Genomic DNA, 206,311 nt, shown 5'->3' with positions numbered 1-206,311 from the left:
TGCATTTCTTGCACTCAGGATAGGGACAGGTGATAAAATGACATTCAGGTTTAAAGGTAACTGTGCCAGCCCGTGCAAAAATTTATCTGCTGGCAAAGAAAAGGAAATGTTTCCCACTAAATCAAGGAGCAATTTGAAAGCATTCTGTTTTTTGCAGTAGATATTCGTAATCTTTGACCATTGAGAGGCAAATGCAGACAAGAAGGATCATACCCTGTGAGCTGCCGGCATCGATATCTCCCTCGCTTAATTAATTCTGCACATAACTCCTGCACCTGTGAGAGTCTTTTCTTTTCCTGCCAAGTTATGTGGAAATAAGCACTGATAAACGAGACCTTCATCCTTGAAGGAAGCATCTTGTATAAACTGAAATTAATTGGTGACTGGCTATTGGCTGATGGCCCTTCAAGGATATTTGAAGGGGAAAGTGAAGAGGAGGAGGATGAAGTAAGCCCACAGACTCATTTAGAAAAGACGCCCTGAGGTGCAGCACGCAGGTGCAGGCAAATTCCAATGTACACATGCATGTGCAGAAGGGGCACCACTTACACAACATGGGGAGGGATTGAAGGCCTCTAGCTGGATTGTGCTGACCACACCTGCCCAGGTAGATGTCACTGGTTAATTGTATAAAAAGCAGATAGCTCTTGCTGGGAGCAAATTCAAGCTTCACATGGAGGACAATGGATGCGTGGATGCCCTCTATCTTATGAGCCTGCCAATGCTCCGAGGATGCACCTTCTGATATGAGGAATTCTAAGCATTCTGAGGTCAGGAAGAAAATCTTGTAAGTAACACGTGAGTGAGTGGCGGGTTGTCTTGGGGGCTTGTTTCCCTTCTCTTTCTTGTCTCTCAGCTTCTTGTTTTGTTGACCACTTCTTTGTAATAAATATTGTTTTGTTGAACTTTCAAAAGTGTACTGGTTTCAGTTTCAGCATTTCTCCCTGCTATATTTACGCAAAGCTATTTGCTGACTAACAAGGCCTATTGCTTCCTCTACTTCCTTTGCTAAGGTGCGTGGTGATGTCAGATTGCTATTGCTCTGTAATAAACCAAATAGACTCTTCAGCTGCTATGTAGTGATGCCTAGAAGTGGATGAACCCAATTAATTGTACCCAACAGTTTCTCTAAATCATTTGGTGTTTTTACCACTGGCTTTAAAGTTAATGGCTGTGGCATGACAGACTGCTTGGATAATATCCAGCCTGAATATTTCCACGGTGAGCACGTCTGGACTTTTTCAGCAGAAATCTGTAACCCATTAGCTTGCAGCTCCTGCAACAGCTCCATCAGTGCCATATTATTTGATCCTGTTGCTCAGCACATATCAAAATGTCATCCACGTAGTGATAAAAAATGCAAGAGCTATACCTTTCCCTGATAGGTTTCAGCACAGCTGCCACATAAACCTGGCATATTGTATGACTGTTCATCATACCCTGTGGCAACATGACCCATTGTTATGGTTGCATGGACATTGCATTATTAATCACAGGCAAACAGAAAGCAAAATGAGCACTGTCCTCGGGATGTAACGGTATTGTGAAGAAGCAATCTTTAACATCAGTGATAGTGAGAACCCAGTCCCTGTTGCAATAGGGTTGGCACAGGAACCCCTGGCTATAACAGTCCCATAGGCTGCAGTACAGCATTGATGACTCTGAGATCATGTAACAGCCGCCACTTCCCATTCTTTTTTGGTATAACAAAAATGGGAGAATTCCAAGGACTGGTAGATGGAACTATGTGCCCTGGATCCAGTTGCTGTTGTACTAATTTATGTTCCTGGATGAGCTTCTCCCCTTTCAGGGGCCACCGATTGACCAAAACTGGCTTGTCTGTTAACCGTGTTAGTTTGAGAAGATGAGGTTCACCAGTGGTCACTAGCACAAATTTGAAGGTTGAATTACCGTGGTGGTTTGAGACCCTCAAAAATCCAATTTCCAACCTCCAAGCCCCCTCTGCCCCCCAGTTTGCTTCAGTGTGAGAGGGTTTTCCAGGTATAACACAACTCAGTATGGGGGGAAGGGAATTATATTACGATTTATTACTTACACAAATAAATACTATAATTCATTATATACACAATTCTAACTATCCTATGGTAAAGCAATATATTTACATTAGATCAAATCCCTCCTTTCCCTCCAATAAAAGTTCAGAAGGAGAGAAGGAATGGTCTTTTCCGCTTTCAGGGCAGCAGTGTCTCTCCTCTTCAAGGCAGCAGTTGTAGCTGGATTTGTCATAGCTGGAAAATATCTCTCTCTCTCTCCATTACAACATAGGGGTTTTTGCTCACCCCTCTTGACCCTTTGGTTCCAGTCGAAGGTCTGTCTCCTGTGGGCTCACAAAGCAGGGACAAAACTTGTCTTACCACAGTCATATCACAGGGTGCAGGGCATCCTATGACAGTCCCTTTCTTGAGGGGTGGAGTTCCCTCGAGTCAGAACGGTTAGGGCAGCTCTCAGTTCAGTTTTTGCCCCAAGAGTTCTACCAGAACTCCTTTGCTCTGTCTCAACTGCCAACGTGGCAAAGAGGGGGGGAGGAAGGCCACTTCTCCCCCGCATTCCTTCTTGCTGTCTTGATCCAACTCCAGAACGTCTCTGAGCTTCTCAACTCCTCTCTCTCTCTCTCTAGTTGCTGCTGCACTTTCAGGACTCCCTCCTTCCGAGAAGGCTCTCGAGGGTTTGGGGAAAATAAAGTCAATCTCACCCCAAACAGTCTTTACTGAGCTTGATGCTCTGTCTCTCTCCATCAGACATCTCTCTGTCTCTCAGCTTGGCTCTATGCCATCTTACTGCTGCTGGCTATCTTCTTGACTTTCAGCCACAGCTCTCTATTCAGTGTTGTCGCTGCCGGCGCTCCTGCTGCCCACTCACTCCTTCAGCTTTTGGCCACAGAACCTGGTCCAGTTTAACACTGTTCCAAGTTCTTGCAGCCCCAACCGGGGGCTGGGGGGCTTTGACCCCCAGCAGGGCTCCCTGGTCCCTCTCTCTCGTGGTCTCAAGACGTGGCTACCGCTCTTCTTCCAGCTACGTAATCTCTCTCCTTTTCCAGTCTGGTGTGATATGTTTAATTTTGCAGGGGCACTGATTGGGTGAACACCAAGAACACCAACTCCCTGGAGTTAACCACTTTCCAGCTCCAGGGGAAAACCTTTTTTAACCCACAACAATTACAAACTGTACATTCTACTGCTCCAGCAAATCTCGTCCCCACAGAGAGATTATAGTGTTCAAAACAAAAGGCTGAAAGCAGGCCATCTTTCCTTCCGGACTGTGTGTCAGTAAAACATACGTACTCTGTTTAGGTACCTCAGTGTCCCCGATTCCCAAAATTATATGTTATATATTCTTCAGTGGCCAACCCGCAGGCCAGATTTGAGCCAAAATTAAGGGAGATATCCGCCCCCGTATCAAGCAATCCTGTTACATCCCTATCCTTTACGCGCAAAGTTAGTATCAGCTGTTGTCTCGTTATTTCTTCTGTCCAGTTTATTTGAACATCAGTGCTACCAAATCCACCCTCTCCTCATTCTTGTGTATTGCTATTAGGGACCCAGAAGAGCATCAACAACAATTGAGCTACTTGTTGCCCTTTACTGAGTACAGAAAAGCCAGACAAGATAGCAAGCATTATTTTAATCTCCCCTTGATAGTCCAAATCAACAAGACCAGGTAACACTGAAACACTGAAGATATGCTGCATCTGCCAATAATTAATCCTGCCATGACTTGGGGTAAGGGTCCCCATACATCGGTGCCTACTAAAACAACCTCCATAGGATTATAAAGAGTTACTTCTGAGACAATGTCTAGGTCCAATCTGACCCTGCCTGAGGTTGCTGCCGATAAATTGATGATGCGGCATCTGGTGTCTCCCTTTCCGATGTTCGGAGAGGAGCCCTGTAAATTTGCGGGGCACCGGGTTTTGTGCCCCTCTTGGAGTATCCCAACAGGACACTGTTCTGGCTGGGTTAATTAGAGGGACACCTCCTATATATCTGGTATATCCCAGATTTGGCTTGCGTTGTATTGTATTTGGCCAAATACTGTTCATTTTGACTTGAAGATCTGGGAGGCTAATAATCCTTAAGTTGCCTTTTGAACTGTCTTAAGATTTGGGATTAAGTTTCCTTTTGATTTTCTTGAGACAAGGGCTTTAGAACCCAGAGAAGCTTCCTTTCGATTTTCTTCTAGTCCTGATAAAGAATCCCTGGAATGCGGTAGCTGGAGATAATTACTGTGGGTCTCTTGTTTCATTTTACAGGCTGCTTTGTTCTGTGCTAAAAGTTGTGGTTTGTTTGTTTGCTCACGGGAAGTAACCCCAGTAATTCCAAACGAGTAACAGAAACTCTACGGTGCCATTTGAAACCTCAAATTAAGATTTGTCCTTTTGTAACTGTGCATTGTACGTGAAATTGCAATAGATACATTTTAGGACCCAAGGAGATGCAAGGAATAAGGTTAAATCAAGCTTTGAATTTGTATTTCATTAGGTGTGGTGATAATCAGAGCTTGGAAGAGACTGAGGGAGTGAATATTATTGTCAAACAACTGATAGGTACGTAATTTTAAAGATTCACTCAAGTTAACAGTAGAATATACATTTTGTGGTCTACCGCGACATCTTGTGGTTTTACGTGGTAAAACAATTTGACTGTGTGTGTAAGCTGTGTATTTCATGGTCTACAGCGACATCTTGTGACCTTAGGTGGTAATGCAACTGGAACATGCAAAACAGAAAATTTTAAAGAACTTAATAGGTGTGCAAGTGTATGTGTGTGAGTGCGTCTGAGACGCAGTGTCACTGCAAAGCAAGTTTCCAATCTCCGTTTCCGATCTGCCCGTGAAGGCATCGGCCAGAATAGAACAAACTGAGTGATAATTCAACCCATGAAGTGGTGGGATAAAGTAAGAAATACTTTAAGACAGTGGAACAGATTAAAGAAAGTGTTGAAACTTAAACTAGAGTTTGATTATATAAAAGAAACCACTCAGCTGGATGAGGAAGACATTGGTGGGAGCCTAGCTCAGTTAGATCTTGAGCTAAGGGCCCAAAGACAAGAATTGCTTGACACGATAGTGTATCATCTCAGTGGGTTTTTAAGACAATTAGTTCAAAGAAGAGACAAATTAGGGTACAATCCTCCAGTGATTCAGAGTATTTGCAACTGGGAACCGGTTTGGGAACATGACCCCTGGGTTACCTGGCACATTACTGACACTCAGATGGTTGGACGATCCAGTGAATACCCTGCATTCCATGATATTTATCAGTAAAAACCAATATATTGTAAATTGATATACCCTTAAGAATTGGGAGTGAAGTAAAGAAATATATATTAAAACTCTTCTGGGGTGCATTTTGAAACATTGGAAGAAATTAGGCAGAATTCCTGGAGGAAATTTAAGCAAAAGAACACTTTTAAAGTTGTGCCAGGATTTGTGGTTGCTTTATACATTAGATCATGGTGAAAAGTGGCCACAAGAAGGAAGTCTTAATTACAGTACAATATTACAGCTTACGCTGTTTCTCCGCAGAGAACAAAAATGGGACAAGGTGATGTATGCAGAGATGTTTTTCACCTTGAGAAATAAACCCGAATGGCAGAAAAACTGCGGAATAAATATCCCACCCCAAGATCCTTTTGTCTTAACATTGGAAAAGGATCAGAAAAATCATAAACCGAAAAAAACGTTGTGATGCTTGCAGTATTGGGCAGCAGTGTCTTAAGTTAGGAAGGAGGGATAGTGATGAAGAGAGTATCTTAGACTTCCAAGAACTACAGCTAGCACACTTTAGAGGACCAGAGCAAGATAGACAAGGACCTAGCAGCCCACAGCAATCAGGAATAGATGATTCGGTGAGTATAGCAGAAAGTGTAGAAGAACCAGAGGAGAGGGTAAGCAGCACACAACATAGTCGGACTGGGAGACGGAAAATCAAAAACGAAGCTGGGACCAAAGCTAGATCCAAAAGAGGGGCAAAGCCACACGGTGGCACCATTACGCCAACGCCTGCAGGTACTCAAACCAGAATAAAAGCTCCCTTTTCTGCAGGTGATTTAAATAGTTGGAGAGAAAAAGTCAAAAGATTTAGAGAAGAACCTGGGAAAATGACTAAAAGATTTGAATTGATTGTGAAAAACCAAGATATTGACTGGGCTGATAGCGATTTAATGTTATCAGAACTGACAGAAACAGAAAAAGAACTTGTAATCAACACAGCTAGACAAAATGTAGAAGCACAGATTGCTACAAATGTTTTAAGAGGAAACATAGATAACATTTTTCCAAAACATAACCTTAATTGGGATCCAAATGATCCAGTGCAAGGTGGGTTGCTAGAACAATATAGAAATTTAATCCTGGTGGCATTAAGAAATGCCATACCCAGAGCAGTGAATTGGGCAGCTTTGTATGAAGTGAGAAAAGGACAAGATGAAACCCCCACAGCATTTTTAGACAGACTTAGAGATGCTATGAGGAAATACACTACCTTAGACCCAGCGTCAAAAGAGTGTAAACTGCAACTAGTAGGGTTACTACCAATGGGACAAAGCAATCTTGATATTAGAAAAAAATTATAGAAAATAGACCATCCAACCAACAAAGACTTAGAGGTGCTAATGAATGAAGCTTGGGAAAGTATATAACAATAGAGAGAAAAGGGAAGATAGAAAATTAGCAAGAGTAATGGCGGCAGCTTTGACCAAAAACCCGAATTCCTCAGGACCAGACATAAGGGGTTGGGGCAGAGGCCAGATTACTAGGGGAAGAGGAGGTTTCCCCTACCAGCAGCCAAGAATAGGACAAAATCAGTGTTCCTATTGCCTACAAATGGGCCATTGGAAACAAGACTGTCCTAAGTTGGCAAATAAGACCTCAGAAGGGGCTGTCATCGCTCATCAGAATGGAGAATGACCAGTGGATTTACCCCTGGTGGATCCATTGGTCAGAACTGGGCTAGGGGAAAATGAAAAAGAATTAGATTTTCTAATTGACACTGGAGCTACATTTTCGGTTTTAAATCAAGAACTAATATCTAAAAGTGGTGAGTTTGTTCAAGTTATAGGAGGTCAACCAGAAAAAGCTTTCTTTCTGAAATCCCTCAGGTACAAAATTGGGAAACAAATGGGAGTTCATCAATTCTTATATTTGCCTAATTCTCCGAAACCTTTGCTGGGGAGAGATTTATTAGAAAACCTGGGAGCTGTGATTAAAATTAAGAAGGGTAAATTTGAATTTCAGGTAAATGAAGAGCAACTAGTAGCAGCCCTGAGTTTGGCCATGAGCTTCATAGAACCAGAGCAAAGCAATCAAAAGATCAGTCAAATTTTGGATCAGGGCTACCAATATACCTGGCAGATCAAAACAAGCAACTGCCATTCAAATAGAACTACTGCCAGGAGCAAAACCAGTAGCCAGAAAACAGTATCCATTGAGACTAGAAGACAGAAAGGGAATTGAGCCTGTAATTGAAAACTTTTTGAAATTGGGTCTCTTAATGAAGTATGAATCAGATATTAACACCCAATTGTCCCAGTCAAGAAACCAAATGGGGTCTATAGATTAGTTCAAGATTTAAGAGCTGTAAATGAAATAGCAAAAACAATTTACCCCATAGTGGTCAATCCCTGTACACTTTTGACAAAATTAAAAGGCAATTTGATTTGGTTTACAGTATTAGCTTTAAAAGACGCATTTTTCTGTCTCCCGTTGGCCCTAGAGGGCCAAAAGATATTCGCATTCAAACGGGAATCAGTCAGTAGTGGAAGAAAGATGCAATTAACCCCCACTGTTTTACCTCAGGGGTTCAAAAATTCGCCAACTTTGTTTAGTAGTCAATTGACCAAAGAATTAGAACAATGGGAACAGCCACTGGGAGATGGTGCTCTTCTGCAGTATGTAGATGACTTACTGATAGCAACAGAAACAGAAGAGGAATGTGTACAGTGGACAATCTCTCTCTTAAACTTCCTGGGTTTAAATGGTTATTGAGTCTCCCAACAGAAAGCACAGCTGGTGCAAGAGAAAGTGGTGAACCTGGGACACGAAGTCTCTGGAGGACAGCGGTCTCTAGGAACAGCAAGGAAAGAAGCAATCTACCAGACACCCAGACCAGAAACAGTGAGAGATCTACAAGCCTTTCTAGAAATGACAGGTTGGTGCCGTTTATGGATATATCAGTACGGGGTACTTGCAAGGCCTTTCTACGAACTGCTGAAAACAACCAAAATTAACATAATTTGAAGCCCTGAAGCGGACAAAGCCTTCAAATGACTAAAGCAAGAACTCATGAGGGCTCTGGCTCTGGGTCTGCCCAACATAACAAAGCCCTTTTGGCTGTTCTGACATGAACATCAAGGGATGGCTTTAGGGGTCCTGACTCAGCAGCTAGGGCCATACAAGAGAGCAGTAGCCTACTTCTCCAAACAATTGGATGAGGTGAGTAAAGGATGGCACACCTGCCTGAGGGCAGTAGCTGCAGTGGTTATAAATATAGAAGAGGTCAGAAAACTTACCATGGGGCAGAAAATGACTGTGTTAGTGTCCCATACTTTGTCAGCAGTACTGGAACAAAAGGGTAACCACTGGCTATCACCTTCCCAGTTCCTGAAATACCAGGCGATCCTGGCCGAATCAGATGTTGTGATCATTCAAGTGACTAACATTGTCAATCCAGCTTCATTCCTAGAAGGCAGAATGTCAGCTGAACCGCTTGAACACGACTGTTTAGAAACCACTGAAGTAGTGTACTACAGCCGCCCGGACCTTAAAGAAGAACCACTCCAAGACGCAGATGACTGGTTTTTGGATGGCAGAAGTTTCATGAAGCAAGGCGTAAGAATGGTTGGTTATGCAGTTACTACAAGAGAAAAGGTAATTGAGTCAAACCCTTTACCTGCAGGAACTTCAGCCCAGAAAGCAGAACTGATAGCTCTCACCCGAGCTCTTCAACTGGCAAAGGGGAAGTGAATAAACGTCTGGACAGATTCCAAGTATGCCTTCTCGGTTGTACACACCCACGGCGCAATATGGAAAGAATGAGGGCTATTGACTGCCCGAGGAAAAGCTGTAAAGCATGTGGAAGAAATTCTCCAACTGTTAGAAGCCATCCAGCTCCCAACACAGGTGACTATAATGCACTGTAAAGGACACCTGAAAAGTAACACAGTTCCAGAAATAGGTAATCGGAAAACTGTTGCAGAAGCTAAATTAGGAAAACTGAAACAAGAAGCAGAGAATTAGCAATAGCAGCTTTAGTGCCAGAGAAGCTAGACACAGATTTCCAACCAGAATACAAAGAGGCAGATCATAAGTGGATACATAAAAATGGAGGTGAGCTATTGGACAATGGGTGGGGCCAGCTAATAACAGGACAGCTAGTCATCATGACCAGTCTTCGCGAACGAAGATTTGGGAAAGGTCATTACCCTTCCAGCCTGCCAGTGGATTTTTTTTTTTCTGTGAGACGCAGTGTGCGCTGAACTGGGCCCACCCTTTAACCCTGAGGTTCATCTGCCGGGGCCAAGCAAGCTTGGGCAGTGGCAGCGAGGTCCTCAGGATGCAGGTTTGTTTAGAGTGACCTTCTCTTAGATGGATGGCCTTACAGGGCTGACGAACTCCATCTGCCCGGGGAAGTCCCCTGACCGGGAATCGAACCTGGGCTGCGGCGGTGAGAACGCTGCATCCTAACCACTAGACCACCAGGGGGCCCCAACAGGACAGCTAGTATTGCCAGGAAAAAATGGTATGGCATTTGGTAAAAACAAAACATGACAAGATTCATTGGGATTTAAATCCACTCTATCAACATCTAAAAACTAGAGTGGTAGGACCAAAATTATTTACTGCAATAAAACAGGTTACATCCCAATGTGACCGCTGCCTGAAAAATAACCCAAATACTGGGACTAAAATACAACAGGGGGCAATAAGCAAAGGAAAATTCCCAGGTGAACTTTGGCAAATTGATTTCTCTGAGTTACCAAGAAAAGGGAGGTATCGATATCTCCTAGTTTTGACAGATATATTTTCTGGATGGCCTGAAGCTTTCCCGCACAAAACAAGTAAAGAAAGATAAGTGATCAACGTTCTGTTAAATGAGATTGTACCATGATTTGAGGTGCTAAGGAGCATCTCTTCAGACAGGGGTTCACATTTTTGTGCAAAAGTTGTACAAGCAATATGTAAAGCACTGAAAATCAAATGGCAATTGCATACGTCCTACAGACTCCAAGCGAGTGGGCAAGTAGAAAAAATGAACCATCTCATTAAACAACAAATTGCTAAAATATGCCAAGAAACAAATTTTCAGTGGCATCAGGGTTTACCTATTGCTCTGATCAGATTGAGGGTCAAACCAAGATAAAAGAAAAATTGAGTCCATTTGAGATTTTATATGGCAGACCCTATGCAATGCAGATTGGAAATGGTGAGGCAGTAGATTAAATAGGCAATCAACATGCGTATGATTATGTGTCTCAGTTTGAAGGGACTGGAATGTTTATTAAAGAGGATGAGTTATGAGACGGACCAAACTCGTCTCTCTCAGCAATTGTAAATTCAAAAATTAAGGGGTTTTAATCGAGGAAGTGTGGAAGAAAAGAAGAAATAACAACTTTTTATTAAAATATATATGTATATTGGCAAGAACAGAAACAGAATATAAAAACAGCCAAACAATAGTCCTGTACCCAGAAATTCCCTTCAAACAAAAGAAAAAAAAGTCTGAATACTTCTCTTTCTTCTAGTGCAGTTAGATCACTGGAGGTGTAGAGCCTGCAGTTCTCTTTGTTGACCTGCAGGGGGCGCTGTTGGATTACTGGAGATGCAGAGCCTGCAGTTCTCTGTGTTGACCTGCAGGGGGCGCTGTAGGGCTCTGGCGGTCACTGCGCGGGGAGGGGGTGTGGGGGGGTGGTCTCAGGTCACGGGAGAAGCTGAAAAAGAAAATGGGGGACCCTTCCCCCAATGGAAGAAAGGGGGAAAGGAAAGCAGTCCACCCCCAACGGAACTCACTGTTGTTCCCAGATGACAGTGTCTCAAAGCTCCTCTTCTCTCTCCCTCAGTGAGCACAGAGCTCTCAGATGAAAACACAGTAGGGTCCGGCTGGAGTCATGAGGCAGTGTGCAAAACCAGCTGAGACCAGTGATCTGGATTCACCAGGACAAGAAGCCAGAAAAGCCCGGCTTCCAGGCTTTTTCTTCAAAAATGCCTGCACACAGACTCTATCTCTGTTCAAGAGAGAGAACTCCGCAGTCTGCCCCTCTCCCCCCACCCCCCAAGCAGAGTCAACCACCCCCTCCCAAAACTCCTCCCCTCTCCCCCCAGCCTTGGGTGGGCCATCAGCTAGGAATGTGGTCCAGCCAGCTCGATCCTTTGTAAGGCTAATTGACCCCTTCCTCCTTTCCATTCAAACTCTGTCTTTCCTACAGTGGGGGGGAGAGGGGCAGGAGAAAGAAAAATTCCACTCTTAAATTTATAACCTATAACATTATGTTATAGTTGTAGGAAAATAATTTGATAAAAATGCTACGGTGGTGTTAGAACACCAACCAAAACAGCCTGATTGTAAACTACATCCATTCAGTCCCGGTATATGTTAAGAATCTTTCAGGAGAACCTCTGCAAGACAAGTGGGAAGGACCTTTCCAGGTGTTGCTGATCACCTTCGCAGCAGTCTGGGTAAAAGAGCAACCCTGGATCCACTACTCCAGAGTCAAAAGAGCTCCAGAAGATGGTAAAGAAAGCTCTTGAGGAAACCTGAACCATGGACCTAAAACCAATGCTGATTCTTGGACTTTTGAATAGTATAACCTTATCCCAAACTCCTCCAAGTGGCATGGTCGAGTGCACAGATTATAGAATCATTTCCCTGGGTGGGGATACATTCCTCAGCTGATCAAGAGCCTAAGCCAAGTGTTGACAGAGGGGTTCAGAGACAGATTGTATACGACCAATTTGATCCACAAAATGTCTGCTTTATTTATTTAAGCTGCCCTTTTTATACTTTTTCTACACCCTGGCGTGTGATCACTTTTACACTGTTGGTTACACGAGAGTGTCCACGGTGTAAACATGCCCCACTTCTCATTGGATTATTACAGATGTCCATGCGAGGTAAAGACATTGTTTACCTCTTGGGACTCCTCCTTAATTTTGGCACAGATTTCTCTTTGTTTCAGCCTCAGAACCTGAAGCCATGATGACTGTGCACTTTTTACACTGTCTGTGCCCAGCCATGTCAAGGCAAGGCTTATAGAAATGCAGGATAGGTTGCTCACACAATACTGCTTTCTCCACAGCCAAGCTTAGCCATTTATGTCCTACATAATAACAGATGATATACACAACAAGACTGGAATAAGGCCCAAGACTCATTAGATATCATAATAGGAAATTTGGACGATGAAACACAAATAGGGTGCAAAGGTGTTAATACCTTAACACAAAAGACAAAACAAGTCAAACTGACAGGAACACCCATGACAAACCAATCACTTAAATTTAGTCAAACAGAAAATGCGAGTAATGATGTTTGGCTTGAAAGAAAGGGTCCAATTTCTTGCCTATGGGACGATACTAAAGAAAATGAGCAGAATGAAGCCCAGCGTGAGATGAAGTTACTGTTAGATCAATCAGTTTCAGTTCAGTGCTCATGGATGAGTAAAGATAGAGGTGCTTCCAAAACATTTTTATTAGACTTAAAAACATTTCTCCTACTAAAGCACCTATTGAAACGACTTCCAAATCACTTACTGAGGCACTCACAACTTCCTCTCCAAACTGTGAAAGGATACATAACTTAACCTTTATTGGATCTCATGTAATTAGACAATCCAATGAACAAAAGCTATTACTAGATCCTACATATTCCCTGAAAAGAGTTCAAATAAATGTCCAAGCGAATATATCCCACACGCAGAAAAATTACCAGCCCAATACACAGCAGAGTCTTAAAGGATGGGAGGCTTGGCTGGCAACTAGGTCCTACCATAAGAGGAAACAAAGAGATATACCCGTGTGGGTTGGCACAGGTTTAGGTGTATTAAATACAAGAAGTACTAATTAACAAACTCAGTGCTGTCACTTCTGATTTAGGAAAATTCAAATTCCGTTTAAAATCATCTATGATCACACTGGCAGAAAACCAATCTCTAGTTGTCAAATTATTAACATTGGTAGTGAACTACATGGCCGAAGATTTTACTAAAATTGCTAACTACACTGGAAGTATTAGCAAAAATGTTGCACTTGCAATCCAGTGTATCCAGACTCTACAATGGGTACAATCTATAGCTGCAGGAATACTCAGAGAAGGAACATCAGGGATATTACCCCAAGAAATTAGAGAATTAATAGCGAGAGAAGAACTACTCAGTTTGAAAAAGATCATCAGGCCTGGTGGTAATTAGTAAATTTCACCTACAATCCACAGCATGAACGAATTGAAGCATATGTGCTCACCATTAGTGCAGTACAAGAACAGGCAATCTTTCCTGTTCTAACCCTGGGAGCTATACACCAAAATGTCATCGTCAGACCCTTAGGTCGTAGTGTTTGGGCAAGTTATGATCAGACCAAAGGCAAATGGCAATCGATCAGCACCGAGGCCTGTATTCCCAGGGAATAGTTAGGATATATCTGTGAAAATGCAGTAATAGAAAATGAAGACCTGTGTTTAGATATAGAAGAAAGTACATGTACCTTTGAAATGTTCTCACACACTAAAGTCCAATCACAAGTATTTTATGTAGGAAATGGATGTGCATGTGCCAGAACTGCTTGTGATAATATTACCATAGATACTGGTCATGAACACAATCCTAAACATCCACTGGTCAGATTATGTGACGAATACATCTGTTCTAGAACAAGCAGCAGTCACAAGTATTGAGGCCATGTTACTGAGAACACAGTTGCGTTGGGCAGGGCACGTCTCCAGGATGAAGGACCACTGCCTCCCTAAGATCTTGCTTTATGGTAAACTTGCCACCGGTTGCCACAAGAGAGGAGCACCAAAGAGAAGATACAAGGACTCCCTGAAACAACATCTCAGTCTTGACCATATTGATCACCATAACTGGTCTACTCTGGCCTCCAATCGGGAGGTCTGGAGACACACCAACTATAATGCTGCTGATGCTTTTGAGAACGCCCGCAGGATCACCCTTGAGGAGAAAAGACAATGCAGAAAGAATTGTGCCTTGTAGAATATACCACCTAAGGAGTCTTTCTGCTGTGCCTTTTGCAACTGGACATGCCTATCTCGTATTGGCCTTTTTAGCCACCAATGCACTTGCAACAAACGTGGGTAGAACCCTTCCCAAATCTTCGTTCGTGAAACCTAGTCATGATGATTTGTCATGAAATAACTAATGGTACTAATTTTTGTGTATGTAATTTCACTAGGATGGTAGATTGAGATTTTAATTATGTTGCACCAGTAACAACTCAACAATTGATTAGAATGAATTATACTTTGTATCATGGTGTACCTAAATTACAAATAGGCATGAATATCGATTTTTTTAAAGCAATGCTTAAACGCCCAGATGTAGAAAAGCTAGTTCAAGAAGTAAACAGAAAAACCCAACGCATGCTGAGGCAAGTGAAACATGACTCTGAAAATATAGTCTATTTTAGCTGATGCAGAATGCATCAGGGAACATAATTGGTGGGACATCCTAGTAGGATACTCTCCTAGAGCAATGCAAATATTTAATTTTCTAATACATCCTATGCTAGTCATATTGGGAGGAATGATCATATTATCTTTCTTGAACATCTACCTGTGGTATAAGTTGAGTATCATAGTAAAGAGAACACAAAAAATGTGGGCAATGGTGTTCACTTAACGAAACGCTTTGTCTTTAGAACTTGACAAAAGAATTCGTAAGTCCTGAGAAAAGCGGGGAAACGAAACAGAGCAAGGATTTTTAGATGCTGTAATCCTGCTCTGAGAAGAGGTTCACAGATTCCACTTTGAGGAATGTTGCATTTAGGTTAAAATGACAGAGACAGAGAGCATGTGTAATGAGATTAGTTAAGAGAGAGAAGGTACCAGGCTCTGAGAGGCCTGTGAGAGGCCTGCTTGCCTTGGTATGCTCTATCCTAATGAAAGATAATGAAAAGGTTGGCCTAGTAGACATAAATTAGATAGGATGGACATTTGGGGTGAGTAAAGGGGTTTTTAGTAAGACTTCCGCACGTAGTCAGGTAGAGTTGAAAAGTTCATGACAATGAGGAAGAGAGAACGACACTCAGGAAGCTGAAGAAAGAGGAACGATACCCAGAAACATCCCCAAAATGATGACTCCGCCTCAAGCTCCACCTGAACCCCACATAATATGAATATTACAAATAGATGATGTAATTTTAACGAATATTCTTAAAAAATATTGTAATCTCTCACTAAAACTGTATAAATTACCTGACTTTTCACTGAAAACTCTGGATCTAGTTTGTCCAGCTGGTTAGCCCCCAACGTTGCTCAAAATAAACACCTTTGCTGCTTAAAGACTCAAAATTGTCTCTGAGCAGTTATTTTATGCTGGTTTTGGCATCACTTTAACAAAGCATGTGAGTTTGAGAATTTAAATTTCCTCTCCATTTGGAGGGGAAAGGATGACAAATGAATGGCAGGGATAGCTCACAGAATCCCCATGGAATCCTGGAGTGGTTTGGGTTGGGGGGCCCTTAAGGATCATCACATTCAGGGACACTTGCCCCAGGAAGGGACACCTGCCGCTGTGCCAGGTGGCTCCAAGCCCTGTCCAGCCTGTTCTGGGACACTTCAAGGGATGGGGCAGACACAGCTTCCCTGGGCAAGCTGTACCAGGGTCTCAGCATCCTCCCAGGGAAGAATTCTCTCCAAAGGTCCAATCTTTGCTGTTTTTCTGTAGGAAGTGGGCTGTGACAGGGGAATTGTCTCCAAGAAGGACCAGGATCAGGGTGGGCTCTGCAGCGGGGACAACTGTCGCAGCCGGATGGGGAAAGGCGGGAGGAGCTGGCAGTTGGCCTTGTGTGATTTGTTTGTTTGGTTGGTTTTTTTTCCTGGTTTTCTGGTTTCCTTTTCGACCACTGTGGTACTGGGAAGAAAAGGCTGGAAAAGAAAGACTGGGAGTGGCTTCCCGACTCGCTTTGCAGACATTTGCCACCTTCAGAGGAGGTACAAATCCCCGCGGAGCTGAGCAAGGGGTGTGGGGAGTGCAGCAGGGTGCAGGGAACTGGCCTGGGGCTTTGACCTGGGGAGGGTGTGCGCAGTCCCCCCAAACCAGCCCAAAACAACCCCAGATCCCAGAGCGAAGCGCCGTCGGCTGGCGCCGGCACTGCTCCGCGGCTCGCCCGGCCTCCTCTCCCCACGCCCCAAGTCGCGCACCCATTGCGGGTGATATCACCCGCCCTTCTCTCCCCTCCTATGCGGGACAACCCCAGGTGTGGCCAGTGAGGATGACGAGGGGCGAGCTCTACTGGGTGGTTATCTGGGTCACTTCTTGTAGGGAGGTTTTGCAGGGGAGCAGTCGATCTCAGTGGGTCTCTCCAAGCAGTGATGGTGAGAGTATCTCACAGGGGCTGGAGGAAGCACCTGATGTACCTAGGATGAGCCCTGTGCCAGTAGGCTGCGCAGGAAAGGGGAGCAGCGCATGTGAACAGGTGGGGGCGCAGGGAAGATGCAGCTCGGACTGGAGGAAGAGCTTGGAAGTTTCTTTTGATATGAACATACAAAGCAGGGAGTGAGGTGGAATATAAGCACTCTAGATGCTCGGGCAGGTGAGCCAGGACTTAGGGGAGAGCATCACTTTCCTGAGCACCTGAAGTTCCAATTGCCTCTCTCAGGAGCAGGGGAGAGGAGTTTATGCTTTGGGGCTGGGCTACAAAGGAAGGCACCTGAAACTACTGTGGGAATCTTATTGCTGTAGCCAGGTAGTAATTTATCCTCATATTTTAGCTACTAAAAGAAGTGAGTTTTATTTCCTCTCTGCACAACACCTGATGGTATTTGTTAAACTCACTTGCTAAGTTGTGCACTGCTTGATGAACCCTTGCTTCTTTCCCTTTTCCTAAAGGGATGATTGGACCTTAATTTGTGCTGTGTGTGATCGTTGTCAGCACTGGGGGAAGGGCACAACTTCCAATAATCTTGGCCTGTCTCCTTCTCTGTACAAAAGGATGTGTTTTAGCAAGTGTGATATTGCCTGGTGCCACCTGCAGAGCTCTCTGGTTGCCTGACCCTTCTTTTCTTTTGGCTTTTCTTTTGTGGCTGTAATTGGCACCTGGATAATTTTAGAAGAGCTGTTAAGTTCCTTGCCTGTGTAAATGTGTTGGTAATACCAGGGAGGGAAATGCTTGAAGAAGTAGCCAGTAACTTGGCTACAGGTAGAATTTCTGAAGGAAGAACAACAGTAAGGGGAAGCAAGTAGCAAGCGTCCAAGAATTTGCTGGTTTGAATGCATTAAAATTTTATCACCACGTGCTGTTTGGCACAGTGTTCCGAGCAGATGGTTTTGGGGAACAGATTTTGAGGAAATTCAGTGTTGGTTGTCTGTGGCCAAATGTGCCCCTCTGTGCATGTCTCCTGCTGCATGAATCCCATCAGTGGGGCTGCTGTTCCCGCTCTCAGCATTGCCGTGTCTGTGCTGTTATACTCAGATCTGATGGGTGGGTTGGGGGTGCTTGATGGCTCTCTGTCAGAATGGCGAGGTGGGGGTGCCCATCCTTACAGTTACACTGCGGGTCAGGAGCGTTTTGTTTTTTTGCTGTTGGAAGATGGAATAGAGTGTGTGCTTTTTAAATCCAAGGACAGCCAAAAGCTAGGGGAGATCCCAAGCAGGTTTGGTGGCAAGACAGCAGTTTTAAAAAATTCTAACCCTTAGAGAAAGGGCCAGGGAAAATGGTTCCTTGTTTGCAAGGAGAAGGGGGTTGCTGTACTCACTAACCAGAATACTCACCTTTGGATGTACAAGGTGAGGAAATCTTGGCTCTGCATAGGCTTGAGAAAAGGTGTATAGGTACCTGTGTGTGATATCTGCATGGATGTAGGAAAGGAGATCTGTGACATTCAGCTGCCAGGGAGTCAAAAAATTGTGCGATTGTCTGGAAAAGGCAAAAGCTCTGTCGGCCTCTACAGACACCTGTACCAATGGAGATGCAAAATACATTTTCCTCCTGTAGCAGGAATGTTGATTTTTTCTTTTTTGTTTGGTCTGTGTTTGGCCCCAGCCACCTGTGGTAGTTTATATTCTCTCTGTCAAGTTCACTGATAAAACAGAGAATTCGTCCTTGGAGGGAGAACTTCTGTATAAACCATTTTAATTGGTGTTCTTCTATTGGTTCACTGTTTGCCAAGGGCATTTGAAGGAGAAGGTGAGGAAGAGAGGAGGAAGGCTCGACCCTCAACTCAATTAGAAAAGACCCCCGAAGCAGACTGCACATGCGTTAGGGGATTTCCAAAGTTCTCATGCATGCGCTGAAGGGATGAACTTATATAACTAAGAGGGTGAGATTGAGAGCCTCTGGCGGGGCGGTGCTGGCCACGCCTTCCCGAGTAGAGGTGCTCCATTGATTGTATAAAAGCAGACATGTTTTTTGGTTCGGGTCGACCTGCTCTACATGAAGGACCACATTGTCTTTGGCAGGGATGCCTGCTGTCGTGGGAGCCTGTTAACCCTCTGGAAAACGCTGCTGCTGTAGAGGGCTTTATAGTCTTTGGAGTGGGTAAGATCATCTCATAAATGACACCTAGGAGAGTAGGGTGTCGTACTTTGCTCTTTGGTTTTCCTCCTTCTCCCGAGTGCCCATTTTGTTTTCTTAGCCACATTTTGTAATAAATATTTGCGTTATTGAGTTCCAACGATGTCCGGGTTTTCAAGTTTCAGTATGTCTTGGACCCTCCCTAATACACCTCCTCTCAGCTGAAGACTTCACAAACCTCTCCAAAGGTGTGACGGTCAACATTTTGCAGATGAGATAATCAGGGTTGGTTTTTTTGTGGTAAAATCTAGGTAACATAGGCATGGAATGAATATTTTGGCCATAAAATTGGAGGTAAACTAAAGGGGACAGACTGTATATTTTGAATGTAATACCTCAGGTAGTGGGGGAGTGATTAAAGTAATAAACAGGAAATCAATATTTTGGTGCTGCCTTTCTGAGAGGGAATAACAATCCTTTTCCATAGGATGGAAAGCACATAGCCCCATGATTTAAGGTGTAGATGACAGGTTGCCCAGTAGAGGTAAAGGACAGCAAAACTTTTCTGTCCTGGTCCTTTCTGTACAAACTGGGGGAAAAGGCTATCAGCACAAGCGTGGAGGTGAGCCCTGGTGAGAAGGATGAGCAGGGACTCCTAGACAGAAGTAGATGCTACTTTTCTGGTGTTTTAAAGTTACAAACATCTGTAGTTTTTTTGTGACAAGTTTTGGTGGTCTTGGGCTGGACTCGTGAGTAATCCCAGAGTACTAAAGGGCTCAGTGCTGAAACACGTGCCTTTTCTATTTGCAGGTGCTGCCCAGCTCGCCTTCGGAAAGAGAGGAGCACTCGAGGTGAGTCAGGGCAGTGGTAGGAGGAGCAGAGGTGCACTGAGCTTTCCGAAATGCCACATAACTTTGTCTGTCGCTCACCCAGGTATCCTTTGTGTTGAAGAAGGATTCGCATCCCCAGCTCTCGGAAAGATAAGTGGAGGGCTGTGACCCGGAGAGGGGAGGAGAGCAGGGTACCGGGTTGGGAATTGCTGGGATGGATTTAGAAATGAGCATAGGGGGAGAGGGATGTCCAATAACAGGCTCCTTAGTGCCCATAGAGGGGATGGCTTACTTTTGACCACAGCACTGGGCTGTGCAGGGCAGAGCAGTTCTGGTCTGTGTCGCATAGTTTGTCTGGTCCGTCTTGTGTGTTCCTTGGATCAGTTGTCTTTGTGTTCTGCCCTGAGGGGGCTTATGGGAAGCGTCGGGTATCATCCCCGGGGTCTTGAACATCTCCTCGGCACGGTGCTGATATCGTCCATTCCTTGACTCTCAGTCTTGCATCAGAATTTGATATGGTTTGAAGCTGGTTCCCTGCAAGTCTCCAAACCTTACCACAAGAATTCCCCCCCCCGAAACCTCAGGGAGAAGAAGGAAAAAAACAACCAAGGAAAACCAAAATGAGAGAGAGACAGCTAAAGCAATATATATAAATATATTTACACTTATATTACAGTTATATACAATTGAAATATATATACAATTTCACAAGGGAAAGGGAAGGGGGAAGGGAAAAGGAACAAAACCAAAATAAAATATATATATATCCCAATCAGTAGCCCGAGGTCTAGCAACTAAAAGAAATTAACAAAAGACTATCTTACTACTCTCCTTGGGACAACAGGAAGTCACGCTGGAACGATCGCCGGCAACCTCTCTCTCCCAAGGTTGACAAGGCCTTACCAGGCCTCGCTCCCCAACACAACAGACTCAACAGAAGGGAACCTGCAACTCCAAGCCGCCAAAAGGAAAGAGAGGCCTTTCCTCCTTTCTTCTTATAGCCTGGCTTACGTAAAAATCGTAGGGAATACTGGGTAACTGGGCCCTTCCTTGGTTACAGACTGGTCACCAAGGAAGGCCTAGACCAAACTACCACAGAATTGCATCTTGGAATTTTACAGTCGGATGTCTTTTATGGGTTCATTACAGGCTGTGTTGTCAGCTGCGCTCTCCAGCCTTCCATCGTAAAGTAGGGGGACTTGTTCTTTGTATCCTTCCAACCTTACATCCTGAACACAGCATTCTCGCGTGTCCCCCTGAGGTTTTACAGGCCCTTCTTGTCGAAGGTCATTATCTTCGAAACTTTTCGGAGGCTTCTGCAGTGCATTCTCAGCTTGCATATGTCATCTTGTTAAATAATATCTCGGTTCTTGGAATCATTCTTTGCAATGAGAACATTCTCCTCTCATCACATCCCTTTGCAATGTAATGTGTTGGTGTCTGTACATACCTGTGGCCTTGAACTGCTCTGCCTAATGTGTAGACTCAGGAATAGGTGGAATAGGTCCCTAACTGTGTACTGTTAGCATGTTGAAAAGCTAGCTTAGCCAATTGAGGCAAGGATTCTGCAGTCTTTTCAGTAAGAGTAGTCAGGAGAGCAGGGATTTGTGGAGGAGATGTGAGTTGCATACATGTGCTTTGAAGTTTCCTTCATGTTCATTTGTTTCTGTGAGTCATTATTAATGAGAAATTATGTAATTTCACCATTAATTACTTGAGGGTTAAAATTTTTTCCCTTTACCTTCCCTAATGAAACTTTAACATCCATAGCTAAAAAAATTCACAAAAACAAACAAAAAACCCCTCAGTGAACAATTGTAGATATCAGACAAAAAAAACCCCAAAAAACCAAAGAAAACCCCAAACTAAAATCTGAAAGTCCTACAAGACCATAGAGAGGGATCTGGAACCACAGAGTCTGACCACAGGAAACGTTCAAGATCACAGAGATGAAACCGCATCCATAGACTCTGAACCCGTAACTCACAGCTTCTTCCTTGTAGAGACAAAACAGAAGTGAGAGTTGATCCTTTCTGGGCCATGCAGTCAACACTGGAACCATAGAGTCTGAACCCAGAAATGATCAGTCAGATATCCAAGAGCATGGAGATGCTTCCAGAACCATGAAGTCCAAATCTGAAATTGACAGCTTAGACATCCAAGGTCATAGAGATGAAACCGGAAACATTGAGTCTCTCCCCAGACTGAATACAGCTGAAGATTCCTCCCAGAAAAAAGGGGCCAGGACAGAAAGCTCTTGCTGCCCATGGAGTGTCCCACCACCTTCACCTGAGACCCTGAGCATAAGGACTTTGTTTCCTGGGGAAAAGGGGTGTTTTTTGCTTTCCAGGACCCTGCTCCGAGACAGCTGGTCTGAGTCCCAAAATTGAACACGGACGAAGATTCCTCCCAGACTAAAGATGCCAGGACAGAATGCTTCATATTGAGTGCCCTGCACCAGAGATTCCATGGGTAAAGGCTTTCTATCCTGGGGGAAAGGGCTGTCATTTGCTTGAAGGAGCCCTGCACCAAAATAACTGTCCCAACTACCCAAATTGAATATGAAAGAAGATTCCTCCCAGACAAAAGATGATAGGACAGAAAGCTCTTGCTGCCCATGGAGTGCCGAGGGTGGCCCACCAACTGCACCGGAAAGCCAAAAGTTGCAGGCTTTCTTTCCTGGGTGGAAAGGCTGTCACTTGCTTTTTGGAGCCCTGCACTGAAATTACCAGTGTAACTCCAAAAATTGAATACGGATGAAGATTCCTCCAAGATAAAAGGTGGGGGGACAGAAAGCTCTTGCTGCCCATGGAGTGCCCAGGGTGTCCCACCACCTACACCATACACCCAAAGGTTAGAGGCTTTATTTCCTGGGGGACAGGTTGTTTTTTGCTTTTCTCCGCCCTGTGCTGGAACTACCAGTCTGACTACCCAGATGAAATACGGATGAAGATTCCTTCCAGACAAAAGGTGGCAGGACAGAAAGCTCTTGCTGCCCATGGAGCACCCAGGCTGGCCCACCAACTACACCAGAAAGCCAGAGATTCCAGGGTTTCTTTCCTGGGGATACAGGCTGTTTGTTTTTTCAGACCTGCCTCCAAAACTGCCAGACTGACTCCTAAAATTGCATACGGAAGAAGATTCCTAACAGACCAAAAGTGCCACACCACAAGGCTCTTGCTGCCCATGGAGTGCCCAGGCTGACCCACCATCTGCACCAGAAAACGAAGGCTTCCAGGCTTTCTATCCTGAGGAGAAGGTCTGTTGTTTATTTTTCTCAACCCTGCGCTGCAACTTGGAGGTCAACATCCAGAACTGCATAATGACTAAAGTTCCTTCCAGTCCAAAGGTGCCAGGAGAGAAAGCTCTTGCTGCCAGTGGAGTGCCCAGGCTGGCCCACCAACTTCACTACAAAACCAAAGCTTCCAGACTTTCTTTCCTGGGGAGAAGGACTATTTTTATCTTTTTTCAGCCCTGTGCTACAACTATGAGGTCAACTTCCAAAATTGCATACCGACTAAAGTTCCTCCCACACCAAAGGTGCCACACCAGGGAGTTCTTGCTGCCCATGGAGTGCTCAGGTTGGTCCACCAACTGCACTGCAAAGCCAAAGCTTCCAGCCGTTCTTTGCTGGGGATAAGAGATGTTGTTTTCCTTTTTTCAGACCTGCCTCTGAACTAGCAACCCGACTCCGAAAATTGCATATGGATGAAGATTCTTCCCAGACCAATGGTGCCAAGAGAGAAAGCTCTTGCTGCCTATGGAGTGCACAGGTTGGCCCACCAACTGCACCAGAAAGTCAAAGCTTTCAGGCTTTCTTTCCTGAGGATAAGGGCTGTTGTTTTCTTTTTTAAGACCAGCACTGAAATGACCAGTCCAACACCCCAAAATTGCAAGTTGACGAAGATTCCTCCCAGACCAAAGGTGCCACACAAGAAAGCTCTTACTGCCCATGGAGTGCCCAGGGAGGCCCAGCAAGTGCACCACAAAGCCAAAGCTTCCAGACTTTCTTTCCTGGGGAGAAGGGTTGTTTGCTTTTCTCAGCCCTGCACTACAACTGCCAGCGGGACTCCCAAAGCTGCATACGGACGAAGACTCCTCCCAGACCAAAGGTACCACACCAGAAAGCTCTTGCTGCCCATGGAGTGACCAGACTGGCCCACCATCTCCACCACAGTGCTAAAGCTTCCAGGTTTTCTTGGCTGGGAAGAAGGGCCGTTGTTTAGTTTTTCACACCTGCCTCCAAAACTGACAGCCTGACTTCCAAAATTGCATACGGACAAAGATTCCTCCCAGACCAAAGGTGTCAGGACAGAAAACTCTTGCTGCCCGTGGAGTGCCCAGGCTGCTCCACGAACTGCACCACAAAACCAGATCTTCCAGTCTTCCTTTCCTGGGGAGAATGGCTGTTGTTTGCTTTTTTCAGCCCTGCGCTGAAACTGTCAGCCTGACTCCCAAAATTGCATATGGAGGAAGATTCCTCCCATAACAAATAAGCCAGGACAGAAAGCTTTTGCTACCCATGGAGCACCCAGGTTGGCCCATCAACTGCACCACAAAACAAAAGCTTCCAGGCTTTCTTTGCTGGGGAAAAGGGCTGCTGTTTCCTGTTTTCAACCCTTCAATTATTCTGCATGCCTGTGTCCCGAAATTTCCATTTGGATGAACATTCCTCTCAGATCAAAGATGCCAGCAAAGACACAGGGATATGGGTGACAACTTTGAGGACATGCGTGCCACCCCTGGGGACATCAGTGACATCATATGGACATTGCTGACATCACTGGGGACACCAGTCCAGGTAGAGTCATGTTAGAGTAAAAGAGGTGGAATTTTATTTTGAGAGAGAAGAGGGAAATAGAGGACCGTTGGGTGCTGGAAGAGCATTAGGAGAGTATTGGGAGATTTGGGAGTCCCCCCAAATTTGTGGGGGACTCACAGTGATAGGCAAGTCTTCAAAAAAGCACCAGATCAAGCATCTGGATATTTTTGTCTTATTTGAGGTCTTCTTCCTACATTTAACACGCTGAGCACTCCAGACACCCCTTTCTCTAACCTTCCCTTCCATGTCTCAAAAACCTGCCCCTTATCAAGGGGCTTTTTGGCCAAAGGAATTCCCCACCAATGTCCAGGATTATATTCCCTGTTTCTCACAATTGTTCAACTTACCCTTGCAGTTCTCCGCCTGTATTTTTCATCATTTCCGTCATGCTGCTCACTGTAGCTCTGCCAGGGAGCATCAACCTTTGGTTTTTCCAGAGCTGTCTGTGTAAGATCCGAGCTCTCTGGAAGTTTAAGGGCTGTAGGGTGTCAGCCCTCTGGCCTGCAGGCAGGGACAGGCAATTAGCACTTCTGTGGCACAGCTGCCCTCCGCAACAGTATTTCCATCCTACCAAGGGATCTCCTCATGGTAGTTCCTGAAGGTTTAGGTCTTCTTGTAAGTCCTCTCTCAAGAACATATTGAGGAGAAAAAACACAAGTGAACCTCTCAAGAGTGGCAATGTGTTAGGTGAAAGAACTCAGCAGTGTCTGTGCACTTCCAGGCTCCTGGGAGAGACATGAAGGACCACGAGGGCAGGGTGTGATCTATTGCCATGTGCACTGGAAAAACCAGGTCAACTCCCCAGGGCATTCATCTCAGACTTGCCAAACACTCTTGCTTGGCACTCACAGTAGAACCACTACTTCCAGCATTGACTTCTCACCCAGGCCACAGAGGTTCTTTAGCCTTCCCTGGAGAGACATGGAAGGACTAAACAGGGTGTCTCTCTTTGCATTGCACAGACAAGTCTTGAGCACACACCTCAAGTGGGGACATGACCCTGAGCAAGTACAAATGCCATCAGCCTCCTCGGTGAGCCTTGAAGTTATGTGGGACAAAGAGTGTCTTGGTGTCACATTGCATTTACAGTACTAAAGCCTGGCAAAGCCCCTGGATGCAGCTCTGGGATGTGCTTCTGTGGACTGAACTCCCCGTGTGCATCCCTCAGGCAGTGGGGCATCTCAGAGAGTGGCAGAGCAGGTGGTACCCCACAGGGCTGAGGTGCATCCAGGAGATACTGCCCCTGCTGCCATGAACTCTCTGCGTGTGTGTGCAAGCAAAGGACTCGTGTGTCTGAAAACCCTCGTGTGACAGAGCAGCGAGCCCCTACAAAGGCACCACTGACTCTTGGCCAACTGGCCATCCACCAGGATCCCAGAGGCCATTTTCCAGCACTGTTATGCAGCATGTCATTCCCAGTCTGTTCGTACATCCGGGGTTACCCCATCCCAGGGACAGAATCTGGTAGAAGCTCACTTCTTCCAAATGTATAAAAATATGTTTTGTCTCTTTTCTCAGTGGAATGCACGGGCGGGCGAAACCCCCTGTATCCCCCGGTCGTAATAAATTGTGCTTTACATACTGTTTAAGGATTTTTTGAATCAGTCTCTGTGTTTAAAAACACAAAGGGCCCTTCGGTCTTTTTTTTCCCTGAGATCCTTTACCCAAGATTTTCTTTGGATTTCAGAGACAGTTCTGTGTGCAGCGATGGATAGGAAAAGACTCCTGGCATGGTAGATCTTCCAGGAAGCGCCAGTACTTGGTCTTCCAGAGCTGCTCCCTTTAACTTCCACCCTCTGATCTGATCCACCTCTGATTACTGATGTAAAACCTGAGTGCTCTGCCAGCTTTGTCACAGTTCTACTGTGTATCACTCTTGCAATGCAGGCAGGGACAGGCCATGGGCACTGCTGGGACAAAACCGAACTCCAAAAGGAAAGGGGATCTCCTCAGGGCAATACCTGAAGGCTCAAGTGTTCTTTCAAAGTTGCTGCCAAGAACAAACTCCAGGAAGTTTCCTGCTGCATAAAGCACCACTGAAGAGCTGAAGTTGGTGACTGTACAGGATGGGGGCACACAACCCTGTCCCTTCCACAACCAGGCCTCCATGAATACTCTTGAAGGACCAACAGTGACCAAAATAGTCTGGTTTGTGATCCTATATTCTGGGCCCCCTGCTCAAGAGGCCCCAGTGCACTCATCACAGACCAGTCCCTTGCAGTCACTGTTCCCAGCACTGGTCTCTCTCTCCACCTCATAAGGATTGTTTGTCCCCCATGGAGGAACATCAAATGAGCATATTTGCACTGTAAAGAAGAGAGTTAAGCATTCACACTCTGTGTGTGTGTTTTGTGTGTGTGTGTAGAGAGGAATCAGAGAGAGCACAAACGCCATCAGCTACTTCTAGAGAGGCCAGGAAGGACAGTGTCTTGAGATCACTTCATTTTGAGAGTCACATCCCCTTGGAAACCACCTGAATGCAGCCCTGGGATGTGCTTCTGTGAACAGAGCTCCCTGTGTCTGTCCCTCAGGCCATGGGGCATCTCAGAGAGGGGCAGAGCAGGGTCTCTGACAGCCCAGCACAAGGCTGTGACCAACAGGCTGTCACAGGGACTGAGAGATCCCCTCTGCCTGAGAGCCTGGGGTCACTCCAGCAACGGGGCTTCTCTTTGGGCTGCCCCGTCCCTCGTGCTGAGCGCAGGATGGGACAGCAGCTGGCAGAGCTGGGCCCTGTCTGTACCAGTAGCTGAAAGGAGCAGCCTGGGGACAGCACACAGAAGCTGCTGCTCTCAGGGCAGGGGAAAGGTCCCAGGAAGGCTGAGGGGTTGGCATGCTGCTGGAAAGGCTGTGTCCCACCTGCTGGAGCTTTCCTAGGAGGAAGGAAACTGCCCGAGACAGAGACACTGCCCCACACTGCAGTTGGAAAGGTGGAGAGAGGGTACGAGGAGAAAGAAATGTCCCTGCAAGGGCATTGCTGTGGGAGGAGATGAGATCACTCCATGTGTGTATTTGAAGAGAGAGTGTGAGGGTGGGCAGTGGTCAGGGAAGGGTTGCAAATGGCAGGGGTGAGAACCAGGGGGGAAGCCGGATGGGTGTCTGCAGCCTGCAGGGAAACAGAAGCAGCTGTGGGACAGCACAGGACAAGTTGTGCTGGAGATGGCCAAGGGCACTGGCAAGGCATGTTACCTATTGCTTTTAGGACCAGAGCTTGTACTTGCTTCACAAATGTCAGAAGATCGCTTTAAAACATATTTTTGCAGCCAGACCTTATCACCACAGATGACAAACCCTCTCCCTGCACTGTGACGGCCAGAGATCACACAGAGCCCCCTGCCGACCACGACAGAGAACTGCAGGCCCTACATCTTTGGCGGTCCAACAGCGCCCCCTGCAGGCCACGATTAGGACTGTGCTAAAGGACAGAGAAGTACTCATTTAGACTTTTTTTTGTTGTTTTTTTTTTTCTTTCTTTTTCTAGGATTGCTGTCTAGTTCTTTTGTGTTTTTGTTACTGTTTTTTGCCAACATACATATATCTTTTAATTAAGGGTTGTTATGTCTTCTGTTTTTTCCACATTTTCCTTGAGGAAAGCCCCTTAATTTTGATATTACAATTGCTGAGACAGAGGAGTTTGGTGTACCTCATAACTCATCCTCTTTAGCAAACAGTCTAGTCTCATCAGACTGCGACAGTCAGGCAACTTCATAAACCAGTGTCTTACCCTGGCATTGAGACTTGAGAAACCACGGACAACTCTGAATCTAAGTCTGAGGAGAGAAAGAAACCAAGAGACTTTGAAGTTCAACTGATGTTTCTACAGTCTCCCAGCTTTCCTCATATTAACGAAAATTGGCTCATGAGGATAATGAGGATGCAGCTTTTGCTACGGGGAATTCTAAGCATTCTGGGGTCGGTAAGACAAACTGGTAAGTAACACTTGAGTGAATGGGAGGTTGTCTTGGGGGTTTGTTTGTTTCTCTTTTCTGTCTCTCCGTTTCTCATTTTGTTTGCTACTTTCTTTGGAATAAATGTTGTTTTGTTCAGCTTTCAACTGTGTACTGGTTTCAGTTTTGGCAATCTCCCTGCTACACGCAGACATAACAAAAAATGAGAGCATCAGCAGATGCCTTTCCATTCCTCTTCCCATTCCCCATTCCTCTTCCCTTCCCATTCCTACAGCCAACACACTATTTCACTTCTCACTTTAACAAAGCTCTTTTCTCTTTCAAGCCCCTCAAAGGTGCCAAGGCCACATAGGAGACCACACACAAAGAGTACTCCTCTTCCCACTTGACAACACCTTCCCCCTCACTGTTCTACAGGGAACACCAGGAATCTGCTCGCAGAGGCCTCTCGTTTCCCATCAGCAGCTCAGCACAAGGAGCTAAAGGAGCTCAAGCCTTAGGCCACAACAGCTGACAGCGAGGAAACTTTGAGAGCAAACTAACGCTGCTAACATTGGCCCACTTGAATCCAGCACAGGATCACAGAATCCAAGAGTCCTTCAACTTGGAAAAGACCTCCAATATCACTGAGCCTTGTGCAGCTGCTCCCCGACACTGGATGATGCTTTGCACAAGCACCAAAAGGACAGAGAGAAGAGGTTGACTGGGGCTGGGAAGGAGGGAGCTGGCGCTGGGGGAGCAGGGACGGGAACCTCGGGGATGTGGTGCAGCAAGGACAGGGGTCCAGGCAGCTGGCAGGCTGCAAGGCCTCACCCCCTACCTCAGAAGCAGCACTGGGCCCTGCCCAAGGCGCTCCTGCCAGGGGCTGGGCCCTGCAGAGAGGGGCAGAACCCACTCCCTGGGGCGGCCTTGCTGCCCCAACCCTTGTCTGGCCCAGCCTCTCCCTGTGTGCGCACTCCTCACAGCAGAGGTTGCACTGGGCAGCATCCCCTGATGGGCCCTGCAGAGCTGCCCCACGGGGACACTTCCCTTTTATGTCACAGGCGCCACAACCTGTCCCAACCAGCCCTACCCATTGTCCCCACCCCGACTCAGTGACTGACAGTGACCCCTGGCAACCAAAGAACCAAAGCCCCACAACCCCAGAGTGCAACCCCACCCATCTGCAAGGGGCCCCCAAAGGGTTCCGTGCACAAAGCAGCCCCTCCAAATCCTTGTCAGTTAGAAAACTGGGAGACATGACCCTTGGATGCTTTTAGTACAGAGATACAAGCTTTCTTGAATAATGGAGGGGCTCACTTTTTTATTATTCATATTTACAGTTATCCATTTGGGGACAGGATGTCCGACAGGCTAATGTGGTGTCACATTTGGAGTGAAAATTACTTTTCAAAGAAACCCAGGGTGCATGGGTGATGCAGAGGAAGCTGCCAATCACCCAATGTGAAAAGCTCCTTTCCTTCTTAGTGATTGTGCTTTGTCCTTCCAATTTGAGAGTGCTCTTGGAAATGTGCTGGTGTTATCTGGATCTGTGAGCAGCCCTGACCTCCCACAGCACTCATCCAATGGCAGGAAGACCCTGCCTGGCTTCTGCTGGGGTTCTCGCCACCCACCGACAGCTTTTCCCTGCAGAGGTGTGGGCAACTACCCAGGCAGGATGAGACCAGAACCCGGCAGGCAGCAAAGTCCCTGCCCTGACACGAAAACCCCGGAGCGCAGGGACCCTGCTCTGCAGGACAGCCCCAGGCACCTCTGGCTGCACCCCCACCTTCCCAGCCCACAACCATCCCTGGCAGAAGGAGCCCACCTGCGTTGTCCCTCTGATGGTGCTTCAGGGAAGGCCTGCCCTGGAGAACATCCTCCTCCTGTGCAACAGAGGAACTGGGAGAGTCCTGACAGATGCGCAAGGCTGTGGGATGTGGTAGCTTTAGGAGATTCCTCCAGGAACACAAGCAACATTGCCCTGCACCTGTAGACTCACTCTGCAGAGGAGTGTGACGTTCTGTCCCCAAGGGAAATCTCAGTTGAACACCTCCCATCTTTCCGCTGCCTTTAACCTCCCTCTGCCTTGCTTCTCTTCTCTCATGGCTACAGGCAGTGCCCTCGGCCCTGCTGGACTGTGCAGAGGAGCTGCTCACCAGCAGAGCTATCTCTCTGCAGTGCTGCCCGCTTGCCAGGAGCTCCCCGTGTGCCAGGAGCCCGGCCCAGCTGAGCAGCACAGCAAGAGCCAAAGGCAGCCCTTTCTCTGCCCCTCTGGGTTCCCCGCAGGTGTCCCTGGGGCTCCAGGGGAACCTGCTGTGGAACGGGCTGAAGGAAACAATGATGTTCCCTCTTCTCACCTCTTCAGTGACACTTTCCAGCAGTGACATTTCTCCCCTTAGAAAATTAACAGGGTCTGATGATCACCTTTTCTAGTTTCATCATTACACAGGACACCAGGAGGGTGACAGCAGAGGATCTAATAACTCCCTGGCACAGTGGGGGTTTTCCTGGAGTCACACACAGAAATGTGTCAGGGCTCTGAGAGGTGTCCACACCTGAGCTGGACTGATGCACTGCTCTCACCTACTGGGGTGTTCAGAGACACGAGTCCTTCCCTGGCACACACAGGTAGTTCATTGCAGCAGGGGCAGTGTCTCCCTGGGCTCCTGCTGCCACTCCCAGAACCTGGAGCCACCTCTGCCCTGTAGTGCTCCCACCCTGCCCACTCCTACACTTCAAATGAACATTGGGGTTTTCTACTCCCTGGAAATGCCCAGCCCAGCCCCTCCCCGGTCCCCCCATCTCCCTTCCTCGCCCCAGCCCAGCAGAGCAGCAGAGTCGTTTCTGGTCGTGCAGCAAGAAGGGGAGGCAATAGAGGACAGGGACAGTGACTGCGTGTCTGGACTACTCAGGAGATCATCAGCTTAGGTGACAGCTCCTGCAGCCCCAGGGCCAGACCTGCTTCCCAGTGGCCCAGGTAGCTGCTGCCACGTGGGCACAAGCTCTGATATCCAGGAGGGTCCTGTAGCTCAGGGCTTTGCAGATGACCACGTAGAGTTCCTCGGACATGATGGTGAGAAGGGCAAGCTCCACTGTGATCAAGAAGAAAAGCAAAAAACACCTGTGCACCTCATCCTGAGTAGGAGATGCCCCTGGTGTTCCAGAGGGAATTGGCCATGGCCTTGGGGACAGTGGTGCAGATGCAGCCCAGGTGCGTGAGGGAGAGGTGGAGCAGGAAGAAGTCCCTGGGGGGTGTGCAAGTGGTGGTGGCAGGCTACACTCTCAGACACACTCAATCACACTCAGACACACTCGCACATGCTCAGAAAAAGCTGCAAACACACTCGCACACACTCAGACACACTCAGACACACTTAGACACACTCAAGCACACTTGCACACACCAAAACATATTCGCTAACACTCAGATATGCTCAGACACACTCAGACCCACTGAGAGACCCTCAGGCACACTCGCACACACTCAGACACAGTCAGACACACTTTAACACACTGAGACACACACAGACACACTTAGACACACCCAGACACATTCGCTCACTCAGATACGCTCAGACACACTCCCACACAGGCAGACACACTTAAACACTGAGAAACAATCAGGCCCATAAATACAAGCTCAGGTAAACTCACGCACACTCAGACACACTCGCACACACTCAGACATGCTCAGACATGCTCAGACACACTTACACACAACCAGACACACTCAGGCACACTGAGAGATGCCCAGACACACTCGCACACACTCAGACACACTTGAGCACACTCAAACACACTCACACACTCTCAGACAAACTCAGGCACACTCCGACACGCTCAGACACACTCAGAGACACTTGCACACACCCAGACACACTCAGATACACTCCGACACGCTCTGAAACACTCATGCACACTCGCATACACTCTGACACACTCAGACACGCTCAGACACACTTGCACACACCCAGACACACTCAGATACACTCCGACACGCTCAGAAACACTCACACACACCCAGACAAACTCCCACACTCTCACACACACTCAGACACCCTCAGGCACACTCACACACACTCCGACACGCTCAGACACACTCAGACACACTGAGACACACTCAGACACACTTGCACACACCCAGACACACTCAGATCCATTCCGACACGGTCAGAAACACTCAGGCACACTCCGACACACTCAGACACACTCTGACACACACTCAGACNGCAGCGCGTGTGCGAGGAGCTGGGGGCTGTGGCCCGGCAGCTGCCGGTAGAAATGGATAAAATCATCGAACCTTATGTTGGCCTGTGGGCACTTGATGATGATTTCACCGCCCCCGGTGGTCTCTAAAAATGGGTTCTGCTGCACCTGGAATCCGCCTGCAGACACTGGTGGGGAGAGAAAGAAGAAAAGCCGTCAGAATTGATTTTTGCACTGGATGTTGTTTCCCAGAAAAAGGACACAGAAGCAGTCCGGACCACGCGGGGAAGAGTTTTAAGAGGACGTCAAGGTGTGCAGTAGTGGAAGTGTCCACTAGTATTTGCTGCAGAGATGAGTGCGGCAAAGACACGTGGATTGGAGGAGTCACTGCAGAATGGAAAGCCTGCGGGACTAAGCAAAGAAAAGAGAGAAAGAAAATAGGGGAAGTGGAAGGACGGACTGCAGGATTTCTCTGAAGGACTGAGATTAAAGCAAGGAAACAGGAACGGCTCGACAAAGAAAAGAGAGATGAGTGTTCCGAGGGAATGCTTTATGGAGCAGAGGGAGGGACGGACGGGAGGAGTGTTCAGGGGTAGAGCTCTGTGAAGACCATGCCAGGCAGGACGTCAGCCTCGAGAGACCTGCACGACCACCCTAACCGCTACCCCGGTCCCCACGGTCGCCGACCGCCAGCCCTGCGCACCGAGCAGAACCGGGGCCAGCGCCGCCAGCCCCGCTTTCCCCCAGTCGCCGCATCCGGCTCTCTGCTCCGGAAGGGCCACCTCTTGTCCACCTCCTGTCCCTCCTCTGCCTTCCTCTCCCTCCCCTGCCCTCCTCCGACACTTCCAGCCCGCGGCTGAGCCCGGCGCCGGCACCGCTGGGGTCTCGTAGGGTGCGGGCTGGATGGGGACGCCTGGCGAGAGCGGCGGCAGCGGGGCGGCCGTCGGGGCTCTGCACCGCGGAGGCAGTGGGGCCGGGCTGGGTGGCAGGGGTGCGGGTTGGTATCGGGGAGCTCAAGATTGACAGGCCATGAGCTCCTTTCACCGCCATCGTCTCTTCCCTCACATCCCTCCTCTGTCGACACGTGGAGACTCCTGAATTGTCCTACAGGGTACGCGCTTTTGAGAATGGTCGAGGGGCACGAGAAGCAGAACAGCCCTCCGGGCTCAGCACCCCGGGCTCAGCCTCTCTTAACCTGTCCCGGGGAGAATCCCTGCCGGTAGCAGGAGCTCTTCTGCTGGTGACAACGACCACTTTGGGGTTTTGTTGGGGGCTGTGGCACCAGTGCTACGGTGAGGCAGTTCATGGGAGAAGCACCTTCCCCAGAGAAAGCTCGGACATGGCATGGCATCTCCCACCTGCTTTGGACTTCATGGAGATGCAGTCTCCGTAGGTGAGGTGTGCTGTGTCCATCCTCCTGCTCCCCTTGCTCCTCGGAGCAGGGAACAGCCTGTCACACCTGAACTGGATGTGCTGGAACCAGCACATCTGCAGCAGGTTGAGAGGCACTCAGAGGCACATCAAAAAGGTTCCTTCTCTTTCCCATCGCTGTCACCTGCGTAAATTCTGAGGGTTCCTCAATCCCCGAGTTCCTCACTCCTTGAGAACACACAACGCTGATCCTGCATAGAGGGATCCCTGAATGTGTTGCCAGCCTAGGGAACACAGAAAGTCATGCCAAAGGCAGCCTGGGTGTAAGAATGAGACGCATTATTAAAAGTAGTGAGAGGAGAGCTTGATAGGCCCGGGGTAGCTTTGAAAGAATCTGTTGATTTTCTTTAGAAAAGGAGAAATGTGCGCCTGCAGAGAGAGTCGAGATATCTTGTGGTGGCAGCAGGTGCATGAGAAGACAGAGGGAGAGGGAGAGAAAGAAGTTGAAGGGAAGAGCAGAGAGAGACAAGGAGTCTGAGCTTTCTCTTCTTTCTCTCCTAGTTTCCTTACAGAAGTAAGATCGTCTGGAGTGAACACATGTAAGACAGCAAGTACGAGATTTGCTACGATTTTTCTCTATTCAGTGGTATTTCCCCAGGGGGCCTGAAAAGGCTTTTGAGTGTTTTCTGGGAGGAAGAAGAAGGATGCATTGATGAAAAGCCGGGCTATAGAGAAGAGGTGGCCCAGGCAGAAAGTGAAGACGACATAGCCGAAGTTCATGCTGAGACCAACCTGCCTGTTTGCTGAGAGGGTCAGAAATCACCTCCCTGTCCCGAGAGAAAAGAGCTACCAGGAAAGACTCTCTTGGGGGAGCAAAGGAAGAAGGAGGGCAGAGAAATGAACTATTCTTTCAGTACCTGAACTGCTCTCTTTGGCTTTCTCCCTCTCCCAGCAGCAGCCCTTGTGGTTCCCTCGGTTGATGGCTTTCTAAGCGTTGCCTGGCTCTGGGGCTTCACTCGTGGGCAGGGGCTGTTCCCGGTCAGCTCGCAGTGCAGTCCTCCCCTCCCCACTTGCAATCGCCTGCTCTGCTGCACACCAAAGGCTGGGCTTTTGGGAGCTCCGGGGCTTCTTCCCTGCTGCACCTTTGGCATCTTCCCGTGCTGTCCTCAGCTCTCTGAGCTGAGGGCAGCTTCCTCGTGGAAGACGTGTCTCCTCTGCCTCTCTGGCTTCTCTCCTGTCCTTCTTCATCTGCCTGGGAAGAATGCCTCTCTCCCAGGTCCCCAGGAAAAGGAGAGGAGCCCTGCTGGGCAGCAGCCTAGGGGCTCTGGCTGTGCCTTTCTCTGCTGGCAAAATGCACAGTGCGAGAGAGGGACGTGGCTCCAGCAGGGCTGCTGGATATCCCAGCCCCAGCGGTGGCAAGGACAGCATATTCCCTAGGGAATGTGCTGAGGGACGAGCAGAGAACAGGACCCAGGTGACCGTCAGGCACGAGCAGGGAGCACACAGGGCAGAGTGCTGCCTGTGAGCGGTGGGGCTGGCAGAGCCCTGGCCCACCCGTCTGTAAGGGCAGATGAAGGTCTGGCAGATGGAGACCCTTAATCCCGGCCCCTTCTCCAGATTAACTCCAGAGCCCCCATCACACCACAGGAAATATTCTGTTCAATTTGGTTATGTCTAAAATGGCCTTTCCTCTACAAAATATTTATGATGAGGTGAAGAATGATGGAATGACGAAAAAGGTAAGAGTAAGAGAATTCCAGTAGAAGTGCTGCACCTTCTCAAGTTGTAAAAGAGATTTCTAGGCACATGCAGGGTCCTGAGACTTTCACAGTCTTCCCAGGTGGAAGAGCAGCATCAAGCTCATTCTCCCTATGCCTGTGTTCACCTGACACGGTTGCGCCCTCTTAGGTATCAGAGCAGAGATAACACATTTACAGGAAGGTTAGGAGCCCGCATTTGTACTGCGAGGGCCACGTGGCTGGAGGTCTCACTATTCTTACTGCTTTTGTCTCCTCTCTCACCATCTCTAACACTTGGTCTGGCTTGGCTGCACCTCGCTCCCTCTCACTCTCTACCTTCACAGCTTCTTCGGCACACGTCCGAGATGAGGCGTTCAGATCCTTGACGAGTGACACTCCAAGTCTTGCGGACCTTTACTGTGTCTATTCCACACTCAAGGCCAGGTCAGAACCCTCCTCCTACCCGAAGAGAAAGATCTTCATGAACCAGAGAATCGCGGTGCAAGGAAACGATGGCTCAGGAGAAGTTCGGGACACGCGTTTACAGCTGATTGCCGTAAGCCCGGACTTGCGCTGCGCTGTGATGTGTACGTCCCTCAGGCGTGCTCTCATAAGCCCGTACTCTGTGTAGGAGTCAAACGCCTTGTGTTCATAGGGGCGCTACTTTGCTCCGCTGTAGAAACCCTCAACCGAGTTGTGTATTTCTAAGAAAATCCCCTGAAAGCTCCAAAGACGACGGTGTCAATGAGACCGTGTCCGCCAGGGTGCAGGAATACAGCGCCGCGTCCCCACGACGGGGCCCGGAGAGCCAGAGGAAGGTCCAACGACCATCTCCCGATACCGACAGCCGCCCCGCTGGCGCCCGCAGGACCCTTTAGCAGCGCGTGTGCGAGGAGCTGGGGGCTGTGGCCCGGCAGCTGCCGGTAGAAATGGATAAAATCATCGAACCTTATGTTGGCCTGTGGGCACTTGATGATGATTTCACCGCCCCCGGTGGTCTCTAAAAATGGGTTCTGCTGCACCTGGAATCCGCCTGCAGACACTGGTGGGGAGAGAAAGAAGAAAAGCCGTCAGAATTGATTTTTGCACTGGATGTTGTTTCCCAGAAAAAGGACACAGAAGCAGTCCGGACCACGCGGGGAAGAGTTTTAAGAGGACGTCAAGGTGTGCAGTAGTGGAAGTGTCCACTAGTATTTGCTGCAGAGATGAGTGCGGCAAAGACACGTGGATTGGAGGAGTCACTGCAGAATGGAAAGCCTGCGGGACTAAGCAAAGAAAAGAGAGAAAGAAAATAGGGGAAGTGGAAGGACGGACTGCAGGATTTCTCTGAAGGACTGAGATTAAAGCAAGGAAACAGGAACGGCTCGGCAAAGAAAAGAGCGATGAGTGTTCCGAGGGAATGCTTTATGGAGCAGAGGGAGGGACTGACGGGAGGAGTGTTCAGGGGTAGAGCTCTGTGAAGACCATGCCAGGCAGGACGTCAGCCTCGAGAGACCTGCACGACCACCCTAACCGCTACCCCGGTCCCCACGGTCGCCGACCGCCAGCCCTGCGCACCGAGCAGAACCGGGGCCAGCGCCGCCAGCCCCGCTTTCCCCCAGTCGCCGCATCCGGCTCTCTGCTCCGGAAGGGCCACCTCTTGTCCACCTCCTGTCCCTCCTCTGCCTTCCTCTCCCTCCCCTGCCCTCCTCCGACAATTCCAGCCCGCGGCTGAGCCCGGCGCCGGCACCGCTGGGGTCTCGTAGGGTGCGGGCTGGATGGGGACGCCTGGCGAGAGCGGCGGCAGCGGGGCGGCCGTCGGGGCTCTGCACCGCGGAGGCGGTGGGGCCGGGCTGGGTGGCAGGGGTGCGGGTTGGTATCGGGGAGCTCAAGATTGACAGGCCATGAGCTCCTTTCACCGCCATCGTCTCTTCCCTCACATCCCTCCTCTGTCGACACGTGGAGACTCCTGAATTGTCCTACAGGGTACGCGCTTTTGAGAATGGTCGAGGGGCACGAGAAGCAGAACATCCCTCCGGGCTCAGCACCCCGGGCTCAGCCTCTCTTAACCTGTCCCGGGGAGAATCCCTGCCGGTAGCAGGAGCTCTTCTGCTGGTGACAACGACCACTTTGGGGTTTTGTCGGGGGCTGTGGCACCAGTGCTACGGTGAGGCAGTTCATGGGAGAAGCACCTTCCCCAGAGAAAGCTCGGACATGGCATGGCATCTCCCACCTGCTTTGGACTTCATGGAGATGCAGTCTCCGTAGGTGAGGTGTGCTGTGTCCATCCTCCTGCTCCCCTTGCTCCTCGGAGCAGGGAACAGCCTGTCACACCTGAACTGGATGTGCTGGAACCAGCACATCTGCAGCAGGTTGAGAGGCACTCAGAGGCACATCAAAAAGGTTCCTTCTCTTTCCCATCGCTGTCACCTGCGTAAATTCTGAGGGTTCCTCAATCCCCGAGTTCCTCACTCCTTGAGAACACACAACGCTGATCCTGCATAGAGGGATCCCTGAATGTGTTGCCAGCCTAGGGAACACAGAAAGTCATGCCAAAGGCAGCCTGGGTGTAAGAATGAGACGCATTATTAAAAGTAGTGAGAGGAGAGCTTGATAGGCCCGGGGTAGCTTTGAAAGAATCTGTTGATTTTCTTTAGAAAAGGAGAAATGTGCGCCTGCAGAGAGAGTCGAGATATCTTGTGGTGGCAGCAGGTGCATGAGAAGACAGAGGGAGAGGGAGAGAAAGAAGTTGAAGGGAAGAGCAGAGAGAGACAAGGAGTCTGAGCTTTCTCTTCTTTCTCTCCTAGTTTCCTTACAGAAGTAAGATCGTCTGGAGTGAACACATGTAAGACAGCAAGTACGAGATTTGCTACGATTTTTCTCTATTCAGTGGTATTTCCCCAGGGGGCCTGAAAAGGCTTTTGAGTGTTTTCTGGGAGGAAGAAGAAGGATGCATTGATGAAAAGCCGGGCTATAGAGAGGAGGTGGCCCAGGCAGAAAGTGAAGACGACATAGCCGAAGTTCATGCTGAGACCAACCTGCCTGTTTGCTGAGAGGGTCAGAAATCACCTCCCTGTCCCGAGAGAAAAGAGCTACCAGGAAAGACTCTCTTGGGGGAGCAAAGGAAGAAGGAGGGCAGAGAAATGAACTATTCTTTCAGTACCTGAACTGCTCTCTTTGGCTTTCTCCCTCTCCCAGCAGCAGCCCTTGTGGTTCCCTCGGTTGATGGCTTTCTAAGCGTTGCCTGGCTCTGGGGCTTCACTCGTGGGCAGGGGCTGTTCCCGGTCAGCTCGCAGTGCAGTCCTCCCCTCCCCACTTGCAATCGCCTGCTCTGCTGCACACCAAAGGCTGGGCTTTTGGGAGCTCCGGGGCTTCTTCCCTGCTGCACCTTTGGCATCTTCCCGTGCTGTCCTCAGCTCTCTGAGCTGAGGGCAGCTTCCTCGTGGAAGACGTGTCTCCTCTGCCTCTCTGGCTTCTCTCCTGTCCTTCTTCATCTGCCTGGGAAGAATGCCTCTCTCCCAGGTCCCCAGGAAAAGGAGAGGAGCCCTGCTGGGCAGCAGCCTAGGGGCTCTGGCTGTGCCTTTCTCTGCTGGCAAAATGCACAGTGCGAGAGAGGGACGTGGCTCCAGCAGGGCTGCTGGATATCCCAGCCCCAGCGGTGGCAAGGACAGCATATTCCCTAGGGAATGTGCTGAGGGACGAGCAGAGAACAGGACCCAGGTGACCGTCAGGCACGAGCAGGGAGCACACAGGGCAGAGTGCTGCCTGTGAGCGGTGGGGCTGGCAGAGCCCTGGCCCACCCGTCTGTAAGGGCAGATGAAGGTCTGGCAGATGGAGACCCTTAATCCCGGCCCCTTCTCCAGATTAACTCCAGAGCCCCCATCACACCACAGGAAATATTCTGTTCAATTTGGTTATGTCTAAAATGGCCTTTCCTCTACAAAATATTTATGATGAGGTGAAGAATGATGGAATGACGAAAAAGGTAAGAGTAAGAGAATTCCAGTAGAAGTGCTGCACCTTCTCAAGTTGTAAAAGAGATTTCTAGGCACATGCAGGGTCCTGAGACTTTCACAGTCTTCCCAGGTGGAAGAGCAGCATCAAGCTCATTCTCCCTATGCCTGTGTTCACCTGACACGGTTGCGCCCTCTTAGGTATCAGAGCAGAGATAACACATTTACAGGAAGGTTAGGAGCCCGCATTTGTACTGCGAGGGCCACGTGGCTGGAGGTCTCACTATTCTTACTGCTTTTGTCTCCTCTCTCACCATCTCTAACACTTGGTCTGGCTTGGCTGCACCTCGCTCCCTCTCACTCTCTACCTTCACAGCTTCTTCGGCACACGTCCGAGATGAGGCGTTCAGATCCTTGACGAGTGACACTCCAAGTCTTGCGGACCTTTACTGTGTCTATTCCACACTCAAGGCCAGGTCAGAACCCTCCTCCTACCCGAAGAGAAAGATCTTCATGAACCAGAGAATCGCGGTGCAAGGAAACGATGGCTCAGGAGAAGTTCGGGACACGCGTTTACAGCTGATTGCCGTAAGCCCGGACTTGCGCTGCGCTGTGATGTGTACGTCCCTCAGGCGTGCTCTCATAAGCCCGTACTCTGTGTAGGAGTCAAACGCCGTGTGTTCATAGGGGCGCTACTTTGCTCCGCTGTAGAAACCCTCAACCGAGTTGTGTATTTCTAAGAAAATCCCCTGAAAGCTCCAAAGACGACGGTGTCAATGAGACCGTGTCCGCCAGGGTGCAGGAATACAGCGCCGCGTCCCCACGACGGGGCCCGGAGAGCCAGAGGAAGGTCCAACGACCATCTCCCGATACCGACAGCCGCCCCGCTGGCGCCCGCAGGACCCTTTAGCAGCGCGTGTGCGAGGAGCTGGGGGCTGTGGCCCGGCAGCTGCCGGTAGAAATGGATAAAATCATCGAACCTTATGTTGGCCTGTGGGCACTTGATGATGATTTCACCGCCCCCGGTGGTCTCTAAAAATGGGTTCTGCTGCACCTGGAATCCGCCTGCAGACACTGGTGGGGAGAGAAAGAAGAAAAGCCGTCAGAATTGATTTTTGCACTGGATGTTGTTTCCCAGAAAAAGGACACAGAAGCAGTCCGGACCACGCGGGGAAGAGTTTTAAGAGGACGTCAAGGTGTGCAGTAGTGGAAGTGTCCACTAGTATTTGCTGCAGAGATGAGTGCGGCAAAGACACGTGGATTGGAGGAGTCACTGCAGAATGGAAAGCCTGCGGGACTAAGCAAAGAAAAGAGAGAAAGAAAATAGGGGAAGTGGAAGGACGGACTGCAGGATTTCTCTGAAGGACTGAGATTAAAGCAAGGAAACAGGAACGGCTCGACAAAGAAAAGAGCGATGAGTGTTCCGAGGGAATGCTTTATGGAGCAGAGGGAGGGACGGACGGGAGGAGTGTTCAGGGGTAGAGCTCTGTGAAGACCATGCCAGGCAGGACGTCAGCCTCGAGAGACCTGCACGACCACCCTAACCGCTACCCCGGTCCCCACGGTCGCCGACCGCCAGCCCTGCGCACCGAGCAGAACCGGGGCCAGCGCCGCCAGCCCCGCTTTCCCCCAGTCGCCGCATCCGGCTCTCTGCTCCGGAAGGGCCACCTCTTGTCCACCTCCTGTCCCTCCTCTGCCTTCCTCTCCCTCCCCTGCCCTCCTCCGACAATTCCAGCCCGCGGCTGAGCCCGGCGCCGGCACCGCTGGGGTCTCGTAGGGTGCGGGCTGGATGGGGACGCCTGGCGAGAGCGGCGGCAGCGGGGCGGCCGTCGGGGCTCTGCACCGCGGAGGCGGTGGGGCCGGGCTGGGTGGCAGGGGTGCGGGTTGGTATCGGGGAGCTCAAGATTGACAGGCCATGAGCTCCTTTCACCGCCATCGTCTCTTCCCTCACATCCCTCCTCTGTCGACACGTGGAGACTCCTGAATTGTCCTACAGGGTACGCGCTTTTGAGAATGGTCGAGGGGCACGAGAAGCAGAACATCCCTCCGGGCTCAGCACCCCGGGCTCAGCCTCTCTTAACCTGTCCCGGGGAGAATCCCTGCCGGTAGCAGGAGCTCTTCTGCTGGTGACAACGACCACTTTGGGGTTTTGTCGGGGGCTGTGGCACCAGTGCTACGGTGAGGCAGTTCATGGGAGAAGCACCTTCCCCAGAGAAAGCTCGGACATGGCATGGCATCTCCCACCTGCTTTGGACTTCATGGAGATGCAGTCTCCGTAGGTGAGGTGTGCTGTGTCCATCCTCCTGCTCCCCTTGCTCCTCGGAGCAGGGAACAGCCTGTCACACCTGAACTGGATGTGCTGGAACCAGCACATCTGCAGCAGGTTGAGAGGCACTCAGAGGCACATCAAAAAGGTTCCTTCTCTTTCCCATCGCTGTCACCTGCGTAAATTCTGAGGGTTCCTCAATCCCCGAGTTCCTCACTCCTTGAGAACACACAACGCTGATCCTGCATAGAGGGATCCCTGAATGTGTTGCCAGCCTAGGGAACACAGAAAGTCATGCCAAAGGCAGCCTGGGTGTAAGAATGAGACGCATTATTAAAAGTAGTGAGAGGAGAGCTTGATAGGCCCGGGGTAGCTTTGAAAGAATCTGTTGATTTTCTTTAGAAAAGGAGAAATGTGCGCCTGCAGAGAGAGTCGAGATATCTTGTGGTGGCAGCAGGTGCATGAGAAGACAGAGGGAGAGGGAGAGAAAGAAGTTGAAGGGAAGAGCAGAGAGAGACAAGGAGTCTGAGCTTTCTCTTCTTTCTCTCCTAGTTTCCTTACAGAAGTAAGATCGTCTGGAGTGAACACATGTAAGACAGCAAGTACGAGATTTGCTACGATTTTTCTCTATTCAGTGGTATTTCCCCAGGGGGCCTGAAAAGGCTTTTGAGTGTTTTCTGGGAGGAAGAAGAAGGATGCATTGATGAAAAGCCGGGCTATAGAGAGGAGGTGGCCCAGGCAGAAAGTGAAGACGACATAGCCGAAGTTCATGCTGAGACCAACCTGCCTGTTTGCTGAGAGGGTCAGAAATCACCTCCCTGTCCCGAGAGAAAAGAGCTACCAGGAAAGACTCTCTTGGGGGAGCAAAGGAAGAAGGAGGGCAGAGAAATGAACTATTCTTTCAGTACCTGAACTGCTCTCTTTGGCTTTCTCCCTCTCCCAGCAGCAGCCCTTGTGGTTCCCTCGGTTGATGGCTTTCTAAGCGTTGCCTGGCTCTGGGGCTTCACTCGTGGGCAGGGGCTGTTCCCGGTCAGCTCGCAGTGCAGTCCTCCCCTCCCCACTTGCAATCGCCTGCTCTGCTGCACACCAAAGGCTGGGCTTTTGGGAGCTCCGGGGCTTCTTCCCTGCTGCACCTTTGGCATCTTCCCGTGCTGTCCTCAGCTCTCTGAGCTGAGGGCAGCTTCCTCGTGGAAGACGTGTCTCCTCTGCCTCTCTGGCTTCTCTCCTGTCCTTCTTCATCTGCCTGGGAAGAATGCCTCTCTCCCAGGTCCCCAGGAAAAGGAGAGGAGCCCTGCTGGGCAGCAGCCTAGGGGCTCTGGCTGTGCCTTTCTCTGCTGGCAAAATGCACAGTGCGAGAGAGGGACGTGGCTCCAGCAGGGCTGCTGGATATCCCAGCCCCAGCGGTGGCAAGGACAGCATATTCCCTAGGGAATGTGCTGAGGGACGAGCAGAGAACAGGACCCAGGTGACCGTCAGGCACGAGCAGGGAGCACACAGGGCAGAGTGCTGCCTGTGAGCGGTGGGGCTGGCAGAGCCCTGGCCCACCCGTCTGTAAGGGCAGATGAAGGTCTGGCAGATGGAGACCCTTAATCCCGGCCCCTTCTCCAGATTAACTCCAGAGCCCCCATCACACCACAGGAAATATTCTGTTCAATTTGGTTATGTCTAAAATGGCCTTTCCTCTACAAAATATTTATGATGAGGTGAAGAATGATGGAATGACGAAAAAGGTAAGAGTAAGAGAATTCCAGTAGAAGTGCTGCACCTTCTCAAGTTGTAAAAGAGATTTCTAGGCACATGCAGGGTCCTGAGACTTTCACAGTCTTCCCAGGTGGAAGAGCAGCATCAAGCTCATTCTCCCTATGCCTGTGTTCACCTGACACGGTTGCGCCCTCTTAGGTATCAGAGCAGAGATAACACATTTACAGGAAGGTTAGGAGCCCGCATTTGTACTGCGAGGGCCACGTGGCTGGAGGTCTCACTATTCTTACTGCTTTTGTCTCCTCTCTCACCATCTCTAACACTTGGTCTGGCTTGGCTGCACCTCGCTCCCTCTCACTCTCTACCTTCACAGCTTCTTCGGCACACGTCCGAGATGAGGCGTTCAGATCCTTGACGAGTGACACTCCAAGTCTTGCGGACCTTTACTGTGTCTATTCCACACTCAAGGCCAGGTCAGAACCCTCCTCCTACCCGAAGAGAAAGATCTTCATGAACCAGAGAATCGCGGTGCAAGGAAACGATGGCTCAGGAGAAGTTCGGGACACGCGTTTACAGCTGATTGCCGTAAGCCCGGACTTGCGCTGCGCTGTGATGTGTACGTCCCTCAGGCGTGCTCTCATAAGCCCGTACTCTGTGTAGGAGTCAAACGCCTTGTGTTCATAGGGGCGCTACTTTGCTCCGCTGTAGAAACCCTCAACCGAGTTGTGTATTTCTAAGAAAATCCCCTGAAAGCTCCAAAGACGACGGTGTCAATGAGACCGTGTCCGCCAGGGTGCAGGAATACAGCGCCGCGTCCCCACGACGGGGCCCGGAGAGCCAGAGGAAGGTCCAACGACCATCTCCCGATACCGACAGCCGCCCCGCTGGCGCCCGCAGGACCCTTTAGCAGCGCGTGTGCGAGGAGCTGGGGGCTGTGGCCCGGCAGCTGCCGGTAGAAATGGATAAAATCATCGAACCTTATGTTGGCCTGTGGGCACTTGATGATGATTTCACCGCCCCCGGTGGTCTCTAAAAATGGGTTCTGCTGCACCTGGAATCCGCCTGCAGACACTGGTGGGGAGAGAAAGAAGAAAAGCCGTCAGAATTGATTTTTGCACTGGATGTTGTTTCCCAGAAAAAGGACACAGAAGCAGTCCGGACCACGCGGGGAAGAGTTTTAAGAGGACGTCAAGGTGTGCAGTAGTGGAAGTGTCCACTAGTATTTGCTGCAGAGATGAGTGCGGCAAAGACACGTGGATTGGAGGAGTCACTGCAGAATGGAAAGCCTGCGGGACTAAGCAAAGAAAAGAGAGAAAGAAAATAGGGGAAGTGGAAGGACGGACTGCAGGATTTCTCTGAAGGACTGAGATTAAAGCAAGGAAACAGGAACGGCTCGACAAAGAAAAGAGCGATGAGTGTTCCGAGGGAATGCTTTATGGAGCAGAGGGAGGGACGGACGGGAGGAGTGTTCAGGGGTAGAGCTCTGTGAAGACCATGCCAGGCAGGACGTCAGCCTCGAGAGACCTGCACGACCACCCTAACCGCTACCCCGGTCCCCACGGTCGCCGACCGCCAGCCCTGCGCACCGAGCAGAACCGGGGCCAGCGCCGCCAGCCCCGCTTTCCCCCAGTCGCCGCATCCGACTCTCTGCTCCGGAAGGGCCACCTCTTGTCCACCTCCTGTCCCTCCTCTGCCTTCCTCTCCCTCCCCTGCCCTCCTCCGACAATTCCAGCCCGCGGCTGAGCCCGGCGCCGGCACCGCTGGGGTCTCGTAGGGTGCGGGCTGGATGGGGACGCCTGGCGAGAGCGGCGGCAGCGGGGCGGCCGTCGGGGCTCTGCACCGCGGAGGCGGTGGGGCCGGGCTGGGTGGCAGGGGTGCGGGTTGGTATCGGGGAGCTCAAGATTGACAGGCCATGAGCTCCTTTCACCGCCATCGTCTCTTCCCTCACATCCCTCCTCTGTCGACACGTGGAGACTCCTGAATTGTCCTACAGGGTACGCGCTTTTGAGAATGGTCGAGGGGCACGAGAAGCAGAACATCCCTCCGGGCTCAGCACCCCGGGCTCAGCCTCTCTTAACCTGTCCCGGGGAGAATCCCTGCCGGTAGCAGGAGCTCTTCTGCTGGTGACAACGACCACTTTGGGGTTTTGTCGGGGGCTGTGGCACCAGTGCTACGGTGAGGCAGTTCATGGGAGAAGCACCTTCCCCAGAGAAAGCTCGGACATGGCATGGCATCTCCCACCTGCTTTGGACTTCATGGAGATGCAGTCTCCGTAGGTGAGGTGTGCTGTGTCCATCCTCCTGCTCCCCTTGCTCCTCGGAGCAGGGAACAGCCTGTCACACCTGAACTGGATGTGCTGGAACCAGCACATCTGCAGCAGGTTGAGAGGCACTCAGAGGCACATCAAAAAGGTTCCTTCTCTTTCCCATCGCTGTCACCTGCGTAAATTCTGAGGGTTCCTCAATCCCCGAGTTCCTCACTCCTTGAGAACACACAACGCTGATCCTGCATAGAGGGATCCCTGAATGTGTTGCCAGCCTAGGGAACACAGAAAGTCATGCCAAAGGCAGCCTGGGTGTAAGAATGAGACGCATTATTAAAAGTAGTGAGAGGAGAGCTTGATAGGCCCGGGGTAGCTTTGAAAGAATCTGTTGATTTTCTTTAGAAAAGGAGAAATGTGCGCCTGCAGAGAGAGTCGAGATATCTTGTGGTGGCAGCAGGTGCATGAGAAGACAGAGGGAGAGGGAGAGAAAGAAGTTGAAGGGAAGAGCAGAGAGAGACAAGGAGTCTGAGCTTTCTCTTCTTTCTCTCCTAGTTTCCTTACAGAAGTAAGATCGTCTGGAGTGAACACATGTAAGACAGCAAGTACGAGATTTGCTACGATTTTTCTCTATTCAGTGGTATTTCCCCAGGGGGCCTGAAAAGGCTTTTGAGTGTTTTCTGGGAGGAAGAAGAAGGATGCATTGATGAAAAGCCGGGCTATAGAGAGGAGGTGGCCCAGGCAGAAAGTGAAGACGACATAGCCGAAGTTCATGCTGAGACCAACCTGCCTGTTTGCTGAGAGGGTCAGAAATCACCTCCCTGTCCCGAGAGAAAAGAGCTACCAGGAAAGACTCTCTTGGGGGAGCAAAGGAAGAAGGAGGGCAGAGAAATGAACTATTCTTTCAGTACCTGAACTGCTCTCTTTGGCTTTCTCCCTCTCCCAGCAGCAGCCCTTGTGGTTCCCTCGGTTGATGGCTTTCTAAGCGTTGCCTGGCTCTGGGGCTTCACTCGTGGGCAGGGGCTGTTCCCGGTCAGCTCGCAGTGCAGTCCTCCCCTCCCCACTTGCAATCGCCTGCTCTGCTGCACACCAAAGGCTGGGCTTTTGGGAGCTCCGGGGCTTCTTCCCTGCTGCACCTTTGGCATCTTCCCGTGCTGTCCTCAGCTCTCTGAGCTGAGGGCAGCTTCCTCGTGGAAGACGTGTCTCCTCTGCCTCTCTGGCTTCTCTCCTGTCCTTCTTCATCTGCCTGGGAAGAATGCCTCTCTCCCAGGTCCCCAGGAAAAGGAGAGGAGCCCTGCTGGGCAGCAGCCTAGGGGCTCTGGCTGTGCCTTTCTCTGCTGGCAAAATGCACAGTGCGAGAGAGGGACGTGGCTCCAGCAGGGCTGCTGGATATCCCAGCCCCAGCGGTGGCAAGGACAGCATATTCCCTAGGGAATGTGCTGAGGGATGAGCAGAGAACAGGACCCAGGTGACCGTCAGGCACGAGCAGGGAGCACACAGGGCAGAGTGCTGCCTGTGAGCGGTGGGGCTGGCAGAGCCCTGGCCCACCCGTCTGTAAGGGCAGATGAAGGTCTGGCAGATGGAGACCCTTAATCCCGGCCCCTTCTCCAGATTAACTCCAGAGCCCCCATCACACCACAGGAAATATTCTGTTCAATTTGGTTATGTCTAAAATGGCCTTTCCTCTACAAAATATTTATGATGAGGTGAAGAATGATGGAATGACGAAAAAGGTAAGAGTAAGAGAATTCCAGTAGAAGTGCTGCACCTTCTCAAGTTGTAAAAGAGATTTCTAGGCACGTGCAGGGTCCTGAGACTTTCACAGTCTTCCCAGGTGGAAGAGCAGCATCAAGCTCATTCTCCCTATGCCTGTGTTCACCTGACACGGTTGCGCCCTCTTAGGTATCAGAGCAGAGATAACACATTTACAGGAAGGTTAGGAGCCCGCATTTGTACTGTGAGGGCCACGTGGCTGGAGGTCTCACTATTCTTACTGCTTTTGTCTCCTCTCTCACCATCTCTAACACTTGGTCTGGCTTGGCTGCACCTCGCTCCCTCTCACTCTCTACCTTCACAGCTTCTTCGGCACACGTCCGAGATGAGGCGTTCAGATCCTTGACGAGTGACACTCCAAGTCTTGCGGACCTTTACTGTGTCTATTCCACACTCAAGGCCAGGTCAGAACCCTCCTCCTACCCGAAGAGAAAGATCTTCATGAACCAGAGAATCGCGGTGCAAGGAAACGATGGTTCAGGAGAAGTTCGGGACACGCGTTTACAGCTGATTGCCGTAAGCCCGGACTTGCGCTGCGCTGTGATGTGTACGTCCCTCAGGCGTGCTCTCATAAGCCCGTACTCTGTGTAGGAGTCAAACGCCTTGTGTTCATAGGGGCGCTACTTTGCTCCGCTGTAGAAACCCTCAACCGAGTTGTGTATTTCTAAGAAAATCCCCTGAAAGCTCCAAAGACGACGGTGTCAATGAGACCGTGTCCGCCAGGGTGCAGGAATACAGCGCCGCGTCCCCACGACGGGGCCCGGAGAGCCAGAGGAAGGTCCAACGACCATCTCCCGATACCGACAGCCGCCCCGCTGGCGCCCGCAGGACCCTTTAGCAGCCCGTGTGCGAGGAGCTGGGGGCTGTGGCCCGGCAGCTGCCGGTAGAAATGGATAAAATCATCGAACCTTATGTTGGCCTGTGGGCACTTGATGATGATTTCACCGCCCCCGGTGGTCTCTAAAAATGGGTTCTGCTGCACCTGGAATCCGCCTGCAGACACTGGTGGGGAGAGAAAGAAGAAAAGCCGTCAGAATTGATTTTTGCACTGGATGTTGTTTCCCAGAAAAAGGACACAGAAGCAGTCCGGACCACGCGGGGAAGTTTTTTTGTTGGTGCCTTGTGTTTGTGTTGGTTGTTTTTGTGTTTGTTTTTTGGTTTGTTTGGGTAGTGGGGGGGTTGTTTTTCGGTGAGGGGGGGGCCTGCAGACACTGGTGGGGAGAGAAAGAAGAAAAGCCGTCAGAATTGATTTTTGCACTGGATGTTGTTTCCCAGAAAAAGGACACAGAAGCAGTCCGGACCACGCGGGGAAGAGTTTTAAGAGGACGTCAAGGTGTGCAGTAGTGGAAGTGTCCACTAGTATTTGCTGCAGAGATGAGTGCGGCAAAGACACGTGGATTGGAGGAGTCACTGCAGAATGGAAAGCCTGCGGGACTAAGCAAAGAAAAGAGAGAAAGAAAATAGGGGAAGTGGAAGGACGGACTGCAGGATTTCTCTGAAGGACTGAGATTAAAGCAAGGAAACAGGAACGGCTCGGCAAAGAAAAGAGCGATGAGTGTTCCGAGGGAATGCTTTATGGAGCAGAGGGAGGGACTGACGGGAGGAGTGTTCAGGGGTAGAGCTCTGTGAAGACCATGCCAGGCAGGACGTCAGCCTCGAGAGACCTGCACGACCACCCTAACCGCTACCCCGGTCCCCACGGTCGCCGACCGCCAGCCCTGCGCACCGAGCAGAACCGGGGCCAGCGCCGCCAGCCCCGCTTTCCCCCAGTCGCCGCATCCGACTCTCTGCTCCGGAAGGGCCACCTCTTGTCCACCTCCTGTCCCTCCTCTGCCTTCCTCTCCCTCCCCTGCCCTCCTCCGACAATTCCAGCCCGCGGCTGAGCCCGGCGCCGGCACCGCTGGGGTCTCGTAGGGTGCGGGCTGGATGGGGACGCCTGGCGAGAGCGGCGGCAGCGGGGCGGCCGTCGGGGCTCTGCACCGCGGAGGCGGTGGGGCCGGGCTGGGTGGCAGGGGTGCGGGTTGGTATCGGGGAGCTCAAGATTGACAGGTCATGAGCTCCTTTCACCGCCATCGTCTCTTCCCTCACATCCCTCCTCTGTCGACACGTGGAGACTCCTGAATTGTCCTACAGGGTACGCGCTTTTGAGAATGGTCGAGGGGCACGAGAAGCAGAACAGCCCTCCGGGCTCAGCACCCCGGGCTCAGCCTCTCTTAACCTGTCCCGGGGAGAATCCCTGCCGGTAGCAGGAGCTCTTCTGCTGGTGACAACGACCACTTTGGGGGTTTGTCGGGGGCTGTGGCACCAGTGCTACGGTGAGGCAGTTCATGGGAGAAGCACCTTCCCCAGAGAAAGCTCGGACATGGCATGGCATCTCCCACCTGCTTTGGACTTCATGGAGATGCAGTCTCCGTAGGTGAGGTGTGCTGTGTCCATCCTCCTGCTCCCCTTGCTCCTCGGAGCAGGGAACAGCCTGTCACACCTGAACTGGATGTGCTGGAACCAGCACATCTGCAGCAGGTTGAGAGGCACTCAGAGGCACATCAAAAAGGTTCCTTCTCTTTCCCATCGCTGTCACCTGCGTAAATTCTGAGGGTTCCTCAATCCCCGAGTTCCTCACTCCTTGAGAACACACAACGCTGATCCTGCATAGAGGGATCCCTGAATGTGTTGCCAGCCTAGGGAACACAGAAAGTCATGCCAAAGGCAGCCTGGGTGTAAGAATGAGACGCATTATTAAAAGTAGTGAGAGGAGAGCTTGATAGGCCCGGGGTAGCTTTGAAAGAATCTGTTGATTTTCTTTAGAAAAGGAGAAATGTGCGCCTGCAGAGAGAGTCGAGATATCTTGTGGTGGCAGCAGGTGCATGAGAAGACAGAGGGAGAGGGAGAGAAAGAAGTTGAAGGGAAGAGCAGAGAGAGACAAGGAGTCTGAGCTTTCTCTTCTTTCTCTCCTAGTTTCCTTACAGAAGTAAGATCGTCTGGAGTGAACACATGTAAGACAGCAAGTACGAGATTTGCTACGATTTTTCTCTATTCAGTGGTATTTCCCCAGGGGGCCTGAAAAGGCTTTTGAGTGTTTTCTGGGAGGAAGAAGAAGGATGCATTGATGAAAAGCCGGGCTATAGAGAGGAGGTGGCCCAGGCAGAAAGTGAAGACGACATAGCCGAAGTTCATGCTGAGACCAACCTGCCTGTTTGCTGAGAGGGTCAGAAATCACCTCCCTGTCCCGAGAGAAAAGAGCTACCAGGAAAGACTCTCTTGGGGGAGCAAAGGAAGAAGGAGGGCAGAGAAATGAACTATTCTTTCAGTACCTGAACTGCTCTCTTTGGCTTTCTCCCTCTCCCAGCAGCAGCCCTTGTGGTTCCCTCGGTTGATGGCTTTCTAAGCGTTGCCTGGCTCTGGGGCTTCACTCGTGGGCAGGGGCTGTTCCCGGTCAGCTCGCAGTGCAGTCCTCCCCTCCCCACTTGCAATCGCCTGCTCTGCTGCACACCAAAGGCTGGGCTTTTGGGAGCTCCGGGGCTTCTTCCCTGCTGCACCTTTGGCATCTTCCCGTGCTGTCCTCAGCTCTCTGAGCTGAGGGCAGCTTCCTCGTGGAAGACGTGTCTCCTCTGCCTCTCTGGCTTCTCTCCTGTCCTTCTTCATCTGCCTGGGAAGAATGCCTCTCTCCCAGGTCCCCAGGAAAAGGAGAGGAGCCCTGCTGGGCAGCAGCCTAGGGGCTCTGGCTGTGCCTTTCTCTGCTGGCAAAATGCACAGTGCGAGAGAGGGACGTGGCTCCAGCAGGGCTGCTGGATATCCCAGCCCCAGCGGTGGCAAGGACAGCATATTCCCTAGGGAATGTGCTGAGGGATGAGCAGAGAACAGGACCCAGGTGACCGTCAGGCACGAGCAGGGAGCACACAGGGCAGAGTGCTGCCTGTGAGCGGTGGGGCTGGCAGGATCACTTTTGGAATAAAATTTTGGTGGTTGTCTTCTGAAAGGGAATCAAAGGATTGCTCCCAGGCCAAAGATACCTGGAAAGGAAGGTCTTGTTAGTAAGTTCCTTCCACAGGCATCTTATCATCTACCTCTAAAACACCGGTGCTACAGGCTTTCCTTTCTATGAAGAGAACAAACCTTTCTCCTGTCCCATAGCTGTATCTCCCTTAGGCTTCCAGTGACACTTGCCAGCTTTCTCTGCTCACAGGCAGAGTGTACCAGGCTTTCTCCAGAACTTAGACTTTCTCCTATGCTGTAGACAGGCTAGCATATCCGTCCCAAGATGTCTCTCTTGGCTTTCAGCCCTTTCTAACTTAGGAGAAACTAATAGATGTGTCCTTTTGCTGTTCTGCTCTGAATTCCTTACATGTTTCCAGGCAGAGGAAATTAGCAGTCTCTTAAGCATCTGCCTTTCTTAGCTGAGGAGGAGTCATATGCAGACTAGCTCCTCAGATCCTATCTGATCTTATCTGACCACAGATCCCTGTATTTTCACTACCTGAACTGTCCTTCTCCTTTGCCACTTATGCCAGCCTCAGCTGGTCCTCCTTTTCTCTTGAGGGGAAAATTAACTTGCTGTTCTCAGGAGGTGTTGCTTCAGAGATTTTACAATTGGTTTAGATGAAGAGTCAGAAAATTAAAAAAAAAAATCCCAACCTTCTAAAGTTTTCAAAGAATCACAGAATGGGTAAGCTTGGAAGGGACCACAGTGGTTCTTCTAGTCCTATCTCCCTGCTCAGGAAGGATCATGCTAGAGCACACTGCTCAGGATTGTATACAGACAGTTCTTCATTATTTCCAGTGAGGGAGACTCTACAACTCTCTTGGCAATCTGTTCCATTTCATGGTCAGCTGCACAGTAAAGTTCTTCCTCATTTTCAGGTGGAACTTCGTAGGAATCAATTTCTGCCTCTTATTCTATTATTTGGCACCACTGAGAAGAGGCTGATGCTGCCTCTTGACATCCTCCTTTCATATAGTGATATACGTTGATGAAGTCCCCTCTCAGTCCTCTCTTTTTGAGGCTGAACAAGCCCAGATACCTCAACCTTTCTTCTTGAGAGATGCTGCAGTCCTCCAGCATCTCTGTAGCTTTCCACTGGACCTGCTCCAGTAGCTCCATGTCTCTCTTGTACTGAGGAGCCCAGGACTGGACACAGCACTTCAGATGTGCCACGCCAGGGCTGAGTAGAGGGGCAGGATCACCTCCCTCTACTTACTGGCAATACTGTTCCTAATGCACTCCAGGACACCATTGGCCTTCTTGTCCACAAGGACACACTACTGGCTCATGGTTATCTCAATCAGTTGCCTTCTCTTAAAGGCTTGAGTTCTATAGCCCTGAGAAATTTGGTTCTTGCTTTAAAAGAAATTAAAATAGCAGCTGTGGATAAAGGCATGGAATTACTGATTACAGACCCAGTCATACAATGAGGAAAGGAAACACCATTCCTTTCTGCCAGGCCATGCATCAAAGGTCAGGCCACCCAGTTACGCAAACAGGAAGGTTTCTTCCTTCTCCTCCTCTTCCTTGGCTCTATCACCTGGTCTGGCTCCAGCGCAGGCAGGGCCAGGCTGTAATGCTGGGGTTTGAGCCGGAGAGTTGCAAGCACTGAGAGCAGGCATCAGGAGGCAGGGATGGGCAGGTTAATCACAGATCTCTCATTTATCAAAGCAACATCACAAACTTAATTTTGCTGGTGATGTTTTAGAGCTTGTTGGTTAAGAGTCTGTATGGGGAGCAAACCTTTCATCATATATCAGCATTATCATGATTGGTGAACTTTTAACACTGTTAAACTCATCATGGCAGTACCTTAGCAAAATTATGCTCTGTAGTGTGAGACAATACCTTTGCAGTTCTTGTTTATCTCTAGTAACTTCAATATTAACAATTAATTCTATCAAAATACTTTATAACTGTTTCTTTCACCAGCAGAATATTACTGAGAATCAAGATTATACTATTATGGTGCCTAGTAGCTGGGTGATGAGCTAAAGAAGACTTTTATCTAGGATATGGAAAGGTTAACTTCCACAGAGGGGCTTTGAACCAAGAAGGGATATTAATTTTCTGAAACTTAAGAAATATCTGGGTATCAGAACAATTAGGTAAGAATATTAATATGGGAATTAATCATTCAGATTGTGTGAATGGAAAATTATATAAATTGAAATCTGGAAAGACAAGATTAATGGGGTAAATTTTATGTTACAACAGTGGTCTCTGAATAGTGATCTCTGAACAGTACTGAGTCAATGGCTGCTCCATATGCTGTGCCAATGGCAACTCTGTATGGCCTGCTTTTGAAATACTAAATGAAAGACTTTGGCCTTTTTGTGGCAAATGGAAAAAAATCCAACAAATGGTAATTAACCAAATTATATGGTGGTTGAAACAAAGAAAAGATTAAACTCTCCCATTAAAATCAAATGCCTTTTAATATGACAGACATAAATAATTTACAATTATGGGATGCAACATCAGTGCCCGCAGGCAAATACAGAACACTATATTTCTAATGCCAGACACTCAAGAGACTATTTATTTAAATTGCATGAACATTTATACTCCACTAATCTCATTATGAACCATGTATACGAAACATAAGTTGCAGCATGTTATATGATAAAATTGGACCTTAAAAGATTATCACATTCATAAGGCTCTTCTCCTAAATAAGGGTAGCAAGATACTTTATAGATTGCAACACTTGGCTCCAAAAAGTAATGCTGTTGGAAAACACTAGTGCTGTTAGACTTGTTTAACAAGCAATGTGTCTTCTTGTTTGATGGAAGGCCAACACTAACAACTGTCAGAGCTGTGTTCACCTTTCAAATCATGTTACCTGGTTTTATTATAGCTTATGTGTGTTCTGACTTTGTGTCTCCAAGGGTGGTAAATCAAGTGACAAAATAAACCTTTTCTCTTACACTATGATAATATCTATGTGGGATGATGGATATGGTTAAAATTTAGAGGAGGTTAAGAATTCTGTGATAAATGCAGCTGCTACTGCCTGGACAGAATGCAGTCAACGTGCTCCCTGTACGATGATAATCATCTGCTTAGAGGGATGGAATGGAGAGTGGAATGAAGTGAAGACTACGTGGCCTCCCTCCATTGAAATCCTGGCAGAAAGGGGGAACTTGTGGTACTTTGAAACTGCCTATATTCTCTCCCCACAGGGATGCATTTGGTAAGAATTATATTCTACGCTTGTTAAATACTGCTTTTAGGATTAGAGCTTTGCTTGCTTAATACATATACCAGTAGATTGCTTTAAAACATATTTTTGCACCCTATCACCGACGACCACAAACCTGCCACAATTTGTGTTAATAAAAGGTGTTGTTGCATGAACTGTTAGAGTGGGTCCAGCAGCAGATAACACTTTGGCAGGGCCCGCTGAGGGGTCTTCATGCTGTTGACTAAGCACCCCCTGACAAAGGCAATCAAATCACCCTCCAATCTTGTGAATCTGTTGGTGAAGGCTCTCATTGTGCGATGCTGCCAGACTGGTCAGACACATGGGTCTCGACTTTCCTGGGGGCACCAACAGGCAGAAATCTAAACTCCCCCCTTTCACATGACAATCTAGCTCCCTTGTTCTCTTTTTCATCCATTCATGGTCACCTGCTTTACCATTATTCTCATCCGTGTTTGGTGAGAAAGCTGTAACAAAGAGGTGAACTCACATGTGCAAATTCCCCCAGCAAGGTACTAAACCCCAAGCTTTTGTGTTCTCTGGACTCTGGAGATAAGGGTGGCACTGTGACAGTCGTATGGTCTGGCACTCTGGGGTTGACCAATGACTCCAGGTACACTGGACAAAATTATGATCAGCAGTGGGCGAAGTGGCAGCTTTAATTTAAATTCATGTGCCTATTTGAAAGGATTGAGGAGCTGTTCCTATCTCTTTTATCAGCTGTACATTGCCTTTTGAAGGACGATGCCCCAGCTAGGCAATTCGCCCACTGTGGCTCATCTCATTCAGGTAATAATGATATCTGTATAGAATCGTCAGACACGTGGATCTGTCTATCTTCATCATGCCACATCAGCACACATTTCTATGATGCTGTGATTGATTCTGATTGGGATCAGAGATGAAAAATCTCATAAAAGTCAGTTTCTGATTTTTATTTTCATTTGAAGTGAATCTTTTTTTTTAGTTTGAGCACACATACATATCCAGAAAAATGAATTTTCCTAACCAAAATGCAGGAAGCCTTGTCATTCACCAAGCATTCACAGCACTGATCTCTAGAGTTTTAGATTACTTGAGTTCTGTCTCACACAAGCTAGGAAGCAACTTTTCAATCAGCTTCTTTTTTTGTAAAATAAAGTGGCATTTGGCATCAAACAAGGCATTTTAAACAGAGCCAGTTGGTGGAAAGTTTTTTCAGGGAGAAAATCTGAACTTGTCATTTTCCTCACTTTCCTTCCTTACAGATTTGGTGTCTTTAAACTGTGACACTTTTTGATATTTTTCCCCCATCCTTTCCTCTGTTCTGCATTGGTCAGACTTGCTGGTTGGTGGGCAACTAGAAGAGTTTGGGGCTTAATAAATGGTATAGGAGCCAGCCTGTTCAACTGGGATTTTTGGAGACAGAGTTGTAGAAACTACGCAAGCTGCTGGGGAAAAGAACACCATACAACTATGTTATTTCTTTTGCAAAGATATTTTGAAGTTTTTCAGCTTGTAAGAAAGTTTGAGAAAGGACTCTCTGTATCTTTGGAGATTCATCTGTGGGAAGGTGTATCAAGGAGGGACATCTAAGACATGCCCTCTTCACCTCTGCTCTCTCAGTAGGTTTTGATGGCAGACACCTGTGAAGCACAAGGATGAGTCATTCAGCCTTATGCATGTTTTTACCCACTCAGTTAGTAAGAGATTTAGAATCATAAAGCAAAATAATCCAAACCCTTATCTTGATTACAAATAGGTGTTGTAATTTCCATCATTATCTGTTATATTAAATGAAATAGAGCATCTGCTTCTCAAAAGGAACACACATCTGAGAAAATAAGCTGCAGTGTGGGAAATCTTTGTCTGATGAACTTAATTTTCTATATTGGATTATGAAGTTGGGGGTTTTTTTTGGTGTGTTTGTTGTTGGTTTTAGGTTGGGGGTTTTTTGTTCTATTTTTGTTATTGTAGTTGTTGTTTTTCATTATTACTATTGTAATACATCGTGTCATCAACATTAGAAAATGGTGTAAGAAGCAGTACCCCCAAAGGTAAGCCACGGCATAGACAAAATATATTTACTTTCCACAAATATCATCACCCAAAGACACGCATTTGCTGTTGGTACCCAGAGAGGAACCAGAGATAAAGTACAGCCTTGGTACAAAGTTCCTTTGACTTTGACATTCATTGCTTTTCACATCCTGTGACATGCCAGTTTTGACCATTGAAAATGGTGTGATGCAAGATGCCACTGTTTTCTGTCGCTCCCTCTTCATCTGGGCAGATAGCCACGGTCTCTCTTGTAGATGAAAGTGAAAAAAGAAAAAATGAATCCTGTGTGTCAAGAGTTCCTGGTTTTAATTTTGGGAAATATACTTTTATAGCAAAACGGTGGGCATAGTAGATGTGTTTTTTCCTGATAGCTTTTCGTTCTTTAAATAAATGAGCACTTGGCTATGGACAAGATGGTAGATTAGAGGAAAAGAAGGAATAGCTTGTTTTTGAGAAGTGTTAGAGATACTACTGAACTTTTTTTCAAAGGGTGCATCCTTACATGGACTCACGAGGAGATGAACCCACCAACCACGGGTGCTGGACCAGTGGAGGACCAATACATTTGGAAGTGTTTACCTTTGCATTTTTCACCCAGTTGAAGTCTCTTTACAAAATCAAGTGGCCGAAACAGGCATTGTGTAAAGCTGCATCAGAAGGTGTAAATCACTGTCTCTTTTTACTGGGTACACTGAAAGGCAGCATTTATCTCACAGAGATATCCGAGGCAGATGGTGGAGCTCAGGGCACTCCTGCAGACAGGACTGTGATGTGGACAGTGCCCAGAGGGTGGTAGCACTGCACAGCTGAAGTGCCATGGCCCTCTGCACAAAGAGGAGGGAAAGGAAATATGGAAGTGGGAAAGAGGGAAGGAATGAGGAAGCCCCTGATACTCCCGAGTAGCTGGGGACGAAGAAGAAGAGGTGATGAAATTAGAATAATTAGAACTTTTAATACCAAAAGAGTGTTGCTAAAAATAGGCCTTTTATACTGTTCTTTCCTGATTCCTTCAGGAAACGTTACACTGGTGGACAATGCCTCTATGGTCTCCTCAAAGTAAGGTAAAAAATAGCTGCAATTCTTCATTTCTTGTGAGGAAAAGCAGAAAGAAGAGGTGAGGAAAGGCGATTTTTTTAAAGGAAGAGGAACTTTAACAAAAGCATCTTACTTTCTTAGGCCTTAAAAACATTATGCTACCTCAAAGAGTGTAATCCACCAGTAACACTGGTGGGTATTTTCTGGGCTTCTACTCTTTAAGATAATGCTCCTTCTGATGTGGCAGCCACAGGCTGTCAGGCATATAGTTTCTGCCCTGTGATACATAACTTACCCCAAACAGATGACCCCAACAGGATAGTGGTCATATGCAGCTTCCAGACAATTGCAAGTCCCTTCTAACCAGAATATTCTATTCTGTCCTATCTTATTCTATCTCTAAGGACTTTGGGGGCTGTGAAAGTCTTCTGGTGTATACACGTGTCTCCATTTTTGTAGTTGTAAGTTACCTTAATTTTGCTGAAAGTTGGAAAACTAAGGAAATTAATTATTTAAGGGCACAAACCATACATCAGAACTATTGTGTGCACATGTATTTGTGCATATAGTGGAGTGTCTGCCTGTTACAACTACTTAGCTTATAGTTTAAAGCTTTGAGGATCCAAAGCTTACAGCTTCCACCTGTCATTTTACTTCACATTATGTATTCTAGAGCTATAAAAAATAAATTTGGGCTGCTGACATCAGTCATCTCTTCTTTTTCTCTCCTATGCCACTGAGAACTGTGTGTCCCTGTCTGTTCTATTCCTATTTCAAGTTGCATTTATCATAACAGTTTAAACCAGAATAATGTGTTGGCCTTGCTGAGTGGCCACAGGCAAGGGGCTTCACTGCTCTGAGCCTCAGTTCTCCCGTAGGTGAAACAAAAGTAATGATGCTTACCCTGCTCAGTGGAGGGCTCCAAGATCTCCAGCTGCTGTGTAAGAGACAATAGTATTATTATAATTGCCCAGACCCTGTAAGACCCCATGTTTGGTGGCATTTTTCTTGTCTGCCTCCTGACACAATAGCTTTCAAATACCATGCACACTGTCGCTGTATTTTTTTCTTCTTCCCCACTGCTGCTTGCTCTTTTCTTGCTGCCACCCCTCCTCTCTCCACCAAGCCTTCTCAAGAAAATCTACCTTCTCTGTTGACCCATCCCCCATCTTTGGGTTCTAATTTTTTTCTTCCTTCCTGTTCATAACTGTTGGTGTCAGTAGTTACTGCACCACCATCCCTTTTCCTGCTCCCCTCCTCTGAAATTCTCCTTCAGCCCTGACACTTTCTTTAGAAACAGCTGCAGGCTATTTCTAACCTTCCTTCTCTCATCAAAGTGCTTGAAAAATCAGCTCACTGTCATCTCTCGTCAGGGAGACTGGTTGCAGACCAGGCTAGGAACCAGGAGCTCCTGGTTGGTGATGGCAGCACAGGCACTGACTCACCACCTGGCTGTCTGCACGCTGCTCATCCTCTGTCTCCTCCTTGCTCTAAAACAGGAGTGAGAATTGTGCGCTTACCTCACATGGATTATGTAAAAACTTAATTAACCCTTGTAAGGTGGTATCTAAGGTGGTAATTAAGAGTATCTCTTGCAGTGATAGCTGTGACCACTGCAATCTGCACTTAGCTCAGGCCCTGGCATATGTGTCTTCCACAGGCAGCCAAAGCCTTCCCTTCTTCTGGTCACAAACCTCCATGTGCCATAGGCCTCTGACACAGAGGAGTCTCTCTGGCCACAGGGACAACAGGCAGGGAAGCTGAATTCCCCTCCAGTCAAGGTCACCTATCCTACCTACTTCTCTGATCATTCTCTCCCTCTCTCTCCCCTTGAAATTGCTGGCGAGGCCTCTCCTGAACCAAAATCCTGGTCCTCATCTCAACTGCCTTTTCCATCCTCACCAGCTGCCTTTCTCTCTGCTACAGTTGACAGGACTTGTTCAAGATGCCCTCCCTCCTCCTCCTCCTTCCTGGCTACCCTCTCAGGCCTGTCTTGATGGGTACAACCCAAGACTTAACCTTTGCTTTCCTCAGGCAGTGGCTGCAAAGACGGGTCAGTCTAGTGAGATGATGTCCCCCTGCGAGGGTGGGAAGGGGCAGTGAACCATGTGCTGGGCAGGCAGCAGTGGCGATGCTGCTCTCCCACCATCTAAGGGATGAACCAGATGCACCCAGATCCACCCGCCTCTGTGCCTCTTTCCAGTCCTCTCCCAAGCTAGTATTGGGGTCAGCTAAAATTTCCAGTCTTAATTATGCCACTCCCTACAAAAACATCATCAGCAACTTAGGCTGCTAACTACCTCTTTCCTGTGAGAGGGCAATCTGTTTATTCTCATGGAAGATAGAAGAATATGCAGCACCTGAAGAAGCTGCAGTTAACCCTTTCCTGCTTTTGGAAATGCAAGACAATAACAGAAATAAAGGCGATTTTAAATCAGGACAGTCTGAACTCAACAGGAATAGAAAAGTGATTTATTTTTTGCGTTCTTCACCAAAATCTTTTTCTTTGGAGAGTATTTGGCAGCATCTGAGCTAAAGCTACATAAAGGCTCGAGGATGGAGTGGAAAGAGTTTCCTGTGAGTGGAAACTGCTGCTTAGTCACAGAGAGGCCACTAACTATCATAATGCATGCACTCTAAACTATATCCATAAACGTCAGGCATGATTTAATACACTATAAAATCCTACATCACAGTGCCACTGTAACTGCTGAAAATAAAAGCAGATAAATCACAATTCTGTGCAACAAGCTGTACTCATGTTACTTTCTTTTCCTTTGCCAGGGTTTCATTCTGCCATTTGCTGAGCACACACAACACTCAGCCATTAGCCGAGTTTCCATTTTCTTTTCCATTTCCAAACTTGAGTTTTCACATCAGCCCACTGGGTTTGCAGCTGTGTGGTCATATTGCTATAAGCCCCTTCCCCAAAGTGTTCAGAACTGGTCAGAAAGGTGCTGAGCTTCCACAGGCTTCTACCTAATATTTTCCCCCCAACAATACCAGGGGACACAATACCATAATAAGCAGATTAACTGCTGTTGCTCATATAAAGTTATTCCTCACATTATATTATGAGCATTAAATCTACTAGACAGTTTTTACCTGGCAGGAAAAAAATTTGTGTCACTCTTTTACTGCCAGTAAGATAGAGAGTTACAATGACATAGATGACAGAGTGAGAACTACAGCTTTGAACAGCTATGACAGCTGTAATCTCGACACCTTGTGGAGAAAATTATGCTGAAAAAGGAGAGAGGGAGTGGTGAACCTGTGAAAATATTACTAGTAGAGAGGATTGGGTTTTTAGAAAAATTTATTTCACCTCTGCAACTGAGGTGAATAAAATAGAGAAGTAAAAATCAGCCATAGTACCTGCAAAACATAAATCAATTTGGACTTTTCTGACACAGAATTCGAACTCCGTCCCTTCAGCTTCTATTTTTATCTTTGCTTTAAATGCTTTGTAGTAACAGAATATAGCTTGATAATTTTTCTGCTTTTACCTTGAGTTTCATCATATATCTTATTATTTCTTAATTTTTCTGGTCTACATAATTTTAATTACATATGAAATAACAAGGCAGGTGGGAAGGTAAGAAGGGAGGGAGAACAATAACAAAGAGAAGAAAGAAGAAAAGATGGAAGGAAAGAGAAGAAAGAAATTTTTCAGCATTCAAAATTTGTGGGGGAAAGTTTGAAAACATTCACTTTACATGACAAAATCCAGAGGCAAGATAAGAAAATGCAGACACATACAATTTAAAGAATTTTCCAAAGTAATTTTTCCCCTCAAACTCTAGTGATTTTGAAGTGAGAGGCAACTAACTCATTATTTTGAATTCATGAGGTTGTAAATACAGACATACACTTCAGTGTTCTGGAGTATGCAAGAAAACACAAAGGTATAGTTTGAAATTGGTAGCTGGGCATCTAGCGCTTTGCAGAATTGTCTTCCAAAAATCCTATTTTTGGTAACTTCTCTTGCTTTCCTTTATTTACTGGTGCTTTGCACACCCTGCCTGCTCAAGAAATGATGAGCCCACTTCCACAGCAATTTCTCTGTGGCATCAAGGACTTTGGTCCCTGCTCTGGCTGTGGCTGGTGGATGACCCTGAACAGCATTGCCCTGCCCCTGTCACTGCATGTGATGCCAGGAAGTTCCTCACATATCTGCGGAGATTTAAATTCCACAAAACAACCAGCCCTGCTGAAGTAGGTTGAGTGGAGAGGTTTTGCCCAGTGCAGGCCAGCCTCTTAACTCAGCTCTGCTACAGCTCCCTACTACTGATCTTCCCCCAGCAGAAATACTTTCTGTTCCTCTCAGCCCTCCCAGGCTCAGGAGCCACTCTCCCTCCTCTGAAGAGCGTCTGATACAACCTGCCTGGCCTTGTCCATCTCCAGCCAAAGGCTGGATAGCCAAAGGCAGAGACAGATTTTAGTCCTCGGTCCTTGCATGCCTGTTGGCCCTTCCACACATTTTGTTGGGGCAAGATTTTGTAGTCTTGGGGCAAGGAAAGGCACCTCAACAAGCCTCTTGTCTCTTTGGAGGTGAGCAAGAGATGCTACCAGCTGAGAGGAGAAGCTGCATCTGTGCCTTTGAGGGATCACAAGATTCCAGTTTAAGGTGTCCCTGCCAGTCTCCATCTGCTTACACCACAGCCAGGGAAACTGAGCTGGCTTTAAACACAGGGACAAACATGCATATGTACAGATATACAGATGATATATTCCTGTGCCTTTTCACAGTTCTAAAGGCAGTTGCTGGCATGGCCAAAGGAGGATGTGGTGTAACCTGCACAGCACAGCAATGTGGGATGGGGTGCTTTTACAGGGCACTAGCCCTGGAAGCTTTGCTTTTTGGCACCATGCTGTAACAAAAACACAAAAGGACTTGGCTGTAACTGCCTTGTGGTGCCATGGTGTTCCACAGTGGTATAAGAGGCATCTGTGGTCCAAAGCAATTTAGACTAACCTGAGAGTCAGGTATAGCTATTGCCAGGCTGGTGTCACTGGAGTCAGTGCTATCAGGAGCTCTGTCAGGGCTACTCACTGCCTCATTTTTACACGCTGCAACTTGAGCGTATGTGCCAGGAGTAGCACTGTCAGCACGTATCTAAGCAGTGACTTGGGCAATGGAGTCTGCTTCTCAAACATGACTATGAATTTGTCTCTCAGAAAAGGTTGTACTGCTTTGAACAACAAAGAGGAGTTAAATCAGTACAGTCCTCAATTTCCCATCCCCTTTCTCACACAGAAGTCACACTTATAGCAATGGAAAATTTTTCTCTTATTTTCAGAAGCAATACACTCGATTCAAAATAAGACAGTATATGATGATATGTGAGGATGACATGACTTGGACATAAAGAATGTTCAGGCAAATAAGTGTCATTACCAAGATTTTTGCATTTCTATTTTGACTGATGTGGATTTCTGAAATAGGAAAGCTATGTAAAGTGCCTATGTAAACTGTACAAGTATCTTTATATCAAAATGCCTGCAGCTTTAGGAAATGCACAAGTATTGCTATTTTAATTTAAAAACAAATGAAAGCAAAACAAAACAAACCTTTTATCAAAATCATTATACTGGTGCAAATCCTATTCATAGAGCCAGACCATAGAATCTCAAAGAAGATTATCCTAGATGAACAAATTTGCAAGAATGTAAATAAAATGGATATGGCATTTCTCATTCTAACACCACAGACTGAATTTAATAGCTATTCCTAAACAGCCAAGGATTTGGGATTTTTACCACAAGAAATGTTAACCTGGCTAAATCTTGGAAAAAGGATTTGCCTGAGAACATGGAGTGAAAGCTAGTCTTACTGCTAATGATAAGAAAAGCAGCATGACTGATGCATACTAGGGCCATAAAATACAATTTATTTTCAGAAACTAATTTGGTAAGGGAAAAAGAATCATAATGCTAAACGTGCAATGGGGGTCACTTCCACAGCACCTCCGTGTACCAGCCCTCACGGATTTCTTTGTGTGCCCTCAAGACCAAAAACTCAGTTGCATGGTAATGTCCATGTATCCTTCCATGATCTTGGAATTTACTGTCTCTTACTGTGCTTTGTTCCTGAAGAGTTGATCCTGTCCCTCAGTCTGGAAGAGAGTCATCTCTGTTGAGGCTCAGTAATGTCAACACATCCATCAAGTCATAATGAAGTGACTATTTGTATCTGCTCAAACAATGGAAGACAAAAATAAAACTAGTAATACAAATGAAGCATAGAAGCAAGCACTAAATGAGTCAGTTAAGTTGTGCTAGAGAAAGATAAAGGGAAGGAAAAGACAACAGCGGAGAAACAGTAGGATGAGTTAATGATAACTGGGCACTGGAAACTAATGAGTAGTTTGCAATAAAAAGAGAAAAGAAAAAATATTACTATGAACAAGGTCTCCTTAATAAAAGTCAATGATTACTGCAAACATCTGAGATATTGCTGCACGCTGCTGAAACCAGAAAACAGGTACACAAAAGAAGGAATGAAAACCTTGGCTTTGGGAAACCTTTGGGAAAAAGGCTTCAACATCCTTTATGGACATATGAAAAAAACCCCTAGCCTAGCTGTTGAGCAAGTACATGTAGAAAGACACTGGGAGTCCTATGGCTGTAAAAGAGGCCCAAGTGGCAGAGACTCAGTGGAAGCTGGTATGGAGATGCACTGCTGTGGACAGAAAATTACAAGTCCCAATGAAAGGGTAGTTTGCCTCTTTTATTTCAGGGTTCACTCTGTTTTCAGAGACAAACTTTAGACCAGAAAATACAAGCATCTAAAGCCAGATTTTTCAGGTCACTATGAGGAGAAGGAACATACTCATCCTGTTTTCTCATTCTGGTTTTCTCATCCTGCTGCAGTCCCCCAACATGCCACTCACCCTCCCTTCCTGGGAGAGCCCCAAGGCCATGGTACCTTTTGCCTGTATTAGTGTTGCTGATACAGGCAACACTAAGTTGTAACAAGTTCCCCGAACAAAAAGTTAGGAGAATTCTGGATAGGGTGTTGATGACAGGTGGCTCTGTTGGATTGTAAATCCTGCCTTTAACTAATGGTTCCTCCATGGATATAAGCTAAGCAGTAGTTTCTAGGTGAGAGTGAAGGAAACTAACTGGGAGCTTGTTCAAGAGATAATGGACTTCCTTTCCGCGCTGTGCAGATCTAAAGGGGAGATGGAGAAGTTTTCCTCTTACTTTTTCAGAACCACAGTCCTGCAACCATGGGCATGCTGCTTATAACCAGGAGTAATTGGCTGAAACTGAACAAATGAAAATATAAGCTAAATATCTTCCTGACCATGGGACGTTCTGGACTGTGAAGTAGACTCCAAAAGTGGTGGAAGCCCCATCACCTGAGGCATTTAAAATGAAAGAGCAATTATGCACTTGTTGTAAATCCTCTCTCAGCAGGGGAGCAGAGTAGATGACCTAACAGGACTTTTCTGCCTTGAATTTCTATATTAGCATAAGGAATCACAAAAACTCCCAACTTGCCATGAGACAGAGAATAGTAACTCAGCCCTTCATAGTGGTAATTGTGCAAGTAAAAAGGCAAAATGTCATGGTGATGAAGCAGAAAGGATAAGAAGGGAGAAAGACAGACATTGTATTGTACCCCTGTATTAGGCATTGGTGAGGTTGCACCTTGAGTTTTGGGCCCCTCACTTTAAAAAGGACATTGAGGTGCTAAAGCATGTCCAGAGAAGGGCCTAGAAGGGTGTAGAAAACATGTCTTATGAGGAATGGGTGAGGGAGCTGTGTTTGTAGTCTTGGGAAGAGGAGGCTCCAGAGGTCCTTCTCATTGCTCTCTACAACATCAAGGGAGGCTGTAGTGAGGTGGGGGCCAGTCTCCTCTACCATACCTACAGTGAGAGGACTAGAGGAAATGGCCTTAAACTGAGACAGGGGAGATTCAGATTGGGTAACAGAAAAAATTTTTTCACTGTTAGGGCGGTCAGCCATCAGGACTGCTCAGGGAGAGGTGGAGTCACAATTCCTGAAGGTGTTCAAAGGTGTCTCGATCTGGCACTGGGTAATGTGATTTACTCTAACCCAGTAGTGCTAGGTTGATTATGGGACTGGATGATCTCAGAAGTCTCTTTCCACCTTGATGATTCTATGATTCTCAATAGCAACAGCTCTTCTCCAGCCGTTCGGCCACACTGAGGGAAGACACGCAAATAAGAATCCTTCATTACTGAGTTGGTCCTATGTTAAAAAAGGGTCATTGGTTGCTCCCTCTTCCTCATTTTCAGGGACTGGCCAAAATGAAGGTGTAAGAGATTACAAGGAGTTGGTCCAGGTTTGCAAAATGGACTAAGGGGTGCCTACTGGGAGGCCTCAGCAGTCTCGCCTCTTGGCCACGCAGGTGAAGCAGCACTGCATTTGATGCCAGCATGCCACGCTTAAGCAGGCGTCTTGTAATGTGAGCTAAAGTTTGCTTTGAAATACCGAGGCTGGATTCCTTCTCGTTCGCTATTTTCAGTAGCGCCAAATCACTTAATAGGAGTCTGTTCTATCCCAATGCACAGCATCCTTACAGCAGACTCCCGAGGCAGTTCTGCCTCGCAGTGCGATGGGTACAAAGCAGTCATCTGCTCCCAGGCACGTTCGGGACTTGCAATACAGGGGGTACATCCAAAAACCAGCCAGGACACCAAAAACTGCCTGTAAAATCACAGAGAGATTTAGACGAAGATATGGCCGAGGTATTTTTCACCTTTCCCCCCACCCTTTTCACTCTCGTCACGAGGGCTGGGGCTGTACTGTCCAGAAGCCAGAGGGTGATGGAAAACAGCGTTAACACCGACACGGCTGGAAATCACACACGCTCCTACGTGTCCCACACGCGGCGGGTGATACACCACCTCCCCGAAACCCTGAGCCGGTGCGACCGCGCCGGGGTCTGAACGCGGGCAGCGCCGCGGGGCCGGGCCGAGCGCAGGGCTGGGGAAACGGGGTGGCGGCGCCTCCGCGGACTTCCCGTGCCCCGCCGTGACCCGCGCCGCATTTCCTGGCCGGGGCTCTTAAAGCGGCGGCCCTGGAGGCGAAACAAGGTTCATTGTGCTGCCGCAGGTCCGCCCGTGGCCACATCCACTGCCCGCCCCGGCACCAGCGGGCGGTGCCTAAAGGCCCCACGCGAGCTCTCGCGGGGGCGGCGGCACCGCGTGGAGCCAAACGGCACTTTGTATAAAGCGACGCGACCCCGACTGCGGCCTTCCAGCCTCCCCTCCGCTTTGGCCGGCGCTCTTGGGTGCCGATGCGGGCCGGCCAAAACGAGCCGCGCTCCCGCTCCGCCCGCGCGGCACCGGTACCGCCGCCGGCGCGCCCTGGCCCGTCCCCGCCGGCCGCGGCCGTTCCCGCCGGCCGCGGCCCCTTTAAGGGGCGGCGCGGGTGCCGGGAACCCACGTCAGTTTCGGCCCCGAAACTCCGGATCAATGAGCGGTGGCGCGGGGCGGGGCGTAACGCCCGGCCCCCGCTGCCGCCTTTCGGTTTCTCTCTTTTCCAGGAAGGAAAACACCGGCGAGGATCGGGGCCGCGCCCTCCCCCACCTTCCGCGCCCCCTCCCTCTTCCCCCGCCCCCATCGCCTCTCACGCGGAGCTGCGCGGGCAGAGAGCGCGCAGGGCAGGCGCGCGCGAAGCCGTCGGCGTGCGGGGGGGGCGGCGGCGGCGGCGGCGGCGGCGGATCGAGGAGGGGACCCGGCACCGGGGACCGGCGGGGTGACCCCCCCAGCCCCGGCAGCGCCGCGCCCGCCCCCGGCCGCGCTGCCGGCGGTAACTTCCCCTTGAGGGGACGGGCCGGGTGGGGCCGCGCCGCCGGGCCGGGAGAGGAGCGTAAAGTGGGGAAAGCCCGAGAACTTCCCGTCTGCCCGTCTGCGCCTGCCCCACCGGGCTCCGCAGAGTCCCTCCTGAGAGATGTCCGACGCTCCTGCTCAGTGTTGCATCAAGGTAAAGCCCCGTCCCTCTGTCCGGCCCCTGTCAGCGCGGGTCGCATCCTCCGGCGCCTCGGGGCGGTGGATTTCGCTGTGTTTTGCCCAGGGTTATTTTGATGAAAATAACTGTTTTTCTCTCTCCCGTTTTACGCCGCGCGAAGTGCGGACCCGGGAGGTCGCGCCCCCCACCGTGTTCGCGGGGTGCGGCAGCGCGGAGCGGGGCGCTCCCCGCGCTGGCTCCCGCCGCGGGCGGGGGAATGGGGCTCCCGGCGGCTGTCAGTGCCCTGCGCAGCCCCAGGGGACACGGCAGCCGCGACCCGGGTTTGGTGGTGGCGTGGTTCTTCACGGCAGGGAGCTTTAAAGGGAGCCCCAGAGCCCGGCCCGGCCTCCCCCGGGGCCAGCTACCCGCCGTTCCCGCCAGCAACTTCGTAGAAAGTTTTCTGCCGTCCGGGAGATGCAACCGCTGCTGCTTCCACCAGCAGTGAGTTGTAGGTTTGGGTTTTTTTTGTTTTGTTTTGTTTTTTTTTATTTTAATTTTTTTTTTATATCCTCATTAGTATGATTTATTTTTAGGCGCTGCAATTACTGGCATCGCTTGCCGGCTGGCAGGTAGGGGAGCTAGGACTGCGCAGCCCGGCCCTCTCTACCAGGGACTGGGGAATGTGTTTCTCCGTGCCTTGGCCTGTTGAAAAGGAGGTTACCCCGTGAAGTTTATTGTTTAAAGTGGAGGTAGCATGAAGCTGAGACAATGGAAGCAAAACTGAGTTTCCATTTTTGTCCAGACCCTTCCTATCTAGCAGCCCATTAGAAACAGTGCTTTCCTCTCTCCTTTGCCCCTCAGTTTTGTGTTTTGTTTAGGAGACACTTTGCCTTATTGCAAGCCAGGAGTCTACCTTCTGCTCCTGACTAATTCTGCCCGAGTAAGAGATCTTGCGTGGTTGTCTCTCCCACTCTGGAAGGAAGAGGTGATTTCCAGACTCTCTCTTAAGGAGAAGAGCCTAGCATAAACACTTATTCAGCATGATGTTCTTTTCTTTGCTTGTCCCGTGTGTGTTCGGGGGAGTCTTGTGTTCTATACGGTATGAACACAATTTGAAAGCTTCTGGGTGTATTTTCTCTTGCTGAGTTAAATGCAGTCAGGCCTGTATCCCGTGAAGTCTCGTGGCTTAGAGTCTAGTTTGACTTTTCATAGCACAGACACACAAATTGGATAATGGGGTATTGTATGCGCATTACAGTATTGGTGAAATGCTAATGCAGACAAAACGTGTGCAATTGACTCATTGAATTCCTATATATATAAAATTAAATATAACTACTGCTTGTCTTTTTTTAGTAAACCCTATGGGAAGGTAGGATGTGTTCTCTGGACAGAAGAACACAAATGAATGTCATGAAAAAGTAGTGTCATATTAGTTGTATTTCCTTGTTTTTTCACCGTGTCATTTTGAAAATACAAGGCTTACTTCTGCTCTTACTGAAGTCAGGAGAAATTCTACTGTTGATTTCAGGAACTGTAAAGCTGGTTCTTCCCTAGCCGCAGTAAGGTACATTATAGAATCATACTGTAAGGAATCAGCTACCTAGCAGGAGAGATACAAGCAAACTTCTGCTTCAGTCTTGTAATGAATAAATGCCAAATTTTCATTACATTTAGACAGACATTGGAAAACTTTTTTTTAAGTGACTAATTCTAAACGTTATGATCTGAACTTACTTTAATTTTTTAATGTATAGTTTGTTTATGTGCAGTTTCCATGCAGACCCTTACAATTATCTTGTCAGAGGACAAAAACTGCTGTTACTGGCTTCTCTGGTGGTTATTTTGATGATTTCAAATACAGAAAGTACAACTTTTCAGACAGAAATGTGAACTTCAAATGAAAGCTTTTCTTCACGAGTCAAACCATTCCGGGTAACTTTCACTTCAGCTTTTCATTGTTTTTTTGACTCTTCTTTCAACCAAGCAGTGTTCGAGGTGATTGTACTCAGCAGCTGGCTTTAAGAGGAGCCGTTTAACTGGTAGTGTGATTATATGAGTACAATTGATAGTTTTTTCAGTGTTCCAGTCTGGTTGGTGGTATGGAGCTTGATATCCCCACTGTACCCCAACTTCGCTGCTAAGCTGCTGTGTTGTTCTGAAAAGTAGGCAAGTACTGTGCTACAAGGGTGTCAGGAAGTTTCATTAGGAGCCTGTGAACTGGAAGCAGTGGTGCTGGTGAGTGTGTTGTTTTGTTGTTCTTCTGCTTGGGTTTTTTCTCCTCTTCCTCCTTGGGTGTGGGACAAGGGTGCACGCAGTAAATGCCGTAATACCTGTGGTGATGAACCATGGAAAGCTTCAGCAAAGAGTTAAGGCTAGTGCTTTGCTTATACCCCAGCTGCTTACTGACTCCTTCTCTGAGAAATGAAAAATACAGTGCTAATATCCAGACCTTGCCAGCACTTGGATGTGTGCTTGCCTGGTGGATGGCAAGCAGTCCCGCTGTGCTGTTGTAGCACAGAAATTAAGCGTGTGTGTAGAGTCTAAAGCTGCAGAGAGAAGTTATCACTGGGGTTTAAAAAATAAAACCTTGGGGGTCAGAGATGAGAATGAAGTGTTTGCTATAGCTTAGAACATCAGTATACTCTCCACGTGAATTGGTAGGCTTTGGGGTTGTGTCAGTCTCCAGTCCGAGAGGGTCTGAAGCTTTGACTCTGCGGTGGGTTGGGAAGGGGTGTTTGGTATGGTTGTCATATTCAGACACTTTTTTTTCCCCAGTTGTTGGAATATCTGTGTTGGTAGCAAACCTGTTCCTCTGATCCTGAGCCATAGTAGTTAACTGATTATATTATTGTAAACACTACCACAATGTTGGCACTCATTACAGTATTGGCAAAGTGATCCTTTCGGCCTCACCTCTCCTCCCACAGATGGGAGAACTGAGGCACTAGGAGAGTGTAAACATTTTGCAAAGGCTTTCATGAGAGCAAAAGCTCAACAGGAGACAGTATTAGGAGTTTAGACACAGTTGATGATTTTTGTGGTTAAGGTCCAGTTGATGGTAAATTCTGTTTAAAACCTCACCTGGAGCTTTCTAATTATCAGGATCTCCTTATTTTTTGCCTGAAATTATTATAGCTTGAGAATATAGCCATGGTGTCATGCAGAGACTCAAAATTCAGTAGGCAAATGGAAGGGTCCCAAAGAACACAGTTTATTTTCCTTTTTATAGATATGAGTTGTTTTGTTTGATTTACCATGTGACCATACAAACAGTTGTGCTGGCACAAGTGTGGAGTCGTGGGGAAACTAAAACTGGAGATATGGGGGGAGATCGGCTGCTTCAGGTCTCCCAGACCAGGGCTTCTCTGAGCCCAGGCTCCCTTGTGTGCCACCTGGCTGATGCTTGAGCTGCGAGTACTTTCTGTGGGCAGCAGTGAAGGCACAAAGCCTTACTGTGATTCAGATTTCACAACTGGTTTCAGTGGAGGTTTTTTTCTAGATGCACGCTGGGGGATATAGGCACTTTCTCTTGTGTTGACCTGTATGTGGTGCAGGTATGCAGGAGTCAGCACAGTAAACCTGTAGCTCCAGGACTTGTCTCATGGGTGCTCATTTTGGATTGGAGGATGTACTTTGTAATCGTTTAAAATAAGAGAGAGGAAAAACAGAAAAGCCAAAGGGCAAACAATCAGCAGAGTGTCTGAGCTTTCAATCTTAGCTGGCTTCCCCAGATTTACTTAATTTTTTGCTAATGGGTTATGTCTCCTAATACTTCATTGATGCTGTTTTTGCAAAGAGCCCTCTCCCACTGAAGACTTCCCATGATGAAGGACTGTTCAGCATCACACAACCAGAATCCCGTTACCCTTAGCCAAGGCTGAGTATCTGTTAGTGCAGAGTATATGACTTAATGTTTACTAGTTAACTTGTTTACTAGGAGGAGGATCCTTCTAGTACTGTCAATGGCAAAACTCATTAAGTTCAGTGGGTGTAGGATTGCATGGTAGAAGACCAGAGTTTAGAAGTACATACTATTTAACACCTGATAAATCACTTAATTTCTTGGCACCACCTAAATTGAATCCCTCTGAAGCAAAATTTTACTAGCACTGCCCCAATTAAACACCAGTCTTTAGTATTCAATGTGTCACTGCAGGTGAGGGCGGTTTCCTGAGAGGCAACCCATTAAAACAGCATCTTGAATCTGAAATGCCCCAATGAAACAGAGTATACTTTAGTGATAATTTATATGCTTATTGCACCATGTATCCCAAAGTGTCTTTTGGAGGGAGGTGGCTAAGTGGTGCTCTGCTGATAGAAATGATGATAAGCAGGAGATGAAATCTACACATAAGTGACGTTTCTGCCTTTTAGAAAAGTTATCTGGGTTCTTGAGTATGTGTCTTCTGAAGTCTTCTGATTAAAGCTTTCCTAATAAAGTGCTTACTGTGGGAAAGGGCTCTCCCTAAGGCAGCCTGTGTTTTTAGCCAGTCATGTAGTTCTGACCTACAGTCCAAAAATTGGATAATTTGTGTTTGGATTTTTTTGCATGTGCTTGTTGTGGAATATTTGTAGTTCACTGCCTTGAGCGGGGCATCCCCGAAGAACCAGCAACTCAAAATCCAGGGCTCCTGAAAATGATCACTTTGGCTGTATCTGTGAAACAAAATAATAATGAACTTACCTATGCAGGGCAGTGGCAAGACTTAGCACTTGTAATGCAGCATGGAAATTGTGTTTATTAGAGAAATCAATGATAGAGTGATCTGATTTGTTCCTGGCTTTTTAGTTCACACAGCATTTGGGAGCAGGGGAGTGGTGGTGGTTGGTTGTCTGTTGGCTTTTTTGGTGTGGACCACCTACCTCTGCTGAGCAGTCAGAGAGAGCAAGATCTTATGGCTTCACTGTGTCCTCCTGTTTGTATCAGCCCCACGTGGGTAAGCTGGCATTTCTGTGCCTGCAGCCTGCATTGAAGGTGGCTTTCAGAGAGGCTGGCACATGTTGCAGGCATAGCTGTTCTGCCACAATCCTGTTCCTGGTCCAGGGCAGGAGCACCTGGAAGGGATGGTAGCCAGATGTGGCTGCTAGAGCTATCCCTACCACCTTACCCTGACCACAGCCCTTCCCAGGGCTCCCCGAAGCTGAATGCAGAGGAGGCTGCATACTCAGTTGTCCCAGGTGTTATTCTTTCCTGGTGGTAGGAGGGCATCACTTTCTATTAGATCAAATACAGCTTCAGCATCTGACAAGGGAGGACCCCCTGGTAAAGACAGTGGATAATGATCAACTGCTAGCATTGTCACAAGAACACTATTTTTAGGATGTAAGGTGTCCCCATGCCTCCTGAAGGAAGGAGGCCACCTAGAACAGCCCATGGGTGGGATGTTCCTCTAGGCATTAATGAAAAAGCCAAACCAAGTTCCAGGTTTATGCTCGGGTTCAACCTGAGCAAAGAGAGCAGACAGGCCACCAAAACTTCTGTGCCTTTTACCAGTGGAGTTGTGGCAATTGATTCCTGCAAGTGTGGGTTATTTTTCAGGTTTACAACCCAAGCCAAATTTAGACCATATTGGTTCTAATGTTGCAGAGTTGTCTTCAGGCAGTGTTTTGTTAAAGCACAGAAGAGAGCTACTCTCTTCATCTACTTCTTTAGTAGCATATAGGTCTCAAGATTAGAGACCTTTTTTTTTACAAAAGTGGCACTGCTGAAAGGAAAATAAATGCAGAAAACTCCAGCCAAAATAAAGGAGTTTGAAAAGAGTTAAGCTTTTTACTGATAATGGTATTGCTCATCTTCTGTAATGCTACTGAGCTCCAAAGTGAACAGGGTATAGCAATTAAGGAAAACTATAAATGATTCTTCATCTAAATGATTTTCCAAAGGTTATTCCTCGTTAAACCACATGCAATGTCTTTACTTCTAAGTTGTTCTTCTATAGTTTGCAAATACTTTCCTAGTTAAGACTGGAGAGAAAATTGGTATGAAAGAGATTTTCACTGCAGTGTGTGTGTTGGTGTTCTATGGAATGTTTGCACATGGGTGTAACTGCAAGAACCAAATGTTAGTACAACTCCACAAAAAAAAATTTGAATATGACAGCTGGACCTCACATGTTAAACTATTAACAATTGGCTAATATGAAATCCCAAGTTTGGATGTTTAATTTTAAAATAACATTAAATGTGATTGTAAGTAGGAACGAGTGATTTCTTGGGGGTTTTTGCTTGGGTTTTTTTGTAGGTTTTGTTTTGGGCTTTTTCTAGCTAGCTCAAGTAGAGTCTGATCAAGAAATTGTAAATTATTTGTTTTGAGAGTTTAATCTGGAGAAAACCAACTGGCATCCAGTCAGGATTATCCTTAAAACTGATGAAATGCAGGAGAAGTTGCAATTCTTTGTATGGTTTGAATTTCAGCTGAATAGGGGTGAAGTGATTTTTTCATTATGTCTTCAGTGGGAACCTCCAAAACATCTATTAACAGAAATTAGGAATGTTTTTTTACATTGGTATAAGATTCTGTGAAAATCTAGGAGCTTGGAGTTCTACCAGGTAAATGAAATGTCTAATAAAACTGCCAGAGATAGTAGTACTATAGATAGAATTCAGGGACAGATTTATCCAATTAGTAGGGCTACAACAAGGCATTCTGTATCTGTGAACTGCATTTTCCTTTCATCTTTCTCCTTTTTTTCTTATAAAGGATTTCACATAAAAGTACTTTCCATCATTGATGGAGCACTGTAAAGCTCTGCTGATGTTCTTGGAGGTGAAATGAAGTGAACCCAGCATTACAGCGATGCTGGGGAGCTCCTTCCCACTTTCTGGGAACTCCTTTGAGGTCTCTGTTGTGATTCACACCATGACAACCAATCCTTTTTAGTTCTGGTGGGTTAGGACTCGAGATTGTTGTTTCACCATATTCCCACTTAAATGGCTAGTTCTCATCTTCCTACCTGTGATGTGCTTTAAAACACGAGCAAAGTCAAGCATTGTCAGACCTGCCCAGTTTTGAGGTAGTACGGTGTGAGGAACTTCAGATTCTGGGATGAGTCTCACTGGAGGCTATCAGAAAAAATATTCCTCGGTAGATGGGTCCTCCCTTGCCACATCTGTGAGAAGCTGTTTGGAGATTTCCAGTGGGCACCACTGCAAGGCTGGTTGCAACTTGAAGCCTGCAGAACAATCGAGGTAGTGCTGATGGGCAGCTGTTAGCTGTGTCACTGCCTTTCTACTGTGGTGGCTGTGGTCCCAGCAGCATCATTCCAGCTCCAGAGGAACAGCTCCCTCCAGTTTAGAGCACCACTGTGCTGGGTTGGGCAGCCTGGTGTAGGCACATGTAGGTACCGGATGCCCACCTGGCATGGATACCCATGCCATGCCCATGGATGCCCAACTCAGTGACAGACCTGCCATCTCCTTGGGGATGAGGAAATGAAGGGCTGAGCTGTTTTTACAGAGGGATGAGGATGCTGCTAAGGGTGCCAGGAAGCGTACCAAGTTGCAGAAACAGGAGTGCTGATAGGTATAAAAGATACTTCTCAGTTGGCAGATTGAGTGGTTGTGTCACTGAGCAAATGGGGAGACTGTGGGAGCAGCTTCCAGGAGAAGGCTATGGCCTGTAAAATATTTCATGGCATGTGGCTTGGGATATGTATCACACATTGCACAGTAAACACTGAGCTCAAATACACTGTCCTAACAAACTGCCTCACACCAGCTGAGTCACCAGAGCCATCCATGACTGACCATGTGCTGGCTTTTATTACCTCCCAACAGGGACAAATTACAACCTCAAAGTAAGAAGAGTGAATTGATGGTGTATGCAGTGCCAATTAGTACAGCCAGCTGAACCATGTTGACAGGCAGTGGCTGCAGGCTTGGAGAAGTAGGTAGAAATTACAGGGTTCGAGTTTTTTTTTTTTCTTGGTAGTTTTGAGTGAGGTACTCTTTAAGGCTTTTCTACTTAACAAATACAGTGAGGTCTCTTTGAGCTGTTCAGTACTGTTTGCTGATAGACCTCGCAGAACTGTTCTGGCATCTGGGTTCATATTTTTGGAAATGGTTTGGTTAGTGAATACAAGAGACTACTGAATTCAGTTTTCAGTCTGGGGTGAAATGGGCAAATAAAACCATAGTGGGAAAGCAGCAGGCAGTAAAATATAAAATATCTGTATATTGAAGTTTGAATCTGTGCTGTGTATCAGTTCCGATGACGTCATGCTCTTCTGACAACTAGGCAGGTTTGCAGTGGCACTGAAAAAGACACAGAAGTGAGTAGTGAAGTTACCTGGGGAAACTTCCACAGGAAGAGAAGCTATATTGCCAAGTACTTTTTGGGTTGGAGACTGCTGAGGGAGGTATAATAGAAATCTCTGAAATTGCACAACAGTGTAGTACAGAGAGCAATTTCTGATAGTACAAAACTAGAGGAGGCAATGAAATTACTAGCCAGGAAGATTAAAACAAGTACTTATTCCATCTGTGTTAAGTTCAGGAACTCAGTGCTGCAGGATGGTATGAAGGCTAAAAGTACAAATGGATTTGAAAAAGAAGGTAGAGGAATATGAGGATGATATTAAGATTAACAGCCTGTATGGGGGGAAAGCCTTTCTCAGGGGAAAGATTGTTTTTTCTGTTTGGTAAGCCATTCCTGAAACAGAGACTTCTTTTCTTTTGGGAATCAGATTGCAGGCAAGATAGCCTTGCTCTGATGATGTATAGGCATTCAGATGCTCCGATGTAAAATTTTGCACCCTGGAAGGATGGTCTTAAGCGCTCATCTCTTCTGAATTATTTCCTAAGTCTCAGTGCCAGCAGTCTTGATTTCAAGAAGGACTAGTTAATTGTTAATGGGAAGAGACCAGAGGAAGAATTTGTCTGTGACTCAGAGACTTGTGAAGTCAGGACTGCTAGGACTAGAGATTACTAGCAAGAGATTGGCTTTGCTGCTTTATTTACCCAGATTGAAATGAAAAAGGGAAACCCCTTCAGGGAATACGTGGAATGGGAATTACAGATCAGCATTTGAAAAAGAGAAGTTTTTGGGTTATGGGGAAAAGACGTTGTTTGCTTCTGGGAGCCAAGTGTGGGTTACCCGTGCTTTTCCAAAGGTCTCCCAGTTCCCATTGTCACTCACATGAAATGTATAAAAAGCATTAACTCCTTTTCACATATGTGACAAATGATGTCCTAACTGGAGCTTGTAGCAGTGGACATAAGAGTTGCTGCTTTCACTGCCTGACCAAGTGTTGAGACACTGAAGTGTCTCACTTGCTAAGAAATACTGTCATTTGTACAGACCTTGCATCACGCTTTGACACTGAAGTTTATTTTTTTTAATGGCAAACATTAATGACTATACAAAATAAATTCTGATATTGTTTTGTATGTGTACTTTTTAGTTATTTTTCCTAAAGAGGGAGTGATTCGCGGTGTTAGATAGCCATTAAAATGTATTAATATGCAGCTAAATATGGCCTTTAATCTAAATTTAGTTTTCCTTTCTGCTAATATGTACAATGTCCACAGATATCTATTTAAGTAACTGCATAGCCTCATACAGATTTAGTTAGGTTTTTATTTTGGAAAATAATGAATTACTTTTTTTGCTGTATTATTGTTTTTTGTTGTTTTTTTTTTTTTTTACTTTTACATGCTGGTTATGATCGACTACACTTGGCTTTGCAGTGAAATGTAATTACAAGTGCAGTCTCCTACATCAAAAACCTGAGCATTAGAAGTAGTTGTAAAAAAAAAAGAAAAAAAAAGAAAAAAAAAAGTTTTATTTTTGTACATGAAATGGAAGTATCTGATACATTTTGAAGTAATATTACATAATAAATAACAAGCTTTTTTATTAAGCACATGAAATACTGTTTTTTTATCACACTGATTGTTTTCTGTCATGTTCATCTACTATTATTTGCTCCCTCACCCCTCATTTTGGTTGACTGGAGGAAGAAAACAAGCTTCCTGTTTTTGTGACTCCAAAGCATTTTCCAACTTTGGGTAAACTAGTCATTGTAATGAACTAATTGATGAAGCTGAAAAAAGAAAATATTCTCTCTTTATCTGTTAAAGCTGGCTTGGCTCTTTGGCAGGCTTGGAGTCTAGGTGTACAAGAGTGAGCCTCACTTGTTTGAATGGTAGAACTTTCTTTAATACTTTGGCACTAAGTATTATGCTTGGGATTTATCTTCAAAATTACTTTTTTTCTGTTGTAGTTTTAACTGGATCTCAATACACTATAGTTTCACGTTTCTTAGTTTGTTTTAAATGAGAAAAAAAAACCTTTAAAATTTCAGTTTTTAAAAGAAGAGGCTTAGAAAAATTGTAAATGTTTAGACATAATGCCTTGACAGATCTTGAATACAGTGCTTGTCAGAACCTCTTCCTCTCTTCTTCATATTACCCTCTATACTGTGTTTTAATGCTTTAGCGGTGAGACCCATCTTCTTTAGCCACGGGGGGCTGAAGCAATGGAAAAGCAGCTGACATGAGGGATATTCCTCCAGTTTAGCCTGAAGGTTTTGCTTTGCAAACAAGAAGGGAAGCTGTCGTAGATGCAGAACAAGCCTCCTGGTTCCCTTTATAATAGTAGTGTTCTTTAAAAGAAAAAACAGGTTTTAACTCATGTCCTATAGTAGAGATGTCTGTATGCTTTTTAAGATACTCAAAAGTCTCCATTAGTTCAATGTTTTAGTATGTTTGTTGTCACAACCAGTTCCCTGTGAGGTAGAGAGGTAGGGTTGCCCTGCTTCACAGATGGGAAATGAAGTGGCGTCATGTAGTTTTTTGGTGCCTACAGCTGCAACAAAATAATGCTATGCTTTACCACTGTGGTCTCCTTGGGCCCTTTGCCTGTGCCTGCCTGGGTCTCCTCCTCACTGTTTGCTTGGCAGATGATACTGTGCTTAGACTAGCCTATCCCATCAGACATGCTTGTTCTTCTTGCTTGAGTTGAGAGCCTCACGGTCCTAGTGCGTGTCCATAGGGGGTGAAGACTTGAAGACATCACTTCAGCAAGTTCAGTTACAAGGTGAACTTCAAATACTGGTGAAAGAGAGGTCTGTTTTCCTTCAGTCTAGACTGGGGTTTCATAATTCTCTGTCTGTTTTTCATTGGTCCACAGAGCGCTCTGTCGTCTGAAAAATACTCATTCACTTGTATGGGCCTTGGCCTCCATTTTGCTGAAAAAGAGGAAAAAGTCTGTCCCAAAACAATAACTGAAGTTCTGTAAACCCAAGCTGTCAGCAGGTGGTTGGCAAAGCAATGAAGAAAGTGTGAAAGCCGTGGATTGAAGGCATCGATATATAGCCCCGTTGATGATTTTCTTACAAAGGACACTGAATGGCTGGCCTGGAGCAAGACTTGGTTTTAGAGCATATTTAAACTTAAGCCTTATAGTGACTATATGCATATTTAAATTTTCATCTTCTAAAGAGAAAAAGCAGCAAACCCCCCAAAAATTAAGGGAATTAATTAGTAGAATTGGTTAGAATGATAGCTTTTGGGGATGGCGGAAGTTGCTTTCTATATAACACCTGAGAAAAAGAGCCACTTCTGACTAGTCCACAGAATATTTTTGTTCAAATTACTTGCTCACAAAAATGAATGACTCGGTTGATATCTATACTTACGGAAATAAAATTACTACACATACTTGAAAAATACACATTTTTTTTATTCAGAATTTGTCCTTGTGGATTTTCTGAGGAAACTTATCATAGTCTTGAAAGTTCCAACACACTGGTCACCTACAGGTTTTTGTAGACACATGCCGCTGGTGATGATACCAGGTGAGCAGTCCTGCACTTCAGGGTTGAAGCTTCTGTCTTGACTTCCTCCAAGGTTCCTAGGGTGTGCTGCTCTCAGCCTATCTGTGCTCACAGCAGACACTCAGAAATTTAAAGATATTCAGCACTGCTGCAAGATGCAAGCTTTGACATGGGGAGACTCTCCACACATATATAGGCAGGGAGGGGGTTGAACCAAACAGAGATCTGGTATCTATCTTGCTATATATCTACTCTAAGCTATGAGACTGGAGGTTATTGTAAGAAGGAAAATAGGAGCCAGAAAAATAGGATGGGATTGAAAGTGAAGGAATTAGGAAGTGATGGCAAGGAGTTTGCTGTGGCAGCAACGGCAAGCAGCTGGATCCATTGCAGACTCCTGTGAAAATCATAAAAATTTGCTTTAGAAGGTCTAAAAATTTGCTTTTAGAGAGGCAGAAGCAGGGAGAAGCTAAATTGGGAAGGGTTATTTCTCATTGTATGGGAACAGGGAGGATTAGATAGAAGCGTCCAGCAGTTTTAAACAGGGAAGTATGTTTTCATACAACATACAGTGAGGTTAACAAAACTGCTGCTGGGAGTTGTAATGTAGGGACAAACAGGCAATTGGTTTCGGAAGACAGTTCACACTAGATGAGTCTGTTTGGGACCATGAATTGCAAAGATAACAGCTGTGGTCAAAAAAAGCTCAGAAAGCCCCTAACCTGTAGATTTCTGGGGTTGTGGGCAAGGGAGAGTTTATTCCTCTGACCTTGAGCATTTCCTGTTGGATGTTGCTGGAAATGTGGTACTACCCTAGACAGACCTTTGAGCTGACCAGAACTACTGTGCTTTTCCACTTCCATTTAGGACTTAAATACTTTGGTGCTTGACTCCGTACAGATGCCTCTGACGAGTGGAAAAATAACAGTTGAGAAAACCTCTCATGTGAATCAGACCTTTTGCTCTGTTTCTTGGTCTTGTTGTGATGTTTCCTCAGCAAAGGTAACCTGACCATCTGAAATTCATAAGAAGAATGTTCTTCAGGTTATGAAGGACTTCTCAGTTAATTTTGTTTGGGAAAATCCTTGACTCTTCTTTTGGGCTGTGATACTACTTATTGGCATAAAGTTCCCTGACCTGTTTTATTTCTCGAGGTTCTCTCCCAAGATTTGGCTGATGGAGGGTGGGAAAAACAGTGAGATTTTTAGATAATTCAAATGCTGCGTGCTGTGTCAGCCACACATCTTCTGATGTCTGGTAAGAGACAAGTGAACACAGTTCCTTGCAAGACAAGGATGCGTTTCTTTAGATGGAACAAATATGTACCCACATGAGCCACTGGGTGGCTGATGAACAGGTGTTATACAATACAGGGGCAATTCAGCAATTCTATTAATTTATTCCATCGACATGCCTGAAACCTGGGTTGGAGTGACTATTTTGATTTGATAGTTCAACCTCTTTGCCTTTTAGTCCCTGACTCCTCGTTTCAAGTTCCTAATAGCTGAGAAAATTGATGAGAAAGTGTTGTTTATGGAGTGCCTGGACTTCGGTTTTCTACACATAGCCATTAAGAAATGAGTAAGCCAGCAGAGAGGACCTTGTTGTGGGACAGTCTGTACACTAAATGTTTACCTTCAGTGCAAGTTGAGCTGTTTCTCAAATATCTTGTGATACTGCAGTTAATGAGCAATTAGAACTAGAAAAGTGAGCTGGCTAAAAACCAAAAAACTCAACCTGCAAATGCTCATGTGTCCTTTACCAAGAGCCATATCTGGAATGGTGTCCTGCAGCGGGCAGATACCATAACAGCTTGCTCTCATGTAGTATACATAGTTGCCTGGCTTTAGGTAGAACTTAGTTGTGATGCCTGTGAAGCATTACTTGCTCACTTCTAACTCTCCTGAGGTCCTGTCCCAGTGCACCAGCCTGGATGGTCCCTCTGGGGACAGGCTCTTCCTTTGCTGTTTCCAGGTGTTGTCTGTAGAGCCTCAATATCTAAAGACATTGTACCTGCTTACCACCACATTAAAACAGGAGCAGAGTTTCCCAAAAGATGCTGATAGCTGAAGGAATTCTGTTTTCCCAGTGTTAAACACAAGGAAGTTAATTTTATCATTCCATACAAAAGTGAAGGAAAGTATGTCTATGTACCACATGTGGAGTCTGGACCTGCACTTTCATAACTCAGTGCACAAGCACAGCAGCTACATGATCCTGTGACCAAAGGCTGTATTATTTGCTCAGGTTTTGTAGGTAATCTTTAATTTCTTACTCACTGATGTTTGCACTCAACTACTTAGCTCCTGAATTTCCTACTCAGGCTTTGGGCATTGGCCAGGTCTGTGTTACCTGACATCAGAACCAAAGTTTTTAAGTATTCATGCCTATTTTTGTCCCTTTAGGCTAGATAGATTAACTATAGTAAAAATGGTCACTGGTTGCGGAAAACATGATGGTTCTTTTGCAGAGAAGCTGTCTCTGCCTTGTTTTTAATACCAGCAGACACCAAGGGTCTGAAGCAGCCATGGTTTGGTCTTCTAGTGTGAAGGGTAGAGCTGTTGCCTGAGGTATGAATGAGCCTTCTTATATCAGTGTGAGGCCTTGCTGCTGTCATCTGCAGACTTCCAACGGTGCTGTGGCATGCTTTGTGTTTCTGAACACACCTTGGCTGAGCTGTTTAGGTTTAATTGTAAGAGAACGCTGCTTTAATAGAAAGAGGCACTCGCATGTATTGAGTTTTCTGAAATAAACTGAAAACACTGAAAGCCAAACCTCCCTACTTTGATTGCAAATCTGTGCTGTTCTGTACCACTGATGCTGACAGTCTGGACCTGTTTAACCATGCAGCAAAGCAGGAACCCTCCCTGGGTCAGGGGAGGAAGTCTGTCCCACGTGCCTAACCTAGAGGTCATTTTAGCGTTTCTATTAAAATTGTGTCTCAAAGGATGCAAACATGGAAGTGTTATGTTCAGTCCATAAATGACTCTTTGACTCTTTAAACCATGCTCACCATAGCTTTCCTGGGTGTATATGCTATTTGATGTGAAAAGTATTTGTGACATCCTTTCTATGGAAAGTGAGGCCAGCTCACTGGTCTTGTTTTATGATTCTTATATCTTCTATGCTGACCTTGCAATGTGGTTATAAAAAATATACCAGTCTGCTTCATGTCTCTGACAGGCAGCATGGGGAGTGCAGACACAACTCACTAACCATTCTTGCTCCCAAACAGTGGGTACCACTGATGCTGTTGCTTCTCTGCAGCTTCAAGAGGTGACTGATTACCTGTCTCCTCCCTTGCACCAACTCAAGACTTTGCAACTTGATACAAGACTGCTTTCTACTGCTCTTAGTGCATCAGATGGAGGCATCTTTTACTCCTGAGTCTCTGCATTGCCTGCAAAGTTGGAAAACTAACTAGTTTCACATACTGAGGAAAGGTTTGTATTCCCCCCCACTCCCTGCAAAATGTAAACCGTTCAGAATGTCTCTAACAAATATGAAATTGGTGCAGGAACTACCTCATTAGTTCAACTTACTTCTATCCCTCTGTCTTCTGTTCATCTGGCTATTATTTTATTATCATCTCCTTGTGTGACTGGAAGAAATCTCCAGTTGTTAAATCCCTTTTAGATTTGTTTAAAGTGGTTGTCTTTCTTGGTTTTGTGTCTTGTCCTATGTCAGAAATGTGATGTCCTTTCTTCTACTATTCCTTGCTGAAAACTTCACACGGTATAAAGAGGTACCTAGGTGCCAAGTTAGTAGTACTGTAGTACAGAAAATAGTATTGTAGACCTGTTCAGCATGGACTGAATGGATATCAGACATTGAAGAGGTTTGATGCTGAATGGTTTTGTTGAGTTTAATTTAAAAAAGGAGAGAACTTCTATTCAGTTCTCAGTGAATAGACAGCCATTAGTTCTTGGGACATTGTAATTATCAGATATGAAAGTGCGATATTAATTTTTAAATTTTAAATTTTTGGGGGGGATGGCAACAAATTAGGTAAGAATAGAAATCCTTGGTTTAGAAATGTAGCTTCTACACTAGCCCTGCTGCATGTCTGTGCATTGCCCTTCCTGCTTCTCCTGCCAGTGCTCCTGTGTCACTGGTGGTGTGGACTCAGCTCTGTTAAGGGACAGCAGCTCTGACCTGACAGTCAGCTCCCAGGCATTACTCCCTTCATTTTCCTTTTGTAGGCTGAAACAGTCTATGTTTGCTACCTTGTTTGAGAACAGGCACTTTCCAAGCTGCAGCAGCTGTTTGTATATCCCTCTTAGATTATTTGAGCAGATGCACAGAGGATTTTGGAGCTGCCCCTGCTGGGCTTACTTTAGTTTCTGAGAGTTGTTTTTGTTAGCTCCATTCTTGAATTAGATCAGCTCGATCAATACAACAGACAAAGAAAGGTGTGTGTATGTGTGTGGGAGGATGTTTTCAGCCCTATAAATAATAATAATCATCATTATCTCCAGCTCTTCACTGGTCACCTCTTTCTTCTTCCATTACTGCCAAAGACTGTTCCTGCATGTTTTACTCCTGAGATAAGGTTTCCTTTGGAAGTTAGGTGCCAATTTGAGCTTCACTTAACAGCTTTTCGGAAAGGTGGTTGGAAGTGCTGAGGGAGAGAAAGCTTTCTTTAAGCATCTTGCCTGCCTGTGAGGTATCCCTATGAAAAACTGTGGGTTCTTAAATGGGTTGAGAAAGGGCAAGGGAATAGGTTCCTGGAAGAGTTTTCTTTCCCTCGGGGACCCCTGACGAATTTTGCTTGCACTTGTAGTCACTTTGCAATGAGGAAAAAAAATGCCCCTTGCTCTGCATTTCTTGGAACTGAGTCTCACTCACCACTTACATCTCTAGTAGTGCTGCTGCGTGTTTTTATGTACACCTGCTGACTCCCATGGTCCTGCGGTGGTTGTGGATTTTTTGCCTTCTGTGGCTTGAAGCAGAGTTGCTGAGGTCTGTGTGTGTGTGTGTGTGGGAATAGCCGATTAGAAAATGAGAGGTTGGGAGGCTCAAACAGCTTCCTGAAAGTGTGGGAGTACAGGCCAGAGAAAGGAAAAGAAATCTTTTTGAAGCTGTATCAGTGCTTTACATGGACGAGAATAGCAGTGTATTGACAATGCAGTCTGAGGGTAAGTGCTGCTGTGTAGCAAAGTGTTACTGTTGTAAAAATCGCTGCTGTCCACTAGCTAAACAAATTCTTTCATCATGAGTGCAGTTTTATTGGTATGCTGGGGTCCACAGTACACACTTCCTGCTCACATAGCTACGTTAGTCAGACCTGATGAACGCTGGTAAGTCTGCACATGTCTGTAGTGTATGTGCAGCCCTTATAAAAATTATGGAGGAGATGTGAGGAACAACTCAGATCATGTCTTGGGACATGCTCTGCCCCTGGGAGGAGGGACAAGATAGCTGTGTATTCTCCTGTTGCAGATCTGTAATGTGAATGGTTATTACTGGTCCAGTGGTTCTTGGGTCCTCCCTCCAGCTTGTAGAAGGTCCTTCCTGAGGATGATTAAACTCCTTACTTGAAAGACACATCCTTAGGTCCTCAGTGGAGTGAGGAAGCATTTTGGTTCACCTTTCAGCTGCTGTTTCCAAAGGCCTTACAAAGCAAATCAGTGTAATTTCCTTTGTTTTTCTAATGGGAAAACTGAGACAGAGGGGAGGAGCAGGGGTGAAAAGGGAACAGCTTATTTAGCACCTACAATCCTAAAATGAGAATAGCAACCTGTTTTGCTTTTAGCCTGGTGCTTTGGACACTTGTTCAATAAGACATTTAAGCATATGCTTAATGATAAGCATGGCAATGGCTTACTTACCATTTCCTCCTTTCAGAGCATCATAAACAGTACTTTTTACTGAACACAAACTGCAGGGCTGTTCCCACTCGTGCCAACCTGTTGGAATCACCCAAGCTGTCAGTCAGGACACAGCTGGTGTAAAGGATGTCAACATCTGGCCTGTAGAACCTGTCTTATCATTAGGGATACAGAAGGTGGAGGAAAGAGACATCTTAACAGTGAGGAAGTGCTAGTAGTTGGGTTGCAGGAGATGGAAACAAACTTGTCTTGACAGGTGCCTCTTGGATGCAGTTGCCTTGAGAAGAGACTCCTGAACCTCCAGGTGAGCTCAGAACAGTCACAAAGAGACAGCACAGGGTCACCAAGCAAACACTTTCATACAGTGCTGTAATGATCGTTAGTCATTGAGCATTTAAGCGGTGTAGTACCTCTGGTTAAAAACAAGTAACAACCTAAAAGAACAACAAACTCCAAACAAAATGAGCAATACCTGTTCCAATACATCTGCTTGCCTGTCTTCAAAGAGAGTTTCAGTCTTCGCAGTTGCCCTGGCATAAAATGTCGTGTGGTTATGCTGAGAGGCAGACTTGTGTCAGCAGTGGAAGCTGCTTTAGTGAACCCCAAGGTTTGACTGTCAACCTGACTTTTTTTAGAGCAGCAATTTGTCGATGGCAAGATCAGGATCTAAACTCAGGAACTGTTCGCAGGGTTGTGGGATCCCAGTGCCTAGAAAGAGTCTTACAACTGCATTTGCTGCTTGTGTTCTTTTCGTGCGTCGTATGAGACACCATTTTTTTTTTTTTCCTCTGAAGACCTCAGTTCACTATATCCCTCTGGGCACGTTGATCATCTTGTGGTCTTGGCCACTGATTTTGGAAGGATATGATTCAGAACTTTTACCTGGGTTGGATTTTCTCAGTGAGGTTGTTTATGAGAGAACAAATTTCAGGATAATATCTCAGGATTTTATATACTTTTGTTTCTTTCCGTCTGTAGATCCAGGATTTTTGTGAGTGTTTCAATCTTAGTATCAGGACTTAATCCACTCTGATTAGAACTAGTGGGAGTTTCCATTACTAATTGTGTCTGACATAAATTCCAGCTCATAAATTTTAGTCAAAATGTATTATGTTATTGTTATATGCTACACTAAGGGGGCCCCTGGTGGTCTAGTGGTTAGGTTGCAGCACTCTCACCACTGCGACCCGGGTTCAATTCCAGGCCAGGGAAAAACTCCCCCGGGCAGATGGAGCTCGTCAGCCCTGTAAGGCCATCCATCTAAGAGAAGGTCACTCTAAACAAACCTATGTCCTGAGGACCTCACTGCCACTGTCCAAGCTTGCTCGGCCCCGGCAGATGAACCTCAGGATTAAAGGGTGGGCTCGGTTCAGCGCACACTGGGTCTCACCTAAAAAATCCACTGCGCAGGCTTGAAGGGTAATGACCTTTCCCAAACCTTCGGTCGCGAAGACTGGCCATACATACAATATGCTACACTAAGTGCAATATAGATTATATATATCATAATGTTATGTGCAATACATGCTGTTGCCTGTTACATTTACTTTTAAGTAATGTTACTTTCTAAAAAGAGATTATTGTAGGCTGTCTAAAGAGTTAGTGCGAAGTAGATTTTTTTTTTTTTTGTCCAATTCTGCAGACAGCTGGATTTTCTTATGGGTGACTCCTTGAGCTCCCTGCATGCTCCTTGTCTGTGCCTCAGTATACGCTGCATTTAAAAAAAAGAAAACAAATGTAAAGTTTTAAAAATGCAGTTCTGTTGTAGTACTGGGAGACTTGAACTGTGCAGCATGCAGCAACCCTCAGACATTTTGCTCCACAGATCATAAGCACAAGCTAGTAGCAACAGTGGACTGATGTTGTCAGTGATGTTTGAAACACGTAGACAACTTCGTTTCCACAGAGAAGCAAATTCTGTAAAGGATTGAAGGGGGTGAATTGGTGTCTAAAGATTGTACATGGAAGAACAGAAATTGGTCACTGCCATAAAGGTACTACTAAATTGGTAAGCATTGGGTTAACATCTTAATTCCATAGCCAGAAGGGTTAAGATTTATTTAAATAATGTCTACATAATGATTTATTAAATGGTTAAATGATTTAATAAAAGGTTGAATTAAATTTATTAACTAGTAGAAAGCTAGAGCTGCAATACAAGGAATATTTTCTCATTTTTCTCTTTTGTTTTGCGAGATGCACAGGGCAGACAGAACTGATGGTTCAGAAAGGGTTTGCTCGTCTTCTGCAACACCTCAGAAGGTCAAGATTAGACTAACAGAGCCCAGCTAAAGAAAGAGAAAGGAACATAGTCTTTCCTCCTTAGAAACCTGCAATTTGTGATGCAAATCAATGGCAGGTACGTGTACTAATTTTGAAACTTAGCCTTAGCTCACCCAGGTAATTGCCATACATGAGATTTACATCAAAAATTTTACTGAACTTCAATAACTAAATTACCAGAATTGTGCAGAACTTGTGTGATCTAAGGTTCTGTGGTTTAAACCTGGGTCCTGTAAATGTCTACTGGGATTTTCCAGGCCTGGACTTAGTTTTGGCCAAATAAAGGTTGAACATCTTGATGGTTTGAGGGTGAAATAATTGAAAACTTTTATATTTACACTGATGATTATGGCTAAAAGACTAGAACAACAGCTCTTGATCTGAACATTCCCAAATTTGGAAGTCTGAAGTTCACATCTGCTTAGAATTTCTAGATGGAAAGATTTTTATCCTTACAAAAAGTACTAAATCACTGATGCTTATACTTAGCAGTCACAAAATAAATCCCTCAGGAAATACAAAACATCATATGGAGTGTTTTTGTTTTTTTTTTTGGCAGGGGTTGATTGCAGCGCTTCTCACCTCGATGTTTTCAATTCACACTACTAATTTCATACTGCTAAAGCTAAAAAAGAGGACGGTAGTTTAAAGCAAGGTGTGTATCGTGGTTAAACACGGTTTGAGGCTTTTTCTTGGACCGTCTCTCAGTGAGAAGGCTAAGAGTTAATTATTTTTTCTGTCTCCTCTTGATGTATAAATGTAGTCTTCACACACCGTGAAGAACGCAGTTCTACAAATGCACATGGGTCCCGCTGGGTTTGGCGGGATTACTCGTGTGTCTGAATGCCTGCAGGCTTGCAGCTCAGTTTTATTTTATTTTATTTTTTTTTTTAAGAATCCTTTTTAAAAATACACAGGAATTAAGCAATTTCCTTTACAGAGTACCTCAGCCAAAGCCCACTGAACTCACTGGGAAGACTCCTACTGTTTTTAGCTGGCATTTGCATCTATCCCATATTCCTTACGGCCTAATCTATTGGGTGTGTGTATGGGAATGCATAACCATCTTAAGTCTTCTAGAATGACTGTCCTGCTGTACATTTATTATCACGGAATAAATTGCCCACATTACTAGCAACTTAATTATTCTGGAACAAAAATACTGTGATTCCAGAATTGTCTCTGTATAGAGAGCTACTCCAAAATAAAAATTGGGCAATGGCTTCATGTGCAATAGCTCTGCTACTTGGTTGCTTTCTGTAGGCAAGGTGTTTTTAAACTGATGCTTGAGGTGAAAGGCAGTAATGTGAATCCCTTTTTAAATCAGCACAGCCTATCTTCTGCAAATTTGTCCTGAATTATTGTTATCCTAGTTTATAAAATGAAACTAAAATATCCAACCCCCCAAACCCAAGTTTGCACAAGCCCTTACTGTAGGCTCCAGCTAAACTCCTGAGCGTAAATTTGGATCTGTGTAGATGCACCTCTGTGCCTGTGACTTTGGTGGGACACTGTGTATGTGCAGATACCCACTGTGCAGATCTGATGACAGGATGGTGATCCCACGCAAGTGAGAGAGCACAAGTGTTGCTCTTTGTTTAGCAATGAGTGCATGGGAAATGTGGAATAGGACCCAGGTAGTTCAAAGCCCGGGAAGTGTGCTATCTTTGAGATCCCTGAGCAAACCTACCCACTCTCACAGTTTAATGGGAGCCCTATATTATATGGAGATGTTAATAAGTCATTGGGAGGAAAAGCTATATGTGTCATTGCCTTTTTGCACTACTACAGATGAATCAAAACACTCAGTAAATTAACTCTTTTTGTAATATGTGTATAGATCCTATAAATGGACTTGGAACAGGCTTCAAGGCTGAGATTTTACAGTTTCTATTTTGAGCATGGATCTAACAAGACCTGTAGGCTTAAGCATTTTAAGCTTATTTCGAAGCTACTATATTACTCTTGTCTATCTAGCTATTCCTTTAACACCCTAACTTTTCAATTAACCTGAGTACTGGCTAATCCACTACACACACAGAGAGTATTAATTCCAGACATTTCATAAGACAGTTTTTAGACTTTCACCCACATGATGATGTGTTAACTTTAAAGCATGTAGTTTAGAAATAAAGCAGAAGTTCAACTAACAAAAACTCCTTAAACTTGCTTAAAGTGAGACTTATTCAGTCCCTTTTTTTTAAATACATAAATTCATGTACAAATACAGAATTTGCAGGATGAGTTGTTAGTTTGTTTCCCTGCTTTTTTTGCTTTAAATAACCAGGTACGTTGCATGTGCTGTTACATCTCTGTAGTGTGTTTGTTACATAGAAGTAGAACTGGTTGCAAGTGTCATTTCCCATGAAAAATCTCAAAAGATTTTTTAATAGATTTTTCCTTTGTAATGGAAAAAGTTCTTTTATGTCCAATTTCAGAAGAAATACTTTTTTTCCACAAACAGAAAATCAGCCACTTCTGTGTATTACTTCCTATCTTAAGATGACTGCTGTTAATGTCTGTCGTGAATACTTTCATCAATTAAAGTAGGTGTAGAAGCTTACCAGTATACCACTAGACTGATCTTGGAGAAATCTGGTTGAAAACCTGGTCAGACATGATGTTCTGCCAGCAATTAATCCAAACTGAAGAGGTGCTGCCTCAAGGTATTTATCATGATATTATTTGTCCCTTCCACCTTCATTCCACTGCTCATGAAAGGCTCTTATTTTCTCAGGTTTGCCTCTGTAGTTGCTTCCTAATCCAGTTCAATTAAAATTATCAGTTTGGGTTTTTTTTTCCTTAATGTATTCTGGATTTATTTATTTTTAGTAGAAACGTGTCATTTTTTTGAATAATGAAATTGGGAAGTTGAGGTACTGGTCTCAGGGAGATTTACCTCTCAGTGGTCTTGGTTGTGGTCTCCTGAGCCAGCTTTTCCCTGTTTCTAAAGCGTGTTTTCTGAGTGACATCTATGTCTTGAGGTAAAAATGTTTATTAGAAAGCAAAGAAGTTAAGACTGCAGACAAATTCTGTTTTACAAATAGCAGAGAATCTATTTTACCATTATAGGGAGAAATAAAAAGCAGATGGTAGGAATTTTTGACAGTGGGACTTCATCTGCTGGTAGAAAAGGGCTTGTTCTGGAGAGTGGCATGTGGGGTGTGACCTGATTTGCATGCTCTCGTGCTGCAGAGCCATCCCAGATGTATCTTGACCCATTCTGTGGCCAAAGTTCAAAGCAGCCCATTTGCTGTGGGGCTCCTTGGAGCAGCAACTATCCTTACCCCCTCTTCCCAAATGTATCTGCCATGCTTTGTTGTCCTTACATGTGGCACAGCCATGCAGGGATGATGGTGAGAAAGAACTTGGCCCCTTCCCCTGACTCTGCCATTGACTGGAGAGACAAACTTGGAAATAGGCTTTGCTTGTTTGTGCACTAATAAGGTGGGTTAAGATGTGGGTCTCCTTTGAAAGGTTCTGCATGGAGGAGGTGGCAATGCTGCTGATGTGATGTGTTGTGACTGGTTGCACATGTGCACCTGAAATCTGCCCAGCAGCCCAGTGTGCAAGGCAATTCCATGTGCCTGGCCTCATCCCCGGCCTTGCTGGTGCAGTCTCTCAGTGTTTCTAGTACAGGCTTTGGCTTGCAACAGAATCCTCTTGTTCTGTATGTCAGTGGGGACAAAGAGACTCCTTCCCCTCATAGCCTAAACTGTACTACAAACTTAGGTACCACCGGAATGGATTAAGTGCTAAATGGCTGAGGTGCTGTTCCCATCTGCCTATACACTGGGTTTCAGATTCAGGTAATTGAAATTATCCCCTAGCAGCTTTAATCATCAGGTAGTTCATTGCCATGGTGTATTTTGGGATCCCAGCATTGCTTGGGCTGACCTGCTGTCACCAATCTTTTGGCTTGATTTGGCACAGTTACCGTGAGAGGTTGGGAGTTCTTCCCTTCAAACCATGGCTCCTCTGCTGCTCCAGCTATTATGCATGTACTCAGTGTGTTAATGCTCATTACCCTGTATCAGGAGCCTTGCAACATCTGCTTAGCTCAATTTTTGTCCCCCTGCTAGCCAGCGAGGAAGTGACTGTGCTTTCCAAAAGGGCAGGGGAAGGGAGAACAAAAAAGAGCTAAAGCAAATGGGCTTGTGAGCCTGGTGGTGCAAAGCATCCCTTCTTTCACGCCCTCTCTTTTGTACTAAATTTAATTGTTGTGGTGAATGAGCAGGCTTGTACTCAGCAGCAGCGTGTAGTCCCTAAACTGTCTCTGTTTCCTGCTGATTTTATGTTTTGCTAGGAAGGACATGGTGCAGGACATGAGCTAGGATTAAGCAACCAATATAGGCGTCAGTGGAATGACTGTAGTGAGAGACAGGCTGGCTCGCTCTCTCAGCGCTGTCTAAAAGGAAGTAGCTGTGATCTATCATGTAACAACAGGCTTTTCCTTCAGTGCTGAAGCCATTCTCTTGTTCAATGGTTTAGTTGCATCCCAAATTGCCTGATTAATTAAGGAGTCCATGATCAGATGTTTGCGGTTTGACAGGAGCAGCTGACACTGGTTTAAAAGGAAATATGTTGTAATATTTCCTTCATAGAACCTCTGAGGAGAAACTTTGGTCAGGATTTTTCCTTGATAAAATTCTGCTTTGACATAGTTGAGAGAGGCAGGAAATTTCTCCTGTGACTTCTCATTACAAATGATGTCATCATGAGAACAGCATCTTTTGCTTCCTGAGAATGTCTGCCCTTGCTGCTAGTTTCCCACCTGAAATCTTAACTTACCGTGGGTGACAGTAGACACATGCTTCAGGAGCTGCAAACTGTGAAGTGTGAACAGCCATCCCCATGGTAAGGATATTAAGAAGAGTCCAAGCTCTCTGAAAACCTGTTTTCTGCATGAAACTTGAAGAAAATGAGGTCAAGGTTCAAGTAGACTTCAGGAGTTTACAATGGTGAAGGAGGTATTATGTCAGTGCAAGTAAAATTTAACTGAAGATATAACTTCTGGTTTGTTTGTTTATTTTTTCCTGGAAGATTTCCTCCCTTCCCCCCAGCTTCAAAGGTCTTTGAATAAAGAGTTATATTTCTGAAGTCTAGCTGAATGACAGCAAGTGAAACAGTGTGTGACACCTACAGTTTGTACAATCATCCTTAGTGGGCTCTTATATCACAGGGAATAGTCAGGTATGGAGTGTTTTTTTTTTATATAGACCTGAAGTTTTCTAAAGACTGGGTTAGTGTTTTGGCCAAAGATTATATAGATGCATCAGGGAATTATATAGATGCATCAGGGAATCGTAGCCTCAAGTGCAGTGCGAGAGCAGAGGGGATCCTTGTGGCCTTACCATTTCTGCTTTGAAGGCTCAGTCAGGCCCTGCTCTTCAGCCATCAAAGCTCATTTAGGCTTTTGCTGCCTATACTGGTGTGGTTAAATGATAGCATGGGCAACTACTACCTTATGTATATGTTTAGAAATGCAGCCTGTCTTGCTGGGTGCTGAGGATTACTGTTGGCCTAGATTTGGTATCTTGTCAGTGTAAGTGAACATAGCTGTTTGTTTGTTTGTTCTTTTCTCTTGTTCTCTGAAACAAGTGTCTGAAATTTAAAGGTAGAAAAAGATACAAAGAAAAAGATATTTATATGGATGATAATGTTCTTTAATGACACAAATTACTCTGTAAGTCTTTGTCAGGGAACAAAGCACTTGTGCCTGGGATTACCCTCATCACTGTACAAATTGACTGGTAGAAGTTTGTGAGTAATTTGTGCATATGGGGAACATATATACCTGATAATTCCAGTTTCCCCACTACCCCCTTTTCTGTTTGTATGCACATCCTTATCTCTACTAGAGTGTTGCTTTCTTCTTGAGTTTCAGTGGTTGAAACTACTTATTACAAAAATGTTAGAGTGCAAGGCATCCTAGTTACATTAAATCTGCGCTTGCTGATGCGGTCACTGTGTGTAGCTAATCAAATACCTCTGTTTAACTTGAGGGTCAATTTTTCTTGGGTTTGAGCCCCCAGTGGCTTCAAGTAAGCTCCTGGACTTTGCTCTGGAGCAGGTAAAGATCACTCAGGCATTCCCTTTTGCCTAGTCTGCTTTGGGATTGTAACTCCTGATGACAGGGTGGTAAGGAACAGGAGTTAAATCCCTGCAATTGTTTATTAAACCTTGACCTTTGACTAGATGGGAATTTATGGTCCAGTGTAAATTGAAAGGAAGATATTACAACTGACACCCATTAACTAACACAGGTGTAAAATTTACTAGCCAACATTGGCTTCAGGGTGATCACTTTGGGTGATTTTTATGGGCTGATGCACCACTTTTGAGACCAATGGCATGCTGTATGTTTGGTGCAGTGTCTGTTCTCACACATATTGAGATAAATTAGTTTGAATTAATACAGGGCAAAAAAACTTCTAGATGACCCATTGCATAGCAATGAGTTGTATTACAAGATTAGTGTTGAGTTGTGTCTCTGTAAAGAATGGAGATGACTTTTTCTAAGTAATGTTTCAGATGCAGCTGGTGTTGCTGACCAAAAGAAATCTTCCAATTTTGATTTAATCAGAAGGACTACTTTTGCTAGGGTGCGAGGGTGGAATAAGATGGTTTTCTTTTAGAAAAAAACCCTACCGTCTTTGTTGTATTAATAGGCACCTGTAGGTATTCTGAATAGTAAAAAATCCCTCTAGCTCTCTGATCTCTAGGACTGTTCTCTAGGACTTGTTGAGGTATTTGGATTTGCAGTTTTGTCTGAAATCTGCATATCTAGTGCCCTTAGAATTTGTGTTTCCATAGAGGGTGGGAAAGAAACCCATGACCTTTAACAAAAGAAGATTTTTATGGTTTTTTTCTGACTTCCACAGCTCTTATAGTTAAACCTTGAAGATAAGAGCTTGTGCTGCTTCTAAAAACCAGAGGCTTGTGGTGGTTCCTCTCACTTGCTCTCGTGTGTTTCCTTTCCATTCTCATCAGTGAGATCTGATCCTTTTTCATGTTCTCTGCTGTATTTGTGACTCTCTCTGTTTCCCATTTTTCTTCCCTGCATTAGAGAATTTGTGCCCCTGAATTCTCACCTGTCTCTTGGTAACAGGATTCCTCATTCTCTCTCCAAACTAGGAACTCTGTGTACATGTGATACTAAATTCTGATGTGCCAAGGATGGTATATGCATCTCCCAACAGGATTGATGCATTTTTTTTTTATCTGTTCTGTAATTACAGGCTTAGCTATGGCAAGGGGTATTATCATGCTGCAAGGTATCACTGACTGTGTGACCAGCTACCTGTTGCAAGTAATAGGAGCAGGTAGTTCTGCTCACTAAAGATACCAGTATTTCTGTTTTCCATATTTGCAATTTTCAGTGTTCAGCAAAACCTGTAGTTCCTTGTGTCAGTTAGGAATGCACATGCTTGCTCACAGTTTCAGATTAGTTCATGCAACATCAAGTGTTAAGATCTTGCATTTATTTTTGCACACTTGCAGATTGAGATGAGTTCCAGCACAAGTTCCTGATTAATACTATAAATCTTAATGTTAAGATTGAAGTTGCAATGGAGATATGTAATAATATGCATATATAGCATAAGTGTATGTGCATGTGCATAAGTGTGTATGTTGAAAGATAGCAGAGCTTTGTTTGAGAGCCTGTCCACTCTTTCACCTACATCAACTAGGCCAATAAAAAGTTTCACATTTCCATCCAAACCAGGCTTACTCAGCTTTTAAATGTATTAGTAGCTTTAGTATTTCCACTCTGGGGCCTTGGATCATTTATTAGGATTCCAGTCTGGATGGAGATAGGAAGAGGAGAAGCTTTTGGTGTAAATAAATAAAGAAATACTTTTTTTTTTCTTTATGGCAGCTTACAAAGTTATGTAATTTTAGCACAGGATTGTCAGACAGGAGGCAAGTAGAATGGTCTCTAGTTCCATAATGAATGCAGTTTGTTGCGTGCATGTCATCCTATCACACACAGAGTGTACATTGTTCTGTCTAATTCAGGCTGGATTTTCCTGGTGTGAAGAATCACACTTGCCATCAGTGTCTTATATGTCTTAGCCTAAAAGCAGTCCAAGGATGCATGCTGTAGAGGAGGGGTCTGTAGGATGGCTTCACTGTGTCCATGAAGTCTGATCCACGTGAGCTGTAAGCATCCGGTCTGTTTTGAGAGATCCTTTCTTACACACTGTGTGGTTATGTATGTTGATATTACTGTTGCCTCCATGAATTCCTCCGTGGTGGCTACCAAGGGACCTGGACAAGCTCGGGCAGCTTACAACCATAGGAGGTGGTGTTTCTGTAGGGCTTGCAGGGTCAGGAGGGCTCATTCTCATTTAAGTTGACTCTAAGGACTCTCAAACAACTGTCTTTCTGGTGAATGATTTTTTTTTTTTTTTTTTTTTGCTTGCAGGTGTGTAAGCAGTGGTGCCCATTTACTTGTTGTGCAGTGAGATTGTCAATCCCTCATAAATTGTTTGTAAATCGCTTTGGGATCTTTCTAACTGACAGAATGATCCCAGCCCTGCAAAGCCCAAACCTTAGGGAGCTAAACCAGCTGCCAAAGAAGCAGGTGTGTCAGCTCAAAGTAGCCTGTGAGGAGCAGCTGTATGCTCGAACTTTGCCCGTCTATTTACTCAAGGTTTTATCTCATCCTTTATTATACAGCCCAGTGAAAATGAATATTTACCATGTCAGTTAAACCAGGGCTATCTGAGAGGCAGACTCCGTGTGTGCTAGGTGGCCTCAAGGGTGAGAGAGCAGAGCAATACGCGAGTGTTGGAGGGGAAGGCTGTGCTTTCTGTACCATTGGAGAAGATAGAGACACCTGAGTAAACAGTGGGGCACCCCAGGCTGTGTGGGTAGGGTGACTGGTTTGGTACACTGAATTGATTTTTACTTTTTATTTTTTAATTTTTTTTTCTCACGCCCATAGCATTTTTGTTCTGTGAGGAAATTTTTTTATGTTAGATCAAGACAAGAGCGCTCCAAACAGAAAGCTAAACTTGCATTTTATTTTGCACATGAAGAGGAAAATTAATATTAAAACAGAATTTTCTGAATCAAAGACCAAGTGTTCCACTTGGAAAGTGTAGCAGCACAGTTTGCTGTTGTGCTCTAGATAAGTTACTCTGAAAAAAAAAACCAAAACAACCCAAACCAACAACCCTCAACATTTAAACCTGTGTGGCAATTGAAAGGGCTATTTTTGGTGTAATATTTTGATGTTAGCAAGATTGCATGTATTGAGGGAAATGTTTACTATAACATTTGTTACCACTTCTGGTCTTCAGGCCTCTGGCAGTGGACTTACAGCAGGCAGTTGTGACTGATGAATTATTTTCTGTTTAGTGTATTGTAGGACAGTAAAGCAGCATCATTTTGTAGGATTCTGAACTGTTTGGTGTTAGAGTTAAGGCATTCATATCCCAGCATTGGTTGGGAATTAGGCACATGTATGTAGAAGTGGCGTGACCATGCAGGGAACCATATGGTTACTTAGAAGACCTGATCTCTGTGCCTGGCTCTGCCTACCTTGGGCAGCTCATTTCACTACATTGTACCTCAGTTTCCCATTTTATCTGCCACATAACTTATCTCTTTAGCTGTTAAACGATTTTGAATGGGTCTGCGTTTCGCTGCTGAAAACAACTGTTCAACTTCAACACATACTTAATAAATGTAAACAGTTATGGTCTTAGGATAGTAAAAATAAATTTAGGAAGATTGTGTTTGATTTTTGATTTTCCAACTATATTACCAAGGTTTGATCTTTGGACCTGTATAACTAAAGTTTTTCCTTGGTTGCTTTCTCTTATTCTGCCTTTCGAAGGACTTTGTGGAAAAGCAAGCAGCATAAAAATCACATAACCAGTCTGGCAGGTCCTGTATAAACAGGCAAAATGCCAGGAAAAGTCATATGTCTTTGTTGCCAGCTTAAAAAAATTCAGGTTAATTTTCTCCTAATGAAAACCTCAGCCTTTGCTGTTCATGAGGAGGACTGTGGGGGAGGGCACATGATGGAAGGGGCTTGGAGGTTGCTTGCTGGAAGGAACATGTGTGTCCTCAAATGCTGAGAATATTGTCTCAGTCACCTTCTTGGCTATAGGAAAAGAAGAAGCATTTTTCATGCTTCTTGTAAGCAGGTTTGGTTTTTTTCCTTCCCCCATCTCCTCTGACAGTCTCCCAGCTCAGCTCTGGTGTTAAAAGCACCCTGCTTGGTTAGCTGGGGTGATTGATTGATGCCCTCCTGTTTTGCTTGTACCAGCAGAGAGCTTTGCTGGTTTAGACTGTTTAGCTGTGAGTTGGGTCGGGTGAGGAATCCACCCTTCCTAGATGGATTTGTGCCATGTAAAACCATGGGAAGGGTTTGGAGTGCCTCTATCCTGATTCTTGTGGCAAAGGAGTGATGTGTTTCTGGAATGATTTTGAAGCTCTCTTACGATGCAAGCCATCCATTTTTGCTGCCCCTTGTGAGTGGAGAGATTTCAGTCAATGCTTTGACAAAGAAGAGCATTAGAAATCAGTTGTTCCCATGGGGGTGTGTGTTTAAAATCAATGCTCAATTGCAAAGTGAAATGATGCATTCTGAGAGCTCTGGCAAGATGTCCATGTCATTGTACTTTTCTCTTTCTTTTTCTTCTATTTCTAGATCAGCAACATAATCCCAGAAACATGGCCATGTCGGCAGAGGGTCGAAATGGGATTTAGGCAACTTGCTGCTTCTTCCTGCACCTCTGTTCCTAACTGTAAACTAGGATTCAGACAGATCCTTCCTCTAGTGCTTCACTATCTTAACTATTTTGGCTTTGAGCTCTTCAGGGCTGCCTTCTGCTTGGTATTTCTGGAATGCCTTGGACAATGGCCCTGTGTTTCAGTTTGCTTTTGAGTGCAGTCACTGTATAAATGTCAAGTCCTAACAGTGAAGCCCAGTAGAGTTCTTGGGAGAGAGTATTATTTTCTAAGGTGTCAAAGTAGGTTTTTGCTCAGCTTCTGTCACCTGAATGGGCTAGCCACCTTATCTGCATATGTTTTGGTCCCTCCACTTGTAAAGGTGAGTGTAATAACAGTTCTCTCTATTGCAAAAAAGTGCTAAAGGTATTATAGGACTTATTTAAATAGTGTAGTAATGAGGACCATGAACAAGCCTTCAGATTGAGTTAAAATGAGTTCAAGACCAGCACTTTACTCTTTTTCTTAAAAATGTCTGGAGTTTGCTCTATTTCAGCTGTCTCGGTTCCCAAACTTCCCACTTATGTAGTGAGGCAATATTTGAAGGTCAGAAGCAGTCTTATGGTAAGGGTGGAGTGGCTCTCACGGCAGTGTCTCTTCAGATGTGAACCAGCAATGCTTAGTTGTGAAAACAAACCAAAGATAGCCAGAGTGAAACTTAAGCACTTCTGTTCTGCCAGGAATAACATCATAACCAATGCTCTGGGATTACGAGCTAAAACAAAATAATAATTTGAGGAAGAACAAAAAGTGATGCAGAGGTTGAAAGGAACAATTAAAACAATTGGGGAACTTAACAAACAGGAAAAGCTATGGCAAAAGGAAAGCAGCTAAACTGAGACTTGTCACAGGGCTTGACGCACCTGTGGGCTCAGCATTATCCCATTGTCCTGTTGTCACAACCAAGGCAATGAGCGCTGTGGTAATGCCACAGTTTGTTTTGGAGCATCAGTAGCAGGACTGGGAACAGACCTGTGTCCTTCTTACTATTTCTCTTCAAACCTCTTCTGCACAGCTTGTTTTATCCTGTCCTTTGCAGTCTGACATCTGCCGCCCAGCCTTGTGCAGAACCACTGTTCAGGAGGTGATCCACTTTTTATTCCTCTTCTGAGTGCTGGGAGTGCCCCTGGAATTTCCAGACTGAAGGAATAAGGACTGTGTGGGATGTACCCTGTCACAGGATAGGTCATACCTGGAAGGCATCTCTTGTTTTCAGAGTGGTTGGGAAAGGATTGCTAATAGGTCTCCTTACGCAACAGAATATTCACCCACTTAGTTCATTACTTATTAGCTCCAGGCAGGGACATTGCAGATTTGGTAATAGTAATGGTCAGATTATTACAGTGTACAGCATTAATGGAGAGAAAGCATTTAATATGAGCCATCACTCGACACTGTCATTGTCCTCGGAATACAGAACATATTGTCTGATTCAGGCTAAGCTCTCCTCCTGTCAATACCCCTTCTTAAAAGTATGTCTGGCTCGTGAGCTTCAGCTTCTTTTCAAACACGTTTGAGAGCACATCTCTTCTTCTTTTGAATCAGATATGCAGTACCATGACCAGCTGTTTCTGTATGAATATATTTTAAAACCCTCCTTAAAGTTCTGCCAATCCTGATGGCCCTGTGCTGGAAGAACTATATTTTAGAGAAAATAAAAGATCTTGCTGTGCCTGAAGCTATCCCTGAGATGGTTTGTTTACTTTTTCTAAGTAATATTTTCATGTCTGATGCACTGATCAGCAGAAAGTTCAATTTATTCTAGTTTGCATTCTCATACCCATAGACAGCTGACTGGAGAGACCTTCCAAAAGCTGCTAAGTAGCTTGTTAAATAAATTGTAAAAAAAGTAACCCAGTTCTTGTCCAGTCTGACCTGCTGCAGATTTTGTTTCTTTTTATGTAACTCAGCTTCTTTCTGTGTTTTCCCAATGCATCTTAATGTTTTAATCACAGCTTCTTATTAGTTTATCCTTCTGCAATGTCTTCCAGGTTACCTTCTTTTTCCTCTGTTTTTATTTCTCTTTGGATATTGGATTGTATCTGTCATATCTCTGTCCATTTCTGTAGTTCCTTTATTTCTTCCTTATAAGCTAGACTGTTTCACTCTTGTAAAACTTGTCTGTCTTGCATATATGGGGGGTGTGTGTATATATGATGCAGAATGAAGTGCCTGGAAATGTGCAGGATGCAGTTTTCGAAGTGAAATCCTACCAGGCGTTTTTATATACTCTCCTTCTTCAGCTAGACTTTCCTTTTATAGTCACACTGATCTTATTTCATTCATGTTAAAGTAAGTAGCTGAAGTAGGTGAAAGAATAGTAGGAGAGGAAGATTGTAATTTGTTGTTTCTTCCATTTCCAGTTTCTGTATAGTAGTCAAGGTCAGTGCAAGTATGGTCCTTTCTAGGAACTCCTTCTGCATGTAATGTGCTGGGAGTCAAATAATCTGAATCTTTCTGATATTTTATAGTGGCAAACATCCATCATTTCTTGTTTCTGGACTAGCTTATTAAGACAGTCTTTGAGAATGGGTATTTTATTTGGCTGTCTTTCTCCTGTTGTGGATGCTGTTCGGTTTTCCTGAGCACTCAAGTGGATCTGCTCATTTTTTCACCAGCAGCGCTTATTATAGCTCTCCTATTCTCAGGCTGGCCTAGATTCCCTCTGGAAAGTTACCTTTACCTACTTGGAGGTGTTGTTGAAGAAGAGGATATAGCACCCTCCGTTCCATGCTGTGTATGCTTGGTTACTGTTGCACCACTTGAATCTTCAGGAGCAGCAACTCTAAGGTGTAACCTTAGACCTTGTCATGGCACTCCCAGGTTTTGCTGTGTGTTTGGTATGTCCTTTTTTCATGGAAAGTCTGCCAGAATTCTGAAGCGTGATGAAATGCAATGGTGCTGTGTATGCCAATAGTGGGGGGTTTTTTGCCAGTGAGGAAAGTAGTGAAGATGCCTGGCAGGTTAAACTGTTGTTTCACAGGACAGCAAGTAGGTACACCAGTTCTCTGGTCTGAAGTGGTCTTCAATACCAGAATCCAAATCTGCGATCAGGGTTGTTTTTGCAGTGCCTCCAGCAGTGGATGACTTTTCTTTGAGAAGGCACATGATCACACATAAACGAGTTTTTTCCAATTTGGTATAGTAGCTGATTTTTTGGGTGTGCCATTTCCAAATGGTAACAGATACAAGATAATTATGGCATATCATGATGCAATTTGTTTCCAAATAAGCATATACGTATACGCACTGTCAACTCTCAGGTTCAAACTGATTTCATGTAGATAAGGAGAGAGAGTAGACTTAAGTTAATGAACTGTAGAAGATAAATATTGAGGTCCATATGTGAATTTTACTTCCACACTAATGTAAATCAGAATCAGAAACGTGGTTTAAAAAAACCCCACAAACGTGAGAGTTTTGCAGGTACAGATGGGAGCAGAGTCCAGGTGTGCAATGGGACCAAGAAGAGTCACTTCTTATAATTGTAAATGATATTTTTAAAATGTGTATTTCAGGGTGTTGTAACTCCACATGAATTCTGTTTCCATCAGTGACTGAGGATTAAAAGAACCTGTGACTTTTATGTGAATTACTCTCCTATGATTTTTCCACTACTTAACTGATGGGCACATAGATATCCCAGGGCAGTGAATGAGTTGACCTTGTCCATGTGACAGTTCTCACCTGTGGTTTGTGTTATGTAAATATTTGAAACCTTCTCTTGTGAAGGATACTGTTCACAGTAATTGTAGCTTCAGTAAAAATGTTCAGAAAGCAATGCACATCCCTGATAGAAAGACCAGAAGTGATGATTGTGCTTGAAAATATGTTTGAATGCATAGTAAGCAATTGCAGTATTTTGACAGCTTCATAATGCAACCAAGTAAGAACACTTGTGCTGCCAGGCCAGCCTTGAGATGCTGAAAAGGAGCTTTCCCATAACACATGAGAGGGCAGGTCCTTGTACACCATGTTTCCCTTAGTTTTCCCATCTCAGTTTCATGGCCTCCAGAAATCTTGCACTGAAATGAGCACATGGCTCCAGTAACGGGTGTTCAGAGTGTTAATTCCCATGCATGCAGGCAGGGTTGTACAACTACCATATGGTACAGAGATGAGGCTCTCCAGCCCTCCCTGTTTTAGACAAAGGAACAAAAAAAAGTGCAGTGAACTATCCCTGAGGCGCAGCTATCCAAGCTTGGAAGGTCCTTCTGTGTTGCCCTCCTTGCTTCCCTACCGCTTACTCGCTGGCCACAGTACTTTTCCTAGCTGTGCAACTGTCTGTCTGTCTCAAACCTTCTGTGGTGCTTTGTGTGAAGCAAGTGTACTAACAAAACCATGATAAATGCCAAAGGAACCCTGTGGATCACAGCAGTGGCCCAGCTTTTTCAGTGCCCTGCTTAAACAAAGGTCAGTAGCAAGCTCTTCAGAGGAGTGTTGCAGTGACAACCACATAACGCAAATTTTGGAGTTGCACGTGTAAAAGAGCTGGCAATAGGTCGTTTCTTAACATCAGGCAGTTGAATCCATGGCTGGTTTCTGCCTTGAAGTAGTAGGTCTCTTGAAGCAGTAGTGCCTCTTCTTGGTGCCTTGTTGAAGAAGGGTGGGTGGAAAGATAAGGCTTTACTCCCATTTAGAGTATGATGATTCCACTTCTAAATTCTGAATCAGAATCTGCCTCTTGTGTATTTTGTGCTGCCTAGCTGAGATATCTATGGATAAAATTCTTTATTATACATATAAATGACTAATCATTTCATGAATTGTACTAAGATTTTTGTCTTAGGATTATCTTCTAGTTTTACCTGATAGTATCTTCTCACAACCTGTTCTATTCCCTATTCCCCCATATTAGCAGTGACCTCAGTGAAGAAATACTTTTTGAGCATGTGGTTCAACTATTTATTTGCTTCATTGGTATTTGCTAATTTGAAATATTTTGGAGTGCTTATACAGCAATGCAACTGTATCATGGCATTTTCAATGACAACATTGATCTCTTCAGGTTGCCTTTCCATAACACTTGAGTGCATCAATATTGTTGTCTGTATAATTTTAGTTTAATTAGAACAGTGGCTGTAATCATTATGGGAGAAGCATGAACTTCCCCACTGTCTCCTTTCCCCTTCCCTTTGTGATGCACCATTGCACCTCCATGCTGGTTTTTTATTTACTTAAATAAGGATCAAGACATGAGAGGGTAACCATCACCTGCCCCTGACCCAGGAGGGACAGGCTGAAGGAAGGAGTCAGGGAGGAACTGAACTTCACAAAATTGCTAAGCTTACAGAGACAATCTCTGCTCTCAGTGTGCAGGAAATGAGATGTTAATCTTTTCCCAGTGCTGCTTTGCATAAGGTCCATTCCAGAGAGCTGTGTTTGTTTCAATTTCTCTAATTACTGATAATGTGCTGATTATGCTGTTATAGATTTGACATGAATTGCTATATTAATGGGATAAAAAATGAGATGTCTGCCATGGAAATTAAGAAGACGACAGCAACTGGGGGAAAGGAGAGAAGTGGAGAGTTTAATACATACCATGGTACTGCAGAGCTGTAGTTTGCTTTTTCTGGAGCCTGAGCCTTTGTCCCTGGCAGAAGTTGGAGTATGCAAGCTATAACATTGACCACAGTCCCCAAATGTGCCATATAGTCTATTAGGGGCTCTGATTTCCCTCCTACTCTCTGTGCTAGACCCTCAAACTCGTCTCATAGTGGTCTTTTGGACTTTCATATCCAGCTATAGTGTTGCATACAAACCACTGGTGAACACTGCATGTCTTCCTCCCCTTTCTGCTTCCCCTCGCATGCCTCCCTAATGATTAACTTACTTGAATCTGCTGCTGTTGTCCCCTGTGCTGCTCTGTGGCTGGTTTGCTGGCATAGCCCTGCTGAGTGCCTACATGTTCAGGGCCTTCTGAATCTGCCCTGCAAACACCTCATTTCCTCCCAACAACCCTTTTCTCTAAGGCTATTTCTTCTCCTCTACCCTACTCGAGACACATACTGCTGTAAGGATCCACAGTAGAAAAACCAGACCACTATGAGCTCCCCCCAGCTCCTGGTCCCTGGGCTTGTCTTTTCATTTTTCTTGCCTCAGTGTGCTTACCAAAAGAGATTGGTCCCATGTCCTCTTAGAGCTGGACATCCTCTGTGATTTGGGATATAGAGTGTTGTGTCCAGAACACCAACTTCCACAGTCCTGAGAGCTACAACCATATGTTTCAAACCTGGATTTACTTAAGCCAAGGGCATGTTGCACAGGGGGTTTTAAGCCTAGAGCTTCCCCAGAAATCTAAGAGGGCACCAGAACACTGCTCACCTCACCTGCTCACCTCTCTAAACGTATGTCCAACAAGTGAGGAGTTGGAGCCAGGTGATGGGATGATACCCAGGGAAGTGGAAACTCCCCTCAAAGCAGTGTCCTGCTTCCGCTGTCCTGTGAGTAAGCAAGAATGGCCTGTGAGAACACAACAAGTAACTTCCCCCACTTCTACTGTTGGCTGCCCAGAAGTTACCACAGTGCAAACTGCTGTATCTCTACCTTGCCTGCTTCTCTGGGGAGCAGAGGGAGTCTGGGATGTTTGTAGAAGCAAAGATGGACAGCAAATGCAATAAGACAGGTGTGGAGTGGCACAGGTACGCCAGAACCTTGGGGGCCAAATGTGTCAGCTTTCCCTCTTGGTTAATTTGTCCCATTACATGCAGTGTAGGAGTAAGTTTCTGTGAGGTGATTGGGTTCAGCTGCCTTTTCTGTCCAGCACAGGGTATTTGCAGGCGACATAGTCTGTTTTGATTTCCTGAAAACTGCTGCATAGGTAATGCATTTCTTTGCTTTATCAATTAAAAAAAGTAGTTTTAGTATACCACCTAGCCAATTACTGAAGTAGTCGTGTCATTGTGACAACAAGAAAGCTTGTTTTAGCAGACTTTCTTACATATTTTATTTTCATTTCTACAAAAGCATTTATGTCCTTTGTGCCTGGCATCTGAGTGAACTTAGTAAAGGGACAAAAAGACTATCAGATTGCAAGGCTGTTGCTTTGGAGTTTAGAAGGGTGTAATTTTAGCAAAAGCCTGAAGCGGTTTTTACTTGCAGCTTCCCTCATCCTCAACTGTTGGACTTCTTTTAAAATTGCCTTTAAACTTTGCTATTTTGATTTTTTTATTATTATTATTACTGGTTTTATTTTAGCAATATGAATTGTTTGTGTTCCAAACAGAAAAAAACCTGTTCAGGTAGGTTTCATCTGAAAAGGATCAACCACAATTCATTAAACTGAAACTGGTGTGTGCTTTGATGACTTTGGGAGTCTAGTCAACTGTTACATTCACTCTTACTACATAGTCATGATCAATACAGCTTTTGAGTTACCTTCCTGATTTAGATAGGATGATCTACAGCATTCTCAGCTGCTGGATATTTAGTATTTTGTACTTTTCTAGTACAAAGAGAACAAAAGCATAAATTCTTTTGATTCTTAACCATGTGTTTCAACGTGTCTCTGCTAAATCAGGTGTGCCCCAGTCTCAGCACACCTGGCTGGTTGTCCTGGTGGCACTGTTGTAGCACCAGCCACTAGAGTAAACCCCAGGGAGGGCCTCCATAAAAGTTGACTTAATGCATCTGTTCAGTTGTTGTAGTCAAGGTGAAATTTCATAGTGAAACTTTCCTGACTCACTGTGAGCTGAAGAAACCTATCAAAAATGATGATGGCAATCAGTATGCCAGCTTTTTCATCCACTTCTTTGTGGCTACTGGCAAAATACTAGGGAGTTGCTATTTTGAAATTGCTAGTAGCTGGTAGTTGTTTGGGACTGAGCATCTGGTCACTTGTAGGTTTAAATGTTTATAGAGTCCCCTGGCAGATGGCAAATATGGAATGTGGTAATACCAAGTGCTTTCCTAGCACTCATCACCAAACATTTCAAAGGATCACACCAAATGTGTATTGATTTAGTTTCTTTTACCAGTAGATTAAGTTGCAGCAAGGGTGTTTGCCCAAGTACACGCAAGGTTCATGCTGGTTCTACCAGCACTGCCTATCCTTCATCCCAAGCTGTGGCTTGAACAACCCTACCATTCTTGGCCTTAATACAAAGAGAAATATTAAACTGACTAGTTAGGAAACTCTTTCAGAAAAATTCTTAGTAGCAGAGTGTCTGGTTGCGTAACCTTAGAAGCATGAGATGCCAGCCATGTTTTTGTTTGATGGATCCCACAGAGAGAAGCACTGGGCAGTTCTGGAGTTGTGAAGGTTAATACCTGTTCTCACTGGTGTGAGCACAACAGTTACCTCCTGGAAATATGACTCTAAAAAGCCTCAAAAAGCGTGGAGGAACACATGTGACTGTGTCCGTGTAGGCTGGGAGTTGTGTGTGGCTGATGCACAGAGGTAGGTTGCAGAACTGGACTAATCTCTGCAGTTCTGCTTCCAGCCACGTTACTGCCCTGTGCTGCAAACAGGCATGAAGCTCATTTTTCCCATGAGATGCCTTGACCTCCTTGTGCCATTACCATTCCACACCTTTTGGAAATCTGTCCAGGACAGTTACAAAGGCAACTCTTTCAGCATGCAATTGTAAAATGTATTGCCCTTGAGAGGCACATGCTGTCCTTTTTCAAGACAGCTTAGCGCTGAAATTACTTAGCTCATTTGAGCTTTGCACTTGCTGTAACTCAGGTTGTCCATGTGTCTAATAAAAAGAAAAATACTTACCTAATGTCTGTAAATTACTTTGATATTTAGGCTGAAGGTGCTGGAAAAAAATGCAAGATTAGTAAGAGAGGGCATTTCAAAGGCACTAATAGAAGTTGGATAGCTAACTCCCCTTTGTGCCTTGTGAATTGTGTTCTGTAAATACTACTAATTCACACATTACTGTGGACATCCAAGGTGTATGGAAAAAGTAAGCATTTCCATATCTTCGGGTTTTGACTGTCCTGTTCCTAAGAATACTAGGAAAAAATTAATGAAATGTATCTGTTTATAACAGTAAATCTCAGTGAAACTGTCATGGTATAAATCAAGTTATGGTATGCCTTTAGGAGGTTGATCAGTAAAGGCAGGTACTGGAAGCATAATATCTTAATTTGATCCAGTGCCTCCTGGGTGTTGAGGGAAGTGCACAGATTCTAGATTTAATTTCATTTTTTGTTTTCACTTTTCACCTGCTTTTGGCCCTTTGAAGCCAATTAGCCTTTGTCTTTGAAGCGATGATTCATTATTTCTGTGAGCATAAAATGGACCGAATACAGGACTGTATCCTGCAATCTTCAGGAGGGAGGAAAAAGACTTAGGTCTCCCACCTATCCTCTAGTACCTGTTTGCAGAGGCAAGTGTTTCAGAAGTGTTTCAGAAGCGTTCCTCTTTTTATAAATATCTCAATAAACAAAAAGGAGCAGTGTGATTCGATTATCAGAACTGTGGATTGCAGCAGAAAATGCTGGGAAGTGCCTCGTTTCGTTGCAGTCTGCTGGTGCTGTCCTCTGGGGTGAGAAGTGCAAATGAACAGTGAGACTGCAGAACGGGCACAGAGAGCTGCACCTTGCGAGAATGGGAAGCATAGAGGCAGCTGTTTTGGGTCGGGGAAGGAATTACATAAGCAGAAAACAGAATAATGTTTTGTAGCTCCACAAGTTTGTCTTTCATTGTGTCACAATGAACATTCATGTTTGTTACCTACAAAAAGCTGAATTCATATGATCTAATGGATTGCTGTTGCCTGGACAGTGATAAATAGAAAGAAATTGAGTTTATGGAAGACAGAGTCATAAGATTGAACAATTTCTGGTTAAAAAGTACTGAGCTAAAAGCCACAGAGACTGTCCTTGCAGAAATAACATCAGGATGGTGGAGTGAAACAGGCCTGTCTTCACTCCCTCTAAACCCATGAGGTTTGCTCACCACATGTTTCAGTGTTCTCTGCCATGTGGCTACAGTGTATATAGGGGTGGAACCCCTGATGTTGAGGCTAAACTTCTGGTTCTGCCTGAGCCCTGAGCAGTAAGCAGCTAGCAGCACCTTGCAGAAGAATGAACTGGGCTTGCTTTGAAGTGGTGGCTGAAAAATGCAAGACTTTCTAGGTGCTCCATGTTACATTTAGTTTAAGACATGTCACCTAATCTGCCTCAAAGAGTTTTTTTACAAGCCTCCCCGTCCTTTTGGGGGTAAGGGTGCTAACATTACGTTCTGCAGGTGCCTCTATCAGCTTCAGTCTATTTCCCTGTCTTATGGCTGTGATGATGTTGTGGTTTGTCATGGAAATAGTTACCTTCTCTTGGACCAGCACCAAATTTGTCTTTTCCATTTGCCAGAGATTGAGGTCAGGGTAAGGAGCTGCACTCGTACTGTCCTGCAAATGCTCAGAAATTAAGGTTACTCCTCCTGCTTCTGTGCATGCAGAGATGTAAATCCATACTGTTTGCACTGCTGTTCTTAAATTTCAGTAGCATGGTTTGGAGAATAGCATGAATTGCCTTTCAGGAATCATATGATAATTTTTTTTTATGTTCCTGTAAAATTGTGGCTATATTTATTTACAAAGGGCATAATTTGTGCTGTGATTGGAGTACAGGCTTAGAATATGGAAGAATTTTCCCATCAGATCTCATGAAGTTTCGGTCTAGATTTCTTGACAGGCGTTTTTGTAAATAAAAACCTGTGATAGGTATGAAACTAATGCAACATTCACAAATTGTCTTTTGACTCTATTTGACCCTGAGATTACTTCAGTTGGTTAAATCTTGATGGTAATAATGCCAAGGTCACTGGTTGAATCCCCTGTATGGGCCATTCACTTAAGAGTTGGACTTAATAATCCCTTCCAAATCAGAATATTCTGTGATATATGCTTCTGTGAGTGTCCTTGCATAGCTGCTTTCTGTATGCCAACTTACTTATTTGGTTGCAAGTTAAATTACTTCAAAGAAGATAATAGTAACCAGGTTAGGCAAAAACAGAAGTATTACATTACTTGATGGTAAATAGAGTAGTTTGTAGTGATATATTTTTCTGCAGCAAAGACAAAAGTAATTTATTAATGTCTTTAAAATGCTAGGAAGGAGTAGTGTTAAATGTGTAACAAACCTGTTCAGATCATAACTGATTTGTTAGTGTAGTGGTTTTGGCACTTCAGTGGTACTCATGGTTGTATCATGGAGTTGCTGTCAGATTTTCACTGACATAAAACCTTCGGAGTCTCCCCACTTATGTGTCACTTCCCTTTCTTCCCTTGGCAAATTTCTGAGAAGTACCTTGGAAACTTTATGGACCTTTTGAAAATTAGACCCATCACCCTAAAAGCTGTTTGGCCTCTGGCTGCAGCGCGGGGCAGCACTTAGCCTGTGCAGTGCTTGCCCGCAAAGTGTGCTGTGCTCTGTGGTTCCCTGGGCAGCCAGGTGCATCACTAGTGCTGCTCACCATCACCACACACACACACACACACACTCACACTCTTCCTTCCTTCCACCTACTTCTCCCTCCTCTACCTTGGTTTCACACCTCCACTCCAAAGTTCACATTGTCCTCTCTCTCTCCCTCCCCCCTCCCATTTTCTTTTTAACAGCAGGAAAGAATTTCGTACACACCTCCAGCGAGCCCGGTACCGACTTACACTTCGTCACCACTACATGTCCCAGTGCCTCAAGCGATCAGGATGGATGAGGACGCGATCAGACTGCCAGCACACCTGCGTGAGTGTCAGCACAGAGGCGTCTTCAGTTCTTGGACTGAGGAGGGGGCAGGGCGGGGTGAGGAGTTATCACTGGTTTTATGGAAGAGAGCAAGGAAGTCCCTGACTTTATACTTATTTTTTTTCTTTTTAAGATCTAGCTGGTTTGGTTTTCCTAGCTACTGTTTTTAGCTAAAGGAAATTAGTCTTAAATACAGTACGTTGTATCTCCCCCTCCCATCTCCTTGCCAAACAGTTGGGCTGTCATTTCTCATGACAGGCACGAGTATGGAGGGTTTATTTTGACAGGAAGTCCTATGTTTCTTCCACTTTAGAGGAATTGCTTGGTTATGTGCTGTGACACAAGGTCGATTTCACAATCTGTGGCGAGTGGAATGTATTTGTGCTGTGGGTATTTTTCAGGTTGCTAATGTTCTCAAATACTTATGGTGCCCAGGCTCTTTAGTATAGAGCATGAGGGCTAACAGAGGCAGTGGGAAAGGAGGAAGAATGAGCTTAGCTGAGCACAAAAGGATGCTGCAAAGCAAGGAGGACATATCACTGACATTGAAACAAAAACTGGAGCTAGGGGCAAGGTGAGAGCCAGGTACTTCTTGCTGAGATGATTTAATGTTTGAGAAATAGGAAAGGCCAAGGACTGTTGGCAAGCGAGAAGTGAATTAGGGAGATAGGATGAGGACAAGAAGAGTGGAATTTTCCTATTTGGAGGAGAAGCAGTTCTAATGGAAATAGAAATGTTTTAAGTAAACTTTTTTCAGGTGTTGCGTTTCTGGGTTACTTGAGCAACAGTGAGCAAGAGGGCCAGGAGCAAGCAAAACTTTGTGTTTTGCCAACTGAGAAATGGATTTGGGATTTCAGGGGGGCAGGGGAGTAAAGTCCATGTTTATCACAAGACATTCTCACTGCTGTCCTCAGCTGTCTTACACACACACACACTCCTTTTCTGTATGAAGACTGTTTCAAGCGTTTTTGTAGTCTGTGCTCACTCCTTTGCTGGCCACTGAGTTGCTCTGCCCCGAGGTCATTCGTTGCCTGTGCAGCATTCTGCATGGTCCTGCATAGCCTGGGTTATACCTTTTCTCTGCTTTCTGACAGGAGTGGGATCTGGCACTGTGACATTTCTGACCCTGTCTGGTCACTGCCTGAGTATCCATGAGCTCCCAGGCCTGGCTTGGCTGGCACATACATGTGGCTGCTGATCTGTTCTCTAGGCCAGGGAGGACTTAATGCCACAGTCACAGAGCATTTCTGTGCTTTGCCCAAAACTTAAACACAAAAAAACCCACCAACACAGAAACAGTTCTCCAGCAGTTCTTTTCCCCACAGGTGCTGTTAATTCCCAGGTCTATTCCTCATTGCATTAATTGTTACTGCTTACTTCTGCTGTGGGAGCTACTGTCTGTCCCCTCCACAGCTATGATCATGGCTGGCTTTACAGTTACGTATTGCACTCCCTGCTGTGTCTGGAAGATGCATAAGGCAGGAAAGGCAGAGCCCCTTGATACTGAAAGTGGTGGTTGTTTTACCTACTTCCTTCATGTCAGCTAGCCAGCATGCTAGATAATGTAGAGCTTATAAGGCTTCCTCTCAGTGAAGGCTTTTTATCCAGTATTTTTAGGTGTGATATTTTTTCACCTTGATTTTTGTTTTGGTTTTCCTGTTCTTTTGGTTGGCACATTTTTAAACTTGCAAGGCTTCTTTCGCATTAGTGTTTCCACACCAGTCTGACTTGTTGCAGTGTAAAAGCACAGATGATTAATCATGAAATATCTGTGAAATAGCCTTCTATATAGTTAGTGTCAGAGATCATAAACAGCATGGAACACATTTACATAGCCTTACTAGTTGTAGTCTGTGGCAGTGTAGTATTTTGTAGCTCACTATGCAGTTAATATTGACACAAAACACTGTCATCAACCAGCAGAGCCAAACACTGTTAAAACCACTGTTTTTAAAGTACATAGATTCATAGCTAGGCCACGAGCGACCATTCTGAATTCCTAAAATGATCTCTGGTATAACTTCAGTTACAGAACTTCATGCAGTAACTGCTGTGTTTGGGTCCAGTAACTGAGTTACAACAGGTGCAGAAAGATTTCTGCTCTTTATGTAAAAGACTTAAGTGATGGGGAGGATATAAAGTCTCTAGATGTTCTTTCAATGCTTAATTATCCTCCTTATTTGCTTTTTTTAAGTGCCCTATTTATAGTTTGAATTAGTCAAGCTTCAGTTTCCAACTATTAGATCTCATTATCTCCTTTCCTGCTAAATATTATCAAAAGACTACTCCTGATATAGGTGCTTTTAGATAGTCACTTCTTAACCTTTTCTCAGCTAAACTGGATAGGAAGAGAAGTTTTTAAAGCTGTCAATCTTCCTGTTAAGCTTCCAGATTTTAAATTCTGTTTGTATCATCTCTGTGAACTGTTTCCCACTTCAGACATCCTTCTTAAAGTGAAGACAACAGCACTGAGGATGATATTCCAGGAGTAGTGTTCCTGATACCATGTATAGAAATAATTCAGCACCTTTTGGATTCCGAGTAATGAGGTTTAAGAGGTATTAATATGGGATTTTTCAGTTCCTGCATGGACCCCTCTCTTTTATTTTTTGTCTGTTTGTTTATTTTAGAGATGCATCTGAGTCACGTTTTTTATCCTAAATCCAAACTACCTCAGAAGTAAGGCAAGGTAGTAATTTTCTAGTTCAGGCTGTGGTACTGTGTGGAGATTGGGTTTCGACCCACAAAGTCTGAGGGTTTTCTAGGTCTGAGATTTTGTTTGGTTCCAGCCTTACCGCTGTTTTTGTCGATTAGCTGAAATATAATAACTTCTTTGAACCCTCACTAATTCCAGTGCAACAGAGAGGTACGGTGAGTTTCTCTGTTCATACACAGAGCTGATAGCTTGTCAGGCCTCTACTCCTTCTGTTTCCGTGATGTTCTGTTGGCATTTACCAAAATAAAGGCAGAGTTCAGTCCTAACCCATACATCTTCACTTAGCTATGCTACAGATGCAGCTGAAAACAACAGTTAGCCCAAGCGAAGAGAGAACTAGAGACAAACATTTCAGCTGGAACATGAAGTACACCCTGTGGATTCGGGCAGTGTTTTGTGCCTTCCTATTAGAAATTTCACTATTTCTGATGTTTAAAAGCACTCTGAAACTGCTAACAAGAATAGTATGAGGATAATTAGTAGAAAAATTTCCTATTGTGCAATAAATTATTTCTCACTGTTTGGTGAGCAAATGGGTCTCAGCTATGCTGAGCTGATTTGATCCAGAAACTGGAAAACGGAGAAGTGCAAAATTTAGAAGAGTAGAATGCAGATCCCTCTTTGCTACAGTCTTGCATAGGAGGACTCCTCTTTGGCCAGCACAGCTAGATTATGTAGACAAACACCTTTTTCTGGGGGTGATATAAAGGCACCCTTTTCCTTCTCACACAACCTTTCTTGTTTTAAGAAGCCGTTTTCTCCCCAGTCAGCCCTGTTCCTGTAGTATAGAAGTACAGTGTAAGTAGTCCTAACTTTAAATCTCTGGGATAGTAAAGAATAATTTTCTGATAAAACATACCTTTCTCTCATGCTGCACTTCTCTGTAAGGGACTGTTACCCCTACTTTTAAACATACTTGTTTGTCTATATCATCCACTTATTACCTAGGAACAGAGTATTGGGGGCATTGTAAACAAAGGATCAGCGGGGAGCTGGAGAATGTACTTTCCTGCATTTTAAGTATGTAGTCAAAAAACAGTTGCTCTTTGGCCCTGGTGGGTATGCTGTGGTAGTTTTGCAGCATATCTGATCTCCGCTAGACTAATGTCAGACCGAAGGAGTGTTTGGAAAATGGAGATTTTTACTGAAGATTGAAGAGAAGCAAGTTTGGCTCTCACACAAGACTCTGCCCTTGGTGCCTTCTGTGACCTTGGACATCTTGTTTTAGTTTCCCCACTGTAAAATTAAAAAAAGTCATGAGTGCAAAGACTCTTAACTGCCCAGATATTGTGATAATGAAGAATGCTAAGATAGGTGGAAGTCCTCTGAAACTATCTGCATACCCCTTATCTCTGAGGACACACTTAATATTGCCACAGAGAGAGTTAGTGGGTTTTTTGGATGGGGTCCGTATTTTTTTTATTCTATTTCTATTAAAGCAAATCTTTGTCTCATCTGGTAAAATGTCATTAGTTGCTTATTTTATGCCATAGCCGATACCTTGTAGTAAAAAGTCCTTGGAACTCCATAGAGGATACAGCATTTAAGAGATTTATATGAGAACCCTTTCCTGTGTCTATTAATAGTCTCTGAATCAGAGAGAAAATAGGTTTTTCCTTTTTTGTAATACACAAGATTAAAATAAGATGGGTTGCCTTCTATAACAGCAACAGTAAATATGTGCTAGAGGCTTCATGGTTTTATTTTGTCGCCTTCAACAAAAAACTTCAACAAGAGATACAGAAGAAATATCAGTGCTAAGAAAGGACATGTTGCACGCTCTGATCCTGTGCAAAGCATTCCCCCTTGCGCGTTTACGTTGATTTGTATGTTTGATTTTTATCTCTGAAGGGTATGTTATCTTGGGAACATGTGTGTGTTTGTTTAGGGAGGTGGATCTTATGGGCAAAGATTTCAGAGTTTTCTCTTGATACAAACGTGAGCATGAGTTAATTTCTTCCTCTGAACTAATGACTCTTCTCTCTTTAGGGTTGGCATCTTTTGTATGTCTACTGCCCATTGTCATAATAAGACACACTGCACATAATTTTCTGTACAGATGAAGCAATTTTTCTTGACAGCAACTGATTTTTCTTGCTATTGCCTTTTTTCTGAACCCCGCCAACAGTCTGCACTGATGTTCAGAGTGAGATGATACAACTCAACATGCCACAGAACATGCATCACCTCATAGGGGAGAACTTTTACATTGGGACTGCAGTGTTGTCATCTTGACTGCATTTGCTTTTGGGGTGTCGTGGTGGTAGGGAAAGCTAAAGACCTGTTTGTAAAATCATTTGAGTACTTTTTTTTTCCATTGTAGGCTAGGGTTCTGGTTTTTGGTTTTCCCGTGTGTGATAAATTCCAGACCACAAGTGATTTTGATGAACTTCACCATATGCAGACCTGATTGCACACAGCTAGTGAGATGACATTTTTTATTTCAACATCTCTGCGTGTCCCTTGTTGTTACTTTCTGTTCTATTACCCTCATTAAGGAGGACAGAAAGGAAATTTGTTTAGTTTTCTGCAATAATTGTATTAAAGGCTTTAAGTTTTTAGTGAGTGTTTCATAGCAATCTTTGTACATGTCTGTTTGTAGTATTATTTGATACTCTGATTTGGTGGGAACTAGTCCAGTGGTTCTGTGTCGGTTTGGCATCTTTGTGACCCTATCTGTACTACATACTGAAAAAAAGTTGTCTGTCCCAAGTGGGAACATGAGTAGTAAGGTAGGACAGGTAGTTGGGCTCTCAGTTGGGCAGTTTCTTTAAACTAAGTCATTTATAATACCTGAAGGCAGTTTATTAACAGCTTCTTTCTCTCGATTGTGCATTGTTGCTTATATGTATCATTTGTGGGTTTTGTGTTTTAAGGGCACCAATTGTTTTCTTTTTTTTTTCTTTATTATTATTATTATTATTATTATTAAAGGAATGCAGGAAACCAGAGGAAGAGGAAGCAACAACTCTCTCAGGTTTGCCAAGGATCCATTTTTCTCCTGTATAGTGTCTATTGATTATGCTGCTCCTTTTATTAATTCTTTGTCACCTGTTGAATATTCTACAGTTTTGGCTAGCAGATGGAAAGCTACTTTGAAGCATTAAGCAGATTGTTATTTAGTTACTAGAATATTCAATGCACTGAACTGAGAGTATGTAGTGAGATGGGAAAAAAAGCCCTTCACCCTAAGCCACATTCAGAGCAGAAAGCAATAAAAATGTTTGCTTTGGAAGGATCTTTGCGGAACAAAACTGACTGACGCACATACTAGGAAAATACAATAAAGCTTCATATGACAAAGGGACTGAGAGGTGGCCAGAATGTCAAATTAGTGACTCTGAGAATAATCCTTGTCCCACTGAATCGAGTGCTTAAATCCCCACTGAGTTTAGTGGGACCTGGACTGGCCTCTTTCTCAAATGATTGGCTTCTTCTAGACCCCTCTTTGCTCTTCTCTGACATTATGACACTTAAACCTCATTCCTCTCTCTTTATATGCTTGCCTTTTCTCCTAGTCTGCTTTTCACCTTATGTGTCATTCCCTTTCTGGGTAGCTAGTCCTCTAATAATCAATACCAACCCACTACTAAAAAAAAAAAATTATTAGGCTGACACAGTGGCACTGTTTGCTAAAATCCAACTGCAGTATTTAATATTGATGTTGCATCTTTGTGTTCTGCCATGGGCTATTCTTGCACTTTTATGTTATGAGCTATGCAAAGCAGGGTCCATCTGCTTCCTCTGTTGAGCAGTGCCTCAGTCTTTCAATTTATAACTCTTAATAATCTACTGACATGCTGACTGGACTGTAGAAATCCCAGCCAGCCATCCTGTCAACCTCAGTGACCATTACTTTGGTTAACTCTAGCAAAGTGACTGGGCCTAGCTCCTTCATGATTGTGAGCTATATCCAGTTTTTAGATAAATAGGATGAAAATCATGAGCTGGAAAGACATTGGTTATGCCTGCCTCTTACCTAAGGTGGCATCTTCCATGGGCATCCTCAAATGTTCATCTGAATTTAACATATCTACTCCAGCCTGCATCCCAGAGATTTCTTACAGTGAATCTCAGGCCTGTTCCAAAGCAATTATACAAACAGGGAACTTGGATGGGTGGGAAGCCCAGTCTCAGAGTTGCTCTTATACCATGGCTGGGCACAATATAGATGCAGTTTTTTCATCTGGAATATATTGGACTGGGGAGAGTAAAACCCCATTACTGATCCAGCTGGGACAGCTGTGGGCTTTGGATCATGAAGACTGTGCTTTGCACATTTCTGGCATTGTCTTTGTTCATCACCTGTAGGAAACTTAAGCCTCTTGTCACTGGGGTTGCATTGGAATGACACAGGGCCACTTCACTTGTCATCTTTGATGTAAACTGCTGGTGAGTTGAACCCTAAATCTGTTAGCTCCTGACTGCTGTCTAGTCACTGTGGCAGAAGCATCCAGATTAAGTGTGAAAAACCTTGTAAACGGAGCTCACTTGCTGGTTTCTGTTTCTTGGAAGATTATTCCAGAGCCGAGTGCTTTTTATTTTTTTTATGTACCTGGTCATTGCCCAGAGTTAACAGCAGTTTCCTGCACCAAGAGTCCTCAGTGGAAACATGTGGAGGGATAGAATCCTTCCTGCCTCGGTGGGAACTTTTAAAACAGTCCTGAGGTGGGAGGTCAAGAGACCTGTGCTGCAGGGTACAGAGAACTGGCAGTGTGGGAGTCCCAGTGGTGCTAAGCCAGTCTTTTCCCCTTCTGGAAAGCTTCACTTTAGGGTTTTAAATCTCCAAAACACACACTCACCTTTATTCAGAGGGGAAAGGAGGCCATGTTGCTTTAATCTGGGATTCAAGCTTGATCCCTTGTGGAATTCCCCTGGAAAGTGTGGAGAGGAATAAGAAGCAAAAACATCAGGACATTTATGGTATTACTGGGTTTGAAGCATTTCTAGCTTTGTCTTAAAGGGGCGCTGTCAATTCCAATGAACCTAAAATTAGCTTGCTTTTCTCTTTCCATCCCAAGCATGTTTTGTTTAGTTTTTCATTTGTATTATAAATGCTTCCAAGTTCTTTTATTATTTTTTGTAAGAAATAAAATGAATGCAAAGAATGCAGTATTCATAAACAGCCTTACAATTAAAGAAAACACAGAAGAGAAACTGTGTGTAAGCCATGACTAACAACTCCACAATAAGAAACCGCTGTGTGGTGAGAGCCTTGCAACAAAACACAAGTGTGGCAAAAACCCCTGCAGAAACAACATAACATGCATGCTCTTTTAGCAGAGCTGAGCTGCTGACTGTTGGAAGAGAGCAACACTGTGCAGCATTGAGAGGGGTGTATAGCGTCTGAGGAGAAAGCTGCTGGTAGCTTCAAACTCCCAGGAATTAATGTGATGGGTTGTGTGTATACACACACGCAGAAAAGAACCACGTTATTTGATGCCCTTTATGAAAAGTTGGATTTCCTTCTGCTGTACTTCTATGGCTTCCCTCTCCTGTGTTGGCACTCCTTCTGGTGCAAATACACCCTAGCAAAATATCCATTAAATGGGGTTTTATGCCATTTTTCTAACTCCCCATTTTACTGCTGGAGCAGTAAATGATTTTTAAGTTTGTTGAAGAGATTTTTGGTAAAATGATTCCATCCAGATTTGGAGACCCAATCCAACACCTCAGCCAAGAGCCTCTTTTTAAGATCATTCTCCAAAGATACTTGGGAGGGAGAAGCATTTATGCATCAGCCATTCCATTGTTGTGGCGTGCTTGCGTGCTGTCTTATGGGATGAATATATTTGAATATGCTCATTCATGTAAATTTTTTTGTGCAGGACTAGCATGCTGCTATTAATGTAGCAGTGATCCTTGTTCAAGAAGTTTATATATATTTAATAGGCATATGGTTGCTGATGTTGTGAGTTAATAAATAATCACCACTGATTGGCTTTTGAGAGTCAAAGCATTAGGAAACTTGCTTAGCTCCAAATCTTTCCTTATGAGTTTTTGTGCATAAAAGTCATACCCCAGGAATAGCCCTAAGCACCCTGCTTTGTTTAGGCCATCTGCTTGTCTGGTTTTGATCTCCCTATACTTTTGTATCCCACTGAAAAAAAAAGTGTCCACTCTGCACTGGCAGCATGGTTAAATAGCTCTATAGCAATTATACAGACTAGAAAATGAAAATGTCAAGTTATACCATGACAAGTAAAAATTAAATTAATGTCTCTAATGATTAACTAATGTATTATTCCTGCCTTTAGAGTCCACAGGCATAGTGTGGGGGTGTTATGCTGCTAATGGAGAGGAAGGATAAGGGACTCTGGCAAAATTATCAGTTATAGGGACTGCTTTGGAGACAGTGGAAATCTTCCTGTTTGAGAGTTTACTGAGTAGATCCTTGTAGCTGGACTATCCAAGTCCAAAGTTGCTCGTAGCACTAGATCCCATGGGCTGCAAAAATTGGACCTCTCTTGCAGGCAAACAATATTCTGCCCGTGTCCTACATGGCCTTTGCCCTGTCCTAGTGCTGTGACATGCAGAAGGGTGTGGTACCAGTGTGGTACCCCCATACAGGCTTTTTGCATTACCTGTTCCCTTCTCAAAAGAAGAGTGGTAGTTTCACTGGCTTTTGGACTATGCAACACTCATGCCCTGGGGGTGGAGGTGGAAGCAGTGAATTGGGCAACAGAAGTTCAGTCAGGCGGGTATGTCAGCTATACAGACCACATTGAAGTCCTGATCTGAAGACCTGGTCTGAACAAACCAGCTCTAGTTAGAACTGCAAGAATCAGCTCTTTGCCAGTGATAAAGTTTGCAAATGCTTTCTGTAAAGATAAGCTCTAGGAACATGCTTATTTCAGAGAAAGATATTATAATGCTGGTAATGAATTTGCACAATCTCAGCATCCTGCAAAAAAAGGTTTATTTTCTTATTAATATGTTCCCAGCATTCTCTTTCAGTTTTCTGGAAGCATTTTTTTAATATTTCCCTCAGGTGTCTTAAAGCTTCTAGTTTGCAAAACAACTGTCCCGAAGGGGCTGTGAGCTGGTCAGAGCATTGACATTTTATTTTAAACCCAGCAGCAGCAAAAAAATGCAGAATATCTTTGAAGGGAAATTTCCTTTTTGGGTTTTTGTATCCCTGAAAGAATTTCCGATGCAGGCAGATAGTAATTCCCAGCTACATACTTCCTGATAAGGAAACAGCTCCAATAAATGCAGCTATAAATAGCTGCATTTTTCTTTTTTAAAAATGTAAGGAGATCTGTTTCGCTTTTCTTTCAAACTACTGAAAGAAAGGGACAGAGTCAGATGAAAGGCTTAGGTTTGGCACCCATTTGCTTTCCAGATAAATTAAGATTTTAATCTGCATCAATACATTTAATTACATAAAGTTTAGATGTCTGTTTATTTCTGCTCGTGCTTCTGACAACATTGTAAAAGAAAAAAACCTCACCTTTTTATATGATAAACATAAATTGCATTTGCCTTCCTCATGAAGGGAAAGTATTACCTGCTTTAAGCAGAATTCTTAATGCTTTTGCTACGTGCCTATATTTTAGTGCTTCCCTATATATAGTTTGTTAAGGTGTTTTGTCATCTCAGAATAAGTAGCGTGATCTTTACCTGCATTTTTTTTTTCACATTTACTGTGGATGTGCTGTATCAAATTCCTGGTTAGACATAAATTCCTTTTTTCTAAAAGTAACTTGCTGAGACAATTCTGACTTTTCTGCATTATCTCCCCCTTTCTTCTGTTTAATGTATTTTTAATTTCATGCCTTTTACTTTGGACTCTTACTAAAGTTTTCCCTTGCCAGTCCTGGTTTTCTTTGTTCTTCAAAAAGCAATTGCCAAACACGCAGTACCTTCAGAAAAACAAATAATTGTTTACCTACACAAAAATTTATAGAGATGAATAAATTTGGTGCAAGAGTTAGTGTGAAAATGTCTTTGCAGGTTAGATTTCAAGCCAGCTGTACTAGTCAGAATCACAAAATATGCCGAGTTGGAAGGGGCTCACAAGGATCATTGAGGCAAACCCTTAGCCCTGCACAGGACCATCCCCAGGAGTCACACCATGTGCCTGAGAGTATCATCCCAATGCTTCTTAACTCTGTCAGTCTTGGTGCTGTAACCACTTCCCTGGGGAGCCTCTTCCAGTGCCAAACCACCATCTGGGTGAAGAACCTTTTTCTAATATCTAACCTAAACCTCCACTGACACAACTTCAGGCCATTCCCTCAAGTCTTCTTGCTGGTCACCACAGAGAAGAGATCAATGCCTGCCCCCTCCTCTCCCTCCCCCTCAGGAGGAAGTTGTAACTGCAATAAGGTCTCCCCTCAGTCTCTTCTCCAGCTGAACACACCAAATGCCCTCAGCTGCTCCTCACATGGCTTCCCCTCAAGCCCCTTCACCGTCTTAAACTGCCCTCCTTTGGGCGCTTTCTAATGCCTTAATGTCTTTATTATATTGTGGTACCCAAAACTGCCCCAATATTCCAGGTAAGGCCACCCCAGAGCAGAGCCGAGTGGGACAATCACCTCCCTTGCCCAGCTGGCGATGCTTTGCCTGATGCCCCCCAGGAACATGGTTGGCCCTTATTCAGCTTGCCATCAACAAGGATCCCCAGGTCCCTTTCCAGGGCACTGATTTACAGCATCTCATTCCCCAGTCTGTATGAGCAGCCAGGTTTGCCCCATCCCAAGTGCATAATGAGGCACTTCCCCTTGTTGAACTTCATAAGGTTGGTGACTGCCCAGTCCCCTGATTTGTTGAGGTCTCTCTGCAGGGTCTTCCTGCTTTCGAGGGAGTCAACAGCTCCTCTGAATTTTGTGTGGCCTGCAGACTTGCTTACTGTCCCTTCCAGTCCTGCATCCAAGTAATTTATGAAGATGTTGAAGAGCACAGGGCCCAAGATGGAGCCCTGCAGAACCCCACCAGTGACAGGTGGCCAGTCTGATGTTACCCTCTGTGCTCAACCTGTGAGCCAATTGCTCACCCATTGTGTGATGTGTTTATCTGACTATGTGCTGGACGTTTTGTCCAGAAGGATCCTGTGAGAGACAGTATTGAAAGCTTTACTGAAATCCAAAAAGATTACATCAACTGGCTTCCCTTGATCAACTAGGTGGGTTACCTTGTCATAGAAGGAAATCAGGTTTGATAAGCAGGACTTTCCTCTCATGAAGTCATTCAGATTACAGCTGAAAATATATACACGTTCACTACCTTGATGTTTTTTGTAGAGGATGAGTGCTTTTGTAAATCATCTTGAGCAGATCTGAGACCTTAGTCCTTGGTTTCTGTGCTACAGTGGGGAAGGATCTGTAGGTCTGCTTGTAGGCTGCTGATGGGCAGGTATCTCCAGCAAAATCCTGAGGCATGCCTGAAGACAGGCTTCTTCACAGGGGATGTTAGTAGCTGGGTCATCTCTTTTCTCGCTTGTTCCTGTTGTGAGTGTGCTTCCTAGTTTCCTGGGGAGGTGGGTGAGGTGGTCCTAGTGGACTCTGTCCATTACAGCACTGGTTGAACCATGGCCAAAGCCACTAGAAGGTGAGGGTGCAACTTCCTCAAGTGCAGTCAGCAGAGAGTTGAGTCCCAGCACAGCGGAGAGGAGGTGGAATAATCTCCCTTTTCCTCCTCCTCTCCTTTTCTCCTTCCATCTATTTCAGAGGGTCTTGTAGCCAAATCCTACCCGTAAGGTCACTCAGCTGCCACGGGCCCCTCCTTTTGGCCTGCTGATGGTGCTCCCAGCTGGCCCAGAGCCAAACAGATTGCAGAAGGGTACAGCTGGTGGAAGATTCTTCCTTGCCCTTATCATTCATTGTTTGCTGGAACGATGTGGCAGGGCTCAGCACATGTCCCTCCTCAGACATTGGTTCCATAGCCCTTGAGCACATTGCTTGTACACAGTTTTCCTTTGTAGGTACCTGAAGGGGTTTTACCTCCTCTCTCCTGTGCTCCTCTCTTGGCTGCACCAGAAAGGTTTGATCTCTGTGTGCAGGCCTTGCCACACCTCCTCCACAGGCCCGTGGAACATGCACAATTAATACAGCATTAATTAATTATGGGGAGAAGTTGCTGCTGGCACAAGAACCAAGGCTTACAGCTTATAAAGTGAATGCTTTGATGCTGAGCTTTAAAGAACATTTCCATCAACTCAAGCCAGCAGAGAGATTCTGTGATATTTATACCCTCCCTCTGCACAGACTCCAGAGCATGCATTTCAACCACCCTGGGCACAAGCAGGGTGGTTAGGGAGGAGGGTTTAGAAAGCATAATCGGGGCTTGACCCTCAATTGCGCAAGTCCTAGGTTGGGGCTGAAACAGAAATGGTTTGTTGAGCCAGCTTAATAGGTGTGAAAAGTGACCTTCTGGACCTGCTGAAGTGAATAGTTGTCTCACTGACTCCAGTAACTCCCACAGTTTTATTGAGACTGTGTGTGTGTGTGTGAGTAAATGTGTAGGTTTGCACTGTGCTTCTACTTATTTGGCCAATGTTTAGGGGAAGAGAGATGAAAGAACGAGTGTACTGCTTTGGTTTATGCAATACTGAGAATTTCTCCCTTTCTACTTCCTCCTTCTCGGTAGTGCAGAAGGAAGTAGCCCCAGTTCCTACTGGTCCACAAACCAGTTACTCATTTCAGTTCTGCCGCTCCAGTGAGTCCTTGTGTATTTCCTAGTGGGGGAAATCTCCCTTTATGTATTTAAGTTCCTCCTTCCTATTCTCTCTTTTGTTCTGATTTATTCTAAGCAATCTGTCTCCTTCAATTTTTAACCTCTTTGCTGGCTTTCACTTCCTCTTTATGATTCAGTGAACACATTTTGTCAGAAAAAACCCTCTGTACACAAATACTTCTTTGTTCCTTTTTTTTTTTTTCTGTGTTATACGTCTTTGTATCTCACTTCCTTGGAAACTTCCTTAGTAGTCTTACTACCTCTGGGCTTTTAACTTCCTTACTCTGTAGTCATTATTGTGTTGCTGGGTATGCAGTTGTTCAAGGCACCTTGAACTTTTTATTAGAGGTTTGGGGTTTTTACTGCTCTTTAAATACTAAAAGGATTTGTCTCGTCACTGCTTTACAGCTTGTTCAGTGGTTTTTCACTTCTTGAAAGTAAGCGTAACCAACTCACAGGAGTTGTTCTCTGCTTCCACTTTATATTCTCAGGGATGCAGTGCATTGTGTGGGGTAGTGATGAATGGGCCATATGCAGGAGAAGCTGGTCAAGGTTTGGTGCAGGATTTGAAGCCTTGTATCTCAGCAAAATAGGAACAAGAGATAGCACTTAATATCTGTAGTAACTGGGACATTTAGAGATCTTCAGTTTTTACACCCTCTCTCAGTTTTAAAATCATGCAGAATGAAAAGCAAGCAGAGGAACTGGGGGTGACAGCAGAGGTTAACAGTGATGGTGAGATGAGCTGTGTTTGTGATGGGCAGACCTGAAGCATCTGGGCTGTAAAAGGAGACAGTATTTGCTGTTGGCCTCCTGCCACACTATTATCACTGTGTGCAATAGCAATGGCTGAATCTCAGAAAGTTTGGTGTTGATTCAGTTCAACAGAACACCCAAATCAAGATGTCTTTTAAATTGGTTGGATCTGTAGTGTTATGGTGTAATTATGATTTTCTTGTGAGAATTCTGGGAGAATCTAGCTAGTCCAGAAAAACCCTGAGAGCACAGCTTCTTGCCCATGGCCTTTCTGGTGCCTCCATCATTTGCAGTGAGAAAATGTGTGCACACAAAACCCACTGAGACTCAGACAAGAGTTAACAATCAAAATTTGTTTCAAAGCTGAGAAGTTTTGAATTTTTTTTTTTAATCTGACATATATCTCTGTGTACATGTGTATATTTAGATCCTTCAGAAAGGAGGCTTGCTCAAGCACTTAGGTTTTATGCACAGAGAATGTAGCTTTTCCTTTTTGTTGTGTAGCTAATTAACACTTAGAATGTCTTACAACCATTTCTTTTAGACAAAGTTGTAAAATTACTGTCTATGATGAAGAAAAAAGGATGCAGAAGACAGTGGAAGGTGCCTTTTGTGTCACATGCACTGCCAAGCAGGCTCACAGTGTTATCCTCCCTACGTCTCTGCAGCGTCGAGCAGTCACAAGAGGGTTAGGCTGTGTTTGAGACAACAGGCCCAAGTTTGAACTGCTCTTTCAATCCATTTTTACTAGATCAAGTGTGCAGAGTCAGCAGTACTGTATATGTTTGAAATTTCTAAGTTGGCTTAAAACTGTAAATGGGGCTCAATTAGCTGCCTTTAATGCTTTCTTGAGTGCACTCCATAAGCCACTTCCCAAAGAGTACTAATGTGAAGTGTAATCCACAAACAGTCTTGGCACCAGTTTGGAAGCTGAAATAATCAGAGTACTATAACCCATTGTGAATAAAGGTAGCTCACACTGATAATTTTATCCTGAAATGACTTGGCCCCCATTCTGAAGCATTTTCACAGTACAGTTTTATAAGTCGATATAACACCAACAATGTAAAGGCTGTAAAAATACAATTTGTGGTACAAAACATGTCTCTTGACCACCTCTAAATTTGAGCATTAGGACCGTCACACTTTAATAGATCTTGACAGCTGGAAGAGCAGGGACATTCTCTTTATGAATAAAATGCCTGGCATGTCATTACAACTTGAAGTTATGGTCATGTACTAAATTGACTGCTCCCAGTGTCACTCACAATTGAGAATAAAGTAAATTATTCTTGTTTTAATAGTATTTTTTAAATTTTTCTTCAGACACAGCAGCTCCTTTATATGGGACCACAGTACAGGGATATCTCATTCAGAAGGATGTTGTGGTTGTTAAGCAGAAAACAATTATTGATGTGAGTAGCTCATAACTTTTTCATGTGGTTGTACAGAAGACCTATGAATGTCCCTTGATTGTAGAGTTAAGCAAAGATATTTGTCAAAAATCAGTCACCAGTCTCAAATTTTATAGCAACTCTGCATTGATTTCACAATTTTATACCAAAACTGCTAGAAAGTTGAAGTTCTGACACAGTCTTGTTGAAGCTCATGAATTTCTAGAGATGTGTCTTAATGCCTTCCTTTTGTTCAAACTCAGTTTGTTCAAACTCCCATTCAGGATGTGGTGGGCTCATCTACATGATCATTTGTAATGTGCTAGGGAACCTAGCCAGAGCAGACTATTTCCCCAATCCTCCCATTCCCACAAAACTAGAGAGGAAAATAGAACTCTACAGTTTGAGGAAAAGGTAGTTTTGTAAGTGAATGGGTTGGCAGGGAGAAAGTTATCACGTGGCTATGAAATCATATGTGGTACGGAGAAGGTGGTGACCAGGAAATTCATAGTTCCTTACAGAGCAGCAAATCCAGGGATCAAAGATGAATCATTGGGCAACATGTCTAAAACAGGAATGAGAATGCATCACTACATGAAAGAAATCATTGCAGCAAGATGCAATGAAGATGTTTTCAGGACTGTAAGTGTAAATGGATTTCTAAGAGGAATCAGATAAACCTGGGGAGAGAGGGATAGGCTGTGTGATCAATATGGAAACAATGGCCTGACTGCAACGACAGCTCATGATGTCCTTAAACCACAGATTACCAGAGGCTGAGATAAGTAATATATGTTATAGTAGAGATTGCTTCATGTTTCCTTATTCCTCATACTTTTTGTGTATGCCTCTACTAGTGTAAATGTTTGATTAGATGGGTCGGGGATTTTTTCTAGTATGACAGTTTTTACATTTTACCCCATCTCATAATCATCTCCAGTGATTTGACAGTAGTGTGGATGCCATCCAAGCAGATATATATTCAGTACGCATATGCTACGCCAGAGGGCTCTTTTAGGTGATAACTAACTCATCAACTAGAGGCCACAGAAGAAAGTTAAGTGGGGGGATTTGCCTTTAAGCAGTTCTGACAAAAGTCTCTTTACACAACAGCTGACTGAATCACTGAATGTAATGCCAAGGGCAGCAATAGAGAAAAAAACCCGTCATGTAAATTAGCTGGCGAGAGAACAGGGCAAAGCCTCTCTCCCTAGCATATAGGCATCCAGTGGATTGTAGTCACCACAGCGATTCTGTTATCCCTGGCCTTTTTTCCCTCTCATACATCCTCATACACCCTCATACACACCAAAAAATTGTTTTCATTTTCCTGCTGTTGTCCAGTCCAAGATCCAGTTCAGCTTGTGCCCCTTCTATGGCCCTGTCTCACATCCATTTAACATGTAACACACATTTCATTTCTTTTTCCTCTCCTCCCCCAAACAACAGGCGTAGTCATTAAAACAAGTTATTCGGTATTATTTGCGATTTGAAATGGTAAATTAAAAAGTCTGGTAGTGCTTCTGATCTGTCTCCCCTTTCCTAAGGTGCTTCATAAAATACCACATGTTGTTAGTCACTCTGGCCTGGATGTTCTTGGCTCTCTCACACTTAATGATTCACAAGATGTCTTTGAGATTAATTTTTGTCAATTAATCTTCCCTCTGTATATTCTCACCTCCCCCCTCCTTTGTTTTCGAGTCTTCACTGCAAAAGTTCGTTAAATAAAACCCACAGTTACATGTAAGGGACAGACTGCAGTCTCCTACATGCCATCAGAAGAGATCTAAGATAGGGTGCAGGATTTTCCCCCTAATTTCCAAGCAGAAGATTAGAATAGTTCACGAAGCTTTTCTACAGCTCCCCCTGCTCTTCCTCTGCTCTTTCTCAGCTGTGTGTGTCCTGTGCCTCTCTCATGAATAAAAGTATTTTTTTCTAGTAAAAGCTCAGCAGCTTGTCCCCTCTTAATGGCTCCTGTCTTTCTCTGGGGAGAAGGGAGCAGGAGAAAAGCTGAGTGCAGTGGGGTCTCCACATGCCTGTGCAAGGGCAGTGCTGCTGATCGTAGGTATGCTGGCTGCAGTGAGCAGGCAGGGTTGTTTGCGGCACTTGCATGCCAGATTCTTCAAACAACTCTGCTCAAAGGCATGAGCTGGGCTCACTTCTGAGGGAAATTTCCTTTTTGGGGAAGTTGCTGCAAAGGAATTTCCTGTGTGGGCAGACAGAGCTTCCTGACTTGAAGGCTTCTTGGAAGGGAAACGGTTTCATAATGAAATGATAAATTAAAGACATACCAGCCTGGTTCACTTCAAAACAGCTATTGAGAGAGCTCACCATTATACTCCTGCGCAGAATGAAAACAAATTGCATCCTGACAGGATTCTTCGTAATGGAGCATATCCTTCCCCTCAGCCTTCTTCCCTGTAGATCTTGCTTTTTTACCGTCCATCTCCCTTTCCCCCTACCCTGCTATTTGCTTCACTGTCATCTAACTTTTGCAGGCCTCTCTAACCAACAGGCAAAGAAGCATGATGTTTGAAATTGTTTCCTAAGTGTAATTCTTCCTCCATGGAGCAGGCACCTCTGATTTAAGCCCTGCTATGCTGGCTGGCATGGTGTGAGTGTCCTGGATGTGAGTCATAGAATTGGCGTGGGGCTGCCCTGAAAACTGGGTGCCATGGCTGCTGCTGCGGTTGGAGCAAGGAGAAATTAGGGGTATCAGCAGAGTTTAAGTCAGTGCCTGTAAGGAATGTCTTGGTACAGTAATGAAAATATCTGGGAGGAAGGGTTGCAGATAGCTGTTTCCTGTTAAATAAGAGGGAAAAAAAGGACCTTTGCTCCATCCCAGTTCAAGACTCAATGGAGGGAGGGTGTCGCCAGAGAGCTCAAGCTGTTTTCAATAGGCACAAACCAGTTTATATTATTTCTCTGCTCTGCTCTATCCCAGTCTGTTGAAAAGGGAAGGCTTATTGGTGTCTGTACCCTAAGGGATGCCTATAGCTGTGAGCTCAGGTGAACTGGGTGAAGAGCTTTGATTAGACTTCTTGGGTTGCTAAACACATTGTACATGCAGATGGAGGATATAATTTCAGATGGCATGGAGTAGGGGGAACAAACAAGGAAGAGTTTCATGTTACCTTTCTTTGTCTCAATTATATTGTCTGTAAACTTGTTGGGGGATCCTACTCACAGTGCCTAGTTCCAAAAAGTGATCTGACATGCACTCATACAAGTGTGCTGTCAACATTTTCTTTTCTCCCTCGAGAGAAAACCTTTATTCCCTGTCTACTATTTGGCTAGCAGTTAAAGTTGTTTTAATTCTTTTCAGAACTCTGCAGAATTGGTGTATTTTACGTGCCTTGTTCTGCCAAGGAAGCCTTATCCCTTTCCATTGCTTAGTGAATTTCTTAAGAATTTTGAAACACTGAAATTTGGCAGAACAGTGCATGGTTTTATAATAAGTATTGTAATTTTGGGAAGTTTTTCTTAAAAATGCATACGATGACCTTTTATGACAGTGAAAGAATTTGAGGTTTTATTTGTATTTTTTAAAGCAAGTTTCTGGCCTTTATAAAGAAAAACTAGAAAATGTGGTTCACATGGCTCAAAAGTCAGATACAAAGGATCCCAAAGAAATGTATATATGTGTGTGTAATCATGTTATATGTTTTTTATAGGTTTGGTAGTTTTTACCTTCTCTCTTTTGAAGGCATGTTGCCTCATAAAATTCTTGGGATTGGTAGTTCTGGAGGTGTTCAAGAAATGGGACTCTAGTATTAATTTGGGAAATTATCTCGTTAGTAACAATGTATTACTCATATTTTACAAATCTGCAAAATGTAAAGTCTGAAATGTAGAACTTGGCTGTTTGTGATTGATATAACACACCACAGCACATGCCCATGGTGCATGCCAGCACCATGAGGGTAAATCTTACCGTGCAATGGCCAGGGCTGTCTTACAGCTGTCCAAGGAGACGAATGCTGCTTAAATGAAAGTTAAGAAGGAGCTGTCCTAAGAAGCCTGTACTAGAGACATACCAGCCCCCAAGCTACAGCATACAGGAGTTCCTCGGAGGAAGAGACTTCTGCTGTATAGTACTAGACTCGCTTCTTCATTCAGGTGTATCATCGGGCTAGACTGGGTTGAAAACTAAAAATGGTTCGTAGCAGAAAAGTCCTCACCATGGCTTGCATTGTGAGGTGCTTGCTTTCCTAAAGAGATTAAAGTTTTGTGGAAATATTCAAATGGCAACACTTAATATGGTTATAAGTAATTCTGGTTTTTAGAAAACAGTTTCCCTAGTCAAAACGTAGTATAGATGAGCAGAGAACCATATGGGAAATATCTGCTTTGTTTTTAATCTATTTTATTAGACATCTGGCAATTTTTACTTGCAGTGCTATTGATTGTAGAGGCAGATTTGAAGTTGAGGGTGGTCTCTCAGAAATAGCTTCCATGCCAGCTGTTCAGCCTGAGAGCTTAGAGGCTGTGTTCTTAGCATTTGCCTAATAGGTAGGACACACCTTGGATGGAGCTGTGATAAGGCTTACTGCTCAGATGGTTTTGTTTTGAGTTGTGAGGCACCCAGAAGTGTACTAGGCAATGTGACTACAAAGGGTGGATAAGCACTGGGCTCAGGGCTATTATGCTGTTACCACCTCTTGATAGTGTTAAATTAATGATTAAAATCAACATACCACATACTGTTAACATAAGTTGCTCTTCTTTTTGCCCTTGCTGATGTATTTTGTTCGACTAATCTCCACCTAAAGAAACGTCCTTGCATTTTCTATATTGCCTGCCTCCTTCCTAGGCTAAGTTGATGCGTGCTCCTCTCTTTCTGTGCTTGACACAACCTCAACTAGTTGTTCCCCCACAATAGATCATCTTTCTCCCCAAAGAACATGGGACTAATTTCTGTCGCCTTTCTGTTCTGAGCAAAAACTAAACAGAATTACTTCCAATCTACTCAGAAATAAAATGTAGGTAACATCTTGCAATGGTGGCAGCTATAGCCACACCAGAAGGAAATCTGAGTGGGAGCACAACTGATGAGCTGCTTACAGAACAGAACAGTTTCACCAAGGTTTTGTCTGTAATAGAAGTCTGTGTTGTTAATCAGGTGTCACTCCAGTCTCACTGTTCAGCTTCATGGTAGTGAGTTCCAGTAAAATGCAGGTGGGAGGAAACTTAATTTGTACTTTTTTTATTGCTTTAAACACTCACACTGTTTGTTCTTGGCATGATATCAAAACAGTGCTGGAAGGAAATGAGGTAGAAAAGGGACATGAAAATCACAACTGCATGACTGATCTGTAAGAGTATTGTTCCTACTTCCACATGGAAAGCCCAGAGATTCCTAGTAGACATTCTTGCTGGGTTGGCAGAAGGTGGAAATTTTATGTCATTTCTGGAAATACTGGGTCAATAGGGATTTCTCTAATCAGCTAAAAACTAGCAGTGATGGAGTTTCAATAAATTGTAGGCAATTATTCCTGTCATAGGAATAGTTCCTACAATACAGAGTCTTTGAGGACAAAGGAAAGACTGGAGAGGTGAGGTAGGATGTATCTTACTACCTTTACTCTTGCAGGTGATGTTCTAAGGCCTTATCTTGACCTCTGTCCTTCCATGTAGCATATATTTCTGCTTGAAATGAGAAAGCTAGGCTATAATACATGTCTTTACTCCAGAACAGTTCATTTTGTTATGTTTGTCCGCTTTGGCAGAATTTCTGAGACATCCTTTTGAGACAATTTAAGTCTTGCCCTTAGGAGGCTGACGTTCAGCCTCTGTTTTCCTTTTATCAAGCTATGTTTTCATCTTCTGAATTATACTGAGTCAGACCACTCTAAATCTCTGCTTGTGGGGTGCTTATACCAAATATTTGCAGGCATCTCTCCTGCTAAACTGTTTGCTTCTCCTGAAGTGCAGCATGACGTACGTGCAGTGTTTCTGGAAGCTCAGCAGGTTTGGTGTCGCAAAAGTTGGGGAAGGAATATGTGAGCCAAAGATCATTTCAAGGTAGCTGTTCTTAGTATTCTTCTTCTACTACTCTGGCTCACAGGTTGTCAGGACAGTAACTGATGTTTTATCCAGCTGGATTTTGTCCTGATCATTTGAAATGCTTCGTTTTTCACCTCAGTATGATTTACAATCACATATCTATTGCAGCAAGAAATGTTAACAGGAAGGAAATGTAAACACTCCAACTGTGTTTTACTTCCTCTAAATATCTATATGTGTTGATGGAGTTATTCAGTTAAGAATAAAATAAATCTTTCCAGTCAACCCTAGGAGTTGAGGTAGGTTCGTCTCTTGGGAATCTGGAGGAAGGGAGAATTATGTGTGCAGCAATGCTAGTTGGTATGTTGCCCAAGCTGTCACTATGACAGCATTTCAACATGGTAACAAGGACAGTTCTACACCAGCTGCATTTGCTTCCCATGAGAAAGTGGATTGGCATGGAGAACACAGAGAAAGAGAAAACCAGGGACACGACTTTCCTCTCTTGCACAATCCCTATTTAGGGATTTTCAATCACTGTGCCAGATTGTATATGAAAATATTTAACTTCTTAACTGCTGAAGTATGTAATGGTTTTCTCCAGGAAATCTGTCTCTCAGTATTTGAACAAATATTGCTTAAAGGGAAAAGGTAACGTAAATCCCCACGTAACTCACTTTACTAAAGCATGGATAACATGGTAGGGAAGACCTGAGCTAAAATTCAGCATAAGGCACAGATAACATAGGCAAAGTCAAATTTTTCATAGTCTTTAATAATTTGCATTTTTTTCCAATGATCCTCTTTTAATTTTTTCCAGAGTGGGCTGCAAGCAGTGTCTAACTAGGCAAGGGGTATGGACACTAGGTTTACTTTTGCAATTATCTTTCAAAGCCTTCTTGGAGATAATTTGAAAAACTGCCTGAAAGCCACAAACTAGAATTTGGAAAGGAAATATTTGTCCATTTTACAGAATGTCTTTTCAGTTCAGCAGTTTTGAAACCGTAATCACTTGAATTTCCCTTGTCCCTTTTACACGTCAGAGATTCAGTTCTGCCTAGCTAGACTAATGTGACCCTAGCTGTCTGGTTTAAATGCTTTTGCAAATGAACAGTTAGCTTTTCTGAAGCAGGTGAAGGGATGTGATATCTCTCTTTACACTGACACTAAATTTGCTTAAATGTGGGAAAAACTGTAAGAGACACAAAGGGATATTTTTCTTAAGGAAATTTCCTTTCTAAGGAAGTTAGTCATATGAAATAACTATTATTATTTTTAAATCCAGTATGGGCTGAGGGAGTGCCCTGATTACACATTTCCTGGAAGAGGCCGTTGGTGACGTACCACTGACTAATGAAAATCGACAGTTAGAAGTAGCTCTTTTCTATTAACTGTTTGAAAAGGAAAGAATATTTTAAAAGTACAGGTCATCAACATTTCCTTGTTCTTTCTTTTTTAATCCACCCTCAGTGACCATGTGTAGATCATTAGCAGCTGCAGATTCATGGTCCTGGTTGGAAAACAGTAAACTATTCTGATTTAACAAAATAAGTAAAAACAAAGTCTGCTTGCTCTTATTTGTCATTAATGAGGCTGTGCAGCTTAATGCCACAACTTAAAATGCAGGGAGGAAGAAGTACAAAAGAGGCACAACAAGCACGACAGTCAGATTTCCCATGAAATTCAGGATGATGCTTTATTTACTGGTGAGCAGCAGCCCACAAGGAGCTCTGTAGTACCTGCCTAGGGGTTAAGGATGGGTTTGTGCATGTATGAGAAATTCAGTTCAGAAAAGAGGAAAGCTGTAGAATTGAACTTCTGTATTTCATTGCTACTAATTCAAGTTTTTCTAGCATGTGTTAAACGCCTGTCCAGGAAATCTTGGAGTGGATAAGCAAGAACTTCCTAATACCATTTTAGCTGTTACGTCTAAGACTCTGGGAATTGTGTCGCTTATGCTCAGAAGAGCATGACTTGTGACTGCAATTTGTTCAACTCAAAATGACCTCTAAGCCTTACTGGAAGTCAACGTAAAAAAAAAAAATCCAACCACCACAAAACAAAACACAAAAGCATAAAAATCTGCCCCCTCCTACTTCTACCATAAGAGATTTTTTAGTTTTAAAATCATCATCCTGCAACATCTTGTTTTGAGTTTAACCCCAACGATATTAACATGACAGAATTATGCAAACAAGGAAATTTCCATGGGCTGAATTGCACAATTTCAGAAACAATCTGAGTGATTAAATAAACATGAACGCTGATGCATTAGTATTGAAAGGCTGTGCACTCTCTGTAGCTGTTGGAACAGAGAGAATAAATATACCTTTCTTCTTCCCTGTTCATTGACTTAACACACAAGAGGGTATGAATACTATCTGGCTAAGTGTCTGTGTGCAGTGCCAAACCACAGGGGTTGTTTGGAGGGCTAGTGCATGAGATTTACCATTCACTCAAAGAAGTAGCACTAAGAGAAGATTTAAGCAATGCTGCTATAGGTGTTAAAGCTATGCAGTGCTTCCTGGTGCGTTAAAGTTTTTCCTTTGTACTTCCATGGGATTCTGTATGACCTGTGACAACAGCTAGCTAGCTCTGGGATATAACTCCGCTGCAAATACTTCTGTGAAAGATGCAACACAGGCACCAACCCGGCAATGATACATGTTTCAGCTTTCAGCAATATGCTGTACTTAAATCAACTAACTTTATATTCTTACCTAGAAACCTGAAGCTTGCCCATCAGGCTACATCCTAGGTACACTCCCATAAATGAACTACTAGGCTCTATTGTTTTGCTGCTGTTTCCACTGTATAAATTCACATCAGGCCCGGTTATGCCTGTAAGGGTGGAATACCTTTTTTGTCTTTCAGTACTATAGCTTCCATTATTACAAGGGTGCTTGGCTGTGGTAGTGATGAGACTTATAAAAATTGAGATCATTAGGTGATTAAGGTAAGTAAAAACTCAACACCAATGTCTGCCTTTGGGTGAGTGAAAACCAAAACCAGTAATGGCCATGAACATATTGATCTGGGATATGTATGGCTGTTGGAGTAGTGAGGTTCTACAAAAGTCATACAGCAGGATTAATGGCTCAAGCAGTCTAAGCAGCTAATAGAGCTGGTACTCTTTTAAACAGGATTGCTGTAGAGAGGATTCAATTTGTTGATACTTTCTGAAGGGTGATCCTGTAACGTCCTAGCTTGCTTGATGGATTTCGGGTAAGGTAGTTGGATTCACCCTGGGCAGTGTGCAGGAGAAACAACCAAATTCTTAGGAGGTTCAATAACAACTTTTTCTTGGAAACTTTAGAACATTTCAGTAGAATAGGGTACTCAACAAATTTTAAAACATCCAGACAAAGTAAGCCACTTCTCAAACTTTAACTTATTCAGACACAACAAGGCACTTACTGAAATTTTCTGGTCTGGCTTACATTATATTCTGAGAAGAAGAAGGTAGGAGAAGAAAAAGAGAGAAAGAAAAAGAAAGAAAAGGGAGAGAGAAAGGTAGATAGTCACTACCTGGGACTGCATGGTCCCAGCAGCTTCTAAATCCTGGGCAGTGGAGCAAGCTGCTTGGCACACGTGTCACCGTCCTTTTACCTGCTCCCATCCGCTGGAGCCCTGCCCCAGGTGTGTGCCTGTGCTTTAGTGTTTCTTGCAGGCATCATGCAGTTGGCTGGTGCCATTTTGGGGCAGGCCATGCAGTCAGCCACCGCCATTCCCATGTGGACCAGAGGCTGACTAAGGCTCCAGGAGGCAGGGAGGGGAGCAGTGGCCGTCCTACGTACACAGAGTTCGCCCTGTTCCCCACCCCCCTCCCGACTTCCCACCTGGTTGTTTTGAGCCAGTCAGACATCCCTTTGGTCTCCTACCAATCCACTTAGAGGTCTCTTCTAAACCAATGCCTTGTGGTCTTAAAGCTCTGTGTGCTGCTTGCACAAATCTGGAGTTCTTGGTGAAGTTTTTTAAGTTTTCCAGGTCAAGATTTATGAGGTTGCCTAAGGTGTGTGCAAAAGCTGAGTTTTATTGACTTTCTTGTGGTTATCACATGCCACAAAACCCCTTGTCCCATGCAGACTGAAGGTGTGTATATTTGTGAAAGAGACTAGAGTTGAGACTGAGATGATGAGAGAGTTGATATGAGCAAAAGGATTACATGAGGAGTTAGGGAATTACAGAGTAGGTGTTTTTGGTGAAACCAAGAGTGAAGACGTAGGCAAGAGACCTTCAATCTGCTCTGTGAAAAAAACCAAACAGGGATCCAGACATAAGCTACCTGCATCAGGACAGAAAACCGGCATATTTGGCAGCATGCAACTTGCAAATGTGTGCAAAACACATTATTCCAGCAGAAATAATTGGTTTTCTGAAGTCAGTGAATATAAATGAATCAATACACTCTTACATATTATTGGGTGATAATCAACTGCTAATACTCATCAGCAGAATGACAGATATGGTTTCTTTATCTGACCGTCGAACAGAGAGGGTTTGTGTCATTATTCACATACATGAGTTTGCCCAAGGCTTGCATTACTGGTAAAAACTGTCCCATTTGCTGTATTTAATGATCTACAGGTTATCAAGTCTTCTGCAATCCTTTACTGGCTGTGACACTTTATTGCATGATGCTCCTTACTTTCCCTACCTAGAAGAAGATCCTTTGCAAGGATAAACACATTATCTCTTAGAAAATATGTCTAAATCTGCTGATGAAAGGTGCTTCTTTCCACTATTCCAGAGTATTAGTAATAATTCTGTCTGAAGAAGATGGAAGAACAGGGAATGTGGGTCAAAAGGCATTGACAGAAGTTTATCTAACAGGCCTGCCTTTAGAGTAGAAGAGCTGTGCCCATGTGAGGGAGGGTGACTGAGTGCAGCCTTTGCACTGAGCAACGCAGAGAGAAGCCGGAGCCCCATAATAACCTTGTCCAACCACATCTGTGTTTCCAAAGTCAGCTCTAGATGGATGGCAAGTCTCTAGCATACAAAAATAAATCATAAGAGCTCAGAGAGGGAACAAAACAAGATCCAGGGAGATGTTGCCTCAGTTGTAGTTATCAGGACTTTGAGTGTGGCTACATTGTTGTTGACACCTTAATTCTCCTCCATGGACCATTTTGGTCTGTCCCCAGAATGGTGGCAAGAGTCTATGAAGGCTCACAAACATGGCGGGACTGCATTTTGGAAAATCTTCTGGCACTATTACTGTAAGCAAGACTAGTTGGCTTCTTGTTTTTTCACTTATGGTGGTGAATGCACATGCTGGGAGCTTTAGAAAGAGTACCTCTGACATTGTTTCTTCTGTGGGATTTTATTTCATATATAAAACAAATGCAGATTTTGTATTTTCCACGGTGTTTCTGTAGTATGAAAGGCAATATAATTTTAATTCATTTTTAAGAGGCACTGATTTGACTGTGTTTGATGTAAAAGGTGTTTTGGTCTTCTTGATGTCATTTCAGAAGGACAGCAATTGAACAGATGTGCAGCAGCACAGAACTTGTGCTAAAGGAAAAGAGAATTAAGCTTCAGTATTTGAGACCAGTGGTGATATTTGTCCTGTTTTAAAGGCCTTGGCATGTGTTACACTTGTGTAACAAAAGGGAAGTCCTTCACATTATTGGTGGTTTACTGACTTGGGTGGTTTCTGCCAATCATAGACTTCCAACCATTTACTTTCCAGGGAAATATAAAGATGACTACTAAACATGTAAATATAAAGACATGGCTCTTAAAAGACAGTAGCAGTCTTTGAAAAGCATGTTTCTTGACAGTGTCAAAGAGGTGTTCTTGGTGAACACCTGCAACTATAGAGGACTGGGTTAGAAAAGACATAATGTTGTTGCTAGTTGAGAGCTATCTGATTGTTTCAAGTGAGGCTTAACAGAAAAAGTCCAGTAATGCAGAAAAAATTTCCAGCTTAAGTAGGCCATTTTAAATGGAGAACATAAGCTTGTCATAGTCCAGGTATCTTCAAGAGCATTAGGAAACAAAAAACCATTGTTGCTGGGGTTGGTTCAGAGCCAGTATTTCCACTCAGTTCTTTCACATGAGGCTCTCTGGTATTCTTAAGGTTAAGGGAAATTAGGAAGTTCAGTGTGACTCTATTACTCCTGTGCCTGTGGTTGTCCTGGACCAGGTTCTGCTTTATCATATTCCACGCTTGTTGTGAGAGAAACAAGGTACTGAAACAGGAATCTTCTTTACAGAGATAATAAAGAAGATAGATGGGGAAATCTTAGGCTGCACTGGAGGAATTGCTCCAGTGAGGTGATCCATATCCTCTGACTCTAAACTTCTTGTGCAGCCACAGACAGGGATATTGAACAACTTCAGCTGTATAAGGTCTGGTTGCAATACCTAAGCTGCTTCAACAACTTTCTTCTCTCTCCTCCCATACTCTCAAACACACCAGAATTCAGATGTTTCAAAGATAGGATTCATTATGCCATAGACCTCCTGTATGTTGTGTTTTGGGGTTTTTTAAACTTTTTTTATTCTGTCCTTCTTATTGGAATAGGTTTTCTTTGCACAGCACCACACCATCTTCACTTCTCCAGAACCCACAACTATAAAAACCATGTAGCATACATCACAGACCCACTAAACACCATTTTTTGTTCAGTCATGGATCAGTCTTAAGGGCAAAAATGGGGGAGAGGGGCCAGTGAGAAAGGAGAACAAGCTGGCTCAGGGGGACATTAATAGATGTGGTTTGACTCCAGATCATTCTAGCAGTGATGGTAAATAAACACTTAGTGGTGATTCAGTGTTTTCTGTTAAATGAACGGGTGGTATCTGTCCTGTCCTCAGTGAAGAACTGGCCGTGCACATCCATCCCATATCACTAAACCAGCTGCAGGTGCATCTGTGAGCTCAGGGCTAATCTGCCAGGCCTGGAGGAATCAGAGAGCAAAACAGATTCTCAAAGCTCAAGACGGCCTCTCTGTCTCAGGGTTATCCCATGGCTGAGGTGAAATCATGTAAACTAGCTCTTCTCTAGTCTACATGGTAGTGACTTTGTTGTTGGCTGGTGCTTCATGCTCTCCTGAGCACTGACTTCCCTCCTGATATAGAAGTGTTATGGAAAGTGATAGAGAAAACTTAACTGGGTAGTACAGCATCAGAAGGGGGAGGGAAGCCAAAAAAAATGCCCTTGTCAGCTGAACAAATTAAAAATTAAAAAACTCAGCATTTTGTCAGTCACTTCACCTCCCAGAATTTCCTTCACAGTTAGGGCTTTAATCATCAGTAAAACAATAATGACAAAACATGTACAAGGATTCCAACCATCAACCATCATAATTCTCTTCAACACAGCAAGATGCCCTTCAGCAAATAACCATTAAGAGATTAAGTCTCTTTTATGAATAAATTGTTCGGTATGCTGAAGGCAATTTGTTGGACCTACTTTTACAGGCTTAAGGAGTCAAAGAGCTTGACAACATGCTAATTGTCCATACCTGGCACAGAGGCAATATGAAAGCCTTGGTAGTATTACACGCCATTGACAAAAGTAGCATCCACTGGAGATTATTTGCTAATGTAGTCCTTGGTTTGGCTGCTAATAAATGCGAGTGTATATTGTGATGATGCTTCATATCAAGATCCTCATATACCGTTTTTGCTGAGGGTCTTTCAAAACCTTTAGAGTCCCCCAGAGGAACATGGTATTGATGCTATTAGAGTTGTCCATTTTTGGAGAAGGGAAAATGGAGGCTCCAGTTTTGCCAAATCCAGTAAACTAGGGTAATGTAGTGCCCCTGCTGAAAAATGCCAGTCCTGCCCTTCTGTTGCTCTGGCTGTTATTCTCACCTGCATGCTGGCTGCTGGCAAAATCTCTTTTACCACTGTTCAAATATTCAGACTGAGAAATTCCTCTGGATTAAAACTAATGTTAGGAGAAAATAGATGGGGTTTGGTTCTTTTACCTTGATCAGACTGTTTGTACAGCTACTTGAACACTAACAAGTTTCAGGTAGCTGTATGAAAACTGGAACGTGAGATGGTAGGTAGGATTTATTTATTGTGGCAGTGCCACTTTAAACCAACTTAAAGTACTCATAAAACTGTGGCCTGAGGTACAGGTAAATAGCCTTTTGAAGTGCTTGTTCACATCACTCTCGTGGGCTTCCCCAAGTCACCTTTACTATAGTAAGCTAATGTGCACGGGGTCCCAGTCAAATTGAGTCTTTTGCTGATGCATCTGAATTGTAGCCAACCTGGCCTGGCCCACATTGGCTGCAGATGAAGTGGTGGGTGCAGAGCAGAAATGGAATCAACAGTGCAAGATGCAGAATCCAGTAATCCTCATCTGTGTTCTCCAGAGCAGTGAAAAAGCACACTTCCTTATAATAGTACTTCATTGGTTGTGATGTTTTTTCCTTTTTTTGTAATGGCTGATTTACAAGCATGAAACCTCTACTCCTCAAATGTAAGATCAGCCAGTGAAAAAAAGGACAAGGAAGCGATATTTCCTGGCAAGGCATGATTTTCAGCTTTTGAAGGATGTATGGGGCAGAGAGAAGTCCTGTAAACATGTTCAGATGTGCCAAAGCTCCCTCAGTTTTTGCCTTAACCTAAATCTCACAGAACACACTGACTTGTGGTTCATTGTCTTCTCATAAGAACTTGGTATTAACTTGTAAATTCCATATACACACAAAGGAGAAAAAGAGAGAACAAGTGAGGCTGTATCACCTCTCTTAAGAAAACCCCGAGTCTTCATTATTTCCTCTCCCTGCTTTCTAAAATACTTTTAATCTGAAACTTGTGGAAGCCGAGATCATGCCAAGGAAAATTAGAACAAACATGACTGGACGAGGTCCCTTGAGAAGGTGTCTTAATCACCTGCTGCTGTGTGACTTCAAAAGCCTTCCACCTCTCCTCTGCAGCTGAAGAGGTATCACTTGGAAGAAGCGTGATGGAGATCAGTAGCAGTCAAGTGGTAATAAACTGTGTCAGAGATTTGCTCTACAAAGTAACAGTCCAGCATCTGCGGTTTGGTTTTTTTTAAAGTATACTGCGGGAAAACAACTGCTACATTGCTTAAAGCATGCAAGGTCTTTGTTTTATTGCATTATAAAAGCACTGATTGGTTTGTATATGAATAGTTTGTGTATGGGTGTGTAAAGTTCATCACTTTACAGTCAACCTTACCCGAGCTTCTGCCACGTAAATGATGGGCATTATGGTTTTTAACTGCAGAGCTGATCCCTGTGCTTCGTATACTGAAGGTTCTGGCTTTTACCCTGCATATACTATGAGGGAGACTGCACACCTCCTTTACTAAGTGTGATTTATGGCCACTTTTTTATTTAGATTAGAGTAACAACTTTTAGTAAACAGAGAATAGATAGCCGACTTTGAGATTACAAGGAAATTATTTCCGAGTGATGTCCATCAGTGCAACTCATCTGTTGGAAGAGCCAGGCCCAGGAGAGGCTAGAACATGTGGATGTTTCTCCTAAGCCCACCTAGAACTGTGGGAAGGCCACTGCACTGAGCTTAGGTATTGCTGTGGTTAGGATGGTGTCAGGGAATGAAAGAGTTGGGCAGGGAGATATGATGGTACTGGGCTTCTGCAGCCACCTGCTATTCCTCCAGGGTTTAGTGAAGGCCCCTGTTTGTCACTGTCTGGAGTGCAGGTTAGCTGTCTCAACTCACCTGTCTGTCCTCTCCTGCTCCTTCAGTCTGAAACATATCCAAGTTCTTAGCAAAATGCTGTTAAAAGCAGAGGGGAAAAAGCTGTAGTATTTTCCTCCTACCAGACCATCTTCCTGGTGTTTTTCTTAGGAGGGCACGTTTTGGTGATTGCAGGCTGTAATCTCCTACGTTTTGTTGTGCCCCACTCTGAGAGAGCTTCTTACAGCAGGACCTAATACATTCATGTGCTCCGTTTACACCTGGGTGTGCTGATTGAATTAATTAGGTCATTCAGTGTGCGTGTGTGTATACATCTGCTTCATCAGCTGCTGGTGATTTGCAGAAATTTGTTGCTGCCTACCATGGATTTTAAAAGATGGATCTTGAACAAATAGCCAGTCAGCATCATGGCTACCTGGTGTATTCCTTCTTCACTATGTACTATGTCTGCTTCAGAAACTACAGTCAACCCCGTGCTACTTTGCACTAGATTTCTCTTTCTTTCTCTACGTTTATTTGCAGATGGGTGTGTTTAAGCATGTGTTTAAATTGCAGTGCTTTTATGTCTCACTGTCTGAGAATGAGAGAGGAAGATAGGGAGCTGCCAGTGAGGAAATTGTGTCTGAAAGCTGGAAGAATGGAAATAGTGAGAAGTCAGGCACATTTTTAGAGAGGTGTAATGGGGGAAACAAAATCCTTATACACATCTAAATGTCCCTAAAAGTCTTGGAACTCCAAGTGGAAACTAACTCCAGGTACTTGCACATGTACAAACAACCTGAGTATCAAATTCCAAGTTCTCTATGGATTGTACAGCACATTTTGATTGTACAGCAGATTTTTCAAAATGTGTAAGAGTAATGACTTTTACTGGACAGGGTGTAACATTGGCACTTACAATATAACAAATTGCCTGGTCCAGAGAGCAAAATATTCCAGGAAATGGTGCAATTGTATACCCATAATAAATAGATCACTAAAATTTTTGTGGCATAATTAGATGTTCGGGGCAAAAAGTAAACACTAAGCTCACTGTTATTGTTGAACTGTCAGTCATGGGTGTCATGGTCTAATTTATGTTGTAGAACAATTCTCTGTCACACTGCCTTGGAAATGGGAAACATCTTTTGTAATACCTCCTGTTTTAACTGACACTTCTCCTTACTGCCTTAAAGACTTAAGGAAAAGTTTTGGCTCTGAACTTGCATGTTTGAACTCTGATGATCTTCACTGACCTGATCTAATGTTTGATATTAGGATGTAACATTTCTGTTGGTGGCATAGAAACATATTTTTTCTGCCTTAGTCTCCCAGATATGCCAACAGCATCCTGGAATGGCATTAGGCAGAGCCTTGCCAGCAGATAGAGAGAGGGTATCCTTCCCTTCTGCTCAGCCCTATGAGTCTCTATCAGCAGTGCTTTGTCCAGTCCTGGTCTCCTCAGTATGCCTGAGAGATGGACAGACTGGAGGAAGTCCAGTGAAGTGCCATGTAGTTTATTAAGGGTCTGGAGCATCTAACATGAAAGGAGAGACTGAGAGAGCTGCAGCTGTTCAGCCTCAAGAAGAGCGTGTTTGTAGGTGTCTTGTCAGTATGTATAAATATGTAAATATTTGATGGAAAAGTAGAGTCAATGGGCACAAACTGAAATACAAAATATTCCATTTTCACATAAGAAAAAATTATTTACAGGGAGGATGATCAAATACTGCAGCAGCCTACCCAGAAAGGTTCTGGAGCCCTTGTTTTTGGAGATACTCAAAACCCAACTGGATGTGATCCTGAGCAACTTGCTCTGGTTGGCCCTGTTTTGACTCAGGAGGGATCTCTTAAGATGTCTTCCAACCTGAACTATTCTGTGCCATATGCAGGCTGACAAAGCCCAGGAAAAGCGTATAGGAAGGAACCTCAGGCTACTGTTGACTGTTATCCTTAGTCTGCTGTTAGGATAAAATAAACCTGGCAAAACGAGCTGATCCAGGGAGAAGAGGACTGAATGGAACTGTAGTTGCTAACAGTTTCAGAACAGTTTAGAAGCATAAGCATTCACTAAATTATTTGAAAACCTCATTTACAAGATATCATCTATTCCCTTTATTTTCACTGAAGTTCATTCAAAACTTCTGACTTTTAGATGGGATAGTAAGCTCTAACTCTCCTTTCAAGAAGTGTCAAATTAGGACTTAGAGGATAGTGAGTTGCATTTACAGAGAGATTTAGGATCACAGAATAATTCATGTTAGAAGGGACCTTAAGAGGTCTCTACTCCAACCTCCTGCTTAAAGCAGGATCAACTGTGAGGGGAGACAAAGTGCCTCAGTGCTTTATCAAGTTGAGTCTTTTAAACCTCCGAAGATGAAGATTGCACAACATCTCAGGGCAACCTGTCTCAGTGCTTGACTGTCCTCATATTGAAAAAGATTCTCCTGTCTGAATCTTTTGCTCTTCAACTTTCTTGTTTTTAGGTAAATGAAGGTAACAATAGGTGCTTTTGGGGTTTTTCCAGGGGTATATATGCAATCTAGATCTCTTACTCTCTTGAGCACTTCTAGAAGTCCCCCATGGCCTTTATTTTATTTTGAAGTGTGGAATGGCATCTGAAAAATCTTACCCAATGTCTCCTGGGCTTCATAACTTAAAGAATTTGGAAGATTGAAACTGAAATATCTTCCCTTTCCAAAATACTGATTTTATTATCTTTATGTGGTGGTTTGAAAAACCTTTTCTCTGAGGTAGTAATGGTTTGCCCTACTGATAATACTGGACCAATCAATAGTCCACGTGCGCCCTACGGAAATTACATGCCCACAGAAACAGAAGAGAAGGTGGTGAAGATAGTTTAGAAGGGGGTAGCCATGATCTGAGCCACGAGGGAGCAGGGGGCCAGTGAGCCACTCTGGGGACCAAGGGCCCCCAGCCCCCAGCCGAGGCTACGGGAGACCCGGTATAGTGTCAAAGTTGGACTGGGTCCCATAATCAAGAGCTGGAAAAGTTTCCTTACTGTCAGGAACAGCAGAAGACACTGAAAGCAGCAGCTGAGCAGTCCTGAACATAGACAGCCATGGCTAAAAGCCAAAAGATAGCCAGTAGCAGCGAGATAACGTGAAACCGGCTGAAAGACGCAGAGATGTTCCTGCAGGAGGGAGAGCTGGCAACAAAACAGAGGTAAACTCAACAGAGCTGGTTTGGGGTAAGACTATTATTTTCCCAAAAACCAGAGACTCTCTGAAGAGGAAGGGTGGACTTCCAAACTCTTAGGGAGTCCCGAAATGCAGCAGCAGCGAGAGAGAGGGAGAAAGGAGCTGAAAACCCGGAGTTTGTCCTGAGAGCTGAGCCAGGACGGAATGCGGAGGAGGTGGCCGTGCCCTCTGCTGCTGCTGTTGCTGTTTCTATCAAGCTGTTGAGCTGAGACAGAGCAAAAGAGCATTGGTGAGACTGAACTGAAAGCTGCCTTCAATGTTCTAACCCAAGAGGAGTGAAGATCTACAAGGAAATCCCCCGAAGGCTCGGGCTCGAGGATGAAATTTCCACAAAGTAAGAATAAAAAACCTGACTGCCATACATAAATCTGCTGCCTCAGGAAAATGAAGGACACTAACCAATGCCACAAAAAACTGAAATGAAGGAACTGTGGCCTGAGAAGTGACAGAAAGACTTTTCTCTTTTCTTCTTGGACTTTTATTGAAGAAGAGGAGAAATTTAATTTAATGTAAATATATATATGTGGGTGTAAATAAACCTTTGTAAATATTTTCCCCTTCCCCCCAGTAACGAATGGTTGTGTTTTGTCTGAAAACTCTCCACATGAGGTGAAAAAGATATCAAGTCCATACCATCACTAAACCCTCTCACAGGGGCAAACTGTGGGAGGGGGGCTTGAACTTAAAAATTAGATTCTTGGGAGTTTCAAACCACCACAGTTTATGAGCAATGATTTAGGATTTGGAGAGTCTCTGATTTACAAGAAGGTGTGTCTGGTGAAATATAACTAAAGCATTTCTTTTTAAGCATTTCCTTCCTTTAACTTTCTTCATAATGATGTGGTAAGGTCAGCACTAGAGCCATAATTACATGAGGTTTGCAGAGAAAGGAAAGATCCAGAATTCATTTCATACCACCTAGCACATTTCCAAGGAAATGCCTCAGTAAATTGTTTTAAAAAGGCAAAGAAAACTTACGTATGGAATCTTAAAAAACGTTACATCTGTATATCAATCAGGCTTTATTTCTGAATAACATTTAAGGTAGAAAACGTCACAAGTCAGCTCCAGCAGTGTATATTTTCTCCAGTAGCATATATTTTCATGTGTGACAGGAGCTAATTTGGTCGTACTTGTTACTCTAACCATAACTGCCTTTTTTTTTTCTTTGTGGCAGTGTTTGCTTTCGCTCTGTCTGTTTCTCGTTGTTCCTAATAACAGCCACTTGCCAAAACAAATGTATGTGAGTGATAAAAGCCAAGAGGAGTGTCTGTTGGACCACAGGAAATTTCCTGTGCAGGAAGAGATCTTAGAACTTCCTGTGGAGCAGAGCATTGTGGGTCTCTTGGCAGAAGTCCCTTTACCACAGATGCAGTTAACCAGAAGAGGCTGGAAAATAGTCAGCACTGCCTTTTGCAGTCAAATAATTCGAGAAGAGCCTGAACTAGGCACTTAAAAAATCCACAGCATAAACTGTGGTAAATCAGAGTGGGTTTGTAGATGATTGCTCTCAAAAACAAAGAAAATATGAATGGTACAGAATTTCAGGCCATCTCTGCTCACACTTCGTGCTTCGTGCCCATCTCATAAACTAACTTGGTGTACGTGAGAGTATCCCCAAGTTTGATGATGCTAGAAGGTGACCTCTTCAAGCTTCATACCCTGTGCCTGAGAGTGAAATGTGTGGTTTGTACTTGCACCTTGTACACCACTGTAGACTTGTACCATGCAGGATTTATGAGACATTGCTAGTCAGCCTGTACCCTCCAGCAAGGTTTTCCTGTGTCAGTACTGTCCCTGCCTGAGGCTTCCAGGTAGGTACTTCCCAGGCAGATCTTTAGGCAAGCCATATCCCATGTGCATGATGCCAGAAACTTGTGTCAGCTGCCAGATTTCCAGCATGGAAGACCCTTCTTTTTGAGTCATCTTTATTTTTGCTTATAGCAGACGTGCATCTCTTTCCCCAGCTCTCTGAAACAACACTTGCAGGGGTCAGGGGAACTGATTCTGAAGAGAGGAGTGAGGAGACAAAAAATTAGGAGGGGCACAGGACGCTAACATAAAATGCTATAGTAAAAAGGAAGGAAAGAGACAACTGGATAATAGGAGGAAATTAGTGTAGTTCAAAGGGCAGAAGGAGTAGGGGACAGAAATAAAAAGACCATGGGGGCCATGGTGGACTTCTAGAAGTGCTCAAGAGAGTAAGAGATATAGATTGCATATATACCCCTGAAAAACCCAAGAGCACAGATTTTATAAACAGGGAAACTGGACAGTCTGGAGACAAATGTATTTTTTCTAACAGTATGTACAGAGCATGATTAGATCCTACACAAGAGGGAATTTGTGAGCCAGGGCATGTCAAACCCATTATTAGGTAATGGCAAAGTGAGCTTGATAGGGACACTTGGCAGTTCATCCCAGACTGCAGTCTCAGCTTATTCTGTGATGACAGTCATATGCCCTCCACCTGTAGCCAGTCCTTGACCTTGCTAGAGGAGGCACCACAGAAAATGCCACTGAAATGGTGCTTGAGGTGGTTGTCTGTGCTCCCTGTAGCCCTCTGTTAAATGTGGCATTAAGGCTGCTGACTATCTTCAGAGAAGCCAAATAGAAGCAGACTGTAACATTTGAACTTCAGCCTTGTGAGCCAAACTTCAGTATATAATGGTCTCACTTGTTATTTCTTCACCTCTCAGGTAGCGTGGTTCTCCTCACAGTTTGGGTCCTGTGAGCTAATGCCCTTGCCTTTGCTGTTTCAGCATTTGGATTTTTTTCTTACAGCTGTTCACTTTTCTTTTGTACCAAGGAACTCTTTGTTTGCTCACTAAGTGCTTCCCCACAGGAAATTTCCTGTGATGGAAAACTCTGGGGAAGCTTCCTGTCAGAGGAGAGGCTGCAGGGGGCAGATAACAAAGACATTGGAGCCTGCAAACCGCAGCAGCTGAGGAAGCATTGTCACCTGGCACTTTCTGCCATAGGAGATTGGGCAGCAGGAAGAGTCAACCACTGTCTTGAGTGATCTGGGGTTGATAGAACAGGGGAACTACTCCCCTCATGTACAGTGTTGTGATGCTACTGCTTCTTTCTGACCCTATTGACATCTCCTCTGTCAAGGACTTCAGAATTGTCAGTCTGTCAGCCCAGAGGTGTACCTGCCCCATAAACCATACTTTGAGCTTCCCTCTCACTAAGCTACCCCCTCTGCTCTTCTAGTCTCTACAATGTCCTGTTCAAATCTTCAAATCTTTCCCTCTGCCCCTAAAATATGTCAGCATTCCATGCTGTCTGCTGAATTCATCTGTGCCATACAATGATTTTTACAGTTCCTCACACAAAGGTTACTCATTACTGGTAACATTCCTTAAGCCTCCTTGTTGGTAGTATTCTTCTTCATTTGTGATCTGTTGCCTAAACATTGCCTACACAATAGGGTTTTTTGCTTGCATTAATTCTTCTGTATGTTGATTTATCCCAGGAACCTATGGCAATTTTTTGCCAAAAGATGGAAAAGAGAACAGTCTTACAGACATTTTGACCTTAATGTTCCTGTTTCTCTTCAGAGCTCAGCCTCTTGAATCTAGTGAAGGCATTTCATTTGCTTCATTTCTTTTCTGTTTGTCTTATTTTAAAAATTCAGGTTAAGATCAAATTAAATTGAACTATGAAGTCCTGAAAGAATCTCTTTTGGTCGCTCCCCCTAGACTAGGAAAAGCAGATGTCTTAAGCTTTTAGTTTTCAATATGGCATAATTTCAATATAACCTTCATTCAGCCTGTTCAAACTGTTCAGCTGTTGGGGTTTAATTAATGGAATTGACTCACAAATGTGTGCAGGCTGGCCAGCTGGTCCAACCAGCCAGTCTTTGAGTTGGTGAGATTGGCCGGCTGGCTGTCATTTCTTGGCTAACAGGGGACCCCAAAATTGCAAATACTGCTTCTCAGCTATGGGGGAGACAGGAATGAGGCACTGCTGGGTCTCAGGTCTCCAGAGAGAGAAGCAAAGAAACAGCTTCAGGGTTATGGTCAACAGTCCCTATGTTATGTTTCCGGGAAAAATGACAGGCTTCTTTTCTGGGGTAAGTGGTTGAACCACTTGTTTATCAGGCTTCCAGACACTTCCCAGTATAAGAACTTGTGTTCGATAGTTTGTCTATTTATTAACTGCTGTGGCTGGTAATTTCTTTGCCAGGACAGACACCAATACATGGGTGTTGAACTCTCAAAATGTCTAGTGCCCTAAGGTCTGGAACAGACCTTACAGAGAAGTAACCTCTCCTGTGTTCTCAGTGCTGCACTGCTGGGCCGTGTGGATGGGAGAGAAGTCTAACTTGGGGTGGGGTAGGAGGAAGAGCCTGGAGCTAGGAGGCTGGTCAGGGAGATTGGCATTGCACACTGGCACAATTACAATTCAAGAGAGAGGGATGTGAAGTTGAGCTAGAAGGACAGATTTCTTAGTCTAGCCTTCACTCTGCTGTCATGTACATAGCTGCTGCTGCACCACTTGCTGGAAAAATGAGTCAGGGTTATGGCAGGGTGTCTCATGCCCTCCTGACGGTGTTGGTTCCTATAAAAATTGATGATATATTCCTGCTGCTCCCACTTGTCCCTTTAGCAAAAAAGTGGCAAAGGTCTGTGGGTTGGATCTAAAAGTGCTAACCCTCCTCCTGCTGATCCATGCAGGTTTCATTATGATGCCATGATGGAATTTCTGAGAGTTTTTTTCACCATTACTGATACTTAAAAAAACAGAGAAAAAGTTACACTCAGTGTATTTATTCTGCATTATAGCTACTAAGGTTTTAAAGATGAGGAAATATCAGAATTAACATTGCTGGTGTGTACATTGATCCTTCAGTTACATGGCCTTTGCATATGGATCAAGCACATGCAGCAAAGTGTGGACTCTAGGGGATGCATTAATAACTTTACTAAATACTAATAAAGCGGAAAAGGGGTGAACCTCAGTCAGGAGAGAGTATAATTGCAGGAAAAAGTTGTTAAATCTACAGGGACTCTTGATCTGCTCACTGATATCTCAGCATGAGCTGTGTTTTTGCAGCTCGTGGGTTGTCCAGTAACCACATCAGCTTTGGTAACTACAGCTGCCCTGTAATGGTTGTCTTGAAGAATGGGAGAGTTTCTTCCTGTCTGCCTTCAGTACACACAAGTGGTTTGTACCAAATCACAGAGGAGGCCTGCAGCTAAACTTGGATTTTCCTGGTTCCTTGACTGGTGTCTTCCTTTCTAGAAGCTTCCTTTTCAACATGGAGACCTACTTTTTCTTTCATTCATATTTAATATCTCTGTGGCAAATAACTTAGCTGTTTACATGGGGTGATACGGAAGTATTTATTATATTTTTAGCAGTCTGTAATGTAATTTTTACCAGATGAAAAAAATGAGAGAGGGAGAGCCAGCAGACATCCAATACGTGCTTTGCAGGCTGGAGCTGGAGGATTGGGAAGCTCAACTGAGACAATGCAAAGGTTGCTAAACAGAAACACATACTATCAAGCTGGAAATGCATTCATGAGCAGACCTGTAGTTAATATCATTCAAATAATGAGTAAACTCTTCCATTGAGTAGTAAGCTTTGGGTTAAATCCCTTTTAGGTCCAAAGATGTTTTGTTCAGAGATCTGCATAGGAGGGTATGTGCTTGTAAAGTGTTTGCCATGCTGTGGAGATAGACATAACCTTCACGTGTGCTTGGACAAACTGACTAAGTAAGCTATGGTTAGTCAAGGATAAAGCACTGTATTTTTCATTCAAAAAAATGTAGTTTCATTTTAATAATCTATAATGTTAATAAGGCACTAGGAAATTTGTGATATATTGTGTAAACATAGTAAAGTATTGGGAAAACTCAAGTTCACTAGAGGTTGGCTATTAAATATTTTCGGTGAAGTGAAACAGCTCAAGGCTGCCAAAAATGACCCAACTGGCAGATTAATAAACTGAGGATTCACACTCTTAATTTGTAAATATAGATAGTAAAGCTCAGAAGTGGAGTCATTAATAGACCTTATCTGTCAGTAAACTTTCTTTTTCACACTGTAGAAGTAGTGTCTTTAAAACAAATTCTTCTAAGAAGAGGTCAACAATGTAACATTTGTACTGTTATTCCAAAATATTCTCAGTTGGAAAAAAGAGCTTTTAGAACTGGTTATCAAACTGATTCTCTTAACAATTATGGAAAATTTTGCTTGCCCCAAAATCTGTCTTACCCCAAAACTCAAAGTAGACCTTACAATAGGTGTTATGAAACCAAAGCACCAAAGAGAGGTTGTATCTTGAATGTGATAGATCAATGCCAACATTGAAATATTCCAAATTTCTTCAGTTTTATTTTTTCAGTGGATCTGATTTTGCATATTCAAACTTTGTTAGTCTCACCATTCTCCTGAGTATTGTGAACTCTCATTTTTTCTTTTTCCCACAACCAAAATGCTGCCTCCTATAGCAAAATCCATGGTGTTACCCCATCATTTCTGTTTTGTTTAGCTGGGGATTTAGGAAAAAAAAACCAATCAAATACATCCTCTTAATAGATCTGCATAGAGATTACAATCCAGGGAAACTCTCTGGACAAAAATAGCATTTTTCTTCTGTTTGTGCATTGCCAAGCACACTGAGGTCCTGGTTTATGATTTCAACTGAAACAGTACAATTATTCAAAGTAGTAATGTAGGCCTACTGAATTGAATTATGAAGATCATTTGATTTCAACTTGGAGAGCATGTCCTGGCCCTTCCCATGGACCAGGGCCTTATTGTATGAGCTGCTGTAGTTAGGAAATAACTGTGTTCTGTCTTTCTGTACAAACAGGGCATCAGGCCCACTGGTTTAAAGATACTAGATATTTTTAAGCTGCCATGAAAAACAAGGCAAGGGTTTGTGTTGTTAGGAAGAACTTCAAAATGTGCCCAAATTTCAGCATAATCCTTTTCAGAGTAATAAATTTGGAATTGAGGAGACACCCCCCCCCAAGTTAAGAATGTGTATTTAAAAAAAAAAAAAAAAAGAGAGAAGGACAGCCTTTTCAGCCTTTCTTTCCCTGGATGGCAGTTATCCAAGTGAGACATCCCACCAAAATCACTGGAATTGCTCACAGGAGTATGGGTTAACCCATGCAGTTCTGAGTGTCTCGTTTATTACTTCAATGTCATATTTACTTAAATTGATGCACTTTGGTATTCAATCCACTATTTATGAGGGTTGCTTTGCAATTTTACATTTATCTCAATTTTGACAATGCAGGTATGAATATCACTTATGCTTTTGTTTAGAATTGCTTTTAATTTGAACAAAGTTGGATTACTTTAAACAAAAGGAATTAGGAATCTTTCTTTTAAAAGCAGAAAAAACCCACACAGCCACTTTGACTGAATGTAAAAGGAACCTATGCAGAGAAAGCAGAATTCTTTTTGCAGTAACAGCACAATTTTCTTTATTTCACATTGTGTAAGTAAGAATAGAGTTACCAGAATGTACACCAGCTCTGTACAAGAAATAAAAATAAATTAGTAAGCGTATAATAGAATGAATATTGTTATTAACTACAGATAAGGTTTTCATAGTGCTTCTCTGACATATGGAGAAATGCCTGAGAACTTATGGAGTGGAGAGAGAAAGAAAAAGAGGGGAAAAAATACATGCAAAGCCACTTGGGTAGAGTTATGCAAATGACCTTATCAGGGCAAGCAAAAGGCCTCTCCACCATGCCTGCCAATTAGGAAATAGCAGCTATGGACATACTCAGCTCCCTCTTAGGAGATGCAGCTTTAGCCTGCGATGTTGGCAACCATACTGTGAAACGAAATAAAAAATTATCTCCTCTTTTATGTCTTTTTAAGAGGTTGACAGAGATATTAAATGAATCCTGAACAGGATAAGCACCCTGATGGTATTCCAGTACCATTTTTACAATTTCATATGGGTTCTAGCAAGCAAAGGGAGCAAAGAAACCACTAGGCTTTGACAGGGGTACAGAAATAGTCCCAGATTTCTTTGAAGGCACTGGTGTCCCTCCATCCTGACTCCCATTCTGAAGTGAGAAGGGAAGAAGAAGCTCTTCCTGCTGTTCAGCCCAAGTCAGCCTGCCTGGTCAAGGTGTGCTGCTCTCTTTGATTAAATACACTCTCACAACTGGTTGAGCCAAAGAGAAACACAGGAAAGCAGCATATGATCTTACACAGATTTTTCCAAACACCAAAGTGTGTCATGATTTATAAAGTGTTTTGGTATGTAACACAAATGGAAGCCGTTAGGTTCAAAATTAGCAATATGAGCCTTCTGATGTTCTGAGAAACTTTTCTCTCCTTTTTAGTGCCTTGCATACTACTCTTAGCACTGCAGCTAAATTTTTAAGATTACCAATTACCACTGATTTTCACAGGAGATGCAGACATGCTTTCCAAGCCAGTATTTTCAAAACCTTGGGCAGGCATTAACTAGTCACTTGCTTAACATTCAGCTGGGTAAATTAAATTAATGGTCAATACAACATGTTCATGAGGATTTTTCATAGCTGGGGTTTGACTCTGCCTCAGTTGTCCAGAGGCAGCCAGAGGTTACGGTCTGATGAATGGGTTGGCTGAAGTGTTAACTCTGGATTGGGTGCACACCCTGAGAGTGCATCCAGTGTGTTAATGCTGCTTTATTGAAGTCACTGCTTCCCAGGCTTAAAAGATAACCACACGAGTAGCATTACTTAAGCAAGAAGGCAAAGACTGAAAAAACCAGTGTGATCTTTCTGCCATGCAAAAAGAAGAACCCAAATGATTTTGTCTTCCTCCCCTTATCCCCATAGTTAGAGAGAGAATGTCCTGAGGAACTGGATTTAGTGGAGATTAACAGAGTCATCAGAAATGTGTGTGCATTGGTGCTCCCAGGCTGTGGGACCTGCCAGACCACTGGGGAAGCTGCAGGGAGAAGCATTCCTCAGCTTAAGCTCTGAGCCTTGAAGATCCTTCGTGTTGCATGGAGATGGAGGCTGTGCAAAAAAATTTAAAAAATTAACTCAATCAGTGACCTGAATTTGAGAAAGAACTAGAAATTGTGATGCAGAGGAACTGTGCTCCTGTCCCAGTCAGGGCCAACGCTGCATCTGCCTCTCTGGGCAGTACAGTCTGGGCACTGTGTTCACGTGTGTATCTTTGACAAAAACAAAACAACAGAAAAGGAGCTATGTCTTGCTAAATGCAGGTGCTTTGTGTGCAGCTTTGTGCTAAGTCCTCTGCTGATTTGGTCTCTAGTGTGAAAATCCCTTCTCTGGATACGAAACTGAAGAGGCAGAAAGATGCACAGATACACAGAAAAGTGCTGGCATGCACCGTTTTGGACTCTGGCCTTAGGAATGTGTGTCTAAATCCGTTCTTCTAGATCCCATCTTCGTTTGGTTTTCAGAACTTCTTTCCTTAAGAGCTAGTTCCTATGTGGAGTTTTAATGCTGCTTACTGAGAACAACTCGTTTCTCAGTATTTCTCCAGGTTAGCAACTGTTATAATTGCTGCAGGGATGCCGTTTAGCAGTGAATGGGAGGCAGTGAAGTGACAGTTGTTCTGCATGCCAGCCCTTCTCTTACACACAGAGGCTCACTTAGAGTTCTGCAAGAGAAGGGGGAAAGGCCGAGTAACAGTGCTGTGATTTTTTTTTTTTGTAGTGCATGCTGCTCACTCCTTGTTTTCCTTCTGATAACACCAAGGTATTTATATGCAAACAAAAGGTCCTCTTGCCTACTCAGCCTCTTCCTCCTCCTCCTATCTGATTCTGTCAGCAGAGTTGCAAAAGCACGACCGTGAGTGCTAAATGAATAAGGTTAAGGTTGGACTGAAAAAAAAAATCTCTTCTTCACATAATGTGCACACCTCAGGGGTAGTGGGGGGGGGGGAGAAGTGAAAATCTAGAAAAAATTCAAAATCAGGCATCACAAAACACTTTCTTAAAAATTAATCACAGTCCTTTCTTTTGAGAATTAATCTTCAAGGGAAGTAGTGTTTTCAGGACCTAAATTAACTAATTTGTTCATAGCAGGAAAGAGACAATATTGAATAGTCTAAAAATTGCCCATTCAAGCTGCGTCAGAGAAAGATATAAGAAAGAAATACTGTAATTTATTAAGGAATAAGCCAGCTCACAAATAAGCCTTTTTCTGAATGTCCATTGTTTGGTTATCCATACACCTGAATAACAAGAGTTTAAATCTTTTCTGAAATTGCATTCATGTCCTCAGAAGCTCTGCACAGTGTCAAACACACGTGTGTTTTCATGAACACACAGCATTTGACTCCATATGCTCTATGTTTATTATCTGCCAGAGTGGTGTGAGACATCTAGAGTTTGCAGATTTTTTCAGGGCTTCACAGGAAAATTTTTGGCACTTTGCATTCCCTAATGTCATTTTCTGTGAAATTGCTGAAGAAGGCTTCTCCCACTCCTCAAATTAACAGTGTGCCCGTGTCTGCATTTCTGCACCATGCTGTCAGTGCTTAACTGGTTAACCCCAGTCATGTGGGGAAAAGAACAAATCAAAATCACATTAATAAGCAAAGCATTTTAGAAAAGTAGTTTTGCACTTGCAACTTGTTAAGAAGAAAGGAAAGACTTGGGAATGTCAACTTGCTTTGCACTAATATGCATCTATTAGCTTAGTAATTTCTGTAATGTAGGAATTATAAAAACAGGGAAAAGCTAAGGCAACCTGAAAAGTTAAGTTACAAGGTATCTTTTCTACAAAACATAGTTCACTATCCTTCCCTCATGTTCATGTTTGCTTCCTACAGTCTTACTTCTCCAGTCTTTCTATTCACTCTGCTCCCTGCTGTCTCCTGCTCATAGGCATGCACACTTTGATCTGGAGCCTGAGAGGCTTATAAACTGTGCAGTCCTGTTGCAATCTTGATTTTACTCCTGTACTCTGTTTACCAAGAAATCTCCCTTACTCTGATCTAATACTGAACAGCATTTCCAAAAAATGCTATTGCTGCTACAGTTGGCAAAAACAGCTTTCATGGGTACTTATTTGTGACACAGTGAGTTTAACTAAAGAGAGGGTGTCCAGGCAAGTGTTTCCTAGTAGGATAGAGTATATTGCATCAGAGATGCTCAACTTCAGACAAGTCCAGGCACAAGAACAGTAGGTCCAAATGATGGATTTTAAAAATGGCATTCCGGCTTTTGAAAGTTGGTTGTGAGTCAGTCTTCCCAGGAGAGCAAAAACTTGAGATGATTTGGAAGTTACGATACAAAAGAATGAAGGAAAACTAGTTTGGACTTTGTAAATCAAGCACATCTTGAAGCATTGGAAGAATGGAAGAGAAATTACTTCACAGAGACACTCATTGTGATTGTCTGAGTTTTTGTGAATGGAAGTGGTGCATGAACAGACAGACCTATAAATCTGGATTTCTGCAACAGATAAGATATCCTTCAGAGAGCTGACTGAAATTTGCCAATATACTGGGGAACACTACTATGAAAATTTTAATTAAACAACTTGGTGAAAAAGTATTTCAACTCCATTTTCACAATATCTACATAATCAAGTGTATGGGGATTCCAGTAGATTCAGTTAGTTCCTGGGGGGACCAGCATTGTATGCACACCATCATGTTGTCACTTTGCTTGTACATTGAATCCCTTCCCTCTCCTGTCTGTTTGTATTGTAATGTCCTCCAGGCAGGGACTCCTCCATATTCAATGTTTTATACTACCTGGCACATCTCTGAGCCGTGTAAAGAAGCCATTAGATGTTACTAAGTATTTCTGTCACAGGTGGTATCATTTGATTTTCTTTCCCAATACTTATTTAGGTTGCTACACCTTACCCCTTCAAAAGAGATGGCACTGTTAGTGGGACTGAGAGGGGTAAGTTTCTCACTTCTTCCTGATGTCACAGCTCCACAGCCAATCCCAGCTCAGCTCTGGGACTCACAGCTGCAGCACACAGTGCCACTCTCAAAAGACGGGGTCCCCTTTCCCCTTGCACATTTGCAGTAGTTCGTTTGCGACAGCAAGCACAGGGATGGCCATCCTTCCTGTGGAAAAGGAAGGGTGGAAAAGACAGAAATCCTGAAGATAGCTTCACTGCTGGCAAGGTCACTAGGTGTACTTGCACAATAGGTTTAAATGGTATTAAGAATTGTGAATCTGTGATGATTCCAGTTACCCATCGTTCCTAGGTAGGCAGTCTCTCCCACTGCACCTCTAGCATGGCAAGAAACCAAAAAAGCAGGATGAGAAAGAACCTCCATGTGATTTATCTCATCCATTTGTTTTCCTTTTCATTCAAAGCTTGATCCTTTACTGGAACTGTGTAGGTAAATTATTTGTCTCTATTGACATTGCAGTAGTTTTTACGGCCCTGGAAGCAACCTTTTCTCAGTGACATCATCAAGATTAAACTCAAGTAATATAGCAAGCCCATGTATTATTTTCCAGTGACATGACACATGTTCTATAACAATACTAGCTGAAGCATTTTCTCCCTTCTCTGTTACCACATCCACCTGTTACTCTTTTTGCAATTTGCCACCTCCCTGCCAGTTGTGTTGACCTACCTGTTAGAGCAGTTGTGCTCTTAATCTGCTCAGAAAGCTGATCTGGCAGAAACCAATGTACAAGTGTACTTAAATATCTCTCACGAAGATCACAGCATAGCTCCTCCACCAATTGCACTGGCACATCAAAGTGATGGCCAGAAAACATTACGAAGTCAGCACTGTCATGGAACACTACATGTTGTACAAGCTGTCGCCTAGAATGAGCTAGTTTGAAGGACACAATAGTCATTGCAAACATCCCAGCACCGAAATAGAAATTATCATCTTTGTTCTAGCTCCTTCATACCAGACAGAATAAGAGAAAGGGATTCCAATACACCCAGTTCAGGAGAGGGGCTATCTCCTTCAAGCACAGTACTCCAACAAGACACCTCTGAAGCCAGAGAGGAGAAACTAGAAGTGTGTATTTCTGAGATCTGAGGCTGTCATGGAGAGGTAGCCATAGGTCACAAAGTGTGTATCTGCACAGCAGTCAGAGTTGTCTTGGTTTCACAGCTGACCAAGAGTTGGCTGAAGCCATAGTACTGTCAGACCTCAGCATGAGCTAGCTACTGTGCTGAACATGCAGCTTATGCCCATGTTGTGTTTGGCACCTCAGGGAGCTAGTTCAGATGGCATCCTAGGGATGACTTCAAGTGCTGCAGCCATGCCTCTGACTGCAGGGTGCCACATGTCTTTGAGACACACAGCACAACATCCTAGCTACAATCTGACAAGGATCTGACACGATTTTGCATGCTGTACCAATTAATAAATTTCATTTATTATTACTTGAACAGTATTTTCAAGTGGTCCCAAATAGAAGCAGTAGTGCCTCAACTTCATGAGACTTGCATAGAAATAATAAGCCACTTTTTTGGGGGGCCCCAGTATGAGAAATTAGTGGGTATGCTGACTAGCTTCAGAGCAAGCAGGAGTTAAATGCTGGAGAGGAAGCAATTCTCAAGGCTGCAGCAAAGATAATCATCATAATTTATCATCTGATAATCAGAGAGCACACTCTTAATTTGTTCTCATTATCAATGTATTTCAAGCACAAGTATCTTAGTACAAGAGGCCTTTCTGTGCACAAGTTGCGCTGGAAAGCTAAAGGGTTCCATATGAATGTAATGCAGTTACTTCTTCTCCTGCATGGGTGATGTGTTGTAGTGCAGTTTGGAGTCCATCTCAGTGTCCTCCTTGTCTCCAAAATGTGGAAAAGGACCTCCAGCATCTAAAGCTGTTGTTTTAAGCACTTGACCTTTCTCTAGAACAGCAGTGTGTTCTTGGAGAAATGACTGACAATTTATAAGAGCTGTAGGGATTTGGTTCATTAAGGAACCATCAAGAAATGAAGCTAAATCTGGAGTTTTTAATCATGTCAGGACTCTGGTTTGCAGCATCTTGGGAACAAGAAATGTCTGCAGCGTTCTAAGAGTGAGCTTTTACCTTTAAAGATGTGGTTCAGAACTAAACATGCTATACAGTCTGCAAAGTTGTAATTTGCACCGTTTCCATCAGTAATTTAATGTTTAATGTCACCTGAAGGCAAGTCTTCACATAAAGCTCAGAAGAACTTGTATACTGGTGGATTGCAGCGGCTGTTATAGCCCTCCTGCATTAGGACTCTGAAGGAGAATGCATGCATAAGCAAGAGATCCAAAAGCAAAACCAGCTACAGTAGAAGTATGCCATACTTTTACCATGTGCTGTTGGTAAATTTTTGTCTACAGTGATTTGCTTAATGGTTACAGGCAAAGCAAGCCATGATTCTGGCTGTGCTGCCAAAATCTGCAAGTACAACTGCAGCTTACAAGTGTTGGAGCCTCAGTGCAGAGGAAGCCAAAAGACAACATCTTGCTGTTACAGCATAGACTGTTCTGTAGTGGAGCTGGCCTCACATTCCCTGGAAACAGCCTGGAAAACATGCCCTTTGTATACATACTCCCCCCTCCCCAGCTCTCACAGTCACAGTTGAGTTAGGAAACAAAGTCCCAGCCAAAATTCCTTATTGGAAAGGGACCCAACTGCTTCAGGATGTGAGCCTCTGAGAACAAAATTTCCTTGTAAGAAAAAGGCAGCTTCTTAATACGGAGGATTACAGTGTCTTGCAGTTGTTGGTGGTGTTTTGTTGATATGTGAAACTGAGATTTCAAAACTTTTCCACTTGATTCAGCTGTACAAAAAGGATTTACTAATCTCTCTCTTACAAAACGGTAGGATCTCTCTAAGTTTGCAACCACTGGAAGATTGAGGTGACGTAGCTGATGGGAGGTTAAAGTGATAAATTGCTGAAAGTAACCATCTTAATTTTAGGCAGGTGTATTCACTGCAGCTAGCAACTCTTTCTTCAGGTTTTCACATCTTTCAGGAACGTTGATCAGGTGCCTAAAACCTGAGCTTTCAGTTCCATCACCAGTATTAGTGCTACGTCCTGTTAGCACGGTAATAATCTGAACACCCCGTTCCACTGTACGACAATTAGGCAGCAGGGAAAACACTTAAGTAAAACCACATGTAGGTCAAGGCTACCGAGATCAATTTATTTCTAATTACTTACAAATCTTTAACACCCCAGCCAGGGAGCAAGGCCATATTGGGTTAAAAGAAAGAAACAGCACATATTGACCATGCATTCTAATATAGAGTTGGGTTGTTTACCTTTAAATTAGTGTTGCCGGGATGCATCAAATAATTGATACAGAGAGCGGGAAGGAAAAGTAGATGTTAAGAATGTAAAGATGCTCTGCATTTGGCAAGTTGTAAAGAGGAGCAGAATAGAGTTCCTGAATTCAATCCCTCTTATAAGAGATTTAGTGTATGGGCAGGCATTCAGTGACTTTGTTCCTCACATCTATAAAACAGATGTAACAATCTAATCTGTTTGCAGTTGAAAGGCACTGTGTAATGTAAATGTGCAAGTATTACTAATAGTAAGTATCAGCAGTGGCCATAACCAATACAGAAAAACCATAAAGAATGTTTATTAGACCTTATTTTTTGACCTGGATTAAGACAGATTGATTTGAAACAATAATGAGTTGCTGAGAAGAAAATTGAAGTTTTTATAATCCTTTGACTTCTACTGGCAAAACTGTTTTCTTCTGGCAGCATTGTCTTTTGAGCTAGCTACTCTATGACATTGTTAGGGCTCAGCTACTTTTGTTTTGGATATAGTTTTTGCACATACAAGGAAATACACAACAGAAGACATTTCTTTCAGCTCCTTTTGGAATGGCGCAGTAGGAAAGCAATGTCTGCTCCATGGACAACAGCCAAAAATTGGTTGAGAAGTCAGCAGTGGATTAAGACTATAACTGGGAGCAGATTGAAACCAACATTTCCCCATTCCCCATTCCACTGCCACTGCTTGTGTTGCACAAACTGCTCTGGTAGGAATATCATAGTCACCTACCTTCTGCCTCCTGGCACAGCACGAAGCAAAGAGGGGGTCATCTGCGAGTTCTTTCCTGTGTGCAGCAAATGTGGTGGCAGCTAAGTGTCTGCAGTGGCCAGATGCCATTATGCTGTCCATGGCTCTCTGAACTGCTGTTACACTCTGGCCTTCTCTGAATGTGGTACCCAGATGCAAATGCCAGCCTTCACTGTGCCCTGGAAGTAGACCTCTTTTGAGGCTTCTATGAAAGTTTTGCAAACAACATGAGAGGAAGCCAGAGCTGTTTGCAGAGTTCTTGAAAGCTCTTGGACGTAACTCATGGAATAAGTGCCTAAAAAACCTGCTGGTCTTTTCTTCACCTCTGTGGTTGCTTGCTTCTTTAGTAGTTTTTCCCTTTCAGAACCTCAAACCCTGACCACTTCAACAAACATACCAGCACTGTTACCCAGACTGGTTTGTCCTGTCCTGTGTATTCTTTTATCAGGCTGCCTGTCAGCAGCAGGTAGACTGCTCCAGCATTATAACATTTTCTGACTGATCCCAAAATGGGGCCGCTCGGAGAGGATGGAGGGTTACATCCTAACGTCCACTCATTCTATAGGCTAGTTCTGTATGATTCAGTGCAAACAAAAGGGGAACAAGCGGCTGCTATAGGTCAAATACAGATCTCAGAAGAAATTCAGCACAGATCGCCACATGAAATCACTGGGGTTGCACTAGAGGCTTTATTCTGACATCAGCTACAACTCCAAGGACTTCAGGAATTGATCAGCAGTGTTCAGGGACTTTTCTGACTTGCTAGAGTGGGGGGTCTTAGGCATAGCTGAGTAATTTTGTCTGAGAGAGGTACTTCAGTTACTAACCTGTCTCTGCAACTAAAAGGGTTCGACTATAGAATGAGAAGGAATATGTTCTTCATTTTAAATTCTGTAGTGTGTGGCCTTTCCTCCCTCCTTTACTATTAACACAGACTTCAGATTTTTAGGGTTTTGTACAGGTGACTTCATCTGCCATCATTAATCAGTGAGCTGTCTCAGCCCAGCAAGCTAATTTAAAGTCATACTTGTGCATTTGATCAGCAAATGCAAACCATGCGTAATGTCAGCAGGTGATGGAACATGGGATTTTCACTTCAGTTCCAGAAAGGGCCATAGTTGCTTCCAGGAAGCTGAGCTTGGCACTGTGTGTGGGCAATTGAAAAGATTTATTTCCCTGGATGAGAGCTTAGAGCTTGACCATTCTAATTGAGCATTTTCCAATCAATATGTTTCTTACAGACTTTCCAATGGCTGCATTAGGAAAGCAATTTTATTTATTTTATGACCCTGAAGCTCCAAGGGGTTCGGGTGTGTCAGCTTTTCAGGGTCTGTGTACAGACAGTGAAAAGGGAAGGGCTAGGTCACAGGGCAGCACACACTAGCAAAGTCAGCATGGCAGAAACCCAGCACAGAGCTTCACTTTGTTTCTGCAGATGTCTGCATACATGAAGGCCTCAGGAGCGAGCACAGAGCATTACCTGCACTTTTGCTCTACCTCTAATACCCTGTTCAACAGGATACCAGGAGAAATAAGCTTATGTCTTTTATTTCAGATTACTACTGAAAAAGCTGTTTCACCCTCTGTTCCTAGCAGTGTAGGAGGCTTCCAAAGCCTTTTCATTATGGTTACAGGCAGTTTCAGACCTTTTCAAAGGACATGCAAGCCTTAGTTATGGTCTCTCTTCCTGCCCATCACACAACTCCTCTGTTCCCTATCTAATAATCTGTTCCTCAACAAGACCCTTAAAGGTGCATTTTCAGGTGCTTCCGTGCATTTCCCTTGTACCAGTTTGTACTCACTTCCCAAATAATTCTCTCTGAAGATTAGCCAGGATTAACCTTTTCTTCATTTTCTACCTTTGCTTATCTCTGAGGACCACTGCAGAAGCAGTGGCTATTCATTGCTGCTGGGTTGCAGGTATTGCCTCATCCTATATAGAGAGCTGGCTCTGCAGTACCTGAGTCAAGTGGCACCTGCTGGAAGGAGCAAGTGGTCAGGCACATCACTGCACACCAGACCTCTGTCCCCTACTCCTAACAGCAAGTACACAGACCACCAGCGATACAGCGTTTATCCTGTGGCAGGGCTACATCTTCCACCCGTATGCCAACGCAAGAGCAGTCCCAGAAGGCACTTACTTACACTGTCCATCTGCATGGGAACATGCCATAGCTTTCTGTCACCCATTTCCCTCCTCTGAGGAATTAGAAAAGCTTCCTGAGAAAGCAAGATCCTTAACCTTCCCGCCTTTACCTTCCACAGCGGTGAGAGTTCTGAAGAGCTGCTGAGCACCCTGTGGGTTGGAGCCTGCCAGTGCTGGGCACTATGGGGAAGGCACCTGTGGTAAGAGATCAGTGCAGCAGCTCCAGCAGAGAATTGCTGCTTCAGGAGGACCTCAGTGCCCAGCTTGGCCTTAAATTTGAAATGGCCTTCAGCACTGAGCTCAGCACAGCCCTTTTCAGGGAACAGCATGTCATGGATTGTTCTGTCAAGTTCGAGCATGATACCAGAACAGGGTCCCTGGCAGCAACAATCAGTATCTCTGAATAGGGAACCAGAGAGCAGCAGACCCAGCACCACAGGAATATTGAACCATAGTCATTTGAAGAAGCTGTGCAGCATTTTGCACTTTAAAAGCATTTCAGATGTTAACTGGCAAAGCCCCATGACAATTCTTTGCATTTTGGTAGACCAGCTTTTCAAAAAAAGATATGAGAGACAAAGGGACTTTTAAAAGGTGCTCTGGGAAAAGGATTTAAATCTAATCATATGGGGTTTTTTTTCAGACTGTGTTACCTTTACACAGAAATGAAGAAAAACACAACCTCTTGCCCCACTCCTGCTTGACATACACCATCATACTCAGAGCTACATATTATGCTTTATGGGACATGGAAAAATTTTGTTAATCGGTAACAAAAAAGAGAGCATCAGTTCCTAAAGAGTTAGTTGGTAGCAGACTTTCAAGTCTTCTGAACTTCCCCATCATCATTTTCCCACTAATGGCTCAAAGTACTGTGCTACAGACAGAACTGGCCTCCTTCATGCTGCCATTGATGATGCATCTGTCCCTGGGTATTCAGAAACCAGCTGCTGATTTGCATACACTGTCCCTTTTGCTGTTTGCCCAACCATGCTAAGTAGTTTTTGGCGTGGGAGTGCGAACAATTCTGTCTGCCCTGCAGAAAGAAGGGATAAATGAGAGGTCTGTCTTTACTCCCTTCTCATATCATCATCCTGCCTGCCAGGCAGCCAGGCGTGAGGGTGGAGAGCCTCGCTGAAGAGGAACAAAAAATTAGATGACATTTACTACGAATGGTGCTTCCATCACGCATGCTGTCATGTAGCTGTGTCCTCATATCGAAACTAAAACAGAACAGCAGCTCTCAGTGGTTCTCTACATCACATTTTACATTGGATTTGTGCCTTCAGATTGTTCCAAAACGAGTCAAGGTGAAAAGAGCCTGTGGTACATTATAGTTCACATTTTAGATGTATCTGTTACATGCACTGTACATAGCAACTCATACTGTAAAATACATACCTTGTCTTCCCAACCAAAGAAGGAGATGCTGAATATGAGTGCTTTGCAAGGTTCAAGGTTGGCTACATCTCTTCAAAAAACAAATTTGTAACCCCACCAAAACTCTGTGGTCAGATGCAAATATTGCTGGCTGTGTAGTTCAGTGTGCAGAAGGTTATACTAGGTGAGCAGAGCGCTCCTCTTGTTCATGCCTCTGTCACTTGGTGTAAGTGCTAAACATGTTTACTGGCTACTTTAAAGTGTAAATTACCTCATCAGCTCCTCTCCATTGTACTTGGATTTGCTGCTTGGGAATAGAAAGGAATGAAGTAGGGATTACTTCTGCACTCCAGATGGTTACCAGCTTGTGCCCTGCAGCATGAGAATTGATCATTCCCACCATTTATAAGGTAGCTAATGTAACAGGTGTTAGAAACAGGATTTCAGGTGAGGAATATGCCGCAGAAGTAGATAATCTCTTAAGACACCGGTGCATCAGCCTGTGGCATTAGAAAGGTGAGCACGAATTTTGCTCCCTGTTTAATACATATGAAGCTGTCAGCTTATAAACATGTCAATAAGTTACTGCATTTTACTCTGCTGGAGGTGGTGCTTGGAAACGGACAGAAGACAGAAAATGCACTGAATCTCACAGAGCCAGATTTAGATGGGTTACACACCTTTGTCTAACCTGCTTTCAGCTATTGAGTTCAAGGAGGTTTTGTTGTTTATTTTTACACTATAGAGATAAGGAGGCCACAGTTGGGAATGCTTGCCAGATTTCAACCAGCAGAGCAATGCCAGAGATGGGAGCGGAGACAGGTCTGACTCTCAGGTCAAAATTCACCCTGTGAAGTCCTTGGCAACGCTGGCCACCAAGAGGGCAGGCTGGGAGAAGGGCAGCTTCCCCTGTATCTGATCTGCACCTACTGAAAGCAGCAAAACCTTCACACTGATTTCAACAGTCAGTTCATCAGGCAAAACTCTGCCCTCATTTTGCAACACAGCTCTCATTTTCCCCATTTCATTCTGCTTGGTAAATATCTTTGTTAGTTGAAGACACTGCTTTTAGCTTTTGCAGAGAATAAAGCTAGGGAGATAAAAAGAGCCCATTTTCCTCCACTGTGTGCATGAGACTAAAAGAGAAGATGGAGAGGGGAAAATAAGAAACAGCGTCCAAAGAAGAAAAATAGTGTGAGCAGGATTAAGTTTTCTTTCATGGACAGTACAGGAAACCATTTTCAGGACCTACTGATAACAATGTACACTGTGCTGTAAAATCCCTTCAGCTGCAAAGCCAACCTTCTCATGACCTTGTTTTCACACAACCAAGTAGGTTTTTTTAAGAAAGGTCCAAGAAGGTGGCATTACAAGTTCAGCAGATGCTGTACTGCACATGAAGGAATTATTTTTTGAATGACAGTTTCTGAAGAACTTTTAGCAACACTGGTGTACACCCCTAGAAAAGCCTCCTGTGACTGAACTGGTTCAGCCTCACAAAACAAATGGGCATGCAGTGGGGACGTGTTTTTGAGAAACTAACTTCCCAGGAAAGCAGCAGTGCAGGAAGGGAGGGAAACAGAAGAAAAAGCAATCCATCTAGGAAAAAGCAGTTAACTTCTTTTATAGCACCTTATGTCTTCCACACAATGTAATTATTTAATTACGGTGTCACGTCACGGATGGAGAGATGTGGCTCATCCACCCACTCATTTTAGTGACAGCCAAACTGAATTAGACTGGCTGCTTGCTGATTCTTAGTAGTTTCAAGCCAAGTGGTCCGAGGTCATATTTTACTTTTCTCACAAGCTTCAGCGATGCTGCTGAAACCCAGCAGAGACCTGATTTGCAGTGTGAAGCTTTGGGTCTCTTTCAGAGTAGCCAGCACAGCTCGTGGCTTGTCCCAGTCTAACTTACCTGGCTGCTCTGGGTCTAGCACCTCTCTTTTAACACGGTACTTTTGCATTAGTTGGACGGATGGCAAAAGTACATTGTCACCAGCACATGGGAAATGTTGATCTGTGTTTGTACAGGGAGTGGTTTATTTATTACGTTGATGTATATATAAGGGAGCACACACCTCATGTGAAGTTATCATACAACTCTGTCCTTGTCAACCTGATTTTCCCAGTGATGTTTTCTTTTGTTTCATGCCTCATCTTGTGAAATGCACATCAGAAGTCTGGTTAGATTTCTACACAACAGTTCTCCTTTGGGCAATTTATGACTTGCGTGGCATGGCAAAGAGGGAGGCAAAAGAAACCACACAAGAGTATTTCAAGCACTCCTCAGATGGTCTTTTAAAACCCTTTTGTATGTTGTAGTCTGGCTGCATCATGTCTTACTTCTTTCTCTTTTAGCTATAGTCAATGTGCATGCTGCCTGGGGTCTGGAGTGTATTTTCTGCAGGAATAGCTCTGTATTCAGCAAAAGATGAACCTCATTCTGGGATTTCAGATGATGGTTTCCATGTCTCTGAGCAAATCTGCACCTCACCTCAGTTCAGGCTCTTCAGAAAGAAAGGTCCTACAGAAAGCTCTGACCCAAATAAGCAGACCCTAATTCATAGGGGAAATAGAATTCAAATATTTCATAAATAAATAATTTCTACTACTTGTTTCTGTGTGGCACATAATACAGTGCAGTTGAAAGCCAGAGGAAATTCTTGCTACTGCCATGCAGAGGTCCCTTCCTTAGGTCAACTCTGATCCTTTCTCAGGCATGATCTCAATTCCTTTTCTGACAGAGGTTCAGTTCTGTATGCAGCTGTGATTCTGGGACTTTCCAAAGCCATTGTTTGGGAATCTGGCATAGCCGAAGAATGCAATTCACTGCATGTTACCTCTTGCTAAAACAGAAAAAAAGAGTTGCCTATCTGTTAAAGAAGTAAAAACCAAACCAAAACAGGAGTGGTACAACTCTCCCAGGTTTCTTTTAGTGTTTGGTAGGAAGAGGGTAATCAGATCTCAGAGAATGGTGTGCCAGGAAGGAAATTTCTTCCCATGTGCAGCATACAATCAGCCAGGTGCAATACAAGGAAGGGAGGTTCATCTTCCTCTGAAGCATAAGGTACTAGCTTCTGCCAGAGTCTGTGTACCCGAGAGCTGATCACATTCAGCAAATTTTATGTTCCTATGCACAGTGGGTAAGCTTTGTAGCAAGTCAAACAATGAGTCATCTCACCAGGGGAAAAAAAAGAGAAAGCTTTTATCACCCAGTGGATTGGAGATAATCTCTCTACTTGGGTAGTTTCCTTCTATCAGGGGAAGGAAACTATTTAAATTTGTCTGGAGAACAGATATTGAATTGTCTTACCTCCAAAGCTTCTCTGCCTGGGCCCAATAAAGACAAAATTTTGATGGTAACTTTGTTGGGCCCCTGTGAGTAAACACAATAGCCTAGGCTCTATCTGCTGTACGAGCTGGCTGGGAGAAAGGGAGTGCCAGATTCTCCTCGGCACCCTGGAAAATCTGTGCCCAAACCAATAGATATCCCTGCTATTTTGCCATAAAATTATATATCCCCTTCTATGGACAGAGTTACATTGCTAATATTTTATACAGGAAACACAGTGCTAAAGGTGCCACAGTCTCAGTACTGGTTTTCCTCTGTAGTGCGGGAATAGCATCTGCTAATGTGATGGCATCTGGAGGAGGAGTGGGCCTGTCTGAATACGCCTCTCTCAACCATACATGGACTGATAATGGCTTACAGACACATTGTTACAGAGGCTGTGTTAAGCAGCCCTTCCTTACAGACCCCAGCTCTTTTGCATCTGACAACTTCTTGTTATTTTTCATCCATAAATTTACAAGGGGTGTGAAGAGAGAGCACACTTCTCTTCCATGAAAGGATACACACCAAGGATGGATGGGGCCAAGGACTTTGCCTGCTGCCTGCTCTGCACATTACAAGGAGCAGTTGGAGGAAAACCCCACTGCACAGTGGAAATCTGAAATGAAATAATTTCTTAGGAGCTTTTTTTCAGGATGCTGAGGCAGTTCTTGTTTCACAGTATGTCACAGATAAACCAAGGTGCCTAAGCTAATGAAGTATTTCACAGTCCAGTGCTTAGAGTAATTCTGCATCAATACGACATTCCTCTCCTACACTTTCCCCTGAGACTTTGTACATTATGGTGTGGGAGGAAAGGGGGGTTCACTGACACTTACCCACATTCCTCTGCCTTGCCTCAATTTGGTAACACAATCACGGTCTCTTCCTGCCACAGGTTTGCAGCCCGTTTACTGGAGCAGGGAGGATGTGGCACAGTGGCTCAGGTGGGCGGAGAAGGAGTTTTCCTTGAGGCCGATTGAGAGCAACACTTTCGAGATGAACGGCAAGGCTCTGCTGCTCCTGACCAAAGAGGACTTCCGATACAGGTCTCCTCATTCGGGTGAGAATTTTTTACAGAAGCTGTGATTGAAAAGAGAGAGGAAGCTGCAACAAAAGCTGAACAGGGTCATAGGAGGAAACGGTCGCCTTTATTGGAGTAGACTGGGAAAGGGAGGGGAGACAGAGGACGGGGACACTTGTATGAGGCAAGGACAAAAAGGACAGAGAGGGAATGAAATCTTGATACACCTGAGTTGTCGGCATATTTGAGCGCAAATCCAAATTCAAACCTCCAACCTGTTTATTAGGTGAAACTCCCTGCAGAGCTCCCAGAAAGCAAGCTTCTCTGGCAGCATTTTGTGACTTCCAGCTCTTCCCTGTTAAAGGCTTATCTGTTCACAGACCCAACTACAGCAGCAAGTTAATCAAGTTAATCTTTAAGCAGCCTGTATTTGCATTTTGCCTCACAGTTAACTTGGCTGAGGTGCTGCTAAAAGCAACTGCAAAACTCCTCCCTTGGGGACTTTGCCTCTATTTAACAACCCCTGTGGGTTTTGCCTTACTTTACCGTATTCTCTCATGTGCTGGAATCCAGCCCAAGGCACAGCACAGACAGATGTGTGAATCAGTCCTGCCTATTGCTCAAATTATGTCTTCACTTACTCACAAAGAAGATTTAGAAATGTGCATGTTGCCTGCCTGTATTTATATCTCCTGCAGTCTGTCTGCTCCAGTTTTACAGTCAGAGTAAGCATCTGCCCTCCTTTGTCAGGGGTGTTTAACTAAATATGAGTTGTGAGCTTTTTTTTGTGACCATACAAGGTACTCCTGTTAAATATAAAGGCTTGTAATTCAATCACCATAGGTGATCAAAGAGCTTGGACCAAGCGGTGACAGAATTGCTGTGAGGAGGCTTCTAGTGCGAGGCTCACTAGGTGCTGAAGTACAGCTGATGCTGCTTGGATCCAGCTGATAATCAAGCTGTGGCAGTAATTCTGCACCAGCCTGCTTGGTGAATCTCCCCAGCCATCCTCCTGCAGAATCTACCTCGCAAATTGTTGCTTATATGTAGTGCATATGAAGTTTTTTAAGCATGTGCTTATTTTGTATGGAAGAAGAGGCCAAACATTAGCGCCTGTTGTCAGTGAGAACTGATGCCAAGAAATGTCTTTTTTTTTTTTTTTTTTTTTAATTCTGGTACTCCACTTGGAATCATTTTCCTAAAAAATTAGCCCTGCTTAAAGCAAAAGGAGTGTTGAATGCAGGGATGTGGGTGAGGACTGCAAGGGACACCTTTATGTATGTTGTGTGCAACTCCCCTTACTATACTTTCCTGCGTGGAAGTTATGAAGGTATATTCCCCTTTTTGTGTTGTGAGGGCACTTGAAATGAGCAGGATTGAAAATGTTTGTAGGCTAGAAATAAAGTGTTCCCAGGGAAGAGCCTCTGACTTGGAAAGTCTTACTTTATGCAGAAGGTTAAGCAGTTATTTACCTAAATTTAGAATGAAATAACCAAACTAAAGGCCTCCTCCCTTGCATTTTCTCTCTTTCTTCTCTCTGTGTGTTCCCCATAATAAACCTTGATAATAAACCTTGTAGAGAATATCTGAGTAAGTCCTTAAAAATTTAGATGACTGTAGGTAGGACATTACCTCAGTATTTCCCAGAAATTAACTGTCTATGAAATTTAAGAACTGTGAAATAATGTTTGCCATAGAGGCATTAAGTTTTCCAAGACTGAAGCTAAATGAAAGTTGTATTGTTTCCACTCATGGTTAAACCAAGAGAACCTCATCCACTGCACACAGTCCAAGCAATAAAATGGGCTCACAGCCCCACAGATGTTCTGTTCAGGCTGGCCAGGGAAGGGGGACAGCAGAGGAGGGAGAGAATGAAAAATGCTTTTCACCATCTTAGCTAGCATTACTACACCTGGGTGATGCAGAAGTGTAACTATTTTGTTAGCTAAAAGAAAGACAGACAGCTTTATGGACATTTTCACTACTCTGTCAGGCCAAATCAAAAGAGGTACAAATTTGCTATCTTATTGCTTGGAGTGTTACAGCACTAGTTATGATTATGCCACTATTGTATTCAGTTATGGAAAGTATGTGGTAAAATCACTTTTTAGACTGCCATGTAACTGGGTTCTTGAGGCTTTGTTTTTAATTGAATTTTCAGGTATTGCAATCACCTTTTAAAAATGCCCTAAAGTCACTGCTGAGACAGTAAAAGCAGCCAAGATGTTAAAAATAAAGGAAGCCGAACTATGGAAAGCAGTATGGCTTTAACTGTTTCACACCAAGCAACTAAACTTGTCCACAAATAGAATATTGGCAGTTTATAGAGACAAGGAACAAATGATGCGCAGCTTACAATCTTGTAGAAACAACTGCTAAAAAAATCCCCACATGCTTGAGATAACTTTCCCAGAAAATATGTTTTCTTAAGTGAAACCCAAGTTCCTTTTCAGTTAATATGTTATTGCTGCAACCTGTTCCTCTGTAATATGAGCAGTGACAAACAGAAGAGAGCAAGCAGAATTAAAAGTCAAGAGACTTCCTACCCTGTGATGTACATTTTCACTTTGAAATGTTCAACCAGTTACACCAGACAAAATGTGTAAGTACCTGTGTGTTTTATGTAGATGTTGTTGGAAGAAGGGCATCAACACACGATGTGGTTTATAAAAGTCACAAAATAAGCAGTTAGTGCATTGGTCTTCTAGATATTGTGGTGGTCTGTTTCATTGAGGAAAGACAGAACAGTTACGATGCCAGGGAATGTTGTTCTGTTTTGCCACAGTCACACAGAGGTGTGATGTGCCTTTTTTTCCTTTCAGAGAAGAACGTTGCAAAGCAGTGAAATGTAGGATTTTACTGCAAGCATTTTTAGGTCTGAAAATAGCACCCAAGAGGCATGACTTCATGCATCAGATGGCTAAATGAGTCTTCTCATCAGTCATGTACATTTTTGTTTCCTTTTTCCTGCTGTTTATCTTTCAGGTGATGTTTTATATGAACTCCTTCAGCATATCCTGAAGCAAAGGAAAGCTCGTATGCTCTTCACACCTTTCTTCCACCCTGGGAACTCTATCCATGCTCAACCAGAGGTCATATTACACCAGAATCATGATGAAGGTAACTCTGTCTCATTCTTACAGGAGCTGCTATTAGAGAGGCAAGTAGAGTAAGGCTGTGAGGAATTATGCAAATTTCTTGCTTCAGTGTTACTTAAATAAAGCTACTCTCCTCCCTTTGTGTCCATAGCTTTAGAACAATCAAATGGTCTAGTGAGTGAACTAGACGTTCTCCATTTGTCTTCTATTATTTTGTTCTCTTTCCAAAGCCTCTTTAAAAGCTATGCCAGATACAGATTAAAAAGCAGAAAGTTTTATTGACCCCACTGATTCGTTTTTCCTCGCACCCAATTAGGTAGACAGGGTTGCTTCATGGACTTAGTATCCTGGAGATGCAGGTAAATGCAATTGTTTGCAGACCAAGGAAGAAGGCAGCCTCAGAGAGGAATATCTTACTCAAAGTCACTTCGGCTGACAATCTGAACATCGTGCCAGAGTTCCTAGAACTGAGCCCATCATGCTGCTCAGCTTTTGGGCTGGTTGAGCAACTCATATTGAGAGAAGGGGGTTTCTGCAGGTTTTCTCTCATTTTTACTATCAGAATTACTTGCTTAGGTCTGGTAGTATCCACACACACCATGACTCTCAGAGGTGATGAAGAAAGAATAGGTAAGTTTGGAATTTCATACTTGGGCTTCTTCTACTTGTTATTCGTACAGATCAAATTGTAAGTCTGCTGCTTTCAATAGAAAATTGAAGATTTATTTTCTTTAAAAATACACACACTAAAGTACTTCTTGGGTTTCTTGGGTATATAACAGAAAAATATAAAACCTAGGCCTCTTCAAAGGCCTTTTCAAAGCATCAGGCAGAATTCACTTTTTCAATTTAAAAAAATCTAGGAAAAAGTGGTGTTACTCCTTTTGTAAGTAAACAGAAGAGAACATAAGTGAGTTAGGATGTCACCCTAGTCTGTGCTAACTGGATAAAAGATGTACTAATGCTATTTGATATGCATCTATTTGAAGATTCAACATGGGATTGCAAGAGAGGGTTCAGGGGTACTGTCAGACCTGTATAAATTACCTATAGCCAGTCTGACCCTGCCAGAATCAAATGGCACCAGCAAAACTCTAAAATTAAGCCAAGAGCAGGACAACAGCAGGTGGAATAAGGACACTCCAAAGTCTTTCTACACAGGTGTGTAAATTATTTCAGCTTAGGTGAAGGCGCTACAGGTCAGGATGAGGTTCAATTAGCAGAGTTGTGCAAGAGAGTTGTCTAGTGTATTCAGTCACTTTCCAGAGACTATTAGTAAAATCTCAGTCTTTTCCTGAAGCTTGGCCTTCACCCATGTGTGTTCCCATTCTAAATTTCAAACTAGCTGCTCTTTCAGACACTCCCACCTTAAACATATGGAGCAGCTTTCACTAGAGAGGATTTCACAGGGATGATGAGTCAGCCTTTCAAGTGTATCACTTAAAACATAAGTCCTTTATAATGTAGCGATTAAGGAACAACTTTGATTTCTTCCTTACAACACTCTGGCTGCTGATAGTACCAGTGTTTTTGCTTAGAAAACTCTGTGCTATTACTTAAAACTTTTCTTTATAATGACAAAAAATAGTTCTTGGTTTGCTGTGAGAGGAACTTCAAAACAAGCAAAAGAAACTACAGTTTGCTGTCACAAGACTGAGCAATCAAAAAATCTCTATGCCAAGAATTTATAGGCAGGTGAATTTATTTATTTATGTATTTTAACATTACTTCTTCCTATTTCACAGAGTCACTTGGGAAAAACTAGCACAATTAAGTTTTCATTTTCCCTCAGCAAATTGCAACTTAGTAAAAAAAGGAGAATGACTGTGAGGAGCAGAACTTAACCCTGGCTAACTCACAAACTGTGACAGAGGGGACAGGTGTTAACTTGGCACAATATTGAGTGGTTAAACTTCATAGGTGAGGTGTTTTTTTTTTTAGAATCCCTCCTTACTCCAATGATCTTTTTCAATTTTCTGGGTCTTTTGCCTATTTTCTAATAGATTATACTTATGATCCTGCTTCTAAATGCTTTCATTTACATATAGTGGCTTTTTGCTAGGCTCAAACAAAGGGGGTTTGGCTGTTTCAAATTAATTGCAGTTCAGAATATCTCCAAGATGCATTAGCATTGCCTTGGAATGCTCTGTCCCTGTAGAGGGATGACCAGTGGAAAGTGAATTACCTACATCTCCATTGGTCTTTCTGAGGGAGCTCTGAGTCATTTGATGAGATGCCATACAGGAAGTTTACACTGTCATTCCCTGCACTTTTGTGGGTAAGCAAAGAGTGCCAGTCTTTGGGATTGTCATGCCAGCAATTGCTCCTTCCCCAAGTTAAGTGCAGCCCCACCCATCCCAATATGGATCAGATAGGTCAGCAAATTTCCTGGGAGGTGAATTTCCTTTCACAGCTTTCTTTTCAAGAAAAGAGTGTTGATCATTCTGAATGAAGAGCCAGATCGATGAGTGAATCTAGTGCTCCATGAAATGATATACCATGTGTGCTCAAACTACAGTCATCAGATTGTGCCAAGAAATGAATGATTAGGATTTTATTCTGCTCAGGGTCATTTGTGGCAGTGGAACTCCTTGGAGCTGAATTGGAATTGTTTTATGGCAAACAGCATCTTTGGCCATGAGGTGATTCTTTTGTTAAGTATTTAAAGAGAAAGATCTTGGTGGAAAGTGAACCTCTAGTGTGTACCCATTTGTGGTTTTTCCTCTTACTGCTTTTTAAAGAGTTCCTCAGTCTCTGCCTTCTCTCCACTCTGTCCAGGTTCAGTATCACCATGGTTTGGAAGCAGACAGAAAGGTCCGTTTCTTTTTGGAGCTTGTCAGAGCCAACTAACGTTTGCAGAGAGCTTGATGGAAAGCACAGCAAGGCATCCCTTTCTGCTTTAAAGATAGCTGCTCCCCTCTGCCAAGGCACTTTAAATAAGTAGGACAAACAATACAATGTTCTGGTCTATATTTACATGCCAAGAATGAGCACAGGGCATTTGAATATACCATGATGAGGGTGGATGGTCTGTAGAAGATAGGATGCTGAATAAAATTTGGGGGTTGATTTTCTTTCTATTGTGGCAAAGAAAGGAGACTTTAAGAAAAGACAGTCACAGAAGTACGTACAGTTGTAAGTTAATTCCTCTTTTATCTTCTTTCATTTGGGCTATTCCACATTATCTGGCCAGATTGTATTTAAAACTGCGTTTAAACAACAACAATATATAGTTCTGAAGTTTCATGTCCTCCAGCTGTTTCACTGTGAATGTCTTAAATAGCTCTACAAATGGATTTTTCTTGTCTGGGACCACAGGTGTGTGCAGTAAGTGTTCTGGAGCAATGTAGGTTCTGCCTAAAACTTCAGGTTTTCCTGTAGACTTTAGCATGAACAGACTGTTGAGTAGGGAAAAGGGTTGGTGCTATGTCACTGCCTTGCACTACATTTTCTCAGGACTTGAGCTTTTCCTGTTCACACCTTTCCCTTTCCCAATGCCTACCTGGGTTCCAGGGCAGTGGGAGCCCTGGGGTCTTCACTGTGGGCAATCTGGGGTCTTCAGCAGGTATCACTGCCTTGACAAGAGAGCAAAAGAATCCTTAAAGGATCAGAGAAAATGGAGTGAACAAACCAGCAGCCACAAATAAGCAGCTGCTCGTTTGAGCTTTTGACACGTACTTACGTATTCTTCTGTCATCATCCAAGGCTTTCAACAAACAGCACTGAAATTTGATCTTTGTTTTTCAGATAAAGACCTGTTAGTCACTGTGCTCCAGTGGTATTTTCCTCTTTGTCAGTAATTTCCCAAGTCAAAACTGATGGCCTTAACCTGAAAGTTTGCACTGGCAAACATTTTAATTTTGTGAGAGGATTGTTAGTACGTAAAGACACTGACCTAGAGCTGTGGTTTATCTCCCCCCTACTGTTAAGCATCATAGCTGGGCAAGTATGCTTATGCAAACATGATGCTAGAAGTCCTCCTGCTATGAAGACATGTAAGTGCTTATATGGGACAACCCATCAATAGACAGCATAGACTAAACAAAAGAAGATGAAAATATCCTTATGTAGATGTTACATGCTCTTAAAATGAAGGCAGGGATAAAATTTAGCTAGTGTTTCACAAAGAGCTTCCTACCAGTGATTTTTTTTTTAAATAACCCAGTCTGTATTTCAGACTGAGTTATTCTCTACCTTGACCTGAGCCCTCTACCATCTAGAACTTACAGCCCAATATTTTCCTGCAGACATTTTCCCTTTTTGTCTTTGCCTTCTACCTTACTGTTGTCATTGTGGTACAGTAACAGGAACCACACATAGAGACATGAATGGCAGGAGATAAGTTTCAAAGCATTTGCACAGAAACAGGGTTAGTACAACTAAATCAGATTTTACTCTTCACATATGTACTGGTCAGCTTCTCATAATGGGATTTCTCTTAACATATTTCTCCAGGAACTATTGATACATGGTGGTGGAAGGAGATTGTTTCACAGTACTGATTTCATTATGTGTAGTAGTAACTATCTGCATTTACATGATGTTTTTCTGGGCATCTGTAGGTCAACATTTCCAAGCTGACAGCAGTACCCAGTAAGCCTGGCTAGGAGTTGGAGAGTTAGTTCCTACACCTTGATCACAGTGTGGACAATCTGTATTTTTGGGACCTCTTTTTTCTCCACAGATAGCTTTGTCCAGAGACCTTCAAGACCATCCACAGAAACAGTCCACCACAACCCCCCAACCATTGAACTGTTGCATCGTTCTAGATCGCCCATCAGTAACAACCACCGTCCATCACCAGATCCCGATCAGCGACCACTCAAGTCCCCTATGGACAACACTATCCGTCGCCTCTCCCCAGCCGACAGGGTGCCGGGAACGAGGCATCATCATGAGAACAACCAGCAAGAGCCTTATCCTCTCTCAGTGTCCCCAGTAGAAAACAACCACTGCCCGCCTCCTTCTGAGGTGCTCCAGAAGCCCTCCAGCCCTCGCCAGGAGAACACCAGGGTCATCCAGCTGATGCCCAGCCCTATCATGCATCCTTTGATATTGAACCCCAGGCACTCCGATTTCAAACCACCAAGGCTGTCTGAGGATGGGCTGCACAGGGAAGTAAAGCCAATCAACCTGTCCCACCGAGAAGAGTTAGCTTATATGAACCACATCATGGTGTCTGTATCCCCTCCTGAGGACCATGCAATGCCAATTGGAAGAATAGCAGGTAAGTGACATTCTCGAGGCTGCACCAAAGTTGATGCTCTTCATTCATAACTAACCATGCTTCTCGTTTTCTTTTGCTACTCTGTGACCTCAAGAGTTTACTGGCATTCTGCAAATTTCACTACATCTGTGGCTTAGACAGTTAAATATTAATAAACCAGTTTCATGCCAGGTCAGCAGAGGTGCAGAATGACTTGCCTGTGACCACAGAACGTGTAATTGGTATTGAATCATTTGCATCCTGACACTCACTGTCTCTCTACCCACTAGCAATCCATTTGTTTCACAAGATACCTATCTCCAAAGCCTTGTCCTGCAGAGAAGTAGTTTTCCAAAAGTTGCATTCACATTAGTGTCCAATCCCATGGAAAGGAAAAAACCTCTGTCAGTGCAATGTCCAGCCCATTATGGAGCTGGCAGGATTAATGAAATACCACCTAGGAGTCCTGCTTCATAGCCTTTCCTGTGCTTCTCGCACTAGGATTGTCCCTTTTTACAGAAACAAGGTTGTCTTTGTCCCATGCAAGCCACAGGCACTGTCTCAATTTTGTTATCGTAAATAACTGACATCACAATAGACTGACTCAGGAAGCTGAGGTTACAGAAGATGCTTCTTGTACTCATAAGGGAACTATAAATAGATAGGGAGAGGGCCAAGGGGAATCCAGCCACTTCAGAAATATGCTGAATGCCCCAGTAATCAATTTCTTTTGAGAAAAATTTGTAAATACACACCACACCCAAAAACATTCCATGTATTTATGTTAGCAGTAACCTAACGTGATACCCAGTTCCTGTGGGGTATTACACATGTCCACAGAGGTACATTTTAAAACACCTTGTTCTTTTTTGTCCTTACATGCCTTAAATTTGTTACAGATGTGGTGCTGCCTCAGCTTTAATGAGGAAGATTTTCTATTTTCTTAAGACTTACCACTTTAAACTCCAGAGATACATATCTTACCATCTAGTCAACATCAAGCATAACAAGGACCATGATCCTTTCACATAATAGAAAGATGAGTTAAAGAAATTAGTCTTTTGGCATTTTTGCTTGGCTGACACTTGGTTCCCTCCTTTTGATTTTTATTACCCACACTGTTCTCAGCAAGTTAAGAAATAATGTTGTGGCAGAGAAAATACTCTGCTGGTTGCATCGATGGAGATTTCTTTCCCAGAAAGTATTACTGGAAGATCAAGGGGGTTGTTAATTTTTATTTTTCAGAAGGAAACATTCTGTAAGAATAAAGCCTTGTCTGAAATGAAATGAAGAAAAAATATGGAGAATGGGTGATGGGATAATTTTTTAATTTTTTTCTTACATAATTGGGCATCTTTGGTTTCTGCAGTTTGTGCACTGGGTCCAGTGACACCAGCCCTGTAACTAGTACTTCCACGTCCTTTCCATTCCTATGTTGTTCTCAGGGCAACAGAGCCCAAGCCCATGGATATTTGGGCCTAACACAGTTGCTTGACAAGTATGTAGTAGTATGTACTTAAAATGTTATATTTGCAGGCTTAGGTGCTTTCACTTGCAGTCCCACGGCTTTGCGTAGACCCACCAGCATGGGTGGTATGTCTTAAATAGTTGGTGAAGTATTTCATGCCAGAAAGACCTGAAGCATATTCAGGCATTCAGTTCAGATGAAGGCTGTGCTTTATGGTCAGGGATTGGGGAAGTACATGGCTCATGGTTAGATTTATGTGATTTCTACTGATGAATTCACCAGTGTACTTCCATCAGTGCCCTATGTCCTTTAATTGTAAATGCCAACAAGCCTCACCTGCTGCACAGGCACAAGGCAGTGCTATTCTGGTTGGATTGTAATGGCCCCTGAACTGTAGATACACCCTCTGAAGAGGTCACAGCCAATTTAAAGGTGACAAAAAACCGGATTACTACCAAACATTTAGATGGCCCATGTTTCATGCCTTTCAACTTCATCAGAGCTGTTGAATTCAATGGCAGAATATACTTAGGCCTCCTAGAAAGAAAGTACATACCTGTCTACCTGCTTTCCACCCATCTCACAGCCTTCAATTTAGAGCTCTTGCCAGAAAGTTATTTAATTTCTTTTTTTATATCAGCGTGAATCTATTTTTCATCAGTCAGTAGAGCTCAGGACTTTCTCTCAAACAAAACTCACTGGCTAACTAATCTTTCCTACTTTTTTATGTAATATCATTTTTCAAAATATTAATTTTTGTGGTAAAGGACTTTCCCTTTTACAGCAAAGAATTTCAAGTTGAAGATCTTATCTTATTTTCTAAAGCCATTTAACACTTTTCTAGCAAAGCCAGAGGCATAAAGTATCTTTATATTACTCATCATTGGCTAGAGTTGATTTTGAAAATTATGTTTAGCTATCTTCTGAACACAATATGCACAAGTCTTTCTGTAACTTTGTCAGAACTAGAGGTCATTGTGTTGGGATGATCAAAAGGCAGATTTGCATCCTCTGTAAATACATCAGACAAGGGGTAAACTAAGTAACTCAAGCATCAGCAGTCATCTAGTTAACAGCATGTAAAAATATTAAAATATTAAAAATAGCTCAGAAGTCAGGTTTTGCAGAGCAGTGTAATGGACAGTTTTCCCCACTGGAACTGCTAATTCAAAGCAGCAACACTGCTGGTAGTCAGTTCCTAACTTGGACTCTAAGCAAGCAGGCAGTATATGGCTTACTTTTAGCTCTGAATTTTTTTAATTAGTCAATCTTGGTTCTCCCCAGACAATCTCCAGGGATTTCTCTCTGTGAGGGAAAAAGAGATATCTTTTTTTCTTTTTTTCTGTTTCTTTTCTTTTTTTTTTTTTAACACGGTGGCAGTTTCTGTCAAGAAGGGGCACCTGAAATTAGCCCTTCTGCAGACTGGAAATTCTACGCCCCACAAACCTCTGACTGTGAAGGTTTTCTTAACAAACATTTTAGGACTTTGATATCTTGTGAAAGGTATTTCCCCAAGGTTCAAGGAGAGGTGGGAGTTATTGCATTTGCAGGCATTCATAGTGCATCATGGCTGAGGCAGTCTTTGCAGTCCCGGTGGAACCAAAGCTACCAGAAATGCTTTCTGCAGCCATCCTGAAGTTCTGTTCCCCCATCCTTCCTTGGGAGCACTGCTGTTGACTTTAGCCAGGGCAGATTTTCACCACAAAACTTCATTTATTTTAATATATATCCATGTCCAGCTCAGCTTGTTAGTATGCAGGAAAATGGGAACTGACATATTAGATCTCACCAGAAACCTGTTAGTGGCTTAAAAGAAGACACAGGAATCCCTGCAAGAGGCTGTTACAGGATTATCCAACTACAACCAGGTTAGTTTCATACTAACCTTTATCATATAGAGATTGTCTTAGAAACATCCAAATTAATCTAAAGACATGCTGGTAGTTACTTTTGATTCAGTGACTTAAAACTAATACAGTTCTGGATGTTTCTTGTGAGGGGAAATACATTACCGAGCAGGTTCCTTGGATTTTCAGCTCCCAGTGACCTTTTCTCTCTTTAAGGAGAGAAACGAGTGTCAGCCAGGCAAAAATGCCAAAAGATTAATTTCTTTAGCTCATCTTTCAGAGCTTCTGTACTAGCTCTCTGGGGCTGAAATGCTTGTTCACTAATCCACAGCAGACTCTGGTGCTGAAACTTTGGGATAGAAATATAACAACTCCTTTACTCAAGCACTGCCCAGTACAGATACTAACAAAATGACTGCGTAGGTGTGAAAGGCAGAGTGCTGTTCTAGAGCACTGGCAGGTTCAGCTGGACTCCCCCCAAGGACTACTTGTTCTGTTGGAATCAGGACCCAGTAAAATGCTTTAAGGTCTGGGTTCACTCTGTGTGTGTCTGAAGCAGACCTATCCCATTCATACAAGCAACTTAGAAGGATGAGCATTGCTATTCCTCTGCAGAACCTGACCCTACCTATTGCTTTTGATTCTGCACTGCATTTGGTGGGGAGAAAAATCTAAAGGCAGAGTTGTAACAGTAGACATTTAGAGCTTAAATATCAAAAGACACCAGACACAGCACCTCAGCAGTGTCTCTTCAACTTGGCTACCATGACCAGAGCCCCAGTGCCTGCATTTGCTCCAGATGTGTCAATGTAGCATTTACAACTGTGTCAAGTTGTAAGGATGATCTTTTGGTTTTTTTAACTCATAGTACCAGCAAAATCCTTTGTGCAAATGCACTTTATTATTTATAATGTGTTACACCACACTAGTTTATTTTAATTTCTGTGCAAAATAGCTGTACAGGCACAGTTAACTATGCAATAGCATATGCTGGATGGTGGGGAGGGAGGGTGAAAAGGAAGCAAAGAACAGTTATGCCTATGTAAAGAGGGTAAAAACCTAAGCACAACTTCAAAGTTACAAGTTTTGTAAACTGGTACCATTAGCCTTCAAAGAAGGGCTGGAAAAAATTACGGAAAAGATTATACTGGCTACTGTTGAAAGGTATTTAAAGAATAATGCAGTCATTGGGCACAGTCAGCACAGGTCTACAAAGGGTAAGTCCTGTTTAATTAATTTGATATCTTTGTATGATAAGGTCACCCACCTAGTGAATGAAGGGAAGATGGTGGATATAGTTGTTCTGGATTTTAGTAAGGCTTTTGCTACTGTCCCTCACAACTTGTCCCTTATGGACAAGTTGCATGGCTGTGGGATGAGTGGATTCACAGTGCACTGTGTGAATAATTGGCTGAAGGGCAGAGCTCAAAGGGTTGTAATGAACAGGGCTACATCTATCTGGCTACCAATCATCAGTGGTGTTCCTCAGGGCTCAATTCTAGGGCAAGGCCTGTTCAATGTATTTATCAACGATCTGAAGGCAGAAGTTGAATGCAACTTCAACAAGTTTACAGATGATACCAAGCTGGGAGATGCTGTTGACTCTTTTGAGGGACAAGATGCCTTGCAGAGGGGTCTCTATAGATTGGAGCATTGGGATTGATGGGATGAAATTTAACAAGTCCAACTGGTAGATTCTGGACCTGGGGTGGAGTAATTGCCAAGCACAAATATAAATGGGGAGAGAAATAACTGGAGAGCAGCCCTGCAGAGAGGGATCTGGGTGTGCTGGTCAACATCAGGCTCAGCATGAGTCACCAGTGTGCCCTGACAGCCAGGAGGGCAAACAACATCCTGTGGTGTATCAAACACACAGCCGTTTTTTAGGACAGCACATAACATTGCCTACCTGTATACACGCCTGAGGCTGCCAATGCTGTCCTCATCACTGTCATGATTTATGATGCCAGCAGGATTTGACAGCATAGTTGTGACTGGTGGGCTTTTGTAAAGCACAGACTTTGGGGACAGCTTTTACAAGACAGTCGCAGCAGCTGAATAGTTACAAGTTACAGACTGGCAAACTACAGAAAACCAAAACAGTAGTTCACTTTAGCATACTGAGTTGTAAGTGGTGAGGGTTCAGTGCCTGCTTTCCAGGCAGCTGAGCTTCCTTTCTGTAGGGCAGCAACTCATACAGACAGATCAGAGCCTTTGAAGAACCTGAAAATCTTGGTGTAGTGGCTACCCTGTCACTCCCATTTGGATATGACAATGATAATGTCACTGGCCTTGTTTAATCACTTGCCCTTGCAGTCATGTACACTTCTACATTTCCACTATATGCCATGTCTATTTTGAGGCCCTTGTGGAAAGCCAGACTACTATAGACACTGAAGTATGAGTGAGAGTCAAAGCTCTTAGGGTTCATATTCATAGGAGAAGTTTTCATTATAACATTATATATTATAACGTAGCATTAACAATTAATTTCAGCATGAAAGTGTGCCTTCCGTGCCAGTTTAACTAATGACACTCAAGCTGAAACAATAGCTGAATAGCAATAGCTTGGATAGGTGGTTGTAGATTTTCTGTGAAGTGTCTTGCTTCACAGCTGCCTATACTCTTACTGCACAGTTACAGAAGCAGAAATTTGCAGTCAGGGCTTGTTTGGGTACACTCAGATGCCAGGACTGACCAAGCCAGAGGAAAGCTTGGTCATTTAGATTTCATTCCATTCTTCTCATTACTGAACTGCAACATTTACATATGACAGCTAGACATTTAAGTGGGTTCAGAGTATCCTAAGCATCCCTTGGGATCAGCAGGATGTTACACACTTTTTTTTAAGAAACTTACCCTTTAATGAAAACAGGTCCCTTATTTTCCCTGTATATTGTATGCTTTCTTCAGGCTAGAGTTGTGTTGATAATTCAGATTTTCTTCTACAAAGCAAACTTGAATCACTTCAAATCCTCTTAGTTAAGCGAGGAAAATGCACTATCATGTTTACAGTATTGATACTACACTATCTTCAGAGACAGGCCTATATAAGTCTGTCTTTAATACTAGTCAGTTAGAAGTGGCATACATAGGTTTCTGTCAGTTTACATTAATTCAAATGCACACCATTAAACTGGTTAGACTACTGTTTTCCATCTCCATTGAGGGAAAGGAAGGGAGAGTTTGGCTGTGTCTCAATGCGGAGATTTAATCCCAAGAAGGGGAGGTCACATTTCAATTTTCTCCAAGGGACCTATGAGAAATTGCAGGTTTACAACTTACGACATCCCTTCAGGAGGGACTTCTGGGAGCACACCAGGAGCCACGTCCTCCAGCCATGCTCACACCTCTCAGAGTACTCAGGGCTTTCTGATGGAACACAAAAGTGAGGTTCATGTGTAGTAGTCTAGCACAGGCTGGAAGAAAAAAAAACCAAAAACACAAAAACAGCAGTCTAAACCCAAGGTTGAACTGTCAGAATACAGCAGAGATTCTCACGTTGTGGCGTTAAAAACTATTGCTCTTGTTGGTAATGCCTTTGCTGCAGTTAAGTCGCTCCTGCTTTTGCCAGCTTCTCTGAAGTACAGTTCCAAGGGTAAAGCTTCATTCTTAATTCTTAAATTCCCATCACTAAAGTGTTCTGATGTCAAAGAGGTTGTGAGGTGTTTGTAAGATGTGCATGTGAGCAGGCAGAAGTTGAATTTCCCCTTCTCTGGTCATTACCCTTCATGAGCAAAAAACGTGAGAAAAAGCCACAAGAGAATCAGAGGCGGGTTTCTTTAGCAAGGGTCTTTTCTCCCACTGTGGTAGAGCAGGAAAAGAATGGCCCTTGAAATAATACTGAATATGTCACTCTGTTTGGTGGGAATGGGGGGATGAAACAGAACAGGACAGGAAGAAAAAAGACTTTCTTAGTACAACAGACTGTAGCTTTCAAAGTCTTCATCTATCAGACGGTCTGTCCCCCATCTATTACATATTCTTTGTGATTTGAGTGCTCTTTTCTATGATCACATGAGGGATATGAAGCTTTTGGATCCTCCTTTCCTGTATATGTTTTTACTGCCAAAGACAGAGCTTGGCCTCATCTTGCTGTGTTATTTTTACAACCACACAGCACAACTGTTAGCAGCATGACTATCTCAGGTTTCTGCTCTCCTTATGCCTGATCTCCCACTCAGTATATTTCTTGTAAAACAGAAGCAACATACAACTGTTGTATTGTGATCTGGCAACCTCTATCCTCAGCCCCAGCTTGAATGTAGAGTTGAACAAACAGTGGTCTGTCAAGAGGTTTCTCCACAAAAAATCTTGGCTTTACTGTACCAGCTTAACATCCTGCTTCCAGCAGCAACATTCATGGAAAGAAAACTATTTTCCTTCAGTAACCTGAACATGGATTAACAAACAATGGTGAGCAGGACTGCTCTATCTCAGCGTCAGTGCTCCCCCAGTCCTCAGAGCCATTTGACCCCTTAATCATGAGACTTGGCTACTTTTTTCTTCTAGTTTTGTCTGCTAAAATAAATATGCCATAGATAGATACTGAGGCTGGATTGTGTTTCAACACAGCAGTAATTCTACTGTAATTCTACTGTAGCTTGTCTCCCACCACTCCCAGGGTGGGAGACTTTCACTGCTGGGACCGAAGTCCCTTCACTGCGGGCGGCTCCAGTGACTGATGGGTCCCTGCGTGGCTCCCACACACCCCACTCACACAGTCAGACCCGGTTTCCTCACTGGTCTTACCCTAGTTTTCCCATAGTAGATGTCTAGTTCCATAAAGCCATTTATTCTGTGCAACAACATTTATTCTGTGCCTCCAAGGAGGACCCCCAACAAAAGAACCCCTGGGCTATCCCCTCACAGTCTACCCCCAGGCAAGTCTCACACCTCCTCTGGAGTCTTTGGCTCTGGCTGTGTCTCTCAGTGTCCATCCAGCTCACTGGTACCACCCATCTTCATGCCCTTTGTTACGCAGAAGGTTGGCAGTTCACCACCTCTTGGTCTCTCTGGGCTCCCACCCAGAGCTCAATCTGCATCTCAAACTGCAGCTTGCAAGGCGAGCTACCTGCACCAAGCGTGTTGCTCAACTTGTCTTTCTTTCTCAGTGTGCTTTCTGTTTCCTAGTTGTTTTTTTTACCATGGAAGGGGTTTTCAGCAAGAATACAGGAGCTGATTTGATAAGGCCTATCCATATGTCTTTCCTCTCCTTTGCAACAGCTTTATTTTTCCTCCCTCTCCATTTGCGTGATGAAAGCGAGTTAACTGAATAGTTGTCATTGTACTCCTGAAAGACATTACAGTATCAGCCAGTCTGATGAACTACATGCACCAGTTAGGTAGCCAAAAGATTCATTTGACTTGTCAGAGAGCTGTGCCTATTGCACAGTTAACGATGTGGTGAAAGTGCAGTTACAGCTCATCTCCATGCCAAGCGCAAACCACTCCAGGACTTAGGAGTTCTCTCCCAGTCTTTTTTATTTTCCATACAACAGCCAATAACCTTTGTGTTTTCTTGGTTCTAGCTACAATTTAAACAAATCCAGATGCTCCAAAGTAGTGTTGTCTTCTCAAAGACTTACTGACCTTCTCCAGCAAGGGGGATGGTCACAGACAGGCTGAAGGTCAGTGGGACCTCCTGTGCCTCTGCCTCTTTTCTGCCCACCCTTGCCTGCTCTGCCAGTGAAGTCTTGCCACCTTCTTTGTCCTGGCATTAGAATTCATCAGATCTTCCTACCTGCAGAAATAACAGAAAGATGTCTGATGTTTTTTGCGGGGTTTGTTTTCTTCTGTTGAAGTGATTTAAGTCAGCTCATAGAGAAATCTTAACAATAGAGCTAGCATGAGGTAAGCAGCAGCAAGAATGGATGATAAAATGGAAGGGATATCAAGACCTTCTTCTTGCACCAGCTGAATTTTATCAGTTCATCATTTTGATACCGTGAGCGTCACCATTTGAGCTTCACACATGCTTCAGGTGTGCTTACAGAAACCAGAGTACTAGAGAACTTCTAGAGAAATCCTGTTCATTACTTTCAGTTGTGAACAGCCATTGTTTGCATCACTCTAAAGAAAAGCAGCTGAAGCACAAACCACCTTGTAAAATAAAGGGTTAGGGTTAGAGAGCTGGGGAGAACTGGTAGAAATCACAGAACTATTTAAGTCAAATGGTATCATGCTGGAGAAATTTTAGGCTGACCTACTCAGCAAGGGGTAAGGCCTCAGCTGATGTCAGAGGGAATATGACAATGTTACTTTGGCATCTCTTCCTCTGTGAAGCCACTTTGGGTTCCAAGTCATTCAGCAGCCAGATCAAATGCATTTTATGTAATGATCTTCAGTGCAAGATGTAAGTGGGTCTTGCAAAACATTTCTGTGGTTACAAGAGGATTTTGGTAGTTGATACATGAAGAGGGCCAGCTCTGCGCCGTAGGCCTCTTTTAAACAACAGAGGTCTCAGATACAGTGTGTATTTTAAGAAATATTGCATGGGAATGTTATATTCTGAACAAAAGAGGTCTTTAGTATATGCCTATGCTGTTAACAGCATTATTTAGTCCTAGGGAGGAAAGATGTAAGACCTCTCACTACCGTGACGTGAAGATGACCTTGGCCAAATGATACTAGAGAAGTCATTCATAATGGCTGGACAAATGTCAAAATACTAGGAACCTAAGATCCGTAATATTTAATTTACAGATCATTTTGAGATGGTATTTCAATTCTAAAGGATATTTTATCATATAGCCATTAGGAAGTCTTTACATGCCAGTGTTCTTTAGGCGTATATTCAGAAGACTGTGCCTGTAGTCTTAAACAATATGCGAAATGAAGAATCTGTAATACAGACTCACAGTGCCTATTTGAGTGTCACAAGGGATTCTTAATGACAATATTTATAGTCTCCCCTTTTATGTAGCATTACCAGAGCTGTGCTGTAAGTAAACAGAGCTTTTCACCAGAAAAGAGAAATTTGAATTTTACCATGCCAAGGAAGAGTGGCTGAGGTTTGGGCACTTCTGCTATGTGAAAGGAGGGGTTAAAAATACAGCCAATAGGCAAGTGTGCTGCTATGAGTGGAGTCTGAAGCCAGCATTTAAACCGTAAAAATTGCTGTTTATGAGAGAGATTTCTTTATATTTTGTAAACCCCAACTGCTCTATCTCATCTCCCCCACCCTTTCCAGAGCTGGGTAGCTGCCTGTTCTTCTTATGCATAGTGTCAACTATGGCAGGCAAGCAGCAGCCAAGAGACTGAGTGGAAAGGCAGCCCCCAAGGCTTTACTCTAGGTCTGCCAACCTTAGGACTGTACCATACACAGCTGTATTTGCAGGAGTGTGAAACTGCTGCCTCTTGCACATGTAGGGCAGTGTTTATAACAGACATTTTGAGAACCAGCTAAGTACTCTACACCTTATCACTACCTCAAGCATAACTATAAAAGTCCCTCTAGAAGCACTAGCTGCAAGAGGAAGGTTGTAGCCATTCCTCTCCATTTGAAGGTACAGTTTGCCCTAATGCCCAGCTAAGTATGTAGTTCAGTCTGTACAGCGGAGAAAATGATAGGACTTGGAAATTCCAGTGTTTAGGAGCCTGCCACATTGCTGGGCCATTTGCCACCTTCCCACTCTGACTAGGTTGTTTGATACTGCATCACCTTAAAGCCTCTTAGACCCAGCTCTACCCACAGCTAAATCCCTTTACCTTCATACTGTACAAAGTTCAACCATCTGAATTCATTTTAGAAAAAACGTATGTGCGTGTTAGGGGGAAATGATGTTTCCTCGTGCTACGGAGGCACAATTATTTTCTCTGTAAGTTTATTGTAGCCAAAAGGCAGGAAATTGCAGCATGCAATTTAGGTACCAGCCCTGACTCAATTCTCCTATTGAATCCCCCACAATTTTAAACTTGGTTGGCCTCAGAAACATCCATGTGCTTTCTTGTCATTCCTCACTATCCAACACACACCCTGTGGAGAGTCCCCTCATGCAAGTTTTTTTGAGGCCTTCTGACAGCCAAGGAAGTGATTTGGTTCTCATGGAGTCATTCACACCATCCAGACTTTCCTCATACAAGTGATTTACTCTTACAAAACAACTATCCACATACAAGTTCTCCTCTCTGTTTCTCTATCCTTCCTGAAAATTCGCATAACAATTTTGACCTTCCTGGAGGATGCAACTTTCCATATCACAGAATCACAGAATATCCTGAGTTGGAAGGCACCCACAAGGACCATCAAAGTCCAACTGCTGGCCCTGCACAGGACAGCCCCAAAAATCCCACCATGTGCCTGAGAGCATTGTCCATCATCTTCATCAGCCTTTTGTGAAAATGCCTCTTTTCTCAGTGGAAAAACTCCTTTTAAAAGCATTTTCTACCATTGCCTCTTCTTGGGTTTTGACCTATTTCATAGTCTTGCAGTGTACTTCAAATGGGCTCTACTATAATCCAAATGCATTACAGTCTCTAAGAGTTATCAGGTAGTCTTTGACCTATAGTCTGTAATATCCTATTAAAGATGGTTTCTGCTGGCCTATTGGTAGATTATTTCATTTGCTGATCCTCTGTCAGTTAGTAGACCCTTCCAGGACCTTTTTACTTTTTTACCATGCAGTCTGTGGAGAAAGATACTTAGGGTGTAAATCATCTGTGGTTAAAATCAAAAAAAAAGTCCCAGAGTGCCCATGCTCAAATTCCTAAAGGTCTCCCATGTGAAACCTGAAAGCAGGCAAGCTGATTTAGGTACTCTGCAAACAAAGCTCATACTAAAGTGTGCTGCAAGGCATCAACTGGTCCACGATAACTAACATTGTGCATGCTCATAGCTCTCAGCTCTGGTGAGAAGAAATGCAGGGAGCTGAATCTTTCCTACTGGTGTTTAATGGTTTTTATTTCCTATTTGCAGTGGCTTGAGACACAGTTACCATAGTTACCCTGATGCTCATTAAATTATTGCAACTGAGTCATATATCTAAACTTGCTGATAGACAACTATACCGTTTGAAAACAAGTTTTTAAGTGGTTGTAGGAACCAAGCAGAGGTTTCAAGGATTTTCAGTTTTCTCGTTGAAGCAAACAGCAGTCTAACATACTTTGGTGGTTGTGGTTTTTTGCAAATTCCACCAGCCTACTAAATGCCTCTGCAAGTCTGAGCAGCTCAGTCAGTTCAGAATATGGGACCAAGTCCTTGGTCACTTAGGACTTCCTTGTGAAGATCTGAAGATGCAGATCTGAGTTCTTCTCATTTGAGGTATATTTATATTCAAGCTTACCCTGAATCCATTCTAAAAATTAAGTGAACAACAAAAAACAAATATGCACTTGAATCCTATCTCTTCTTAGCATCTGAAGCTCTCTTGTTAATCTAACTATTTGACACCTAGACATCTTAGGCTGATTTTTTTGGTGTGCTTCCTTGGTTTTGTGAAGAAAGGGAAGCCGGTGGGGGTGTTGGTGAGAGAGAGAGATTAAAACTAATATTGCCTATTGGAAATAATGAGGTGAAAGTCAAGTTTAGTGTAAATCATATCTCTGCAGCACTTGGAAATATTAGCTATAAGGTGCTATAATCAGAGGCTATCTGATCCAGGTTGGACATTCAAGAATATGACAAAGCCTGACATTGACTTGTCTCTGCGGGAGCGCCATCCCTCCAGTTGAGCCCAAGGATTCTTGCACTAAAAAAACATTTTCTATACATTTCTGACATTGAAAGAGTCCTGGAATGAATTGCACATGTGTCAAGGAATCGCTTATATTGGCTCTTACTATCATTTTACCTGAGAATCTCACACAATATTAAAAGGCACAAACCAGTAGAGCAATATAATCTCCCTTCTCTTGATTGATAAATGAAGTCTAGAAAAGGTTTCTTCTAATATGTGTATGTATGTGTGTCCAAAAATATTGACAGAAGGGCAATGGAAGAACTGTGTTTTCCGAGTCTGTGAGAGGGAGGGTAACAGAAATTAAAGTGGTAGCCTCTCATTTTCAGGCTCTTTTTACAGACCTCCCACAGGGAAGTCCAGGGAAACTTGTCCTCAGGTTTTATTTTTTTAATTAAAACCTAGAAAAATTTCAAAGGGGAATGGACATTTTTCTGTGGAAAATGTTTTTCTGTGAAAAACATTAATGAAAATAAGGTTTTTCCAACTAAAAAGTCTACCTCTTTCCTTTCACATTTTTCCTCTTGTAGATGTTATGGATGAGATGACCATCAGGGTAGTTTCAGCTAGAACAGTTTTTGCCAGATGTCATAGACTGCTTTACTCTTCATAGGAAAGAGTAGACTCTGGTAGAAAGAGTCTGTAATAAGGGCACTGGTTTTAGAGACAGTACAGGTTTCAGAGATACTCTTGACTGTTTGAAAGTGGAAAAATACCATAAATAATGTTAATATATCTAACCATTTCAGGTGTGCTCATTAAATGTGCTATTCATATCCTTTTTCAAAAAGCATTTTATATTTTCATACTGAACATGTCATCATCCCCATTGTAACACATGCCAGCTCCAGATAGACAGGCAGGAATAGAAATACAGGCTGACAAGAATCCATTTTAGCACTTGTAAGCTGGATGTCTTTGGTTGCCAGCCCTTGAACAACTCTAACAAGCCATCTCTCAGAGGTTGGTGCTGCTTTCAAAGTAAAACGCAACCCTGTGGCCATCTTAGGAATCTGGCCAGTTGAGCTATAAAAACCCTGGCAGCAGTAACATCCCCAGCTCTGTACAATTCTCTTGGCATATTTCATAGTTCCCAGTTATGCTGTGCTGTGCACACACACTTCACAAACAGGAAGTAGGAGCAGCTCAGCTCTTGGCTTCCTCGGTCTCAAGAGACTGCCATGAAACTGAAAAGCACTAAACTCAAACCTAAATCTCTGTTAGACCTTTAATTAGCGACCTAAGTAGTGTTTTTCAAGAGGAAATTCCAATTCAATTATCCAAATAGAAAGTATTTACCCACTCAATAGCATTTAAGTAATTTTAATACTCGGGGGGGTTTTTCAGGAACCTGAAAAAATAAAAATCAAATTTAAAATGGGAGAAGGTGTCAATTTTGTATTACGTGGAGTATACAAAGGAAAGCTGTAATATTGCCCATGCTTTAGAACTCATATGTTAGCACAGAAAGGGGCAGTCTCAAGCAAGGAGAGCAGGTTGCAAAATTCTTGATTTCTCCACTAAAACAGCCAGCAACAGCATCAGGGCCAACGGTGGTAGTTTTATGTACAATAAACAGGCAACTAAGGTCAGCAGGTCATCTCACACAGCTTTTAATGCGATAAAGATGCTCAGTCAGTGTCAGAAGGACTAGGACGCATCAGAAGAGGCTGTATATTCCAGTACATTTTGCAAACATTACTCAATACCAGCCAAGCCATTTGCATTTCAGATTGCAGCAGCTGTTTCAGCCCTGATCCCAACTGTCCTTTTACTACACATCCACCCAAAAGTTTCCGGAATTAATCCCAAGAAAAAAAAAAAAAGTATTTTCTTGCTTCTCTCTTCACAGACTGTAGGTTGCTTTGGGATTACGTTTATCAGCTGCTTTCTGACAGCCGGTACGAAAATTTCATCCGATGGGAAGATAAGGAATCCAAAATATTTCGGATAGTGGATCCCAACGGGCTGGCCCGGCTGTGGGGAAACCACAAGGTAAGGAAGCAATGCAGTTTTCCTCCTACAGCGCTTCACCTCTGGTAACATTACAGGATTCACTTATAAACAGGGGGAAAACGAAGAAAGGATGTGCATATAAATTACTGCTGGAAAGCAGTATATTTCTAATGTATGTAGAATGTTTCATTCTACATACATTAGAAATATAAACCACCCATCCTCAAGCACTAAAACCTAGTCTTCATATAGAAAAACCTCTTGGTTTGGTTTAGAAGCATTTAGATATAAATGCCCGTAATTATAAAATTAGGAGTGCAAGAATTAACAGTCCGTCTTTCTCAAGGCGTCTTATCTCTTTTGGAAACCTCATGCTAAGGATATTCTGATTAGATGTGGTCTACAAGGAGCCCTGTTCAGTAATTTGGCAGGAGCTTTCTGTCTGTGTCCCTGTCTGTACCAACTTTCAGACTTCACATACTGTCCTGTGACAGACACGAAATGCTGCAAGAGTGTGTATTTCCTTTTAATAGGGCAATTCTGCTTTGTTCTCTGGAAAGAAGTTACTGATTTTTGCAGCTTGAGACTGAGTTACATATAGATATATCTATATGTGTATAAGTATATTCATATGAATGTATGAGTAGTCAGCATGGATTTACAAAAGGGAAGTGCTTGACCACTGTAACATATATCTACAATGAAGTTATCAGCTTGGTGGATTCAGGGATAATAGTGGATATAGCTTATCTTGATTTTAGAAAGGCTTTTGAGACTGTCTCACAAAATAGCCTCATAGACAGACTAATTAAGTATGCCCTAGACAAGAATAGAGTGAGGTAGATTGAAAACTGGCTGATCTGCTGGGCTGAAAAGATTGTAATCAGTGTCCAGTCACTAGTGATGTTACCCCAGGGATTGATTCTGGGGGCAGTACTGTTCAATGTGTTCATTAATGACCTGGATGATGGGACAGAGTACCTCTAGCAGGTTCTCAGACAATACAAAACTGGGACCAGTAGCTGATACACCAGACAGTTGTGCTGTCATCCATATGGATCTGAACATGGTGGAGACGCAGGCTAACAGGAATATTATGAAACTTAGCAAGGAGCAGTGCGAAGTCCTCCCCCAAGTGAGGAATGACCTGAGGTGGGACTTCACATTGCCTCGTGTTGTGTTTCATGAGATCCCAAGTGCGGGACTGTTTTACTAGGAAGATGGTCAGACACTGGAGCAGGTTGCCCAGAGGAGACTGTGAAGTCTCCATTCTTAGAGATATTCAAAATCCAACTGGACACAGTCCTGAGCACCCATCTCTGGTTGATCTCGCTTTGAGCAGAGGGACTGGACTAGGTGGTGTCCAGAGGTGCCTTCCAACCTCAGCTATTCTCTGATTTTATATATCAGCATACATAGCCTATAATCTTTATAAGGTCAAGATTTTCTCATGTGACATATTGCTTCCAAGAACATCTGTCCTAGAGCTGCAACACTGGGAATGGAGAGTTGTGCCCTTACCCAACCTGCATGCTAATTGGGCTGTGCCATCATGTCTCATGCTGGGTGTCTAAAACTGAAGCTACTTCAGACCACTAGCTGCTTGGGTAAAACAGTGGCCTTTTGGCATATAAGAAATGGAAGAAGCACACACAGTATTTCAGGGGGCTTCCCAATGAGAAGAATCCAGATTTTGCAGGGAAAACATGGTCCCTGTTAGTGTTTAATTGCTACAGGAGCTCTTTATGAGGCCTCTCTTAGCAGAACTATTGTGGTCAGGGCAAGCAGGGGAGGTCTGCTTTTATGGAACATTTTAGGCAGGTGGATCAGTCTCATTTAATAAAGCCAAACTCCTAACATGGAGGCTCACAGAGCAAAAGCGTGCTTGTACTAGTTTGATGTGTTTTGCTCATGGCAAGGTGGCTGCTTTATAGTTGAGCAAACACAGCTTTGCCAGGATAGTTGTGTCTCTGCTAGGAGTCTCTTTGCCAGCATAATAAGCACTGCTCTTTGGACCAGCAAAATGCTCTTCATGTAGGCACAGCCTAAGGGGCTGATCCTGCTATCCCAGGTCAGTACTATGGGGGCTGCTCATCTCTGCCAGTGCCCATCTCATTTGCCTTGTGACACTCAGCTTCAGCAGGGCCATACTTCAGTATACCACAGTGCTCTGGCTATGGCCTTTGGGGTCAGCAGCTCCCAAAACAAAGGGGAGGAGCTTCCTGATTTACAATCTAATGGGCTTCTTGATTTACACCTGTATAACAAGAGGACAAATGGGCTGTCAATCTCTACAGTGTTCTGTAAGCATTAATTAGTTAATGCAGGGAAATCTCAGAGGAAAAGTGCTCTTAGCAGGGATTACTGACAGATTCAGTGTATTTGCCACTGTTCTTAGGCTTTTACAAAACATGTTTTCTTTAAGAACAGGCCCGTCACATCCCACTTGGCATAAGCACCTCCCTCCATCTAATGTCTCCTCTTGTAGTTAATTAAGTCTTTTGTTACCTGTGTTTCAAGAAAATGTAGAAAAACCTCACTCGGAATTTTTGATAGATTTCTTGTTTAAATTGCCCTGATTGAAAAGAGATGCACAAAAATTTGGTGATGAGGGCTGTGGGGGCAGAATGGACCTGCAAAGAGAAGAGTGGAACATGTAATTTCTTGAACTGACCTGGTTACTTTAGCTAGCTGTGATAGTTCTGCAACTCCTTTTGGGGCTTAGGCAGGTTTTAATGAATCATCTCACCACATTTTTGCTTTTTTCTTTCGAAAAAAAAAACAGAACAGAACAAATATGACTTATGAGAAAATGTCCAGAGCTCTACGCCACTACTACAAACTAAACATTATCCGGAAGGAGCCAGGACAAAGGCTTTTGTTCAGGTAATTTTCTTTCTTTGCTATTCCTTTCTACAGACCATTAGTTTTTGAAGATGGAAAATGGAATTGTGTGTGGGATACTTCATTGCCACAGCTATAAAACAGGTGACAATGGCCATACATTTATAAAAGCTGCTTGCCATCTTTCAAGGCAACCACACCAACTTAAGAAAACACAGGCCTGTTTCCATGATCAGTGGAGTCAAGAGAAGTCTTTACATTCACTTCAGTCAGGCTGTGCCATTGTTTAAGACCTAAGATAAATGATTCAGCTGAACTGCTGGAAAACCCACTCCAAACTGATTTCTCAAACACAGCTGCCAGTGAAAGCTAAGCAGGGATCAGGTATTTCCTCAGATGCATCAGCATCACAGAAGAGAAGCACTGATGACCATGTTTTCAGCATTGCTGCCTTCAAGGAAGAGGGACCTGCGAGAGCTGTTCATAATACCCAATGCATTGGATTGGATGATACAACCAAACATTCAGGAAATAGTGCCTGAAACAGCAATAAACTTGTACAAACTTGAGTGCAGCTAGCAGAGAGCAAAAGCACTCTAGTTCTCTTCAGACAAGACCAGCAAATTCTAGTGTGTATGTCTGACCCATAGAACACTGAACTTGGACCAAAGGCTGCTTTGATGTCCATGGTCTGGATCTAGTACCGTGCTTGGAAAGTAGGAAGGTGTTCTTGGAGTTTGTTTTCTTAAATAGCTAACAGAACTGCAATAGCACTCAAACTATCTGCAGCTGAAAAGGTTTCTTTCTTTAGAATGACTTGTTTATGTCAGGTCTTAGAAGGAAACATAGATGGGGGAAGGAGAGTGAAGGGAAGTTGTAGTCATGGGCAAAATCAGCTGCTTGGTACTATGTTTTTGGTGGAACATTAAAACAAGCTTGTTTCAGTAGCAGCAGTACCAAGGGTACCTGGATTTCTGTGGGCTTGTGTGAAGACTGCATTGCCCTGGGGCAGTTCGTGATTCTGAACACCTTGAAGCCTGCCCTTCAGTGGGGGCATAACAAAAAGAGGAGTCCATCTCTTCTCAACCAGGCTGCCTATTTTCTCAAAATCTTAATGACCTTGGAGACCTCTGTTCCTCTGTCAGACATGCCCAAATTGACCAACAGATTCAAAGGTCACCAGGGAACATAAAACATGAGCATATAAACCTCATTTCTTTCGGAAACTGAGGGAAAAAAAAAGAAAACAGTAAAGCATTTTTTTGCACAATTCTCTAATAAAACTTTTTGAAGTTGTTTTCTTAGACCTATTTATATCTGAAGAGAAAAAGAACAGCTGCAAAAGATCAAGTCATTAATGTGCCTTTCTTGGCTATATCTTGCAAGCACAAAAGTAATAGGAATTGTGACTTTACAAGTAACATGCAGGCAGTTGTCATCTGCAGATACCTGGAGCTTTTAAGTAAAATCGAGTTGGAGAAGGATTTCTAATAGGTTGCCTGAGTGTCTTCTGCAACAAAATAGGTCACAGATACTGTTTCTTAATTAGCTTCTAGTTCTAGGTTGGGTTGGGTTATGATAGGTTGTGTTGTGTTGGGTTTTTTTTAATGTAATCAAATGCTGTTACAAATACCCACGCTTTGATTTCCTTGACATGACTTAAAACACAGACCAAAAAGAACACCTGAAGTACTGTGGTACAGTTCACATCAGCCTTTTCCCCACATGGTAGGGAGAGCAGTGTGATCACTCTCTGATTTGAGTTCATTCTCACGCAAAATCAACAAGACAATCACAGGGTTTAAAGCAAGGCACAGGCCCTTAGGCTTTGGTGCATTTTCACTGTGTAGCCAGGAACAGATTCACCACTCTGGCATATGAGTTTTTCGCTGCCCTAACACCATTTGTATGAGCAGCATTCTTCCAGCATACAGGGAGTGACACAGCAGTGAGTCATAGCCTTTTTTTTTTCCCTAAATGCATATGTGCACATGATTTCCCAGATTAGAAGGGATAGCAAAAGGTTAGTTCCAGGCTATGCTATGTGTTCGCTGAGAGGCTTCAGCAGTGATTTTTCTGGGTCAGTGATAGTAACGAGGCTCCTGTTGGTTGTTTTTGCTTTCACTGGGCCAAGGATACTGAGTGTATCATCAGCCTGAAATAAAATCAGTCCTTGTGATTAACACATTTTGTACTGCTGAATGTTAACCAGTACATCGTTAATGAAAGACTGTGAAATTTTGTAACACTTCCAGAATAAACATCTTTCATCCTACTTTCGCCAGAAATACTTAGTAGTTAGGAGACTGATTTGTGTTGAAACTAGGATTTCATCCTTCCCGTGCCATGCTCTCTTCCTATGCCATTACATTCAAAAAGAAAAGGCAGAGCTTTTCCATGCTACCTCTGTGCAGTAGTACACATAAGCATCCTGGCAAAAATCAAGACTGCAGACTTGATCTGCAGGCTGATGGATGTCCTTTCCCATTTCCTACTGCTGCCATGCCTCCACAGAGGCTGTTTCTGTTTCTAGCCCCCCGCAGACTTACTGCATTGAGAGATTAGTGCTGGGAGCCATGGCATTCATTTACAGAGGATGCTCCTTCAGTACAATTACGCTTGCTACAATCACACAGGAAGAGACTGTCTTTCCTTACAGTTCCCTAGCTCCAAAGCTTTTTCCTTCAGGACTTTTTCCATTTCCCAGAACTCTGACTTGGACCTTGGCTTTTTCCACCACTGTTTCTTTGGTGTTTCTTATTCTTCTCATTCACCTACACACAGGCCCACACAAACCAGTAGCCTTCTGCCTCTCCACACCTTACAAGTGCTTTTGTTTTGAAAGATGTTGGTCATAAAGGTCTTTCATGTTTCTGTCACCAGACACCATAAATGAGTGTACCTGGGGCATACTATCATCTTACATGACCACAGCAAACAATATGAGGGAGAAGAAATAAATATCATTTTTTGGAAGAAAAATGTGGGGTTTGGTTCAGATTTGGGCTTTTAAGGAGCAGGGGTAAATGCCTGTGATTTTTCTGTTTCCTTTCAAGGTATGTAGAGGGGAAGACATCAGTAAGCTGGGAAAAATGTGGGAAATACTAGGCATTGGGAGGATACAGCAAAGATTATCTCAGGAGCTGTAGAGCTCAGGGACCTCAACAACTTGATGAATGGAAAAGCTGAGACCACTGAGAAATCCACTTGTTTCTCTGTTTTGCAGGTTCATGAAGACCCCGGATGAGATTATGAGTGGCCGAACAGACCGCCTCGAGCACCTTGAATCCCAGGAACTGGATGAACAAATATACCAAGAAGATGAGTGCTGAAGGAAACAGGTGCACCACCTCTGTGGGTCCATGGGAGAAACATCTGCCTGGATGGTTGGCATGGTTTGGGAGGGGAAGCAACAACACAGAAGCAGTACTTGAGGTTGCCGCTTAGCTTGAAAACCACACAGGACGTGAAGCACCTTAACAAAACAAACTAACAGGCAGAAGTGGTGCTGGCAGAAAAGCAAAGGGGAGAAAGCCTGGACTTGTGCACTACTTCACTGTTCCTACAAAGTCTCCCTTGAGTTCTTTCCTTTTTTTTTTTGTTGTTTGTTTGAGTTGGGGGGGGGGTTATTGGGTTTTTTTCCCTAATAAACATGCAGTTTGACTTTCCTTATCTTACATAGGACAAGATGTCAGATTATGCTACCATTTTTTTTTAATGCTTTCCTATGGAAATAGAGTGCTTTTATTTTCTGTGCAAGTCTTATGACACAACACTGCATAAACAATAGCAACACAGAAGGGATTTGCTCAAGGCTTCCAGTTTGCTCGGATCAATTTACATGTGCTGCCACTGGGAAATGTCTTGAAGCTACCAAAAGAATTTACCACACATACCTGTCAAAGGAAGAGGAGACACCCTACACATGTAGGCTGAGCTATCATCCCAGGATAGTTTGGGCTCACAGTGCGCACTCTGAGTGGCTATTAACTGCTGGAATATGGACCAAAACCAATCACCTAAGTGCTCCAGGGAGGAGAAAAACAAGTGTGACAAACCTCTGCAGCAGACTATCAGTTATCTTTGCCCTCTTTCTAGCAAAGAAGTGATAGACTGGAGCAGGGGGAAGGGTGGGCAGGGATGAAGACATATATATGTGTATATATATAAAAGTTTCATATATATATATATGTATATATATATAAACCTCCCCAATATTCTCCACAATGCAGAATTTCAGCTCAAAGCTTTTTCCCTTTTTAGGGAAGACTGAAGCATCTCTAATTAGAAAAGGAATAGCATACCTGCTAGCAATTTGGGGGTGAAAGGTGAAGGACTGTTCCTTACATCATAGGGAGAAAGCAAAGGGACTCATCACATGGTTTGTATTACTCAGAAGCCTCTCCAAGGTCATTTTCTGCTGCAGGAGAGGTAGATGATTCATCAATCTGAAAGGTGATGTTAGAGAACTAGAGACCAAATAGCTATACTTATATCTTCTTGTTGATTTTGGCTTTGCTTTGGGATTTGGGGTTTTTTTATACCTCCTACTACCCTCCCCCATCCTACAGCTCTGCCATGAAGGAAGCCTGTCTCAACTTGCCTGTTTTTAACATGATTTAAAAGACAAGAAAAAACAAACCCTAGAGCTGTGTTGCTTTCTTGGTTCGGCATTTTGTTCTGGTTGCAAGGTGCTTCCATTTGGTTTGCTGCACTGAGAGTGCTTTGCATGAGGCAAAGTGCTTACGCCTCGTTTGGTCACAGAAAGCTCAGTAGTCCTTGATGCCTAAGACAAGAGAAACTGCTGGCCTGTTTCATTTCACATAGCTTGGACCACCATGACATGAATATCTGTGGTATCCAGGTGTCCAGCAATCCATCAACAGTGGTCCTTTTAATGGAAGGAAGATCTAGCAGCAGAAATGATGCTTGTGAAGGGAGAAGGTATATAGAGAAACTGTGCAGGAATCACATGCTGTCTGAAAGAACAGCACTTCCACACCAGTTCTGCTTTTAAGCAGAAAGCCTCTTCAATGGGACCATAAAAGAAACTAGACATGGAAAAAATCAAAAGGCTAATCTAATCCATTTCAACCAAAAAACAAGGTACATGCCCATGGTGTTGGTTTAATAGCTTTTATCAGCTATTAAACCAACACAACAATTGGTCTTTCCAAACATTTAACAAGAGAGTTAATCTGTCCAGGGCAAAGTGGCACGCAATGAATAGTGTTGACAGGAGGAAAAGTGCCAGCAAACCCTCAACTCTGGACATGAGGAGAGCAGAATTCAGGCTGCTCAAGGAATTTGTAAGTAAGGTCCCCTGGAAACATGTTTTTGCAGGTGCTGGGGTCCATCAGTGCTGGTCACTTTTGAAACATCACCTCCTAAGGGCACAGGAGCAGGCACTTCCCAAATGTCGGAAGTCAAGCAGGCGAGGCAGAAGGCTGGCTTAGCTAAACAGGGATCTTGGAAATATGGCAAAAAAGCAAGGCGTATGCCCAGTGGAAGCAAAGTCAAGTGACATGGGAAGAATACAGAAATGTTGCTTGCTGCAATAGGGAGAAAATTTGTGTTGCTACAGCTCAATTGGAGATGAAGTTGCCAGAAATGTGGGGGACAATAAAAAGAGTTTTTTCAAGTACATAAGTGGCAATAGGCAATATGGAAATATCCTCGACCCATTACAGGATGGGGATGGTCACCTTACAAAGGGGACACAGACAAGGCAGAGGTGTTTAACACTTCCTTTGCCTCTGTCTTCAACATGGATGACAGACCAAGGGGGTCTCAGTGTCCTTGACTGCGAGAATGATCAACTCCCAGTCAACCCTGAAATTGTGTGGGATCTGCTGCTCCAGCTGGATCCCTGCAAATCTACAGGGCCTGATGGAATTCATCCAAGAATACTCAAAAAGCTGCTGATGTCATTGCAAAACCTCTCTCAATGATTTTTGAGTGGTTTTGGGAATCAGGAAAGGCCCCAACTGACTGGAAACTGGCGAATGTTGTCCTGATTTTCAAGAGGGGCAAGGAGGAGGATCCCAGAAACTACAGGCCTGTCAGTCTCACTTCAGTGCCTGGTAAAGTTATGGAGAAGATTATTCTGGCAGGTATTGAAAAACACCTGAAAGACAATGCAGTCATTGGTCACAGCCAGCACGGCTTCACGAGAGGGAAGTCCTGATTGTCAAACCTGATTTTCTTCTATGACACGGTAACCAATCAAGGGAAGCCAGTTGATGTAATCTTTTTGGATTTCAGTAAAGCTTTCAATACTGTCTCTCACAGGATCCTTCTGGACAAAATGTCCAGCACATAGTCAGATAAACACATCACACAATGGGTGAGCAATTGGCTCACAGGTTGAGCACAGAGGGTAACATCAGACTGGCCACCTGTCACTGGTGGGGTTCTGCAGGGCTCCATCTTGGGCCCTGTGCTCTTCAACATCTTCATAAATTACTTGGATGCAGGACTGGAAGGGACAGTAAGCAAGTCTGCAGGCCACACAAAACTCGGAGGAGCTGTTGACTCCCTCAAAAGCAGGAAGGCCCTGCAGAGAGACCTCAACAAATTAGAGGACTGGGCAGTCACCAACCTTATGAAGTTCAACAAGGGGAAGTGCCTCATTATGCACTTGGGATGGGGCAACCCTGGCTGCTCATACAGACTGGAGAATGAGATGCTGGAAGTCAGTGCCCTGGAAAGGGACCTGGGGGTCCTTGTTGATGGCAGGTTGGAGTCAGCAGTACCCTGGCAACCAGGAGGGCCAACCATGTCCTGGGGGGTCATTAGGCAAAGCATCACCAGCCAGGTGAGGGAGGTGATTGTCCCACTCTGCTCTGGAATATTGGGGCAGTTTTGGGCACCACAGTATAAGAAAGATATTAAGAAAGATATTAAGCCATTAGAGAGCATCTAAAGGAGAGCAGCAAAGATGGTGAGGGGCCTTAAGGAGGAGCAACTGAGGTCACTTGGTCTGTTCAGCTGGAGAAGAGGAGACTGAGGGGAGACCTCATTGCAGTTAAAACTTCCTCCTGAGGGGAAGAAGAGAGGCAGACACTGATCTCTTCTCTGTGGTGACCAGTGATAGAACACTAGGGAATGGCCTGAAGTTGTGTCAGGGGAGGTTTAGGTTGGGTATTAGAAACAGGATCTTCCCCCAGAGGGTGGTTAGATGCTGGAACAGGCTCCCCAGGGAAGTGGTCACAGCACCAAGCCTGGCAGAGTTCAAGGAACGTTTGGATGATACTCTCGGCACATGGTGTGACTCTCAGGAATGAGTGCAGGGCCAGGAGTTGGACTCTGATCCTTGTGGACCCCTTCCAACTCAGCATATTCTGTGATTTAGACAGAAATAGGCCAATCTCACCAAAGACTTAATATTAGAGTCACAAGTCATAGAAAGAACAGCTTTGTTAAGGGTGTAGATAAGCATCATACAACAAGGAGAGGTTTTTCAGAGCCAATATCTGATTAGGTTGGACAGGGAATACATCTCTCCCTAAGCATTTTTCCCAGACACATTTTTTCTATAAAACCATAGTATGTTACAAGTCCCAGCACATCGCATACTTGACTTTTTCTGCCTCAAAATAATAGACAAGGGAGTGTGTATCAGCAGTGCGTCACCTGTCTCTGTCATGCTTCTGAAGTCCTTGGAGCTCATGAGGTGTGAGGTTGGGAGACACTGAGGGACTTCCGTAGTCACAGATCTGAAACTAAAGGTCCCTTGAAACCAAGGGCCCAAGGAGTTACTCTGTCACCCTCCTCAAGGGCACCAAAGTTGCAGCCAGGTCTCAGGAGCTAGAGTGAAGTGGTGAAATTTGAATGACAGGTGATCAGAAGTACAATGTAAACAAAGTCTCTGGATGGATCCTTGTGGTTCTTAAGAATGTCCAGTGGTAGAAAGAAACCAAGTTTCTTTTACTGCTCTGGTCTTGACAACTGCATATGTGCATTGTTTTCTTTTGCCTGCTGTAGCTATTTTTATTGAGACGATGAGGGGGAAAAAAGAGATGTTAGGGACTTTCTGTATAAAGTGCTCCGATGAGTCACAGGTTTTTGTCATAGCCAAGGTGCACACTGCAAAATACAGAGAACAAGAGACAATCCACCAGTAGAAGCCCATATGCTCATTGTTACGCTATCAAACAAAGTTCATCCTCAGTAAGACAGGAAAATCCCATGTGTTGTCCCATAGAGAAATTTTGTAGGGGAAATGTTCATCTTTACAAAAAAATATGCAATCACTTTCACTTGGAGAATCTAAGTCAAAGGGAAAAAAAAAGTTTGGTGGCTGTTGGAAACTCTTCCCAGTTCACAAATAAAGGGTATCCTAAGAAAACTTCATCACAACCACAGAGAACAAGTTCTGTCAAGGCTAATACTAGTTGGAATGAAAATAGCCTTTGAACCTTCCTGCCTCCTGCCAGGTCTGTGTGGTGCAGAAGTGAGGGGCATGGGTGTCACTGCAGCTGCAAGAACTGCCGGGGCTTGGGGCCTCTTGTGGGAACTGCAGGATTTGAACTGCTCTTGGGGTCTTGAAGCAAGTTTATCAGCTATGACTAAAAATAAAAACGTAGAACCAGGCTAGAGCACCACATGGCAGATACATGAGAACACAAACACAGTATCAGCATACTGAGCCTATAGGGGTAGGCCTAATGCTGCCTGTCAGGCCTAGCAAAGGTAACAATGTCTTTCCACCAACACTGACACCTGCCTTCCCCCCTAAATTCTGATTTCCCAGTGTAGAATTTGCCAGTAGCAACTTTCTGCCTTTGCCACCAAAGCAAGTGGGGAAAGGGAGAAAGTGTTTCATCCTTGGAGATGCGCAAAAGTCGTCTGGACACAGTCCTGGGCAACTGGTCCTGCTTGAGCAGAGGAGGTTAGACCAGATGACCTCCAGAGGTCCTTGCCAACTTCAATACCCAGCAATGATTCTTCACTCTGTACAATTAAGTTCATTGCCATCAGTTTGCTACCAGTCTGAACAAGCTTCAAGACAGGTAGGATGTACTACAGTTCCACAGCAGAATATTTTCTTGATTTAAATTTGAAACCTGTTCACTGCTTCTCCATCCAGAGAACACTACTGAGGCCCTGAACACTGAGTCACTGCCCTCCTCCCTAGATTTCAACTTCCGTGTATGCATTCTTCAGATCTGTTTTGTCAGACTGCAACTGTGTGCAAATCCAGAGTTTGAGGTTTGTTTTTTTTTTAAATAAAATTCTAGTGTTTTTATTGATGATGGCTTCTTTTTTTTGGTAAGGTGTGGGGCTAAGGGACTGAATCAAATGAATGTAACAAACAAAAACAAGCCTATTCTCAGGGCCAGTGAGTTGCAAATAATTTTTAAAATGCTTGTAATTACATCATCTCAATAAAAAAATTTAATATAAAAGCAGGAATGCCAAATTTGTTTGTGCAATCATTGCTACAAGGTTCTTTCTATTTAAAAACTATGGTACCCAATAATCTATGGCACATAGCAGCTGTTTTCAATCACAAAATTAAACCTGCAGGCTTCCCCTGCCCAAAACATGTATGAACAGTGCCTTGATCTTCCCTGGGAAGTGTTTGGAAAAGTTAAAGCTGTCCCTTGAAGTATTTACTTTGATGCCTGCCCTAAGATGAGCCAAGTAATGACTAATGACTAGATGGGTGTACCTAGTTCTCCTTCCTTCTCTTGGAGAGGATATAGAAGCAAAAAACCTGAAAAATTAGTTGTTGCAATGACTGTTGCATCTTTTTTAGCCTGCTAAATAGGCCAGGTCAAAGAGTTTGAGAGAAGGAGATTTTCCTGTAGTATTCAGCTTTGCAAACAAGCCTAGAAACCCAGCTCCTGATAATGCTGCCCTTCCAGTATAGGGTGACCTTATTTTCATGTCTTCATCCTTAATCAGGCAAGAGGGATTTCAGTGCCACTAGGAGTGGACAGCAGGATGAGATGGCACAAACTGCTCCCTGCTGCCCATCACTCCTGGCGGCAGTCCTTGTCTTCTGTGGAACAGGGTTACTGGTGCTTTTGGCAGCGTGAGGCTTCTGAAGGGTTTCTGAATGCACTGCTCTGGAGAGGTGCCACGAAACACCCCAGCAAACAAACACATCTGGGCAGTGGCACACAGGCCACATCTGGTGCTCTCTGGTGGGAGCAATTCATCAAATCACAGAACAGTTTGGATTGGAAGGGACCCTAAAGATCATCTCATTCCAAACTCCTTGCCATGGGAAGGGACACCTTTCCCTAGACCAAGTTGCTCAAAGCCCCATCCAGTCTAGCCTTGAACACTTCCAGGCATGGGGTTGTTGCCACAGCTTCTTTCTCTGGGCAACTTGCAGAATGAGGACTCCACCTCCTCTGTACCAAAGGTTAATCATCTCCTGCAATAAAATATGTCCTTCCCTTTCCATTTAACTATACCTTAATTCTGCTTCCAGTCATTAGCTCTCGTTATGCTTTTTTTCTCTAAATTCTGTAAACCGTAATATTCCCACCCGTACATGAAGATCCTTACTGACTGCAATCAGTGGAACTCATACTCTTCTTTTTTTTTTCCAACTAAATAAGCAGAATGCAAGGGAGGAACTGAAGCTTCACTGTACAGTGACTTCCTGGAGGGGCTGATCCTGGCTCAGAGAGCTGCAGAACACATCCACACTTGTTTCTTGGGGTTGCTGACTGGGCCTCTCCTTCTGGAAAGGCTTCAGGGAGCAGGTCAGTCTCTTGGGAACTGGCTGATGTGAAAAAGAAAGGGGAAAGGGAGAAACACGTGGAAGTGTCATTTTGGTCCCATGAGAGTCCAGGTAACCCAACTGCCACGGTTATTCCAGCCCTCAAATTAGGGTGGGAGGTTTTCTCCCCACCTGTGAATTACCCTGGGGAGATTGCCTGCAAATAACAGTAGCAAATACAGCAGCAGAAGAGGCTGCCTGTTTCCTTATTTCTTTTCAAAATAGTGTTGGTGAATGCTCTTTGGAACGTGCTGTCTCACAGATAAAGGTTTCTTCCTCTTCATATGTCTCCCCAGCTCACATCCCAGATCATTCTTAAAAATTCAGTAGAATCAGAAGGCAAGAATATTTTACAGGCAACCAAATTTCACACGGCCAGGCCTTCACCCAGTAGTTAATTCACTTAGTCTGACCCACCACTGAAATCTCCTCAACATTACATAGAACAGGAGGAAAACAGACCAGAGAGATCTGCCATCCCACGCTAATAATTTCATGCACAAAGCAACATCTTTCCTCTGCTAAAGCCAATGGAAATTAGGGCTGTATAAAATCTGTGCAACATAGATATCTGAGCAGTGTCTACTGAAAATATCTGACCCTAGAAAAATTGAGGATTCACTACAAAAATAAAACTTGACCCTCACAGCAACTTCCTCAACTAAATCAATTCCCACCCTGGTGTAAAAACACAATTTGTTTTGATGGTACTTTGCAGAGACCTGGATTCAGTGCTGACATCCATCAAATCTCAACACAGATGAACTGACAGCACAAAATCAGCCTCAGACCTGAGGCCTGTCAAGGACTGAAGCACCCAGGGTTGTCAAGTCATGTATTTTCAAGTTAGAAGAGTTTCAATAGAAAGAATTTCACCGCAGAAGTCTGTTGTACAAAAAAAACCCCACTTTATAAAATCAAGCCAAGTCTATCTCAAGACCTAGGAACATATGGCCCAATTTCTAAAAGGACTTCAATTAACCTGCAGTCTTCACTGAAGTCAACAAAACCCACTGATTTTGCGTTTGGAAATCAGAGTGCTCCTTTTGGCTCCCACATCCACTGAGTCTTTATTTGCAATGCTCTTTCTATATGGCTCATACCTAGTTGTTTCCCAGAGTTTTCCTTGCCTCCTGTCAAGGTCCCACCATGCCTGCATGCTCAGACAGCTTCCTTTCTGCCCTACAAAAGGAGCCT

At 44.0% G+C, this 206,311-nt stretch overlaps 1 protein-coding gene across 8 annotated transcripts; it reads left to right on the top strand.

Moving 5' to 3' along the window:
* Positions 1-67,175: 67,175 nt before the first annotated feature.
* On the top strand, positions 67,176-198,067 carry ETV6 (ETS variant transcription factor 6). 8 transcript variants are annotated; one of them, XM_039383837.1, is made up of 10 exons: positions 67,625-67,705; positions 87,485-87,639; positions 88,123-88,218; positions 109,889-110,012; positions 168,152-168,316; positions 171,263-171,397; positions 176,060-176,602; positions 191,426-191,568; positions 194,315-194,415; positions 197,600-198,067. In XM_039383837.1, exons 4-10 carry the CDS (start codon positions 109,976-109,978, stop codon positions 197,703-197,705), a joined length of 1,230 nt encoding a protein of 409 aa, XP_039239771.1. In that variant the 5' UTR covers positions 67,625-67,705; positions 87,485-87,639; positions 88,123-88,218; positions 109,889-109,975; the 3' UTR covers positions 197,706-198,067. The 8 variants fall into 8 exon arrangements, with proteins under 8 accessions (XP_039239769.1, XP_027578086.1, XP_027578085.1 ...); XM_027722286.2 differs by having other exon boundaries at positions 109,886-110,012; XM_039383836.1 differs by lacking the exon at positions 67,625-67,705 and adding an exon at positions 82,846-82,892 and having other exon boundaries at positions 109,886-110,012.
* Positions 198,068-206,311: the final 8,244 nt, after the last annotated feature.

The sequence above is a fragment of the Pipra filicauda genome, unplaced genomic scaffold (genome assembly GCF_003945595.2).
Source record: "Pipra filicauda isolate LSUMZ 115617 unplaced genomic scaffold, ASM394559v2 scaffold327_size997775_pilon, whole genome shotgun sequence".
NCBI lineage: Eukaryota > Metazoa > Chordata > Aves > Passeriformes > Pipridae > Pipra > Pipra filicauda.
Note: the sequence above shows the minus strand (reverse complement) of the source record. Positions and strands in the feature narration are given on the sequence as shown.

Excerpts from the sequence above, each read along its gene's own strand:
- ETV6 (XM_039383835.1), top strand. The coding sequence starts at position 67,195 with ATGAGCGGTGGCGCGGGGCGGGGCGTAACGCCCGGCCCCCGCTGCCGC. Across the intron at positions 168,317-171,262 it reads ATACAGGTCTCCTCATTCGG|GTGATGTTTTATATGAACTC; the intron begins GTGAGAATTTTT and ends TTTATCTTTCAG. Across the intron at positions 176,603-191,425 it reads GCCAATTGGAAGAATAGCAG|ACTGTAGGTTGCTTTGGGAT; the intron begins GTAAGTGACATT and ends CTCTCTTCACAG.